Source organism: Drosophila simulans, chromosome 3L (assembly GCF_016746395.2).
Source record: "Drosophila simulans strain w501 chromosome 3L, Prin_Dsim_3.1, whole genome shotgun sequence".
NCBI lineage: Eukaryota > Metazoa > Arthropoda > Insecta > Diptera > Drosophilidae > Drosophila > Drosophila simulans.
This window is the reverse complement of record NC_052522.2, coordinates 6,289,394-6,554,978: the sequence shown is the minus strand read 5'-3', so window position 1 is coordinate 6,554,978 and position 265,585 is coordinate 6,289,394. Positions and strand designations below refer to the sequence as shown.

The window sequence follows — 265,585 nt, the reverse complement described above, 5'->3', positions numbered from 1 at the left end:
GGAGCGTGTGACAGGGTTCGGTAATTAACATCATGAAGGGCTTTAGATGGATGTGCATGATTTATCTTGGCGCGTTTTAAAACACACTCGAGAGGTTCATTAATTCTTGCGTCGCACACTGCAGATTACTCATACGCAACTTTGCCCGCCTGCTGTGTATCACACACATAGAACACACAGAACACCCAAAACACCCAGTAAACCGAAGTGAGCAATTAAAAGCTCATTAGCATTTGAATTTTTCACGCTCAGGGTAAAATATTCATCCGAGCAAATCCTTGTGAGAGTTGACTAGCTGATTTCAGTTTTTTTCCTCCTGCGCGAATAAATATTGTTTCGCTCACTAGAGAATTTCTCACGCCGCATGTAGTCTCTGCCCGAAGTTTTTATTAAATTCTTTTTTGCCTTTGCCGACTTGCAACAATCAATTACGCGGCCCGTCCGACATTTATGGCTTTTGTTTGGTGGCAAGGGAAAAAGCCAGAGCCAGAGCCGAAGCCAAAGTAAAAGCAAAAGCAAAAGTTATTTTTATTATAATATTTTTGCGCAAAAGGTGGCCAGGCCGAAAAATGATTGCAAGAGTTAAAATTAAAAGCAAATGTAAAATCATATTTCTATGTGTAAACTTTTGCCAAGGCCTCAAGGTCCTTGCCAGTTCCGCTAGCCGAGTGAAACAAAAGTTTTTTAATAAAATGTTTGCCTTTCCACAGTTCAGAACTTTATTGAGAGCAGTAGCGGTGGAGCTGCAGGTGCTCCATCCTGCGGCTCGTGGAGAAAGCAGGAAAAATCACCGAACTTACATTTGCAGTAGCGTAGCAGAAAGGACTCTTAGCAATAGGCCACCAGAAAGGTAATCGAGTATGAAAATTGGTATTGAAGCTACCTTCTTCTCACCCACACACATTCACGGCGAAAACAGGACTAAACAAAGAAAACCCCCAAAGGAAAAGCAACGCCTTCGGTAAATGAAAACGAGCCGACAAAAGACAATTGAAGGCATTTCGGCCGGGCGCACGGTGCGTATGCGTGTTATTGCAGCTGTATTGCTTTCGCCATATCGCCATCGCCATCGCCATTGCCATCGCAAAACTAAACAGTGCCCGCGGCGCAAATTTTGAAGTTGCCATTGTCAATCGCAGACAGCGGCAAAAGTTCATTTAATTTTATCATCGATTTACGAAACTCGATAAAAATCTTGGTCCTGCCACTCGAGGGCCAAGGTGCAGATTGAAAATTTATTACATTTTTATTGCTTTAATGTGCGCGATAATCGAAAATTTATTTAACAGCAAGAGGCTGGCGACTGCAGGGCATTCTCGATTTTCAATGGCGGGGGCGTGGCCACGTTTGATTTGTGGCCACAACCGCAACGGAGCACCGAGATACCTAAACTACGGGTATAAAGATATAGATAAAAGTATCTACAAGCAGCTTTGCATGCATAATTAACAGGCCAAACGAAGGCAACCAAAAAAAAAAGAGAAGTAGGTATGCCAAAGAGGAAAATCCTTTGGATTGGAGTGGCCAAAGTTTTGAGCCACAATGGTTATTGAGCTGCTGCTGTACCTTTTGCTGCTTTTTGGGGCTGGCCAACTTAATTGTAATTTCGAAGCAATTTCCTGGACCAGTGTTTGTAATTAGTTCTGCAGAGTTATTTCTTTGACCGACGATACCAAAATGGCTTTCACAGCCAATATTCCTCGAATATAATCGCTGGGAATTTTCGTTCTGGCATCGACGAAGATAGGGGAAAAGTTTGCTATTCAAACATTTGTGTTAAACTGCAGGTAACCAACTGCAAATAAGTTGCCAACAAACGACAGCCACTGGGTGTGCGAATGCCTGAGTTTGGGTCCAATGTGTGTGTTTGTGAGAGTTAACATTGTAAGCCGCTTATGCTGAGCCAAAAATTTTTGTTTGTTTTCCGAATTTAAGCCGCAAAATGGCGCATGTGTGTGAGCATTATAAAAATATACAGCTATTCAGCTGGAACTACGCTGATCCTTTGCACACAGGAAAAGGCTACCCAAGCATTGCGCATACGCCACGTTGGCCGCCGAGGTCGAAACGCAGTTGAGGGCGCTCGTTAGGGAAAATATGCAATTATTAAGAGATGTTTATGGCATTCATTAAATAAATATTATAATTTCAGGCATTCACTTGGCATTACAGCGAATTGCAGTTCGCATATTAAATATGCTCCATAGCATTTGAATTATTAATTACTATTCAAATAAAGCAGCAAAAGTTAAATTGGGAGCGTTTTAATTTAAATAAATATAAATACACCCATATGCACACATGGCTTGAACGGTTCAAATTGTTAGCATTAAAAAAGGGATGTTCCCGAATTTGTTATATGTTTTTAGGTTGAATTAGTACTAAATGTGCTACTAGATAGTCAGCCTTAATTTTTTTTTTATGCATTTTTTAAGTATAAAAAAATTAATGATATGCCCGAGGAGAAATTCAGTTTCGCAACATATGGGATTAATTACAATTTTTATTTGCTTTGCTCCTACAATGGGTTTGTGTATTTTTTGCGCCTTTTTTTTCGTGCAGTTTCAGCGACAACAGCTGCCCCGTTTGGGCAAATAAAAATAAAACATTTAAATGCATGACATCGAATGGAAATTGACACATTCAATTTGGCATCAATTTAGCCGGCCAGCTGCAACAAATTGCCAAGAGATTTACAAAGCCAGCAGCTGCCAAGTGCCCCAATGTATCCGTATCCGTATCCCTAGTCCGTGTATCCAATCCAGCCCCGATAGTCCTTTTAGCTGAACTTTGCTTTTGCTGCAATTTAAGTTTTGACTGGCTCGTCTTGATTTCATTTTGAAGTTATTCCCCACTCCTGCCACCCTTTACAACTCTCAAATGCAAAAACTTTGCTAATGCAACAGAGCCCAGCAAGTTGGCAAAAGTCAATCGGCAAATGCATTTCTGATATCAAACATGGACTGTTCCCAGTTCGTAGCCCAATCTGCATATCTGCATATACCATTCTTATGCCAATTCCGAAAAACTAGAAAGTTGCAATTAAAAGTTCTTTGGATCCGTTTTACAAGCGCATTAATTCTGTGCAGCGCATAACTAATGATTTAATTTCTCCTGCCCACTGGCCCTGGAATCTGGTTTGCTGGGCCTGTTTTGCCATCATTAGCAACTTAAAAATGATTATTTGCAATGCAAATTTAGTCGGGGTAAAAACGGAGTCTAGAGAATATGAAATGTGTGCCATCTGCATGAGAAATGCAGCAATTATTCCAGACTCAAAAGGACGGAGAGAAGAAGGCCAAAAGAGTTGAAAATTTAAGCTTAATCTGGAATTGAGCACGAACCAAAGACTTGGGTGTTCAACAAGAAAAGCCACTGATTTCGCAGGCTCCTTTATACCTTTTTATACCTTTGAGGTGCGAGATATTCACACACTTACAACAACCGCTCCCCAGATGATCTCCAAGGATAACTTTTCCTATAAGCGTAATAATGACCTCGCCATAATAGACAGCAACTAGACGCAATCCCCACAAAAATTGAAATACAGCTCCCAGTGCACACATTTTTCCATGCCCCAGCTGAGTGGTGGGAAATCTGGAGGGGAGGTCCTGGGAAATGGGGGCCAGGATACCGTAGCATTTTTCACTGCCTACATCGCGGCGAGGCGGCCATAATGTCATTTAATTAAACGCCAGAGAGCAGTTGCCGGGCCCTCCTGGCTGTTATTTGCTGCTCTGTTACTTGTATTTTTGTATATACACTTTTTTTTCGGTAACTTGTGCGGGGTCAGCGGCAGCTAAACGGTTAACCAAAGTTAGCGGGAAGCCGGCTTCACATAATTTGGCCGAAAGAGGAGGCGAACAGTGAGGCCAAGGACGAGCAATTTATGTTCATTTGCATAGATATTAAAAATTGTTAGGAAGTCATTAGTAGGCATCAGTCAAATGACGCAGCCTGCATATAAATTAAGCATAATTTTATTAGGCAAACTCCACGGGAAGGTCAAACCCACTTGACAAATGTCCAAGGACCTTCACCCCCACATAAAAAAAAAGAACGTGTGCTTGTTGTCGTATTAATTATTAGTTTTAATTGCGTTTTGTTTGCGTATCTCTGGGTAGGCTTTACTTTTTCGGTAACAAAATCATCCATTCATCCCTTAACGAACTGAGGGAAAAATCTCGTTGATCCCTAAACAAATCTACACACATAGATATTGCCCCGTTTTACTTTGCTATTTTACACAAGGACGAAGCTATGGCTCGTATAACCCCAAAAATTGTGTGCAATTAAATACTTTAAGCCATAATGTATTTTTCAGAAGTTGAGCAATGTTGACCATTTGGTTGCGGATGTGGTTGATGCCCCCTATACTGGACCCACCGCCCCGCACCGCAACCCTGCTGTTCAGTGTAAATTACATGCACAAGAGGCCAACAAAGAAAACTCATTTGTATTCCGAGACCCGAGGACCCCCGGCTTAACCCCATACTGACCACCGCCCGCAAGTCAAAAGCTCAACCACAGGCAATTTTATTATTTCTTCTGGGCTTCTGTTTTCTTTTTTTTTTGGCTTAAACACATCCACAGAGATAACTAATTCGAGTTGCGTCTGCTGTTTGCTTATCAAAATTTTAATTGCGTTCCTTTTTTTTCGTCTTTTGCCTTTGAGATTTGCCGACGCGGCTTATCTATTTATTATGTGTTGTGTGGATTTGTTTGGCCAACTGTTCGATCTGGATTTCCTTTTTGGCCGAATCCGCCTGGGAGACTTGGCGCCATCATAGCCAGCTCACGTTCGAACTCGAACTCGCACTTCCATTTCCCCACTCCCATTTCCGTTTCCGCTCCGATATTAAATGGTGCGCGTAATTAGATTTTAAATTTATTGTTCTGTGTGCTGGTATTTATTTTGTCTGCCTTGGTGTGCATAACAATGCAATGGCTGCAATAAATAAATAAACAAAACGTGAATGTGAATTCAATGGCGCGGTATCTGTGTCTCTGTTTGTGTAGGGATATAGGGACATAGCTGGGCCTCCGGGGAGCAACTTTATAAAATCTACACACAATGAAAATGCATCTTTATGTGGATTGTAATGAAACATTTTTAAAATGACGAGTCACACGGAAAATTTATGACTTAGCATCGAAGGGTGTCAAGCAAAATACATAAAACTATCCAAAAATTAAAACTGATTAATAATTAAATGGAATAATATTATAATAAAAAAGAAATGTTAGGAAATTAGCAAGCTAACATCAGACATTCAAGTATTCCATTAATTCTTCCAGTGTATGGCCAGCTGTGGCGACGGGCCAAAATGTTCCTTCACCAGTAAATTGAATTTGAAAATCGATTATCTGACTGGTGCTGCAAATCTGTCGGCTCAATCATTGGTTAAAGTACACTTCAAACATGAGCAGATTTAAGAGTTAATCGCGAACCATCGCTCTGATATTACCTGCACGCAATTCTCGACCCCCTTCGTACTAATTTATGGCTCATCTTTGCCAAGCTTGTGCCGCAAAACTGCGGCCATCCGGCGGTCGATTCATATGGACTGTCATCCAGACCGCAGACAAGTGGCACCACAGACAAGATACTGAGGCACTGGGACACGCAGAGCTGCCATGAGGACGTCCACCAAATGGACAGACAGGTGGACACATATGAACAGGGAAGCCTTTAAATGTACATAAATTTTCGGGATGTCGGCGTGAGTAATGAGTGCTTAATAAGGCGCCAATGGCATATTTTTAAGTTCCGGATGGAGCACAGTGCACAGTGCATGTTTCATAAATTTACATACTGCGAAAATATTTGTGCTCATTAAATATGCGCAAAATAAATGCAAACGTGCGACTGCAGTGGAAATTGTTGGCTGCATGGTTTGTTTGTAAATTTCATAAATCACCGCTGTTAAAAACGCTACTGCTGCTGATGATGATGAGTTCAGTTCTCTGTTCTGGCCGTCGGCAATATCAACTGCCGTATCCTGTACAAAAGGCAAAACCGTTTGGGGCGTGGGGTTAAATGAGGTCCTCGACCATCTGCCTCGCCTTGTTTACACATGTTCAAAACGCAAATGAGCCGTAAAGCGCTGATAATGCAACAAACTGACAATTGACGATACAACACAATGCCACCCGCGGCAGGAACTTTCTTTTTCCATGATTAAATTCAGTTTTAAGCGAAACAATTGCTGGGCAACAGTATTATTCAAGCATTTGAGTACTTGTAACCATTCTAAATTCTTAAGCTAAAGACCTGAAGATGGGTTTATTAAAAAGTAGTTATACCTTCGTTAAAGAGCAAACACTTGCCGATTATACAACATTTTTAATGCATGTATACTCTTTCGAATGCATGAGACTGACCCTGCGATTGAAATGATTTTTTCGTTGTGCACCTGACTTCTGGTTTCTGGGCCATCGCCTCAATGTTTTCCCGTCACTCACCTCAATGTTATTTTTATTATTTTTTCTTATTGTTTTTCGCAGCGCTGATAGAGTCATTCCATCCTTGAGCTCCTGTCTATATCAGTTTGCCCCTTGTCCTGTCGACAGCATTAAAAAATATGCCAATAACACGGCCAGCTCGCTGGCAGCGCAAATGATGCGTTCTCCTTTCAGAGGCGAATCAAAATGAGCTGCCTGCCAGGAGAGATAGCTCATGCATGTCGGCGATGGGCGTGCCAGGATAAAGGGGCGGACCACCGCTCACCGCCCACCGCCCACCGCCCACTTTGGACAATGGCGCGAAATGTGTAACGGAAACCACAGCTGAGTGCACGGCAGTGGATGAGGGATCGAAGGATTGAGTCCAAGTCCGGATTCGAACCCGGATCCGGGTGCCGGCCGGTCGGTCGGTTCAGTAATGCGGACAATAAAATTTTAACGTAAATGTTGCGTAATTAAATGTGCTCGCCGCACGGCAGCGTAAAACGAGATTGAGATTGTTTTTCCTTCGCACTGACCGGCAAACAAAAGAGTAAGATATGCCAGTTGGCTGCGGAGACTCGATTCGAATCTGTTTGAAGAACACGCAGCATAACTCAGAACTTATTGAGGTTAATGGGAGTGGATGTTGCTTGGTTGGCACTGAAGTAAAATTGCGATAATTCGTTTGCAAGAGAGCTTTCCGGCCGGGCTCAGAATGTTGGCTTTCTTTCTTTATGATTTTCATGACAATTTGCTATTTTAAATTCGTATTCAGTTCGAATCATAATAATTATTATAATTAGAAGAAGGCCTCATTAGATTTTTAATTAACCACAATTAATTAAAAACTAAATAATTCGCTTGGACCACTGGTATTAAAAATCACCGCAACTCGCAGCACTCACCTCACATTTACTCGCAATTAAAGTGCTGATTACCTAATCCTTGCTCGGCGTGACCAGAATGCTAGCATACTTTTGAGCGCCGGAGCGGTGACCGCAGAATGCGCTGCGGTCGCCGAGCAGAAGTTGCCGACGTCGCCGTATCGATTAAGCCATCAAAACTTTGACCGCTTATTAATGCGCGTACATCAGCGGTAAAGTGCGGTCATAATTCAAATGGGGCACCCTCCATTCACGTCCTTGAAGGGCGGCAAATCGGTTTTCGGATCAATTGTTTGGCCATCCGCGATGAGGGAAGTGAATCTGCTCAACCGCTTTACACGCCAGTTCCTGTTTCTCATCGTGTTGGTGACCCAGATCTGCGGGGTCACCACCTTTGTGTACAACTCAAAGGCGCAATGCTTTCGTCACTCCGGATTTCTGCGGTTTTACTCCAGCTTAGTTCTCATTTTTCTGACACTATTCCTCATGGTTACCACGAGTAAAATGCTTGATAATCTGCAAGCTGTGTGGCCATATGCGGTAGGAAGTGTTGTCATGTTAGTGGTAAGAATACAAGGATTTTTGGAAAGTGCAGAGATCGTGGAGTTGTTAAACCAAATGCTGAGAATGATGAGGCAGGTTAATCTAATGGCCAGGCACCCGAATCTGTTTCGCCTGAAACATTTGCTGCTCCTTCTTTTGGCGCTGCAGAATCTTTTAAGATCCCTGAATACGATAGTGGGAATAAATAAACGCTCTGCCGAAGCTTATGACACGTTGCTTAATAGCGTTGTCCTATTAAATGTACTGGCCGTCCTGCTGAGCTTTCTCCTTCAGATCACCATCAATATTTGCCTCTTTGTAGTGCTCATTGCCACGTATAGCGAACTACACCATTGCACTCGACGAATCTCAAATGATATGGATAAGCTCAGACTTTATTCCGTCCTTGAAAGTGGTCAATTTATGGTTTTGGTAAAACAACTTCAAGGAATCACTGAAAATTTGATTCGACTGCGTCATAATGTTTTTCGTATTACCGTCAGAATAACACGGCATTTCCGATTCCATTGGCTGTGTGCTATTATATACGGACTAATACCATTCTTTAGTTTAACAGCTAAAGATCAAAATGGATTTTACTTCCTCATCATTTCCGCATTGAACATAATATTCCAGTGGACTATTTTTGCGATTCTGTCTCGTGAATCACGAATCACCAGGAGTTTATGCACTTTTCATTTGACCAATTACCATATGGAAACTGCTAGAACGGTGAGTAGAACTGTATTATATAAACTATTAGGTTTTTGTTGAGTTTTCTTTTGAAGTACAGATTGATGAATTACTACATCAGGAAATTTGGGAACGTATCACAGTCACCATATACGGCGTTACACTCGACACGAAATTGCTCTTCAAACTGCTATCCATTAGTGCCTTTTGCGCGTTTGTTAACCGACTGGAGTACTTGCACATCCAGTGTCCTCAATAGATCCTGCCATTTAACTGTCAAATTAAAGTCGGAGGAGTCCTTGCTCAATTTCGATATCGTCGTTTTGTCTATTATTAGCATTCTGGGCTGTCATGTTATCGCAACTGTTGTGCACCAATGTCAATTGCACAAGTCAAAAACTGCCTCATAGATGACTTTCGAGATACTTTGCCGGCAATTACGTAGCTGTTTCATTGTTCCTTCATTTCGAACAAGCTTCATAATATTTTCACTTTTATGGCAGGCAACATAAAAGACGACAGCTTTGGCAATAGCAACAACATCATCATTATCAACACCATCAAAGCCCGGAAAATTCCACCTTCTGTGACTACCCTCGCCGCGCCTTTCGTCCCCTTTTGTCCCCCTCAATTGTCGTAAAATCATAGGAAAAAAGAAAGGAGCCAACGGAGGCGAAAAGTGTGAGTGCGTAAATTTCTCTCTGGACTCGGAGTCGCTCAAGTGTCCTTCCATTCTGTGTCATAAAATTAACGCTTTATATGAACGAAAGCATAAGGCGCTCGATTTTTATCACCAAGGCCAACAAGATGGCCATGAACGAATCAGGAACATGGAAATGCAGAGGAAGAAAAGAGGCAGCTAAGTATCTGCAAGTGAATGTGTAATTACAATAGATTTATACTGATTTTTAAGACATCCTTATAGCTGAATCAATATAAAAATAAAAATGTATGTTTACCCAAGTACAACCCATATATATATTGTTATTTTCTGGCAGTGCATAAGCCCATAGCGAACCTTACGAGAACATAAAGAGTTTAGAGTTGAATTAGAAGAACAAGATACTGGGACCGAAGTATGTTGGGTACTAGGATAGGTGGTCCAAAGAGTGTCTAATTATTTACGTGCAATGAAAGTTATGAATTACGGAGAAGTCAAGTCGGCGAGGTTAAATATACCCCCGAACCTCCCCATGCCTTAACTGTCTGGGTGAATGGCTTCAGTCTGGTTTCGTAGCTAGCCCCTTATACACATTCTCGTGTTGTGGCTGTGAAATCGTTTTTCCCAGGAGATCTGAATTTTCAATAGACTACGGAATTTCCGTTGTTAAAAATTTGACTCAGTATAAAAGATCATTTGCCAAAAACACTCAACCATGCTGACGACCCAGCAGACCGAATTCAAGATGATGGACAACGGCACCGAGACGCTGGCCGATTCTCATTCGAGTTCCAGTGAGGATCTGAAAGCACTTTCGGAGATGGATATTCGCAAGCCCCTAACGGAGATTGTTGACTTGCGCCTTAAGCATCCGCTAGAGAACACTTGGACCCTATGGTACCTGGAGAATGATCGCAGCAAGAACTGGGAGGACATGCAGAACGAGATCACTAGCTTCGACATGGTCGAGGACTTCTGGAGTCTCTACAATCACATTAAGCAACCATCTGAGATTAGAGTGGGCAGCGATTATTCTTTGTTCAAGAAGGGCATTCAGTAAGATTGGGATTGATTTTTATACATAATAATTGAATAATTCATATTCATTGCAGGCCAATGTGGGAGGATCCTGCAAACAAGTTCGGCGGCCGTTGGGTCATCAATATGGGGCGTGGCTCCAAAGCGGAGCTCGACAAGCTTTGGCTAGATGTGGTAAGTAGCTATTGGAGCTTTGTGTCCATCGTCTGTCATATCAGTTGCAACTGCACAACCTCTTTTCTGCCCACTGACAGCTACTCATACTGATTGGCGAGGCCTTTGAAAACACCGAAGAAGTCTGCGGCGCTGTTATCAACTTGCGCGGGAAGAGCAACAAAATTTGTGAGTATCACTGAAAAAAAATATTGGCATTATTAGGAACGCTGGTTAGAAATATTACATTTTACTAAAAATATTACCATTAGACTACACAAATTTTTTGTTTACTTCGCTAAAACTTACAGGAAAAATTATATACACCTAGGTAGGCTTTGTTTTTTAAACCTAGTTTACACATTGTAGTTTTGTAGTGTACTCAGCTTAAGTAGCCAGTGGGCACCACCATGACAACTACTAACCCAGCGCCTTTACTCCACAAGCGATTTGGACCGCCAACGGACACAACGAGCTGGCCGTCATGGAGATTGGACTCAAGTTACGCGACCTGCTCGTCCTGCCGCCCCACCAACTGCAGTACCAGCTGCACAAGGACACTATGTGCAAGCAGGGATCGGTGATCAAAGCGGTTTATTGCGTGTAAGCCGTCCCCGTTTTGGATGCCACCCACCACTCCATCCAGGGGACCATCCATCACCCACATTTCCATGGGCGCTTATGCCGCCGCATGCTGTTTCCAGCGCGTGTATCCGAAAAATATAAAAAAAAAATGTATCTTGAAACAGAACTGGTTTTATGAATTTGACCATGTTAAAAATTGCAAAGAAAGCTGTAAATACATAGTGTTTTAAATGCATATACGACGAGCCATCGTTGAATTCCCCAGTTTTAAAGTCCCAAGGAGCTCTTTTTATGCCGCTAGTTGGACCCTTTACGCTCCACGAAATGTTATGCAAACATATGCCGCACCAGAGCGCAAATAAAATGGTTTATATACACTTGCAGTTTGTACTTTTGGCCGGGCCAGCTAGAAGTGCACAGTGACTGCAAAAGATAAACGTCCACTTGGCTCGCTTGGCTGGCCGAGCGAAAAACAAAAGACCGAAAAGGGTCAACAATGGCCACGGCGGATTGTCCGTTTTAGCGAGTACCACAGTACCCGGCGCTGAATCTCTGGGATCTCTGGTATCTGGAACTGGCGTCGAGGGCTTCCAAAATGGAGACAATTGAATTTTGATGAAAGGCCGAACACAACGCCGTTGCCTCGCGCAGTATTAAAATTCATGCTAAGAGCTTCGAGTTGCATAAAAGGAGAGCTCTTTAGAGCCTTAAACACGAGTAATTTGCGTGTAAAAATTGTTATTTTAATAATTAAAAAAAACCTATTACGTACGTTTTTTAAGTATCTTTGGTATTCTACTATCTATAAGCATTAAGTAGAATCTGTAAATTATCTAATGACAAAGCTGTAGGTTCCCCCACACGCTGCTGGTAACGCTTATTCAACCTTTGTTCAGCCCCTGTGACGTAACATTTTAGCCAACTCGGGTCACCAGGCCATTCAATCAACATTGAAATTCCGATGGCAGCGGCACGTGCAGTAGCAACTTCATTATGAGCCACTTTAAGCTGAAAAAACTCATCTCCATCCGCATAGCCCGTTGACTGCATTTTATGGGCCCAGGTGGCGGCGGCTTACATGGGGAGCTGTTAAACCGAAACCGCATCAAAACCGCACACGTCCCACATGGCATCCAGGTGCCTTCACCTGTAGTTTGGCCCACCTTTACCAACTCTGCCACCCAAACACCCACTAGCCCACCCACTTCGCGTTCTTGCACCTTTGACATATTGCTGGGATAGAATAGAGGTGGTTTTGCTGGGCGGCATGAGATCCAGATCTACACACACACACACACACACAACACCGCAAACTTTTTGCCTTCAGACGTATATTTACAAATTAGTTGCTCGAAACGTGACATCGAGCATGTTGTTGCACTTGCAATTGGAGTCGCATGTGAAATATCTGGCTTTTGGGCTGTTCTGGTGAAAAACTTTGGCAAGCATACAACTTAATTAGCACATAAATAAATTATGATCCCATTAGAAGGTCCTTAGCACGTATGTTTAAACTTGGGTGATTAAAAAAGGTTAAATTAACAATTAAAATTAAAAAGCTAGCAAATAATAAAATTATCCTAACAGGATTAAAACGTGGATGTATTATATTAAAGTTTCGATCAGGTACAAATGTTTTTCCAACAGAGAAGTATGCGCGCACAAAATATTTGTATGAAATACTGAATGGTTTTGATTGGTATTATCTTTATGCATATTGATTGTTTCCTTTTTGGTGGTTCCGTTATAAAATGGCCAGATTAAAATCTGAAATCGAATGATTTGTATTAGCTCTATTATAGACTGGTATCGCTCTCCACCTCCATGCTGGTCATGCATATATCAACACTTTTCATATAGCCAACGCAGACCACATTGAGCTCCAGCTTTGGTTTTTATGGCCACACCAGCTGGACAAGCACTATGGCAGCACCACCCGAAAACACAACCACCCAACTGGCCAGCGAACCACCCGGCCACCAACAAACTCTCCATTTTTGCTCAGCTTTTGTTTATTCTGTGTATTGTTGGAGCTCGCGCGATTGCTGGTTTCAGCTTTTGGTCGGGTATTCCTTGGTCTTTTTCTCTTTTGGCAGAACAACACTATACAACATAAAAATAAATTGCACTTCTGACACTTGAATACGGTGTAGGAGTTTGGGGCAAGAATGGGGAAGCGAGTGGAGTAGGATGTGGGAGCGGAGGGCAGATGCTACTATTTGGGCAGCGACACATGATTAAGTGGAGTTTGCGGTTGGCTTTGTTCGGGGAATACGCATGTAAATCTATTTGGGTATACATTATCGTCGTCCAGTTGAAGCTTAACTTTTATCATATAATAAAATGTAATTTTCCAACTCGTAACTCTCTGGTAATTAGAATTTATAGCGAACTTAATCGCTTTTGGCACGCAGACTAAATGGAGGAGGATGTGGATCTCTCCACCCAGCATTTATTTCATTAATTTGCCCAAGAAGAGAATTTCATTAGCCGCATAACGGACAGGCATGCAACAATTTTTGTGCAATTTTCGCCAAAAAGGGATAACAATATTTCCACTCGTATCAAATAGCCAAACCGCATCAATGCGGAGCATTTGAAATGAAATATTAATTTGCAAAATTCCAAGCCTCCGTTTCGCCGGAGCTCTTCAAAATTTTTTTTTTTTATAAATTAATAAGAATTTATGATGCCAACAAAAATGAAAACGAATCATCATACATACAACGCAAGGCCTTGGATTGTACTTTTGAGTTCACCTTCAAAGGAAGGCCCGAGGAAATGGCAGGAGACGACAGCCAACCGAGATATTTGTCTACAAATATTATTGCTATTCGAAATGTGTAGTATCTGCTGTGCCCTTGGCTGCGTTCATTCGTTCTTTTCGGGTCCAAAAAATTCCTGGCTGCCAAATATGCAGGAGGTATGATGCCCTCCGCTTCATTCCACATCCCCCAACCTGGTAGTGGTTGAATTCAGTGCGAGATAAAGGCCAGTTCGGATCCCTCCGCCTATATAATTCTTAATATTTCGCTTCATAAATATGTAAATAAATGCCGACACGAGGGAAAGACAAAAGAAATCTTGGTCTGCCCTCCTGTACTTTGTTAGCCATTTCTCCACCCAACAAGACGTAGACGAAGACGTTCGGTTTGATAGAAACTATAAAGGAATCCGGCAAAAACCGCACGGAACTCACAACGGGATATTAAGCACAAAAGTTGGCCACAAAGATTTTCGGACGGAGTCAACTTAATGAAATAAAGCACTCGCTTAGCACACACATTCGAGGACCCGAATCCGAATCCATGGGCAAAACCTTAACCTAAAGCATAAGAAGTCAGTCATGAAAAGCGTACGTGAGCAATGAAAAAGTCGCAAACACTTTATTATACGTGGCAAGAGGGGAGGCAGCAGGAGGATGTGGATCGGACGCAATGGGATGGGTTGTAGGATGGCCTTTCAGCCACATCAAAATGCTACGCGGCGCGTATACGAAATAAGTCCTATGTAGATGCACTCCAACCACACACCCACCCACCAGGCACATTACTCATACGCCGCGTCATTGTGCCGCAGTCAGATAAAGACCGAGGGCGAAAGACAAAAGATGGCCACGGGACACTGGACGGAGCATGGGGAGGCACGGTGGCAAGCTGGAGGTGAAAAGGAGGTGCGGCAGGACACCAAGGACAACGCGATGGCAATGCACATAATGGCCGGGTGCGTGAGCTAGGTATTTTGGTATTTTAAACATGTGCCCGGCAGCTAATGCATAGTTTATGGGTCTCTGGGCCTACGGCCAAAAGTGTTGGTCAAATTTGGTCAGCGATTTAAGCATGCCCACTAGGTGATAGTAGGACAAACTGGTGGCTAACCTTTAACCAAAATGGTTTTGAGAAAATTCACAATGAAACTAAATGTTATACTAATAGGGACACTATTACGCTGATTCCAAGCAGTTTCCAAATATATATAAAATATAAAATCGAAAAGGATTTTAATGGTATTCATTCAGTTCCAATTAGTTTTGGAGTTAATTGATATATTGGTTATTGAGACTTACGCACTTGGAATGCCTAATATTCAGTCAAGATAAACTATAAGTGAATTACAATAATATTTGCTAAAATATTTATCATGTTAATTATATTGGCAAATAGGCCGAAGTCCATTGAAACTTGTGTCCATCTTGCCAGTGAGGTGCAAAACTTTCGCTTTTAATTTCACACACAATCAATTTGTGTTTATTAGCTCATTATAAACATTTTGAGGCTGCCTTCGCTCAGTTGGCATTCCCGGCACGTGGGTCGTATACTTAATTTGCTTAGTCAACGAAGCAAATCATTGACCAAAAGAGCCCGACCGAAGCCAAGGCCACCCAGTTTCTGCAGGACGTGCATGAGATGGTTAAGGATTTATGTAGAGGACCAGACAAATTTTATAATTCGAAAAACAAGCGTTGAGGGTAAAGTGGAAGTGGAAACTACAAGGTGCACTAATTTGAGGTGTTCAAATGGCCCAAAGAAGGTCCGCCGCATGTGTCCCAGCCGCAGGCTTTTGATGTGCACTCAAGGGTTGAAAGGTGGCATAATCAAATCAATGTCTGGACCCTGGATCTATATGCTCCCCAAAAAGGTTATTTGTTTTCCTTGGAAAACTCTTTGTTTGGCCGTTTGCGGTCATGTTTCTGGTCCGACACCTTATTTGCCATTCCGAGCACATATCCCCAACTTGAGTGGGATTTTGCAGATCTGTGGGCTTCTTTTGTGCTCTTTATTAAGTGTCACTTGGCGCAATTTAAATATTTAATCCAGCGCGTCTGATATTCCTTTTAATAAGTATGCAAATAGCACATTTATGAAATCGCGGATTTCGCAGCACAACTTTTGTTTTCCAAATTTCGCGTAATTTGAGTTTGAGTTGCTTGTTTTTGTTGATTATTTTCTCCTCTAGTGAAGTTGTGTCTAGACATTTTATGCGCGCCAGAGATTATATGAAATTCATAAGCGACACTTCTGGGTGGGGGACTCAAACATCTTTGGGGACTCAAAGCACCAACACGATTGTGGTACGGGAAAGAGTTCAACGTTTGTAGGATTAACAGTTGTGTTGAATTCTTGACAGAATAAAGAAATGGTCGCTTAAATGCAGTTTAAAACGTATTTTGCTAGATTAATATCGCTGTTTACAACATCTTTCATAAACCGCTTAATACAGCGCTTGCTTTGATCAATAGCTTTTATACCATCATCAAGATTTTTTTTGTCAAAACAAATAATTACTAAAGCAGCGAGTTCTACAATATTATTTTTCATTTTCATGGTACACTTTTCTTTCAATTTGCGATTGCCGGAGCAAATTGAATTTGTTGCACTTCAGCACAGGCCACAAAGTGGAAAGAAAGGAGGTAAAAGAGTTATGAAAAAAGGGTTATGGGTTGAGGATTTGAAGGAGCGAAAACTGGGTAGAAGGATTTGGCTTGCTCATAGCCTTCACCCAAGGATAAATGCCCGCACATATCCTTATCCGCCGGATCCTCCAGCTTTATATTAAGTTAATTACTCCATGCGAGGCTGGCATAATATGCAACTTATGCGCGCCTTTCGCTTATTGCATTTTTATCCGTAATATTCGCATATATAAATAACTATATATGTATGATGGGTAACGAAGGGAACTTGTAAATACTGGGTACATACATTTATGCGTCTGCTTTCCCGATGGTCGCCGCGCCGACAATGGACGCTTACTTAAGCTAAAAGCTTTTGTGTATAAATTTTAATTAAAATGCAACAATTAAATGCACAGCATTCTCGGCCAGACTCGTTCTGGATGTGGTTCCGTTCCAGTTCCCGTTGCCGTTTCATTTGCCGCCTTCATCGCCGCTGGTCATGCGTGTAAGTTGTAGTTACTACGGCGGCGGCTGGCGATGCATAAACCAGTGTTAAGCTCAAATTAATGACATTAATTTACGGCCACGCCCAATGGGATCGGATCTCTGGGAATGGGAGCCGGGATCCAACGCCTCATTGCGTTTTAATAAGTTAACAGAAATGTATTGCCTACTTTGCAGCGCCCGCTAATTTGTATTTTGTAATTGAAAACGCTCACACTTGGCAATGCAGCACACTTGCTGGCGCTCTGTAATCAGCACTACTTAAAGCCAATTAGCTGCAAATATGGCCGGTAAACCACCCAATTTTGCCTATCAACCTGTCTGGATGGGGGGAGTTTTTCGGCATTTTTGTTTTCGGGGGGTTTACTCCGTCAATGGGGCATGAAACGCGTTTTGTTCGCATTTTGTTCCTGCCACGCCCTTCTGTCCACGTTTGCGGTTTGTTTGGTGCCGGTTTGGCAATTTTGTGATATCGCCCTCTCTATACCGCTCCGTTTCGCTTGAACATTGTGCAAACGCCGCGTTTGCCGGTAAGATGTGCTTGTGTGTGTGTGTGCAAATAATTGGCAACATTTGCGCTGGCCACACACTCACACTGGGCCATCGGCCGCGCCCCGTTGGATACCGCTGAAAATTGCACAGCCAAATGAAATTTGCAAACTCGCAAAAGGTGTTGACAATTATTTGCATAACAAAGCAAATTCCAGCTCCCCCGCTTGGCCAACCCAAAAAGTATATATCTACATACATATATATAAAGTAAAATCAACATTAGGAATTTAAACTTAAAGTTTGCATTGAATTAGTTGAGCATTCCAGTTGCCAAGGGGTTACAATTTGTCACCTGTCTGCAGTGGCATTCCAGTAGCCACCCCCAAAAAATCCCCTGTACCAGTTTTCGGCCTTGTTTGATGTTGGCAGGAACAAAGCTCACGTGCAGGTCTCCAGCGAGACAGGAGGGTCCACTCACGAATCCTAGACCGCAGTGGGGTGGCGCTGATTAAAGACGCCCCAAGGACCGCAAGTGTAAAAATAGCCTAAAAGCCTATGGCCATAAGGCAAATGGGGGGGAGAGGTTACGAGTGCACTGGGGATAATGGTATACCTGGAAGTTGGAGTATCAAGTTACTAGCAGAAAGTAGTGTAGTGTAAAGTCTTTAAGAGGGTATTATATCATAACATATGATAATTAAATAATTCAGTCGTTTTTTGGGGAGCACATTTTTTTCCAGTGCAGGAGCACCGCAAAATTCCAGCGAAACATTGGCAGATTAATGGCGTGTAGCGTTAAGTGAATCAATTTGGTTCATGCATGGCCCAGTGGCACAAAGATACAATCTCCCAAAAGCAAAACAAAACAGTAGGCCATGCGTGATGGGAAAGTTTGCGGCTATCTGTTAATTACATAACATTCAAAGTTATAATCTGCGTCCATCGTCCAAGTTGCCCCAAAAATAAACTGACAGCCAGATGGTCAAGTGGATTTTTTTTTAGCGAGTTTCCTTCTCTCTTTTTTCTGCTGAGATTTCGTTTCGTACTAATGGATGCCACAAATTTTAGTGAGAAGTGGCCGAGGAAGGCGATGGCGACATAGACAGACTACAATTTGACTTACACAACTGCCAATTTGCAGCACAAAACTATAAGGAAACACCTCCGCAGTGCCCCGATTCTCTACCCTCGACTTGTCGCACGTTTATGGCTCCGACGAACATTTTTGAGTAACAACTTTGCTGCGTGACACGAATGTCGAGCGATGAGGCACTTATAAAATGTCTTGGCATGTGATCAGCGGGTGCCTGCTGATGGCGAAGGCGGTGGCTATGATGATGATGATGGCCACGATGATGATGGCAAGGTGACAGGAACGTGGTTGGTTGGCTCCCAAAAGGGTTTCCGCAGGTCGCGCTATTTCGCTGATAAATTGTCCCAAAATGACCCCGAGTAATAGAAACTGCGTGTGAGAATAATAAAGTAAATCGATTAAAGGTTAGTTTATTTAGCAACTATATATAATAGTAGCAACTACAAAATAATATGAGATAACATATTGTTCTACATGTATTTAGGAATCTTGTGAAGAACTACTAGGCACAGGAAATAAAAGAAACCAAAATTCTACTGTTCACACATGAACACGAATATATTTAAAGACTTACAATTTTGGGCTCCGTTCATATCTTATGTAAATGAATCGAGAGCGATAAATTATATTTAGGATTTTGTTATCTAAGGCGACATGGGTGCATTGCTCAAAAACATGTGCACACTACATGAGTCAGTCACTTGAGATCGTTCCCCGCCTCCTAAAATAGTCCCTTAGCGGGAGACCACAGATAAGGTCCTCGCCGCTCAAGATAGGCAGATGTGCCCGAGCGTGGGACCTCGATAAGGCGGGGACTATTTACTTAGGCCTCTGCGTAGGCCATTTACTTTAAGATGCGATTCTCATGTCACCTAGTTAAACCGAAGATATTTCCAAATAAAATCAGTTTCTTACAAAAACTCAACGAGTAAAGTCTTCTTATTTGGGATTTTACATTTGGTCAATCGAGCCTTTAATCGACTCTGCAGTTTCCCCCTACCAAAGGTAAGGAACTCAGAGAAAGGCCAGCTCCTTTAAGCATCTTACAGCTAAAGGTAGCAAAAATAAGTGACTCTTGTTTCCCCCTACCAAAGGTAAGGAACAGAGTATAAATATAAAAAGCAAAAAGATACAAAAGAATCTTTTATGTTTTAAAACAAGCACCTTATAGTCTATAGCTAAAGGTTGCTTTGTGTACCATTATAAATTGTGGTAAGGCGTGCTTGAGGCCATACATCAGCAATTGTGAAATTAAAAAGTGCATAACAAAAGTGCCTTATAAATGCTCTAATAGCATTAAATCAGCTCATAAATAGAGTGCAGTGTATATGCCATAAGAGCATAAATTAAATAAAAAGTGCCTGAAAACAGTGCCTTATAAATGCTCTAATAGCATTAAATCAGCTCATAAATAGAGTGCAGTGTATATGCCAAAAGAGCATAAATGCCGAAATAAATGGCTAAAAAAAAAACAAAAAATCTGACTGGACTACAAAAATAATAAAACGTGCCAAAAAAAAAAAAAAAATCATCTTTAAACATCAAAGGAGCCTCTACCAGCAGCAGAAGCAGCAACAACAGCAGCAGCAGAAGCAGCAACAGCAGTAGCAACAGCAGCAACAACAGCAGCAACAGCAGCAGCAACAACAACGACATCAGCTAAGTCAAAACAAGAATTTTCTGTTTATCCAAACACACATATATATATAAATACATATAAAATACATATACACGTACTATATATATTAAGAAATTACAAAAAATTTTCAAAATGATGTCAGAAAAGACTATTCAATTCCTTAAGAAGCAGTCCGAAATTATTTTGGAAATTAGAAAGTTGGAAGTAAAACCAACATTAACAGATGAAGAAATTCTAAAATTAAATGAGCTTCAAAAATGTTTCATTGCTAATCATAGCAATTTGTTAAAGATCGGCGTTGTCGATCATGAATATTTTAACACGAAGCAGTATGATTTAATAATGATGGTGTTAGAAAAAATTAAAAATAAAAATGAAAAAATTAAGGGCGAGTCGGTAGAAAACACTTTCCCTAAATCAAACACTGTCCCTAAATCAAACCCTCCCCCTACATTAAACCTTGAAATGTGTGGTCACCCTGAAAAAGAGGGTATAGCACAAAACAACGCTTTAAAAGTAGAGCAGGCATTTCGAAATAATGTTGGCCAATTTCGAGTATATCTAGAAGATACGTCTAAACTAATAGACAGTAGTCCAGATTTCCTTAAAATAAGGAAAAATAAAATTGAATTTTTATGGCATAAAATAGATAACCTGATTGAACAGGTGAATAGTCATTTTGAGAGTTCGCTATTCGAAGAAGAAATTAGCGAACTTGAATTTGACAAACAAAATATTCTTACAGCCATTAATAGTCGACTCAGTGGCACAATAAATAAAGCTGAAATGTCGACGGTTGTTAAGGCGGAGGAGTTACCAACCCTGCCTAAAATACAGATTCCCACTTTCTTTGGTGATTCCAAAGAATGGGATCTTTTTAATGAACTCTTTACAGAGCTCATACATGTGAGAGAGGATCTCAGTCCTTCTCTCAAATTTAATTATCTAAAGTCAGCATTAAAAGGAGAAGCCAGAAATGTGGTTACTCATTTACTGCTCGGCTCTGGAGAAAATTATGAAGCCACTTGGGAGTTTTTGACCAAGCGATATGAGAATAAAAGAAACATATTCTCAGATCATATGAATAGGCTTATGGATATGCCAAATTTAAATTTAGAATCCAATAAGCAAATAAAGACATTTATTGACACGATTAACGAGTCAATTTATATTATAAAATTAAAGGCACAATTACCAGAAGATGTGGATGCAATTTTCGCTCACATAATTCTTCGGAAATTCAATAAAGAATCACTCAATTTATATGAAAGCCATGTTAAAAAGACAAAAGAAATACAGGCACTTTCTGATGTCATGGACTTTTTAGAGCAAAGGCTCAATTCTATATCATCATTCTCACAGGAAGTAAAACCTGTAAAGAAAATGATTAATAATAACAAGAATAAAAATTATAGTGACAATTGTGCATATTGCAAACTACCAGGGCATTATTTAATTCAATGCCATAAATTTAAAATAATGAATCCAGCAGAACGGTCTGACTGGGTAAGAAAAAATGGGATTTGCCTAAGATGTCTGAGGCATCCGTTTGGTAAAAAATGTATAAGCGAGCAGCTTTGTTCGACTTGTCGTAAACCTCACCACACGTTACTTCACTTTGCAGGTCATAATCCAGAAAAAGTGAATACGTGTAGAACAACAGGTCAAGCCTTGTTGGCCACGGCCTTGATTCAAGTAAAGTCGAGGTATGGAGGCTTTGAACAATTAAGAGCATTGATTGATAGTGGCTCTCAAAGCACAATTATTTCAGAAGAGTCTGCACAGATTCTAAAATTGAAAAAATTTCGGTCTCATACTGAAATAAGTGGAGTATCTTCCACAGGAACGTGCATCTCCAAGCACAAAGCGGTTATTTCGATAAGAAATTCTCCGAAAAATTTAGAAATTGAAGCAATTATTCTCCCAAAACTTATGAAGGCACTTCCAGTCAACACGATTAATGTTGATCAGAAAAAATGGAAGAACTTTAAATTAGCCGACCCCGATTTTAATAAACCGGGTCGCATTGATCTAATCATTGGAGCAGACGTATATACTCACATTCTGCAAAATGGAGTTATAAAAATAGACGGTCTCCTTGGGCAAAAAACTGATTTCGGGTGGATAGTTTCTGGATGTAAAAAATCCAAAGGAAAAGAAACCATTGTAGCCACAACAATAGAAATAAAAGAGTTAGATCGCTACTGGGAAGTGGAAGAAGAAGAAAAAGATGATATCGAGTCTGAAATCTGTGAAAATAAATTTATCAAAACGACAAAAAAAGATTCAGATGGGCGATACATTGTGTCAATTCCATTCAAGGAGGATGTCACCTTAGGAGATTCAAAGAAACAAGCGATAGCTCGTTACATGAATCTGGAGAAAAAACTAAAAAGAAATGAAAAACTTAAGGTTGACTACACTAAATTCATGAATGAATACATGGATTTAGGACACATGATTGAAGTGAGTGATGAAGGCAAATATTTTTTACCGCACCAGGCAGTGATTAGAGATTCAAGCCTTACGACCAAATTGAGAGTAGTTTTTGATGCTTCAGCAAAAACTACGAATAACAAAAGTTTGAACGACATAATGTGGGTTGGGCCACGAGTTCAAAAAGATATTTTTGACATTATTATTAAATGGAGAAAATGGGAATTTGTTGTTTCGGCAGACATTGAAAAGATGTACCGACAAATTAAAATAGATAATAATGATCAAAAATATCAATATATTTTATGGAGAAATTCTCCAAAAGAAAAAATTAAAACATATAAATTAACCACAGTCACTTACGGAACTGCATCTGCACCATATTTGGCTACCAGGGTTCTGGTAGATATTGCAGATAAATGTAAAAACCAAGTTATTAGTGCAATAATTAGGAATGATTTCTATATGGATGACCTAATGACTGGAGCTGATTCGGTAGAAGAAGCTAATAAATTAATAACATTAATTCTCCATGAATTGCAGAAAGTTGGATTCAACTTAAGGAAATGGATTTCCAACAATTCCAAAATATTAACCACTGTGGAGGACACAGGGGACAATAAGGTTCTCAATATTATCGAAAATGAATGTGTTAAAACTTTAGGACTAAAATGGGAACCTCAAAATGATTTATTTAAGTTCAGCGTAAATTGTAATGATGAATCAAAAAATATAAATAAGCGCGTTGTGTTATCAACGCTAGCAAAAATATTTGATCCGTTAGGATGGTTGGCACCAGTCACGGTTTCAGGAAAACTTTTTATTCAAAAACTTTGGATAAATAAAAGTGAATGGGATCAGGAATTATCCATAGAAGATAAAAATTATTGGGAAAAATATAAAGAAAATTTATTATTGTTAGAGAATATTCGAATCCCAAGGTGGATTAATTCAAACAGTTCTTCAGTCATTCAGATTCACGGATTTGCGGACGCCTCCGAAAAAGCATATGCTGCAGTAGTCTATGCTAAAGTAGGACCTCATGTTAATATAATAGCTAGCAAAAGTAGAGTCAACCCTATAAAAAATAGGAAGACAATTCCCAAACTCGAGCTGTGTGCAGCTCACCTGCTTAGTGAATTAATCCAAAGACTAAAAGGATCAATTGACAATATAATGGAGATCTATGCTTGGAGTGATTCCACGATTACCTTAGCATGGATTAACAGTGGTCAAAGTAAGATCAAATTTATAAAAAGAAGAACGGATGACATTCGGAAATTAAAAAATACTGAATGGAATCATGTTAAGTCAGAGGATAATCCAGCAGATTTAGCATCCAGGGGAGTGGATTCTAACCAGTTGATCAACTGTGATTTTTGGTGGAAAGGTCCGAAATGGCTAGCAGACCCAAAAGAACTTTGGCCTCGGCAGCAGTCTGTAGAAGAACCTGTCTTAATAAATACGGTATTAAATGACAAAATAGATGATCCTATTTACGAATTAATAGAAAGGTATTCCAGTATAGAAAAACTTATACGTATAATAGCATACATAAATAGATTCGTGCAGATGAAAACAAGAAATAAAGCCTATTCATCAATTATTTCAGTAAAGGAGATAAGAATAGCGGAAACAGTTGTTATTAAGAAACAACAAGAATACCAGTTTAGGCAAGAGATAAAGTGCTTTAAAATCAAAAAGGAAATCAAGACAAATAATAAAATATTGTCATTGAATCCATTTTTGGACAAGGATGGGGTTCTAAGAGTTGGAGGAAGATTGCAAAATTCCAATGCAGAATTTAATGTTAAACATCCAATCATTTTAGAAAAATGCCACCTAACAAGCTTATTAATAAAAAATGCTCATAAGGAAACATTGCATGGAGGGATAAACCTAATGCGAAACTATATCCAAAGAAAGTATTGGATTTTCGGGTTGAAAAATTCGTTGAAAAAGTATTTAAGAGAATGTGTAACGTGTGCAAGGTATAAACAAAATACAGCTCAGCAAATAATGGGTAACTTGCCAAAATATAGAGTGACGATGACATTCCCGTTTCTTAATACTAGAATAGATTACGCAGGTCCTTATTATGTTAAATGTTCAAAAAATCGTGGCCAAAAAACATTTAAAGGATACGTTGCTGTATTCGTTTGCATGGCCACCAAAGCCATACACTTAGAAATGGTAAGCGATCTAACTTCAGACGCATTTTTAGCAGCACTCAGAAGATTTATTGCTAGACGGGGAAAATGTTCCAATATCTATTCAGACAACGGAACAAATTTTGTAGGAGCTGCAAGAAAATTAGATCAAGAGTTATTTAATGCAATACAAGAAAATATAACGATTGCAGCGCAGCTTGAAAAGGACAGGATTGATTGGCATTTTATTCCCCCGGCAGGACCTCACTTCGGAGGTATTTGGGAAGCTGGAGTTAAGTCAATGAAATACCATTTAAAGCGTATAATCGGCGACACTATTTTGACTTACGAAGAAATGTCAACTCTTTTATGTCAAATAGAAGCATGCTTAAATTCAAGGCCATTATACACTATAGTTAGTGAGAAGGACCAACAAGAAGTTTTAACACCAGGTCATTTTTTAATTGGAAGACCACCTTTAGAAATAGTCGAACCAATGGAAGATGAAAAAATCGGAAATTTGGATAGGTGGAGACTTATCCAAAAAATGAAGAAAGATTTCTGGGTTAAGTGGAAAAGTGAATATTTGCATACGCTCCAGCAAAGGAATAAATGGAAAAAGGAAATTCCTAATATAGAAGAAGGGCAAATAGTTTTATTAAAGGATGAGAATTGTCATCCTGCAAGATGGCCTTTAGGAAAGGTGGAAAAGGTGCATAAGGGGAATGATGATAAGGTCCGAGTGGCTAAAGTAAAGATGCAGGAAGGATATATCACTAGACCCATTACTAAAATTTGTCCCTTGGAAGGAATAAAGTCTGTTGACAAAAATGAGGCTGACCAAGAGCCAAAAAGACGAACTAGAGCGACATCGGGAATGTCCAAGATCGGAATCATTATGGCACCAGAACAACCTTGATAAACTAATTCAAAAACAAACATCTGTGGTTGATTCAACTTCTAATCTATTAAAGAGAACAACAGAAGATGTTAACTCCAATTTTAGAAGTATGCAAATAAGAATTGAGAACATGACAGAAGTTCTTAAAGAAAATTATTATGTTTATAAGGAATCAATAAAATTCTTTATGATTACGAAACAGCTACACTCATTGATTGAAGAAGGCGAAAAAATTCAAGCAGGCATTATAAGCCTGTTGATTGATATTAATCACGGTAGGCTAAATACAAATATTCTCAGGCCAAATCAGCTTAAAAAAGAAATTGCCAAAATTCAGCAGAGTCTTTCGGAGAACCTAGTAATTCCAGGAAAACGGTCAGGTACGGAACTTAAGGAGGTGTATACACTGTTAACAGCCAGGGGTTTATTCATCGACGATAAATTGATCATTAGTGCAAAAGTGCCTCTGTTTAGCAGGCATCCATCCAAATTGTTCAGGCTTATTCCGGTGCCAATTCGAAATGAAGATCGGATAATAATGGTGCATACAACGTCCGAATATTTAATTTATAATTTTGAGATAGATTCCTATCACATAATGACGGAAGCCACATTAAATCAATGTCAGAAATGGCAATTAAATAAGAGAATATGCAAAGGAAGTTGGCCCTGGAATTCAGCGAATGATAATGCATGTGAGATTCAGCCTCTAAAGCCAGATAAAGCGGCGAACTGCATCTATAAAACAGTAGTCGACTCTAAAAGTTACTGGGTAGAGTTAGAAAAGAAAAGTAGTTGGTTGTTTAAGGTTCCTGAGAATTCAAAAGTCCGTCTGCAATGTACTGGCTCTCAAATTGAATTGTTTGATTTGCCTCAGCAAGGAGTTTTAAGCATTGCGCCATATTGCACGGCAAGAACCGACGATAAAATTCTAGTTGCCCACCATAACATTCAGTCCGAAAGTGAAGAATTATTATCAACACCTTATATAGGAGAAGTTAGTGAAGTGCCGAAGATTATTTGGGATCCGCTGAAACTATCAATATTAAATCATACTGAGGAATTTGAACGATTGAATAATGAAATTAAATTTATGAAAGAGAACCATCAAAAATTGAAAGATTTACATTTCCATCATATTTCCGGACATGCTGGATTAATTATTGCTTTAATACTAATGATAGTATTAATAATATATTTCATACGGAAATGTGCTGTGCAACAAAGAATGCAAGCAATAACCTTTGCAGGTCCGTTGCCAGTACTATAAATATCAATAGTAAATAAACAATAAAATAATATAACAAATAAAAATATACAGTCCACTATATCGTTGTTTAATAGAAAATGTACTTCTACATAGAAAAAGCAAAATGTTTAAAATAAGTTAATTGAGTACAAATTGTTGAATTAAAAATAATATAAACCATAATTGTAATCCAATAAAATTAAAAGCCAGAAAAACTAGGCCCATTGAAATCTTAGTTGCAAAATAAATGAACATATATCAAATAAATACAGTCCACTGCTGTTATAAATGCAACTAATATACTAATGTACATCTCAGCTTTGCTGGCCCTTTGGCAGAATGTTCACACATGAACACGAATATATTTAAAGACTTACAATTTTGGGCTCCGTTCATATCTTATGTAAATGAATCGAGAGCGATAAATTATATTTAGGATTTTGTTATCTAAGGCGACATGGGTGCATTGCTCAAAAACATGTGCACACTACATGAGTCAGTCACTTGAGATCGTTCCCCGCCTCCTAAAATAGTCCCTTAGCGGGAGACCACAGATAAGGTCCTCGCCGCTCAAGATAGGCAGATGTGCCCGAGCGTGGGACCTCGATAAGGCGGGGACTATTTACTTAGGCCTCTGCGTAGGCCATTTACTTTAAGATGCGATTCTCATGTCACCTAGTTAAACCGAAGATATTTCCAAATAAAATCAGTTTCTTACAAAAACTCAACGAGTAAAGTCTTCTTATTTGGGATTTTACACTACCCTTTCAAGCGCTGCAAAATTTGCTACCTCCTTATTTAAATTTGGCGAGTGCTTTTTGGCCAACACCAAAGACGATTCCATTTATCAGGTGGGAGCGAAAAACCCATCAGGAAGGACTTAACTCCTCAACCAAGGCGATGTTGACAAATTCTTTATCGCTTGGCATACACTTTCCGCTGATATTTATACAGAGCGTTGTTGTTGCCGTTTGTTAACCCATCATCAACAATCGTGACAAAAGGCTCAAATCTGTCACATTCAAAACACGTGAGCGAACATCATTTATTTTGTGGGCTTGCCGCTTTCGAAATCGCTAGTAAATGTTTTTATTTCCCTTTTGACTAGGTCCTTGCTCCTCACCTGTGTGCGTGAGTGTTTGTTTGTGTCGAACGCAATCGGAATTCACAAATTTCGAATTTGAAATACCATTTTTTATTTGTGTCACCTTTTTATGGATTTTTTATTTAAACCGCAAACAAATTGACTTTGGTAAAATGAATTACTTTCCATCGGAGCCTAAATAATTGGTTAGATATTCTACGATGTCAAAGCTATAAATTGATCAATCAAAATGTGCATATGTAAACTACCCTTTTGGCCTTCAATGCTTGCATAACATTATGAGGGGAAGCCACAGATAAACAAACCTTGTAACCTTATGAGCTGGTGCAAAGGTTCTATATTTAAGCCACCTACTGACCTAGTTTCACCCACAAGTCGTTATGCTAATGACTTAAACAAGTAGTGAATCCTATCCTGGCCCAAGTCTTTGCCATCGATTGGCCATTCTCATTAAGGTACTTTGTAAATCCTCTAACTGGACCTATTGAAATCTTTTGGGTATTATTTTTAATAAGTCCCGGCAATCCAGGCGGCCACTGTAGCTTGATCTTTATGCCAAAAGTGCTTACTTGCGATACACTCTAAGCCACTTAACGTGAGTCAGCAAAGCGAATCTCATTAACAGGCTTTAATTTTGAAAACACACTTAAGTGCGAGGCGTTTCCCGCTTACCCGCTTTCCCCCTTTCGCCCAATCTCCATCTCCATCTTCAATCTCCAGCCTGAGTCAAGTCGACAACTCGACAACGGCAACCCTCATCAGGAATATAGAAGGACAACGAGGACGAGACCGAGAACCGGGGCAAGGCAAGCTCATCATCAGCCGACGTAGTCCGCCGTCATTTAGTAGTCTACTTAACTCGTCTAAGGATGCTCGTGGCAGACAACAGCAGGAGCAGCGGGAGCAAAAGCAGAAGCAACAGCTTGAGCAGCCGTTTGAGTTTCCAATTGGAGGTGGAACAAGTATGCGCCATGGTGATGCCATCCGCTGGACTCTGGCATACCCCTCCCGCCATCCTGGTTAATGAGCTCACACAGGTACTTTCTGGGTAGGAACTACCGACCAACTCCGCTTGGCTAAAAACATCCCGCACACTATCTCCGGAAAAGTCCGCAATCTGCTGGTAGTGACAGCGCACAAAGGGGCAAGTCGCTTCGCTTTCGCCCATAACAGCAATTAATTGGCCCAAGTGGCTGACAGTAAATAAAGAGTGTCTTTTTATACTATATTTCGCCAGCACAAAAGCTTTTTGGCGAAATGAAGCTGATGCTGATGCTGAGTTGCCCTTTTCAAATGAGCAATTACCCGGGCGAAATTGAGCTCGGAATTTAAAATTAACTTTAGGTCGGCTGGATAATAGGTGGGTAAACACCATTAAGGGCACACTTAAAAGCTTGCAAAACTTTTCATCCAAATCCGGAGGATTCGTCAGCGCCTCAGGGGCAATTTCATGGCCATGGCCTAATCCAATCATTGTCACGTATGCGCTCGAGGCATCATATTTGTTTTATTCCAGGAAATTAATCATAAACACATGCGAAGAGAAGCGAGAACTGCATTCGACATTCGTCTGTGAGCCCTGGATTTTTTACGCTTTCATTTTCTATGTCCGCAGCCCAACTGGATAGCCATGAAAATTTCAATTTATTTTAGCCTGCGGCTGCAGCATTTTCACTCAACTGTCTTCGGCGAGGCAGTCTTTAATTTCCGCCCTGGCCCCTGAAAGCAAAACATAAATAATAAATCTATATGTATGGATAATTATTTTGCTTATCAAAAATGCCCAGAATGCTAGCTCGTGTGTAAAAATTAATATAGAAAATGGTACCCCCTCCCTAATAAAAAGCCGAAAAGAAAATAAAAGCTGGAAAGAGAAAACATTTCAAAAGTTAAAGCAACAACAGCAGGGGGCGGGAGGCACAAAATGGGTGTGGCCACTAAAAGCCCACTTAAGTGGCAGGCCAGCTGACAGCAGGGGCACGGGGGTAGGGGATGGGATGGGATGGGTGAGCTGTATTGACCCCGACCCGCATGGAGGCTCCCAGTCGAGGTCGAAGGTCAAGCTCCAGTCGCACTGCCCCTCTGTTTGCCTTTTGTTTCAGACACTCGCAAAGTTTCCGTGCTGCATAAACAGCATCAAATGGCTAGACTTTAATGTTTCCTCAAACGCATCCACTCAAAAAGCTTTGATGTTTTATAGTATACCCTGGTTAAAAATCCCCTGAAGAGGTACTGCCCTTAAGGGCAGAACTAAGCTGCGGTCGGTCGGAGGCACTTCCTCGTTGAAGAGAATGTATATTTATTTAACCTTCCGCCCGCACCCATTGACAATTTAAACCGTTTCAGCGGGCTCCCCCATAAAAATTCCGACTTCCGCCTGGCTGCCCCTAGAATGCTGCTCACATACACATATATATGTATGTACTATAGTGGAATATCCTCGTACATATTTATACAATTCCAGTTAAGTACTCAACTCGGTTGCCAAGAGTAATTAGGGCAGTCGGAGGCATTGGATTGGAGCTCAATGGGCAGAGCCAAGTGTTCTCAAGTGCCTCGACGATGTGGCTGGTCAACAGCTGCTTATCGGATGGGTCGGGAATCAGACCCTATTATGATCTGTATATCAGCTCGGTTGCATTTAATTTCACCGAAGGTTGGATGGGGCAAAATTTAATAAACGTGTAATGATGTTATGCAAACTAATTCCATTGCCCCGTATTTGCTGTTTAAATGAATTTCCATTGTTTGTCTGCTGATAATTTACACTCCACTCCTTCACGTTTTGCCACCCCTTCCATTAACCCTTACCCTTGCCCTGCCTCCGATTCCAAGACAATTGAATTGTTCGGCCCTAATTAGAACATGAACTCGCTTCGAGTCGGGCATAACTGATATGAAAACGGACACATGCTTATCGCATAAATAGTATTGCTGGACCTTCTGGCTTGTACATTACACGTAGTCATGGCACCGACCTTTCTTGCAAGGTGCCCGAAGTTCCATCCAAGTTCAAGCTCCAATTAGAACGTCTCAATTGCATCCGACACATTAGCAAACCATTTTCTTGACCCATCTGAACTTGGATTTTACTGAATGCTTAATATGAGTAATGTATGTTAACATCACTGTTAGTTAACAAGGGGTTGGGTGTATAAATTATCATTTTAGTAGATTTTCCATATATTTATTAGCGTAAGTTTATTAATTACAATAGGGCTTGCGCGGTCTGCACTTAATGAGACGAATAGTAAGTACGTGGCGATGACCGACGCTTCTGATCTTCCAAAATCGACTAACTTAAGTATAGCAAGAGTTCTTATCTCTAAAGCTTAACAAGTTACAGTTTCTTATAGGTAAAGCTCGATCTATAGATGGGAAAAGCACTTGAGGCTTACGACTATATTTCGGGTGTTTTGTGATTGTGTTAACTCCTCCCCTTCTAAGACGAAGGCTGTCCACAGACTTTTTACAATTGGCAAATCTATTTGAAAGCGGATCTTACGGGTAACATTGGTTGTGCACTAAGTTCCCATACTGCCAACCTGGTACTGCGTTAAACCATCGAAGGGAAGGCAGCTCTGCGTGTCTGGATGATCCGAGAAGTTCGTAAATGCTGCTGATTCTCCATGTCATGGGTTCGCAACAAGGTTCTGGAGATGATCGTAGCGAACTTGGAAAAAATCTTTATTGTAACCGTCGACTTGTTGACGACGATGATGCTGATGTTGGTTGAACTAGTTGACCATCAAAACGTATGTGTTGAACGCACTCTGGTTGGCGTCTGATGGCAGATATTATTCAGTTCGTCGTTTCAGTACCCAGGCGCAGAAATAGTTGCCGCATCTTTACGTCTTTAGCAGATACTACGTTGATAGATCTTAATTCCCTCTTCTACTCTTCTCATCTACTTAAGAGGTAGTTACAGTTTTAATACTAAAGTTTTGACAATAATTAAGTATAACAATTATAATTTTATAATAAAGTTCATTCAGATATTTTTGATATTAAAGTATGTAGTAAAACGCTTATTGATTGCAAGTATTGATTTTCCTATTTAGTTGAACAGAATCAGGAAAGGGTATTGATAACATTAGTGTTTTTTTTTTTTTTTAATCGGGAATTTGAAATCTAATTAGAGTGAGTGCGCTATACTGTTATTATGCCGTTTTGGTAATGCATTTATTTTCTATGGTAGTTTCAGGAAATATTTGTGGTTGCGTGGACTTTAAGTTTTCAAATCATTCGGGTCTAGCATTTCATCACATACCTTTAAAATTTTCTAAAGAGGATGAAGCGGAAATAATACAAAATGTTTAAAGATTAAATAAGAAGGATTTGACAAATATTTAATTGAAAAATGTTTGCAAACTCTTTTACTAGTGTTCAGATTTCACGTTTGTATTTTGCTAACTTGGCGATGGTCACAAAAGGAAAAGAAATACTAAACCTAGCGTAGATTATCTTTATGAACGACCCTCCCTTTTATGAGGACCGTTGTCCCGAGGTCTGCTTCGATTAGTTCTTCCCTATACCGTGGGGTTAGTTTATTTCCCAAGCGATTGTTTTGTTTTACCATGACGGTTTCTCCCACCTCAAAGGTTCTGTCTCGTCTTGTTACATTTTCTCTTCTTAGCTGTTTTTCCTGAGCTTCGTTAACCATTTCTACTATCTCGTTAGCCAATTCGGGAGGAGTTGAATGAATAATGTCGATCGGTCTTCTATTGGTGACTGAGTGCACCGTCTTATTGTATTCTATTGTTGCCTGAAGAATAAGGTTGACTGTATCATTCATTCCACTGTCAAGTTTCAGGCATCGAGCTATTTCTAAAAGCGTGCTGTGAAACCTTTCAACCTGTCCGTTTGAGGTACTATGAAGTGGAGGTGCGTTCGCTATGTCAACATTAAAACGATTTTTCAAAAGTGACTTGATTGACTCGGAATTTATGGACGGTTCATTGTCACAAAATATTGTCTTTGAATGGGGAAAAAAGTTCATTAGTTGCATAATTGCAGGTTCTAAATCAGTTATCGTTCGAGAGCCGATTGGTTGCACAATAGCGAATTTGGAAAATTTGTCAATACATGTCAAAAAGTAATTCCTGTCCGTAGAAAATATATCAACATGCAATGTCTCGCCTACATGTGACGGAATAGGTGTTCTCCCGAGGATTTGCTTTTGCGGATGGCGGTCGTATTTGGCTTTTTGACAAACCAAGCAGTTAGCAACAAAGGTAGCGGCTATTTGTGACATTTTAGGGAAAAAGTAGTATTGAAGAATTTGTTTTACATTCTCCTGTGCTGCCCTATGCGCTCTGTTGTGCTCCAAAGACACTATTTCCCGTTGCTCAGTTTGATTAAAAATGTCGCTGACCATTTTCATAGTGTGTCGGAAGGTTGTTGCTGGAAAGTCATTTACAAGACTGTTTTGAATGAAAGCTAGTACAGGTAATTCGCAGTGTATCGCATTCACTACATCCGGCTTAACCACATCACGAATTCTTCCGATTAAGGTCTCTTTGTCTAGAAACTGTATTAGATGCCTTGTCTTGCTTCCGAAAATAACAAAAGTTCGAGTTGAGTCTGCGGTGCCCTCATCTATCACAATTTGGTTTCTAAAACAGTTAACCGGCTTGTCGATAGTTTCGATTGTAAAAGTCAATGAAATTTCGCTATGTATTGTTGCAATGTCTGACTGGGGTTCGTCCTCTAGGACATGAATAGCCTGCCTGGATAGTGCATCGGCAACATAGTTCTCCTTGCCAGGTTTATAGAAAATTTTAGCATTATGTTCGTCTATAAACGCCTTCCATCTCTTGATTTTTGCATTTGGATTCCTATCTGACACGGCGTATGTTAACGGCTGGTGATCTGTAAAAATGTTTAAGTTTTTGACACCATATAGATAGTTCCTAAGAGACTTTAAAGCCCAAACGATGGCCAAAAGTTCTCGTTCATTTGTTGCGAAATTAAGTTCTCTATCCTGTAAAGTTCTCGAAATCATTGTAACAGGCTTGCCATCCTGTGATAAGACTGCTCCCAGGCCAAAAGCCGAAGCGTCTGTTGTTAAGTCAAAGGCTTTTCTATAATCGGGATACAATAACATTACATTTTCGGAGACAAGAACATTTTTAAGCTTCTCAAAAGCAGAACATTGTCTTTCATCGAAAGAAATTGGTATCTTTTTAGACTGGCTTGCGGAAACCTTTCCGTTTTCACCCTTCAGAATGTCAGTGAGTGGTCTAGCAATAGAGGCGAAGTCCTTAATAAAGCAGCGGTAATAACTTGCTAGCCCTAAAAACGATCGAACACTAAACAGATTAGTAGGTTGATTATATTTCTGAATAGCCTCTACTTTGCTAGGACTGGTTGTGATACCTCCACTTGACACCATGAATCCGAGATACTCGACGCTTTCCTTGAAGAAAAACGATTTCTCTTTAGAAACCCTCATGTTTGCCCCAGACAGTCTGTCTAGTACCCAAGCAACGTCGTTTACGTGGTCCTCAATTCCGTTTGAAAATATTATTACGTCATCAACGTAAACGTAACATGACTTTCCTATACGGTCCCTAAGAACATCATCAATAGCACGTTGAAAAATACTTGGGGCATTTTTCAAGCCAAACGGCAAACGGCAAAACTCGTATTTTCCATTTCCTACTGAAAAGGCAGTTTTCTCTCTATCCTTTTCTGCGAGCAGAATTTGGTGAAAGCCCGATTTAAGGTCAAGGGTTGTAAAGAACCTGGCTTTTCCCAAATTTGACAAGATGGATACTACGTTTGGTATAGGGTACTTGTCGTCGATTGTTTTTAAATTTAGTTTTCTAAAATCTATAACCAACCTTTTCTTAGTATTTCCCTCTTCATCTGTACCTTTTTTATCGACTACCCAAACCGGATTGTTGTAAGGTGACGACGAGGGCCTGATAATTCCGTCCTTTAACAAAGCATGTGTCTCCTTATTCACAAAATCCGATACGCCCATGGGGTACGGATAGAGTTTTGAGTAAATGGGTTGGTCGTCCTCAGTACGTATTGTGGCAACAATGTTGGTATTATACGGCAGTGCTTCTTCCGGTTCCGCAAAGACGGCCAATCGGTTTCGAAGCATTGTATGGAATTTATTAGATATCTGATTTGGAACCACAATATTCTCTATGTTGGTGAAATTTACGCTGTCACATCTCAAAAACTGAATAGATTCCACTTCATTGTTGATATTCAACGTTTTGTTCTTAAAATCTAACGTTGCATTTCCCTGTTTCAAAAGGTCAAGTCCTATTATTGCGTCAAAACTAGAGAGACTTGGAAGAATAAAGAATTGAACAGATGTGTTAAATAGCTTAATAAAGCATTTCTGTTTGACGGTGTTGCAACCATGAAGCGATTTTACCGTGAATTTATTTTGTACCGGCATTATGTTTTTTAATTCAGGGAGGGGCTGTATGTAATTTTTCGAAGCCCCGGTGTCAATCAAAAGTTTTATGGTTCTCCCTGCTATCTCTCTTTCTATGTACGGTAGCAGGGATTTGTGGCTAAAAAATGAACATGATCGTAATTCACTAGTTCGTCCTCATAATCATCAACCTCCGCTTCTGCCTCCTTTTGATAACCGTCTGTATCTTCCTCACATTGACCTTTCTCATGAGGTAAGTAGTTGATCCTCTGCTGTTTTGGCCCTGTAAACCTTGCACTGCCACTCGTTGGTCTTTTTGATGCTTGCGCATACCCAAAATGTCCCTGAGCCTGACTTGTGTTTTGCTGTTGGGGTTGCGATGCGAATTGATTTTGTGTTCGAAATGAATTTTGTTGTTGGGATGGCCAAGAATATTGTTGTTGAGATGGCCAAGAATTTTGCTGTTGGGATGGCCAAATATTTCCCTGAGTCGGAAATGGAGCTTGTCCAAAATTTCCAGTTCTTCTAGATCGCATGGATACATCAGGATTTGTTAACTGGACTGGATCTTGTCTTTCCTGGTTATCATAAGTATGCACCTGACGCTTGCTAAAATATGGGTTTTTAGTTTGCATGGGCATGATTGAGTTTTTATCCTTATCGCTGTGCTTTTGTTCGATTTTCTGACCCCTGTCTCCAATATTTTTAGAATAAATAAGGGCGAATTGGTAACGCTCATGGTTCGACTCGACCTCTTGCGCTAAAGCGAGAGCAGTTGGTAAATCTTTTGGACCTTTTGCAAAAAGAATGTCGCTCAACGATTTCTTAGCTCCGGTTACAAATACACGTAACGCGTCCGTCCTGTACTTTTCATTCAGTGACATCGCCAAGGCACTATCAAATGTCATTATTGTCTTGTTGGTAAGTAGGGTCAGTTTTTTCTCGACTTCATCGTAGAATTCAGTAAGAGTCATGTCTCCCTGTCGCAAAGTTGATAGCTCTTGTTCGATTAGATAGATCGGCCTTTTGTCAGAATATGTGAAATCAAGACGGCTGATCATTGCTTTGAAATGTAACGGAGTATTAAAAGAAGCCAATACTGTATTCGCTGGACCTTTTATTTTATTTCGCATAATACCAAGAGCTTGGTAAAATGTTGAACTTCCCTCGTAATCTTTGAAAACTTTAAAAGCGACATGAGCCGCTTTTCTCCACGACACATATGTTTCACTTTTGCCATCAAAATCTGGCAGAGATTTAATTATATCTAGAGGCTCGTTACAGACAACACCTGGTCTAATTTCAGCATCTACATAAGTTTCCACCTCTGGGGTGTTCACTGTTAATTTCCCGATTCGCTCATTCATCTCCTGCAATTGCTTTTCAAATGATTGTTTTTGGACTGCGAGCGCACCGGCAACAGCACTCTCTACGATCGCTTTTAACTGAGCTTCAAATTCCATTTCGCTAGTTGTCTTTGTTTTTGACCACCAATTATCTGATGACTTATTATTTTTTTCTGCACTGTTTTGCCTACTTGCCTGGTGCGCTGACCATTTATTTAAGCTTGACACTAAGTTGTCTAAAAGGTTATCACTGTCACTCATGTATTTTTATTATCAATACTCTTTGCATAGGTTATAATATAATAATAATAATAATATTTTTAATTCGTTCAATAAGCGTTATACTTACAATATAATAATAGTGATTAACAAACAATTTTAAGGTAGATGGTCTGAGTAATTAATATTATATTTTATGTAATCACGAAATTTTTATTTCTTAGGTTAGAGTTAATTAGCCAAAGCCGCTGGTTTTGTCTCCGGATCCTCCTTTTGTTATTTATTTATAATTATTCAGTTATCGTAGGTTTTTATATCCGTTTGGGCGCCAATTAGCATTTTAGTAGATTTTCCATATATTTATTAGCGTAAGTTTATTAATTACAATAGGGCTTGCGCGGTCTGCACTTAATGAGACGAATAGTAAGTACGTGGCGATGACCGACGCTTCTGATCTTCCAAAATCGACTAACTTAAGTATAGCAAGAGTTCTTATCTCTAAAGCTTAACAAGTTACAGTTTCTTATAGGTAAAGCTCGATCTATAGATGGGAAAAGCACTTGAGGCTTACGACTATATTTCGGGTGTTTTGTGATTGTGTTAACTTATACATATAACTGTTCCCATTTAACAGGGGAAATTCGCTGTTATCTCCTAACAGCTACGTTGCCTTTATAGGGGATGTTAACGCGTAACATTGAGTGGGGTGAACATTTTAGCGTCTCTGTTAGTTTGTGGAATGTAAGAGCTCTTGTAGCCAAAAAAGGGGGTGATTTTTATAGGAAGGGGAAACAGCTCTGCTAAGACTTAAATTATGTTAAGCTCTAACTTACAATCACATGTGATTATCTAAAGTGATTGAAATAGACAATATACCAAAATATATGTGAATACATTATTCCTTAACTTCATTGAATTTCAATGCACACATAATCCTAAGTAAGCGTAATTACTTTCACAAATCCATACGTTATAAGACTATCAAACATTTTTTGTTTGGAAGTGAAGAAAATGAGGTATAAATAGCAGAGTTTCCATAATTTCAATATTAATTTCGATATGCTTTGTAGTTGTATGTGAAAAACAGGATAAGCCAGCTTTAGCTAAAACATCAGTCATGAATACGTCAACAGAGTGGGTTCGCTCCCATAAGAAAATCAAAACCAAAATCAAAATGCCCATGGCTGCAATTCAATTGTGCGACATAATTGGAATATTAAATGTTTACAAAATGCAATATACAAATACAATGCTGGGGAAATCGGTGATTGGGGGGATGGGAATTTAGAGGCATCCGTAACATGGCTACAATTTGCACTTAAATGCACACGCAATGGGCATAAATCAAACAGCAATAATAACAACAATGGGTTTAGATGCAGTTGGAGGTGGGAAAATGGGGAAATAGGGAAAAAGGGGCAGAGTGGGGAGGTTTTGGGCACTGATGGAGACAATACCGTTGCTCTTTGGAGGCCCTCCTGTGTGCTGTTTAGGGGTCTGTTCGGATGATTTGCATTTGAAACAATGACAGCCGTTCGATACCGATCCTATGACTTTGTTCATTCTGATTAAACCGAACATTATGGACACCGCCCGTGGAGTGTGAATTGAGTGACCAATAATGTAAAATTGATCCAAATTATTTCCCTTGCGCACATCGATAGTTGTTTCTATTTTGATTGTTGTCCGGGGATCACCCTTTCCGCCCTTTGCATGTCAATTAAGTTTGACCAACTTTTACCACCGTTACCACCAAAAACGACAACACCAATCAGTTTTCAAACGTTTCGGCTACGAGGTTACTGCTTTTGGCATAAAAAAGTCTAAAATCGCAACTGAGGAAGGTAATGTAAAACTCTAAAAACATTTTTCAAATACATTTTAGATGAGTGCAACTTATTCTTTCCTAAATTTATTTCTTTAGTTTCGATCTCTTAGAAATTCGTATGAAATATACTACTTAAAAGGCAAAACTACTACGCACTACAATTATTTCATCCTTTAAAGCCCGCTTAAGTATCTTAAATGATGGTCAATCAATCTCCCTTAAAGATAATGTTCTTCTCTCCATGTACAAAATTCTTTTGAAATACTTGACTATGAAATATCCAAGCCATAATGAATTGACCACGCCCACCGGGCTGGCAGGGGGTGCCCCACATGAGCAGCTGACAAAAGCAAAAGCACATCCGCAGAAAATACAGAGATGGGCAGGGAGAAAATAGTAGATTCGGAGCCAAGAAAATTGTTTGCACTCAAAACATAAATAAGGGAAATATAGAAAAATCTTGAACTGTTAGTCCGGGCCTTGGGTTTTTAGTTTTAGCCCGGTACAAGTGCGGATATTTTATGAATTTTATACGCTGCTTGAACTGCCTTGGTCAACATGCCTTGGCCATATTTGGTCCACTTTTGCGCCGCTCCGAAACCCCCAATAATATTCCACTGTTTGTGTTTATTTTGGACTTGAGATTTTTTTGGGCTCCGGATTTGTCGCATTGCCCGAGGGGGGTAAAGAACTTAGTTTGGAATGTGACCCGTACATACGGTTCGTGTTCCCCCTTGGAAAATTCCAATAATTATTAATTATGTGTGGCGTCTGTCAGGCAAGAGACATGCTGTGATTCCGGTAATTGAGGCTTAAATAATCAATTCGGTAGTCACTCAATTATTGAGCCCTTCATTATACACACCCTCGAAAGCGAATTAACGCTTTAAAGCAGACCCAAATGTCGAGTATACTGAATGGGCGCACACACACATAGGCACACATACCCATGTGAGATATCCCTAGCCAAGCCAAACGAGCGTATCCTTCGGCCTCATCCTGCTGGCCACTCAATGCTTAATGAGCAACAAATGTAATTTATTTATGTACGGCCCGCCAACATTTCAAGTCCCTGGCCAAAGGGACCTGCGCAGACCGCAAAATGCTTCAAGTTTTCAGCACAATTACCATAAGCACACATAGTACAAGGCGGGTGGAAGTGAGAGGGGGCTATCGGGCAGAGCGAGAGAGGGCGATAAATTGCTGGCCACTTTTAGCCAGAGCATTCTCAATTGCTGGGCAGCAAAAGTGTTGATATTTATGGATCATTTGCATGCGAGGCTCTCGATTCGTTTTCGTATGTGTGCCAAAGCTCTGTGGCAACAATGGACCAAAAAAAAAAAGGCGGAAAGAAATACCAACTGGCGAGACAGTAAAGCATTTGCTGCCACTTCCGCACAAACACACACACACAGGCACTCAAACAGAAAAGGAGCAGGATGCTGAAGCTGCTTTTGAAAGTTGTCCAGTTGCGGTAAACATAAATTCTCGTTGACACGTTAATATTGTTCCCTTTTGGGTTTGTATGTGTGTGAGTGCTGGTTGGCTCCCCATTTCCCAGTTTTCCCACAGCTCCTCCTCCCCGTCCTTCTCCCCAATTTTCCTGGCTTACTGCTGCTACTGCAGACTGCAGCTAGTACTGAAAATGTCCAACAAAAGCTTAAAAACATTTAAAAAGGATTTATAGACATTTGGGGAATATGCTACGAGGCAGCCGGCATTCAAAGCAAGCCATTCCAGGACCCAGGATCACACTCCCCTGCACACACAGAGATACCAACCAAGCACATCCAGAAACCCATACCAACGCACACACACACACACACACGCACACAATGCTGTACGAAAGTCATTTAGCCAGTCAGTTGGCCGAAAACAATAACAATTTTCAAGCTCAAAATCTAATTCATGATTTCATTACCAGAGGGTTGAGAGTGGCCAGAAAATCATTTCCTGTTTAGCACTTATTTTTCGGAAGGGTGCGGGGGCTTAGTAATTGACCACGCCCCCGTTGTGTAGTTGTCTTTTTTACGGCATCACGATGGCCATTGAAAGTGTCACTATCGATGAAATGAAAAGCCATTAAAGGAAATTACCCGACTTGACTTTGACTCTCTGGTCCGCGCCGTTAAATGGCACATTAACAAAGAATTTAGTGGCACAAAAAGGTTCTCAGAAGCTGCTCAGGCCGGTGTGGGGCGAAAAACAAAAGCCAAATTGTCTATGAAGTCATCAAAGTGCCTGCTAATCACATTGCCATTCGTTGCTCATACGCACTGTAAGCCGAGGCCTGAAGCAGAAGTAGCAAGAGCAGCCAGCCAGCAGCTCGCTTTGATTCAGTGTAAATTGAATTGGCTTTTGAGGTAGGCCATTAAATTTGATTACAGCTCAGGGTGTGTCAGGAAAATTGCCTTTAACCTGGAATCAGAAACCGGCAACCTGAGCAAAGTAGCTCCAGCAGCTGAATTTTATATTATTTTATTTATCACCCGGGGAAGTCGAGAACATAGTAAGCATTGCCACCTTTCAGGAATCATAGCCAAGCCAAGGCGAAGTACGTTTATATGTACAGTTGCGGTAACAATAATAGCACCAAAAGCACATTTCGTGTTTGCCCCATCGTTTCTCTATTTTCTGAAATTTTTTCAAAATTTTTTCCACTAATCTTAAATACTACAATGATTTTCAATTGAAATAATAAAATTGGTAACAGATCTAATGGATATTTTAAAAATAATTGGTAAAACAAAGAAAAACCTCCAAATTTAGGCGGTAACAAAAATAGCACTGTTTCTCGTATTTTGCTAAAATTAACTAAAAAATAAAATAAGAGTTCAACAAATGGATTATATCTTAAGAACTATGTTTAAAGAATCTTAATATTTGGTTGCGTGACCATTGTAGGCAATGACAGCTGCGCATCCTCTTGGCATGGAGTCCACCAAGTCCTGGTACCGTTTTTGAGGAATTTTGCTCCATGAATCCTTGATCCTCGATCCCCCATGAATCCAAAGTTTCTCGTTATGGTTGGGCTTGGCTTCAGAAACCTTTTTTTCACGTCATCACAAAGTTTTTCGATTGGATTCAAGTCGGGTGACTGATCATTACTCGGATCGATTTCTGCTCAAACCACTTTCGAGCCTTCTTCCTCGTGTGTTTTGGGTCGTTATCCTGTTGAAATGTCCAAAAAAACGGCATTTCATCCTCGGCATATAGCGCCATCACATTTTCCAGGATATCTGTGTAAATGTGCTGATCCATGATGCCTTGAATCATATGAATCGGATCTACTCCATAGTATGAAAAGCACGCCCATACCATGATGTTTGATCCCTAGTGCATTACCGTCTTAAAGGTGAAGCGAGGATTATTTTCAGTTCGTGGTGGACGCCGAACATAAGACCGAGAGCCTTTCCAACCAAAAAACCCAATTTTGCTCTCATCTGACCACAAAATGTGTCGCCACTTCTCCACAGGCCAGTCTTTGCGTATCTTGGCATATTCGATTCGCTTTGCCACATGCTTCACAGTCAAAAGCGGGACTTTTCTGGGACTGCACACATTATGGTTGTTTTGTCTTAAGTGTTTGCGAACTTTTTCCACGTTTGCAGATATCTGAAGCTCCTTCTTCAGTTCCGTCACCGGCTTAAAAGGCTCCTTCTTGCTTTGCCGAACCAAGCGCTTGATCTCCACATTGGACATAGAGGGCTTTCTTCCACGTTTTTCGTTATTTTCGAAAAACAGCAGTGCGTTGCGGATCATATTGTTTGAAAAACAAAAAAAACCGTCTCATTTTAGCGTAGGTTTTACCTTCACAGATCATGTTTTTAATCAAATTCCTTATTTCGACGGTAAAATGCTTTCCCCGACCCATAACTAGAGAATTTTTGGTCTTCTTTTGAAAAAAATTCAATTTAAACCTTTAATGCAACTCCTTTTTTCAAAATATGTCGAAAAAAAACCCAAAGCAATCACTCCTATTAATTTTATTTAGCAAAAACGTGGTCAGTGCTATTTTTGTTACCGCCTCATTTAGCGCCCTTTTGCAGAAAGTGCCCAAAAACAAAAAGAACCGTTACATTGAGAGAGTCAAAATTTCTTGCTTAGAGAGACAACATATGGTACTTATTATTCATGCAATCAGACTTTAAAAAAAATAAACATTCAATACCTTTTTTTAGGAAATCAACTTTCCACCTGCAGTAGTGCTATTATTTTAACCGCAGCTGTATATATACATATTCTGTTTTGCACCCATGTTGGCTCAGATTATGCATTCAAATATTTCCATTTCGTGCAACTGACTGGGCAAATTGTCAAGCTGACATGACAGCCAGATTGGAATTTGAAAAGTGCCAGCATTTAAAAAGAATTTGTTTATAAATTTTATACATGTCTTTGGCCACCAAGAGCCGCATAAAATATTCAAAATCTAATTTCCAACCTGCCAAGTTTTTCCACTCATTGCCGTTCGTAATTTTTATAAGCTTTTCAACACGGCCAAATGCTAAAATCGCTGTCCGCTCAAATCGCTTCGCTGTCAGCCAGTCTGACAAACCGAAAACAAAAATGCCGGAAAAAAATAAGGCATAAAGCTTATATATATGCGCTAAATAAAATGTCAACGAAAGGCCATTTAGAAGCGTGTGCTGTAAAATGAGCAAGATTTATGTCCAGGCAACAATAACGCTGGCCCATTCCGAATATTTACAACTCGGCATGGCATTGTTGGGCCAGGAAATGTTTTCCCAAATGCAAATCAAAGCAGTCCTCTCCACCTGCTCGAGAATCCCTGCTGAAGAGCCAATGACACTGGCCGTCACATCAAGTCAAGTCCAGGGTTAGGGCCAACATGGAATCGCCATTAAGCCGGGCCAAGGCAAGTAAAACTGCAGTCTTTGGCTTCCCAAAAATATGAGTGACGTGTGGGTTACCCGGTTGCTTCGGCATCGATAACTGGACGATTGAACGTTCCGAACTCCAAGCTAATCAACAGATTGAGGGAGGTCTTCATCAATGTCGAATACTTTCGTTGCCAACTGCTTTGTGTTTTGAATGGCATAAGCATGTTTCCTCCGACAGCGAATCAGTCAGTAAATCAAGAGGGTATATATAGTTGGTCATTAAATATTCCATGAGACAGAAGTAATGCCTGCCGTGTGATCAATCACTTATTATTAAAAAAAAAACAAAACTATTAATCTATTTTACTATTAAAGATGCTGGTCGCCTATTAAATTCACATGTCTCTCTCCTTTAAAAAATGCACAGAGGAAACTTATCGTTTGCGTAAAGGATATACCAAAAATGCTTAAATTAAAAGCTATTTCTTAGAATGTGTATGCGGAGTTATGTCTCACACAAGTTCTATATCGCAGGAGATTTCTTTGGTCCTGGGAAAAAAGCTGTTTGACTATGCTTTTGTTGTGCATTCTTCATATAAGGGGCATACTTGAGTGTTTCACTCTTATCATCTCTCTTTGTATGCCAAATGGCACTTGGAAAAAAGTTTCAACGGCCATTCCATTTGCCGTCCTGTTTTCCAGAGCACCTTTGTTTCAATTTTAATTGAAACCTAGTGAAAATATGCCACATTATAATGACAGTCGGCACAATGAAGTGTGACCAGCGGTGCATGTGTAGCTTTAAGTGTGACGAACTAACTTATAAGCTGTCGAGTTTGACCGAGTTAATCATAGCTCTGAGAGAATTCAGCACTCCCGGATTGATTTGCGGTTTCATTATAGCAACAAGAGCAGTAAAACCTCAATGGCAGAGTGTACTCCTCCACTTTAGATGCTACGACACATTTTCCATTGTTCAAGTTTGGGTTTTTGCTCACTGAACGATTCCCCGTTTGCCCCCATTTTTACCCCTCAGCCGTGTTCTACTTTTTGGCTTTTTCCAGTGTTGAGTTCTTTTCATGGCTTTACTGCCTTTTCTGCATCATGCTTCTTTTTCTTCTGCCACTTCTTTTTTTTTTTTTTGACATAAATTTGAAACTTTTGCAGTTTTTATTGTTGGCAGACTCGTTGGCAGTAATGGATTTCAAATAGAGTTACTCATGGGTAAAATGCTTCATACTTTGGGGTATTAGCAAATCTGCTAAGACGACTCCCAGACTTTCCAGCTCGTATTAATATGTGTATGTGACTCCTGGCTGGTTCTGTGTACCGGTTTGTTTTGTTTCGGTACGGTTTGCATTCCCCAGCAACTGCAGTGCATACTTTGGTGCACACTAAAAGCCTCAAGTTATTTGTTGCATGCCCTCTGCTAATGCACATTTTATTGAAATAAATTCCGTGCCGGCGGCTCACGGCTGGCCCGCTGATCCACTGGCACTTTGGTGTTTTGTGGCTGCTTTTAGCTGATTTTATGGCCCTAAAAGGCGCCCGCAGTGGCCGTGGCGTTGATTTGCTGCCGCCCGCGGTTGCCGCGCTTTCGCCGCGCTTGCTGCCCCGGGGCCAGTTTATAGCCATGGCTTAACCCCCAGTATTTTGCCAGGGACTTCCCCCGGTTTCGGCCAGTTTGCTAGCCAAGCGAGCTGCTTAAAGGCGCTCGCTGCCCACGGCGCTCCACTTAAGAATGCAAATGATATTTACGTTTGCTCGCTCTCTGCTTCTCCTTCTTAAGTGCAAAGTTAAACGACGCCCAGAAGTATGCAATGCGGGGATTCTGCGAAAAAAGGGGAGATTCTACTGGTTGCCCTGCATTTTTAATTACACTTCGCAAATCGGCTGGGATAACTTCACTCAAATAAAAGATTGCTTCAATGAAAGGCTGGGCTCCTGCATACCTTAACAGTTCAAAGCGTATACAATTGCAAGGTATTTTTTATAAAAAAGAAATAATTTCTTTTACTGAAAAAAAGATACACTTTCAAATCCCTAATTAAAAAGTTAATGTAAACGGCAAGCAAAGTTGGATAATGGCGCGCATGATCTTTATATTTGCTTAGTGCAGTTAAAGATTGAGAACGTGTTCCGATTAGTAGACCTATCTCTATTTCGAACGTTTTTCGACTACTGGCGCCGAACTGATATAGGTGTAGAGCAGCCATTGTGGCGTTAGTGGGCGCCGGAACATGGCCATATATCTCTTGGCCATACTATGTATATATGGGCCACACTTCCGCAACCAGAACGCCAAGTTGGCGCATTTTAATGGCCTCGTCTTCTTGGCACACTGCATGGGGCTGCATTTCAGTGTCATGCTGGCATTTAATTTCACTCACTGCGAAAATGTTTTATGTCTTGGCCAAACACTTGGGCCCGAAAGAAAAAGAAAGAGTTTTATGCGCCGCACGACAATTTAGCAGCTGCTGCTGCTTTGCATTTCGTTTTTCCTCCAGTTGCTCTTGTGTACATTTCCCGCTTTTCTTTCTCTGCTATTCTCCTCTGTTTTCTTTTTTTTAGGTGAATGAAAGTGAAAAACGGCAACAAATATATGTACAAAACGAAAAATGTTGCTTGCATACAGGTGCAAATTTTATATGCACACTTTGCACCTTTGCCGCGAGTGTGTGGAAATTTGCTACTTTAAATGTTGGCGGCCAAAAGGGTGCACGCCTGGATGGATTCTGTTGGCCGGAAGTGGTGGGGCCAAGGGGTCGAGTGTTGCGAGGTGAGAGGTCTGGCAAAGTGGGCCAAGAGCCGCCAAAGTGTTGCAAAATCACAGCACAAAAGAATTCAATCAGCAGTGCTTAGCTGGGCGTCAGCCATACCAACACACACACACACACGCACGCACACAGCCACATCAATCTGCAGTGAAGCTGCGGTTAACAGGCGAAGCGTAATATAAACTTGAGCTCAAAAGCAGGAGAAAGTCGAGCGAAAGAGAGCGGTGAAAGCTGCCACGTGTGTGTGTGTATGCGTGTGGTATTTATTTTTGCATTTTAAGCTGCACAAAACAACCGAGGCAACAGCAAAATGGACGCCTCTGACGCTGGTAACGACGTCTCCGTGGCAAGCGCCAAACCGGAAATGCACACACAGTCACCCCGCACTCACATACACACACACAATATACTCACACATGCACCGCTCGTAAAGGGCAGCTTTTAAACTAGCAAACAAAGGTGTCAGAGTGGAAAAGCCGTCAACAGCTTCGATTTGTTAGTTCACCCAGCTTTGGCTGTAATATTTTATTGCATTTTAAAAATTGGGCATACAGTTGTGCTACCTTTATTTTAAATTCGACCTAAAATCTAGAATATCGAAAAACGCAAGAGCAAACAAAATTTTATCAGAAATAATTCAAAAATCTTTATATTATAAGTAAGGTTCAATTTTGTTAATTTATTTACTTAATTATTTTGTTATCCAATCATTTCTGATTAATATATTCAATTAAATATGCTTTGAACTGGCTTAAATTAATGACGTATTTTCCTATCTCCTCTAATGCTAATTTACTTTTTTAATTCCACCTCGAAATGTTACAAACGACGCGGAAAAAGTCCCATTATTTAGCGCCATCTGTAACAGGTGAATAAGAGCAACAATAAAATGTCCTGACCCAACTTAATTTCGAAATTCATTAAATTTTAATATGGTCCGGGCGGCAGTTCATTTGTCAAGCGAAACCAATTTGCAATTTGTATTTATTTTGCCTTAATGAAGCGAGCTCTCCTCAAACTGATAAACAAATATGAGAGCAGCAGCAGCTGTGAACTCCAGCGCATTTAGGATTCTCCAAGGAAAACGTAATGGTATGACAATCTTTTCATGGCCAGGACTCGAAGAAAGGGAGTTGGAGAATTCCGGTGTTTCGGATTTTGCTGGTTAGAGCAAGAAGATAACTTGCCCTTGGCCTGTGGGGCATTTACAGCTAAGGCCAAATTATGGTTTCTTCTGCTGTTGTTGTTTTTGAGTACGAATTTTCCACAAATTTCGTGCTGTTTTCCTTTTTTTCCTCTCGCAGCTGCTTTGCAAGCCACCTACTAATTTTGGGCGATACAAACGAAATGTATGTAATTTCCCTGGAGCGAAATTGACATAAGCAAACGTAAAAACGCCAACAGCCATATATGACAAAAAGTTGGGAGTGGGTGGCATTTCAAGGGCTGGCAACATGGCTTCAATCATTATTCATCATCCATCAACGTTGCGAATTTTCCTTTCCTTTTATTATATATATCTTCTGTTCTGCTGCCTTTTTCCCCCATTCCCCATTCTTTTTTTTTCCTTTATTTTTGGCAAGCAAATGTGCAAGTAAAAATTGTTGGCAAAAAAAAAGAGGAGTGAAAATATAAATGAAAATTGTTGCCGCCGGCACTTTTGCAGGGCGGTACTGGGACTAATTCGTGCCTGCAAAGCGAACGGAGTATAAATTATCATCATGGAAAACAAGTGGAAAATGTCATTTATCATATTTTCGGTGCACCGAAACTGTAGAGCCAGGCTGTCAGTCCTATGGACACGAGCACATTGCCCACGCAATCACAGCAAACATAGATGCCCATGTCCATATGTGATCGGATGTATCACCAGAATAGGCTGGAATTTCATACTATACTCGTATCGGAAATTCTCCAAACGAAAGGATTGTTTCAAAAACAAACCATTTTGGTGGCCCCTTTTGGTGGCATATTTTCCGTTTAAACTTGTGATTTCGCATCACTCTAGTATTTTTGCAACATATCATTGGGTGGCTGAGAACTTAGGCTTGTGAGATTACAATTTTACAGGCACTTCGTGTGCCTTTCTGGGTCAAACTTAATTTCTATTTTATTTGATGAAGATATTTTCTGCTTTTAGATATTTCCTTTCATTTTTCTTTTTCTTTCAGCTTTTCCTGGAGCCCGACTTCAAAGCAGAATTGATGGGTGAGGTGGTGCGGGCATGCGAACTTCATTAACATTTTTATGATGCGCCTTGGCAACCGCAAATGTGGCCAGAGTTCGCGGAAGGAAGCTGGTGGAAGATCTAGCCCTGTCCAGAACTCTAGGACTTTAAGGACCCCGAGCCGTGTGGCTCGCAACGAAATGCTTTTGTTGCCGCCGCAGCCTTGGCGCATTTTTTTGCGCTCGCCATTATGATGATTTTTTATCTAACTGTTTTTGTTTTTATATATATTTCGTTTTTTTTTTTTTATTCTTATGCCGCCTTGGCCGAGGGACGCGGGAGCGACTAAGCACAATGAGGCAGTGTCCTTCGCCTCCTTTCGGGCCACCTGAGCTATAAGCCATGAGCCATGACCAAAACAAAGCCATTACAGTTATTTGTTGTCTATGCTGCGCTCTCTCTTGTAATTTACACAATAAACATTGACAAAGGAGCCATCCCCTCAAATGAAGCAAGTCCTGTCCGAACGTAGGGTCTTCAAGTCTCTAGGTCGTTCAGTTTTCATGTGGATCCTTGGCTGAATTAAAAGGGCCAGGAATCAGATCCCTGACTACTCAGCGAAAGGACACAGACGAAAACAATATTATATCATTTGTCTCAAGTTTCTGATTAATTTTTTACTTGACTTCAAGATTTTAAACACATTATGAAAGACTAGCAATTTGGTCGTTTTAAATGCCAATGAACTTATTGTTTTTTCAAAATCTTGGCCTAAATAGGTTTTAAAAATGTTTAATCATGCTTTTGAGGGTGGTATATGGAATATTGGCTTAGTTTTTTGTATAAATTGATTGTTCTCAGTGCACCACACATGACTGTTTGAACAGCGAAGGCATCTAACAATGCCTTTCCTCACCTTGGTCTCAAGTTCTTAGTGGCTGCAGCTATCCGAGACTTGACTTCACTTCAAATTCTCCATGTTTGCCGTTCGCTTTATTTTCTTATGGCTCGCTTTGAGCGTGTCCCCACTTGCCCGCCCACTGCCACGCCCCTTCGACGTCTTGCTAAGCGTTTTCGACTGCAATCACGACTTTTCCGCAGCTTTCGAGTGCCATTTTCTACGCTCCTCACTTTCTTCGGTCTTCTTTTTGGATCCCAGGCTCCTTGCTCTTTCCTTGCGAAACTGGAAAAACTGCAGCATAGCCGCATGACAATGTAGATTCTCTGGGTGGGTGTGGGGAGTGGACTTGCAGGGGGTTGTGGGTGGCACAGCGAGACGTTGATGCTGGTTGCAGATTGTCGGCAAGTGTCAATTGTTTTCGGGAACCAGAGGAGGCCAGTCAGGCGTGTGCGGCAGCTGAGCGAGCGAAAAAGGCAGTCGAGGAGATGAACTTGACTCGAGATTGACTCGCCCATAAGGCAGACATTACTCGGCGGCGACAGCGAAAAGATCTATTAAAGGCAGGCACTTAAACTGAAAAGAAATAAAGTTCATTTAAAAAAGCGGGAAATTTAAAAGTAACTGAAATTTTTAAAAATTATAATCTGAGATAAGTCAGAAAAAGCTTACAAATATCAACTTACGATATGAGAATTTCAATAGTTTCATTGTTATATTGAAGGTAACTAATGTAATGTAATATGTAATATTTTTATATATTTTAAATATTTTAGGAAACGTTGAATTTCTTCTGAGTGCAAGGCAGGGCCAACTTAGCCGGCGGCCTTTGAAGCAATCAAAAGCTACCTAGCTGATTGCATTAGGCCCGTTCTGGATGCCATTACCATTAGCCGGAGCTCTGATTTCATATTTAATTAGAGACCCTAAACTGACCCCCTAACCTCCATTAGCCAAACCCTGCGGCAGGCTGCGGTTGAACTACTCGCAGCTGGCTCAATATTTCAATTTCGCGCTACACTTTGTCTGCCAATCAATGGCTTCGCAACTGGTCACAAGTGATGTTCACTCAACTGGTTTATAGCCAAATCAAGTAGATTAAAAAACTATCAAGTCTATTAAGTTTGAATTGAACTACACCATCGCCAAAAAAAAAAAATGGTGCAACGCCAAAGTGTTATTCGTTAGTTGGCCTGAATTGCATTTGCTGAGCTTTTTAGATTCGTTTACCTTAAAAATCAGTTAAACCTTAATTTAATTTATTAAATTCTAAACGGGTTTATTAGGAACGGTTTTTCTATTTTCATATATATTTTAAGCTTTCCAAGTGGTGCACTTCTGGAACTGACAGCCCTGCTTGGCCATCGTGAACACAACTAGTGAGCTGCCAGAAGTCGTGGTGGCATTCTGCATATGTGAGGGTCCAGAAGCTCCCCTTTTGAATCCGGGCCTCTATCGCTGGCATAGCCATGCCTGAGATGCCAGGGCATGCGGCTCGCAAAAAAATGCCAATAGTTTTTTGTCGAACGCCGTGGGGCAAGGCATTTTTTAGCGCCAAAACCTCAAAACATCAAAAAGCGAACACACAAGGGACTCCACTCGCTGCTGGCTGCCTGGTTGATGGGTTCAATGGGCAGATCGGGCGCGGGGAGGTGGTCGGTCACGAATCGTGAGTGGAATGGATGCAGCCTGGACGGGAGCATATTGGCCACTGTGACCGCGACCAGGACTTTGGCATTTGGGTGAAGGTTGCATAAAACATGCCAGCGATAAATTTGTGCATGCCGCGCATAGATTTCCAACCTATCCCGCAAACATGGGTGGAATGTGGGTGCTTGGGGGCGTGGTCTTTGTAGTTGTGCGGTGCGAATCGCTTGTGTTGATTTTGATTTCCATTTTTTTTGTGTTTTTGGTTTTCACAAATTTTGTATTTTGTTGGTTTTCTCGCCGGCGACGGCGAGTGTGGTATGAAAAACGGCTCAAAGTGCTGGCTGATTAACTTTATGAGCTACGTGCGGCTTTTAATGGCTAAAAGGAAGACTGTCCTTTTTGGCCTTATCGAGGCCACGGATGTCTCAAGTGTAACATTGCGAGCACTTTAAATTTATGCAGGACAACGATGCACTGGCACTTGCAACCAGCAATGCCACTACGTTTTTACTTTATTTTATTTTATTTGCATTAATCACGTCGCCAGCGACGCTATTGAAAAATATATTTGCCTGCTGGGAAATTTCTCGCTCTCGCTGGCTGAGCACAGCACAAAATGCACAAGGACGTTCGTCCTGCGTCCTGAGCTCTCAGTCCTTTTTCCTCCTGCGATCTGGCAGTTGCATACGCTTCGCTTTGGCTGTTAATGTGAAAACGATGGCAGCAGGTTTTTTGGCTGCCACGAGCGGAAAAGAAGTGCCAAAGAAAAATTGCATAAAATAAAAAGTATACGAACAGGTACGTTTGTATATATATATATATTGTGCATATATATTCTTGTACCTTGTATTGTAAAAGATTTCTCCCGCGTAAGCTGCAAATATTGTTGCAACATTTTTATTGAGGTTTTGTCTGTTTGCACAACAAAAGCGAGGGGCAATGCCTCTGGAAGGGGATGGAAGGAGTAAGTCTTTCCTTTATTGTGGAGGAGTTGCCTTGTATAATTTCAATGTAAAATTGCTGCAATGGTACTTTCGTGGCGCTGGAGAAAAGCAAATGCATTGAGGAACAGATACACAAGAGTCAGCGTGGCGTATGCGCAATTATTTGTAAAAAAAAAAAAATGGTAAATAAAAATTGAAAGGGGACAATGGAGGAGGAGAAAGTTGCGGCTTCAGATTCAGATTGAGGCTGGCTTACAGAGATGGTCCTTAGGCCTGGCCAAATTCTCTTCAAATTCGGTGTTTCATTTTGGGTTACACTCCATTCAATGCGATGAAAGAAAATGTGTAAGTCAATCCGGTTTAGAAGTTTTTATGTTCAAAAGGACAGAGAAAGAAGCCCTTCTAGAGTAATGGAAAAAATACATTAATTCCTAAATAAAATCCGGATATAAATTCAAAAGTCCAGAGTATTATAGCTCTTATATTTTTTACCTTGTGCAAGCGTAGTCTGCTAGCTAATAAACTCCTCGAAAGTGCAGAAAACGAACTGCCAGATATGGTTAAAATCTTTTGTGATGACGTTTAATGCCTGCCTCATTCCATTCCCTCGCACAAACAATATGCATTTTAATTTGTTTCATATTGCAACGTTTTGTTTAAATGTAGAGCGCTTTGTTTGCCCGGCTCTTGTTGTTTGAGTTTGAGTTTTTGTTTTGTTGATTCCAACTTGCCGCGATGTGCGTCGTTTTATGAAAATTCAATTGGACGCCGAACTGAACTGCAACCAAACGATAGAAACTAAAGCTGAAACAGCGACATTGGCATCGGCTGAAACAAACAAACAAGCAGAACTCGGATTCGGAATCGGAATCGGCGTCTCTGCATATTTGGTTAAAATCGTTGCCTTTCACTGTTTGCCATTTCAATTATGTGCAACGCGGCGTATGCACAATGTTGTAATGAAATGGGCACATAGCCCAGCCTCCGCTTTTCCCCGACACCCACTGTTTTTGCCCATTCACCACGCCACGCATAAATATTTTGGCCAGAAATGAAGGCGACCGGAGGGCCCAATTGGGCAAAGAGTTGCTGTTTTTCTCCGCGCTTTTGGCCCTCCAAGTGGACTCTGTTATTTAAAAAGGCATTTTGTCGACGACTGCAGCTGCAGCTGTTTCTGCATAGTGTTAAAACTTCATGCATATTTATGGTGTCATTCATTTTAAAAAAACGTTCGAGTATAAAACGCATTTAAACGGCCTCTGGCAAATGCAGGGACATTTTGTAATGGCACGCCCTACCACCCAAAAACCAGTTGCGGCTACGATTGAAATGCACATTTAGAATTTTTCAATCGTCTCACTTACACATTTGCCGGACTTTCGAAACAATAAGCAAATGGACAGAGGGATCTGCAAATTAAATGCAGCTCTCCCAAGTCTTTTGTTGACCATGGCTTTGCCTTCGGTTTGTCTTGCCGTGCATCATAGGGCTTATTTTGCGCAAAAGTTGCCTTTGGCTTTTCGCAAAGTTGCCCAACAAATGGTGCGGGATACTCAAGGCCCCCCAGCCCCCAAGGGAATCGAGTTTGGGCATACCCATCCACATCCACCATTAGCAGCTACTTTTCAATGCGGTTAGCTGGCAAACAAAGCGTTGCACATTTGCGCAGATAAAGTTCTGGCTCAATACAAAGGGAAAAAGAGGGGGAAAAATAGCTAAAAAATATGTAAAAGTATTTCGAATTTTATTTTTTATTTCGTTCTTGCCTTATTTTATTTACGAACAAGTTCAGATGAAATGCACAACAAAAGTTGCCCCTGCAAAACGCCCCGCCCACACAGCAAAAGTTAATTGCATGTGTATTTGTGTGTGGGAACTAACTTTTTAGGTAAGTTTAAAAAGGCGGTGGGCGGTGGTCGGTTGGCGGAGCGGAAGGGGGCAGGACATGGTTCCTCGGTAATAATTAAACACACATTTTATGCTGCTAATGAAACATTACTTGTTTACATTTAATTTGCTATTTAGAAGCCCCGACGCGCTCTGCACCCAGGAACAAAAACACCCCCCACCCAACGAGTCTGGCAGCTGCATCGACCGATGACGAAAAGAAAAGTTCATCCGGAGTCCAGTTCAAGGAAGTACACAGAGAGAAAACTTTCGAGGTCAAGAATAGGAAAGTATATGTGTATAAGTAGTCTTCGGTGTAATAGCTAATCTACTCAGAAGTTTGATCTTTGTTAACTTCGAATAAGTACTCTTGAGCCGATTAATTACCATTTTCCTTTAATCGAAATCACTTTTGCCAGTGTATCCACTAACCTATTCAAAATACTTATAACATTGGGCCATTATTATTTTTCTGGCAATCAACTGCGCTTCATTGCCTTCGGCTGCCTTTGCAACGTCCTTTCGGCTTTTGATTTGTTGATTTTCCTGGCAGGGAGAGATTTATGAACACACACGCAGGCCGAAATAAAGTTGCCTATATTTAGGCCAACAAAAGCAGCTTATATATGCAAAATTTTCCAGCTTACACACGAAAAGTTCCATACCCCCCGCTACACCCATCTTAGTTGTAATTTATTGGCTTGATAAAAACAAATGAAGAAATAACAAGAAATGCAGCAATAAAACAAGGCAGCCAGCAAATATGCATTGTGCAAATTTGACTATGTGAAAATCGTTGCAAAATTGAAATCTTTATCGTTCCACATTCGGGCATTGATGTATATATATATATAGCCATTGGAATTCCTTACGGTTGACACACTTTCGGAACTGTGAAATTTTTCATTTACTTTGATTTGCTGCCAATATCTCTCAATCACCAACTCAAGGTAGGCCAAAAGCCCCAATCCTGTGGCTTGTAATTTATGAACTTGCTCACAGCGCAGTGGTTGGAATTTCACATTAGTTACCGTCCTTGGCAACATTTTTTGGCGAATTGTATGCAGCGATGCGTAAATTTCACTTATGAGCATGTGCCAGCACATGTGGTTTTCCAGGGGCTTTTTCGATGAAGTGGGTAGAGGGGGGAGGTGAGGGTGCATATGGAAAACCCAGAGCAAAAGGGTGCTCACAAAAATATTAAAAACGGCAAATCAAAGTGCTGCCTACATATTTTTGGGCAAATGTTTGCGGTTGGGAATGATCCTTTAGCTGGATTACTTTCATGTGGCTGACGTACTCCTCAAATAACAGAAAAAGCTCGCATCTGCCACTACTTTCAGTGTCCCACAAAATTAAAATGGATTTTATCCTGTTTTTTAGACAAAACATTTTTTTAAGCTAAATGGCGCACAGCAGAAGCGCACTAATTGAAATTGTCAAAAGTGATGGCTGGATTAGTGAATTAAATAATTCATTAGCCTGCGGAAAAATCAATTCAAATTAACTATTACATGGTAATAGTTTTTAAAAAGAGCGCTCAATTGACAGCAGATGTAGACAAAAATTGTATTTTTAATGGACGGTGGCTTTTTAATTATGCAACAATTTTAGTTATATACAGTACGTATTGTTGAACACAATTTATTGATATTTTTATCAATTTTGGTAGCCGAGCACAAAGGCAATAATAGAGCCATTAAATGGTTAATTAATAGAGGAATGTGCACACCACCAGCTCTTTGTCAAAATTAAAATTCATATTGCACAAATGCTGGGTCAGCGTTTTCAGCTCAAAGTTCATAGATTTTGCAATAACTGAATTATGGACTTGTTTGTGTTCACAGAGCTGTGGCATTACGACAAGTTTATTGCAACTTTTTGCGCAGTGCCCCCGAAAAACTTATCAAAAACTTTCACGTTCATCATTTGCAAATATTATGAGTTTCCATGCGAGACACACATTCGCAAATATAGGAATTTCCGCGCATAAGGAGCTCGGGCATTATATTTTTTGATTGCGAGTGCGTGGCACAGATGACAAAGAATCTAGCAAAAAGATGGATCCTTTTCGGAGGACACCCCGCTGACAGTTGGCACCGCAAGGAATCCGTTGTGATTTCTGGCCATTACCAAAGGCAGCTACGCTTATCTGTCAGCCAGAATGCAAAGTCCCATGCGGAGATACATGTATCTATGCAGATACTTTTATCGCATTTCATTCCTGAGGAGAAACTTTCAGCTTTCGCGCACAAGGATTGACAAAATAAATAAATATGAAAATTTACGGCAGAAGTTTGGGTATTTTGCTGCCAACCCCCCGATTTGTGGCTTTTAACTTTTGCTGCTGAATTTATTGAAAAATCGATTGTGGCATTAAATGCGCCATGCAGAAAAAAGGACTGAGAACGAATACTGCCTACTGTGTGTCCTAAATCCTTTTGGCTTTTCGGCAAATCATCTCGGCTTGCAGCTGCAAAACTGGCGCGTGACTCCGTCGAACTTGGCCGGAAAATTTATGCAAAGCGCTGCCAGATACTTAAAGCAATCCCAAAGCCGCTGCAGCAAGTTTTCCTCACGCTCATCATCTTACTGGAAACTTGGAGTCAGGGCAGGGCATTGTGTTGCCTTGCTGATGGGTAAGGAAAAAATTTGCATAAAGCTGCGATTCGAATCGAAGGGCCAGCCACGCCCCCAGGCCAATTCAATTTTATTTGTCCACGCTCTTGTATGTACAAATTAACAAAGCCTCTAAGCACTTGCCAGCAAACCAACCAAAAATGCTAGCAAACAATGTGCAAATTAGGCTACAAAAACAAAAAATACATGCAAACGGGCAAACATTGGAAAGGTGGCGACACAAAATGCTCGGCCGCAATGGGAATAAAAATAACGAAATCAAATCAAATAACACTAATTCTCGCAAAGCCGATTTAGCCGCAATTCCAGCCAAATTAAAATAATTGCAAGACATTTATACAAAATCAAATTCCATTTCATTTGATTGCCGATATCTAATTAAATCAGCAAAACCGCAAACGCGCAAGCAAACACAAACACAGGCGCAAACAAGTGCACAGGAAATAACAATTAAAATAATTATATTTGCATTAGCTTACATTAATTTCAACTTCAATTTAAAATTGAGGCAATCGAGCGGGAAAAACTACACGAATACGCTGAATATAGATGCGTATAGAATGTGGCCACGGATTATCCCGATGCCATGTGTTTGCCTTAAGTTGGGGATGCTCTTACATAATTTAGGGGGTAAATCGGTTACAACTACCGCAGACACACAAAGTTTGAGTTGAAAGCCTCTTAGGCAGAGCCACGCCCACTTTACCCTTGCCCTTGCCGGGTTTTGTTAAAACTTTAAGTCAACTAAGCGGCTTACCTTTCGCATACACGCACTCACAAGCATACATACATCGCATCGCTCATACGCCACGTGCAACCATCAGCCTCTTTACAGGAAATTCCACTTTAAGCTTTGCTTAAAACATACGCTTTATTTTTATTTCGGGATAATTTTCACTTAACCTATGTACAGTTTAGTTTAGTTGTAGTGGTAGTCGTAGCTATAGTTAATTTATGCACTCACTTTGTATACATTTATCAAAAATACAATAGCAATTATTCATGGTTATTCTGTACAGTTTTTTGAACGCCGTCTACCCCTTTTGACCCGAGAGTTGATTGCCAGCGTCGTTTAGTTATGCCTTTTTCATCGTTATCGGATAATGCCTTAATTATTTACAAGTTACTCGTGTGGCGAACGAGCGGGTTTCTTACATGCTGTACTGATACCGCACATTCGAGGCCAACTGGGGGTTAAAAAAGTGGGATAGTTGGTGGAGATTTTCGATGGATTAGTCCGACATAATAGCTCACCTCAACGCCCACCAATCGCTCGTCATACTCGCTGCTCGCCTGCATCGCCAACTTGGCCTGCGAGTGCATAATCGCATCGGAAAGGGAATCCCTTTGATATGTTGAGGAGCCCAGCATTCCGGGCACTCCGCCGGCGGATCCATTGGAACCTGGCGACTTTAGCTGCGGCGTTTTGTTGCGGCAGAAGAACTCCACGATGGCCACAATCACGGCCAGGAGCAAACCTCCGATTAGGATGTAATAGATCCCGGCCACATTGCTCAGCGAGAGCTCGTTCGGTGTGGAGGTCTCCTGGTCCAGATTGCACTCGGTCTTGTCGAACCACCATTTGTTCCTAATCCGCAACAGCTCACCGTTCTCCTTTAGCGTTAGAACGGCCTCGTTTAAACGTTTTCTACAGTTTTAAAGGGCAACAGTAAGGGGTTACATACCAAAGAAGGTCATATTCAACGGTTATTGCTTTTAAATTCTGTAAACAAAACCCTTATTGAAAACCTACCTCAGTGGCGATCCTATGGGTGTGGCCACGCCAAATCCCTTCGTATCAATATTGCGGCCCACTTTCATTGTGTCGCACGGCGGCCTAGCATTTACATACTCGTTTTTGGGTGACTCCACCAGTAGGGCATATTTCCCCTTGGATTGCCTCACCCTACGAATACCCTCGTCATAGGTGTGCACCGAATGGTGTTGATTGGCATTCATATACTCCCACATTTTATTGTGCAGACCGATTTGTGAACGCTGCAAGGTAACTTATTTTCAAAAAGAGAAACAACAAAAGGACTAACTAGGTTTCGAACTCACCCTGAAAAATTCCCAAGTGGAGCCGTGTAACAGGGTACCATAGTTCACATCCGTTTGCATGGCCAAATCCTCGGGCGTTTTGATGGGCGCCACCATACGCTCCACTGTGAGAAAAGCGGCCAAATTGGCGGTGTACGAGGATATTAAAATGATGGTGAAGAACCACCACACAGCAGCTGCTATCCTTCCGGCAATCGAAGGGGGTGTAATATCGCATCCCTGCTGCATAAAAGCAGCCAAGGAATACCAAAAGGAGTTCAGCATAGTGAACTCATTAGGCGGAACTGGAGGCACATGTACTTGTGGTTCACTCAAAGTGGCACCTCCAATAATTCCCGGTGGTTGCTGGGCAGTGGAATCCGCTTGTGGACGCCTTACAATTCGCCACTCATAGGGTGGAAAACGTGTAACAAAGTACAGAACAAAACTAACTCCCACATAGCTGAGAATCACGCTTATCTGTAAATTGTTATCATTGCATTATGATAAGAAATTAAGAAGAAATCCTCACCCCAAAACTTACCCAAATTTCCTGGGAAAGGGGATTAAGAAAACTAAACACTCCTGGTGTCTGTTTCACCGGCTTCTTTATCATAATGGATATTCCCAAGGTCATGAATGGCTTGCTAAAGTCTATAACCCGTTCTCTTTCGGCTGTAATGGTCATTGCGGATATGGCTATATCCGCCTCTTTGCGAACCAGCTCACCCACCATGCCATCCCAACCGCCAGGAGCATATTGGTTCTCCGCACCATAGTTGCCATCTTGCACCAGGCGTATTTCATCTGCGAATGGATTGGTTATTTAATTTAGCATATAATCTTAGGAAGTACTTCTAATAAGATAGCAATCTATGAATAGGTATTTTCTCCCTTAGTTAATTAAGTATTTTCTCTTTAACTTACATTTAATACCCAGTTGAGCTGCTAGCATATCGGCCAAGTCCTTGCAGTATCCCTCGAATCGATCATTGCCCACCAGTGATTCGCCGTAGGTGTACTGCTTGAGCGACAGATAGGGCTCCTCCAGCAGACTACTCACGATGTACGTGTGATTCCGGTCATAGTCTCCGGTGCTGGCAGACGCGGAACGCGATGACGACGCGTAGTTGTGGCTGTGGAGCGGAAGGAGTCCGGCGTCATCACGCCACTCGGCCACCTGCTGCAAGGTGCTGTTCACAGACATCTCCACCACGTGCAGCGTGTAGTTGATGCGACGTCCGTCCTCGTCGAAACGGATCTCGCCCGACAAACCGTCGATTTCCACCTGGCGGATTGAGCAGGGAGAACAAAGGTTATGCAGGCGACAAATAAAATGACAAGTCCATTCTGTAAGTCTTCTAAAAATCTTTATAATTTAATTTGAATTTCTTCCTTAAAAAACATGTTTTATGTATGAAGAATCATTTATCATTGAAATTAATAAAGCAATTATTTCGCAGACCTATCAAAGTTGCCATTTAGACATCATGTAACCAGTTTTTTCACTCACTTTTCTCAGCACCCTTGATATTTTTTCGCCCTGCTCCCAGGGCGTGACCCAGCCCTTGCTGGTGTTGCAATCGAGGAGGGCACTGGACTCGTTGGTGCCCGTGGCGGATGACGAGGAGCCTCCGTGGCTGCGGCGCTGCAGATGATTGGAACGGAACTGATCCGGCTTCTTGCGCAAAATGCGATTGAAGGCCTCGACGAGCACGAAAACCGCATCGTACATCAGTGCAGCCTGGGCCTGTGAAAAATCACAGAGAGCGGAATGGAAGGGAATGGAAACGAAAGGGGAAAAAAACTAGAGTTGCAGGCGAAACAAATCAATGACGGCTGACAATTTACCGAAATGGCCGGCAAGCTGTTGGGGCCCCCTGCGTTCTGGCTTTGGCTTTGGCCGCTCGGCTCCAAACGTTTCCGGCTGTCGTGGAAATCACGCACCGCCCTCCGATTAGAGTCGACAATCCGAAAGCCGGTGATGTTGATGGCCCCAAACTCGACCACATCGCTGGGCCAGTGGTTGTCCATGACCTGAGGCGGCAGAAAAACATGATGGAAGGATTAGGCCGACTGCGAATACTTTAAGGTAAGCGGAAATCTATATCTTTCTGATGTAAGTCTAATCTTAAGAATATATCTATGATTTATTCAACATATTATTATTATTCATATTTTTAAAAGCTAACTTTCTATTTCTATTCTTGTACCCTGTTGAATGTGAAATACCCTGTTAAGTCCTAACTACCTGGGAATTTAGCAGACTAAGAATCTGCGCAACCGGAAGCTAGCAATAATTCCCTATTAAAGTCCCCCCACCGGTATGGGAATGGGGAACGGGCTCCACTTACCAGTCCGCTGAGCAGGTAATGATAGGTGCGCCGGCCCAGCTTGATGTCCCGCACATGCTGGACGATGATCTCTTTGGCCATTTCCGCCGGGCAGTCGAGCACGATGCGCTTTTTGCTAAAGCGACCCAAATCCTCCAGCGTGTGCAAAAATTCAATGGCCATCGTTACGTTGGCGATGCGTTTCACCATTTGCACACGGAACGTTTCATTTCCGGGCTTCAGTTCTTGATAGATTTGCTGCAGCCGTAGTAAGCCTGTGGGGCATCCGAAAGCGATTGTCGGTCAGTTGAACAAAGAGCGTGGCTATTGTGTGTGTTTTCTTGGTGGGCGGAGTGTGGATTAAGGTGTAGCTGGGTATTTGGCGCCATAAAAAAACAATCTGATAATGCAGCGGACTGAGAGTTTTATGATAATGCTTGCAATCTATAAACAATTTCCAATCTGAATGAATTTATTCGAATAGATTTATCTCTCTCTGCGGGAAGCATGTGTCATTTAATCATATTCTCCATTCTTACTTTTTGCCCGCAGTCGGAAACGAAGCATCATGCCATCTTTCAATCTCGCTCGCCCTTTTGGAAACCCTCACAAGCCGCAAGGACGAAACAAAATCAGAAAAAAATGTATATATTTTCACACGCCATTTGTTGCACGACCAATATGGCCCTCAATGTTGTTGTTGTCATTGATTTGCTGCCTGCATTGATTCGCCGAAAACAGAAAAAAATGAAAATGAAAACAGTGGAAAAACAAACCCACAACGGAGCAAAGGCAGGAGCAGTAAACACTCGCGTGGAAAGCGGAAGCGGAAGTGCACACACAATTGAAGTACTTTTTTGTGGTGTGCTGGTAACATTTCAATAAATAGCAGCCACCAAAAAAAGTTCACATTGCGTGCGGGGCTGCTGTTTTATTGAATGTTTCCTATACAGTCGAGCAGGATCGATGGGGTGTAGTGCTATCCTTCGGCATTCATGAATGCGCCAAAAAATATGCTACCAATTTGTCGCCGTGTGCAGCAGTTTCAGTTCAGCCATTTTGCACCCCAACCAGAGTCGAAGTGATAACAAGGCACAAAAGGCGTTGTTGGGGCGTTGAACAAAGCAATAACAACAAACTGCTGACAGCGGCATTAAAATATAAAGTCCCGCTGTGGTGCTGGTTGTGCCTTTCGTTAACAATGTAAACGCCCGACTCGAAGTCGGCCAAAAAAAAAATGGCTGCGGAATGGAAAATGGTTTGGAATGGAGGACCTGCTCTACTCTGCAGAGCAAGGCAAGTGCTGCTGCGGCATTTCCTTTTCCTGCAACGAATGCCAGCGGCAACAATGTCGGCCTACTTTTCGGCGCCGAGGCAAATATTAAAAAATGGCCCAAAAAGGCGAAATAATAATAATGTTAAGGCAGTAGCGCGCGGGCAGCAGTTGCATAAAGTCATAAATTTTATTTCACACAGAGTCATTAACACATGACACACACACACACTCGCGGACATACACACAAACACACACAGAGACTTACAACGGCGTGTGAACTCATTATAACGGAGACAGGACGCGAAAGGGAAAAATCACTGCGGCGTATACGTAATATGAGATTTTTTACAGAGCCTCAGTGTGTCTGTGTATGTGTGTGGCTCCGTCTCTGTCTTTTGCTCCATCTGATGTCTTCATCTTTGGCCGTAATTGTTGCCTTCGTCGTATTGTCCCACGTAGACGGCAGGAAATTGCTTTGAAATAAATTTCAATACAACAAAAAGCAGCCTAAGAACCAAAGCATATATGCACACACACACACGTACAAAGAGCGGGTAAACTCGAGCATATGTGTGCGTCGAATATCCTCGCCCGTCTGTGTGTGCGTGTGTCCTTCTCCAGGCTGCTTAAGCCCGTTGAGGAGCCACTCGAAAGAGCGCTCTTGAAGGCACTTGAGCGCCCTGTCTGCCGAGCTCTTTCCCTCCTTACTTTTTTTTTAGCAGGCGCACGGGGCTCTTTGTGCCGCTTATTTAATTACATATTAGCAGAAATGAAAAGACACGAGCTCGAGGTCGCAGGATTAAAAATAAAGTGGAACAGGGGTAGCGCGTAGAAAAGGAAATGGATAAAATTAACATGGCGAAGTGAGAAATTCAAAGTCACCATCTGGTTACAGAAACTTTAAGACGAGTTAAAAAAAAAATTAAACTTTTATTTTCATAGAAGAATTACACTTTTTAATAGATTGGATTACGCCTGAGCCAGGTAAGTCCACATTCCACTCTCGCACTGACACACTTAATCCCCAGCGAAAACATTGCCATAACCGCTACTTAAATCCACTCCCAGCCGTTCGAGGCCTTATTTGTTTATGGCAAATGAAAGTCAAATGAAATGAAATCGAAACACAAAGCAACCAAATGGGCAAACAAACAAGTCGGGGAGATAATGTGTGGCTTGGATCTCGTTGTGAGGGAATGGAAGATGGAATATATGCACACATATACACATGTGTGAGTGTTGGTGTACTGGTGTACTCACCATCGTGCGAGTCGTAGAGATAAATAATGCTCTGCCAGCCGTAGTACTGGATGGTATCGATAATCGCCTGATGATAATCCGGACGCATGCTGATAGCGAAATCCAGGAGACCCGACGACGGCGCGAGCACCTAAAAGTATGCAAAATAAAACCGTGGCCCTCATGAACTGGCGGCTATAACAATGTATAATGCGCACGCTACATGAAGCAATAATAAAATGAAACGCGTTTCCGCTTTGCGCCCCGCCAGCGACATGCATGTAAGTTTATGGCGGGTGGCACAATCGGAGGGGGCGGGCAGGGGCACGGATCTGGGGGAGGCGGTAAGGCGACGCCAACAAGCAGATACATCCAAGGGGATACACACAGATACCCGTTATCGTTTGGCTCAACATTCAAGAACAGTGGGAGAAACTGATAAATAATTATCTCACGTTGATGCAGATCTAATTAAATATTATGTCATAACTAAAACCATTTAAATATATTGATAAATTCATAATTTTATCATGATCCTATCTAATAGTCCCTCAAATTGCGTATTGATCTGATTTCAAATCAATAGATTTTTAACCAATATTCTTTGATTCCTTGTAATTAGAGCTACGATGCACTTTATCATTGACCAGTTTCGGTAATTTCTCTCAGTGTATGACAGCACGCAAATGCGCAGCCAATGTGTGCGAATCTCGGAATGTGTGTGCGCTGGTGTTTTCCTAGCTGGCGTTGGAGTTGGTGCTGGAGAGTCGGTGGATGCCACTGCTTTCCTGCCTGCTCCTCCAGTTCCTCCAGTGGATTCTGGCCCCCGCCGCCATATCTTGATTTATAGTGATTGAAATAAAAGAGGCCAAGAGCGTGTCATAAATTTTTTCGCTCTCAGTGTGGGAGTCCCAGGCGCTCCTCGTTCGCCGCTCGTTTGGCATTGTCTTCCGGATGGCGGAGCGTTTGGCTTTCTGTTTCGCAAGTGACAACAACAGCAACAGTCGGTAACAACAACTACAACAACTGTTGTCCGCTTTGTTGTCGTTGGTAGTAAATTTTCTTCAAATTACAATTATTATGATTTGTGCTTTGGCTTTGATTTAGTGCACTGTCTGAGGGCACAGCGAACACACAATTGGGCACTGTTTTGAACTGTGAACCCGCTACGACACCCAGTGCTCCACTTTATGCAATGACTTCATTTCTACAAAATGGTTTCGGATTAGCTGGGGAATTTTTGCCTTTTTTGCTTGGCCTGTGTTGTGGGTTACGATCCCCAGTTAATGTGATTGGTAATTGAAAATCTGAAACTGTTTGGGGACTCTTAGATGTGAGTTGTAATAAAACCCAGTCTGATTGTGGAGAAAAGGGGTACAAAATAAAATCTTTTTATAATTCCTACGTGATTTTACCCCAATCATTTGGATTTCGTGACGGGATTCCTGACACTTCCAGCAAAAATCAATAAAGGCCCACAATTATTTTAAAGTCTAATTTTAAATGACCCATTAATCTAGAGTTTCATTGTCCAATCTTTTTACTTTGAAATAAGAAATACTCCTATAAAATTCTTCAGTTAAGTGCTTTCTACTCCGCCATATGCCTTTGTTTAATGTCCGACTTCATTAGGCAGCCAAGCGCACAATTAAATATTTGACTACCTCCCACTGGCTCTAATATGTGTTGGCACTTTGAAAACTTTTCCTTTGTTCCATCAACCTTTTGGCCAACTTCATTAACGCATAACTGAGTTAACCACACCCCCCAGCCAAACCACCTGCCCTATCGCTCACATCGAAACCGCAAAATGTAAATAATTGCGCACAGCGACTCTGAAATCAATTACATATGACAGTTTTTCCTCTTATTTTGCCCCTCCAGCTGCATGCACTACTACTATTACTACTACTTTTTTTACCAATGGTAAGGTATGGAACTTACCTTCTCGGGAAACCAGGGCGTCACAAATGGCATTTGGAACGTATTCGAGTAGGAGTGCAATGTGTCAAAGGAGTCCGGCGATACGGCGCCCAGCATTGAGTAGACTCCGCGCGAGAATTGATTGCAAACTGTAGGTTACAGTAATAAATTCGTTTTGTGTTTTTTCCTTTACTACTTTTTTCACATTTTCAGTGGCAGAGTGGGTGGAAAATTGATGGTGAGTGGGTGGATGGTTGGATGCTTGGTTGGCAAATGGTGGTGGAATGGGTGAGGGATCGGAGACAGTGTCTAGGTCGCACAATTAAATTGCAGCTTTGAGTGCGGAGTGGAGACGTAAAGTAAAACCAATTTTCAATAAAAAATGCACATAATTAATGGGGCACCAGGTATTGTGTAATGGTGTTTTTTTTTTTTCTCTCTTTCTCGGGTTTTTTTTCTGATGAGGGATGGCGTTCGGAAACGAAAGGATTGCTCGGTAAAAACACATACTCAGGCGGGATAATTTGAATGCATCCGCTGTATTGATGACATCGACATACGCCTGCAATTCGAAGCGTCGAGAGCTCACATTCAGATTGTGATTGAGCATTGCATATTTAAAGGCTGATTGCACATCATCCGTTCCCTGTTCGAAGATTGCACCTGCGGAGGGATAGAAAAATATGTGAAAGCTAAATAAATAGGGGCTGCATGGGTTCAGACTCGGCGACAGAGCGAATATTTTTGCTTCGTTAAATATTTAGGCAGCTTTTGACACGGTCCTGTTAATATTAAACGAAAAAGCGCACTAGCAAATATGTACACAAATGATAGCATAATGTCACACCCACACAAAGGCAGCCGGCTCACACAGATACTTACACACCCACACTAGCAAGTAGCGAGAAAAGCCGCCCCGACAGGCAACAACAAAAAGCGCAAACGAAGTGTTGATGCAGCAATTTTGTGCTGCGCTTTTGCATGGCACCTGAACAGGTAGCACCTACATACCAGCAAGTATCCCCCATCTCCATCCCAATTTCAGTCGCCATAGCGAAGCCCGGATTTGAGTGCAAGCCAGTCAGCATGACTGTCACATTAGCAGCCACCAACCAGATATATATACATATATATACGTATATATGGGTGGGGATGGCGGAGCATGGGACCAAAATGACTGCAGGTGCAATGACTGAACGCCATCGTGTAATAAAAATAAGGTGGCAAAAAAAAGCAGGAAAGCGTAAAATAAAATGTAGTGCAACTATGCAAGTTCTTGGAACGACTTTCGACGCCAAATCGGGAATTTGGTGAGTGGGTACATTCAAAATGCAAAGAATATTAAAGTCAGCTCTCAAATCATAAAATTTTGATATACTATTAAATATAACATATATTAAAAAGAAGAAAATCAAATATTTAAATTCAAATAATATACCATATTGAAATATGATGTGATAACACCAACACTTATCCATCCATACACTTAATTCATAAATCATTCAGCCTTCCTTAAATAAATATTTTATACTGCAAAATTGATTTATTTGTTTAACAGACTCAAATAGTTTTAATTTATAAACACCGAGCGTGGGTATGTAATGTAAACATCAATAGGAAAACAAGCGAAGGCAAACCAGAAACGTAATAAATAATAACTACTTTGCTTATGCAACAGTTTTCCAACTTTTCAACTTGAAGGAAAATAAAAAGTTCCTCCAAAACTGCAAACCCAACTACCAACCAAAGCTATTAATACTTAAAAAGTATAAAAAAGTAATCAAAAACATGGCAAAAAAAAAAAAAAGTATATTTAAAAGTAGTTTGTATGATAAACAAAGCTAATAAAGCTTATTATTGTGTCAGATTATAAGGAAAACCTTTCGAAGCATACTCGTACCTATTTAGCATTATAAGAGGACAATTCTTCTAAAATATCCGGCAACAGAAATGCAAAACAAAATCAAGCCATAATATAGCCAATTGTAAGGCTCATTGTTATAGCGCTGGGAAGGATGCCTCGTTTGCGACGTGTGAAGTATATTGAACATAAAATTCTACTGAAAATCATGCTGCATTCTTTGTGCCGAAAACAGGACGAAGCGAGGAAGGTCAGGGATAATCTTCGGGCATCAGCCATACCCAATTTCCCCAACGAGCCATGGCAGGAAACTGAGGAATATATTCCGGGAAACACATAGCAAAGGACTTGGGACAACAAAAGGAGCAGGAACAGGAGCAGGAGCAGCACATTTTGGCCAAATCCCAGCTGCAAGTGCAGTGTAAGTGACAATTTCTGCTCCTGCCACTGCTCCTCTTTCGCATCCACAGGATGGCAGGATCCTCGGTAGCTTGGTGGCTCCTTTGGCGACGCTTTTGAGACTCACCTAATGGTATTTTCTCGGTTAACGATGCCGCCTGTTGTTGCTGCTGGGCTGAACTAAATTCCGGCCAGAAAATGCTGCTGGCGCATATAAAATGTAAATATGCCAAGAATTTTAGCCTCGAATGCATTTTGCGCTGGTAGCTTGTTGCAACTATTTCGCCAAGTTTTTCCACTTTGAGTTTCGAGCACAATGAAGTGTATTTGCTGGTTAAATTGGTTTTGCCATCACGCAAAACGTTTCACTTGATTTTGTTTGGTTAAACTTTTATTGACTAAATTTTTGTTTTAATTTCCTTTATTTAAGCTCGCATTAATGGCTTTATTTTATGTGTTACACCGTTTGTTTGTTTGGCCAACTTTTTTTTTTCGGGCAGTTAATAAAATGCTTTTGTTTATTTTGGCAGCTTTATTCAATTCCACTATTGTTTGTATTGGATTTTATTTATTCAGCCCAAAGGACTTGACTTCTTTTTCGTTGATTTTGATTTATATTTGCACATGCTTTTCTCGCTTTAATTCGCCTGGGCTCGCCTGGCTTTAACTTCGGGTTCGATAAGGGATTTCCCTCTGCCGTTTTCCAAGTCACAAGAAAATCGGAAAATCAACGTTCGACACTGTTCATCCGCTCAGTTCAACCAAACGGACACGCGTTGTAATCAGCACTAAAAACTCCTAAGCTAGCCAGTAATACGAGGCTCCGGAAAAACCCGGCGACACAACCACAATGTCGCTTTGTGGTCCGGGTTACTGGGAGTGTGAAAAGCCGAGAGAATCGCCCAAGGGATGCTGTGCTCTTTGTACTAAAAGCCTGAGTGTTCCGCTCTCTCAGGAGTCTGCAAAGCAGAGAGAGAGAGAGAGACTGAAAATGAGAGAGCGCCAGCGAGAGTGGTGGAAAATGAGAGCCGGATGCTGTAACTGACCTACTGCATTTTGGCCACCACACAAGTTGCAGGTTACTGGTTAAATGTTTGTTTACGTTATGCCTGCGTTTTTGGGCTGCATAATTGATAACAACAGCTTGGGAGGCGGAGGCGGAAAAGTGGGCGTGCTAGGGGGTGGACGTTGCAAGAGCAGCGATTTTCGGGGTTTTCCTACGCGCCGTCGCGTTTTTATTTTGTTGGTAATTACGAATGATTTGGACGAACAATCCTTTTAACAAATCTCATTACGTTGTCAATTACGCGCCATTACCAACAAGGCGGCCCGGTGGGGCGACTTTCCTTTCGGCTTGGCATACTGAAATCTCATTAACAGGCTTTAATTTTCCAAACAAACTTAAGTGCGCCAAGGATGAAGGAACTCAGCCAGCGGAATTTCTAACTGGGGATGTTATTACCAGAAAAGGCGGAGCATCTTGGTAGTTTTTAAATGCCTTTATGGGTTTCAAAATTCATCGATGCTTGAATAGGTCCAAGTTCAAGGGGGAAATATTTATTATGTAACAATAATACGATTTTTGTAATTATTATAATTAAAATTTGTTATTATCCGAAATACAAGTTAAGGGTATCAATAACCATATTTCTCTATATAAAACGGATGCTATACTATCATGAGGCATCTCTACTCCTAGCTGGCGACCCATATTGTCGACTTATCGTGGCGTACGATTTCGTCATAATCTGTAATTAGTTTATAATGCGCACAGGAAGTGCGAGCGAGGAAATGGCAGGAGCAGGACAATGCCGACAACTCCTGACTTAACCTTTCAGTTATGAGGCAAACTGCGATTAGGGGCCAAGTCGATAAACATAAAAGTTAATGGTGAAATTTTTTAATTAAGAAAATCAATGAATATTTTTTCTCCTACTTCCCGTTTATTTTCCTTCATTTTTTCCATGACTGCATTATGGGTATTTAGCTGCTCAGCTTCCATTGCCATTTCCTCCACTTTGGATGGCACCATTTTAACATTTATGACTTGCGATTTTCACGACTCTCGAGGATAATGGAAAGCACGCGGGAATTGGAAAAAAAACGTCTTTCGAGAGATTTACTTTTTTTCTATTATATTTAATAAGCTTGAAAACAAACTTGCTGTCGTGCAATTATTAAATGCAAACGTCCATAAATTTTAATTGGCATTTTTTGTTTTGCTCCGGCTATTTAATTATGAATCACAATTTATACGGCTGCCTAAGTCAACAGAATTAAAGCGTTTAATTAAATCGCAAAAACAGAATCGCTTAAAGCCGCAACAAAATCAAAGCCGCAAGTACAAAGATAAATAAGTGGCATTGTCGGTTTCATTTCCGGCTGCAACATTTGCATTCAAATCGCTGTGGCTGTGTGGGTATTCGCCGTCTATGTCTTTGTAAGCGGTATATAAGTAGACTTCCAACTGGTTTTATATTTAGGCGGTTGCCTCTGCTTAAAAGCACTGAAAAAGAAGGCAATAAAAAGCAGCACGCCGCGGCTGTGAAATCTAAGGCAAGAAGGTGCTGGCCTTGGAGGGGGGGTGGTGTTGGTTTGGATTTGTGGGTGGCACTCCCACTTAACAACAGCTGTCGCTTCCTCAGCACCACCCACCACCACCCCTTTTGTATTGGCTGCCACGAGTTGGCCTCGACTGTCTTTCAGTTTCTCACTTCATCAGTTACACCAAAAAGGAGACTCTACAATAAATTTCGCTGATTGCTTCCGTTCTTTCCTATTATTTTTTTTCGGCTGCCGCTTCGCATCTACGTTGGCTCATTTTTTATGCCGCTTGATAAAGTAATATCCGTTTTAGGTTCGCCTGGTTGTAGGTCCTGCCAACTAAACCTTACAGCACTTTGGCGGACTTTACAATACCCTCAGGCCCCCGAGAAAGTGGTAGAAAGTCAGTTTGGAGCACTAGGGGTGGGGTTTATGTGGCAAAATGCAAATGGTAGGGCATATTAAAATATTACGCACTCTACAGTCAATCTTTTGATCCACAGTAAAAGAGATTTTTAAGGCTTATAACAAATAATAACAAAGCTTCTTTATTATATAAAATATTGCAAGTACCGAAGCAAATTAATAATTCTCAAGAGCAAACGCTGGAGTTAATCCCTTTAACAAATAGAATATTTTTTAATTGCTGAAAGTTATTCAAAGTGCTATACGAGTAAATGTAATTAAACGAAAAGAGTTTAAAGAGCTCCGTATCTATTTAAAAATGAATAATGCGATAAAAACTTCAACACATCCCCCAACAACCGCAATTGCCGCAACTTGGGCTGAATAATTAAGGGGTATTAACTACAAGGTATACAAAAAATGTCAGTATCTGCAAGTAATGTGCCAACTTTGGGCTATAATTTGGTGGTCCCTCCCCGCAAGACCCCAGCCCCTCACAAACTGCAGCACTTTTGTGGGTCTAACACAGATTTGTGGCCTTGGCTTTTTCGGGGGTGAGCACAGTCCATGGGGCGTATGCGTCATATCAGCACACGCATACGCCGTGTAGGTCAATGCTGTTAGACCAAAACGAGAGTTTGTGAGTGTGTGGCTCTTGCCATGTGTGCATGTGTGTGTGTGTGTGTGTACTGGTGTAGGTGTAATTGAAACTTCCGCTTTGGTCAGTTAGCGCAATTTAGCAAGCTGCAAAAAAGTTAGGCACGGCTGAAGTAACAGGCAAAGTGCAAAGTCCATTGCAGCTACTTGGCTTTCATTTCAATTTAAACTTTGGCAAGCTAAAGCCAGCACACACACACATATCCACACGTACACTTGGCTCACACATGGACACATGCAGTCATGGAGAGTGAAAATTATTTAAAATTATTTATTTCACAACAATTTTCATTAGGTGGCCAACTGCAATGCAGGTTGCCCGCATCTCCGCATGCCCCTTACTTTTTCCCACACGCTCGGCACTAATTCACTTTTGCTGATTTCTGTGAAAAAATATGCGAAAAATGCCTTGAGAGGTTTGGGTGGATGTGCACTCATGTTTCATATATGAAATAATTATATGTGCGGTCAGCACAGTCGCTGCCAAAAGGCCGCCGACTGGCTGCGGGCAGTGCAGCATTTTCCCTGGCAGTTTCTAAAAAATATAGGGGAAAAAAATATACAAAATTTGTGGCACTGCTACATGGTCCATGTTTCTGCTGCATAACTTTTGCGGAGATTTTCCTCAACCGAGGGACACGCCCCCTCCATTTTGCCGCCCCCAGGGCCACTGTCATCGTCTATGTGCAAAATTAGTGGCAAGCTGGCAAGATGTAAGGGCAACAAAAAACGCCAAAGGAAAATGCAACTGGCTAAAGGTTAACAAGCGTCAGACAGGCCACCAGCAAACCCTGGGAATTACCCTCCGGCAGCAGAGAAAAAAATCAACGAAAATAAATAAAAGAACTTATAATTTTTGGCCACCACACACAGAAACCGTAAAAATGGCTGAAAAAGAGTCTGGCCAAAAGAGGAATGTTAATGAAAAGCAAGCGTGAAATAAAATCATAAATTTTCCAGTGGGGGAGTGAAAAATGCTAGTTTTCCACAGCGGGCTTTGTTGTTTTGTTATTATATGGCATTTGTATGCACATGCCAACGAGATGGAGAGTTGGAGGAATACTTAGAGCTAGAGCTGGGAATTGGACTCGGGTGAGTGCATTTGCGGTAAGCCCCCGAATGCATACAATGATAATGTTATACTTGGCGAAAGTGCTAGTATGTGTGTGCGGTTTGGCAAGGATTTGCCCCCAGTGAAGTCCAGTCCAGTCCAGAGTCCTGTCCAGAGTCTAGACTTGGTTAGCTAAGCCGGCGATACGATGAGTAGTTGTCATAGAAATGGGTGGGGGCAGGAATGCGGATGAAGTTGATGAGGGTTAGAATGAGCAGAAGTGAAAGATGGCCATGACTTGGGATGGGATGTGTGTGTATTTAGGGAAAGTTGAATTAATAACGCAAAGTTCCGTAGGGAAAGGGCTGGATGTGTTCCATTTATGTTAAGTCCTGTAATAGATTTGTATTTCGTAGTAGCCACTCGTCACTCAAACTCGAAACCATCTAAACTAATAATATTGTCAGGCTAGCTTTTAAGTGGTGTGGAACTTTGCTAGCCGCCAGCCTTATTGTGACTCAAACCTTGTAGTGAGCTTTTCAACCGCATTCGTCACTAGGTTAAATCCAATGAATGAATACAAATTTTAAAATATCTAATAAATTACAGGCCTCGTCCCAACCATTAAAAACGTGTTAAAATATTTTAGAAAATTGTGTACATCTTTATTATTTCTTTAACTACTTTTTCTTGAATGTATTTCTTGTTGTGTGGTTGATGCTTTGCTTCATTGATATTTCGCACTGGAATCGCTGTTTCAACCTATGTATATAACGTGTGGCAACTTAGGCGAAAACAATTCGAGGCGTTCTTTGCTCTAAACATTAACTAATAAAATGCATTAATCTGTTAACAATTTGTGTGTTTCCTCTGCGCTTTGTTGGTGTGCTTACATAAGTAATTCGCTATGATTAATGCTAATCTGATTGTTATTGTTATTTATGCGATTTAGCTATAGCACTTCGTTATAGGAGTTAAAGCCAAGAACCGAGTAACGGCAACATAGTTCTGATTTCAACGCATTCGCTCTCTATACATACATGCATGTATGTATATATAGTATTTATGTGTGTATCGTATGAATGCTGGTGAGTGTATATATAAATTCCATTTGTCGACAATTGCACAACAGTAAAAGTATAGTAAACAATTAATAATAATGACTCTAGATATGGCCGGGCCCAAATACGATTTGCACTATAATTTTTGTGTGTTGATTAACTTGATGTACTTTGTGAGTGAGATATCCCTAGCAGTATGCAGTAAGTTCCTAAGTTTTGTAATTAGTTTTACTTTCTTCGGTTTCAATTTGTTATGTTAGGTTTGTATTTTGAGTCCAGCTACAAAACGTTGCATAAAGTTGTATAAAAGTTTTGGTATTACCATTGTTTCCATTTGACTAGCGAGTAAATACAAAAACCCAATCGATTTGCAGGCGACAGTTAGTTCGACCTGCACACACCGCATATATCTGCGTGTATATAAATAACATTATATAGTATTGTTAGAAACGGCTGCTATAAAATCACTGCCACAGTAATGGCCAATATCCCCATAAGACTAACGTAATCGTTAACTCTATGTATAAGTAATTCATAAGCGCTAATATTCGTTTAATGCAACAAGTCTATGTGGGATCATCATCTCATCCTCCGTCGTCTCTGGGTCGATTTCTGCCCCCTCCATTTCCGTTTCCATTTCCCTCATCGGATCCATCCTCGTCCTCCTCCTCATCACCGTCCTCCTCCTCGTCCGCCTCCTCCTCCTCCCCATCGGACTGCTCGGATCAGTCGAATATGCAGACAAAGATGCGCAGACAGTTCATTCCCACCTTCTCCCAGCATCCATCCTCCGTGGGCCGACCCTCGTGGGCCAGCCGCATCTTCTTGGGATAGTTCTTCGGACTGCTCCGGTCGCTCAGGTGAACGGGCATCCGGGCGTATTCGGCACGCGGCTGGCGGAACTTCTCCAGCAGCTCCGCCTGCTGATCGGTGAGGTTCTTTAGCTTTTTGCCTGCAAAGTATAAAGAGAAAATATTAGTAAACACTACATTTTTCACAAAAACTATTCACATTAGTAATAGTTGAAAATAAAATATCATTGCTTGTATCTTTGAGTAGAAAATCAACTATTCTAAGGCATACTCCCGATAAGACTACATCTTTACTGCCTTTGTCACATTTAAATGAAATATTATTCATTTTTAAATATTCAATGCGCCATTAAAATATATATCTACAGAATGTATATTATCTAGAAAATATTCAGATTCTGGGTAACCAAACAATGAATAAGCATTAAAAAAATAAATTTCCCAAAACAATGTAGATAAACGCTTAAAATTTTGTAGCCAGCTCGTAAGTATTACTAAACTTATAAATAGCATCTTCCTAGCTTGCATTAGCGAACTAGATCATTGATCTTGGTTCAGTGAACTGCAATAGATAAGCCCACACTACTGTTACTCCATAAGGTTACTCACCCTCGAGGGCGTCGGTGATAAGAGATATCTCAGTGGGTGGCAGTAGCTCCAGGCGTTCGCAGCATCGCCGAAATTCGCTGGCGGTCATCCGCAAGTAACGAGGTGTGAGGCATAGGGGACCGAGGACAGTGCGACGGTTCTCCGGCGTGGCATCGATATGCTTGCGGGCGCACTCCGCCAGACTCCACGTGGCCAGGCACTCGAACAGCGTGACCTCCGACCTGAGCTGCAAGGTGTCCCTCTTGACCAGCGTCTCCAGCTCCTCGAACCTGAGATCACTGATCTCCGGCATCGAAAGCTGCAGCTCCGCATGCATATCGATCAGCTGGAGCGTGTTGTGCAGCAGCGCCACGCCGTAATCTTCGGTGGTAAAGGGATTTGGGTTCGGAATGAGGTTCTGCTGGGCACCATCGCCCTCCGCTCCGTTTTCGGTGGACTGAGAGGCCTTGGCAGCCGCCAGCTGCTTGGCCGCCGCCTTCGCCTTGGTCGCCTTCTTTCTGGCCAGCTGCTGGCCCGTCTCCTGGGTGGTGATCACCGTCTGGTGCTGGTTGGTCAGTGCGATGCCCTGGTAGAACCACAGCGCCTTAAAGATGTCCAGTGCCGTGGCGCTCGAGATTCTGAGATCAAGTTCGCGAATGCAGTAGATTATCTGGAATAGTGAACAATAGGAATGTTAGGAAGCAGATCAATATATATATATCCACTAGTAATAACTTACCAGATCTGGAACGTTAAAACGATCGGATAGCTCGAGTATCTTGAGCAGGTGCTTGTGATCGCGATAGGGAATGAAGTGCTTCTCCATGTAGCGAACGATCAGCTCAAAGTCGTTCTTGTCCACGTTGAGTATCTGGAAATGGTTGTCGCTCTTGCGACCGCTGTTCGGACCGGCATGGATGAGCTTGGCCAGCTCCACACTCCGCTCGAGCACCGACTTCCGTTCGCATCTGATCATGTATCGATCATCCCCATTGACCACGATGAAGTCTATGTAGGGATTCACGATGATCGGAACACCTGTGTATATGTTTGTTTGACCCCGGGAGTATGTTGGTGGCATCATGTGGGCGGGCGGCGCACTGGGCGCCGGAGCACTCTGAATGGCATCCACGTGATGGCCATCGGGTCCAAGTCCGAACGGTAGCACCATTCTGTTCGGCTCGAACTCGTCGTTGTTGTTTTGTTTTTGTTGCCTTTGGTTGTCCTCCGGACCTGTGAACTGCTCCTTCTCGACCTCTGCCCCCTCCCGACGCCGCAGTGCCTTGTGGACCAGGGCGCCCACCAGCGGGAATTTGGTGATACGCTTTTCCTTGACCAGATGCTCCTCCAGATGGGCGCTGAAGCGTCGCAAGTTGTATTTGTTACCAGGACGGGGCTCTAGGCCGTCCCTGTCGTGAAAGGCAGTGATTTTGCTGGAGAACTGATAAAAGAAACATACAGTGTGAGTTTTCCAAACATTTAAATTGCTGCTGTAAAGTTATGTTTACATCTTAAATGCTGTTTACCAAATTGAACATACTATTTAATATAACCTTTTTAATTTGATAACGAAAGACTTCCTGATTGATTATTAATCACTGCACAATACTCGCATTTCAAGTACTCAAGCTTACTGTGGCTGCTCTGTGGCTATCAACGGTCTCCCGAGGGAACTACATATTTTATCTGAAGAAATAGGTGGATATTATTTACGACCCTTACGAATGGCCAGTTAGTCATGCCGGCCGGTCGACGATTTCGCCACGCCGGGAAAGGTAGTTATTTTGATGGCCGTTGTAAGTACTTTCCCACCTGACTGATTGATTCATTGGCTCGCTTATCAGTCAATTGGCACACTCCAAAACATAAATCGTTTAGTGGTCTAAACAGCCTTTAATCGCTGATTTTTGCACTCGACAATAAATTAGGCGTGCTATCTGAAAGTACACGCCGTCTAATTAGCCAACTAGCCGAGCCCCAAGCCCAATTTTTTGGGGCCTGTTTCAGTTAGCATAAGTTCCAATCGTTTGATTACCGCCAAATCGTCTGCAATCCATCATACTATAGCCATAAATCATGTCCAATATCGAAAACGGGTGCACTGCTACCAGCTCGACAGCCAAGTTTCCGCGTGATTATTTAATTCCCCTAAAAATACTAACCAATGATAGGGACAGTACCGAATCGTAGGGGTAGGCTCCATGATTAACTTGGCTTTTTGACATATAAATTCAACAGACAACGCAAGTCACATAAGCAGAAGGTACTTCATCAAATTTATTTCTGATTATTTTAATTTAGTTAAGTCCTAAATGCCAATCTATTCAAATTTATTGCTGGTAAAAGCTGGGTCAAATGCCTTTAAGACATGAATAGTAAATTGGGTCTCAAAGTGTTTGCATAGTAATTTAAATTAATTTTTAATCGATAAATTGGTCTTTAAACTTTTTGAATATTTAATTACAGTTCTTGTCTGGTGCTCCAATATTATTGCATTTTTATTACATAGAAACTTTCACCTACTTTTACTTGTATAATGATTTGTTTGTCACAGGAACGATAAATATGGAAGCATTTGGAGGCTTGAGAATGATAAGATTGTCAGTGTGATATGCCATTAATATGGCCGATATCGAAGATAAAAATAGTTTGAAGCTTAAAGAATTTCCAAAAGTAAAACTCTTTTTATTATAAAACACAAACGTCCTATATTATTCGTATATTATTGATTTATTTTATAACATGAATGACCTGCATAAAGAAATTCTTGTTCTCAAAAGGTAAACATTTATATCTAAGCGAATTTCAGAGGAAAACTTTCTGAACTAAAGCCTTCTTTGTTCATTCGAAAAGTTTGAATTATATAGTTCCTGTTCTTGTTACTTTCCTAAGTACAATGCAAACAAAATTAATTGTGGCACAGTGAGATTGCGAGCAAATTCGCGCCGGTGCCGCAAAACATTAAAAAAGAGTGTACGGAGGTATATTAATAAATAAAATAAATTATACGGCGATGTTTGAACAGTTGTAAGGAAGACGGAATCGGTCTTGAAGTGTTGACGACCGTTCCTCGTGGTTCAAATGTGGAGCTTTCCAGAGAGGGGACGACCGTATTCAAATATTTACCCAGTGAACCACAAGGGAAACTGCGACGACTTGTGATAGTCTGATAGTGCAATAAATAAATTATCGTATGCAAATAAATTTATGGCTGTTCATCGCTCGACTTGAGGCTTTATCATCTGCAGAGCAACCGCAATGGGAGATGTGTTTTATGTACAGCACAGGCATCGAATTAGCACTTGGGAGTCATAAGTTGATTTCCTTTTGTTTATCAGCCCGCTCGATATATTGTTATTTGGGGCGTAGGAGGGTTGGTCAAACCCCTAATTGGCACCCAGACCTTGTCCAAATTTACACTTGAACTTTACAGCGCACATGTCACTCGATTTCACTATCGCAAATTATCATTTATAGCATGCACTTCTTACGCTTTTTTTGTTGTTCCGGCTTATCGCAGTAGACGCTTTGTGCCATCAATCAATCAAAAGCGATTTACTTTGGCCCAAGATATGTTGGAAAATTTCAACTTTACGGAAACCTTTTGATTTATACTTTTGCCAATCGAACTTGGTAATAATTTCTAATGTTGTAAATCACGCACTAATTGTTTTTTCGAGTTTTGGGCTGTGGGTGCTGCTGTATTTTCGCACGATTTCGAACCGAACACCACGAGTTTGAATTGTCGACTGCCATTCAATCCTATTTGCGAACTGCGACGTCGACAGCGGCAGCGAAGTCGGCAGCGAAGCCTGCGGATGTGCGGCAGAATGCGTCATGATCGCTGGGGTAGAGGAAAATGCAACAAATTCGGAGATAAGTTCTATTAAACCAAAACAATAGGATATTTCGTGCCTTGCAAAGAACATAAAGACAGAAAAAAACATTTTGAGACTATTTTATTATTATATTTAAGCTGTATTTTATAGTAGCTTGTATATACTGTTTGTTATTCAGCAAAAATGCGATAGGAGCATTGTTTCATATTATTATTATTATATATTATTCATATCTTTGATTGTATCACTGCTTCAGTTAGTTAATCAAAATTAAATATATTAGGGCTAAGTTTAGCTCGCCCGCATCTCCACAAACTTAGAAGTTGCAAAAAAGACCGAGGGAAGCTGGCAAAATGCAGGTCGAGCGGATATGAGCTCGGATACTCCGCTTCGCAGCCTCAAGAAGCACTCACAACTCGAATTATCAACTCAATTTGGTGGACAAATAAATCAATTTGTGTGCCAAAGAGGCAAATGGCATAGTTAAACGCAGCGCACCAGCAGCTGGAGGAAGATTTCACAGTTGGATGAATCAATTAGCACGCCGATTGTGGGTGGATGGAGGATCGGATTTCGGATTTCGGATTTCAGAGTGGGTGGTGTGTGGTGGGTGTGGGAGTGTCATATTTGACAACTGTAATTGTCGCAGGCGCTTTGTGTACGCACGAAATTCGCCCCATTGATAAGCAATGCAAACAGCACAGTGGGCATAAAAAGTAAATGCCCACCCCACACACACATACACACGAGTGTGGGTTGGCGTAATAATAGCAACGAAGAGCAGTTTTCCAAGGGCCAGGCAGAAAAGCAGAGTAGTTATCATCGGCGGCCAAGGCCGGGACAAAGCTGAAAAGCTGCTCGAGTTGGTTCTGTGTGCACAAGTATTTATGCAGCCAGCGAGGGCTGCCACGGAAGTTGGCGAAGGTAGCTGCCAGAGAAAATTGCGATTAGATAAAACTAGCTACCATGCTTATCACTATTTTTATCGATTCAGTTCTTAATGCTGCGCTTAACGACTCGGCGACAACTTTAAGTAGTACTCGCACACAACATATTTAAGCAGATTAATGCAATTATTTAAACAGTAAAAACATTTGTCTCACAACTCTAATTGAACAGTTCATAGTTCCAGCTACTAAGCTACTAAGGTATATCTGCTTAAGATAAATATCTATGATACTCTTCGATCTGCCCTCGCTGAGGCATATGCTACTTCAGTGTTTACATATGTATTTCGTGTGGGGCTACTGGAGCAGCGAAGACTGCTAATGAGTCCCCATGTAAAGCGGAAGCTCCAGATGGGAAAAAACATATGAAACCGGCCAGAACAACAGCAAAAACTGTTAACAGTTAGCACTCGAAGTTCGCCTCACGAACGACCTTGACATTGGGTGGCGGCTGGGCGGTTGGGTGACAACAGGGCCCACTGTGCACGCATTTCCCCAAGATCAACATAGCGATTGGATCGCTTGAAACCCGTTTACGATCGCCGGGCCGAAACAAATATTTGCATTTATAAGGGAAAATTTAATTAGCAGCATCAACAATGTGGAGCAATATCGATATTTACGCCAAACAGGCGGGCGGCGAAAATGTTTAATTAGTCGAAATTTAACATAATTACTCACTTTTTGGCTGCCGGTAAACAACACGCAATATGCGCGGTTCAAAGCAAACAATCGAACAAATGAAACTGCAAATAAACAAGCCAAAGAATTCGATGGGAACGAACTGGGAGCACAACCCATCTAATCTCAGTACAATTCGCTTCCTGATCCGCCGAACTGCCAACTTCAAATTCCACCTGCAATTGCCGCACAGTGTTCAAAAATAAACCACTTGCCACATTCTTGGGCGAAGCAGGAAGAGTTCGCAGCCAGTGCGATGGCTCCTCTATTTATACCCATCCTAATGAGGTGGTTTATTAAAATTAGCCCATGGGCAGCAGTCTAAGTACTGCGAGATTATGAAACTTGGGAAACAGTAGAAGCTAGAAGTACTTAAAAATATATGCACGCTCTCGGGAAATGCAACAAAAATGCAATGTACATCTTTTGAATGGTATTCTATGAAAAACTTTACATTGTACATATGTTTCTACTGAGACGAAAACTTGTTTTGTCATTAACATTTATCACACTTTACGGTTAACGAACTCCATGTCGAAGTAGCAACCTTTTAATTGGCATGAAACCCATCATTCTGATAGTCACACTACCATTATTTTATTAATAAGCAAACGTTCTTATCTGTAACAAATACGGTTTGGATTTTGAACTTCTCACCTGAAGCCGCCTAAATGCAGTACTTCGGATGCTTAATTCAATTTGCCATGGGTCTGACGCTTTATCCGTAGACACCTCCATTCCGTGACTTCCACTGACTCATCCATTTCGCGGAGCGTTTGTTCTGCGGCCAGGCACCTTATACTACACATATACTACATATCGATGGCACTATGGACACCTTCGGACAGGACAGCGTTTCACAACGGGAAAATGACATCATTTGATTTGATTGCGGACAAACTGAATGCCGCGAGGCAAATACAACGAATTGAATTTGTTGTTTGTTCTTGGCTTGGAAAATTGCATTACTCATCCATCCCCTGCGAAGATCCAGCAAATTGCTCGCTGCTCTTTTGGCAACGCGCCAAATATGCCAATTTCAAAGTATAAAAATTGATTGGAGGAAAGGTGGCAATTTTATTCACATAATTCCTTAAACTGAAATTTTATTACTATCTCTCGAACTAAACTGGTTTCAAAAATATTTAATTATTATTAAATATTTCTGGTTTATATTATCAAAGATTACCAAAAACAACACTACCTTAGATTTACAAAAATTGGCTAAAAAGGAATAACAAATAATTAAAATTTCCAAACAATAGGCGACAAATCCAATTTCCTTCGGCTTTCATAGAAATCAAATTTTAGGGAGACTTTGGAGCTAACAAAAGCGCTGCCTCCCGAATTGCAAACAAAACACGAAAACGGGAAGGGCGAAAAACCCACCCTCGAAGCGCAGGAAAATCGCTGGGGGTGGGGAAGGTGAAGGAAAAACCCTACGCAACATGTTCCATGTTCGGCGGGGAAAACAAAAGGGCGAGTGGCCACTGAATGAAAGTGGAGCAAACAGTTGGAACAAATTTGCAAAAGCTGGCAAAAGAAAGAGGAGACCTTTGCTAAATTCATGGGGCTTGGCATGGGCCAATAGAGCAATATCAAGAGCGCGATTTTGGGATTTCTGGCGGGGATTGGGGTCGGCTGGCGCTGGGGCAACCAGTTGGTGCCAAGGGCGAAGCTGGGGAATGGACGTGAGTGCTCGTAACAATTGACAATGCGGCGTATGCGCGATGGATGCCCAGCTGATGATACAATGAAACACTGACACAGTGAACGACTTTCCACACACCCATATACGCGCATAATTACACCCACACACACACTCACACACACACAGAGACGCAGAGAGTCGGAAAACTTTCCTTTGAACAGGCTTTCATTCGCCAGTGTCTGTGTATTTTATGGATACACAATTTATGTTGGCCAATTGCTCTCCTCTGTTTGTATACAGCATTCCTTTGCATTCTGATTAATTATACACAGAGACTTACCCCAGTTTATGAATTTGTCGGATGGGCCAACTCTCGAGTTTCGAAATTTATTCGCCAATTTTCAGCTGAGATAACTATGAACTTCCGCCCCGATGCCAAAATCTTCAAACTTAATGCAATTTCTGTTTACGCCAATTTGTTTATGCTAATATTCAGATACATATATACAGATATTTTGGCAATATAGCACCGCCGATACTCGCGTATATATTTCCGTTTCGATCCGATGCGATCCGAGAGTTTTGCGCGCCTCGTGCCAAACGGAATTGGGAAAGGCAGCCAACAACGACGACGACGTCTCCGCTCGAGAGCCAAAAAGCGTATATACAACAAGATTGGTACGAAGAGCGCCAAGCCAAAAATATGAAAAACAAACGAGACAGCAGGAAAACATACCAAATTTCCCGGGCTGGCGTTGCCACCACACTGGTCCATGTCCAAAATATGGGAACCATATGAGTTGGTGATCCTGGCCAGGGCTCACAAATCTTCAGTTTCACTTGTGTTCGGCCCGGAAAGGCATAAGTCGAACTTAAATCTGTTATAATATTTGAAAATACCTGCCAGTTGATGGCAAAACACCAGCCGTCTGGCAACATTCCACCGGAATTGGGGGAAAATTCTCAGCAGCTTTTCCGCGGCGGGACATGCGCATAGAAACTTTGAGCACGACCCACAGGTCGTATGATTACTCAGCCAAAAAAGACGCAACATTTTCGAGCGTGTGATAAGACACAGATACTCCGCTGCGGGGACTTTCCCTTTCGGGAGCGGAGCAGAGAGGGAAATGGAAAAGCCAGGGAGAGCGAGAGTGCGTGGGCGCTTCTAGGGAGGAGGCCCACTTCGGGCCTAGACAACGGAGCACCACATTGAGGGAGGTAGGAAATTTATGGCTCTTATCAACACAGCCGCCTGGCCAGCGAGCACCACCAGCCACAAATATCGGGCAATGCAAACCAAACGAAACTAGGTCAAATCCAAGCTGCCAGTACGGAATGCTCCATCCGGAAAATGTATCGGACGGATAGGGGAATTATTTCTAATTGCCAGCGGACACGAACCGTTTTTACGGTTCAATAAACCATGTATTATGTTGACCCTTACTGAGAATTTACAATGGAATCAATATTACATAGTTTTTTTTTAAATTTTAAGTTTTCCGTATGTTTATACAATAATCCACCATTTTTACCGCTCATTTAATTTAATATAACTATCCAGAAGCCAATGCAATTTTGTGAAATTAAATGTACATTTTATTATTCGTTATTGATCGAATTTGTTTTTAAATTTATAATTTTTTATCGATGCACGCATGGAGGACATTTTCCCGGTGTATGGTAATGCAACTGTTGGTCATGTCTTGAGTGTGATACGGTAAATTTGATTTATCTGCTGGATTCCAACTGGGCCTCAGGACCTTAGTGGCAGCGGGTATCCCGTGGAGGCGGTTAGCATAAGTAAGGTAAGCTCCCTAACTTTCCATAGTCTGATCCGATCCGTTTAGTCGCTTGATGGCTATTTTGGCTACGCCCTTAGAGCACTCTGTCGATCCGCCCATGATGACGAGGAAGAGTCCGTTGTGCGCAACTGACTTCCACAGGCGATCGATGGTCTTGTCCAGTTTGGCGACACTCCGCTGTGCACTGTCCAACATAAAGTCCTGCTCTGGCACGCGGAGGTTGGCAATTGTCAAGGCATTTTCCAGGGCAACTTCATTGACCTTACGAATGGCCTCCTTGGCCGTGGATACCTCGTGGACACGCACCGACGTACTGTGATCCTTGGGCGCTGCCTCTCCCGCCTTTTCGATCACCTCCTTTAGACGGGGCTGCAGCTCGCCGACCGAGACAATGGCCGTGCGCTTATCCCGCTTTGCCACATGTGCAAACAGATTGTTGGATATGGTATCGCCGCTGGATGCGTTCGCCAACTCCTGCAATTGCTTGTGCTGCGTGAGGATCTGGTCTCCGAACTCGATGCTGTTTGCCAACTTCTTCTTGACGAGCTTTAGCGTGGCTCGCGAATCCTCAATGGAATCGTGACCATCGATGTTCTCCTGGATAATTTCCTGTAAAAAGGTCCTGGCCAGATCCTTCAGCTTGGTCTTGCGTCGTCGCACCCCAGATGTGTTAAAGCACACGCTGGTGTCAATAACATACGGGTGCATCATTTTCATGGCGTTCAAATCAGAGTTTAGTGATTGCCCCACCAGGATGGCATCTGGAGGCAGTAGTTCGGACACTTCCTTTTGCACAACATTCAGCCTCTTGGTCACTTGCTCCATAATTTCTGCGGTTATGCCCGAATACTGGGTCAGATAGTCGGTGATCCGGTTATTTGGCAACACTAGCGTTTCATAAACGGTCTCGTAATTTTCGTTGACAATAGAGATTCGGGTTAGCTCGTTACAACCCGCCTCCGTGTGACACATTTCACAATCCACGCCGAACATGGGACTGCGATTGGTTACCGGCGCATACACATCCTTAGTAAACTTAAAGTTTCGGAAACGAGTGTGTAGCTCGCCCTGCAAAGGAATAGGATAGCCCTCGTCGACCATTTGCAGGGCTGACAGCAAGAGCTTAGTGCGTGGGAACTTGTCATCCTCATGCATGTCATCCGCCTCAGATTTAGTGCTTTCGATTGGAAAGATTGTCTTTACAAACAAAGTGGGATCTTTGTTCAGCTCAACAGCCGACTCCAGGGAGCCGTGTTCGTCTATCAGTCTGCGTGCCTGCACATTGGTGAGAGGAATCTGAAAGAGCAAGGGATATATTATTAGGCCAACAGGCAGTTTCATCGAAGCCCTACCTTGGCTATCTCGTCGATAATCTTCTGGCCCTCCTCCTGTGTTGGAAGCATCATCTCCAGCTTCGTGCTGAATATCCTGTTGGTGGCCTCAAAATGGGTCTCGTTAGACAGATAGTGGTAGAGAGATAGTCCCTCCAGAATGACCACCACACTGTGCGACAGACTGAGCCACTTCTCCACGCTGCACCAGCGATCCGGACGGCAGGGGCTCTTCTGGCCAATGAGAGCGCACATTAACAGGTTTTGGATGTCGGTTAGAAAGATGGGCGTGCGAGCATCTTGCGGAGTCTCCAGGGAGGCGCGCTGACCCATCTCACGCAGTCGTAGGGCCGGTACGTTCTCCAGCTCCCGTTTGCGACGTCTCAACTCCGCCGACAACTGATTGTACTGATCCTCGGATAGCGTGCCGATCTCCAGCGGCAGGCTATCACCACCAGCATCGTTATTGCGGGTTTTCTTGGTCACTGGCTCTTCAGGATCTGATGTTCCGGGGACAGGATGTGAATCCGCCTCCTGCTCGGCGTTTTGACGACGGTTTCGCGGTTTGCGTTTGCTGCCCACCAAGATGAAGCCGTCGTCCCCGTCCTCCGCCTTCGCTGCTGACTTCTCCTCCACTTCGACCTCTGCATCGCGCTTTTTGGCCAACTCTGCCTCGTGCAATCGATCGCGATCGTTGAGCTCCATCAGGTTCGCCAGGGCCGCCAGCTTCTTTTTCTTCTTCTCGTTGCGCTCGTGCTGCTTGGCGGACATTTGTTCCTTCATCCTGGAGCGCTTACCGTTCAAGCTGCAGGCGAAAATACGCAACTTTTATTAAATGAACTCGATTTTCTGAAGATTTCAATTTGTCAACACGAAGATTTAACATGTGCAACGTGTTAGTGTTACCAGATGGTAAAAACGGTTTCAGGCCCAACATAGCTGGCAGTGCCGCTATTTTCTCGTCAAATCTGGCCTCTTTCCAGCCGAAATCAATACCATACAAAAGCTGGCTGCTGCAAATTGCGATTTGTACATAAGGTTCCCTGGCGCGAGAAAGAGACAACCATAGTATACATCAACCGTTAAGATGCCGCGTGCTTTTGGTACAAGTTAAATCGTCAAACTTTACGGGCATCCAAAAATTAATGTTTTAAGCAGGAAATTAAATAAAATAAATACGCCAACATGTACGCAGCTGTTAAGCCGCTCTCCAAGTATCTGCAGTTCAAGTCGGTGCACATCTACGATGCCATTTTCACGCTGCATTCCAAAGTCACGGTGGCCCTGCTTTTGGCCTGCACATTTTTGCTTTCCTCGAAACAATATTTCGGGGATCCCATCCAGTGTTTTGGGGACAGGGACATGGACTACGTGCACGCCTTTTGCTGGATCTACGGGGCCTATGTGAGCGACAATGTGACAGTGACGCCGCTAAGGAATGGCGCTGCACAGTGCCGGCCAGGTGAGCTTGGAAATGCTTCAAAGATTCCCATTTTCAGCAGGAATTCGCCATTTCAGATGCGGTTAGTAAGGTGGTGCCCCCAGAGAATCGCAACTACATCACCTACTATCAGTGGGTCGTGCTGGTATTGTTGCTCGAGTCGTTTGTGTTCTATATGCCGGCATTTCTCTGGAAGATTTGGGAGGGCGGTCGGCTGAAGCATTTGTGCGATGATTTCCACAAGATGGCCGTTTGCAAGGACAAGAGCAGAACTCATTTGCGCGTACTAGTCAACTACTTCTCCAGCGACTACAAGGAGACCCACTTCCGCTACTTCGTTAGCTACGTCTTCTGCGAAATACTCAATTTGAGCATCAGTGTGAGTGAACAAAACTAGTAATTCAATAATCTAGGATATAACTAACTATTGTAACTATTTGTAACCCCGCAGATTCTAAACTTCCTTCTGTTGGACGTATTTTTCGGCGGTTTTTGGGGCCGCTACCGCGATGCCTTGCTGTCCCTTTACAATGGCGACTATAACCAGTGGAACATCATCACCATGGCAGTCTTTCCCAAGTGTGCCAAGTGCGAGATGTACAAGGGCGGCCCCAGCGGTTCTTCCAACATATACGACTACCTGTGCCTGCTGCCCCTGAATATACTGAACGAGAAAATCTTCGCCTTCCTGTGGATCTGGTTTATACTAGTGGCTATGCTCATTGCCCTCAAGTTTCTGTACCGCCTGGCCACCGTTTTGTATCCCGGAATGCGTCTGCAGTTGCTTCGTGCCAGGGCACGTTTCATGCCCAAGAAGCACTTGCAGGTGGCACTGCGCAATTGCAGTTTCGGCGACTGGTTCGTGCTGATGCGCGTGGGCAACAACATCAGCCCCGAGCTATTCCGTAAGTTGCTAGAGGAGCTGTACGCAGCTCAGTCCTTGTTCAAAAAACCGCCGGGAGCGGACGAGATCTAAGATCTCAGTGATGACACCAAGTTTAATCTCAATATACTGAAATAAGTATTATCATTTGAATCATCTATAGAGTAGAAGACTAAGATGACACAAACAAGAATAACATACATTAATTTTTTTCACATCGATATGTGCGTATTATCGAAGAAATAACAAACTATTATTTTTGTGCTAAGAGAAATGTGGCATTTTCACTTGTTCAGTAAATTCTCATATTTCTTAATCATCATAAATATTCTTGACCACTTTAATCATTAATTGCTTTGATATAGATTGAAAACTGTATTTTTTTTCTAATAAAAGTTGAAAGTGTAAAGAACATAAGCTATTTTCATGTCACATTTTATTGATTGGTAATTGGACACTATTGAAATTAATTATTCATCAACATATTCTCATTTACTATAACCTACACAATATTTAAACGTTCAAGTTGGTGTATGAGTATGAGTAACTAATACCTTTTTGAATGCAATCTATGTAATTAATGAGTTTATTCGTTACATACCTTGGCGACCTGGCAATTCTGCGCAGTGCGATTGTCGTCCTGGTCCACATCATGTTTGTTATCTCGAGATGCCGTGGGAAGGTCCTTGTGTTCGATTGTTTCCTGGTTCCTCCAATGACTGGCTGGATCTGGAGGGCATATACTTTCTTTGCTTGCGCGTCAATTTTTGTTAACGAAGTTCTGTGGGTTCATGGGAATACTACTGGCTAAGACACATGATTCCTGCACGTTTCATGCGCTGCTGCTACTTACATTCTGTCTGATGGTAAAATTTTGATAAACAATTTTTTACGATTTTCTAGGATAAATGCATTTGTTTTCTGTTTTACTAACGTTTCTATTTGTTTTTTATTTATATTTTTCGGTAAATAGTGTTTGTGGTCAAAGCTTTGATGTGTGGAAAAAAAGTTTTTATTTTTATGCGCTTTACGAAATTTGTAAAAAAGAAAAAAACTGATTTGGAAACTTCTGACACACAGAGTTGACAGTTAATGCTGGGCCTGCTTAGCTCACAATTCTGGATGCATGGGTGGTGGGCGGCTGGTTCGTTGCTCTGCCATTCCGAAATCCCCTTCAACTTGCACTTTTCGTCGGCCATTTCAGCTGACCTCCGCAGTTGCCGGGCCGCTTTTCATTAACCAAAAAACCATAAACTTCGAAACGTAGCAGAAAAGTGCAGCAGTGGCCGCTGGATGTGGGTCGTTTGCCCGGCTGATCCACTTTCCGGAAGCCCTTATAAGCGGCGCATTCACCACCGTCGGATTCAGTTGCTCTTTACCGGCCGGATCGCGCGGAAGTCTTCATCGTCATCGTGGTGGTTATTACCGTTCTGGATTATCGTGAATATCAAATTGCTTCGCGATTGCTTTTTGTGGATTTTTGTTTGAGTGAATCGCTGTAACCCGAGGCTCCTTGTTGCCCGGTCAATTTAACAAAGTGCTAAACACATAAATAAAAACTACGAGTGAAAGAAAATATCAGCGATTTTGTGGCGTACAAGTTTATGTGTTTAAGATGTCCAGAGCTTAAGTGAAAAATCCAGAAGATAAATTAATACAGTGAATAATGAATTACAACATGGATGGTATGTGTTACTTTGAAATCTTGAAAATAACTTCCGTACTCGTTGGCAAAAGAAAATAGGCTAAAAACATTTTTTTTTTTTGTATTGTCCAATTAATATTTTCACCCACGTCTGTGAGCATTTTAAGCCAGAAAGTGAATTCCATAAAATGGTCGAAAGTTCCAATTTATTTTGAACTTGGATCAGCATTATTATAAAAATTATTGCGAAAGTGCTGAACAGGCCAGAAAGTGCTGACCACAATAAAAAATAAAAAGTGTTTAATTATGTATGTTGAAAATAAAAGTATGTAGACTGAGTTTTTATAAAAACTGCGAACAAGACAATAAGCATACAAGTATGTAAACAGTTTAATACTTAAGCGATTGGCTAACAAAAAAACCAACTTTTAAGTGTTGAGTCAAAAACATAATTGAACTTGGTTAAGAAATTTTGTTACAATAATATTCTTAAACGGAATTCTTCAGAGATGGAGGCCACCAGGCTGCTTCGGCATCCGCGTCGTTGGTGGAGCATTGGATTCGGCAAACGGATCGTGGCCATCTCGATTCTGGTCATCATCGTTCTACTATTTTCGCTGATTTACCATGGCCTAGTGGTGGAGAAAATTGGTAAGTTTGTAAAAGAGTCTTATTAAGATTAATAATAACAAATAAAATATTCAAAGATCAAGTGCAGCAGATAGCAGCGCTGAATGCCAGGCACCAAGTGCTTATCAACCAGCCCTTTGAGGAGGATCAATCTGCCCTGTTTGTGAGTCCCCAAACTTTGCACTTCAAATTGCTCGACGAGGATATGAACAAGGATATGGAGGATAGCAAAAACAGGAGAAGAAATCATATGAGGCAAATGCTGGTTAAGTTCCGGTTGAACAAGAAACACCGCCTGCGGCGTGACTTGCATGGGTTGGATCTGTTGGATCCTGTTCGGATGGAGGCCAATCTGCAGCACCTGTACACCAAGCTGCGAAGCAAAAGAGCAAGAGAAGCCCTGAGCCAACTGGAACATGAGTTTGTCCGATGCAAGAAGCATACTCCGCAGGATTGCATGTCCGCCTTTTTGCGCATGTACAAAATGGCAAAGGAGGTGACCGAGAAAATGGAGAAGATGAAGGCCATTATGCGGGAGCAGCAACCGAAATTGGAATCAAGCAGCATGGAGTCCCATGAACAGAAGGGTACATTTTCACCGGCCGATCTGATTCAGGTGACAACTGCCGAGACCACAACGGCTGTGGTAAATGCCACTGAAAAGCCAGCGAGGACTAAGATTAAACCTTCAAGGATCAGCTGGATCATCGATGGGCACGATCATGACGAGAGTCCAGTTTATACAGATGGTGCCCCCAAGAAGGAAACAACCAAGGCACCTGGGAACACCACTCAATTGGTCGAAATTACAACCACAAAAATTGATTCAACCGCTACCGAAAGAATGACTGTGGAGAGCACTACAGAGAAGATCAGCTGGATACTGGATCACTTTGACAAGCCCCAAGAGATTTTGCGTACAACTGAGGGACCAGGGCAGCGAATTATTAGAAATGTAACCACCACATCGACATCCTCCGATCCAATACTTGACACAGAAACCACTAACAGTGATCACGTGCCCACCACGGAAAACGGATTACTATTGAATATCACTACCGATGGACCAGTGCAAACCAGGAACACCACTGCTCAGAGAAAATTGTCTTTCGATTGGATACTGGACGGAGAGGAAAATGTAGAGCCTGAAGTAAAGTCCACCAACACTACGACAAGAACTGCGACGACCACGACGACAGTTCCAACTTTGGAAACCATCATTGTCACCACAGAGCTGCCGAAAATAACTTTCGATTGGATTATTGACGGCAGGGAAGTGGTAGAGCCGCAGGAAACAAATACTGAAGTCACTGGAACCACAGCCGGACTACGTAAGATGCCATTCGATTGGATAATTGACGGAGAAGAAGTTGTGGAGCATCAGGAGAATGTCACCACCACAACCATTGCGTCAACCGTGGCAGTCAGCACAACCGAAATCAACGAGAGTCTTCATAATTCCACTGCCTATCCCACCAAGCCGAAACCGGTCAAGTTTGACTGGATCATCGATGGAGGAGAGTCCAGTGCTGAGGTAAGCAGTAGCTCCACAAGCCAACCAAAGTTGACTACTAGGGAGGCGATCAGCAATCCAGAATCACCACGATCCTCGCATCCGCTGGACAACCCTACCAGCATCGAAAACATGCTGGAGAGCTTTGAGCAACACGAAGAACAGAAACCCATTCTCAGGGTCCTAAACGGAAGTGAATCCTCCTCAGAAACCGTGACGGATGGCTACGAGCGTCAGCTCTGGCTGAAGAAGTTTGAGGATCAGGCAAGGCCAAATCAAAACGAACTCATAGATACTTTTGGAACCGCTTTAGATGCCAAAGCCCTAGACAAAATGGGACCCAAAATTAATCCACTTAACGGACACACTTGGAATGGTGAGATTAATGCTAATGCATTTTTGCTACGATAAGATAATCAGTAATATATCATTCAATTTACAGCTGCCGACGCCCAAATTCTTAGTCTTTGCGAACGAGTGGCTCTGCGGATGCGCAACAAAGTTGCCTCCATGTCAGACGGGGAGACGAAGGAGAAGGGTGAAACCTTTACGGCTTCACCCAGTGTACAGTTTACCAGTCGAGCTCCTGGCGGATTTCCGGTGTCAGGTGAAACTATGAAGGCCTCAGCACAGTTTATGTTTAACCCCAACTTCGGAATGCCCAGCATTCCCGTTTGCTTCTACATGACGCCTGCCAATTTCCGTATGCCCATGTGGTCGAATACGCCCACATTTATGGGCATGCAGGGTGCACACTTTGGAGGCTCATCGAACCCTGGCGGCGGCATATTTTTTGTGCCTCAGCAGTTTGGACCGAGCGGAAACTTTTTCGGAGGAAGTGGCGGATCCGGAGCCGGCGGACAGGGTGCCAATATCTTCTCGAAGAACGCCTCACCACAGAAACCGACAAACGGGCAGCAGCAGCAGGTCTACTGCAGCTACATGCAGAATCAATCGGGTCAGGGAGCAGGACAATCGCAGACATCCAGTCAGCAGCAGCAGGGTGGACAGACGGCTTTCTCCAATGCCAACTTCAAGATGCGTCATGCCAATCAGACAAGCACCGCCAATCAGCAGGGACAGATCATCTACGCCAGCTATGCAGGATTGCCACAACAACCCATACAGGAGCGACCCAGGTGCCCAGAGCCCGATCAGTTTTCCTGCTTTGGTCAACAGGAGTGCATTCCTGCCGCGAGATTGTGTGATAATGTGGTGGATTGTTCGGACGGCAGCGATGAGTCCGCCTGCACCTGTGCAGATCGCGTAGATGAAGATCGTCTGTGCGATGGTTACGAGGATTGCCCTATGGGCGAGGACGAACTGGGATGCTTTGGCTGCGAATCGTTGGCTTACTCCTGCTATGAAAACCCAGAGGACTTTGCCAAACGCAATCGATCTACGATTTCAATGTGCTACAGTCGACTGGAGCGCTGCGATGGATTTCTGAACTGCCTGAATGGACGCGATGAGGAGCAGTGCAGTATGTTGGTCACCGATGTGGCGGATCATATGGTGGTTAATTCATTAGCTTGGATGGAATTTTTTCTAAAACGCTTTCAAATCATTTTCAGTCCCACGGTGCATCTGCTTCTGAAGGCTACCTCTACCACAATTATCGCGGGGACTGGCATCCTGTGTGCAACAATGGTGAAAAGTGGGCGGCTTTAGCCTGCCAGATGGATGACAACAGTCGGATGGATCACTCTGCTTCGTTGAATGTCAGTTTCCAAACCCTAACTTTACCTGGTCCTTTTATTGAACCCTCGCTGCATGCTGGAGTCCACTTTGCTCAGGCCTGTCATGGACGAAATAGCCACGATTCCCTAGTAGATCATGTGGCCTATGTCAAGTGCCCCCCGATGCAGTGCGGCCTGCCCTCTAAATCATCTATGTTGGAACACTCGAAGAGAGTAAAAAGAGCGGTATCGGATTCAAAGGAAATCGTTGGCGATGGCCGAATTGTTGGTGGAAGTTATACAAGTGCACTGCAATGGCCATTTGTTGTTGCTATCTATAGGACTGGAAAGTTCCATTGTGGTGGAACCATTTATTCTGATCGTTGGGTGAGTTTGGAGTTTATACTTCAATTATATATATTTACTGATACGTTTTTTTTATAGATCATTAGCGCTGCCCACTGTGTCATAAACTTTGGAAAGTACTTCTATGAAGTGCGTGCTGGTCTCCTACGTCGCTCTAGCTACTCACCCGCCACTCAGATCCAGCCCGTCTCCCATGTGGTCGTCCACCAAGCCTACGAAAGAAGAAGTATGCGCAACGATCTCTCCCTGCTTCGCCTGCTGAATCCGCTGCAGTTCAATCGATGGGTGAAACCTATTTGCTTACCCGACAAGGGAAGAACTACAGTAGGCGACGATTGGATCTGGGGCCCCGCGGAACACACGCTATGCACGGTAGTTGGTTGGGGAGCCATTAGAGAGAAGGGTCCAAGCAGTAAGTACTGAAGCCATATACAAATAAACCACTTATATATTAACCAAATTTTTGCAGGTGATCCCATGCGCCAAGTTATCGTGCCAATTCGTAAGAAATGCACCGATCCAGAAGATCAGGCTTCAGAAGACATTTGTGCTGGCGATCCAGATGGTGGTCGCGATGCCTGCCAGGGTGATTCGGGTGGGCCTCTCTTCTGCCGCAGCGTCTCTAACCCAGATGAATTTTATCTGGCCGGAGTAGTAAGTCACGGCAATGGCTGTGCTCGTCCTCAGGAGTTTGGAGTCTACACGAGGGTCACTCTCTACCTAGACTGGCTGGAAATGGCTACTACTCCACAACTGTTGCCCAAACTGCAGCCGCTACAACTGTGTCCAGGATTTATCTGCGTGTGGGGCGGTAAGCGGTGTATTGCTAAACGACAGCGCTGCGATCGCAACGTTGATTGTTTGGGTGGCGAGGATGAGGTGGGATGCACCTACAACTTTTTGCCAGATATGGTGGGGGGCGTTCGACAGAATATCAGCACTACAACTGAGAGTGACTATCATCCAGTGAAGGAGAACAAGGAAAAGAGTAAAATGCGGGAGGTTATTCCCATTGAAGATGAAGATTTAAAGGCTGAACAAGACGAGAAAGAGTTGTTGGAAAGCACAACATCTTTGGAACAAATTGAAACAACACAGGGCCCAATAGATTTATCTTTAAATGAACAAATCACCTCAACTGCCTCAGATGATTTATCAATAACAGATGAAACCACGAGCACAGATTTTACAGTAAGTGGTTCAGCCACTAGCCCTTCCACTCTTTTGCCGACGACGACAAATCCTTCAACTTGGTTGCCATCTACAAATATTGAAACATCAACATTTGCATTTACTACAATTGAATCTGAAGCATCAACCGCACAAACAACATTACCAACTACTGTTGCTCAAACTACGACAATGCCAACTTCAACTGAAGACCTAAAGAAGCTCACAGATTTGGTCACTGAATTTATAGAGAGTACGACTTTTGAGACCACGATAGAAGTGAGGACGACTACTTTATCTCTAACCACAACAGACGCTCCAAATTTAGTAACAACAGAGGGAGTGAAGGAAACAACAACCACAGAAGACACAACCACAATTAGCAGTATCGTTACCCTTACCACCACGCCCTTAGCCACAATCTCTACTACCATTCCAACCACTGAAAAGCCTGCAGCAGTAACCACATTAGCACCAACTACTACTACGGAATCCGCCAAGACGACAACAACGCATAGTAGCAGCACTCATTCTCAAAAGGATCAAATACAAATTCCTCATAAATTTGTGTGCAAAAAGTGGGTAGTCGGGTGTGTCATTCGTTGTGTTCTGTTATAATGCCTATTGTTTTCATTTCTCAGGATGTCGCAAATTGTAGATATTATGATGCGTTGCGATCGGAAAGTGGACTGCGAGGATGGAACTGATGAACTGGACTGCACATGCAAAGATTACTTAAAGGGATCTCTGAAGGGACTCATTTGCGATGGCAAGGCAGATTGCGAGGACCTCACGGATGAACAGGACTGCGGTAATGACTGACCAAAATAATTTAATACTTTGTATTTGAAACAAATTTTTTTAGTGGAATGTCAATCAAACGAATTCCGTTGCCCGCTGTCTAAGACTTGTTTGCCGTTAAACAAACGCTGCGATAATCAATTGGATTGCAAGTTTAAGGAAGATGAAAAGGATTGCTGTATGTACAAAAATGTCTAAAAGTAGACATTTATTTAAATATATTTAAATATATAATTTAACTTGAATATCCTTTTCAGTTGCTTTGACCAATGGCCACGATGTGCACTTTGATGTGCATCAGCAGCCCAAGTTCAGCAGTACCGGAATCTTCTCCAGAAATGGCCATGGCGTGTGGCGGCTAGTCTGCGCTCATGAGACTGGCTATCACGACCACCAGGCCAAAACAGCAGATGCGGTGTGTGCTCTCCTTGGTTTCAATGGAGCTCACTACTTCAACAGCTCGGAGTTTGTGAGTCAGCAGGAAATGCAACCCATCACACCGGAGTTAAATGGAGGCAGAAACCGCATGGCAGCTCAAATTCATTCCATGGTCGATGACAATGTCCAATTTACTGAGAACGAGGTCATAATACCCGAACTGGGACCGCCATCCGCTTTAAGACCGGAGAAGGATCGTCTGTTGCCCCGCAAGTGTGTTGGCATCTATGTGGAGTGCAATCCGTACTCCAACAAAACCACACCCCTAAAAACATTCAGCGCTGGGCAAGCTGTCAAGAAAACGCAAATTGAACAGGTTCCTGTTCTGTCGCCCACCATCGAGACGCACAACACTCCCAATGTGCATTTTAAGCCGCAAATTCCGGCGATGGTTGTAAACAAAAAAGATGAAATTTTGGATCGTCTGGACAAACTCATCAAGAGTAAGAAAAACAAAACTATACTGGTTAATGAGCAGCTCCATGAAGCCATTGAGGAGTTGCACTGGCCCTGGCTGGCAGATGTCTATATGAATGGCGATCTCTGGTGCATCGGAGTGCTGATTGACAAGCATTGGGTAATGGTCCACGAGAGCTGTCTGTCTGGCATTGACTTGGAGACTCACTACGTCAGCGTTTTGATGGGCGGTGGCAAAACAAAGCGATCGGCCCACAGAAGCAATCACGAACAGATTCGGCGTGTGGACTGCTTTGAGGGGGTGCCGAAGTCCAATGTGTTACTTTTGCATCTGGAGCGCCCTGTGCGGTTTACACACCATGTGCTGCCTACCTTCCTGCCTGACAGGTGAGTTAATTAATTTGTGTTTAACATTTCAAGGCTGTAACTAATTAATGTTGCTTTTGCAGTTCCCATCAAAATCAAAGCTATGCGAGGCAGTGCATCAGTGTACTTCATGACGATGCCACAGGACGCATCAAAACCGTAGCCATTACCCGGATGCACAATGCCACCGATTGCGAATCCTGCTACAAGCTGCAGGAAAAGCAACCACCGGCTAATCTGATGCGCCTCTTAAATGTGAGTGCCGAGGATATGGCTTCCATTTCGGAGGAGGTGGAACTCATTAATGGTGTAGCTCCCACAGAGCTACCGGCCATTACCAAATTCACCAGCTGCAACCAGTTTGGGCTGAAAAATGTGAGCGATGCACATCACAATCCCAGCGATCAGGGTGTATTGGTCTGTCGGGACTCGCACACAGGATGGTTCCCAACGGCCTTGTTTAACTACAACAATTCCGATTGCCAAAGTTTTAAACAGCCATTTGGCATTAGAACGTTGGAACTGGTATACAAATCGCTGCAGGATATCATAGGTAATATCATAGGTGTGTAGCTTAAAAACTGCCAAAGTTAATTAAAATTCCCCAATAGACAAACCCAGCTGCAAAATGCTGATACCAGCCCCGGAATGCTCCACCCATCGTTGCCTGCTGGGTACCTGTTTGCCGCAGGCTGCGATGTGCAACGGCCGCTCCGATTGTCATGATGGCAGCGATGAGGAGGAAACCAAATGCCGACAGCAGAAGCAGCAATGTGCCCCTGGCGAGATGAAGTGTCGGACCAGCTTCAAATGCGTGCCGAAAAGCAAGTTTTGTGACCACGTACCTGACTGTGAGGACATGACGGATGAGCCGACCATCTGCAGTTGTTTCACATATCTGCAGTACGTTTAAGGCGAGGTAACTTAAAGTTGTGCACCTCATTAAAATTTATGTTTTTTATAGAGCCACTGATCCGTCAAAGATATGCGATGGCAAGCGAAACTGCTGGGACAAAAGCGACGAGAGTTCAGTACTGTGTAACTGCACAGCGGATCACTTCCAGTGCAGTTCGTAAGTGACCAATAAAGTCCTAAATCTAGTTGCAGTTCAATTTAATTATTTATTTAAAACAGCTCCCCTGAAGATTGCATTCCTCGTGATTTTGTGTGCGACAAAGAGAAGGATTGTCCCAATGGAGAAGATGAGCGGTATTGCTTTGGCATAGAGCACCCATTGCATCTGCAGAAGAAGGATTTCTGGTCCAATAGTCAGCACACGTACGCATTTAACTTGAATCTTTGGAGAGCAAGCATTTCATAGCTTCTTTTATAGGCAACCGGAAATAGCTCCACAGTACGGTCAAGTTATCGAACAGACCTATGGGATCTGGCATACGAAATGCTTCCCGAAAAGTAACCCCCCACAAGTGGATGAAGTGCGTGAAATATGCAAAAAGTTGGGCTACAATCCATATAGACAGCCTAGTTATCGGTTGATTGACGATGAGGAGAACAAACCCGTGCACACCTACGAGTTGGCGGATAGGCAAGGACGAAGTTTCAGCAATGAGACGCTGATGGGCAAGTATCGCGACTCAACAAAGGCGTTAATCATCAGCAAGTTCTCGCCTCTTCAACTGAATGAGCGCCTTACATTGTTCCTCAAGTCCAGCAGACCAATTGCCGAGCTGGTCAGGTGGAATGCCACCGATTCCAGCATGTGCTACAGACTGGAGATCCGATGTGCCTAAAAACCTAAAAGATGACAACATTTACTTGGTAAGAGGTTCTTTCGTACTCTCGTGATAGTCCTTTTGTGCGTTTTAGTAGCAAATAAATGCGAGAGCTGTACACATTAATTATTAATAACTTGGTTTTATTTTAATTTCGTATTATTTTTTATCAGTTGGCGCTCGCATATTGTTGCATGACTTTTATTTCGTTTGATTTTTATTTCAAGCTTTGGGGATTTGGGTACTTTCGTAATTTTAGTTTAACAAACGAGTTTATAAATGTAAAAAATCGCATTGGTTGTTATGCCAAAATTCAAACAATGTAATTAATTAATGCACTTAATTAGTGTTGGGTTTCCTTTAAATTCGTTTAAAAGACATAGGTAATCGTATATTAAGATTAGTTGTTTATGAAAGAAGGTACTTGAGAATTATAAGTAATGGCACCTATTGAGAGCAGTTAAGAAACATTTTGGAAATAAGTTAAGCTCTCTGGCGCATCGTTGGTAATATAATAATAGGTATTAGTATAAATAGTAGGGGCTTAAAGATCTTTAACGTCAGTTTAGGGAATGTATAAGAGTACCTACATAATTAAATGTATTCATAAGTCTTTGGCGCTGATTAGGATTACGTTTTCGTGAGAATTTCTAGGAGGTAATTCATTATGTATAATTAGATAAACGCAAACGTTAGTTGGGACTTGGGTTAGGCAAAGTACTTTAAAAGTTATTCGGTTTTGTTTGATTAATGTCAAAATCTCTTTGTACAATAAATAATTTTCATTTTATAATTTTAAATTGAATCACAAATGCCATTAAAGTATTATAAGTATGCATAGGTAAATGCTTAGGCTAGTGTTAATCATTTCGATTGGCGATTAGTTAGTTAGTGTGCGATTTATATGAACCACGTGTGCGTTTCTATACCCAGTACTCCGATTCCATAAAGTATTAAACTGCTCGTCATAAAAACCATTACAAATCAGCAAAAAATCGGACTATGGTTTGGAATGCGAGTTTACCTTATTTACTTTGTGTAATCCTGTAAAAACCCGCATATTTAAAAACACTCCTTTGAGTACTGGGTATCTAATAGTCGGTGCTCTCGACTATATCATTTCTTCTATTTGTATATAGTGAGCGCATTGAAAAGCGATGCATGTGTGTAGATTTTCGGTAGAGAGTGGAGTCCTCTGATTGGTTTCTAGGATTGGGTTTAATAGCACAGGCAAACAGTTTTCAACACAACCTTTGACAATTCTAAGTTTAAGAGTATATAGGTTTGTAGAGTTCGGAAGATAGCGTAATAATGTTAAAGTTTTGGAGCCCAACAGGCTACTCTATGCTAATGTTAAGCTTTAATTTTGTTCGTCTCGATTCGCGCAGGGCAAATAAATTGTAGGTGATTCTTACATTTCGTTTACGTTGTCTTGAAACACAGCAGTTTATATATTTACATATCTAACCTACTAAATTACGCTTATGATTTTATTAACTTTACTAACTACGACGTCTTTTTTTTCCGTTTCTAAAATCTTAATGGAATAGTTGGTGCGTTTTTATTTACAAATTGATTTGTTCTAGTTGTCTCATAGTGTATGGTATTTTAAAGCTTATGAAGAGTTAGTAGATTTCTTTGGATGAATTCAGATTCATTGATTGATTTGGCAACGGATATTCAGGAAGCTAATTATCCGCGTTACCAAATAAACTATCGTTGTAAATATGAGATGGTATGTAGGTGAAATTTGGTTTATTTAGGTGATACCGGCTATCATTAGAAACTTTAACAATTTGATGACCAATTTTGTTGTGTGGTTTTGCGCCTAAAATTTCCCAGCAGTTCTTTAAACCAATTTCACACAATATAAGAAAACTAAAATGTGGGGTAAATAATGTCAAACTCATAGGGGAATGATAGTCAATAAATAATTCATATATTTTGCTAAAACTGCACACACAATAGTTGCCTTAGGCGTAAAACAAATCTCTCACTTGCAATAAATAACTAAAGATTAAACATAAAATAATGGTATAAGCTCTAAAACAGCAGGCGTCCGGTAAATCTTATTAATTTGTGTGAATCGTCAAACTGTGGCTTATGCTAATTAATCATATAATAAACAACTAAAACATTTTAGTTAACGTAAAGAAAAACCTAAAGTTGAATTCACACAACATGTGATGCGTCCACAAAATCAATTCTTACTTTGACTACAACATTTCGATCACCTGAACTTCTTTAGCTAAAAGGCGGACTTTTATTCGTTTTCTAGTTTGAGGGAGCTAAAATTAGTTTGAGTTTCCGTTTCCCCTGTCTCTTCACCGATTTCTATGAAGTCCTTAAGTTTATTTCCGCTCCGCCTTTTCTTCAGTTAAGGTTGGTGGCGTGTTCTCCTGGGTCCGAACCAAATGCGATGGCAATTGCATGTTGAGCGGGTCGTTGATCCTTCTGAGATTGTACTCCAACTCCGCCGACTTTCGCTTCAGTTCGTTGTAGTGCTCCACATCGAACTGAACCTTTTTGGCGTTCCTATAAAGGGAAAGTGAGAATTCGCGATTCTTCACATCCTCCATCATATATTCCTGAAAGGGTTGAAGATATTCAATTGAAGGTTTCCAACCGAAGTTCGCCAATAAACGTACCCTCTTGGTGACACAATAGTAGGCATACATTGCCATTGTCGTCCCGTAAGTAACAAAATATGTAACGGGCTCCATAATATCCCAAGAGTATTCCCACCAAGTCAGTCGTGCCAAGATGCCAAATTGTACAGACATTAGGCCCAGACCCATCCAAGTCATAAAGTTGGTGCGACGGGCAGCCTTTTTGCTGAGTTCCAGTTTTTTCTGAAAGATCAATTCGTTTAAAAACTTATGACATTTGAACATTTGAAAACAAACCTCTTCCAGTGGTTCTAGTTCATAGCGTAGGGTCTCCAGCTCTTTGGCCAGTTGATTGCTCTTCTCCAGCTGATATTCTCCGACGTTGAATGCCTCGTAGAGCTGAACATATTTTTGGATATTAGTAAAGGTACTATACAATTTATTAAGTTATACTTCACCTGAGCAATAACCTTGCGAACATCACCCACTTTGTCCATAGACTCCAATGTGACCTTGTCACGCTTGGGAGGATTCACATCCAATGTGCGATTGTTGATTTGTATGCTGCAATTTCGTAGGATTAGTGAATTTATTCATTTATAGAAATATACGAACTATCCACCTAAACGAGTCATCCAGCAAGCTTTCGATGGTGCAGGACGACGCGATTCGCACACCATGCTTGTTGATCACCGCAGCTCGATCGATGCCCCGATCCTCAGCCCTGAGCATGGCTAACAGATCTCCAACGTTGTGGGAGATGGGTTTCAGGGCAAACTGGCAGAGTTCATTGCGACTGGGAAGTCGTACAGTCATGTGTGGCATGCCATTCACGTATTCCACATAGATGTCTTCTAAAAATAAGTAACAAATTTGGTTATTTCAAAAATTATATTATGTACATATATATTTTATTTTCCTATTTCGGCAGACATTCCTAATTGTAAATTTTTCGATGGAGTTCTACCAACTCCCTTCACTTCCCCAAACAGTTTCTCCAGTCAGATGTGTGCCACACTGTGATGCAGTTTTGCTCGGTTTTAATTAACCAAAAGCCACTCAAGGTTGTTCGCCAGCCTGGCTCAATTCAAATGCAGTTAGGCGTTCGAATTGCTTGCTGAGGCGTGACTCCTGGCACGCCTCTTTTGGAGGAAGGTGCAACAAAGCCCAGTCAGCAGGCAGTTTAGGCTTGGAAATAGATGACATAGTGGATTTTGACAAACATTTCAATTAGCGGCATATAATCGCATTCCAGCTGCAGCTTCCCCCTGAAGATGATACTCAGTTTCGGGCAGTCAGGCGGCCAACGAAAAGTTTTCACTTTGTCGCATGTGGGATTTATGCAGCCATGAAGTAGCACAAACATATATTTATCTGTATCGCTGCCACTCATGCAAGCAGCCAGCGATGCAACCACACGCCAATGCAACCACCAACACAGCACCACCGACATCTAATGAAGATTTTCTTCTCATAAGGCACACGGAGAGAAATTACTAGGAATGTAGGTTAGCAAATATATAATATATATAAAAGATATAAATACCTTATATCTCAATCTTAGGGTAACAAAAAAAAAAAAATTAAAAAAGGGCATCACTACATATTATAAAATATCTTCATCTAGCTACAGTTTCTCCCTGTGTATTAGTTTAAATCGCCTTTACCAACTGGGCTTGATTGTGAGTGTTAGCTGGGTCTGTTCAACCCATTAGCAATTGTAGTCGGCGCCAAATGTGGGTAAGTAGTGTTGTTACTGTTGCTGTTGCAGCTTGGCTAACCGTCGAAGTCGATGAAGAAGTTGGCGCTCATTGCTCGCTGGCTTCAACGATGATTATTTTCATGGACTTTGATTTTTTGGGATTTTAAACATTTTATGTTTTCTTTTTCTTTGCCGCTGCTGCTTCTTCGTAGGCTTCTGCTTCGGCTTTTATTGATAGTTTCAGATTTTTGTTTTAATTTTCAGTTAACTTTCAGATTTTCGCGCTAGCAGACGTGTGCGTCTCTATCTCTCAACGTTTGAGTGGCGGATAATTTGTGTGTACGTGGCAGTCAAGACAGCAATAAATGCAAACCTATTAAATATCATTACTCTCTGTGAAGCGAGAAACTGTGCAAATACACATCGAGTGCGGTGGTAAAAATTGGATTTATTGGACTGTTATCGTGCGGACAGCAGTTGTTGAAAGAGACATTCATCGTGTGATAAATGAAGAGACCATATAGCATTCGAAAAAGTTTAATTTACAAGCTGTGACAGCCGTCAGCAAAATGTAATAAAGTTTGTGCTGCTGTCACAGATTTTGCTGGCCCACAAATAAGGACTAATAACATAAAGGAAAACTATGAACTACCTTCCATACTTGTGTATATAATATAGTGTGGTCACAAGTTCCGAGCAAAACACGAACCAGAACCGCAGACAGCAAACGTGCTAACATTGATAATGCCATGTCAGATGTTCGCCCACGGCTTCGCTTTGATAGGCCGCAACTTTGCTTCATCAAAACTTAATAGCCAGTTTCCGCATCCCTGCCAAAACAGGGCTAACAAGTGTCAGGCAACTCGCACAAAAACCCGGCCACAGTGTGTACAGTGTATAGTGCATGAGTGGAAACACGTGGCTGGCAAACCAAATGAGGCCAGAGTTTAGACCTGAACGAGGCGACCGCTTCCGTTCGTTTCACAGGAAATGTTTGCAAGCGGCAATCAGCCCACAAATTTATAACAGTCGCCTACTTTTTGTGTGGTAGAGTGTTGGAAATACACAAGGGGCAAATTCATGAAAGATCACATCAATCAAATTTTGTTCAAGGGCAGTAAATTAAGCAGTAAGCTGTTTCTGCTAAAAAATTCTTAAACGTGACATTATCCTTTGTTTAAGGGATTTTTTTTCTGGCCCTAGCTTGTTGAACGATTTTACCTGGAAATATTTTTCAATAATGAATTTTTTTGGTTCGAAATCGAAATTTAAATCTTTCTATCACATTTAATTAAAAATGTTATTGGTTTTCTCTGTGTAAAATCCCCCATAGCCTGCAATTAACTATTATTTAAATTTTGTAAGCCCAGGGGAAAGGAGTTAAGGTAAAGCGGATTTGCGAGTTTTCAGAATTGAACCCAGCACCTAAGTTTCGTTTTCTCGATAAGGTGACTTACTTCACCTCATGGCTTAAATTATATTTTTCTAGTTCACGACGCAATCTCGAAAAATGTCTTGTAACAAATGTGTTGCAGACTTTCAGGCTGCCGTGATTTCCATATGTGCGAGGATTACTGCGAAGCAAATAACTGAGCCAAGTGTTGGTGCGTGTGCCTGTGTGCATGAGCATTGCATGATTACATGGCAGTGTCCTTCGCCACCCACACGCCCAAACAGCAATGCCGGCAAAAATTGTCCTTTGTGCATTATTAAAAATTCCGGCAACCGCCGCCTCGTGTTTGCATATTTTTTGTGATTTAATTTTTTTTGTCGTACATTTTCAACAAGATTTGCGTGCCAGGTTTTTCGCCCTTAGCCAGCGAGTTTGTGTGTGCTCCTGCATTTAAATCATATTAAAACAAACCGCACCCCAGTACGGCTGACAACATTAAATAACTGCATGCATAAAATATTCGCCAAAAACATACGCTTAAATTGAACGATAAAAAAAAAGGAAAAATCACGCCAAACTAAAAGGACACAGGAAGCGCAGGACCGAGCGATTAGTGGGTAAGTTGGGGCGGGTTTAGAGCTGGATGGCAATGACAAAGTGAAGACCACAAGGTTTTCCGTGCTCCAGGCGACATTTCCGTTTTGTATTCTTTTTTTTACATTTTTCTGTTTTGCTGATTACACTAGTTTACCAAAGCGAACATTTCATAAATGCCAATATTTCTGAACGCATCAAATTTGCTACTTTTTAACTGGTATTAACATATAGCCAATTCAATTTTGATTAAGAGTGCATTTTTTGGGTTCAATACTTTCAGAGTAAAAACAACTTTATCTTTTTATGCTTAGAGTGTTGAACTACACCATTTTAATGGCAATTTACTGGCAGAACGAGTGTAAACTAGTGCTTGGGGCTTTGAATTGGTCCCAGTTCTACCTACCATTTTGTTGAACAGTGTTTTTGGGGGCAGAGGTCGTGTTGGAATTATTTACGAGCTCCCCAATGAACACCTCCGGCGACAAATTGGAACCTGTTGTTCTTGGCAACGTTGTGGCACTGCAGGTAGTAGATCTTGTTAGCCGTTCGACTAGGACTTGTTTTCGGCCCGCTGCACTCAGTCCGAGGGCTTTTAGCCGCGTCCTCAGCTCGGCCAAAGTGAGTCGCGTGATATCTGGGATGATGGCAATGATTATGTGTGGGCATGGGCAGAGGCGCAAAAAGTAGGTGATGAAATAAAAAAGGAGATACGAAAAAAGAAATTAAACAGAATTTTCCATCAGTGGGCTTGGCTTGGCCTAGGTGCCAAAATGACAGGTCCTTCCCTTTCATTTTTTTTTTTTAATATTTTTTGGTAATGAACCAAAAGCAAGCAGCACAAAAAGGTAGCCCAAGGAGTCCCGCCCACAAAAAGCGCAGTAAAAATGATGGCACGTGCAGTTAACGCCGCAAAAATGCACATAAAAAAGCGAGTTGAAAATGTGCTTAACAAAATAAAAAATACAGCAGAAAAAAAGAAGCAGACGTTGTGAATGACGAAAAATGTTGATGGAGAGGCATTCGCTGGAGAGAAAAGCTGGGAAAAATAAAAAATAAAGAAGCCTCTGGCTTGTCACAACATTTTCTTTATCGGACCCGGAAATGACACGCACACACAGAAATGAGGGGCGGTAGAATGGATGTGGGTGTGGCAGGGGGCGTGACCGAAGACCATCAAAAGAAATGCAGGCCCATTAAATTTAATGCCATTGTCACTCTTCAAATTAACACAATGAACGAGAGGACAGGCTTCGGTTTGATTGCCTCGATGAGAATATGATTGAGATAAGATGCTTTTCGAAGTGGAAGTAACCACAGCAAAGTTTTAAATTATTAAGCAAAATCAGATAAATGCTTAAAACTGCATAATTTACGCAGTATTAGGTTTATTTACTATCAATTTTTCTGCATAATATTTATTGCTTCTAGCAACTAATCTAATTTCCCCGCGACTCGTGGTTATCCTGTCGCCTGATTAATGTGGCCACAGTTAAACTTAATGCAGCGCCATCTAAGCGAATAAAATCCCTTCATACTGCTTCACATTATTTAAATTAAGCAAGAGCGAATTTTCCAAAGGGGGAAAACAAAACATGAAATAAAATGGGAAAACTTTGAAAGAGGGAAAATATGCGTAAGCCGAGGGCAAATACAGATACAAAAACCCCCATGCCAACAACATTCGGGCATCCATAAAGCATCGATGCGCCTTTAAGCTCATAAAATATTTATGAAATTGCAGGACAGCAGAAAATCTTTTGAAATATCCAATTTTATTTGGCCCTTTATTATGGCGGTTTGTTTGTTTACTTCCAGTGCCAGCCGTAAAATCCCTGATTTTTCGAGCCAAATTATTTGCTTGAAAATCGATTTATGCTTATTTTCAGCAAACGACAATGTAACTCAGCTTATATGCCGTTGAGCTTGAAGACAACTGAATTTTGTAGGGATATATTTTAAAGTTCAGCCCGGTAACCGCTTAATTAATGGAAGAAGGACGCGAAAAGCGCTGAGAGTTTTGCGGAAAACTCAACAAGCTTGGCTGATTCTGTGGGTGCTGTTTTGTGTGTGTTAGCGTACAAAAAATGAAAGAGAGGGTACCGCAGAAACCGCAACCTCAACCGCTTTGCGGGCATTGTGTTTTTGCATTGTGCTTAGGCCTTTTAATATTTCACTGCATTTGCTCCTATTTTATTCACCTTGATCCCATTCTGCGCCATAAGCCAAAGGCAACTGCGGAGTTTGCACAATAATCCCAAACTGCGGGCCAAGACAAACAGCGTGTAACAAAGTGCTGGAATAGGATGCAGGCAACTTCAATGCAACTTGGTCGAGTGTCTGGCGCACAAAAGTAGGCAATGCCTTTGCCCATTTATTTTTCGGAGAGGCACATTCGCAGTGCTCAAGGACACAGTCAGTGGATGGCACATAGGATATATTTATGACCATGAACACATTGCCGTTTATAGTCCACGGCAGTGCGAATCTGTTTTTAGAGGCTCCATTAAAAATTGAAATGATCTATAAGTGCAAGGAGGGCCTACCGGGGCCACAGAATATGGTATGCTTACCACTGTGGGGGTAATGCATTTGTCGTGTTTGAGATACAACTTTAATATTCTATCTATAAAATGTACAAACAAGACTGCAGAGAACATTTGTTAGATATACTGGCTATAATTTGGTTTTTAGTAGTGTTTACATTTGATGATGATGGTTAACATAAATTTTTTATTCAACAAACGTTCATATTTTCTAGATATATCAGTTTAAACTTTGAGTAAATTTAAATACTAAGATGTAGATATATTGAAGTATAACTTTATAAACCTATCGCCCCAGTTTTTCCGATAAACTATAAATATCTTCGCATATCTTTTGCAATACCATCAAATTTAAGTTATTGCAAGTTCAGCAGATCCTTCTCTCTGTCGTTCAATATCGATTTATAATTCACTGCTTTTTAAAACAATGTACTGTGCGAAATCTCCGCTTTGAGGCGCCGCCTTTGGCCCAGAACCAACTGACTGCCCAACTCTGTTCCTCACCTTGGACTGTGGACGCACCGAGCGGAAATTGTGTGTGTTTTCCCACTACACTGATTGCCTCTGTATGTACGGTATGTAATTCCCGGACCGGTGGGAAAACAAGACAAGAACCCCAAGAACGCTTCGTTGAACTCTTTAAGCACTTGACGTGGCGACAACGAGGACATTGAGGCCGTCGAGTGGCGACATTTTGAGTGGGCCAAGTGACGTGTGGAGCCTGGAGGATGCTTGCTCCTCCTCATTCGCCCACTTGGTCGCTCATTAAATAGATAACGCCTCCGCCATATGTTGCTCCATGTGCTCCGAGTGCCTGTGTATATTTAGCCGCCTCGAGTTTGTTTAATTGCAAACTTTACGCAAATTAAATGACAAGCCGCAGTTTTATTATCTTCCACTTGCAGGCCGCCTGCCCCCGCCAGGAAACTATTAACTACTCGGGCTACCCGTGGAAGGTCGACCTTCGAGTCCGGCACATTTTGCACGTCAAAATAGGCTCCGGACAGAGTCACAGCCTCTGCTATGGCGGCACGATGGGCAACGGATATTTTCGAACGTCACAAACGTCGTCGTCGTCACGCCAGCGGGAAAAGCGGTAAGTGACACCCAGCTACAGCATAATCACACTCAGAAAAATAACACATAGACTTCAGAGCCCCGTAAACATTGATTTATGCACCGAATTGTAGGTTAATCTTAGTGACGACATCGAATTCAATGAGGGGCTTGTGTAAAGCCTGACATTTGCCACTTTGCCTTTAAGACAAATGAGGGAACAAAACCCGCATTTGTTTGCCGAGTGTAACAAGGATTCTGTTCTGGGTCAAGTACTCCGGAGATGGGGGAGCTAATAAAATATCCTTGCAGACGTGTGTGACGGGAAGGGTTTCCTGGTAAGCCATAAAAGTTGCTGGCGTGTGAGTAACCGCCGACCCAGTTAGTTCCCTTCTCTAATCAGCCTCAACTGGACATCGATATTTATGTACTGCGGTTTGGAGAAGGAGACACATTTTGTGGATGTGACAAATGGTCGCCTAAGACAGAAGGGTTAAAAAGTCGTCCATTTAAGCTTGGGCTGACTGGGCAATTTTAGTGTTTAATGAAGTAAGGATTTGCTAGCATAAGCTGAAGAAAAGCCACTAAGGGCAAATATAAATTTTGAGCTTGAAAAGTGACACTTAAAAAGTTGACTTAATTGAAAATAAAGTTGCAAGCGACAAGTCGAAATGTTTAAAAATACATAGGAATTGTAAATAATTAATGTTTTCAGACAAGAGAAAACTGTGAAGAAGGAAACAAATAAATTTGCAGGTGTTTTTGCTAAAGCTGAGTAAAAAAAGATTTATCAAAAGTTGAGCAAGGGTGAGTACAACGCAAAAAGGTCAGAAAAATCGCGAGAAAAACTTTCTGGCTGAGAAAAAGGTCAAAATGGAAAAAATAATTTGTGATGATTTTCATAAAACATAATTAGTGAACTTCTCTTTGGCGATGACTTTTAAATCGATTTGATTTGCGAATTTAATTGACGGTGCGGAAAAAACAAATAGCTTTGGATGTCCGCCAGAAATGGAACACTTTGCCAATTAATTAAATGGCAGAAAAGCCAAAATGAGGCCACAACTGAGGAGGACATGGCCAAAAAGAACGGCAATTAAAATCGCCAACGGCGCCTACATGAGCAGGATAAATACTGGGGAATAGATGGACGGGGCGTGGCATCTAGTATGCACTCATTCAGTATGAGTCCTTTTGGGGGCGGGTTTTGGCCACGAGGGCGTGGCAGCTGCTCCCTGCTGACAGCTGTTGGCGCTACTCAAATTCCAATCTGCCGCCATCGAAGCGGCGAAGTGCATAAGCTCCAAAAACTGACGAGGGTTGCCCGAAAGCAATTAAAATGGCTTTCTATATTTCTCCTTCGATGTGTGGCTGTATATATTGTGTTCCAGTTTATAATGATAAGCATTCTCAGCAAAGTATTTTTAATTAAATCACCACAACTTAAGTTTCTATTGTTGATGTCTAAACTAAGAACTCATGGGAAATTCAAACTTTTCGATATTAAAAGTACTATATTAATGAGCTGTTATAGCTGTTCATTTTAGTTTGATCTTTTCAACCGCAAGTAAAAAACGTAATAATTGAGTACGATTTCAATTAAAACTAAGCATTAAAGAACTAAATTCCAACTCAGATATGCATTTATAGTATATTTTAAAGTCACTCCAGATTGCATAGTGCATTTTCGAGGTCTTGAAAAACTGCAAGCTCCAATTTAAAGTCCCTGTTGTATTAAGCCACATCCCATTTGAGAAAATTTGTCGTTTTTCTGTGTTTCGACCACCAGCAACTACCGGAAAACATTCGCCCACTTTCCGATGCATCCCCCTTTGCTTGGCCAAAATCGAATTGATCCCGTTGGCAACCGAAAGTCTTGTTTTGTTCTCCCATATTTTGCGCCATTATTTCGACGGCGTTGTGTTGCCTTCGCTGCTGAACGCACACGGAGTTTCTGAAAAGCCGACAGGCAGTCGCATCATTTGCATATAGAATGCGTGTTCCGAGGGGCGGTAATGTATCGACGGGCTTTTGGCAACTCGGAAAAGGAAGATGAATGGGGATATGTGGGGGTCATGTGGGCGGAGGTGTCTACATAAAGATGTTAAAGATACGAACGCGATTCGATGACAACTTTTTGGACACTGGGCCAGTAAACACCAATCGATTTATGCATACAGGACAAACGGGCACGGATGTATGTGTCAATGGGGGCATGGGTTAAGATTAACCTTTGGCAGCCTCCAACATTTAGTCACGTATCATTCGAGCTCTACATTTTTATGGTAACTGCTGTGTAAAAGAATGTCTTTGTGTTTGGACACTGAGGAAAAATCCTTCAAATGGAAAAGAATATTGTAAACCACTTCTAAAAAGAACTTGAAAAGGGTAACAAAGAAATCCCTAGGTTGTTAAGGCCCTTTGGTAAGAGTATCTTAACACCCACCAGATTTTAGTGTTAATCTGAATCTTTTTATTGAAACTACTAACTTTTGCATATAAGGAATTTTTCTCTCAGTGTATTTGGGTGACGGATTCGTACAGGTACAGGTGCAGGTGTGCTTGTATTGTATGTGTTGGTGTGTTGTGTTGTGTTGGTGTCAGCATTACGTGTTAGGCATACTTCTCTGTACTTTTCTCTCTTGGCCCATCTTAGTCTTATTTTACGCTGTCAACTCACCTGTAAATAAAAGAGTAAAAGTGTAGAAAAGATCGTTAGAGATGTTGTTAAGGCACAATAAATTTCTAAACTTGGATGAACAAATTGGATTGACTTTCAGAGCGGGAGTTTCACGAAATTCCATTGCATCCTTCTTCCAGGACATACACTTTTTTTATGGACGTTCGATGTTCATTAAAAAAGTTTCGAGCACATTGTGGCATGCAAAAACCGAACCGAAAATAGAGCAACAGCCATGATAAAAAAAAACAACTCGTCTATTGGTAGCTTAACTTTCAACAAATTTAATTTGACAGCAACAAAAATAGTAATTGGTAGGAGGAAAATGGAAAACTGTCAGTTGCGAGAGTGAGACAGACGAAGGATAGCCAGTTTAGCCACCAACAATTTACCAATTAGAATGTGAAAAAAGTTTGTACGCCTGCCGTCAATGTAAAGTACGAAATAATTGCATTTTTTATCTCCGCCCACAACGCCTGCGGTTTATGACGACGACTGTCTGACTGTATAATAAATATTTCACACTAAATTGCACAATGAGAATGAAAAGTGAAAAAGGAGCAACGAGCCAAAGACAGCCAAATGAAGCGAAATGGGCCTAAAGTAGAAATGACGGAGAGCCCACAAATTGCCGCTGAATGTGTGCAAATGGCAGCAGAAAGCAGCGCTGGAAAACCCAGGGAAATGAAGCAAGAGTTGAGACAATTTCCGCAAACGAGCCCAGGACGGGGAAAGCAGGAAAAGCGCAACGCCTAGGAGCTGGCTATACAAAATTGTCAGCCCACTTGCACGTGTATTGTGTACGTGTACACAGGCAAAAGGCGTAACGAGCGAATATCGCTTTCCCCACCCAGCTATTTTGCCTCTCTTTCCCCCCTCCGTTGCAACTCCACAGACATCGAGATTCGGATTGTCAATGTCTGGCGAAGCGTTAAACATTTTCCCCAGTCTCGTGTCTGCTGTCTGATAAATTCAGCATCCCAGCCTCCATCATCTGTCCGATTATCCCGCCCAGATTTCGCCTTGCACATGCAATTGATTAATGCCGTGCACAAATTGACAAGCGAACAGAACCAGATACATTCCACCATCCTCCAGCTAATGTAATATTATGGAGTATGGAGTACGCGAGGGAACTTGGAGCAATGTCAGGGGTGGGTGTATTAGCATACAATGTATCTAAGACTAGATATATGACTATGGCTTTAGATCCTTTAACTTTTCTCTTAAGTTACCAATTTCAAAGGTGTTCAAAAGTAGTTCCTTTAACTGTTTTCCCAAGTTAGTTCACATAAAACCACGATTCTTACTTCCAAGAATCCGCTCCTGAGTGCATTTCACTTAGCCATTCGTGGATTCATCGTACATCCATCGCCTGACTGGCTGTCGAATCAGTAAGCACATGTGCACCTACAGCATTTGCATATCTGACTATATAGACACTCTGCTTTCTATTTGTTTCACGTGTTTGCATTTTCCTGACTGAAAATAAATATTTACCATATTACAATAGTTTCCCTGGCTGCGCATAATGCGGCACAGAAAGAAACTTAATACATCAAATCAGAAATATGCTTAAAATTAAAATTTATTAAAATGTTATGTTTTTTGTTTACTAATTCCACAAAGTATAGTTGTAAAACTTAAACACGGCCAAATCCTTATTATTTGCCAGGAAAAGAGTTATATTTCCAAGTGCACTTGATACACTTGTCGACCAATATTTGCCTTGACTTTGGAAGCCATCTGGTGCTCGGAATGGCCTAACAAGATGTCATAGTGTTTCCATAAGCAGTGCGAGAATAATTCGGAATAAAAGAACTTTTCCCACCCGTCCGGCATGAATGTATGCATGCTTGTTTATGTGTCAAAACACCGTAAACAAGTTTGCAATTTTCTGAAAAGAAGGATGGAAAAAAAAGCTAGCCAAACAAAAACATGGTACTAAGTTGGCTTTTATGCACTGCGGGCCTGTATAAGTAGAATGGAAAGGAGAAAAATAGAAACGGAAGGCATATGTTTTATTTATTGTTTGGCTGCACTTTCGCAGCTCTTTGGCAACTTTAAAGGCGCAGAAAAATACACAAGTTGGAAAATCCAACAGAACGCTTATTTTTGAGTGAAAGCTCTGGGGCGGAGAAAGCCAGTAGACATGGAGAAATTATTTCTGAGGAGACAGAAGAGATGGGACTTGGGAATTCAAGAGATCCTGGCACTTGTAAGAAGCGGCCACGAGTCGCTAAACATTCAAGATTTCGAAAACAAGGCCAATAGTAAATGCAGAACTGGTGCAAGGCGATTTGCAACATTTGTCCTAATTTTAAAGTTCTCATTTCCATTTCGTTGCATTCGTTCAAGATGCACTTTGAACTATTTATGCAGCTCTGTTTCGCTTTGCTGTTCATTTACTAAAAGAGTTGCTAACTGCAATGAAGAAATGCAAGCAATTCAAAGTTTAAATTTGAATTCTTCGAACTAATTAGTAGGAAATTCTACAGCATTCTTAATGTTTAGTAATTATTATATCCGAATATTTAAAAGCGGAAGAAGTATTATATACACACTGAACTTGGGAATACAAATCTGGGCTGTCATTTAATATATGCAGTAAGAAGTAAGTAAGTGGGCACCTGTCTACAAAATTTAAATTGCATAACGATACCGCTGGCAACTGCCAATTGGCCCAAATGCATTGTTGTCTCTGCTGTTTCTTCGCCTGCAAAACACGCAGTTCCATCTCGAAACACGTCTCAATATAAAATATTCCGCTGGAGGATTTAATTTGATAGTGCCAGAGGGCAGAAGAGGGGTGAAGGGGTCGAGCGTAGCTCAAGTATGAAGCTTTCTAGTTCAAAGGATCATCTGGGGTGCACAAGTGTAATTCGTATCAATTTATGCAGGACGTGATGCTGCCTCTGATGTTGGATAAATTGGCAGGAACGTTCGTTTTTGGAAAGAGCAAGGAAAAACACTATATAGTAGGTATAGAAAGCACTGGTGGTTGAATGGTATCCTTGCGGGTAATTTATTTTTACTCAAACTAATTCCATTAGAAGATCGAGAACTAAAACGAAATCAAGCCCAATTTATAGATCCCAAACCTTTTTAAGCAGAGAAATTGTACTTATTTATTTCCTTCTTATTTATAACTAAAAAATAAAATGCAATAATAAGCTCAAGACTTCACAAGAAGACTATATTACATCACACCGTGCCAATTAAAAATCCTATTACTCCATCTGTGCTGCCGTCGTTCAACTTTTAGAACTTTTATTTACCAGTTCCGCTCAAAGGCCATATAAAATATTTCCGAAAAACCATCTCCAGTCACACTTGACTTATTTCATTACACACACGCCAAAAAGCCACTCACTTGCCGCCAAATAAAAATCGTACATCGTGTTTAAAAATAAAAATTCTTTTGTGAGCGCTGCTGCAATGAAAGGGTTCCAAAAGAGCCCAAATTATTTCATTGGTCACGCTGGCTGGGCAGAAAGCTGGATTGTATATATGTATATATGGTGCATAAGCTGAAAGATCGGGGCAGTCAAAACAAAAGGCGACAAAACAGGAAGCCCATTCCCACCAGAAACCCCCAATCAAAAGCTCGAGCCATGCGTGCATGGCAACCAATTCGACCACGTTGGAAAATCAAGTGAAATGAATGAGGGAAAACTCTGCTCGCGACACATGCGTTCATCGCGACCACATGTCACAATATTAAAATCTCATTTTGAGCTGCTGGCCAAAAGCAGAGAAAGAGACGGCAAGTGCGGGAGAGCGATTCGGCCCATTTGGGAGCCGTTTCTTTTTGCCCCGCGTCCACGGCATTTGCATCAATTTGACGGCTGCTCTGCGCTTCACTGCCTCAGTGCCTCACTTCCTCACATCCTCACTCTTTCATTGCCTCAATGGCTAAGAGCGACAAAGCACTGAGAATAAATCATATATACCCATTAAAAATATAAGCAAATCTTTAAGTTAAACCCATAAAAGGGCTTAAAGTCACACTTCAATTGGGGAAAATCATAATTTTGCACGCATTTGATTGCATACTTTTAGACACCTTGAAGTTTGATTTTCATGTGTGTACTTTTAGACATATATAATACATTATAAAATTAAATGAATATATATAATTAAGTTTATCGCAGTGCACTGAGTGCTGCAATACTTCGTTTTCGCCGCTTTATGATGAGCAACGCGCTGCCATCCGCTCGAGTTACTTGATTACAAGTGAGCAACGCATTTCCGCCGGCTTTGTTGTTGTGCGGCGAGCGGTTCGCAGATTGGAGCCCCGAATTCCGAGTTTTGACTGGGTGACGCCGCTCTCCCCGATGACGAAACACGTAACACCTGCCAGCGTCCAGAGTTCAGCAGCAAGTGAGTTGGGTGTGGGGGAAGAGGGTTCAGTCAGTACTTGCCGCTCCACAGTTCACTTGAGTTCATTGCTGGGGCTGAAAGGCCAGAGAGCCGGGCCCAAAGCCCATCAGCCGACCCCATGCCATTGGGAACTTTTTGTTTTGCATTATTCACGAGCATTGCCACATGGTACCACACACAGTGGGCCAAATTGGGACTTCAAGTGTGGCGGGAAAACTTTGCCGCAAATTTAGGAAAACTAACTCTCGTTCAACAATAATTGCGAGAATTTGTAGTGCATGATATATGGAATTTAAAGTCAAAGGAGCGTGCAAATTAATTTAACTATATATATATTTTATTCTATAACTTCACCCACTGTATTACGAACTTAACAGCTTATCCCAGCGAGTTAAACAACACAACAGAAGCAGACCTAGCTCATTTGTCATTCAAAAGGCATCATCTCCCGGGGGAGCTGGCGAAAGGGTTCCAGCAAGAAAGGGCTTCCACGACCTTTCACCTCGTGCCGCAGATCCCTCGTGCGGATTACAAATTAGTATTTGATGGTGCGGCAATTGCAGTTTTGGGGGCCAACATCTCGACTCGATAATGAGAGCAGAGTTGGCTACTGGTTTTCGGTTTAATTGGGCGCCAAATTACTTTTCACTTTGCCATTGCGATTAAGCTGGAAAAATTCATTAACAGTACGAGGCGCAGCTCGGCTGGTAATAAAAACCAGCGCAAGTGGCTAAAAGTTTGAAACTCGAGACACAAAATTGCCCCATTGTTGCTGCAGCAGGCAAACAATAACAATGAAAGAGAAAAAAGGCGGCAGGCGGGGCAGCGTGCCACTGAAAAAGGTTAACAAAATAATAACAAACAAATGAACAGTATTATTTGAGACGTCAGCAGAGCAGTGGCTGCGCAGTCGCCACTTGCCACGAAAAGCAGCCGCGCATGCTCTCAACATTTTTCACCACTTCAGTCGATCGAGAGACGTAAAAGCGGCAACAACCGAGTGAAAAGCGGTGGAAAGCAACCACCAACAAATCGAAAGAAAGAAAACCGCGCGCGTTTTACTCATTCACGGTATTTATAGCTTTTTAGCCATTTCATGGACAATAAACTCAATTTTGCATTAACCACAAAAATCAACAAACTGTGCAAAGGCGGGCGCCATCAATAGAAAGCATTCAACTGGGCTAAAATGGGATGTGGCAAAAAGCGAACAAGATGAATCTTATTTATTTGCACTGTGGACTCAAGATGTGACCCACAAAACCCCAAGTAACATCATCAACACTGTTTTGTGTGTGAGACAATATATGTGATAAATGTAAGAAGGCCTCTCATCATTAGCATGTGACCAAAAGCCTCCAGGAATCAATGCAAGGAACCATTAATCTAAAGGCATTAATGATTTAAGGAATTTATTTGTCATTTGGGTAAGATGCTACATTCATTTGGGTTTGGGAAAATTAACCATTAATTGGGGTAAATCTGGAGATAAACTGGAAAATGAAATGAACATTTGTCACTTAAATTATGCAAAAGAAGGCCACTTGGAATATAACCTTAAATGTCTTTAATATTTAGCGAGAAATACTTAAAACGTTACAAAGCTCCATCAAATTATTTTGTCGTGGCCTAAATTCTTAAATTCTCAACATATTAAACATTATTGAGTGAAGGATTAAATAAACCGAAAGGTAGCCCCAAATTACACACTTATTTAGTTGTTTGGAAACCATTAATTCCGGTAGTAACGACCCCTCAGCTAAGTTTGCTTATACCGGTACGTAACCAGTTTCCACTTCAGATGATTGAGTGTCCTGCGACAAATGGCCAACTTATTTGTACACTCATTGACAGAGCCGGCAGCAGCCAAGTAAGTTTTCGCTTAATTTATGAGCCAGGTCCGCGTTGAAAGAGAAGTTGGCTGAAATGCAATTTGCGGGCAACCGCAGTTACAGCAGCAGAAAATTGATTTAGCATTTATTTCCAACGCTGCTGACCTACACAGCGATTTTAGTAACGATGTTGCGGCAGACAAGCGAAAAATATCGTATTTTTCGGAAAATGTCATTCGAAATGTCGCTGGAGGCCGTACCCCATCTTCTTGCAACATTTTCGACAGGTTTTGCTGTTGGGTTTCTACCATTTTCGGTACAATCGCAATGGATGAGAGATGATTCAGATCGGTGGGGTCTTGAACAATACGCTCTGATTATTCCAGTTCTTTTATTTTATATTAATTTTATTTTGCACAATTGAAAACCTATTGTCTGGCCGCCGGCCGTGTGAGAATGATGCCGATTGCGAATGATTTTATGTATTTATTTTTTGCGAGTTTATGCTTCGGTGGCTGTTTGTTGGGATGATGCTTTTCATGTAAATCGGTATTCGGCGGTTTGCCGCTTTGGTTGTTTTTCATCCAATAGATATCTGTGTTAATTAATTTGGCGCTGTCATGCGCGATTTTGCCATTTCCATTTTGGCACGAACGTGTTTATTTCACTGCATTTTTCCTTTTTTTTTTTTGTTGTGGTATAATTTAATTAGCTGCTCTTAAATATATTTAAAGGCCTCAGCTTCTTTGTTTCTATACTGCCAGTAGCAATAGTAATGTTTTTTGAGCTGTGCTAAATAATTTGTTAAGTTTTAATTAGCTTTTTTCTCATTATTTATTTAAAACCGTTAGAGGCGGTTTGTTTGTTTGGTTTTTTGGTCAATAGTGCGTTGAAAATCGCTCAGTAATCGCACGCAAATCGCATTGACTTTTTTTGATGCGTTTTTTATTTTGTTATTGCCCTTGGGCAGATGTTGTAGAAAAGTGAGAAATTTAATTCGGCGCGTGTCACAATAAAAATCAAGTTTAAACGAAACAAAAAGCGAACACGTGACTGGAAAAGCAAACTGAATTCGTAATTTGTATTTGTGCGAAAACAGAGAAACAGAGTGGCAGTATGGCAGAATGTTTATAAACCCCGCTGTCAGTCATAAAATGGCATTAAAAGCAATTAGCAAGTTGTTTTATATTCAGCGCCGAACGAACATATTGCCTGGGGTAATTAAAATCTTAGGATTTTGAGGCAAAACAATCGGAAGGAAACGAAAGCAGAAAAATAACTCTTGGCGCCTCCAAAATGAAAGTAAAAGAAGTGAGATATTATCGTTGAAGCCATATTGCTGCGAAACATGCAACTAAACAATTTTCACGCATTCCACACAGTGTTGACATTCGCCTAATTAACTTTTAAGTGAAATGCAAACAAAATGTGCTACAAAATGGCTAAATGAAATGATGAAAGAGTGAATGAACATCCACAGTTAACCCTAGCAATAATGGTATGTGTGTGTGAGTTGTTAGCCCGTAAATGTAGGTTGGCCAAAAACGTAATGGAACCGGCAATAGAGCAGGACAAATGAGGCCAGGCCAATGCTAAGCAGTTGGCACAGTAGAGTGCGAGTGCTCAGCACTTTCTGGCTCTTTATTTTTTATTTTTATGTCAGCTGCTCGGTCCATAAACTCAGGCGCCGCTACAAGGAACAAGAACAAGGACAAACGGCAGGAGAGCCGCCAGGATGGCGCGGCCTGAATCCTGAATCCGCACACAGTTAAGCATTAGTTGGCAGCATTTGCAATTGTAATGACTCGCATCTAAAATGCAACCATCCGGTAAAATGTGCTGAGCTTCCAGCCAGCTCATCCTGCTCCTCCACATCCGCAACCACCTTTCCAAGAGGACTTTAGCAGGACACACAGGAGCAATGGTTGCCGAGACAGCTGCAATTAACACGGAAACTATTGCAGCGGTTAAATGGAAAATGCCTGCTGTCAACTCTGAACTTTTGGCATTGGAAAGCATTCTGTGGGATGCAAATTAGGCGGAGATTAGTCGGAAAGTTAGCTTAGTATCCCAGGCCACCAAAAGGGGTATCAGATCTAGTAATTTTATGGTATGCTCTCGCGATTTTAAAACTTTCATAATAATTAATATACTCTTCGTTTAACTTTCGTTATATTATATGAAAAGTTTTTCTGGAAATTTGTACTGTTCAAACTGAGATTAAAAAGTCTTTGAAATCCGAATATCAGCAACTGTGTGTTCTTGAAAAACATTTCGTGTCCTTTTCCATAGAACTCAAAATCTTGAGTAATATGAAACGATCATAAAAATGTTATGACAATCTATAAGAAACATTTAAATGTTTCCAAACCATGGCCAGTGAAGTATCTGCATGCGATGCTGCGGCAATAACTCAAAAGTACTACGCAGAATTCCCAGTACCCAGCAAACTACAGCAGCTATTCCGCAATCAATCTGCCAATCCGTGGCAGACGCTTTCCATTTTACAAATGGCAAATAGCTTTTCTGACTTTTCCGGCATTTCACAACGGCAAAGGCGCAGATGGCGCGGTTCTCACGCTTCATTTGGCAGCACAGGTAAAAAAGCTGCTGGCTAAGCAATTTTCCCCCAATCAGTCAAGACTGCACTCCGCCAACCACCCAACCACCCACCATCCCACAGGCACACATCATTTGGTAATGGTGGTGGCGAAAGGTGGTAAGCAAATAGTCCTTTGGCTTAAACGCTTCGAGGAACAAACTTTTCTGTTCTCCTTGCTCTCGTAAAACTGTTTGACTTTTATAGTGCAGTCTGTGGATCGTCTGCGTTCGCGTTTCGCTCGACTGAATGATTGCAATGCCAGTCGAAAGGAAAACTAATGTTTACGACTGCAAAATAACCTTTGGCGCTTAATTTAACTGGCGGACAGGTGGCAATGGCTCATAAAATAGAGTCAATTTCTCACGTGTTACGCCCATCTATTTCAAACGAATGAAATGAATTTTCTAGCCCAAAACAGAAGATACAAGTGTTATCGTCCAAGTATCTGTTGCCTAAATAAGTTTTTTAAACTTATATACTAATACACTCAAATTTATTGCTCTTATCATTGCATAAAATCATGTTAATGGCTTGAGAACTAATACCATTGTAAATTATGACCTCGGAATTACTACAAAGCTTGCCTAAATAATATGAATATTAAAGCATTGCAAAAAATATTGTTCGTACGTGCAATAAAAATGATTAATGCCCCTTTGCGAATTCATAGCTAAACCCGAGCTATTAATAATTCTACATATTTATCCTTTTCAGAGGCAAGGACAGCTATAGCTACCAGCACAATTACGTGGATCGGGTGCGTTTAGAGGACACCACTGGTGGACATTACCACAACAATCAGCACCAGCAAACCACACACGATCCGAGGTGTCCGCAGTTGAGAGCCGCTGGCTGGAGACACACGCACAAATCCGTTTCCCATCTCGACTTGGCCACCAGCTGTCATGATGCAGCTGGAACTGGCTTAGGTCGCCACTCGCAGCAGCTGCACCACCACCACAGCAGCCAGGTGAATCAGCACCACCAGCAGCAGCAGAGTCACCACCATTTGCAGCACGCCAGCTCGCACTCCCACCATCCACACGCCCAGCCCCACTGGACGCAGTGCCGGGTGGGCGGGGCCGGAAGCGGAAACGGGCAGCTGAGGAACGCCCGATCGCTGGACTACACGCAACTCGAGCGGGAGGAGAACGCCTTGGACATCGCCGAGTTCTATTGGCGATTCGATGCGGAAGCTCCGCTCGACCAAGTCGATAGCTACGCGGGTGAGTGGCGGCCTTCGGGTGGATTGGATCCACTCGGCCATGTCGTTTATTGAGGATGAATAAGATATCAGTTTAAGTGTCGCATAAATATTTCAATTGTATGGCTAATTAATACATAAATATCATATGATGTTATCTTCTCGCTATTGATATTTGACAAATACAATTAATAATACTTGACTTAACGTGCAAAATAATGGATTGCTATTGCTATAGGCGCATATTTGTTTTCATATACAACTTGTTAAACTATAAACAAAATCTAACAAAAGACAAGTTGACCTACATTTTTGTAAATGTTTTTTCTCGAGAACGCGTCATAGTGAATGTGATAAAAAATATGAACTCAATAATGCATTGTTTAACCTTTTTCCCTCTACTTTCTCCCTCCTCAGTACTACCAATCAATGACAACTTTGAGCCCTCGGCTGCAACACCAACGGCTGTAGGATCAAAGGAGACAACCACAACCTGCACCACCACATTAGCAAATGGTGGTGCCACCACCGCCGCAACCACTGCCGCTGCAAACGCCCTGCTGGACATTTTGGGCAGCGAATCGTGCAGCTTGAGAAGATCGCGCAGTTTGGCCGTAATACGTGAGGAGACATTTAGCGACCTGCAAATTGGATCGGCCAACAGCAGTCGTCGCCGATCGCAGCTAATACCGCGTGCCCGGCTCGTTAATCGCGGATTTTTCCGTGAATCGCCCCGGTAAGTGAGTCACAAACACTGCACAACATATGTAAATGAAATCGTACAGGTTTTTGTTTTACATTCTTAAAATATTTTGCACAGAATTTTCTTGACAATTTCTTAAAATTAATATTTCTCATATCCCTCTATGAGATTAGATATATTTTATTTAAAGCTTTAAGCTGAAGTGGGACAGACTAAGCTTAGCTTTGTCTTGCTCTCAAGTGTTTAAGGCCCGGCCATCACGCATACGCCGCGTAGGCACGACGCGATTTGAGCTGATTTTGGCCGTGCCAGTCGTCAGTTGTTGAGCGACGCTCGCCGCAAACTCAACAGGTCTCGGCACAAATTTCAGTTTAAACAATTCAAAAAAAAGCCGCCGGCCAAATTGTTGCGGTCGGTTTGTTGTCGCCGTTTTATTTTCCGTTTGTGCTGGTGGTGGTTTCTGTGGTTTGTGTGCGCATTTTTTTTATTTCTGAACCTGACTGGCCTGTCAGGGTCATTATCCCGGGGTCAGTGTTGCTGCACATAACCTGCGGTTGTCGATTTAACCTAAGCCAGATTGGTGACAACTGCAAAGTGCAAACTATCGAACGGTTAAGCACGTTACATAAGAACGTTTCGTTTTTATGAGCACTAAAAGTTTAGTGCGGAGTTGGGTTTTTTCATATCACATTTGCTAGTTTAATTAAAATTGCAAAAGTTTGTTGCTTGTCAATTGTTTGGGCAGCTGCATGTATGAGTTGTATAAGTGGTGTGAGTCAGCGGCAATGTGACAGTGAATTGGAAAAGCTTTTAGCTACGCGCCACTCGTTCGTCCTGCCATTAACACACGCGTTATCCTGCGCATCCCGACAATGGCATCTGCAGTTGTCGAGCTGCCACGGCTCTCGGAATCACATCCTTCCCGCTCTGTCGCACTCTGTGCTGGGGGCTTTTCCTTCTTTTATTTAATTTCCCGCAAATCGTCGCGTCAAGTGGCTGAGTAAACCATCAACAAAATCCCGCCCGAGAGCAATGTGCAACTGAAACGGATCCGGTCCAAAGTGACGGCTCATTCTTGATGTGGGATAATGGAGGCTTTAGCTCTGAGATCTCTATTGAATGGTCTTTGGACCCAGACAAGTAGCCCTGACAAGTAGCTCGTTTGAAATCAATAAAGATAATTATTGCAGGTTCAGTAGTTTATGAATGAAATTGATTCGTTATTCCACGGATTATTGGGGTGGTTAAAATCAAGGCAATTAAATATTAAATTGAAAGCCAGTCATAAAAATAATTGAAATCAATAAAACCAAAAAATGGAATTCATTAAATGGTTTCAGAATTGCTTTTTACACGCAGACAAATAAGAAACAAACTTGACAATCCATTTAAACGCTATTCCCATTAGAATTGCAAAGTTTTCTATGGCCCATACCTTCGTCACCGATTTGACACATTTAATTTCATGTTTGCCTGTACAATACTATCAATCACCTGTCGCAGTTCTCTTTTTTTTTGCTGCAGTTGGATGCCCATTTGAATGACAAACATAAACCCACTTTTGACTGCCTGACATTCTCAGTTAGGTTTCTGTTGATTTATCTGATTTGTGCGGATTGATTGATTTAGACATCACATGCCTGAAACTACTTGCAATTGAGGGCCTTTGAACGAGGCCAAAACAGTATGGTTGGAGAAGTGCAGGGGGCATTCATCATTCCATTAGATGTAATTTACTTATGATAGGCCAACATGCAAAACAATGGCATCATTAACGAGCTCATCCTCCCGTTTCGATTCTCCCACCCGCAGATTGAACGGCAAACCGAATCAGGCGACCTTGGTGGGTGAGCAGCCAGCGGATCAGCCTACGGCGGATGACACCCAGAGCCAGAGAAGCAACTCGGCCACTTGCGATTCGCATCAGCAGCAACAGCAGCAGCAGCAGCAACATCAACAGCAGCAACATAGGCGGCTTAGCAGAGAATCGCGTGACTTTGATGTCTACTATGATAATCTGAAACGCTTGGACGCCTTGGCTTTGAATCTGAGTGAGCAATTGCATCCTTGGCACAACGACAAGAGCGACTTGGAGAGCTTGAACTCGGATTACTTCAAAAATTCATTGCATCAGAACCATCTGGATCAGCAGCAACCATCTTCCCTGGAATTCGAAGCTCTCGAACAGGTGGCAGCTAGTTTGCTCAAGGAAAGACCAAGGATTTATCAATCAAGGCGGCAGCAGCAGAACAGGAATAACCATCACTCCAACTGCCTGCAACGTCACCTGGACACGGGAGGAGAATCTTGTCCAGAACACAGCCAGAGTAGTGTTTTCCCAGAGACTACAACCAGTAACTCAGATGATCAGACCGATAGTCCATCGCTTTCGGAACAGGAATACGACTTAACCCACATCGAGGAGATCTATCAGCAGGGTAACAACGGCGAGGAGAGCTACGAAATCATAAGTCTTACGACCACAACAAGGACACGTTTCGAGAGCAGTGAGGAGGGCGAGGAGGAGCAAACTGGAGAGGAGGTTGTGGACAGCCTGACCACGCCCACAGAACCACAGACCAGCGATAGTGAAAGCACCTTAAGGCAAAACCAAAACGAACAATTGGACAAACTTATAGCTTATGATTCTGTTTACCTCTCCTCAGAAGATAGTTCAGATTGCACTTTAGTTGGCGAAAGTTGCGAGTCCTTCGAGCAGAGAACTTTCACTAGTTGTGGCGAAAGTGGTGAGTTGGAAACCCGCAGCTTACTACACATTTCGATTGAGGACACGGTTTATGAACCACAAGCGAAGCAGCACAAAAAGGCCACAAATCAAGAAGATCAACCTGCTCCTCTGCTAACCACCACAGCCAAAGTTGAGGCACAGATCTTTACGCAAGTTTTGAAGGTAGAACACACTCCGAAACCGAAGATCCTGGCAGTAGTGGAAAAGCGTAAGCTAAAACAGGAGGAAGTCAAGCAGCAACCGCCAGAACTGAAACGCCAGGCAACCGACTCCTTCGTGGTCACTGCCAACAAGTCCAATCTCGCAGAGAATCAGTATCATAGCCTGCCGGATGTTAACATTGGAGTTAGTCTGAAGGTCTGCGAGAGCATCGACAAGGAGCTTAGATCATCCTACAACCAGCAGAGGCAGCAGCAGCGCAAGGAAGCCAAAAAGGAGCAGCAGGTGACCCGGGCAGAAACGTACGATTCCATTAGACGTTTCGGACGCGCCCATCAAAAAGCCAGGCAAAGGGAATACCAGGAAAGGGAAAGAGAACGTGAAAAAGAGGCGTCAGCGGCTCTTCAGGAAAAGGACAAGGAACGGGAGAGAGAAAAACCAAAGATAAACAAGGAATTTTCCGCACAGGAGCGGCAAATTGAAGTGAAAGGGACGACAAAGTCTCAAGATATAATCAAAGAAAAAGAGCAAGTATCTAGAAAGGAAGAGGCTGAGGACGACGAGGAAGAGGAACCACTGCCACCACCGCCGCCACCTTTGACCGAGGAGTCTCAAGAGGAGGATACTGTAGCGGATGTAGAAGAGGAGGACAATCTGTCTGTATCCATTTCACAGCCGGAACAACCCAAGGAGGCACCCGTCATCGAGGTGGCCAATTTCAGCAAGCTAATCGAGCGTCGCGCCCAGGAAATCCGCGAGCGACAGGAGCAAATAAAGCCATCCTTTCAAATAATCGTCACCGACGCTCAGAACAATATCATCCAGAAGGAGGCAATTCAGGAGAACAAGGTAACCAGCCAAAGGATTGAACCCAAACCCAGCCCGAAAACAAATTCTAACTCGAGCTCAACTTGTAATCTCGCTCAGCGCCCTCTTCGCCGCTCTGTGAGTTCCTCGAGCGGCAAACCGCTGGAACATCGCATCCTCAGCACTGGTGCCCCAATTTACAAGGCCCGACCTGTCAGGGTTTTGCCCTCCTCCAGCAGCGATTCGAGCTTTTCCAGGGGCAAAATGTCACGACCCCAAATACTGCATGTGGTGGATGGGCGTGGAGGAGTTGCGGGCGGAGGAGGAGCTGGCACCCTGCGAAGGAGGAGCAGTGCCAGGAGCATAGCCAGCACAATTAGCTCGCCGGGTGGTGAGGTGGCTAATGAATATCTTCAGAAAGTGGATGCAGTCCGATGCTATTGGAACAAACTGGCGGGCAATGAACCGGAAACACTAAAAACAGAGCAGCCGGCAAAGGAAACCCAGCCAGGCATTCACTTCCAGTTGGGTGGAGAGACCACAACACAAGGCACGGATAAATCCGCTGTTGGCAATGACTTCTGCAGCATGATGCCACATCCCTCTATTGAAATTGTAGAACTAGGTGAGGGTGCCCAAAAAGCCACCATTGTAAAGGCTGCTCCGGAACGGGAGGAGGATCCAGATGAGGATCAGGATCAGTTCGATCACATAAGGTATAAGGTTCTCAAGTCACAACAACTGATTCGCAACAATTTCCTCTCGACCAGAAATAAAAAGGAGGCCCAGTTTGATGGTCTAATTCAGTACCTGCAGGAATATAGTTTCCAGGAGCTGCTGAGCAACAATAATGTGGTGATAGTTGAGCCTGTAAGAACGAAGATAGAACGACCTCTGCAGGTGGGAATTAACAGTGGTTCTACAACTACGCCTACGACTGTTCCACCCCCGAAGCCTCCACGGGTTGTTAATGCCTCTGCCTCCCAGCCACGAAAAACGCGGCAACGACAAACGGGAGGTGCGGCTGCCAAACGACATTTCTTCTACCAACCTGTGCGGGTGAACAGAGAGCTCTACGAAGATGAGCTACCAGATCCTGACACAGTTCGCAATGTTCGTCGCTTTTTTGAGCAGAATGTCCTGCCAACTCCCGGTCAGGGATTATTGGTGCAATCCCAGCAAAAGTTTGGTGGCTCAGCTTGTCAATTGAGTCCCAAATCGAGGAGAGCTAGGGGTTACCGATACCTGACAATTGATACGAGTTATGGAGGAGCAGAAGAACAACCCAAAGGCATGGAGATGCTGGAGGAGCATAAGGCGAAGCACTGGGACAATGCCAGCCTATCAAGTGGAATTTCCAGTGGTGATTTAAGTTCCCCCTGCGGGGAATATCATCATCAGGAATCCCCGGTGATGGCCTGCAAGGATGTCCATGTTCAGGACGTTGTTCGGAGGCACAATAGCAATGCTGCCAATGCCAAAGCTCGAGCTAAATTCGCCAGCCGACGCACCTGGTGCATGGGTGGAGCACCAGGAGCAAATGAATCCCTTTATCGGCAAATTTATGAAAATAATTTGGGAAATTCAGAGCAGCAGGAAAATGGAGAACATCTGGAGGAAGAGGACGACGAACAGGATGACCAGTACGAGGACGATGTGGAGCAGGACATGTGCGAAAATTATTACGTCAGCAATGTGAGTACACAGAAAGAATCTAGTTAGCTTTCAAATTGATTAAACACTTGTTATTTTAATCTTATCAATACATACTTGAGATAAGCCCATTATAATTCATGATAATCGCAGAAAATGCTTAAAAGATATTTTCCACACGTTAATTATGTTAAATCATTTATTAAGTTAGCTCCTTTGGAAATTCGTATTTCTTATTTAAAAGTTTTCAATTCATTTAAATATGGCTCCTTGAAAGTTTCAAACTTAATTAATTAGAGTTAAATGGAGAAATTTCGTGTTTGGCTCGAGCTACTGGTTGCGTAAGCCTAGTTTCTTTTTTATTTTTGTGTACCATATGGGGGTGCGGTCCTTTTGCGTGCGGCTTTATGGACCATTAGCCTTTGATGGCAGCCAGTCATCTAATCTTTTCCTTTTGCCTTCAGGACGTGCTGGCCAAGATAAGGGAGTGCGGCTCAACTGTCACCTACTACGGAGGAAGGGTGCTGGACAAGACCGCAACCAGCACCACAGTTCCGTCCACAAAAACCACTCAACCGATGACGGGGAGTGCCACCCGCTCCCGAATCCGTCAAATCGAAGCCTGCAATGTGTGCCTCCCGAGCGAGAGATGCGAACATCGATTGCAAACCAAACAAGCTGCAGCTGAGCAGCAACAGGACTCCTATCAAGGTGGGTAATGAGAATCATCCTGGCCAGGTCCATACTCATAATTGGGTTGCAAACGGTGCACACTCGTTATGAACAATTTTAAAGATTTTTTTGAGGGCATTTGTTCTGTTCAGTGGTTTATTAAGATTTGTTTTTGCTTTAAAAGTTGACTTATTTAGCAAACTTATTTAATATTTTTTGTAATCCAAGTCACTAAACAGTAAGCAATAGGCTTTATCACAAAATCTTGACTTGCATACACAGCGTAAATATTTTTATAACTTCATGCCACAGCATATGCTCATCAAATCAAATGACAGCATAAAACCGAAATGATTATGTCCTTTTTTTCACTGTACAGGCATCAAATTTAAGCTGGTAAAGTCGAACAGCTGCAGCAGTCGCCTGGAGTTGGCCGGAACTGGAGAAGATGAGGTCACCGCCGACAGCGAGGTGGTTCGAAAAATGGTACATCACTTTGAGGCGAATCAGACAACGGCAAGTAATGATGTCCAAGTGACCATCAACAGTCAGAGTCAGATAACGTCGACGAAAAAGGAGCCGGAGGAGGACGTGCCGCGCCGCCAAGTGACAGTAAATAATCACATCAATGTGCTTGGAGACACGATGCCCCAGGAGTCCCAGGAGAAGGCTGAAAACTTTAATGGCCGGCCGGAGGAGAATGGTTATGGCGCTGTGGACGCCGTGCCCACATACGAAAGTCAAGCCATGAACATACGCCTCGATGCGACTGAGAATAAGAATATCCTGCAAACTGCCGCTGCGACTGCTGCTGCCAACAAAGTTTGCCGCAATAAAAACGTTGACTTGGCCTACACGCTGGTGAAGACAACGGCAAATCCTCCCAAGGGCAAGCCCATCGAAGCACCGCGCCAGAAAATTGGAAAACAACTGCGCGAAGTTGAGGAAAAAGTGGAAAAAGCAGCCGTGACAAAGGCCGCCATGAAGCTGACGAAGGGCGCCCCATCGCAAATCATTGTGCCCGTTGATATTCACAGTCAGGCATCGATAGTTGCACACACTGCCCCGATTCCAGAGCGTCGACTCAGCAATGCGAGCAGCAGTAACTCTGTGGTGGACAAGACCGTAGTTCGGCATTATGTGGCCAATGATAAGAGCATCTACGAGCGGCGCAAGTACGATGAGATTGAGTTCGAGGAGTTCGAGGTCTACGATCCCAGCAAGGAGCCACCACCCCAAGTGGAGGAAAGCCCCGAAAAAATACCCACAGATGCAGAGCTCTACGACAGCCTGGATGACAAAATGTAATCAGCAAACTAATGCTCAATGGAAACACAAACGGCAACGACGACTTCTTGGGGTTTCGGGTTAAAGCTTAAATCTAAACACACATCTCGTAGTTAACCATATTGGTAGCCTAATTTAGCTTTACAGGTAAAGCCAAAAAGATTATACCATAAACTATCCAAAGTATGATATATATTAATATTTAATCTTAATTTGCAAAACAAACTTCTGTCCAACCGTACATTGTAAGTTTATGCTTAAATAAATATGCAATTTATTTATCGAGTTGTGACAGCTGCCGACTATTTATTTATTATGCATTTAATTTTCAGTAGCCAATGGGCAACCCGCACTGTTTCATTACGGAAATTATCTATCACATTTCAAAGTGCCGGTTAATGAGAGACCACAACGGCCACTAATTTGTCAAACTTATCTTTAATTAATCGATAATTTATGGGCATGTGAAATCCAATGCAAATACGTAAAGCAGGGAAATTAAGTGATTAGAAAGGGGAGCGGAATTTCGTCACCTAATCAATTAAGTTTTAAACAATCGGCTAATGTACTTCATCCGTTTAGTCAATTAAGAAATCTTCCAAAAATTTTAATGTCTTACCATTACAGGTTTTTTTTTTCATTTTCTTTCTATTTAGTATCAATTTCTTCTTTCTTTTCCTATTCTTGATTCTCTTCTTGAGTGATTGAACTTGATCTTAGAAAATATATATTAAAATTAAAATTCTTGTAGTCATGATAAACTTACAAAAGTCTGACTTCTTTCGTTTTGTGACTTGTGACAGCTTTCTAAATTTTTTAAGAGTGACAGGGACCGAATTTGATTCTTTAAATTCTTGAGCTCTGCAGGGATTGGTACCTTTCTCAGTTCCCGGATCCCCTTTTCGATACTTAACTAAACATTGATTGGATTTCGATTTCTTTTCTCTTATTTTATCTTCACATCCTGCATGCTCGTCCACATGCTGACTCGAACTGTGACCTGCGATTGGGATGATTGATAAGCTTACATTAACACCCTCCCACAAAGTTGTCAAATCCAATCAGTTATCTCGAACTAAACGAAAATATTTACAAAATATCTGCAAGGTAAATATCTCCATCCAATTCCATTCCAAATTCCCACTCACCTCCCGTCGTCGGTTTTTTATGCTTGTCCGTTTCGCCATCCTCCGTCGTGGATGCGAAGCTTCTGTGCTGCTGGAGCTCATGACATGGCCGTAAGTGCTGTGGGGTAAGGAGGAGAAAATGTTTGCAAATTAACATTAATGACTCCATTTCGCATTATTGGTTGCGGCTTAAATTGGCCTTACATCTTGCTACTCGAAAAATGTGCTGGAATATAGATATACATTTTAAGCCTACTCCATTCCAAAAGTATAAGGATATTACTACGAATCTCTTGCGAGTGCTTCTAAGGAAATATACTTAAGGGTAAGCCTTCGTTTATTTTAAATTTAATTGGTAAATGATAAGCCTACTCAAATTTAAAAGAAAAAGGATATTATTACTAAGACTGCGAGTTCTAAGCAAATATACCTAAGGGTAAGCTTACGTTTATTTTAAATTTATTTGGGAACACAGTACGTATGAGTAATAAAGTTAGCACGGAATCGCTATGAAATAAAAGATACTTTTAAAAATATTATTAAAATTATTCCATATATTAAAAATCCAACTATCATTCATAGTTCAGTATAGAAGAATTTGTCAGCTCTAAAGTTCACCCTGGTTTACTTTGAAAATTTCTTTATATATTCAGTAGCTACACGTCCTTTACATTTTAGAACTGGCATTCCTTGCATGTTCCAGCCGAACCTAATTAAGTTAAAATGCTCCCAAGTGAAATCACGTGCTCCCCATAACGAACGACGAAAACGACAACGAACTGGCACTCAAAACAAAAAAAAAACCGGAAAAGGAAATGGGGCAAAGGAATATGGGATGCGTAAATACAGTTATTGTAAGGACCGCATGGATGTGCGTGAGTTTGTGTGGCTTTAACCCACAACATGGTCTTCGTCTGGCACTTTTCTTTTACAACTTTTTTGTACTCCTTCCTTCTGCCGGCAACATTGCGTATGAGTAATCACACACGCACCAACACATTCAAACACTCCAGGGAGGACACAAATGGGCAAAGGAAATCGAAACCGAAACCGTTTACTGTGTCATTTTACCAACTAAGCAAGTCAGGTGTTTGGGTAGATTTAAAAGTTGAAACACTGCGAGCTTTACACCTTCAACGGAAAAACTAATAAAACATACTTATAAATATATTAGTTTTTGCACTATTATAAAAATCAGAGTAAAGTTCTTGAATTTTCCCTTTAATTTAGTATCAACCCTCGCACTTTAAGCTACTGCTTCAAAATATAAAATAACATTGCATAATTTTAGGTGCAGCTGTCAAAGTGTGTGTGTTTGCATTGGAGCAGAAACATTTATGCATAACTTTTAGACCCGAGTTGGGAATTGCGGATTTTCTCATGTGGTATGCACGTGTTGTGCGCCGATTTTAACTTTTACTGATTGGATTTCACGCTCCACTCCAATCAGGCGCTTCAATAATTCAGGCCCTCTCGAATGCGTAGTGAAAAATGTTGCAAAATCAAATGTTTCCCACGAGTAATTGAAATTTAAATGGCAAATAAATTTTCAAAACACGCCCATGCAGTCCCTAGATCAAATTTTGTTAGCTGTTTTTCCGCAGAAACTTTGGTGATTTGTTGGCGCGCATTATTGATGGACTTTTGCTTGGCCAAATGACAATGGTACATCTCTGACAGTTGGTCAGAGTTTTACCCCCCCCCCCCAGGACGTCTGGATGCTGGGGCAATGGCGCAACCGGGGCAAAAGTTAAAGTTATGACCCCCGATGAGCTGTCAGCCAGCATCAAATGTTAAAAAGTTGCCCCACAGGCGTTTGCACCGAACCAAATGAAACATTAGGCGGCACATAAATTTAACAAGCTCCGACAGCCAGAGAAATCCAAGCTCCAGCCGGATGGTATGCCACTTTTCTTATACTGGTGGCAAAAAGTTTTTACGATCATCCGAATAAATTGAAATCGCAGCTCAGCTTAGTTCAGCTTTTCTCCGAGATAAAAATGAAAATGTAATTTCATAAATTACACCTGCTGTTTTTCCCGGGAAAATGATAACCAGAAACTTGTGACCGCAACTGAAGGCGAATCATTTCAAGTTAATTTGCCTTGTGGGGCAGCTTTAAAAAATTGTTGGATACTCGTACGTAAACATCAACATCATTGGCCTCAGTCTGCGACATGTTGCAGCAATTGTCTCTTAATGAGCCCGACAATGTGACCACGTGCGGCGATGTCCTGGTCTAAGTCAAAAGAAAAACAAGTCAGCACACAGGACACGCCAGGATAAACAAGGAGACAGGACAAAAAGGCTCTCTGAAAGAGGCAAATAAGTGGAGGCCCTGGGTCATAACAATAAACAAAGCGAGCCGAGTGGATGTCTCTGGGTTCCTCAAATCTTTTCCGTCTGCGAAACACAACAAAAAAAGTCAAACAAAAGTCTGCAAACGTTAGAGATAAAAATAAAATTACAGTGGTTCGTGTAATTTGCATAGCAATTTCATTTCTCTCAACTTTTAGGGGCCATCTCTTGAATTTTCCACATTACTATTCATTTTTTAAAGCAAGCTAAGTCCCTTAAAACGAAGCTTTAAGTTAATGGAAATTAAATTTGTATTTCAGTAACAAGCGACCATTTAATAAAAAGCTTCAAAAGTCTTGCAGATATAATTGAAACAACCTAACCATCTAAATCTTCCCAGAATTATCATTGCTTTCTAAGTTGGTCTTTTAATATTTTAGAAAATGAGGCGTTCATTGATAAAGTACAAAGAACTTTGCAAAACTCCTCAGCGAATTTCTAAATTGATTGAAATTAAATGTTAAGAGCCCCGTCACAAGGAATTCTGCATGGAAACTTCCCGGTTGAGGAAGTCATGCTAGCTAAAAACTTCCAAGACAGGAGAAGCCCTAGACAACCACTCGCCTTTTTAGCCCTTTGTTCTTGGCCAACAAAGTCGCGTGTCAAGTGGCACATTCCTGGGCTTCTAGCCAAGAATAACACGGCGCCGGGCATATTGTTCTTTATACGTTTGATTGTCTCTGAATGAGCTCGTTAAGTTGTGGGCCAAATGGAATAATGAATCCCCATCAAAGCAATTTGTGTGACCGACCGGTGGAAATGCAATTGAAGTTTCGCGCACAGATATAATTTTATAGCTCGTAAAAGCAAAGCAATTTGTTATATTGGAATCCAAGCTGCTGGCAATGAATCATAAAAATATTATATGAGTGAGCAAATCACCGAGAAAATGAGATTAGTGCAACGACATCGAAGGATGGAGGCGAGAAGAGGATAAGGCTTAAGGAAAGATCCCCGTAACATCTCGACGAAATCTCAAGCCACGTCGATATAACATATTTCTATAAATATATTAAATGGAGACGCAGGCGGAGAGAAAGCTAATAAATTAGACACATGTTCGGTTCACAGCAGGCGGGCAAATTTGTCGGTTTTGTTTTTCACAGGCGCACACAGTGAATAGATTTGCCAGTAAAGATTTTCTGCAAGTAAATATTTCGCTGAGAAAAAGCAGAGAAAAATAGATAAACAAGCGCACACATTCTGACGTTGACTATCAAAAATCATCAGATACAGAGAGAGAAAAATGGCAGAGACAAGCCAGACGGACTAAAATTAGTGTGCGCGGCATACACAAAGTGATAAACATACACATCCAATAGATACCGAAATACACAACCATGAAATGGAAATAGATATCTTTTTATTTCTCTTGAAAGAGTGCAAAACGCGGCCAGAATTTTGTCGCCGCCCTCACAGTTCACAGATAGCCAAAGAAAATTTGGTTAAAAGCGGACATATGGCTGTTAGACAGTAATATCTAATATGGCCAGAATGAGGCAGTAAAAACATACAGAAAACGAATTGTGTGTGTCAGAGGCAAAGTTTTCGCATTTGCCCAAACATTTCTCGAATGCCTGCTTATGTAGGCCGTAACATCTGAAGTTCACCCATCCTCTCCCCTAAGAGTTGGCCAAAAGTGAGTTTTATGTGCTCATTTGTAAGCGTTTTACTTCAGTTTAAACGCAAGCTTTGGGAATTGCTGTGGCCTTCTAGTAAAATTCATTTAAATTGCGTATACGTCAGTTTGCCCCACGGTCTGTTTGTTTATTCAGCCAATTTTGTTAATGGAAATTCGCCAGAAGAAAATAAATGAATTGCATTTCATTTATAGGATTCAATTACAAGGGAATTAGGTAAATGTTGTAAGTAGAGAAGGACATGCATGTCACTCGCCGCCGGCTAATTAATAATGCAAAGGCTAAAATAAAATTCGAGTTAATTAAGCTTTAATTGTAATTGGAAAAGGCAAGAAGGTGGTGGTGTGCGAAAATCCCACAAGGATTGCACAGTCACACATTCACACCCTGGTCGCCGTGTTTTACCCTTATTCAACCCCCAAGTTGTCCAAGCGCATTTCAATTACAGATATTCCATATTCATAGAGTCTGTGGGCTGCCCCCAGGTAACAGACTGCCATCAGTAAATAATGCACACGATAGAGCGATGTACATGGACCCAAAGTGGCAAGAACTGTGGAAAAAACCTGCAACAAATTGAAGCACAAAAAGTCAATTCAGAGCTCAAAGAAACGAAACCGGAAACCATAAACTTGTGGGTTTAAGTACATACCCATATCCTGGAATCAGGATCCGTCGGGGGCCAGGACACACATAAAAACCAACTCAGTAATTGCATTACTCACTCAAAATAATGGCTCATTAAGCCGCAGGCCAATGTAGAAGAATGTAGGAGCTGCTCGGCTTTAATTAGTGACTACGGTTTCCATCTTGGCACTCTCAGGCTTCACTACACTTTGAGTTGTCCAACAAAAGTACACAGAGTAAACGTGTTCCTCTGAGGAAAATATTACTTTCTTGCATACGAATTTCCCTTTTTTGCAGAAAATATTCAGCTGCCAACGTTTGCGAGAGTTGCTCCAAAAAAATATGTGCCTTCAAAGGACCTCTTACACTTTCTCTCCCAAAGGCTGTGTGTGCTTTCTTTGAAAATATCTTGGCCATGTGCATGAGCAATTTTCAGGACACGACCTTGCGCAAGTAATTTTCATTTTAATTTTAATACAATTAACACTCAGAAGAGACGATAAAATAGGTCTCAGTGAAAAAGTGGCAGGCTGCGGGCCACGCCCCAATGCTTATCAGAAAGGACCCGAGGCCACATCCCATTGTAATTAGTAGGCGAGAAAAAAGCGGCAACAAAAACCCAGCCGCATGTTGAGTGCTCCATTTAGGGAAAACCGCATGAAAACAACATTATGCAGTCCCTTTTTTATGGCTAAAATAAACTAGAATGGTGACAACAAAAACGAGTACTATATAAGGACTCTGCTGCTGGTATTCAATGTCCTTTTTAGAGAACAGGCTACATTGTGCTTTTAATTGTTACTTTAAAGCTGTGGATTTTAATATGCATTACCAATTGTTTTTAATGAACCTAGTAAGAATACATTTAAAACAAAAGCACCATATTAACATAATTTAATGCTCGTATTTGTTGTTTGTTTGGTTGAATTGCTACTTTCCATCCATATGACAAACTTAAGTGGATATTATGGAAGCCCTTCCCGAGAGTAGGAAAAGCAAAGTAAATTTATGTAGCTCATTTTTGAGTCTAGCTCGCAACGAAAATTTGCATATAATAGGAGAATTTTCGCCTTCAAAACCGAGGGAAGCGACGACGACAACAACAGCAGCTGACATTGGAGTCCTCCTCCAGTCGAGGAACTCGGAAACCTGGGAACCTGGGACCAAAACTCACCCAAAGAAGCCTGCGATGTGGCCTGAATTAATAACGAACCTTTTATGCGGTTCGCTCCGAGTGGGCTGCCTATTCCCCTCTTTGTTTGGGCTTTAAATTGGCTAGAATTTATTCAGAGATTGGGACAGCGATAGAGTTCTGCAAGTGGCCAAAGCCACAAATATTTACTAAATAAATTAGCAGCCACTTGGCGCTGTTTGGCCAACGCGCTTGGTAGTCAATACACTGAATTTAAATCAATGCACCACAAGAAAAAAGTGTATACAAGAGTGGCGCTTCACAGAATTATGCTGACAACATTGAAATATTTTATGGCGCAGGTCAATCGCCATGGGGGATCTCCCCCTGAATGGTTTAAATTGAATTGGGTTGATTTTATGAATTGAGCAAATAATTTATTTAAACAGATTTCTGGTCGCGTAGCCTCGCCAAGTGATGTATGTATTTTAAATTGAGCACTTTTATGTACACAGCGAGGGCTGATAAGTACTATCACCGAAATGCCACAAATTGATAACGTACATCGAGGTGAATGTGAACTGGATTCTTTGCTGGCGCTTACAGTTTAACTTAAACTGTGAATAGTTTCGCAGATTGGATTACAAGGGCTCGGCGAAAGGGGAAAGATACACAGAGGGCTTTTGGCCACTTGTATCTATCAGATACTCGGTGCAGAGTCATTAGATAAACATCAAAGCGAACGTTCAAGCCGACAAGTTGGGGGGCCCAACGGAATAGGGGGTTTTAATGGGGGGCCTATATGTGGGTTCATGTGGGGGTTTATATGTGGGGTAGGGTAGGGTAAACGCCGCCCTTGTCGACAGCAGAAGTCAAGTGCAGGAGCAATGGCCACATCACGCAAAGGCTAAGTTGCCAGAAGTTATATTACTATGGAGATTGGAAAAGACAAACATCAACATGAATACACTTATAAAGCATATGTAGGATCCATTTATACCATATAATATATTAGGAACTATCTTTAAGAAATTTCATTATGGAATGAAAGACCTACGCTTTGCTTAGATTACTGATTTCAGTTTTTAAAATTTTGTATACCACATAATTTTTATTATTAAATATGTAGAAAAAGTTTAAACGACCGCAATAAAAATATATTGCTAAAATTTCAATTTTACATTCTCTTCATCACCACAAAAAATGTTTTCTACTTTAAAAGTTTGTAAGAGTTAATTTATTCAACCTGTATTTATGGGTTCCCTTTAAAAATTTCTGTAAGTGCACGTTTATTGTAAGGAAAAGATATTCGCTCTGTTAGCTATTTGTCGGCTACACAACATTATGGCCAAGTTATGCTGGCAATTTGGAAAGCATAACTTTAAGTTCTGCTGATGAAGCGACAGCATCAGCCCTAATGAGGTCTTTCTAATTTGTGACATACTGCCTCCGTCGTTTACGATAGCATTAATTACGCGTATAATCCTCGGAAGGGACGACTTCCGCGAGTATTCTCATTTAGAGTGCACTTACTGCATATATATGTATGCAAATATTTTTGCAACGTCTGGTGGGGAAAATTTGCTTTTCGTTTTTCCCTGATAGCTAAGCAAAGATTTTGCAGCGCTGATAAATGTGCGAAAACGTGCACAAGTTTGCAAGGAAAAGCCCTGTGGGGAAGGATAATATGGGGAACGGAGTGGGTGTTACCAATGCCGTTCCTATAATATGCGGATTTTCTGCGGCTTGGTTGCCTGTGTACGAGTTAAGTCGAATGCTTTTTGGTGACTTTAAGGTGAGAGCCACAGAAACTTGCTGATCAAACAATAGTTGATAGTATTTAAGAAGGAGATTAGCGTAAGGCGGGAAATAAGTGCTGATAAGTTAAGTGCTTTTCTGGGCCCTGACAGCCGGCAAAAAAAAAACTTGGCGGAACTTTGACTTTGCTGGAAATAAGCCGGTAAAACTTGCGATTAGGGTTGAGCAGGTCTTAAGATGATTAAAAATCTTAGGAACAGAAGTACTCTTGAGCTAGAATGTATGAGAAGCGCGGAGGAGGGCACTAACAACCATTAGGCGAAGTAAGATAATACTTTGTGTAATCTTTAAAATGTGGCATTCAACTTGAACTGAATTTGTGATAAAACTTAAATTAAGTTAGTTTTAATCCGATTTGGCAAACGTGATATGAATTGCAATCAAGGTTGTTTACTTCAAATGGAAAAGTTGAAACTGATTTCAGTTGAATGTATTTTGAGCCTTAAAACAACCATATAAATCATGAAAACTGTGCGCAAAAAAAGTAGAAAAAATTTGCACTATTGCAAAGTGCATTTTAAGTATCACTTACTAAGCCTGATTTAATGAGCAGACTTCGTAAAAGTCACCATATACCCAAAACGACGACTATAAGCCCTGGCTTTAAGCTCCTGACCTCTGGCTGCATTATGTGCAACCAGCGGAGGTTTGCTTTGGATATGATGAATTCCATTTGCATAAGTACCGCCTTGTTTTTGTTTGCCCCACCATCGGGCTTTATTTATGTATGTCTGTATGTCTGTGTTTGCACACACACAGAGATGCACAAATAAAGCCGGGTCCAAAGCCTGAATCATGGCACTCGTGTATTTAATCAAATATCAATTGATCGCCCATCGCAAGCGTTGCATCTGTCGGAAAATAATTGTTCACCGGCACAGAAAATTCTCAGTAACGTACAGATGTGGTTAGAACAATAGGACCTCATAAGGTATGAGAGTCGGATTATCAATCAGCATTTTATGAATAAGAAATCAAACAATTTTAAACCGCAACTGAAGTGATGATAGCCGTCTTCAAAAAATTATTTTTTTTACGCGGAAAACTATTCCATTAATGTTTCATGCAAAACTTTTTCTTCATGAAAAACTTTATGCTGAAACAATTTGTGGAAAAACTTTCGAGTGGGAAATATAATTGTATAATTGGTTAGCATTATATTTTCGCCATATTTCAGAAACAATAGGGGGGTTTACTAGAATTCCAGCTTTCGGTGTTTCACATATACACGAACACACACACACATATATATTTGTGTGTGTGTGCCACGCCCCAGGAAACAGGACGATAGCAAAACAAATGGCAACACACAATGCAAAAAAGCCGAAATTCGAGGGCAAGCCAAAAATCCCATTGTAGTGAAATTGTCGGAAAGAGACAGCCGTAGGAGGGGAAGAAAAGGATGGGAAGATGTAAGAGCACACGTTCTGTGTCTGTGAGTCCGTGTGCCTGCCTGTGTGTGCGTGTGTATTTTGGGGCAGACCAAATGGCGCCAATAAAAGTTTTTGTGCCCTACGAAAACATTGAAAAAACTGCACGGGAGTTCCCCCAAAAATTCTACAAATCCTCTGGATTTTATTTATTTTTTCGCGTACGCCCAGAGATTTCAAGTAAACTAAGTGGAGCGTGATGCGGAGACACTATGACAGGTTAAGATGCCAAAACCGGAAATCCGGGTCAAGAAGTTTGCCAGACTTTTGAGCTTGACAATCAATGATGTCGTTTTTGTCATCGCTTCTATTTGCTTTAATCAGCTGGGAAAAGCTCGAAAAACAGAATGCAAATTGAGATAGACACTTGTGGGCACAAAAAGTCGAGCAAATAACCTGCTAAAAGAAAATAATCTAGGTACAAAGTATCTCGCCCCCTTTTCGCCCAATGTCATCAACACTGGCTTTTGTTTGTCCCGCTCTCTTCACAAACAAAAAAGCTCGAAGCCGCTCGTTTGCGCTGAGCAAATAACGGCGTATTTAATCATTTCGTATGCAAATCGAGTTTGTCATAAAAGAAATACTATACTAGCACACAATACAAGCCGGTTGAATGAGCCTTTTTGGTACAGTGAAGCTCCAATCAGGAAAATAAATTTGGTGAAGAACTTTTTGAAATCTAAGCATCTTAAATTTCATTCAATTTGCACTTATAAAAGTTTAAATTATGATTTAGTTTTTCGATTAAATTTGACATTTTTTGAGGCTTATCAAATATTCTCCATTATCGAGTTTTACTGTGCTCGGATTGTACTCTTATTTCAAATGCTTTCGCTGACTCACTTACTTTAGCTTGAAATGTAAACTGATAAGCATTAGCGTTTATAATTGTTAGGCAAAAAAAATCAGTGGCAGCATCAAAAAATATGACTCACCCACAATAATTAAATCAATGACCCACAGTTTTGCGGGCATTGGGATGCCATAGCGGGTGCAAATTGTTCCAAACTTCTCTCTCCGAAAAAAATTACCTCAATCGCTCATCTATCAGCGCCCCTCCCTCTTCACCTGCCCGCCCCCAAGTACATGTCATGTGATGATAAACATTTCTGACAGCTGTTTTGTTGTTATTGCCTTGGCCTTTTCGCGCAGGTGCAAAAACAACAACAAGTCGAAATGGAGAGAGAAAAATGCCGGGGAGAGAGAGCAGAACTCCAAATGAAGTTAGCAAAAGAAAAGGGGGGAAAGTGAACGAAAGAGAAACAGAATGAGAATCATATGTACATATGACATGTGGATATGTGTGTATGTAAGCTTATTTTGTATTTTCGGACTGGTTCTTTGCATAAATTTTAAAAATTCGAAACAGAAAATATGCCCAGCGCAGCAGAGGACAAGACATTTCTATATAAGTATGACTGTGCAGAGCTACATTTGTGTGCAGACAGTGGTGCCCAAGAGAATAGCAGTTCTAAAACTTTGAGAATACTATTCGTCTATACCAACTTTATCTAAAATATGTGTTTTTTTTATAAAATGGAAGTTTCTAAAATAAATCTATATTTTAAATAAGACATAAACTTTGGCTGGTATTTGTAAAGTGATAGAAAGCTTTAAAAACTGACCTACATAACTTTTCAGGAAGTTGTCATAAACCTATCGTGGAATGGCTCATTTCTTAATACTATAATGCTACCCCTTGCTGTTAGCATGCGCTTATTCACATTCGAGAAGCAAGTGCGTGTATTTTTATAGATCCGATACGCTGGCAAACAGCTGCTCCCCCGGAGCGCGACTTCACCAGATAGTTTTACTGAACAATGTACGAGTATGTGCGTAGGTACTTTGTATGTAGCACTCACCAGGGCGAAGGTGGTGCCGGGGGCCAAACGCAGGGCGAGACTTCTATGGGTGGTGGTCGCTGGTCGCAGGAAGAGCCGAAAGGCGCTGACCATGGCAGCCCTATTTCTGGACATGATGCGGCTCGCTTAACAGGAACTGGTTGTACGGCTGGATTGAACACTACACCACAGCACTGATTAACTCCTCTTTATTTTTATTGTAAATCACGATAACACCGGTTATGGGGGGTAAATAATGAGTAATGTTGCAATTCGGCGCCCAACTTGTTGTTTGAGTTAGATAATAAATAAGAAATACAAGTACACTAAGAGGCTTGGCACTACCTTTCAGCCAAAATCCAATTTTAAACGACAATGTGCGAAACGGGTATTATTTATTCGAACCGGAAACTTCAGCGAAGCCTCTTTCATCGTCGTGGATTTCAAAGGCACCGTTAGAATATTCCGATAGGCTCGAATAGATAGCTCCCACGATAAATAAACAAAATCGACCAATACGAATTTCACTTTCACCTAACATTTTCATATGATTACGTTAAATTTTGACTATTTAAACAAAGTCTAGAAGTTGTGACAGGGAAAATGCAACAAGCCGCAAGCAACAACAAAAACAACCAAGAACGGGCGCCAAAAAGGAGAACGGAGAATTTTCTGAGAGATGGGGGCGAAGAGAATTACCGGTTTTACCAAGCGAATCTTCTTTAACTTTTCATGCGCGGCACATAGGGCAAAAAACCCAGCGATTAGCACTCGGAATAGAATTATATATACATATGTGGAAAGATATATATTCTGGGAATTTAATTATTAAGAACGCGCCGTTTTAGTGGACCTTTCTCCGCACGGCACTCTCTCTTTCGCTCTCTTTGCACTCTCTTCGCCCACGACTTTTTATTTAAAGCCGGCTGTGGGAACACGCGATATTATTATTAATAATTAACTCTTTTTGCAACTGCCGTTTGTGGCCGAGTACCTGTTAGCACGTGCTACTTTTATCGTTCTATAGCTTATCTAGTTGATATTTAAACATAGCTTGCGGTTCCGATTTGAACCCGACGCGCCAACCATATATACCGTTGTTTTCTTATATAAATAAATTTATTTAATCTAAAATATACACCGAAATTGCGCGTATTTGAATGCTAATATTCAAAGTTGTCAATAAAATTAGAAAACATCAACTCCCACAACCGACACGAACGAACTACAGAAATGAACTAACCGAAGCTGCGAACGAAAAGCTATGGCTAATCGATACTATCGGTGCGCACCCAGCACCTATCGATTACCCTGCTGTGATATCACTGTTTTCACTAATGTAGGTGGCGCCAAAATACCTATTTCAAATATTAAATGTGTTTGTACACAAGGAGTGTTTTTTTTTAAATTGTTGTTCATTTATTTATATTTTGTAATGTGCCATCGCGGCATTTTAAAATAAATGTAATTGTGTTTGTCCATCAGATGAATTTTCACTACTTTTACTTATAATTTTTTATTTTTTTATTAATGTTTACTTTTTGAAAATAACGTATTTTCGGGTCAAATGCAGACGTTGCCATTTCGATTTCCACACACGTTTATTCGATAAAAATACACCATTTCTTATCTCTCGCTCTTAGCGAATACTCATTCATTTTGGTTCCTGAACTCGATGAATGTGGATGGTGCCCTCGGTAATGGTGAGTGTCTTAGCTGGCCATGCTTACTTGGTTTTAGCACATTGTTTAGGTTCTTGTCTCGACTTTTTAACCGATTTGTGATTGAAAAAGTATGTTTAGAACAAAAGTAAACCTACTTTTCAAATTTCCCGCTGAAACGCGCCAATGAATAAATAATTCGCATCAATTTTACACTTGCAATAATTTCGCTTTTATTATTGTCGCATTACCAATCTAAACTTGAACTAGTCCTCATACATTTACGCATATATCCAACTATACAATAGAGCTTTGCTTAGTGCTGCGTTAAAAATACAACTAGAGTTTTACACTTTTACATCGAGGCCTGTGACAAGCGCATTTTAAGTCTACTCACTATGCTTAGGCTAAAAACATCTATAATACACTTAGGGGATAGAGGCAGCCTTATGCTTAACGAACTAGCACTCGTTAACTGCTGGAACAAAGTCACAGTTGTGGCATGGATTTGAAATGCTTAAGGTACACAGATGTTTCTGTGGCTGCCGTGTGAATAGTTTTACATAGTTATGTATTTTGGAGTTGTCAAAAGTTATTTGATCGAGTCTTTAGGATGCGGAGAGCTGAATCGGTGTCTGAGGTAATAGTAATAACGAAAGTGCTGGATTATGCGTAAACTCAATTAGGCGCTTAATTCGCCATTGCCAACTAATAAACATTAAACAACTAACAAAGCGCATTTATGCATTTATTCATGATGCCTCATGATATTATTTATGATAATTTATAATGCGCAAGCACACACACACACACTCATGCCTATTTACACAATGTCCGCAGATAAATTCACACAGATACGCACTCATACACTGTACAACTTTAGCTGACAACTGCAGTGACATTAATTAGCTGCAATAGCAACAAACAAAAAAGATTTATGCATGTTAAAAGCGACTAATTATGTTATTTTTTTCATCTTAATTTATCTTTTTTCTACGGTAGCTGCTTTTTTTAAGCTGTTTTTAAGCCGGTCCTTTTCTGTTTTTTTACTTTTGACAAGAGTCTGCAAAAGCTACACTGAGAATATAAAATTTATGCCTCAATACGAAAAAAATGCATCTTTGATTGGAAATAGAAAACAGGGTTGACTTGAATAAGAAAACTAACAACTTAAAACATGAACTTTTTAACTTAGAATCGCATTAGAATAACTTTAGAACTTAACTTTCAATTAACTTTAAATTTCTATTTGCAGAAGCTTGCCAAAAGTGAAAACTGGAAACGAGTGTGATAGATTTTCCATCGCAATTCCGTCAAATTTTCATCCTGTCAGTTGTGACGCCGTCGTCGCTGAGCGCTCTCCGCATTTTCGGCTGCCACATGCAGCCAATGCAACTGTTTCCTGAGTTTTGCCCGCAATTTGCGATACTTAGTGCCTCCTATGGAGCCGACACTACCTCCTGCTCCTCCACCTCCACCAAACAGCTGCTATCACGTTCCCGTGGACAGGTCGTCTTTGAGCCATTGCGGTATTGGCCGCGAGCCCAGTTTTTTGAGCAGCTTCACCAGCGCCGTATTGTGATTGAGATAGTATCTGCGAGAAAAGAAAACATAGAAATATTCCATCAGAATTTCAGGAAGAACGCAGCCAAAGTGGTGGCGCGAAATTAGAATTTCAAATCGCTGGTTTCCCGCCTCAAAGACAGAACAAATATGCAGATCGACACGGGCTTATCTTTTGCAGCACCTCTTTGCTGGCTAAGTTTTTGAATATTTTACTTCAGTCTACCCCCACAGCTCTTGATGTTTTTATGAACCACTTGGATTGCTCAGAGCTGAAAGGAGATTTGTCTGCGGGAATTCGGACCAATCTAAGGAACTAAGCTCAAAACATCTGGCAACCAATAGAATATTATAACAATTTAAGTAAAAAGCAACCTTTCCACTGCCCCTGAACTAAACCTTTTTATACCCACATCCACGAACGTAATCGTTTTTCTCCACCATCATCATGAAATCTCGTCAGGAAACAAATTTCCCCAGCTTACAGGCACTTTTATTTGGCCAACTCCAACTCCCCTGATATATTTCCCATTTACTCCAGTTGAATGCCTCACAAAGTAGTCCATCTGTCCATCTCCATTTCCGTTTGTGTACTTTCCGTGTGTTTGTTGGCCTAGAAAAATGCGGAGCGGCAAATCGTTTTCCTTGTCAACTGACAACAGCTGGCATACCGACGAAATCGCAGTACAGCAAAGTGCACTTTTAGCGGCCGCAAAGTGCCACACACATACACACACACATACACATACACCTACACATATCCTTCGCACGAAGAAAAAGCGAGGAGTTTTGTCCCCACAACCCATGGCCACATATGTTCATTAATCCTTCACTCAAAGCAGCAAGAGATGTGTGCGGCTCCTTCGTCGTCCTGTCTGTCGTCCCAAATCACTCACACCGAAAACGCCGCCCACACGACTGATGGCTCGAACTTTTCATGATTTTCCCACCTTTCCCGGCTTTTCTCAGGTCCCTTTTGCCCCCCTTTTTTTTTGGTTTTTTTTTGGAGGGTATGGAGGCAACATTCGATTTTACTCACCGCTGCAACAGCTTGGCACTGCGCTCATCCATCGCCGGATACTGGCGTCCCTTGGACTTTCCGAGGCATTTATTGCGCTTCTCGCTGACGGCCTGGCAGTAGAAGCCCTTCTTCACATCGTATCGCAGGTGATTTGAATAATCGAGCAGCGGCTGGATTTTGAGGAAGCGCTGCAGCTCGTTCATCACATCGATGGGATTCAGGCGCAACTGTTCGCCATCGATGATGTGCAGCTGCTGGGCGGGATAGTAGGCCAGCCAGTGCTCCAAGTGCTGGGCGTACTTGCCGGGATTTAGGCACCGGTTCCGCAGATCCTTCAGTGCCCTCGGTGCCGAGTCACTTGCCGTTATGACCTGTTCAAGTGGTTGGGGGAGAAAAGAAGCGGAATGGTGTGAAATCAGTGTTCTTTCTAAGCATGAACACCCAATTGCTCATATGCATGTTGAGAAATTGGCGCAGTTTCCAAACTTGCATATTGTAGTAGTATTTAAGGACATAAAACAACAAGGCAGCTTTGAAAACCCTTAAGATACTTATGAAATAATAAGATTTCTAGAATATTTTACATTTTCTCGTACTGTGGATTTTTACCCCTTTCCTCACAGTGCAGAAATGCTATTAAAGGAACGAGTTCTGAGTGCCTTGACACGGACCTGGACACATGTCACAGCAAGCTGGTGGAGCAATCTGAGGCATTCGGACATGTGTTAGTTGTGGGACAAACTCGAGTGCAAATAGAAATTTTCCGGCATGGAATTCAAATGAAATGTGCCAAAGAATCAACGAAAGAAGCTGCAGGATGTGTGGAGGCACCTTATTGCCACAATGGAGCAGCAGAGCAAGTCCCACAAGTTGTTTCGAATTAAAACCGAATTTTCGTACATTTATTTTGTTTTTCTCGATTTTCTTTTGAGGTGAACCCAAATGAATTTTCCTGTTTGCTTAAATGTTTCTTTTCATTTCACTCCCCTCACAGTGCCAGATAAGAAATTGCAATTTGGGGAATTTGTATTCGCTTCACTTCATATCGAATGTATATCAATCAAGGGGGCACCCCATTTGATTTCCATAGTACGCAATGAGGCGAGTTAATTATAGTTTTCCATTGAGTTGGCTTAAAGCCTTACAGAAAATTGGACGTAAAAATAAAACCAACAAATACACATGCTGGGAAATAAGCTGCCCAGATTGGCACTTTGAAGTACTCTAAAATTTTCGCCTTTTTATAATATATCCATATTTTTACTTCGTAAAACTGACTTACCTGATAGAAACTATAGTTGTTGGCTATAACATCGCCGTGGGAACGCTGATGCTGGTACCAGGAGTAGGCCCTCTTCGCAGGTGATATCAGAATCGTGACTATTTTTGCATGTGGTAGCAGGGCATGACTTCGTTTGGGCACAGCTTCCCCATCGAAATAGGTAGCACTTTTCTCGAACATGAAGCGTGGCGATCCCAACTGTGTGGGCATCGGGGAACTCGTGTTGGGCAGCGATTCCGATGGGAAGAAGTCCATGTACCAGTCCAGACCACGATAGTAGTTGTTCCCGTTGAAGAACTGAACCTCCTCAAAGGTTTCCGGACTAGCGATGTTACTCGCAATACTGCCGTGCATGGATAGGAATGTGTACAATGCAGTTGTGCCCGTTTTCTGCGGTCCAATCACCAGGAACTTGGGCAGCGAATCGCAGTTCTTGGTCTTTGACCAGATCTTCTTGTGGCGCACATCGTCACAGGGATTTCCCCACACGGGATCCACCTCCTCGGGATGCAGCCGGAAATACATCTCGGCCAGCTGAACAGGCGGAGCTGAGGCCAACTTAAGATTGGTCCAGCACTGCAGGAACTTGATCACCGATTGGAATGTGTACAGAGCCAGACGATCCGATCCATAGTTGGACATGTGCGTCATAAAGATGTTGATGGGATTATACACAATGGTCTGGAAGAGTTCTCCACCCTGTATGGATTCATCTAGTTTATCTCTACCGCCCGGGTAGCGATCGATGTACATGGTGTGGGTGAATAGACCACAAGTTTGCCTGGGCAACACCATTATGTTGCGATGAATGAATCCTCTTCTCAATCGAGCTGGCCTCAAATGAGGATACTCTTCCGTGGACGTAACCTTCACGTTCCACACCTTTTTCCAAGCCATATATAGTAACTCATGGGCGGGGTAAACGCCTGAATGATGCGGTGATATGGAGTAACCCGAATCCGTGGGTATGTTGTGATCCACAGCAAAGGCGTAGTTTAAGTGCATTTCTGCCATCAGGAGGGTTAGGTTATCATACAAATGGGGCTGCTGGTGCTTCCACATGTGCGAGAACCAGTTGAACTCTTGAATGTTCTGCAGCAGGAAATCATCACCAAGATTCTCTTCCCTCGTGCCATGATGATAGTATTTTCCCGAGAATCCCAGATTGAACCGGAAGCCTGGAACCATGGCTGCTATATTCTTCTGAGTGGCTATTAGGGCTCTCACATCATCTGGTCTCAGTCTGGTGCCCTTCTCGCCCACGAATATATCATCTATATCGACTAGAATCATACGCTCCAGATTCAGACTAAGTTGACCATGACTTAGATAGCTCAGAGCATCCAGGAAGACCAAACGATGAAGCCAAAAGCGCAAACTGCTGCCGAAGAGCACTCTTTGTATGCCATCCAACTGTCCGCGATCTTGAAGGACAGTAGTTAGAGGTAGTTGCACCTGGCCCACACTATCCGCTGGATACTCTTGAGTGTTTCTCTGCGCCCACTCCACTGGCTCATAGGTACTGTGATTATGCTGGAAAACCGCCCAATCATCTCCGGGCAGAGCTCCCCAAGCTGTTTCACCAGCTCGTGTTAATCGAAGCACCGATGACAAGGGATTCAAGCTGGCGTCTCTCAACCTCAGATTCGTGTTGACAAACAGCGGAAAGTCCCGAAGTTGGGCACCGACAAGAGTCTCCTCACTGGGACTCACGAAACCCACAATTCCCACGGAGTACTCCCGGCAGTATTTGTCCAACAGCTCTCGATTCCATTTGTCCATATTGAGATATTTGTCCAGGTTCTCAAACACAATCACGCCATAACGACCTTTGTCGAGATTGGTGAGAACTGGTAAACTCTTGCCCGCCACTTCGATTTTATATCTGCAAATAAGAGGAAATAGGATTTTAAGAATGTGTGAATAAGAACATATTAAATTAAAAACCAATATGAATAAGAGGATTATAACTATCAAATATTTTCAGCTAAAAATATATTCATTATAATAACAATATTATCATCGGCTTTTTTAATCCTAAACCCATTTTTTCAATAAAGACTCTTCTAGCAAGCAATTTAAAACTGAGAAAAAAAAACATTACTCAAATAGTTTTCTATGCCAACCCAATGGTCTTGCAACAAATGGCATATCACAATGGAAAATATCTGTGTGCCATAACTGTCAAACCAGAAACAACATGGCAAACAAAGATGGCGTTAGAAAGAGTTCCGGCGCAGATAGAGATAGAAAGAAAGTGCTTGTCAAATGTGACATTCATTGAGGGTGTGAGCAAATGAGACAAACGAAATCCTCCTTGGATTGGAATAGTGCAGCGAGAGCTGCATTTGACAGCCGGATGTCAAAAGCGGTTGGCTATGACAAGCCATATAGAATGGGTGACATTGCAATGCAATTGCGAAACCCCAAACGTGAGTTGCATGCGATAAGCTCGTGTTTGTTTTAGCTGGAAGAATAGATAAGCTTAGATGGTTCTGCCAAGAAAGCGAACAAATATGCATAAATCTCAGCGAACGCTTTAACTGCTTAATTTCCATTCGTTAGGCATAACACATGTGTATTTACGTATGCCATTCGTTATTCATTGCCATTTCCATAACCAGGAAAAGCACTTGGAAAAAACACAGCGAATGCCATAATTACATTGAACACGGTTGCATAAATATGCAACGTCCTTATGAATAAAATCAATTTCAATATTATTATTTTCGCTGAGTAAACCTGCTAAACGTTGCCATCTACCCTACTACTACTACCACTACTCATATTGTTCCCTTCGCCTGTGCGTAAATATTTTGCATAAATATTAAAATATTTTCACTGATATGGAATTTCCAATTGATTGAATTTCATGTCTGTCTCTGTGCATTTCACTTTGGGCGGTGGGCGAATGCATATGCATATACGGACCAAATGTCGGTTTTGGTTTTGCGTATATCCTGCATACACTGCCAACCAGCATCCTGGATCCTCCATCTACCACATCCTGTTGGCCAGGCAGCCAGTCGGGCCATTTAGTGGATTTTAAAGCTAAACAAGCCAAGCTCGTGACCGAGGCCAAAAACCCAAACCCGGACCCAAAAGCCAAAAAACCCAGTGATCCGATCCTTCGGCAAAATGTTGTCCACTTTATTCAATATGCCAAGCGGTGTTTCCACCATTTAAGGGGCCAGTACACGTAAACTTCGAAACGGAACGTAAAAAACCCAATGGAGCAGCCATTGTAAGCATTTTTATTGCTTTACTTTTTGTTGTTGTTTAACCCGCCACACATTCGCCGAAGCATATTAAAAATATTTGCAACTGCCCCCGCAACCGTTCGGCTGCATATAAAAGTCATAAGGCAAAACAGTTTATATATGACTGAATGTGGTGCTCCACTGAGCCGAAACTGCGCCCTGTATATTGTAGATATATATATATATATATGTTTATATATACAGATCTGTATGTATCCTGTGGAATGGGGAGTCCTTGCTCGTGAGCGTGGCGTATTATTGATAGTTTTGTGCGATGGGCCTGACAAAAAACGAAATGACTTTTGGCCTGGTCCTCCTGCGACCCGCTGAGTTATGGGAGTTGGAAAATAAAATCAGGTGGGGCGGCGAGCTGGATATTTTTGGGCGGCGGTGGCTGTCGGGCGGTTAAAACGCTGACACACTGCATGCATTGCATATTTTATGGCGCGTCAACACGAGACCATGTGTCACCCGGCATGGGGTCTCCATTTTGGAGTGAAGGGTGGGATTCTGCAGCAAGCCCATCAAAGTGGTCATTTATGTTTCGCCCGGATATTGAAAAATCGTGCGCCCAGCTCGACGGCTCGAGGACGAAATTCGCATAAAAGAATGGGAATATAAAGAGGTGAATTAAATGCGAGGATCGTCACCGAAGTCGTGATGACCTGGAGAATTGCATAAAAATAGCCAACAAGCTAACATGAAAAAGGTCTGTTAAATTATTTTGTAAAAATATCATGAAATATTGTTAGTATAAAACATATTAGGTTTTTCTGTGTAGAAAACACCAGACAAATTGGTTTTAGAAGCCCAACTGTGCTTCTAAAATTCTTTTAATTCAAGAGCGGGCAGATTACATATTTTGAAACCCTAATATGTACCCACTGTCAAAGATAACAGCAAACCTACCGAGCAGCCCAAAACGACCCACGTCAAATGGCACATGGCACAAACGAGCCGCAGAGGCACCAAAAGAATTTTCATTGCATACTTTTCAGGTGTTTGGCGAGCTTCGGGGATGCCGGGGTGGATTTAATGCGAACTTCTGCTAGGTTATTCGAGTGCTGTAAGAGCATTAATTAAAGCGTTTTATCTGCACAAAATGTTTGTTTAATTAACTATATAATGACACTTTCCCTTGGTGCGAATGTGTCGCTGTGTGTATGTTGATGTTTGAAATTTAATTGCCAGACGGAAAATGAGAGAAGTTCATTTACAGGCCCGCAGCGGATTTGTTTTAAAAACCCATTACCGGGTATTACTTGCAAGTAAATAAATGTTGTTTTTTCCTTCACCAGGCATACGCGTGTGTGTGTGTGTGTGTGAGTGAGTAAGTTGGGTGTTAGAGGGCTTGCGCTCATTTGTTTGCATTTGTATGGGGTGTTAAATTATCCTCGGGATAAACGTAAAAGTGCAAATGCCGGCGTGCGCGCTAGTACTTGTTTTTTCCTTTAACCCTGTTCTTCTTCTTGCCTCCGTTTCCGGTTCGTAGGTGTTGCCTGTTTGTTTGTCTGTCTCTCTATCTATGTATGTGTGTTTGCCTGCCTAGCGCACTGAATGTGGGTGTTTGGCTGTGTTTGTTGGCCAACTCGCGCTTGTCGCTTATGCAACGCATTAAATGAGCTTAGTTTTAGTTGACTTCCCACTGCCACTTTGGCTTACAGGGTCTTGTGTCGACTCCGCTCGAGGAGCTGCCACATTCCGCTATATGCCCCCGAATGCCGCCGCAGTCCAGCAGCTGTGTTGTAATTTCATTAGAACGCTTTGGGGCTGCCGGTTTCATCTTGGTGGCGCATCTCACTTGGCCTTGTTGATATTTGCGCCAGGAAATTAAGCTGTAGGGCAAATCGCAAATACAGATTCCGGCACTGGCTACGAAATCCTTGCGAAAACAAGAATAAATTTACAAAATTTAAATGGATTTTATTGTGAATATAACGGGAAAAGGGACTTTCAAAATAAATTTTAATTATAACATTCTATTTTAGGAACGCTTTAATATATTTCATTATGGCTTAAATGCTAATGTAGATTTCTTTCTATGTACCGAAGGCAAAGATCAACATAGATAGTCACCTTCTTTAATCAAATAAAATCCGTAGGATTTATTTGGCCGTTTGAAGCGGTTTGCCGGCTGGTTTCTGTGGCCAGTTAGGTGAATTGATCCCTGCCATAAGAGCCCACCACATGGCATTCGACCGTCAGGGCCCAAAAAGTAGGCAATGGCAAAAGTTGGCCCGTGAGGCAAAGTTTCAGCTTATTAGCTGTGAGTAATGATGCAATTAGCACGGTGGAGGCCATGGACTACCTGATTACTTGATTAGATGTGCTGTGGTAGACACGTGTGCCAATTAGTCGGCAGGCGAGTAGGAGGCGATTGATTTCCATCAGCCGGACACGGAAATGGGAAAAATTGTAACCTTCCAAGTTCGTTCACAATGGAAATTGTATACTACGTGCCTTGAAGTGAATATAGAACTTAAAGCTGATGTGCACAGTAAATGCATATTGAATAAATCCTTTGAAATTGAATTCAAACAATTAAATTTATAAGTAGCAGTAAGCTCGAAATAAAATGTAAACCAACTTAATTGAAATGATATTTGCAATAATTTAATACCCATAATGTAAAGGTTCATACATTGTTGTGGCTCACATTTAAATAATCAACCAGATTTTCGATTTAATCGCTGCAGGATTAAAGTTCGCCCCACCCACACGCGAATTTCCAATTAAATTCCTCGCATATTAAGACATTTTCCCCGTGGCCTATAATTTTCAAGCGTAATTAACCCCAACCAATACAACCCCACCCCTCTACTAGTTACTTGAAATGGGAAGCATTTACCCCGGGCAAAAGCAAAAAGCACTTTGCCCGTTGCTTTAGCAACTCGCTGAGTAATCTATATATCATAAATAAAAATACCCAAGAGGAGGTAACTGTGTGCGAGTGGCGGAAGTTACTTCTGGCTCGGGACACTAAACAATGTGAAAATTATACAACAAATGGCCATTACTCTATATGGCATCGGTTGGGAGGAGTCGCCAGAATCGTTAGGCCCTCCACGCCCACTCGGCGCGCAATCCATTCTTTCATCCTTTCGACGAGGGCAATAAATGAGTTTAAACTACAAAATTTATTATACGCGGCGAAACTACTTAAGTCACACACACAGCGATGAAAAAGAAAGGAGCAAATTTCACAGAGAAAGCAGAAGACACGCAGAGGCAATGTCCTTAAAGTCGCGACTTGTGAGGGTCGCGCGGAGGATTGGGGAAACCCCCTTCTGTTTAGGCCAATATAATCACGCAAGCCAGACGACGATGACGGTTCTTGGGGGAAAAGTCGGGGGCTACCTCCTGCTGCTTGAGTAATTCAATAAAATAACCAATTTGTTGAAAAAAAAAAGTTGAGAATGGTTTGAGGAGCAAAGCAGCATAACAACAAGCGACAACAACAGCAAAAAGCCAACTTGTCACACAAAACATGAGCGTGGGTTACTCCGGGTTTCCAGGGGGTCAAAGGTTGCGGGAACAATCTCTGTGCACAGCATCCAACAACAACAACTCGAACTGCCGCGTCACGTGCCAAGCGCCAGAGCAAAAATATACTTCTTTTTTTTATATTTTTCCCTCTATTTTCTGCACAAACACAAGGGCGAAAAAAAAATATAAAGACCATACACATATGGCAACATATATGTACGTATGTATGTACATATGTGTGCAGGGCGACTATATTGTATGGCCATTGTCGTGGCCTAAACAGTGGAAAGCATTTTCATGAAATCTTAATGGAACGATTCTTATAAATTAAATTCAGATTTGTGGAATTTTTAATTGCAAACGAAATGGAATTTTCAATTTTTAAAAAGAGCTCTTAGCACTCGAACGACCCCACACAAACGTTATTATTCGTCAATTCAATTTGTGGGATTTGAAAAATACAACATGTATTTGTGGAATTTGTAATTAGAAAGGAAATGGAATTTCAAGACTTGACTTGTCAAGTTATTTATTAAAAGGGGTTGTGAAATTTGAGTTTGATAACTTGAGCAAAGCGGCTGAGTTATTTAAAGCTGCAATTGTGGATTTAAATTTAAAATGAAAATGTGGATTTATTATGGAATTTTATAAGAGAAAGATACGCACAAAAATTGCATATTTATCTCGAATAAATCTAGTAGCGCACATTTTCTAAAAGAAAAGCCAACCGCCAAGGAAATTATATAATTTTACAGCCCATTGATTCCCACTGTGGCACAACAGATAGTCTGCCTGCCTGCCTGGTGGCTGGTTAAACTCCATTGACTTGTGAAAAATTGAAAATAAAAATTTTCCGCGACATTATTAAAGTAAACATTGGCGAAAAGGGTGTGATTATGACGAGCCAAGCGCAGGAGAAGCCAGCAGGAGCAGCTAGGATCCTGGCCTGGCAAAATCGAGAAAAGCGGGCAAAAGGGGAGCCAAGTCCTCTAGCCAAGTTCTCCATAGAGCTACCAGCTCTACCCATGGCAAGCTTCCAATTGTGGTGGCTGTTTATGGCGCTTGCCATGTGTCTGCGCGAATTGACGTCAGTCGCGGAAGGGATGAGCAGTGGGTTTTTGGGTCTGGCGTTCGTCGTTATGCGCCTTTTGGCATTTCGCGTTTTAAAAGTTGGGGCTCCCAGTGGCGCAATCAGCGCCCCGGAATAAGCGAAAGGATGAGCGCAGTTTTTGGGGCTGGGCCACCACAGAAGCATGCTACATTATTCACACACACACCCACACTAGGCCACCCATCAGGATGGTTGCTTTCGGGGGTCCTTGGTTCAAATGATAACAAGGCTGCTGATGACTTCCGTGTGCTGACTGCTGACTTGACTTTCCGAGTCAGCCGCCTGGCTTGGCTTCCCCTTAACCACCAGCATACTCCCCAAATCAAAAATTGAAAATAAGGTTAAGTAGCTATTACGCTCGCATATACATGACCCGCCTATTGCGCACATTATAAATGGCAATTTAATAAACGATGGCATAGCAAAGAACCATTGAGGCGATGTCTTTTGGGCCGGGTAATTACCTTGGAAAATTTCATTAGAATTTCACGGCGCATTAGAGGCTGAAACTTGCCCCTAACACTCAACCAAAAATTCCTCCTTTTTTTGGAGGCTATCCAGCTTACAAATGGCGGCAATCCGGGCGTAAAAACTTTTGCAAAACTTTGCATACTTGCTGGCGCGCGCGGCTTTTGGCCAGAAATTTGTATGTACAACGTGGGCCATTTGTTCGGGGAGGGAAAAAAGAAAAGAAAAGAGCGTCCAAAAGTTGGCAATCAATCAATTGGCCAGGCTAATTGGAGCGGCTAAAAGAGCGGCAGCGATTACAAAGCGAAAAGCGTTGTAGCCAAAGTCCATTAGTAAGACGTCAAATCGCGGAAATACGCCTGCTTTAAATGCAGCCGAGTTTGTAGCAAATATTGAATAAATGTAACGACACTCGCTTTCGGGGGCAACGCTACTTTGCAACATTACGCATACGTCAAGTGCGACACTTGGAAAGTCACCGAGTGAATTTTTCATGACTAATTGAGTGGCAACTTGGGAGCAATGAGCGGCGTCGCTTCGGTTCATAAATAATTGATAATGGGGAAAAGCGAGTTCTAGGATTGCCGTGCCAAAGATACACGACCATCGAATGCACCTGCGTCCCGCCCACGCACACACTCACGATTCCTGGGACGCATTTCAATAATGGCTGCCATGGCGCCAGCGACAACTTTGATTGCCTGTGCCTTCTGCATTTGTAACCTGTGCGTTGTGCGTTCTGCTGTTGAGTTGTAGGATGCACGGCTCCAGGCAGCACTGCAACAAACATCTACTACATTATATGCTAGGACCAATCCATCTCCACTGCTTCTTCGCCTGCCCCTTCAATGCACAGGGGAAAAAATGGAGCAACTTAAAGTTACAGATCTCTCTGGAGCTAGAACGGATACACAAGTATGAAGTATAAGTTTTCCAAGATTTTAGGAGTTTACATCACTCACACTGAAAATATTTAAAGCTGATATCATCTAGGATACTCAGCTTCACATCTAGCTATTTAACTATGTAATTTTGCTTCTGTGTACTCATCCGATCTCCTTTCGGTTCTCTGATATGCACACACTTCAACTCCCTCACAAAAGTCATCAGCAATAATGAGATGGTAATGTTAATGAAATTTGTTGCCCGTCTCCCTCGGCTACGGGCAAAGTTTGGAGTACCCGAAACCCCAAGGAAGCAGCAGACTAGTCACTGAAGAGTACACTAATGAAGTCATTGATAAGCAGCGGGAGTAATGGCAGCATCAAGGACCCACCCTGATCCTTCCACGCCCGGCACCCAACACCCGACTCCCGGGCTCATATGACCAAGTTGATTAGGTCATGAGAGTCATTCGCCTGCATATTTGGTTACAGCGCGGGAGACAATGGCTGGCATTACTCAACTGGTCGGGGCCTTTTGGGGTGATGGGTGGAATGAAATGAAGGGGACTGATTCTATGGCTGACTGAATGGCATTGCTGCTGTTGCTATTTGTACTTGAAATCTCATTAAAGTTGAAGCACTTGTCTGCTGATGAAGGAGTACGAGTCGCAAGTCTTTGGGAAATGCAAAGCACGAGCACCGAGCAGCTAGTTTTCCTACAGCCATAACGACAAAATTTAATTATACAACACAAAAGCCAAAGGAGTCGCCCAAACAACATCAACAAAAGCTGCGGCAAATTGAAATTCTTGCCCTTTGACTTTTGGAGGCTGCGAACAGCCATTTGCCTCGGGCTTCTTTCTCTATCCCCATCTATGAAAAAGTAACCACTCTTCTTGCCTTCGCTCCATAACCGCAATTTACACAATTCACAAACATGTATGTCGTGCATTTTAAAAAGAGAGTGTGAAGAAAAAAAATTGCATAAAAATGGTATTGAAAAGTTTGCCACGCCCTCCCGGTGCCAAAGTGCAGCTGGTATAATAATTGCGGTTACTCGCAGGAGTCTGCTTCCTGCGGTCATTGCGGTTAACCAATTGGGCGGGCCTAGAATGGCCCACACCTACACACAGGACATCCGAGCACCCACACCAGCAAACACCAGTAGAAGGCGGCCGACAGGAGAATTACAAAGGCATAGCCCAAGGAAGAATAACTCTTTGTAAGGAAGGCAACGAAAATGTAGCCGGCGAAATTAGGGAATTCGAAATACCCTCAGGGAGCAAAAAGCACACCAAACTGTTTGAAATGGTTTACCCATTTCATTTGAGACTAAACTTTGTGGCAGCGTTAATTCAAAGATCTAAAATCAACATAATATTTAATTAATAATACTACAAGTACAATAGAATTTAGGCAATTCCTTTAAGGCCCAAAAGCATTAATCATAACTTGAATAACTGTGCTTCTTCCAAGCATAAATTAATTGGGACCATCGTACATCTTGAAATGCTCTCGAATTACGCAACATTGCTGTCAGACTCTGTGTGTTTATGGCTTACAGTCATCCCCAAGGGACTCAACTCCTCCTTGAAGTTCAGCACTTTGTTGGCCGACTGCAGGCAGTGTGGTCGGGAAAAACTGCTGACTTGGTCAGTTGGAGGTAAAGGAGGAGGAGGAGAAGCCATGTGAGCCAGACGACTGAAGATACCCGGGGCAGGTGAGACATTCGCCAGGGAAAACGAGACTTCCGCCTGAGCTGGCCGACCAGATGGATGGATGTGCTGGATGGATATGGATGGTATGCCTCGGCAAGGATGCTCGGGATGCGGCGTCGTTTGGCAGGCCACTCGACCACAAAAGCATAAGTTGCCAATTAAACTGGAATGCTTTGCTGGTTGCCCGCAGCAGCAAAGAGGAGCAGAGCTTCCCCCAACCGGAGAGACACAGACACAGAGACACCGAGGCGAGGAGAAGCTGCATAGCTTGGCATTAATTTCATAACCTGCCTTTTTATGGCCAACTACCCAAATTGGGTCAGCATTGACAATGGCCGGGGCTGCAGCTGCAAAGGAACCGAAGTGCGGAACAGGGGGAACTAGAGCATTTCGGAGTCCAGGGTCCGGAGGACCTCACTTGGCACTCGCCATTTATTTTGCCTCGGTGTCTCTCTCTCTCTGTGTGAGTATGTGTGTGCAGTCTGGTGTTGGTTTCGCTGCCACTTCCGTTTCCCAGTTACTTTGAGTGTAATAATTATCGCCGCATCGCTGCCTTCGCAATTATGCAAATTTGCCAGAGCTAATTGTCTATGATTTCTCTTTTGCCCTGCGAAACTTACTTGATCCGATTGTAGACGAGCAGCTCGGCAATGTCCCTGCCCAGACCGGAATATGTGGTCTCCACAAAAACGAGGACCTTGGGATCGATCCGTAATCGAGCCTCGGAACGATGGTCGGGCGCTGGGGAGGCATTCCGGATGTGTTTGCCACCAGAGTTGATCATGCGGCAGTTGATGATGGGAGCGGGATGCGTATCGCGTTGAATAAGACTGAAAAATATAAATAAATTTATTATAAGATAATCTTTTTAACAAAAATTATAACTAATAGGATAAGGGATGCTGGAAGAATATTTAAATGCTTTTAAATATTAGTTTTCTCCCTCTAAACCATCTAAACCTTTGAGTAATACTTTACGTGGTATAAGCCTTCTATAAGCACCCGCCAACCGAGTAAAGCTTTAAGCCAACTGCTTTCCTTTGTTTTGTTACCTTTTTGAGCACGCTACAGAGCTCAAATATATTTAAACATTTACAAAAGCAATTAAATGATATAACGGAGCAGACGTTGACTTTTGAAGCTGTCAGAGGGAAAACTCATGCATAAAAAAATATGCTAGAAATAATAAAATGGCAAACTGCACAAAGTCCCGAAATGCAACATTTCGTTGGAGGGTAGATAAGCACGAGGAGGCAAACTTGCCAGTGGAGAGCTGTTCTTCCGCTCCAAACGAAGAAGACGATGAAGCGCTGGTGGCGTTCATTTATTGTATTTGCTTTGTCGACCGACTGCTGCAGGGGATTTTGTGTGGCAGAAACATGGAGGCAAATATAGGGAGGTGCTGCTGTGACACAACACCGCATGTTGCAGGCCAAAAGTATGAAATAGTAGCTGGGGAATCGTGGCAACGGCAGCCAAATTGAGATACGCGACAACGCTGCGTATGCGTAATATGCAAACATCGTTGGCGGCTGTCGTTAGCGTTGGGTAGATGTGTTGCGTTTCCCGGTGCCTGTTGCCTGCCACAAAGATAAAAGCCAACCGCCAGATGTCTTTCAATACCAGTCTTGTTATGTCACACAAAGAGAAAGCAACAACAGTATTGTATCCACATTTCTCTAATGCAAATACCTCGGATTGTATGTTTTTACGCTCCTTGTATGTTTTTTTTTCCATTTTCTAAGTTAATTGAGTTATAAAGTATTTTTTCTCGATTTATAACATTTAGTAGATGAAGTTTTCCACAGTGCGCCCATATTAGTAGCTTATCCTCAGGCTTGTCTCACACATCTTCATTCGCTTGGTGTTCCTGGATACTTGAGCTTCTACGTCCTCTTTAAACGGCAACAATGCGGCTCATTAACAAACCAACAACGAGCTGAATACTGAGCCATCTAATGTAAGTTTGCGAGCAGTCTCAACTATCCTTTCAGTCTGTCTCTGTGTGGGTCAGAACTTTTCTCATAGGAGTGGAAAAGTTTGTGCCCTAAAACTGCCTGAGAATCACCTTTGACCTGGGCAACTTTTCTATTTAGATGTTATCCAACCTTTCGTGTTGCCCTGCCCACTGCTCTGTGTTATATCCTTCACGTCGAGTGGAGCGTTTTATTATAAAGCTTATGCAATTTCCACATATCCTTGTTGCATCCTGCTAACCTTTGGCAAGGCAGTCTTCAGGCAGTCCATTGCAACAGGAAGAAAATAATAATAACGAAAACATGCAACAGTGAAAGCGCTTAGGTAAAAGCGGCAACATGTGTAAAATCCTTTTGCCGAGCGCCTTTCAAGTAAAATCCCCAAAATTAACAAAAACCTATTAGGCCAAACCCCGCAATCTGAAAGGGTACCGTTCACAGGACATGCATGCAGCAGGACCCAACTGGCTGCCTTGCAAATTGTAAATACTTTTTGCATTACAAAAATGTGGGGGCTGGGCCGTGTGCTTGTGGAACGCCCAGGATCCCAGGTCCTGGCAGGCTGGCAAAACTTTTGCACTGCCAAAACAAAATATTTAGATAGCAAACGAACACATATATACACGGCAGGCCAAACACACACGTTCAGGTATAAAACATGTAGGTCCACCAAAAATATCAGATAGGATAGTTTTTCTTTTTCTTCTTTTTAGTTTTGTTACCCCAAATGCACTTTAAACATGGGAAAAAGTACTGGGGAATATAATGCGAAAGCAGTCGGTAGCAAAATTGATAACTTTGCAAAAACAAATGAAACATATACCTAAAATATATATTTTTCTAGTCGAAATATGTCCTGATTCCAAGACGCGCAATTACAAATGAACACTTTTGAATTTGGTGAACCCTGATATCTATCTGTATGAATCAAATGTGGAAGTAATATTATTCGGTGCAGTATTGACAACGGGCCTCTGCGGTGGCTTCCTCTTCACCGCTTTCTGCGCTTCCACTGCGGCCACCGCTTCCTCCACCGCCACCACCGGAATCCTCGCCCTCAGCACTACTGCGGTAATCATCGATGATGGCCTGTAACTCCTGTTGCGCATCCTGGAACTCTTGCTCCTCCATTCCCTCTCCCGTGTACCAATGAAGATGGGCCTTGCGCCGCAACATGGCCATGGAAGCGTCCAGTAATCGCTGGAACAGCGTCTGAATCGCCGTTGTGTTTCCAATGAATGTGGCTGACATCTTGAGGCCCCTCGGCGGTATATCGCAAATAGCCGTCTTGATATTGTTGGGTATCCAGTCTACGAAATTGTTGATATTCTTATTCCTCACCCCAGTCATCAGTTGATCCACCTCACGCGGTGACATTCTTCCTCGGAAAATACCAGCAGCGGTCAGCAGTTTGCCCTTTCGAAGATCGATGGCACAGAGCAGATTATTACTGTAGAAGATCTGCTGCACCAGCTCCGAAACGGTGCCCTTGCTGAACTGCTGCTGCTTGCAGGTGACCAATGGTGCGAATCCCGGTATGAGGAAGTGCAGCCTCGGGAATGGCACCATATTTACATAGATCTTGCGCAATCCAGCATTCAGTTGGCCAGGAAACCGCAGGCAAGTGGTTATACCCGACATGGTCAGGGCTACTATGTGGTTGATGTGCTCGTAGCCGGACATCTTGATCTTCAGGTTTCTATTGCAGATCTGGAACAGTGCCTCGTTATCAAGGCAGAAGGTTAAATGCGAATTGTTGACCAAGGCCGGAGTACTAAGTAGGGCATTATAAGGTTCCACTACCACCTGCGACATATTCGGCGACGGAATGGTCACATAGTTGCAGAGCAAATTATCCGGATACTGCTCCACGAGGGCCTCCATTATAAGAGAGGTCAAGCCGGAGCCAGTTCCGCCTCCGATCGAGTGGAGCAACTGAAAGCCCTGCAACGAATCCACCGATTCCACCTCCCGGCGCGTATTTTCCAGCACTTGATCCAAAATGGCGGCACCATCCGTGTGATAGCCACGTGCAAAATTGTTCCCAGCACTCTCCGATCCAGCCACAAAGTTCTCCGGCCTGTACAGCTGACTGCTGGCGTTGAGACGCTGGATGGTGCTGGCTTCCGTGTCTATCAGTATGGTGCGGGCATAGAACCGTTTGCTGGCCGTTGCGTTAAAGAACACATTGATCCGCTCCAGCTGAAGTGGACTGGTGCCGCCAAACCGACCAGACGCATAATCCACACCGTGCTCATGTGAAATCACGTGCCAGAACTGGAAAAAGTTAAACACTTAGCACATCACCTATATCACCTGGTTTACCCACAGAATCTCCGATGGCATTGCCGGCTCCGCCGATCTGCAGTGTGACTATCTCCCTCATTTCGACCCAATCTCCGCTCCTTAAAACCACTAAGCTAGGGGCTGCCTCCTCATCCTGTCCTCCGCTTTTCTCGCTCATGCGCTTAGATCCTAGGCTTACAGTGGGCTGGACTTCTCCTGGCCAACCTGATCAAAAAATTTCTTAAAATTTCGAAACTTCTCTTTCAAACCACAAATACAAATTCGGGAAATCATTATTACTCTGAGTACTAATATTCCTCAAAAACTTCTTCAGTACAAGTTTCGCTTGCAGTTTGCAAGTGCATGTTAAATTTATGCGAATTTTGTGTGAGTTAAGGAAATATTTTTGGTAAAACACCTAAAACGTGGCATTCAGAACGGAAAATAAAATGTAATTTAACTCTACTTTGTACGTGAGCTGGCGAAAAACTTTGGTAATGCCTCCAATTTCAGCTTTTACATTCATTTTACTGTTGCATCCAAAGGCAATTAATTTTGATTTGGCTTAACGAGGGAAATGCTTTCTTAATTAAATCAGTGTTATTCATGTGAAATTATTTCTGCACTGTTTAACATATATACAAATATATCTGCATTTGGTGTGTCAAAGACTTTATTGAATTTCATTACACCTTAATTAAGGCTTTCAATGACTTTTCCTTTACATTTCTGTTGTGCTAATAGCAATAAATTCTGGATGACCTGACAGAAACTTGTAGCAAAACTTTTTCCATAAAATCTTTGCTATTCATTAAATTAACATTTAACAAACAAAAAAAATTTTCTTTTGTAATCAAAAGGCAGTCGACAATGGATTGATTATTTTCTTTGGCCCTCAACCACATTTATTCATATCTTCTCCCCTGTGTAAGCAACAAAGTAACTATTTGCCAGTTCTTGCAATCCTTACAGGACATTTTCATAGTTGATCAGCGGAGGGCAAAACTTTTGTGACTCCTGACGCCCGAGTCCTGCGGCATGATGAAGAAATTTTTGCTGCTTACTCAGCCTTCTCGTTTGCATTTTCGTGCAACCTGTTCTGTTTTGGCCTGGCCTCTCAGTTGGCTGATTTATTTGTGCACAGCACAAAATTTCCGTTTCCGTTGGCGAAGAGGTGGTGGGCGGGGGGCGTTAGGAGGTGGGCGGGGTCCCAGGGCCGTAGCTTCGTCTTTTGTGCTGCATAAATTAGGCAACAAAAAGTCAGTTTATGCATTTGCGACGTGTTATTTATGCGGGCGTGCAACAAACTTGGCAAGCAGCTCGCTGCTCTCTTGCAAATGTTGCACTGTCAACGAAGCTGGGAGAAAAGTGGCGGGGCAAGCTGATGGAGAAGCAGAGCAGAGGAAAAGGCTTACGGCCATGAGCGTGGCCAAGGCTTATTAGTCAAGTTGAAAGACATGACGCGGAACGGTTTTATTGAATCCGTGAGCGCATATACATGTATATGTAGGGAATTTTCCAGCATGTACGTATACGTAACTTGTGGGACTTTAAAGCTTTTCCCTCGTTACAATGGGATAGCCGCATGGCCCAGAATATTATGACCGACTTCGAGCTGCTCCGAGCTGGGCAAGCACCGCAGCTCAGACAATAAATCGTATGTAAAAATTTGTAATAAATTCGCAAAGTAGCAAATGCAGCAGCCGCAGAAGCGAGAAGCACGGCCAACAGGGCGCATACGTAATGCAGATTTTCACCGAAGCAAAAACCCAAAAAAACGGGGCAGCCCCAGCCGCCGCAGCAAATGCATAATAAAATGCGAATCTAGCACAAGGATATGTGTATATGCTATAGAAAAGGGATATCTGAGGACAAAAAAGGAACGTAAAAAATATTTAGTTCCCCTCCGCAAAAAAGCTAAATGAATAAGGCAAACAAAATGGGAAGAGTGCTGGGCAAATGCAAAAAAAAAAAGAAAACCAAGCTAGAACGAAGACAAAGCGTCCACTTAAACAGAAATGGTAAAAGCAAAGAGAAGCGAGCCGGCGAAATGAGCGGGCTGAGTAAACTAAGCGCAGCTTTTGGCCAGAAATATCGCTGGCGATTTGTGGTCGAAGCCTGTCAATGTCAGAATAAAGTAAATTAAACTGGAGAGCAGCGAAAACGTTTACTTTGGGGTAAGACTGCAATAGCAGGTCCAACAATATTGCAGTGTCATTGTGGCTTGAGCACCCGAAGGATACGCTGCAACTTGATATACTGGATGCGACACGTAACGGTTGTACCCTTCAGTTGATTTTAAAGCGCCATGAATATATTTTAAAGAGTAAATTCATTTTAAGGGAATTATAAAGCAGAATATTTCGAACTAGTAGTAATTATGTAAAAATATTTTGAGCTATGCTTTATACGTATTTTAGATATTTTCCAGTCGGCCAATTAAAGCTGTTTAATATGCTTTAATACTATAATGCAGCTTCTTAATTTCCGTCTCTGTTTCATAATGCAAACGAACGCTCACATTACCGGAACTTTCCTCGGGCAAAATGGTTTACTTTGGGATAAAGCTATAATGGCAAATTGAATAATATTGTACCGCCACTGTGCGTCAAGTATTTTCCCTTTGTTCTGTTCGCATATTTTCGAACTCGAGCATTAAGAATTTCTCCGGCAGGCGGCCGGCCACTTAAGAACAATGAGGATGAAAATCTACAGAATGGGAACCGATGAAAACACTTGAAATAAAGCCTCGACATCGACGACTCCTCAACGATTGCGGTCGGTTGGTCGGGTTGCCAGGGGAGATGTGAGAGAAAAAAAAGTTAATTAAATAAATCAAGCAAGGCAAGTTCAATTGAATTGCAGCCGGGAAATGAGTGGGAAAATGTCAGGGCAGGACGAGAACACAGAATGGTAAAAAGGACTTCCCGTTGGGAGTCTTCGCTGGACACTCGTCCAGGCCAAATGAACTGTGAACGGGGAAAAGTCGGGAAATTGCCAGACGGCGCGGAATATGCAAGAGGCGTCGCCATCCAGCGGCGTCTGTCCTTTTGTGTGTTTGCTTGTTTGTTTGTAATTGCATTTAAAGCAAATAAACGTAATTATTTATTGCATTTCGCAGCACTCGACAAACGGACAAACAGACAGTGCTTTTCCAGTGTTGGATGTACCGGAATCCTTGAATGCATTCCACTCGCTCTCGTTTCTTTTGCCGCATGGATTTGTGCAAATACGCACATGTAATCGTATTTTAACAACGTCCAGGCAATCGATGGATGTACATACTGACCGGCGGCCATTTGTCGTTTATAATCGCATTTTCAATTAAAATATTTAGTCAATTAATGCACGCAAATGTGAATCACATCACGTATACGTCATGTACAACGCAAACAAAAACACTCGCTATTTACTCGCAAATTACTCGACCGACAGCAGTAATTTATGTGTTGATTATCGAGGGCATTTTGGCGCTAGTTCAGTGCATTTATACCAGTTTTAGTTTTCAGCGTCCTGCGGAAAAAAAACACATCTAACATCAAATTGCATTTATCGCACTTAACACGCAAACCAAATAATGTTCCTAGCCAAACGCACACGGTCGTAGTATATATGTACGTTGATGTGGAGCACTGTGTTTGTACATATATACGTGTTTATTTGGCGACAGCCGTTGTGATTGCACGTGACAGGCGACCAGATAGTCGGATGCGTATTCGCAGGATAGCAGCTAAACAAATGCACTTGTCAGCGAAATTAGCCAAGTAGATCGCAGAACATTTCCAACTTTAATTGCTTATTGAACGGACAGAATTTAAGAATGGTTTAAAATGTTGAATACAAAATTCCAACAATATATACGATTAATACAACTCACCAAATTAAAAATCTATTCAATAAAACTTGCAAAGATGCAAACAATGTAAAGTGAATAGTTCAAACGTACAATATTCAGTATTTAAAAGTTCTGTAATCCAATTCGATATAACTCAATTTGCAACTGGTCCTTTATTCAAATGCGGAATTAGGAATTACACAATTTGAAAAATGCATGTAAATTAGTTTATTTCTGCAGCATGTTTTGTCAGGGTTTTGCATTACAAATCAATTATTGCCGGCCTGTCAGGATGGTGTTTCCAGCTGTCCATTCCCCCAACACCAAACCCACCCCCCCTACCCTTTCTGACGCCCCTCTGCCAGTCAGTCAGTTTCATGCAAATCACGTACGTTTGCATTTTGTCAAAATGCGTTTTGCACCTACAAAGGCAGACAGCAACAGCAAAAACAAATGCATTTATGCATATGTATGCCAGTGTGTGTGTGTGTATGCATATTTGTGTGGGTGATCCTAGTAGTGGCTTTGTGTGGGTGTGCGAGTGCAAATAATGACAGACAGCATAAACAAACACGCACATCAGACTCCGACTGGCGTCTATGGCCACAGGGGCAACCTCAGCACCGGAGGAGTGAAAGCCAGGATGCAGGACACGCCCACAAGCGTCCCTTCGTACCCATACAAACGCATATACTCATACTCTCACAGGATCAGGGAAAGGGGCTGGCTTTAAACTTGGCACGTCACTTGTTTCCGCATTTTGCACGTAACAGTCGAAGGGCCTTAAGAAGTACCGCTTGCACCTCAAAAAACTGGAAGTATTTCATCTTATCAAGCAAGGATCAAGGATCTTTACGTCGATCTAGAGCCATTGGCAATCGAAGGCTTTTAATACGTAGTCCTTATAAATCAAAGTTACCCTACGTTTATAAGCCTTGGCTTTTCTCCAAGTGTATCTACTCAGCAACACATGCACACACCGTCACTTTGGCCATATGCATGCAACAATCATGTAGTTGGGCCGACCGAATTCATTAAAATTTATCATACGCACACACACAGACACACAGCACACACGCACGCATTTCGTGTGGACAATTACTCGGACTTGGGTTATTCAATATAAGGCAGGACCTTTTTGCTCCTGATTGATGGTAACCCACTTAGCCAACTAATGAACTTTGCCACAGTCTTGGACCGTAAATTAAATTTCAAGTGCCCGACCAGGGTAAATATTTAATAATCAACTAGCATTTGGGAAATGTAAATAACACTTTACCTAGTGCCAGCCAGCAGGATAAGGGCAGGACTCTTTTCTGTTGCTGTTGTTGTTTTCGCTAGCTAAGCTGGCGTGCTGGAAAGTAGGGAAGTTCGAAAAAAATGAAACAGAAACTGAAAAACAAGGACCCACCCACGCAACCAGGTCCTGCAGCAATCTTACTGGCAACGCTTGATGAAAGTAATCAAAAACTTCGCTGGTTGTTTGTGCAACTACTGCAGGCTAAATGGAATGGGGTTTCGGTAGAACTGTTTGTAAACCATAATTGCGCGCAAAAGTAGCTAACAGGCAGCAGGCAGGTGAGCAAAATAACTGCTACCTGGCAGTCAGCTAAAAATTTCATGAGAAAAATTTAATATACACCCGCGATTCCCCATTTCGGAAATGGCGAAAATTCTGAACTCGCACAATAATCAGCAAAAAGAACACACTGCCAACTAGTGCGAACAGCCAGCAGAAAGAGCTTCTTTAGTTACGCGCAGCACAATTATGAGTAATATTTCCACCCGCTTTTCCCGCTTTCCCGCCCACTTTTCCGCATTTCGAGTACCACTTTGGAGTTCACCCTATGCGAAAAGCTTGCACCAAATGAGTTTTATTCTCGAGTATGTCATGGAGTAGACGGGAAGCCGAAAAAGAAACCCCAGGTGCTGCTGCTGCTGCTGCTCCTACTGCCGGGTTTTCTTTGAGCGTGAAGCCAACCAAAAAGGTGTTGAACTGAACTCAAGCAAAAGTGGAACTTGTCGATGGCAATGGGTAGAATGAAACTTTCCATTCTTTTATTTGTCGCTGGGCCGGTGTACGAAAAAAAAGCCATAGAAAAATCGCTTGATGATTTGCGAAAGGTGGATAAGGCGGTCAGGTGAAACTTTTGGGGTACTATAAAAATTGAATGGGACTTAAAAGTTGGAGAAGCGCATAGAAGGCATTAAAATTTTAGTGCTGGTTTTTGCGTGAGCCAAGCGAAATTCGAAATGAAAATGCCCTTAAATCTTCGCCACGAAAAACATGACTTTTCGTTTACTACAAAAAAAAGGGTTGCTTTCCCCATATACATTTTTTTCAATTTACACACACCCTTTTGTGTGATTTTTTTTCTTTTTTTTTTTTTACTTTCGGCCAGCCACACACCTGTTTTAATTTAATTTGCAGCATATTGAAAACAATTTGCCTCCCTGGCTACCTCGTAAACCACTTGAAATTGAACAAAAAATCCAATCAAACACGGCACACAACAAAACGCTTCCCCACATTCATGGCCCACAAAAAGTGAGCAAAAGCGAGCAGACTGAAGTGCATTTCCGGCATCGACGCCACTTGAACACAAAAAGAATTCGCGAAATGGCCCCGAAAAAATGGGTTGAAGGACGAGATTGCCAAAACCAGTTTTGAACCAAGCCAATAACACCTGACTCGCATTTTCATGCCGCGAAAACTAAATCCAGATAAAGTTTAGTAGTTAATAGAGGTTCGTTTCAAATCCCATCTTCGTTATGGCACACATTAGGGAATTCGATTTTAAGCCGCCAAACAAACCAATCAAATCTTCCGTAATCTCCCACAAAACACAATCAACCCACAATTTTAATCGCATTGCATCCTGGTCAAAGGGTCACTCTTTGATTCATTTGATTTCATCCGGTACTCACCCATTAAACACGCCCGTATCGACATAATGCGTGTAGTAGAAAATGCTAACCACCGTAATGGCCAGGAGCGCCAGGACACATCGTCGAACGTTGATGCCAAAGCAGCGACGTGCAATTAAATTACAACAATGGCACATCCAACCGGCTGGCTCGGAGCCACCGATTCCACCACTGGGCAGGTGGGTGTTGCTGCTACTACCGCTGGCGATGCCAATTGACGTTGATGAGGTAGGACTGCCGTTGAAATCCAGACTGATACTCCCGATGCTCCCGTTCCCGTTCCCATTTCCATTTCCATTCGATTTACCCTTGTACGTGACAATGCCGGCGGCGGTGGTGACATCGTCCTCCAAACGCAGCAGCATTGTGCGATCCGTGATGGCATGACCATTGCCGAAATGCTTATTGAAATTGCTAAAGTCCTGGCCGACAGCATTCGCATCCGCGTCCGCATCTCGGCAGGAATCGGCATCCGTTTGGGTGCCGGTCACGGAGCTACCAAATTGCATCTGCGGCTGCTTAATGAGTTTTTCATATTTGCGATTTGCATTGTTATTATGTTGATTGCCGCCCGATATTGTCATATTGTCGTCGCTCCGCCTCGGTGGTACTCTCTATATTATATTTTATATCTGTATAATTGGCGATATGTGTGGTATGATACCTATATTGACTAAACAGAGCGAACGAATGGCAAACACTCGCGATTCACTATGGCACTTCGATTCCGTTGAATGAAAATTGAATGTTTATTCTTCAGTTGTCCAGTCCAGTTTACTATATAAATATGCATGTGTTATATGTTCTTTCGCATAAATCTCTTGGTTTTCATTAATATTCAGTTCGCTATGTTTACTTTTCATTTCGCCACTTGATATGTTTCCAAATTTTCAAATACTCATGTTGCTTGGCCATTGTGGCGCACTGTTGTTGCAATTGTGGTTTCGGACAGGGCAGACGGCCATTATCAGTCATATAAAGACGGAAGAGACCCAGTTCCAGACTGTCCGCTCGCAATCAGACATTGACTGCCGTCCCAGTGGGTAGTCCTCTTATCTGCAAAGCAAACGAAATAGAAACGTAAACGTAATAAATAAATAGTTGTCATTGAAGAAAACAGTGAGTTTTGTGTTGCTATCAGCTAAGAAAATCGCATATCTTTGTTTACACACAAGCATTTTAATCTAATCAGGTCAAAAGTTGTTAGCCTTTTAGAGAGTATAGTAAACAAAATGTATAATTAAAATATTATACTGATTACTAAATTGTAGACAGTCTTAAGCTTTTGATTAATATCGATATTTATATTATCATTAAATTGGCAATTTGAAGTTCACAATTTCGTTTCGCAATTATTTAGAGTTGCAGGTATCAAATATCTAGTCTATCAAATATTTAGTCATAAATTGAGCTCAATTAGTTGCCTGGCGTTTATTTACTGCAGTAATTTGATTGTGGCACCCTTGGTTGTCAGCCCTTTTCAATTATATGTGTCACATTTTATCGATAATCGTTATCACAACTAATTGATGGTGGCATTTCGGTTGCCCTGCCTTTGGCGCCAAGCACTTTATTTTTAGTTCCCCTATTTTTCGGTGTAAGGTTACACAAAAATGTGGGTTCCTTACTGTTTACCAACGAAACTTGTCAATTTGCTAGCGCCGTCTCCTCAAATGGAATGTAAACAAAGTGCTAAGGAAGCCGCAAATAAAGCGACAAATTGCCAAAACCGCAATTCGGTGTACATAGATACGAATATATATCTCGAGGTCTACCCTGAATTTGTCCTTGTGAGTGTGGTGTGCTTAGCCATTAAGTGCATATGCCTGCCGCAGTTTACAAAGGTCTTAATGGCCCTACATGTACATACATATATCTATATATAAAGCAATCCCCAACTTATTTGTGGGGCACAGTGTTCAGTTTAATTGGAAATGGCTGCCGGCTGTCAACGAAAAATAAAGACAACATACTTCGGGGCGCTTTATGGCCCAGCGAAATGAGTCAATAATGAGTTTTAGATGGCCAACAATGTTTGTCATGATGTTATGTCCTCGATAAACATACTCCAACATGTGTTTCCCGATAACACAATAGATAAATAACCATTTGTGTGCGTTTTCGAGGGTGAATAAATGAGAAATTCAAGCAGTAGCTTTAATGGCTTGAAGCATTGGCAAAAGTAGCTAAAAATCGAAACCTTAAATAAGCTAATTATTTAAATATAATATATTCTATATTATGAAGAGATACTGTGAACAGAGCTGCAATTGTATCACTTTAACATCCCTGAGCATTTCAAACAAATCTATCTTGTGCAAAAGTTGCAGCAGGGAAAGTCAAACCCTTTCACTTGAAAATACTTTTCAATTTCTACGCTCAACTTCGAACTTCATTTCAGTTCATAAGCAAACCGCTTGCCCTCTATCTCGGCAAACACTTTAAGTAATTTATAAACTGGAGTCTTGCAAAAGGAGTCGCAACAGGAATTACTGCGGAAAGCGAGGGTTTGAGCAGCCAGGCATTCTTTGCCCTTGTTTTCCTCTGCATGTTACAAATTTATCATTAAAATGTCAAAACTTAAATTGATTCAAAAAGTTTAGGAGCAGCAGCAGCAGCAGTGACAATGCTGCCACGCCCCCGTCTTGCGCCCACGCCCCCGTGACCCCACTTTTCATAGCTGCAGTAGCAGCAGCAGCGGCAGCAGTAGCAGCAGCAAAACTCAAGCAGAAGCTAAAGGAAAAAGTTGGTGCTGTTGTCGGGAAAGCTTTTGCTCGGGGTTTTTCCTACATCTTTTCTTCTTCTGATGATGCCGCATACTTTAAGGCGCTCTGGCACCAAAACTTTCTGCGCGTTCTTCGTTAGGCAAACTTGTTTAATTTCCTCTTCAATTGCCCGGGAAACCAAGCGAAACAAACCAAAAGTTGTCCTGCCCCCGAGTCTATCTGTGTCTTTCACTTCGGGTTTTCTTTTCTGGGGTTTTTTCTAAAGTTTTTACATTCAATTGTTATTTGTTAGCTGCTGATTTGCTCGTCATACAGTTTCGAGCATCTACCCCAAAGATAAGCCACACAAAACACGCAGAAATAAACCAAACGAAATTATCTCAAAGAGTCTCCAAATGAATTTTAATCAAGACAAAGTAGGTCTGAGTTTTATTTGAAAAACTAAGTACACAAGGTAAATATTTTCGCAAATAATAAGAATATCTATTAATACCATTAGTTATTCGTTTTCTCTTTGCAGTTGAGTAATTCAATAATTCAAACTAATTTCGAGCATTTTTGTCTGTCACTTCCTAATATCTAGATAATCGCACATGTTTCACACAGTTTATCCGAATTAGCCGTGTGAGTTCTTGAAAGTGTTTTATGTTTACTTTGAATTCATTATGGGAAGGGGGAGAAAACGATTTCAAGTTTTCCCACCTTTTCCCTGGGATCCCTTTCCCTCCCTGCCTGAAGAAACGGTTTTAAAAACTATTTATTTTACGATACATTTTGTTTACATTGCTCGAGGTGGAGCAGCGATGCGAAGCTCCCTCAGCATATTTTTCCCTAAATTGCATTGAGTCGTGTGGCAAGCAGCGGTAGCATCAACATGGGGTAGCACAATGAAGGGCACCCCCGAGATGCCACCACCCCCGAAAGTCCCCCAGCCGTTGTATTTTTGGCCCTTTTGGCTGCCTTTTGTGCTGGCCATTTATCAGTCAGCGAATGTTTGTTGTGGCTTTGTTTTCCCCACTCCAACTTCTGTAGTATTTCCATTATTTTTCCAGCTCTTGTTAGTTTTTCGCGCATTCATGCCAGCACCCCCCAGTTAAAGCCGCCTGTCAGTGCCCAACATATTGATAATCGTTTTCAATTTGTGCTCGGCAATAATACAAAAAAAATAAAAGAAAAGAAATCAATTGTCTTTAGTAAATTGAATGCAGGCAACAATAAGTGTGTACAAAAACAAACAGACATGCAATGGAAAAAAAGTCTGGACAAATGACTTTGGCTTTAACCAAACTGACAAGACAAGACCTCAAGTCTGAATACTCCGGTTTCTGTTTCTGTCTGGTTATTATTTTGACTGATGAATGTGACTTTTGCGTTTCCATTACATGACGCCACGCCTGATTGCCTTTCCCATATAGATTTCTCCCCTTTTTTCCACGCCAGATGCGTGGGCATAGAGTTTACAACTCCCCCGCACCAGCCGAAAAATAAAAGAGAATGTGTTGTGTATATACCTATAAACAAATTTGTATCTTAATGAGTTTTTCACACTTTAGCGCCTTTGGGTTTCGTGTGAGTCTTTGCATTGGAATTTCCATCGCCTAATGTTCTTTCAATGTTCTCTGTGCGAGTCTCTTCATTATTAATGTTGCTATAAATCAGTTAGCAAGACAATTAAATTGACACATTCTGTATATATTTGAGGTTTGTTCTTAGATTTCTGGTTTTTGTTTAAGCTAACAGATTAATAGCCTGACGGGGAGTGATTTGAGGCTCCTAGAGTGACTTTCTAATTTAGTGCACAATTCTAAATGAAAATTCCATTTACTCATAGGTTGATATTTAATTGCAAATACTAGGAAAAGTGTGCATTGAATGCAAATAAACGTTTGCTGTACTCTGTACTTTTGGTTTCCAAAAGCAATTAAGTGCTATTTGAAAGGAAATAAATTTATTTTTATAGGTGCGCAATCAATTTGCCTTTGCTTACTGTAATATTTGCTTTTAATTTCGTAATAAAAAGTGCACTCAAGAACACTATTATTTACGGATAAAAATCATAATTTATCTCGGCTGTGTCAGAAATTTAATAAAGTAATTTGGAATTTCCTGGATTTTCCCACAATTCTCTGATTAATTTGTTCCTTTGTTCGTAACGTAATTTCCTTTATTCCCACAGTTCTCACTCGGCGAATGTCAAGTGTCACCGAAGTGTCTCCTAAGTGTTTCTGTTCTTCCCAGCATTTCAGCATTTTACCATTTTACCATTTTACCCCGCAACTTTTCCCCTTAATTGTGTAGCTTGCTGGTTTTCCTTTTTTCTGTCAATTATCCATGTACATTTGCCTAATGGTTTTTATATTTGTTTTTCCTTCACTTTTGGCCTCCAGCTTTTCTCCTTCGCTCTTCATCTGCCGGCCGACAATTTCCATTTGCGAGCTGAAAACTCTCAAGTGGGTATAGAAAATCATAAAACATTCATTTATTTTCCACAGATATGTGTGCATATTTCGAATTGGCTAATTAGCAATACATTAAAATCCCACTCAATACCAAGAAGTTTGGTCTTAAGAGACAATTCACTTGAATTATCCGAAGTTACGTATGCCAAAGCAAGAAGAGCCCAGTTTTTCAAGGAGACACTTGCAATACGTTCATTTGTAGATTTACTGAGCTGATTTGGGCCAAAAAGGGGGGTGAAAGGAGTGGGCCAAAAGCAGGTGGCCCGTCAGACTGACTGACCTAGTTTTGTCAAAAAATACTCAGCCACCAATAAAATGCCAGTCCGAAGTGTTTGAATGTATTCTACATCACTTTGATTTTTATTTCAATTCGCTAAGCGGAGGGGGAGTTTTGAGGCAGAGCCGTTGTGCCAGGGGGACGCATCTCAATCCGAGGGGTTTCAAGTGCTTAACACTTGAGGCTGTGGCTCTGGTGAGCAATTTGCACAATTGAAAAACTGTCTGCCCTGCGCTCGAGTCTTCTACTAATGAGGGTTCTGAGTGGAAAATCGCAGGGGGAATGCGAGATTTTCTATTTCGGGCCCTGCCTGCAGTCTAGATATGTGTATTGCATATAAATTATTCCCACATCATTTGGTTGAAATAACTCACGATATTATACATACATATATTATTCTTGGCCGCTGTAGACCTAATTAGAAGAACTTTAAAATAGCTACCTGCATCTTGATTTAAAATTTCAGAAATGTCTACAACATTGGAAACTTATTTTTAAAAATGTAACAAATAAGATAGGAAATGTAACAAGACCAGCACATTGAAGTACTAAAATATTAAAAACTGATAGCAAATACTGTACAAAAAACATTGTGAGTAAATTATATTGCATGATTTTCGGTTTTTGCAAAATATTTTCGCAGTCATTGCTGCCATTTTGCAAACATCCCAATCACTGCCTTTTGGGTCACAACTGAATTTCGCTGAATCTGGCAAGAAACTTTCGCAGAGGCAGTCACAATGGTAGCCTCCGCCAATAACAAGTCAAAACCAGTTACACGCCCGGTCAATTACACAAAGAACCGAAACGAAAAACCAAAGCCGAGGGAAAACAGCGAAACAACCAGGAAAGCCAACACCAACGCAGCCCCATCGCTTATGACTTGCACTACCAATTGTACCCCTCCCTTTTGGCCAACAAACCGATGGAAACAGGCTCACAGCCGCTGTCTGCAATTTGAGGCTTTACTGTCACTCAGTGTGGCTCAGAGCAAAAGCCAAAATGCGTGGGCCACCTCTTCTCGGCTCCGACAAAACCCACGCCGAAATCTTAGCCAAATTGTCGGTTGCACTTGCAACATTTGGGAGAGTTTATCGGTAGGTCGAGGTGTCTCACAGGCCGCAGAATGGATTTCTGGCTCTGCGGTCGAAATGGCATGTGGAAGGAAGAGCTCTCGGTTCAATTTGCGGCTTCTCTGGCGAGGAGAGTCCAGCCCAAGAGTCAAAATCACTTGCAGACTTTGACAATAACCCTGCGACTCAATGGTTCCACAAGAGGGAAATGAATCGTCGACGATTCGGGGTGGGGCAACACGCGGGCAGAAAACTGGAGTCCAGCCACGTGGGCGTCCATTTAAAGAAAACGAATTGCTGCCCCAATTTGTGCGCCGCTGGAGATTTGAGTCAACAAAGTCAAGCTCAATTCAGTTTTCTCTTATTCTGCTATCATCTATAAATATTGTGCCTTTGGACACTGAGAAAAAAGTGTGACCAATAATATGATATTCAATAACTAACGCTTGTGCTACAATCTAAGCAATTTTCAGAGCTAAGATTTCATTTTAGCAGTGGCAATTCCCATTTATTTATTCATTTTCATAATTATTTACATATTTACGGCTGAGTGTGCAATCAATTGGAACGCGATAAGCGGCGGATGAGAGCAAATGAAGCATTAGAAGTGATTCCAATGCCACCGGAATGTAGGGTGTATAGCCCGGGGAAGACCTTGAGCTATGTCAACAGCACCAAGTTAATTCAATTAATCGGCATGTGCCCAATGCACTGAGAGAAAAACCACATATATACCCATGTAGATGATGAAATAACAAGCGGTGACGTTCATAAATCTTAATCAGTTAATGGCTTTGTTTAACCATTAGAGATAATTGCAGTATCAATTATCTGGGCGGACAAAAAAGGCAAATGAGGTTCTCTTTAATCAAGTCATTAATGTTAAGGAAATCGCCGGCTCATCATCATTCGCTGGCCTAATAGTTTTCGGCCCTTTAAGCTTTAGTGTTGGCATTATATTTACCCCTGGTCAGCAAAATTGTCCCTGGTCCAAAAGCAGCCCATGCAAATATAAGCCCAATTTCGACCATTATGGTAGCACACACGCACACAACACCCCGCTCTCAACCACTTTTCTCATCAATTTATTATGCTATTTGTGTGCGCTAAAATTAGTTAATGAACCCGGCCTCAATGTAATAATGGAAAGCCGTACTCGCCACCCTCTGCACTATAAACTGTGGAACAGTAACTGGCGTTGTGATTGAACGTCCCCTGAAAACGGATATATGTACATATATGCCCCGTGCCACACAGCCATCTCATGGTCTCATCCTCGCTGTTGTTGCCGCCTTGTTGTTGGTTGTATAAATTAATTCCCCAGGTTAACTGCAGAGTAACGTTTTATAATTAAGCCAGCTGCATAATTATGGGCAGCAAACACACACTCTCACACACACACACAACCCGCAGCCGCCGTGTGCACTGCAGGCAGGCTGTGGGGCACACATGAAATATATAAATATGTGCACTCCGGAAAAGGCATATATGCATCAAGTCGGAACCGGATCAATCCTCGCAGAAGTAGGAAATTACTAAAAGCTAGCTGGAAAATACTTATGAGCGTCATTTAATTACAATCCTATTCCTTTTCTTAAAAAAGTGGAGCAAGTATTTTTTATGAAAGAAACACTGCATGGGGTAAACTGGTAGAGCAGAACTTTAAGGTTGATAGCAAATATAGAACTTTTAATTGTAACCTTATAGTTGACGTAAGATTATAGCACTTCTTATGAATATTTTAATAACTTCCCTTTCTTCAAGTGCATGCATGTGTGTTGTATATTTATAGAAAACCCATATCGGTTGAGAACTGAGATACACGCAATTGGCGACATTTAAGCACGCAACGTTAACCCCTCGATGACCGGCGCCACCCTGCACACACTTATTATCATAATGAACATCAACGATGGCGTTGGCGACTCTGGATTGAGCGGGGTATCCAGGACACGGTTAAGTGGTTTGCCGCATAATCGACGGGGAGGATTCGGGGACGACTCGGAGGTCTGGAGGCGAAACGGATCGAGGCGTCTGACGGAGAGAAATGTTCATTAATATACAAAAGCTCGGGTCATCCGCAAAGTGTCCGTCACACGATGGCCAATGGGGATATGCCGTGAAGAGTTCCTGCGAGGAGGTCCTGGCGCGGTCCTGTCCCGCCTGTCCGCCCCCCAATCATGCCCGCTCTCCTTTTGCGGCGGCCCATCAAAAAGCTTTATCACTCGGAACCACCCCGCTTTTCCACTTTTCCATCCATTCGCTCCGTCAGCGAGTTATTGCCACGGCCTTTTTGGCCCTGCCTCATGTAAAAGCAATAAATAATGGCCCAGTTTATACGGGGCATGTCTCGTCTATGGCGCGGAGCGTCATAAAAATATTTTATCCATTAGACATAGTCTCTCTCGTATTGTGGGGTCTGAATTGTTGCTTCAGTTTGCCTAATGGCCATTAATAATTGTTGAATTAATGTCAACTGTGGAACTGGATTACAGTTCAATTAAATGCACTTCGCTTCGGCCACGTGGCGTATTCTTAATGCTAATTCTGTGGCCACCTAATTTGGTCTAAAATGATTTCTTAATATCTTCGCACAGCATCTGCAACTACTTCGCAAATCAATGTTTATAGCATCGCAATTTATCTCTCCTTCAACATAAACAACTCTTCGGGGTATACAAACTCAACTGTTTGTCCTAGTTTCGCATTTGCTTTCCTGCTGCCGAATCGAAAAATAGACTAGGCAAATATACAGCTTGGAAAAATTGCATTAAATAAATATTATTCAAAGGCATGACCCGTACATCATCATAGCTGAGAATTTCGGCATTTGGCAGTGTAATTTTTCATTTCTAGCTTGACACGACACGAACCAACTGAAAACCAGGGCGAGTGCAGTTCAATGACATAATTTGTCGCAGCGCATCAATAGAGTGGACAGGGACCTGAGATGCGGAATGGAGCATGGGGCATGGGGAATGGAAACCGAGGAGCTGGGCCATCAGTGGGTTCGCAAAACAATGGGGCACCGGGGCAACGTCAACATTGTCCAAACGTCAACGATGTTGTCGTCATCGTGGAATCATCATCGTCATAATCATAATCATCGTCGTCGTCATTGTTTCGCTTGAACTTTATTGTTTTGATTTATGCGCGTGCACAACGAGACAAGGCGAAAGGGAAATAGAACTCAGCACCGCAAGAAAATATTGGTAGGAAATCGAACGAACTTTGAAGCCACTCTGAAAATTAGTCAATAACCTACCAATCATCTATACAGATCATATGATACCATAATACCATTCCAGACTATATAAACTATGTTACATACATTTCAATTTGATAAATTTCTTTCCAAAGGCTTAACCACAGCTTTTAGGCCAGCAATTTTTCGCGAGTGTCAAGAGGTCAGAGCGAAAGGGAGCAGTGCATGGTAAGCGAAAACTTTGCGGGTTTCAAACTGTCGTACACTGTCGTTTGTTGGACCCCATTACCTCCCCCAATGCCCCAATAGCACCTTCCCCCCGCCCCTCGCTCGTTTCGCCTGCACTGGACACGTCGCGTTGTTTATTCCACCAACGCCAAACAATCGCGAACCCAGTCGTCCAGCACTGTTGTTGTTGTTGTTGTAGTCGTCGCCAAAGGCAAAGGAAAGGGGGCAGAAGTGAGGGAGAAGAAGGGGGAGCTATTCGTTGGGAAAATGCTCGGTGCAAATGAAAATGATGTTGTTCAGCTGCCACTGGCATCCAGGCATCAGCAAGAGCCATCACCATTCCTGGGCCCGTTGCCCGATTATGTTAATGTGCCCAGAGATTTCTGCCATTATGATGTTGTTCACTAGACGACCACTCTGCATATTTGACGGGGACCGCAGCAGTGACTCAGAGAACCCGTGGGGCAGCCGTCACCACTGCAACATTTTCCCGCTTTTCACTCTTGGGCGCAAACTTTACCCGCCCCCCTCCCCGCAACGTCACACAGTCTTTCGCACAGGCTCTAAACAATTTCAAGTCTTGACTGTTATTTTAGCCATCGGCTGTAGTTGCTTGAAAGTAGGGTGAAGAATATGCCATGCAAAAGTACTTAGCTAAATATTTGAGAAGCGCAGAGAAAGGCTAAAAAAAGAGGTACGACTTACGCCTGAGATGAGCAGAGTTTACTTTAAATAAAAACTTTTTCCAAGACGAAGGTGTATGAAACTTTAAGCAACACAACTAACTTAACTATAAGTTATTTCAAGCACCTTATCATTAAATAAATTCTTGCAACTTCACAAGCCAAATCAAAACACATATGAAATTTGCTCTGACAAGTTTTCTAAAATATTTAATTTATATTCTCATTATTATTTCCAAACAACTAAATCAAATGCATAACGAAATTTGTTTGTGCAATTTTATCAGCGAAAATAAATTAAACTGAATTATGGTTGATTTAGTGTGTTTTTGTCTATCTTTGCGACCCACAAACGATGGCTTCATTACATTGCAACAATTATAATGCAGCACAAAAAATATAAAAGCAAAAATTAATTTACATTGATAGTTTACTTTGGTCGTGCAGTTTTCATGCAGCATTGTAATAATAAATAATACGATCTAATGCCTGAAATCGGCCCCCATAATTAAGCAGGCATACAGAATTTGAAAAAGCAACAAACAAAGTTGCGGGCAGCAGCTGCATTATATGTATATAATGTTTTATAACAACCTCCCACAGTGTTGCATCCTATACATTTCTCGTTTTTCTCCCAAGGGGCAGCCGTGAATGCAATATTGAAACGCATTTTTCTCTGCTTCTCCGCCGTCGTCGTATCCGTTGGTTTCTTTTTTTTTTTTTTGTATTTTTTGTCATCAAAATCGTGAAAAATTGTTGCAAACTTTGACAGGGCAAAAATTATGATAGCTGTTTTGCTGAGGGAATTGGGGGGTGTTTCTGCGTGGCTGGTAATAATTTTCTGTCATAAATAAATCGTCGCGAATTTTTGTTGTTGTTGCCAACAAATAAAAAATCGACCCATTTGTTATTGAATTTAAGCTTTAGACTGGGAAATATATTCAAAACGATAAGCATGGTTGGGTAAGAGGCCAAAGGCACATTTCCCTAGAAAAACAATATTTTACAATGCTCACCAGAAGTGACAGAAATTCGCTTGCCAGGCATTTATTTTGTTAAATGATAACGAGAGAACGCTAACGAGATTTCAACAAATTAGCGAAATGATTAAATTTAAAAAAAAACATTTTACTACCGCCGTTGAACAAATTATAAATGACATGCCGCTGCAGATTTCATGTGAAAAAAAAATCAAATAAACATGCAAGGGGAATGTTTTTATTTTCTTTGTATTTTACGAGCTGTCGAATGAGCTGACAACACTCAGGTTGAACAAAATTATAGCTGCAGCTGACACATTTTTATTACTTAATAAAGCAGAAGCGCGAAAGAAACGAGAAGTTCAAGTTTGTGTGGGAGTAAATCTGGGTTATGGGTTATGAGAGCTGCCCTATATATACATATATATAAATATTTCATATACACAAAGTTGGAGCAGAGATAAGTCCCAATAACTTACTGGCCAGACAGTTTGGACACCTACCCGACAAACAAACTTTAAATTTCAGCCCGACGAAAGTGTTATTTGCAAGAGAAGGAATAGGAATCGAAACTTTCCCTAAACTCCCCCACTGGCAAAAGTTAATCGAAGCCGGAGAACTTCCAACAAATTGACCGGAAAATGTTTGCGAATTGCCAACGGAACTGAGTTGCCCAACTTGCCTCAGATTTCGGGTAGCAAACTGGCCAAAGGCTATCGATACCAAACATACACGATGGCCAGAAAATTAAACGGGCAACCAAAGCTAAGTAAACAAGGCAAAAATTTCATTTTAAAACAAAAGTTTTTTCCAAACTGGGAAATATAACAAAAAATGGCACTATTTTTTTGTTAAAAAGTCATTTGAAATATATCAGACCCATTGAAAGTATACTCTCATTTTTTATCATTTCTATTTTATAACGATAGCTTAAACCGAATCCGTGCCAGATTATATTTATTTTTTGTCAAGTGCCGAAAAGTTTCCGGTTTGGCAAACTTTTATGGGGAGGAACAGATTTTCTAATGAAATTTATTAAATTGTATTTGTGGCAGCCAGTAGAAAGTTATATGCGCCAATTTGGGTCAATGAAAGTAGCTACCGCTTCGAAATCAATTGGATTTTGATAAAGTTCTGTTCTGTTCAATTTTCCTTGCATAAAAACTCCTTTGCTGCGAACTGCAAGTGTCACTTGGCAGTTTGACACTTCTCGTGAAGCTGTCGTGGAAAATGAGTGGAAAAGGCCAAAGCCAATCGCAATCCCAAATAGCAATAAAATGTTCAATAAATGGAAACAAAGTCAAGCCAAATTGACATTCTTCGCCGTTGTCAAACTTAGGGAAACTTGGCTAACGGAAAGATTTTTCAATGGGTGTGCTCGGGTTGGTTAGCCACTTTTCAGCAATTTGGTTGTTTGTGTTCGACATGGCCAAAATGGAGCCAAGCAGCGGGGAGACGGCAGCGCGGAGGGGCACACAAAATGGGTATAAAAATAGTAGAACAAGTTGAATATGCTAACCACAACAGACGGCCGCCAACTATTTTAGGATGCCAAAAAGCCAACAGCCAACAGCCAACATACAGCATCCAACAGCAACAACACGAAGTCGACCTGCATGTTGATATCGCGCCGCCTGTGAAAACAATGCCAAAGGCCATGTGTAAATATGCTATGCAAAGTTTTTTCTTCGCTTTTCCCCGCTTTTCTAGCTTTTTATGTGCTCCTATTGCTCGGGGATGGACGTCAGATTTTCGCATAAATGTCGATGCACAGTGGAGCAATGTAATTGCGGGAAAACGATGGCAAAATTAAGTTCTTCGAGTGGAAAAGTTTTCTTGGAAATGAAAAGTAAATTTGACTTTGCCGTTGGAAAGTTGCTATTTGTATGGTGGCAGTGGTGGGGGGAAATGTTTGGTGGCTTTTATTACTATTTTATTGACTGATATTTATGGAAATTCTTTCGTGATTGTTTTAAATGAGCTTTAAAATGTTTCTGCACGCAAAGAAAATTGCTTACCCTTGCAATTTAAGCAAATTAATTTTTTTTTTTGATTTTCTGTTACGATTTTTAAGATAATGAATATTTATGTACTATACTGTATTCCACTTTGGATTTTCCCATTTTCCTTTGCTCATTATAAGCGGAAACCTTCATTCCTATCTTTGCAATTATTCTACTCATATTGCTAGAATTTCGTTTTTGTTTCCTAATGTTGGCCAACACACCAGCAAAAAGAAAACCAGCTCTAGTTATTCAGCGTTTTTTCTATTTTCGTTGAGGTTGTTGCTGTCGCTCCCTATGCACATTTAGCAATGTTAGGCAGTCAACCAAAAACAGATTTTTTTGTCACAACGAACGCCGCAGGCCACAACATAGCTGAAAACAACAGCGGCGACGACAGCATCGAAACGTTAGAGAAAAAAAATGGAGAAGGAAAGAAATCAACTTGCAACATGCAACAAAAGCCGCGTTTCGTTGCTGTCGTTTGGGCCATGTCAGTGACCGAGAAATTCCTGGCATGAAAGTTGCAAAAATCCTAGGCAACACACAGCACAGCCAACTGCACAAAACACAAAAAAAAAAAAAAATACAAGAAAATAAAAGGCAGCGACGACGGCGGTGGTTTTTATTGCCAGTGGCAGGATAATAGCAAGCAACAATGGCCGTGGGAAGCCATTGCAGCTGCATCCTTGTTGTCATTTCTAACGTGCCTCTCATTGGTGTCCTTAAAGTCCTGACTCCCTGCCATTTCGTTCCCCGGGAGACTTGCGAACTTCATTTTGTTGTCGTCAACACTCGCTGGGAGTTGCTCGCACAGAGAAGAAATATCAGGACAAATTGGTCCTTAATTGGGTATTTCAAAACGACTTTGAAGTATGTTGAAGTGTCACAATAAGTAAAAATTAAATCAAGCCGGATATTAATAATCATAACGATCAAATGGCAATAGAATTTGACTTGTTACCATACTTTTCTCACAGTGCTGCCCTTAGCCGCTTGATTGCTGTTATCTGCTGCTTTGTTTTATTTGAACTTCGTTCCGCCGTCCATTTTTTATGCCATTTCCAATGTACTTATTTTTTTTTTATTGAAGTCCTTCGTTTTGTGATTTGCCAAATTCAATTTCCAACTCAATTTGCCGAGCCAACAACTTCATCTGCACTGACTAATTAGTCTGGCGCTGAAAAGTATACTATGACAAAAGTAAAACCCCAAGGAGCAGCCAGCTCCAACACAATCTTAATTAGTCTGGTCCGAAAATTGATGAGGATACATATGAGGAGGCGGCTGAGCTGGCCGAAATGCAGCCATATTTCGTAAACAGAACCATTGGCCAGGCTGAGAGCCATGCATAAAATGAATATCAATTAGGCCAAATGCGAGTGGAAGGCCGGCTTCGATTTCAAAGATAAACCCAAGGATGTGTGTACAGCTGCTCTGAGTGTTCCTCGTATTTTGTTGATTAAAGTCTGTTTGCCATTTCAGAAATTTCGTTCCCCACTATCTATCTATCACATCTACAGAGCAAAGGATTTGCAACATTTTGTATATAAAGGTGAAAAACTAGAAAAACAATAGATTAAGAGATTTTAAAAATACCTTTTTAGTTCTAAGACTCTTTGAGCAACGAGTAACAAACCTAATCTACTTTTCTTTAAGTGCACAGCATTCCAATTTATTTAGAGCAGATAATATATAAACCCCTCCCCCATGTTACTCTAATTTTGCCTTTCAGATTCAGTCGCATTTCGCACCCGAAAATGGTATGAGGTGGCGATTTCTCATTTTGATTTGGTTGTCCGCTTTTTGTGCTCTTTTATTATCTACTGATTTGTATTTGTATCTGAATCCCCGGAATGCGTGAGTGTGTGTCTGTATCTGTATCTGTGGGGCGTCTTTCATGCTCCGATAAATAAAATGAATTGAAAAAGCAAAAACCAACGTACACACGGAGGGACAGAAGAAGGACCTCCGTAGGAAAAAAAAAAAGGAAACTCAGCTCGGGGATAACAGATTAGTTGGAGCTGACTAGCAGCGTCCTGCCTTCCCATGGAAATCAAAACATTTTGTTAAAAGGAAACACCCACACAGATGCCGCAGCCCATTCACACAGATACGAGCGCGTTTATCTGCGGAAACGGAGATACGTTCTACGTGCTCTAAACTGCCAACTCCGCTTCAATGGAAACTGTCTATCAGAGAATCCTTGCGGACTGCCGTCTGTGTGTCGATGAGCCTGTGTGTGTTAACGCATTTTGTTGCCAACTTATGTGTAATAAAATGTAATAAAATAAAACTCTCATATTAGAGATGTTGTGCCATTTTTTGTTGTTTTGTTGCCTCGACCCCATAAAAAGCACACCAAATGTCGGCTAGTTTTGTTGGTCTCTTTGAGCTGTCTGTGGTTGGTATTAGCCACGTTACACATACGCAGTGTTGCCCGGGCAGAGATCTTCGTGATGGTGATGGTAATCACCATAACAATCAGACTGAAGTGGGCCCAATGACACATAACAAGGCTTATTAGGATCAGCGAGTTAATGGCCATGTTGATAAACATCAAGTGGTCTTAACAACAGATTCCACCACTTGATTGATGTGATTCGATGATGCAATTATGCATTGATTCGATTATGCTTTGTGAATTTATTAGTAGCTAATAAAAATTGTAGCTTCAAATGATAAAAAAATAACAAAAATATCTTCAATGATAAATAAAACATCAAGATACATTAAACTTCCGAATATTCCGAATTGGCCTACCGTAAACAGAGTAATTATTTCGGTGAAACAAATTAATTATTCCGTTTGTGACATTTAAGCAAACATAAAAATTAAATTCGTATTAAAAAACATTTAAATGTGAGTTAAAATAAATCAAGCGACAGGCAACGCAACCTGTCAGTTATTGCCCCCCATAAATGCTAACTGAAAAACTTTTCCCAAGCTTTTTATGGGACAATTTCAACTCATTAGGCAGCTGCTGCCAAAAAGCAAACCGAACCAAACGAAACCATTAATTACATTTGGCTGCCGGCGACAAATTGAATTAACTTGTGTCAAAGTGCAGCGTATTGATTTTCTAATTGGAGCCCAAAGACCAGACCACAACGGCGTAACAAAAAAAAAGGGCCATCAAACAACATCAAATTCATTTTCCGCAAACAGAAAATTAATAATTTTTAAATGAATTTAGATCAAACATTCCGAGAAAAACCGAGATGAGCACTGACCATTAACTTAATGAGGGTCATTGTGGGGCATGCGGCATGTTGGCTCTTAACACCTTGCAACAGCTGATGACCACAAAGGACGCGCCGGATGATGATGTTGTTGTTTATACACTCGCCGCCTCTCGCTGCCACTCCCCCTCGCTTCTTAAGCTACCGCCCCCAGGATATTCCCGAGCTGCGGAAAGCAACGGATCCAAAGCACTTTTTAATGTGCCAACTTCCGTTGGTGGCAAAAAAGAGAGGGCCAGAGAAAAGGAAGATGACGAGGACGAGCACGACTTCTGCGGCGGAAACGGAAGCCAAACAAATATGGCCGACGCACGCTTGGGCGGATAAAAAAACAACAATAAAACTTTTTAATGCATTTTTAGATGCCACAGTTGGGCTCTGCTGGTATACACACTGGGTCGGAAAACAAAATATATATATTATGATTTATGATTAAATTAAGAATGATAAAGATAAATGATAAAGATATATATGTATCCTGAACAGATCCTAGTTTGATTAGCTAAAAACTTATACAAGAATGAATGAAGTTTTAAAAATGTTTATAAATTACAAACTAAAGAGCATATTTATTTAGTGCACGTATATAAATATTTATTTCAATACATTCCAGTACCCTATAAACATCCTCTTTCAAAGCCAGGTTTCAGTGTAAGCTCAACTTAATGAATATAAATGTATTTATTCATCAGTCGAATTTCATCACTGAGCTTATCCCTTAATATTGCCGCATTAATTAAAAGTTTACGCAGATTAAATTTTCACATCTTCCTTTGCCACCTCACCACTGTGCGACTTCCGAGGATTATTTCGTTGTGCTTTCTTCTTTTCGTGGGTCAAATCATCATCCCCCGCTGGTGTCCTTACAAATTTTTGATTTGCCACTGAAATATTTGGCCCACACTTTATTTTCGTTACTGCGTTTTTTCTTTTCTATTTTTTATATTTAATACGTATATATAATTTGCGCCAATTCATTTTTGTCGTTTTTAATGCTCTCTGGATTTTTTTCAGTTGGAGCCTGCGGTTAGCGAGGAGAGCGTAAAAAGCCAAAAAGTTTTTGCCCCTGACGTTGATGATGATGACGGCCGAAAGCGTAGAAAACATAACGCTGATACAGGACGGGAAAGTTGGCCAAATGACAGAGAACAGTAAACAGGACATAACGACAATTTAAATGACATTTTTAGTTGGCATTTATGGTTGGGCGACGGAGGATAATGGGTTCTCTTCGTATCCAACCAACTGTATCCTGTCCCCTGTGGTTTTCTCGACCATTTTGTGTGTCAATGTGTGTGTGTGTGTGCTTTTGGATAGTGACATGCGATATTTGATCAATAAACTTGCCAGGACAGCACAGGATACGCCGTGATGTGTGTATCCTGTTTTTTTGCACAGTTCCCCGACGAGTTCCCGAACCAAGCAGAATTTCACTCCCCCGTTGGCTTATTTTTCCTTTTGACTCAAGCCGCATTCATTATGAAAAGCAAACAAGGTAGACGCCACTAGACGCCACATCAATCCGGCTCTTTTCCGTAGCCGAGCTAAAGCGTTTTCGCACGTTTTCCTTCGCCATCCATGGCATCAGATCAAAGGACCTCGTCGTCGTCCCCAACCTCATCCCAACTCGTCGTCGGTGGCACTCGAGGGGTTTCGCTCTGGCAAAACAAAAACCCTCGGGCCTGTCTCAAGCGTTATTTATTGTTAACGAAATAGCCGACGCCTACTTACCCCCAGCCCATGCATCCCCCTTATGCACAAAATCTTTTAGAATTCAACCCCCAAAACGCCTTGAGGGCAGGTTAAAGTTAAAGGGTCTCTTTAGGACCCGCTCGGGGTTGCCAGACCTCGCAAAAAGGACACGGACAAGGACAGAGGCCGAGACATTATCATTATTCCGAGCTGTCTGGCAATTAATCAAATGCTAAATGCCAACAAAAAACGCATTTTGCGGCTTACAAGGCTGTCGACTTCTGGGGGTTAAAAGCAAATTACATTGAAAGCTTTCGTTTGCTTCAATAAGACGTACATTGGAAGAAAAATATGTAAACAAATTAGCACGAAAAATGCAACAGGTATTGGGTTCTTTGAAGAAGATGATTGATATATATATGATTGTGAGATTTATTCTCTGTATTACTGGATAAAATTTTGAATTCATCTTACATGTTTCGAAATTGCTACTCGAATCGACAGCTTCAATCTGTAAAAAATATTGGTAAAATAGATTAATTTTGGTTAAACAAAACATTTTCTTAAAATAAGTGCAAAATTTTCTGTTATAAATCCGTTTAAAGCTCATCCATCGCTAATGTAATTAAGCTGACCGCTTTGGTTAAATTATCCCAGCGAATCTCCGCAAGCTGGTTGTCCTTGTTGTCTCGTTATTGTTTCAATTGTTTCTGGACAGCCTGTCCCGACGACAACAAAACTAAATTAACACATACAGGGACAGCCATGGATTCACCACTGTCCTTGTCCTGCTCAACTTTTCCCAATTGTCCCCCCCAGCAGCACAAACCCCATCAGTTTCGCACTCTCGTGTTGGTTTCTCTCGGACACACAAAGCCAATTGACAGTATGGATGTGCTCTGGGGCGGATTCGAGGGGGCTTGCCAGTAGGTTTTGGGGCACAAGGAGCAGGCGAAGCTGGAGCGGCAGCAGGAGCCAATTGAAAGCAGCACACAAGGATTACAATCTATCAGCTCTGTTCCCGACCTCCTACAGCGACTACCCCTTCCTCCGTTTGCACTCATGAAGCGCCCGAATTTTTGAACTTGTCAAGGATTCAAAGTTCGAACGCTTTTGGACCATGGTCCATACTCTCTATCGCCCTCTTTTTCGCTCTTGGTCAGTGCCCATCTATCCCTCCCCCTCTAGCCTTGTTCAACTGCAGCTCAGCTCTTGTCGCATTGCAGTTTTGCCAGGGTTCAAGAGCTTTGTGTGTGTTAAAACGCTTTTTATTGTTGTAAATTTTCGGGTGCAAGGTTTGTTTGGGCCGCTATTGTTCGGCAGTCAAACTTGGCTAAATCGGATCGAAAATCTCCAAAAACGGGTTAATCTTTAGGGATTTTTAATCCTACATTGATGGAACATGATTTCGTGATTGGCATTTATTGCTAATTCTATTAGTGCTTGGGTCCTTGCAAATTAGTTAACAAAAAAAGCTGTTCGCCTTAGAGATGTTGACCTGTAGTTGCTTTTGGCTTTTCGATGATTCCTATAGATTTTCGCTTCTGCCATTTGCATGGGCCAACACTGCGGCTGTGTGCGTGAGTATCTGGCGTATCTGTATCTGTATCTGTGCATGTGTGTGTGGCTGTCAGGCAACTCTATTACACTTAAAACGAGTCAATGCGTTTTAAAAAGGAACGAACCAATTGAACCGGCAGCCATATATAGGAGCGGGTCAACAAGGGATCTATGCAAGGATGTGGGGGTGTAGAAGCCTGTGATTGTGTTGATTGTGCGCAAAAGAGAGGGACGAAAGGACGAAGCTGCACCTTGGGGAATTTGTAATTGAGGCACGTGTACGGCTAAATGATTGTGATCTTTTGGGCATTTCAAATATGCAATTAACGAACAGTAATGAGTACACATAGCAATGCAAAGGAAACAGGATCAATGCATTGTGCAATGGGAAAACGAAGCTTTGACAGCAAACCAGATCTAAGTGCATTTGAAAGTCTAGAAGCTGAGAAGTGAATTTAATTAGTACATTTTAAATAATTAAATAAATAGAGCAGTGTTTATTTGTAAGTATTGGTAACTCTTTATAAGTTATTGGAAGACTGTACGCTATGCAACAGCGACCAAATCCAAATTTTAAATCACTGTAATCGAACTACGAAATATCCACTTTGTAACTATCGCAAATTGCCATGGAATAAATCTGTCCCGACAATCCGGCAGATAAACTAATATCTCTTTCTGTCCATATCCGGTACGAGCTTTCCAGTCCATTGATGACCAACCAAACCGGCGCACCATTTTACAAATTGACTTTATGCCATCGATTTGGATTGCCTTACTGCCGCCGCCACCCACCCAAAACTAGCAATTGCTCCCTTTTGCAAATCCTAATCCATGGTCCCTATTTATACTCCTCCAAAGCTCGATTTTCCCATTCCGACCCATCAATGCACACAAAAACGGCAGCTTAGAGCAAAGTTTTAGCAACTAAAAACGGAGTCACATAAATGAACAGGGCTGTGGACACAAAAGCGGCGAATATAAATGGGGGTGTACCTAGACATATAGTATATGTATATAGGAAAGGATATAGTTGGGCGAGGTGGGCGGGGTGGGGGGCTTGGAGTGGCGGACGTGGACATGTCACGCACACTTTATCCTTTATCCTGGCAGCGTCGTGGCTTTTGGAAACGTTTCATTTTCCGTTCTGTCAAAGGTATACAAAACAAAAAAGTTTCCAACTGGACGGGACGTCGACGACAGCTAAATGCGCGAAAATGTTGGACCATAACACCTCGCCCCGAACCCCCCACCCCCCCTGGAAAAGCGCTCAAAATCCCCCCAATTTTCGCACACTTCAAACGCAGCAATGTTGCAGGGAACACGACCAACATGAAATTAAAATGTAATTTTGTTAAGCTGTAATTTGATTTTTTATTTGTTGTTTTATCCCTTTCTCCTGTTGTTGGCCATTTATTCATTTTATTCATTGCTAACTTTTATTGTTTGACAGACCGTGATTGCTAAAACTAAACTAATTTGTTGAGATGAATAAAAGTCACAAGCATCACAAATAATTTAATAATATATATATATTCCTATGCAAATATCGCATTTCGAGAAGAATTTGAGTAATTCAATGTTTTATTATATGAAACATTCGTTTTGTTGCAACTTCGCTCCCTCATTTCAATTCGATTCGAGTTTATTCATTTAACAGTAAGTTGTGAATAATGCCATGCAGATGCTTAGTATATATACTATATATTACATACGTACATATATATAAATTACGCTTAAGCGCCGGAACAAAGCAATCAGCAGAATGCCATGCGTGCGTGTGTGACGTACAAGAATAACGCATAAACATAAAAAATATGCAAAAATAAGCGAAATAATAAATGGACAAGAAAGAAGCAGCGCCCGCAGCATTCATAAGCGGTAAGCGGGATAAGCTTTGGATGCCACGCCCCCATAAACAAAAAACGCCAGACTTTCCAGCTTGCGCTGTCATATTTTTTGCCTACAAGTTTACAATGCACCGTAAAAAAAAATCGAAGAAATATAAATAAATAAACTTCATTCTGAAATTTAAGCTTATAAAAATATCAGATTAAAAAGCTAAATCAATATATGCCTAAACCTGGATTTATTACAAATATATTGAGTTTAGAATACTTAAGAAATTCCATAAAGTCATTAATTGCCATAAGATCTAGATGGGATTTAGACGATTTCCTTACCAACCCAAAATTATAAAAACATATTTTCAAGTGTATCCCAAACTGCGGGCCGCTAAACGAGTATCCTAATTTCTTGGTTTTTATTTTATTCAGCTTTTCCTGGTTTAACGCGGTGTACAAATTGTTGTTTAACAACAACACAAAGGCACATGCACATCATACTTTGCGGCAAGCAAAAAAGGGCGCCGCCAAACAAAAAACGGAAAAGCGCAGGGCGCGAGAAAAGCCTTCGAGTTTGAAAAATGTGTGCGAAAAATGGCCAAAAGCAGCCGCATTGTGTGGCCAGCTGCGATGCGAGTGTGTGTGTGTGCGTAAGTGGAATTCGTAGCGTGTGTTGGCCAAATAGCGACAACAACTACAGCAACAAAAGCAGCCAGCGAACTGCAATCGTACAACCTATATATAAAAAAAAAAAAACGTGGAATACTAGTAGCACACAGCTGGTAAAGCCGCCGAAATGTTGCAAAACATTTGCAACGTTTAAAATTTTAAAACACAAACAGAGAGCCACTGAGTTGGTGATAAGGGGCAAGGGAAAAGGGAAAGCGACTGGGAAATGTGAAATAGCTGGTGCAAAGCTCTTCCTAATGGAGAACAATAAGTAAAGGGGACTTGCAACCGAAAACTTCACCACCAGCTGCCCCAAAGTGCTAGAAAACCTCACTGACAGAAACATTTACTGTACTAAATAAGGTTAAAAAACAAAAAACAACAAGAAATGATAGCTGCAAAGCAGCTTACACTGAGCTGCAGCGAATGAGGCAGCTTGGGTTGCACGGAAAATCTATTAGTTCATAAAGAGAATACATACTAGGAAACATAAGGTTTATGTAAGAAAATCGTAATGTTTTTGAGAACAAAAACCTATTAAATAAAAGAAATTATTATTACAAATTATTACATTTCAAACGAACCCGCCTCAATAAATTCCATTATAAAAACGATAAAAATTGAAATGCTACAAATCTCGCAGGTTGCCCAATTACCGAAAATTCTGGGAAATTTAGAGACCAAAAACATTCCATAAATTGAATTGGCCAAGCACTTTGCATGGTTTTTATTGGTAATCCTGCCACCAACTGCGGCAGCTGCAGCGGTGTTGCATGCGGCGTTGCATGGCATCCAATAACAACAAACAAAAGGCATTATTAGCATAGTCATTAACACAGTTGGTCCCAGCAAGCCAACAGCGAATCCCGGACAAATCTCGCAGAGCAGAACCTGCTAATTAGCAGGGGCCACAAAAAGAAAATACAGGGAAAAATACCACGAGTTCGATGCGAAATCAATACAAATGCGGGCTTAGATGTACATACGTACATACGCCAGTTAGGTACCCGAATAATAAGCGTATATATAATCCTTTCGTACATAAGTCTGAGTATCGTAGACCCCTGGCAACGCAGATGCAAATTCTGTTAGCCAACGGACCCTCTCGACCTTTTTCAGGCGGCTTATTTGGCATTTTGCTTTCGTCCCGGCGGCAAATCATAATCATCAGCAAGGAGAAAAAAAACAAAACAAAAGCAGCTAAACAAGGACTCCCACAGACTGCCATGCAGCAAATCATTTATTAAGAAGCCCCTTCATCTTCAACTGAGCCATGCTCCTCCTCCGATCCAGCAGTCCTCCCCAGATCCCCACTTGGCCCCCACTTTTTCTGGGCTAGCTCCATGCTTTGGGGGCTCCATGATTGTCAGCGGGCACGGAATAATGGCTAAGCCGAATGCACTGAGCATCCATCTGAATCTCAAACTGAATCTGAATCTGAATCTGACTCTGAATGCTGGGCGAGCATGAAAGAAATATGAATGGCTGGCTGGCTGGCTGGAGAAGATGGAGGAGCTGGAGAGGAAGCCCGAAGGAAACTGGGACACTCAATGCATCATCATCCTAAGCCGCATCAAACGAGATTTGTCAGACGGGCGTAAGCAGCAGAAAGGCGTGAGCTGAAATTTAGACATAATAGATTGCCGTGAAGAATGGGACAGATTAAGTCCTAGATCGGCTTAGCAGTTCCAGCAGACGGGGAATTAAATAGAAAACGGGTTCGAAGCATGCAACTAACATTTCTCTAAAAATCTAAGAACGTTTTGAAATTGAATACATAAATGTCTAATTTCTCGGAAGGGAACTCTATTTGCAAATAAGCACAATTCTGGGAAATGCATTAAACTAAGATTAATTCTATTGGCAACGAAGTCATCAAATTAAAAATAGAATACAAAAAACAAAATGATTTAATTGTCCATATGAGTCAAAATAATCAAATAATGTTATTTATACAGAGAACACATTTTAACATTATTAAAGATTCCATTCCAAATATTTATTCGCAAAGAACGTTGAACCTTCATTTTAACTACACAAAAGCCAGACAAATTCCTCACTCGAGTTTAATTAACTAAAATTATTGACAATAATCACTCGCTGGAGAAGACGAGGCCATGAAAGCAGTTCTTCCGGTTTCAAAAAATTCAACTAATCACCAATGTCTAATTATAAACGTATTCTATCAGAGAGTCACTCGAAGAAGCAATCGAGTTGCAGGCCAAGAATGCAGAATTGGACAACTGGTTTTATGGCCAACGCCGAAATCGAGCAAAAAGCATGAGGGATGGAAAGCACCTACTGTTATCAAGTGGCAGGACGATGTTGCAGCAAGCACACAATATGTTGCCAGCTGTACAATGGGCCACTTAAACGACAACAATAAAAAATTATTAGAATGCCAATGGCAGTCGAGGCACCGGCAATAGCAAAGGATTCAGCTAAGGACTCGGCTCGGCAAGGAACTCAGTACGGCACTTCATAAATCTAGCAAAGGCATATGAAATACGAGTATCCTGTGCTGAGAGCAGAGCCAATCAAGTTGCATACAACCAGGGGCATGCAGCACAGAAGCACACAGAGAGAAATAATTAATGCATCATATATTAAGAGAGGTATTTATTGGTTGTTTTGTTATAAAGGATTAATTACTAGTTCTGTAATTTAAAAGTGTTATTTCTTGTATTTATTTTGCCTTTTTTCTTTGAAAGTTTTTCATTTTGTCTAAATATTAATATGAAAGATTATACTTTTCAGTGCAGGAAATAACGCAGGCAACCTTGTTACTACTTTTTCAGCATGTCCTGACCACCCAGGACATATAGACCCAGTAGAACGCACACACACATTTGGCTTGTGATTTATTAACAAGCTATCGTTTATCATGTGGGCAACAAAGGGTTAATGCCTGAAGGGCCTGCTGAGTTATGCACCACCACCAGCAGCAGCAGCTGCAATTGCCAATTTGCTGGATGTGGCTTTATGCTATATGCTCCATATACGATATATGAGAAAAAAGGATGGGGAAGGGGAGCGGGGGCGCGGGGGCGCGGGGGGCCGATACCCGAAAATATCTGAGAGGCATCAAGATAAACAACAATCGCCTCAAGATAAACAAAAGCGGAAAGTCACGAAAAGTATGCGCCAGACAAACGAAACAAAAAAATAAAGGCAGCGAGGAAAAGACGAAAAACCATGAAAGCCACCAGAAGAATTCCGCACCGATAATTTATGTGCGCCGCCAAGTTTATAAAAATTAAGATATTTTCCATTTCCCATTAAACATTTCATAGCTGGAGAAACGGAACCCAAGCTATATGCCCATAACTTATCTTGAAAATATTTGTTTTGAGCGCCGTGCTCTCGAATGTTTTTTTTTCACTGCTTCCTCCGATTTCTTTTTGGGAAAAATCCGAACGTGTTGAAGCGTTAAATTTCCATGTGGGCGGCCGGCCGGCCAGAGAATGGCCAAGACGAAAAAAAAAAAAAAAACGAAGAATGAAATAGGTGGACCGAGAAGCAAACAAGTTGCAAAGCTGGAAAAGGAGTCGACGTGGGTGCCGGGGCCAAGATAAAATGTTGACCAATAAATTTTGTGACCATGAACGACAAACACACAGAGCGAGCGGAAAATAAAAGGCCAGAACCTGAAACCCAAAGGGGGAAAAAGGAACAAAAAGCGCATGGTCAACAATAATAAACACAGACGATTAGGGGCAAGAGCAGGAGGCCCACAAATATGGAATGCTCTCTCGAGAAATCTTATTTGGGCCTTGACCAGTTCAAGAATCCATTCCGAAATTCCCATTAAATTTCAATTGATTCAAATACATGCCTGGTTTTAGTCCAGAAATCGAGTAAATAAATGGCAGTTCGTTCATTAGTTTCGTTGTCTAATAATTTATGTATAATGATAAGGCATTATGACAAATGAGCTTATCGCCTTATTCCGGTCTATTTAATCTGTATGTATTCAATGGCACCCTGCAACAACTTTTAAATAACAACCTTAACTTATACAGAAATTAATTTGTTTGCGCGGAAGTTCAATAAACGCACCTAAACTAATGAAGAAACACTTAAACTCAAATTAAAGTTCTTAAGGGTAAACGATGTTTCATATAGTTAAAAATAAAACAAATCTGCACTGCAAGTGTTATTGGATACGAGATAAAGTATCTTAAATGACAATCATAAACAGAAATGCATGATCTGCTGTGAACCATAAATATGAATGACTTTTAAAATATTATTAGGTAAAATGAATAAATGAATATATTAAGCCGTTTTTCAATTCTTTTTCAGTATATCAGTTTACGAAAAATAAAAAATTGCTCTATTTTAAGGTCAAATATAATGATTTTTGGGTTGAGATCCCTGTTACTTTAGACTGAAAGACCCGAGGAATATATTAACCTTTCCAAGGAATCCATTATAAATATTCGGAACCCTTTGAGTCAGAAATCCAGGTAACTCCTTCTTTATAGTTAGTGTATGACAAATGTGGAAAAACTAGCGCGACGGGCGATTGGCGACTAGCGACTGGCGGCGAACAGACCAACAAACAATGTCCAGCGATTTCCGATCGACAAGTTGGGGCCAAGAGCGTGATGAACGCGTCAAGAGGGGGGCGAGGGAAGTCGGAATGGGCGGAGAAGGAAGAGAGAAAGAGGAGCCGCAGCGTGTGCAAGAATGCTTTGCTCTGCGAGTGTCATTAACTCGTTTGCCTTATCTCGAAAAACGTAAACGAAGCTGCATGAGAGCTTTATTTACACGTATGTAGGTATGTGTGTGCGTTTGGGAAAATTACCTGCGAAAGGTGCCGCCCTGCCGCCTAATTGATAAGTTTTGGTTTCATATTCGTCTACGTAAGTAATTAACTATGGTAATTTAGGAAATTGGGTATATTTGGAGCGCGGCTTCTTCTTACCTGTCGCATCAATGACGCACGCTGCCGACGCTGACTGCAGCAGCGACGCTGGCAGCGGAGTTTACGTTAGCTCTCTCGCTCTTTATCTCTCCCACTCGAGCACAAACGTGTTGCGCTCACCAACACCAAGGCGAAATTGCACAGCTGAGCTGGGGAAAATGCAGCGAATGCGGTGCACAAAACAGAGGGCCGAAAACAATAACGTTATGTCAATTTGTTGCTGCCTGAGTTGTTCTCTGCCTGCTGCTCCCGTTTGTTGTTACTTTTTTTTTGGCACGTGAATCGACAATCGCATTTTTCAAATTCTTGCACTCATTCGCTTTTGTGCATTTGTTTACGTCACTGGCTCGTACACACACACACGCACACCCGCACACATACGCGTGACTGAATGAAAGGCGCGTAAAGAAGAGAGTGGAAATGCCAGAAAGAGAGCGATTAATTTGGCAAAGCGCCGCACGCTCAAATAAACAAATATTTTATTTATATTTCGTGCCCCAATCACTGGGCCTTTGTTAAGTACTATTCGTTAGTGTCTGCTAATGCCCATTTTGCACAAGTGTCTTATGCATGGCAACAAACAATACAAAAATCGAAATTTCCACTCGCGTTTCGCTCCTGCCCCGCAATCACGGGCTGCTGCAATTGGCAGATAAGCGAATCCGATTAATAATCTAGTGCGCTGCGCATTGTTGTTGCTAACGCGATTATTCAAATGGCTCGGAACACACTTTATTGCATTTTAATTAATATCTGCTGGCCTCGCGAGCAGCAAAAAATCGTCCGCTGCACTGAACCGAACGCGATGAAAACAAAGATGAACTAGCGATGGAACAGATGGCGATGTGAGGTCCAACCTGCGATATTTCGATGGCTAGGAAGTCGAGTAGTCGATTGGTGCACTCACTCGATAAGTTCTTAAATTTTCGATCTCAACTTTTTAACTTTGTTAAGCGACTTTGAATCTACATCACTTAAAGAAACTTATCACTCCGATTATTTCTGAATGATTAACTTAAAATTTCGCCTTATTAAAGGAACAACGACAAATATGTGCCTTCCTCATAATTTAAAATGTATCTTTACCGCTATTATATGTCATATTAAATTTAGTTTTCATATAAAATCATCGATAACAGAAACCGATAAGCAACCGAAAGACATCTGTTATGCAAACGAGTGGGCAGTCCTTTGATGGGCGTAGAAACTCATTGATAAAAACAAAATCGCTTAAAATTATTAGTTTGGGGGAGGGATCAGGATCGAAAGAACCGGGAGCATGTCGGAGCTTAAGGCCCCGTCGCTGCAATCTCTGCTGGAATCGGAGCGAGGATCCACAGACAGTCTGCTGGCCGAATCCCTGCAGCTGGATTTCGAAGATGTGAGTTGGGATTACCCGAAAATGGAGTGGCCTAGATAACACTTTATCTCGATTTATCAAATTATAGCTTGATGATGCCGAGTTTGCAATACCGCCCACCGATGTGCTGCCCACTTTGGAGGCGGTGCTCAGTGAATTCGAGGCGGATTCGGATGTGGCCTCCGAGTTTGGAATGCCGGTACCCCATGCCACACCCACGCCCTCGATTGGCGAGGATTCCACGATAAGAACAGATGGCAGAGGTGGTGGAGGATCCATAATGAGGTACACCCTCCTACACGGCATCTCGGCCCAACTTTCCTCAGCGGCGGAACGTGTCAATGCCGGAGCAGCCAGTTCCTGTGCCGTGGCCGCTTTCATAGCCATCGGAACATCGCATGGACACATTTTAAACTTCGATGTAACCCAAACCCTTAGGTGGGCCCATCAGGACAAGCATGGTCAGGGTGCGGTGGCCAGTCTGGCCTTCAATGCGGATTCCACGCGGCTTTTGACCGGTTTCTCTAGGGGATTAGTTGCCATGCTGGACACTCATACGGGTGATGTTCTCCGGGAGCTGTTCGACGTCATAACGCCAAACACCGGCGTACTACATGTCAAGTGGACCTCCAGATCATCACTGGCCTTGTGTGCCGATGCCGGCGGATCGGTGTGGTCTCTTAGTTTCACACGGAAGCTGGGCATCCGAGGCTGCCAATCGAGATGCCTCTTCTCCGGCGCTCGCGGAGAGGTCTGCGCCGTGGAACCCCTAATAATGGATTCCCAAGGGCGCCATGAATTGGATCAGTACTGCATAGTGGCTCTGGCAACGTTATCCAAATATTTTATCGTCACTGTCCGACCAAGATTGAGGGTCATCAAATATCACGTGCTTCAGGGACCTCCTGATTGCTTACCTCTCCTCGCCTGGCATTTAGTACTCATTCAAGCGGCAGATACTTCCCGCTCCGTGGACCCCGTGATCGTCGTGGGCCGCGGGAATCAATTATTCTTTCACCAACTGTTTGTCTCGAATGGACGGATCACGCTTTTATATCTTCGGCATGTCCAGCTGCAGGGGAGTCTTCTCTCCGCTCACTGGCTGGGACCAAAGTGTGTTGCCTCATTGGACACGGCGGAAATACTTCATCTGGTGGATGTGCGATCCAGCAAGGAACTAGAATGTATGGATATGGCCAATGCAGGACTGGTCTACGGATCGGCACAGTTTAAAGGACTTGCCACTGGCGGAAATGTGTCACCTGCCTTCGCTTTAGCCGGCTCAAATGCATGTTATAACTCAGTGGTTTCAAGAGGAACCCAGTTGTACGTTTTGGGCGCCAGATCCCTGCATATAATTCGAGTTAGAACATGGTCAGAGAGAATTAGCTTTCTGGTAAGATAACAAATGTGGATTTAAATGGTAAATCATAGCCTTAACTTTATCGTTTCCAGGTGAAACACCATCGTTGGCAGGAAGCCTGCCAACTGGCACTCGATGGCTACATTGCCTCGGTGGATCGCCCAAGGAAACGTGCCCAAGCCAAGGAGCGTATCATCATGCTCTTTAAGGAATACATCGCCAATTCCGCCCGGGCACCAGACTATTGCCTCGGCGCCATTGTCAACTGCTTGATCACCGTGGGTGAACTGGATCTTCTGTGGACACAGCTGTGGGAGAAGTTGCACAACAGCAGCACTGAACTTTTCTTACAGCACATTTCCGAGCATATAGAAAAGGAAACTATACATAGTGTCAATCCCGTGATATCACAGGCTTTGGTGGATTACTGGCTGGAACACTCCCCTGCCAAACTTGAGCAGCTTATCCTCAAACTGGATTGGATGTGCCTGGATCTCAACCAGGTACTTAAGGCTGTGAAGAAGCACCGTCTGTATAGGGCTCAAATCTACCTCAACACCCAAGCCTTGAATGATTATACGGCGGCGCTGACGGAACTCCTTCCATTGGTGACTCCAGAGGAGACGGATTTGGGTAACTGCCTGCTGGTCTACGTTTCCAGTTGTCTGGCGGGAAGGGGCTATCCCAGCGGAGATATTCCCGGGGAGCTGGTGCATCAAGTCAAGCACGATGTCCTGCGTTGCCTGACCTCCCAACACTCCAAGGAGAATGCCGGCGATGAGCTGCCCTATCCCTATCTTAGAGCACTCCTCAAGTTCGATACTCGGGAAACCCTAAACGTTATATCGCTGGCGTTTCAGGAACGAGAGTTTAGCAACGAGCTGGGAATCTCGCATCGCAAGAGGATTATCAATTTGCTGCTGGAAATCATGTCGCCCGAGAATGCAACGGTAAGGTTTGTTAACCATGATTGTTAGTCATCCTACAACAAGGTTTTTATTTTCCAGTGGGCGGAGATTGGGTGCCTGCTGAACTTCATTGCTCAGCAGATTTCAATGCAATGCCTGCCGCGGGATAGACAGCTTCTGGAACGAGTTTTGAGCCACTTGGCGCAGGAGGAAATTGCGAACGAGAGCAGTCGCCAACACTCTGAGCGAGAGAATGCATGGCACGAGCTACTATCCTCCAACTGCCTGGTCGAGATCAGCAGCGATGAGGAGCAGCTGCGCTTGGCAGAGAAGGCGAAGTGCTATTGCGTAGTGGAGTACCTACTGGAGAAGCTTGAGCGATACGATACCATCCTGGATTGCTACATCCGAAACGAAGCCAGGCACGAAACCATGTTTGCTTATATGGAACGCCATGTTGCTTCACCGAAGCGAAGCATTTACCGGCAGTTGAAAAGGCATCTAAGGGAACTACTAGCGATCAATGCCAAGGAAACCACACGCTTGCTAGCACTGCACTATCCAGAAAAGATTTATGAGCTTTTAGATGGCCTGAGAAGGGAGGAGAATTTGTTATTTCTGTTTCTCAAGTGCCTCAATGATCGTAAAAGCGAACTGGAAGCCAGTCAAATGGAGTTACTACTGGAACTATATTGTAAAATGGAGTCGGCGTCTACCGTCGAGGAATTCCTTCGTTCCAATTCGGGTTATCGCTTGGAGAAGGCCATTGCCATAGCTGAAAGCCATCACCTTAACCGATCTGTGATTTATCTGTATGAAAAGCAAGAGAGCTATGCGAAAGCCTTTGAGCTGTCCATGGAACTGCTTAAGTCCGCTGCTGGCGAGGAAGCAGCCAAGGAGGCACAAACTATATCGGCTCTTTTGGCTCGGTCTGTGGAAACGTTGCCAGCTCAGGAACTTGAGCGCTGTTGGTTCGCTCTCTTGCAATATATTCTGCCGCATCAGGAGCTTCAGTCCATTACCAAATCTCTGCTGCACGAGGCCTCGCAGCATATCGATCTGCATAATTTGGTTCAATTGATTATGAATACCCACAATGTGTCAACTAGCTTCGGTGATATAAAGGATCTTCTAATGGGTATGCTGGACAGTTCGAGGCACAAAACGGAGGCTTTACGAGCATCTGCTGGAGCCTTGTGTCAAGATCTTCACCTGGAGTTCGTCAAACGCTATCAGCACGCACATCGTGGACTTTGGGTGACCACCACAAAGTGTTCCGTGTGTCGCCAAAGGCTGTACGATCACAGTCAGGTGCTAATCTTTGGCGGATGCGGGCATGGCATACACGAGCAGTGCATGGAGGAGTCGGAGACTCAGTTTGAAGAATGTCCACGGTGCTTTACGGCCATTCCAGACCAAAGTCTTGGTTTGCCGCGGCCAAATAAAAATCTAATCAGCATTTCCTCGTCCCTGGAAATGGGTGCCTTGCAACTTAAGGCACCGCCCAGGCGATTTATTTAGTTGCATCCTGCTTTTTGTATATTCCATTTATTCCTCTATGTATTTATTGTACAACTATGTGTATTGTATGTGTAAGTAAAGAAATTGCATGAAAAATCCGGATATTTATGGTTTTTGTTCGGGGGATTCCTTTACTTTCGTATAAAATAATTATGAAATATGTTAAATGATGAAAATCATTCCATTTGGATATATTTACAATACAATACAAAAGTATATTCATACTTTCTAGAGCACACTTTTAATTATAATAATCACAAATTGCTATTTTTCCCTTAGCTTACAGGCTGTCTCGTAGGGTTTTCAGCAGGGAAAGTGTTGTTATAGTGCTGAATAAATTCCGTGCATTGTTCAGCTGTTAAATAAGAAATTAAAAGGTTTGAAAAGTGATGCTTTAAATCAAGATTACAAATTAGCTTACCTTTGGGAAAAGACAGTGTTTCATATAATTTTAGGTTCCTCATTTGGAAGAAGCGGAATACGCTGTGGAATATTAGATCATCTTTTGTCTTATGAGCCGCCTCCAGAAACTTGCGAGCTGGCACTTTTTCCAGGCCCATTGAGTTTTTAGCCAGCCTTAAGGCGTCAATAACTTTGCCTTGACCCAGCATTACCTCAATGATGATCTAAAAAATATTGTTAGTTCATACACCATAGTAAGTAAAATCTAATTAAAGAAATATCCACCTCATGTGCTTCAATTCTGCCCAGCATATCGATGGCCACCTGGGATATCGCCGTATCCACATTTGAATGGGACAACAAAAAGCAAGCCACCGACTTGGATTCCAGCAGCATTGAATAGCTGACCAAGCGTCGCAAGGTGTCGAAGCTGCGATTGGAGATCAGCTCGCTGATGATCATCTTGCTCAGCTCCTCCTGGGCGGCAATGTTGAACTTGTTCAGGGATTGCAGGTACAACATCAATATGGATTCCGTGTAGGGGCGGCGAGCTATGCGCTGAAAGATCTGCACCATATCCAGTTGCTCAATGAGCACAATGGGCGGTGTGCTCTGTTTAAGGGTAGTAGTTTTAACGTTTGATGGTTGAGCGGTTTGATTTTGCAGCTCCAACTGAACCCAAGACCTAAAGCATACCATACATAATATAATCAATATATATTTATAAACACAACATCTTTAACTTACGCATAGATCTTGTTAATCCGGCTGAAGATGGTCTCTAAGACTGGCAATAGAGTTCCCTTATACTGATCATCTACCAACTGTCCAATGACTTTCAATAGAATCTGTTTGCCATTGCTGCGCTGCAACAGGAATTCCGTAAGTCGAATGCGATCCGAAATCAGTTGGCACAATGGTTCAATGCAGAGGTTCAAAAACCACATGCAGCCCAACTTGGCATCGATTACAATATTGGGCTGGAACAGTACCCAATGCGTGGAATCTGTATGGGTATAAGTGTCACACAAAGTAAATTTTGGATCTTTTAAGTACTCACACAACTCGCACTGCAAGATTTGTCCATCAGGCGAAAGCGAGGGCAGCTTCAGGCCAAACGGTTTGATGGAGCGCCCTGGAGTTATGGGTGTATGATAGGTTATTTCATTGATCACCTCTCCGGGCAGGGAGATGTCGAATAGCAGCGAAGTGCCCGAAGCTTGATGGTGCACCACAATTAGATTATCCACCGTGTTGATGGCGAAGCGACCAAGCAGACTTAAGCGAAGGACATGACATTTGCGTGGCGCCAAGCCCGGTCCATTGAGCAAGTGCACCTCGACTTCCATCATTCCGGTGGTGCTATTTGACTGGAGTATAAGCACCGCCAGCACGCCGTAAACTTGTCCTAATGTCACCTTGCTCTCCTGTACATCGCGACTTGGATTGCCCACTGAAAGGGAAGATTTAAAGGCTTTAAAAGGATTTTAAGCCAAAAGGATTACTTACAGTCCACTTTAGGCAGCTTGGTGATGACTTTCTGCTTGACCAGCACTGGAATCAGGGAGTTTCCCTCGCTGGTGCATAGTAGAGCCACATTGGCATCGCAGCACCAGGCGAACCACTTGATGCCAATGCTCAGGGATTTCACAGAGCGCACCTGTCGCTTCTCAGGAACTACGGTGTAGACCTCCACGCCGGTATTCGATATCAGGGCCACCTCTCGATTGTGGACCCACACAAAACCATGGATCATAGTCTTCACCTGGTGGGTAATGATGTCCTGCAACAGCGGCTGATCTCCCTGAAAACATATGAACTCCACGGAATTCTCCTTTCGCTGAACGGCTAGGATTTGGTTGTCCGGCGAGAACTTGATGGACCTTATGGCACCGCCACGGTCGCTCATGCAGAAGGAGATGACGACATCGTCGGGAGATCCAGGCCCTTTGACCACCACACCAGTAGCACCTCCAGATCGAACAGCAAATATCTTAAAGATATAGTTTTAGTCATCATCAACTTGGATTTTTAACATGTTTTGTCTATACCTGCTTGTTGGAGTCATCGAAAAACACATTGGTTAGTTGGCTGACAGCATCAAATCGTATGGGATTTGGGGATAGTTCAATGTAGTGGATTGCATTGGAATTATCCATTGTTGTGCTGCAAAATAATAAACAACAAACTGCAACAGCACAACTTTTTATACGCCCCCCATTAGAGATGTGACATTAGCACAGGGCGGTAGAGATGAGTCACGAGTAACATAGTGTTATGAGTCACTGTAAGCAGCGATTAATTTCTTTAATTTTATGAGCAACGTTTTAAAATATACATTTCTTGTAATACTTATGTTCCAATTTTAATTTGTTTAATGTTTAAAGAAGATATTTTTAAACGTGTTTTTTATATTTCTTTAACCCCTTCCAACTCACGCGTTTATTTGCCATCACTATTGCTATCAGTGGTGTTTTTGCCAGCCCTATCAGCTGTTTAGTATACAAACAACAGCGATAAGAAAAAACGGCAGACAGGACACAGAAAAATATTTTTTCCTGCGAATTCAAAGAAACATCTCACTAACTTTGATTCAACCATTTGATGGGACACCTGGACAAATGCCGCGTATGCTCCAGCGATGTGGCTAGAGACGACGAGGCCTACAATTTGCTGCACCATCCATATCTCGCCGTCAAATTTTCGGAGTGCACAAATTTGGTGGTGGATCCTGATGACCAGGATATTTTGCCCAGCGAAATTTGCTCGGAGTGCTACGAGCTTCTGGAGAAGTTCCACTCCTTCCGAGCACTTTGCATTATAGCAGATAATAAGTGGCGTTCTAAAAGTCTGGTAACTTGGAAGAAAATTGATCGCAGGAAACCCGTTTACGAGGTCGATGAGGATGAGGAGGAGGAGCTGGAGCTGGAGGAACTTCTGTTGGAGCCACCGGAGATGATTATATGCGATACCAATTTGAGTGCTCAAAATACCGCAAAAGTCGCAGAACAGGCAACCCCAACCTTGGTATTCCATACCTTCACCGAAAATGTGCAGCAACCCCCGGAAACGGAAAAGAAAGCTTTGGAAGTGAGTTTAGGTTTAAGGCTTAAATAGGAGTTTAAATTAAGTTGTATTCGATGGTTTCAGGAGCCCCCATTGACCACATTTAAGTGCGACCTGTGCGCCGACGAGTTTCGAGAGGAGAAACGCTTGATTCTGCACAAGAAGGAACACCAGGGACACATGCTGTATCATTGCACTGAGCCCGGATGCGAGGAAGCTTTCAACCGATTCGAGAACCTCAGGCAGCACGAGCTGGAGCACTCGGAAGTGGGAATGCGGTTTGTCTGCGAGGAGGAGGGCTGCAACAGGATGTACCGGCACAAGGCTTCGCTGAAATACCACCAGAGCAAGGCGCACGACATTGGCAAGCCTTTGAAGACCCATATGTGCGAGTTCTGTGGTCGGGTGTTCAAGACTGGCTCTGCCCTAAGCCAGCATCGGTTCACACACGGCGACCAGCTGGTATTGCCATATGCCTGCGAGCTGCCAGACTGTTCTATGCGATTCTATAGCACGGAGAAGCTCAAGATCCACATGATGCGTCACCAGGGCATAAAGAACTTTAGCTGCCCCTACTGTGGTCTCAAGAAGACGACCAAGAACGAACTGCGACTGCATATCAACTATCATACTCTGGAGAGGACCTGGTCCTGCAAGGATTGCCCCAAAGTTTGCAACAGCTCAACGAGTCTTAAGAAACATATCCGCGCAATCCACGAGAAGGCAAGAGATTATGCCTGCAGCTATTGCGAAAAGAAATTTGCCACCCCCGACACGCGAAAATATCACGAAATGACCCACACTGGCGAAAAGAACTTTGAGTGTCACGTTTGTGGCAAGAAATTTATACAACCCTCTGCCTTGCGCACCCATCGCAAGGTGCACGAATCGGGGGATAATCAGCAGACCGCTTGTGCTCTGCTGCAACTGACTAGCATGGGTTAAAGAAGTTAACATATTTCTATTTTAGGTTCAGTGGAAAGTACAACATTCATATCGTATTTTACTTGACTCACAACTTAATTAATATTTACATACCTCCTTTATTGAGGGTTTTATTACGATAGCGAAATAGAAGAGCAGGGAAGAGCAATTTTTAATAAACTAGTCTTAGTTTCTAATCGCACAAGTACATGCCATTTTACCCTTATTAACGTTAACAAATCAGGAAGTTTAGGGTAAATGGCATTATTAAATAAGCTGTAGTTTTTCTATCTTACCACGAAACTAATTAATATGACAACAACCCGCAATAACGACAATAAATCTTATGGTGTAGGGTATAAGTGAATGACAATAAATCAGAAGGTGTAGGGTATAAGTTAATGACAATATATCAGAAGGTGGAAAGTACAAGTATATGACGATAGCCACAAATAATGTTAATAAAATCGGAGGAGATTATGAATGAGACAATAACCCTTAATAACACTAATCAGGAAGTGTAGGGTAAAGTGAATTATTTTAAAGTAGCTGTAGTTTTAGTTTCTTACCCTTTATGTATGTCAATTTACCCTTAAACAACGAAAATATCAGGAAGATTAGGGTAAAAGACATTTCCTAATATAGTCACTTTTGCAATTTACAGTTTAAGTAAACGACAATAACTTCGAATACTGACAATAAATCAGGAAGTATAAGGATACGGGGATTTTTGCAATAAACTTTGGTTTAAGTTCTTAACTTTTGAGAATATGCCAAATTATCCAAATCAGGAAGTATAGGGTAAAGTGCATATTCTTTCATTATTAGTGTAGTTATAGTTGTTTGTTTTGTAAACTTTAAGTTTGTTGAATTTATAAAATTGTTTTGTTATTATTTATTTTTTATGAACTAAAACCTCTTACTCGGTTTAAAATGAAATTACATACTTTAAGAGTACTATTGTACTTACTGTATCGACAAATAAATACTCCAATAAAGAACCACTTCCTTTTGGGATTCAGAATGTAAATATCAATAATTGTTTAATTATATTTTCAACTAAAACAATAATGTACAGGAATTGTGTGTGTGTGTGTTCTTGTGTGTTACTAAATTAATCGGCAGAGGATTCGCTTCCTGCCGCGGACCACTAAAAACTAAAGTACATCTGCTAAAGGTCGTGAGTCTGTTTATTGTATATGGTATAGTATATAGATAGCTTTGCATACATATGTATAATGGTGTGGTAAATGATATGACGTGCCACGATCATTTCCCCCGGTAAATATGGTGAAATCTGTTGCATTAAAATCGTTGTAAATATGATTCTTCAGTTATTGTTATAGATATATATTTGTATAGTTATATATGTTGGTGAGCTAAATGCGTTTTTTTTTCGGCTGCTGTAAATATTGAGTGTATAAATATGTTGTATTCGTATGTATATATCGTTTCTATATTTGCGTGTACTGATCCTGGGGGGAAATACGATTTCATGTCCTTCGCGTTCACTTCACTCGTTCTAAGCCTATGAAAAAATGCGTTTGTTGTCGATTTTACATTTTTAGAAAATGTTTAAAGTACGTAGAACATAAGAATATAGCATATTTTTAGGCTAAATATCACCCACGATTAAATCGTTGCTTAGAGACTACATAAAAACTAGACATATAATACATTCTTGCCTTGTAAGTGTGTATAAATATATCCCAATATCGGCAACGGGTACAGATTATAATTCAGACATTAACCAAAGACACAAGTCCGCGCTAAACACTAAACACTATGGTATACCAGTGTTAAATATTATGTAAATTTAACCTTACATCTGTGGGGTGTATATAACGTACTCCTATATCCTATCAACATGTTAAGCTCGCTGAACATTTCACATTATGTTTGTATTTAAACGTTTACTCCATTTAGACATAGTCCGAGGGCACTGTGCTGGTGCTCGTCTCGTTGATGGCCGCCAGTCGAGGACCTCGTCGTTGCGTCATCGCCGCAGCCTCGCCCGGCGTAAGGCCATTGCCCCCACCAGCACCGCCTCCAAGGATGGCGGCTGCTGCTCCTGCAGCCACAACACCGCCGCCTCCCACACCACCGCCATGATGATCCCAGTTGGGCAGCGGCTGGGACATCACGTTCAGTCCGACAATCTCGTAGGCGCCCTGATTACTGCCACTCGCTCCGCCGGGCATCGCGGTCACCGACAGATCCGAATAGTAAGCACTGCTGGGCGCCGAGGATACCACCATGGGAATGTCCTGCTCGTGGCCCTGGTAATTGTATTTCTGTAATGAAGGGTGGATTGCAGGATTATTTTCAGATTTTTTACTGAATTTCTGTCATGAATTTGTCTATGAATTTGTTTAACTTAATTTAAGAGAATCATTTGGTACCCACCTCGCCACACTGACTGTAGGCCGTATTCTGATATGAGGGATTGGCGGATCGCACGGACTCGCGATCTAGTTCCGCATAGAGCGCCTCGCTCACGCCCACCGGACTGTAGGCGTCGTCCATGTGGGTATAGTGGTTCTCCGCCGGCGACGTCGACGGCGGACCGATCTGGTCGGGACCGGCGGAGGAGCGGCGACTGCCGCCCAGCCAGGTCCAAACGCCGGAGTTGCTAGTGGGCCGCCGGATGCTGTCCGCCGAGTGCTTGATCGAGATGGGCGATCGATTTTGGCCACCGTTTCGGTTATTGCGACACCACCAAGGCTGCGGGCGGCCACCTGCAAGGGGAATTCATAGAGGGGTTAGCCACGAGGTCGTTATCTACTGTTTGCTTAATTAAAATCATGTTACTCATACGACACGTTGTCCGCTGGCCAGCGATAATTGCGAAAGAGTACATATTCAACGAAAATTACAATTGCCATTTGTGTGGATTATCTATGACACTTGCTTCATTAAAAAATATTGGGAAATCAGCAAAAAGGAATGTGGATTAGTTTAATAAAAAACCAAACAAAATGTTGTAAATCAAATGCAGTTGGGTTGGCAAGCTTTTAAACTCATTCTTATTATTTTTTAGGTAATAGTATCAATATTAATTTGATGAGTTTCATTTCCTATATCTTAGGGAACGATAGTCTATCGAATCCAAGCCGAATTCAAACGCAGCAGAAATCTATGACATTTCGGTTTATAATCGGGCTATAAATCAAACATTCACCTCAGGACGCAAACAAAAGACAGAAACAAACAAACAAACAAAGCGTAAATTAAACGGCTGTCAACTGGCAGCGAGGTGGCAAACAAACTGCACCGCTGCACCACTGCACCGCTGCACCACCGAGTGGTTTTCCGCAGTGGCAGCAGCCAGCCAGCCAAATGGCCGAAAATGCCAAATGTTTCTCCTTTCCGCTATCAGCACATGTGATCTCATAATGCCCAGGCGGGCATGGGAAGGTTAATGGGAGCTCCCGTGTGTGTGTGTGACTCAACCGAGCGTTTGAAGGCACTCAAAATCCAAATAGCCGGGATTCCATAAAACCCTGGCCGTCATAAAGCTCATAATTTATAGACAACTGACGCCAAACGCTCATTGAGAATCGCAGTAGGCAAACACGTATAATTGCTGGTTGTAAACGCGGTGGACCTGTTCTCAACATCCGAACCACAACGTCCATCGTCTCGACTTTCCAACTCATCGCCGGTTAATTTGCCTAGAGTCGCTTGCAAATGTGTGTATTTAGTTTTTATATATTTTAACTCGCCTTTCACTCTCATTAAGTTGGAAAAGATGGTGCCACTCGGAGCCACTTGGGGCGATTCAGCTAATTAGCGTGGTGCATACGCAACGGCAGCGATGGTTTCACAAGTTATGCACATGCATAATGCAGTTCCTTGTGCACTGGGAGAAATATGCCAGAAGTAAGAGAAACTTAACTAGATAAAATACAAAATTATAAAACAATTATGCACACAAAGTAAATCGCTAAGCCAAACTCAATTTGTTCTAAGAAACGTATAAAATGCTTTCAAAGTGTACAATTTTTTTCTCAGTGCACTTTGCATTGCGAAGTTGGATTCGAAGTCTGTTTTATGCTTATGATTTACGTACTCCGGCTAAGCGAATGTCCAGCAGCAATGGTTTTGACTGCGGCGATTATTACCCCCGAACCGAAGTTATCGTACGTAGGTGCTCATATACATGCATTTTGTGCATGTCACCAATGCGGCAAACACAAGTCGCAGACTCCGAGAGACCCCGGCTCCAAGATCCAGAGACCCAGCTCCAACTGGAACTTGGCTTTAATGGCTGTTTTTGCGCCGTGTTAACGATGTTGCCGCGGCTACTGCACAGCTAACTCAGCTGAATCGAGCCGATGCAAGTTGCACTGAGCTGCGACTGCAACTGCATTGCACTTACGATTTCTTTCGGGGTTTCTCAATGCTGCAGCACAGTGGTAGGCAGCCCAGAAATGTGCTGTATGTATATATCTTCTCGCCTTATAGTACTTTATAGATCACTGTGCTTTACTGCATTTTAACAGCTACCGCGGCTGTCTTATCTTCGCCTGCTTATCGCAGTCACTAGAACGGCAGCAGGGAAACTGCAAGCGGCAAATTGTTGTTAACAAAATATTTCGCAGTCGACTTTTGTTCGGTTGAAAAGCGGACAAAATCAAAAATAAATAAACGAAAAATTAACGAGCACTTTGGCTTTGGAATTTAATTTGTGCTGTTTGGATTTTTATTTTACTTTTTGCTGCGCAAATGGCAAATATGACATGTGTAATGAAGTCTTAATAGTCGGATAGATAATGCCAATCGCAGTGCGATTTAATGCACACAAATGTCACTTAGTATTTTTCATTTATTTAACAATTTTTTGTGTACTGCTTGGTTTCTGTGAGTTCTTTTTATGCATAATTACAAGCTGTTACGCATACGACACGTTGGCTGCTGTTCAAAGATAATTTCAAAGAGTTCCCAAGTAAATTGACACCATCGAATGTTGCAATTGCCATTTGCTGTGATGGCTAATTGCGATTGCTGAAATATGCAAATTGGAAATCCTTTGTTTCTTTCTTGTAAGTTTTTTACATTCTTATTCCAGCATTGTGCAGATAATTAGGTAATTTCGAAACACTACTTATATAATATACATCTTCGACACATTTTTAGCCAAGTTCGTATAAAAACAAATTTAATGTTTAACCGTTTTTAAAGACTCCCATAAAAACTCAGTTCAATTCAGTCCCTAGTTTTTCACCTTTGCGAAAAAATGTTGCAACAAATAAACACCACTTAAATGTGCATTTTTGGGCAATTGAAAATTTTCTCTTTCGGCGCAAAAAAAGACTTGAAAAAAATCCGAAAAAAAACTCTGTGGCAACTGGCGCTTGTCTCTCAACTCTCAACGTTGACTTGGACATAATCACGCGCTTTAAAAGCTGCTGACAGTTTAACGATTTGTGGCGATTGTTTGTTTCTCGGGTTGTCTTTTTTTAGCTTGGATCAACATGCAGCCGTGCGTACCACCAACGAAAATTATATAAAAAAAACCCCAACAAGTGGGTAACAAAAACTTTTTGGCAAAATACAAATAAACAAACCAACAAAAAAAAAGGAAACCAACAAGAAACGAGCATTTTCATGGGGACAGCTAATTGGCTGCTGTGACATTAAATGCCGTCAACAATTTGTCCTGCATGTCGATTGTCGGGCCCACAAGACGGACGGTGAAATTGGCGCCAAGCCTCCGGAAGAAAGGGAGTGAGCTGAAGAAAGGGAAAGATTTCGCCCTGAAAAGGGATCGGATGTCAAAAATTCGCCTACTGCTGCAAGCTGTAAGACTCTCCAGAATCGAGCAACTAAATCAAAATAGCAGAAAGAGTCCTCTGCCCTCCTCTAACCATTTTGCACGATTTTCAAACGTGTTTGACGAAGTCTGCGGCCATGACAATTGTTTTGGCTTTGCCTTAATTTGTCTACAAATTTTCTTTTACTCGAAAGTTTTAGCCAGCACGTAGCCCGGAGCCATATATAATCCTCATGGCTCTCGATTTCGGTTTCAACTGCCGCAGGAGGAGCAGCAGCATCTCTGATTTGTGGCACGAACGTGAAGTTCATGCATTGTCGTCAAAAATTTGTCTTCATTTTGTTAGTTTACCTTCCTTCCACTCCAGTCGCAGAAAACAAATTAAAATGTTGGCACACCAAAAAAAAAAAAGGAGCTGAGGTCCCGAGAACGAAAGATTTCTTTGAATTGCATGCCATGGCAGAATTATGCAATTAAAAATGGAAATGAAAATGCAAAGAGAAGGCAAGACCCTCGATGATGAGCAGAGGTAACAAAAAACCTGACCTGACTTGGCTTGGCTAATTAATCAGACGTGGCAAAAAAACATCAGGCTTTTTTTTAGAGGATGTGAGATATTGAATGGATAACATTTTTGGTCGTAAAGTTCTTATGGGAAAGTAAGACATTCAATGTAAGCCTTTTAAAGCGCTAGCATATTATAAAGATACCTAGTTTGCTAACTATTAAACAACCACAATTTATACAACCTGCTGATTCCCATTTAATCACCCACTACAAATCATTTGTCTCATTTAAATAATAGCATTGAATAAGGAAAACATTTATTCACTTACCATTGGCATTCGCTGATTTAATTCTGCAAAGATAAGAACAGAAAAATGTGTACCAATTAATAAACAGAATTTTAATAGACTGCCGGGCATAAATTAGTTTGGAGTAAATGTCAAACTTGTCGAGCGACAAAATGGCAAATGCCAAAACGAATGACTTAGGACACAAACTTGAGCGAGCGAATGACTCAAGACACAAACTTGGGCCACGCAAATGCTTTTACAGCCAGTTGCGTGTGACGCGAACCGACACGCCGATAAAGTTTTAAGCTAATATAAAGTATCTGCTGTGCCCGATAAAAATCCACCGACAACAACGGAATTGCATTATCCAGCAACCAGAGAACACATTTGCCATTTGTTGCGATTAGATTAGAGCCGAAAAAAACAGCGAGGATGTTTCTGGCATTTAAAAGCCACTGCAATCTTGGGTTTCTTGGGCCTGAGTGATTTAAGCCCGCAGCTTCGAATTGGCAGGTGTTTTTTCGCCTTGCCCGCTTTCTATCGCCGTTTTTTGGCGCACATTTTCCAATCCGTTTCATTTTCCCCCAACCAACTACATATTTGCACTTGCTGACTCCGCTTTTCTGGGTCACATCGAACGGCACGAACCTGGGGCCTAAATGGTCATATACTACCTCTCGATAGATAGATACATATATATATATTCGATCTGTGCGTATCAATTAACCGTCTGTCCGATTTGATTGAGTGCAGTGCGGCATGAGCTGCATTTTCCCCTCGCTTTGCCTTGATCGATTATAATGTTAACTCAACTCGAGCCAATTCGTTTTACTCTTTCTTCTTTTCTAGCGTTAGTGGTAGTTTCAGTTGTAGTTTTTGTTCCCCTCAATTCAATTAAATTGAACAAGCAGTCGCCGCTGTCTCGGGGGCCTTGGCTTATGCGCTAATTTACCTAGCTCGAGTTTTTCCAGCTTATTTTCCAACAATTTTCCATCGGCGCGTTATGTTCAATTTTCTGCGCTTGTAGTTTCGATCTTTTTTATAGCTCTTTTTTTGGAGTTGATCGAGTTTTTTGCATGCTAATTGAACACGCCTTTTTGTGTCTTAAATGCATTAAGCGGTTTAAACTTGACTTTTGTTTTTTCTGCTCCACTAAAAGACGAAATACAAATAATTTTAGAGGAGCGGGCCTGCTTTAGAAACGAAATCAATATAGAAAGGTGGAGTATTGCCACCAGAGATCGAGTTAAAAGGGTCAAAGTCATCAAAAAGGTTAATACTCATAACTGCGGTTAACGAAGGCAATTTAGTTACAAGAAATGTTTTGGTGGGCTTTACTTATAAAATTATACAAGAAAAGCAGGATATTATAGCAATCAATTAAAATCTATGAAAAATGTTTGCCATGTAGGTTTGGACCGCCTAATTAAAAGCCACTTTGATTTCCCAATCCCTAAATTATCCAAGTGTCAAATACAAGTCTCCATTGCAATCGTACTTTGAAATTTTTCCGACAAGCCTGTGGAAACCATTGGAAAGACATTACGCCGTCTAGACGTTGAGCAAACATTGTCAAAAAAAGCGCAGAAAATTCAAATGGCAGGTGCCACTTAAGACTTAAGCTCAATAAGGTGGCCAAAGCTAAACAAATCAAGCCGAAACACTGAGTACAGAAACAAATGCAAATCTGGTGACTTGGTGGAGACATGTGCCAAGCAAATTTATAGCACCATTACGACCAGATCGAGAATTGCATCAATATGCAAATAAGTGTAACCGATATTACATGTAATTGCTGCTAATTTGGCAGCCAACACGTCCGACCACGACGTGACATGCTCCACACACCGACTTACGGACAAACGGACGGACAGACGGACGGACGGACCGAAAAAAACTGAGAAACGGTTGCGAAAACCAGACCCAAAATGAGTGACTAAGGCTGACGGCAAGGCAAACACCGTGACACTCGGTACGACAAGGGGACAGGTGCGCGGGTAGGTCCTCAGGTGATTAATGCAAAATCAAATTTGGTCCAAAAACCGTGAGAATAGCCGAACGACGGCACTTGATTGAGACAACTTGGCACGTGAAAGGTGAGTTTGCAGAACGCAATATTGAGTAAATTATTGAGTATTTTGGGGTCATTAAGCTGTTCAAGCAATTTCAGTCAATTAAAATGTATCTAGTATATCAAAATATTTATAATACATCTTTAGATGTGAATATATTGAAGTTATAGGATATACAAATTAAAGGGTAAAAAATGAAATGCTTTGTAATTATCATTTGGAATAACCAATCATAACCAGGTGGTATCCACCATATTGTGATCAAGTTATTTCCCTTTCTTCATAATATATTCAGTCATCTAGCCAAACAACTCCATTCCAACTCCTGTTTGGACTCACATTTCGCGTCTGTTTGTTTTGGCTTGGGCGGATAATTTGCAAAATTAATTTTATGCAAACATGCTGCCGAATAAGACGACATGACAATTTAATTGGACGCGACATGTGGCCGGCGTTTCCACTTCACTTCAAACTGGAAGCCCACGGCAGCAATCGCATAACAAGCGCGGCGCCTGCGCATTCGCCAATTCCAATTGGACAAAGATTTCTGTTAATTTGGCGCGCTCGCGTGTGTTGTTCTGTACCGCCCCCGCCACCGCCCCCCCTCCCTAACCAACAACAACAAAAGCCATCCCATGCCGCTTTAACTCCTATTTAAATATACTCGCAAATATCTGCCGATCGGAGTGTGTGACCCACTCTTTACGGCCTTTTTGATAGACCATAGACCATAGAGAACCCAGGCGATTTTGGCCATATAAGAACGCCTGTGGCAAAAGCCATGTTTCGCTTAAAGAGCAATTAAGTAATAAAGCAATTTCATGTTTCTTTGTTTTCGGCATCGATTATTCTCAGCCGTTGTTGCCCGTTTTTATATATATATTTTCCTTTTTTTTTGCCGTTGACTCACTTAAGAGGTTTTATTTATTTTTTGGTGGGCGTTTAATTGAATTGCTGGTGTTGGCGCGTCGTGCCGCCCGTGTGGGCAATGCATTGTAAATCTTTATAGTTACACAGATCCCACAGTTCAGATATTCGCGTAAATATGAGAGTCCATGCGAGTGGATACTTATATGTATAAAATTCAATTTGTACGCCGTTGTAAATGTCGCCGTCGACTGAACATGACGGATCGTTGGGGTCGTCAAGGGGTTAAGAGTTGAATGTCCTCTTCTCCCCACGGCTTCCCAAGCTCATATGTGTGTAGTTTTGCATCTTTTTATCATGACTAATTGCGGCATATTTCTAGCTAAATGCCAAAATTTGAGTGTTTATTCATTATTTTCAGTTTAATTTATTCGCCGCTTGTTTTGGCCAATTAATTTTGAACGGTCAATTTATGAGGTCTCGTGGGGAAGAGTCAACATTTATTTATTGTTTGCAATTGAGCGTGTTTAAGAAAGGCCCAAAAGAGTTTTATGGATATCGCCATGTACGACGACCAGTTGTGTCATAAATAAGTTAAGGCTCCAAAATTAAGGAAAACCCACTAAAAATTTAAAACCTCTTTAATTCCTGTCTGTGTTTATATGGCATGAGCTCTTTGGCTAGCTCGATTTTGGTATATTTATATTTCATTGAACTTACCTTCTACATCTTAGAACTATGACCATTACAATAGCACCTATTAGAGCCGATATGATTGAAACTATGATTAGGGTGAATGCCCATCCAAGTTCGCCGGCGGTTTCTGCAAAGAAGAAGCCACAAAAAAAGAAAAATGGTTAATGAAAATAAGTGCTGATATATCTGAGGAATGTGTGTAATGAGCGTAATGAAACCAGATGATCGGCCTGGCCAACGGTGTACGTAATACATTTATGATTATGCAATTTTTATGGAGCGATGGCGATAAAGATGATGAATTCATAAAAGGTTATGAATATGAATAGGTGCTGCAGTATGAAATATGTATAAATAACGCGAATTTATGTGAATAAACAAGGGTACAGTGGTCACACGCATTCTGCGCCCATTGGATGTTTAGTAAATTTAGTTTGGAATATATTATTTTGGATGTCTGGTCGTATAAGAATTTTATTCAAAATTTTAATACAACTGTATTCATTTATCAATGAAAAGGCGAAACTGGTTAATTCGTGAGTAGACTCAATTAGAGCTAGAACTGTGGTGGTAGCTTGTATGCGATTAAATTAAATATGCTCTTGAAAATAATTCCAATTCAACTGCAGAGCGGTTTAAATTTTCTCAAATGCTCACTTACATATGTACGGGCATTTAACGATGCAAAATTAATTACAAACTTTATTATCTTAACAACTTGAGGCTCTTGACGTCGCCGTTAACGTCGCTGCCCCCGCTGGTGATTTAGAATATTTATGGCCGCAGTTAAATGAGGCGAGCAAATGGTAGTGAAGGGGCTGCCAAAGTCAGGGGGTTACTTCCCCCCATTGCCATCCTCTATATATCTGCTAGCTGTCTCTCTTGCGGGGCTGCGTTTTGACCCTTTTTCGCCCAGTGCGCTATCTCTAAGTGGGCATCGGTGGTCGGCCATATGAAGGGGAAAAAGGTTAAATTCAGCAAACAGAAATCAACACGCATATAAATATTTCAGCCCGCCTTCTGGCCTTTCGGTGCTATGGTTTATATCCTTTGATAAAAGCCGAAGCGAAATTGAAGATGAAATAAACAGATATCTGAAGGAGGACAAGGTCGAGATATTAACACCCTGCATGGAGTGCCTATATGGAATTATAGATACCCTCTGTACCAACTCATGTAATTAAGGATTTCTTGTTTAACTTTATACATATTCAAGTTGACATTTAGTTACATTATTTTTACCTTGAGTTTGGATCTCTAATGTATCTTAAGTTTCACCTGCATGGCCTTCAACTCTTTTCTAGAGCATAGCCAAATAAAAGCAGTGGGGTGGTCAGTAATTTAGCCGCTGCTAACTGATGAATTGCCTGGAACTCCTGGCTTATTCCCCCCCCATCCCCACTAACCGTTGACCCCATTTTCACGCTTATAAATTTAACCCAACCCCCTCATCGTTTGTTATCTCATTGCCAGTTGCTTAAATATTTATACTATGCCACGGTGCTATAATGAAAGCAAACGCCATTATGTTTTTTTTCTGAGCTCCTTTCCAAGGCATTTTTCGGTGATGCCCCCCTTTTTCATTGTCTTCGCCCCGTTATAATTCAATTGGCCAAGATGAAAAAAAAGAAGGAATAAAATAACCCCGAACTCGGTACCTCGAAAACTGGTAAATGCGTAACGTCTTTGGAAACTGGGTAATTAATAACAAACAGAATGGAGCGAGTGAAAAGCAATTTTCGCTTGAATTGAGGATGTGGGCGTGGTTGGCAGGAAACGCGTTAATAGGCGGCGCCTCAGAAAGTGTTGAACAAAAAAATTGTAATAAAAAAAACAAAGACCAAGCAAATGAAATGAAATGAGTACAACGAGCTCCACTTGTTAATTGAACTAACGAGAGTTGAGAAAAAATGAAGTTAAGCATTTTACTGTCTTTGCTGCCTGAGCTTCACAACATGACTTCTATGCGTGAGTTAAAGTAAAGGGAAAAGAAATTACTCTGCTGATTTGCATTAAAATGAACAACTTTCTGGCTGGAAAAACGGATTTCCTTTAATTTAAGATGGGCAATCATCACTTTTTATTGGCTGCACTGCCGCCAATTATTTGTACAGAGAGCAAACACCCTCTTTGTTTGCACTATGAATGCTAATTAGTATGGTATTAGTATTTCTAAATTAAGTCGACGCTTCTACATAAATTAGCTTACACTTTCCACTGACTATCGCATGCAACATCTGCATTCCTGGACCGTGAATTTCCCCCAGTTCTTTTTAGCATCAAGGACTTTGGCTTGTCGGATGCTGTCAGTTGGCCCGATCCGAATGTAATTCCCCAAAAGACTCGTAAATAGCTAAAACAGGACAGGATGGGGACCCTTTTAGCCAGCCACTCGAACTCGTATTTATGCCACTCAGTGGCATTCAACAGGTGTGCACCGCTCTACGCAATCGGACTGAATTCAGGTATTTTATTTACAATTTACAGGATTTTATTAGCAGTCTCTTCGCCTGACTGATCTATTTCAGTTGGCTTGTGGACCTAATTGGCAACTCATTAAAATAATTTCGTGCAACGGACAATGGGCTTTGGTTTATTTTTTTCTCGTTTTTTTATTTGGCATATGTACCTAGAACATGGCCAGTGGATTTAGCTTTTCTCGGAACTTTTTGGACTTGACACGAGCAAATGTTGTGCTGTTGTGCAGCTGTGCTGAAGTTTTCCGCGAAACTGGGCAACATGCAACAGCAAAAGCAACAGCAACTGCAGCAGCAGCAGCAGGAGGTTGCCGCAGATACATCCATCAGATACAAATGAGGGCCCGCAGATGCAACCGCCGCCAACTCACTTCTGTGTCTGTCTGTCGGCAATTGTAATAATCGATCTGCATGCCGAGATGATTGATGATGCGTTTCGGCCAAATGCTCTCAAGATTTATGGTTTCAGTTGCATATCCACTTATGCCCCCGCCACCAACTCCCCCCCTCTTCGACTTATCGGCCCAGTTAACAGGCTTGTATCTCAAATGCCGAAAGCCCGCGACATAATTTCGATTCCCCGACGTTTATTGCACATTATCGCATAATGCATATGGTATATATACGCGACATATGCAAATTTCGACACCGCTTAGCCCACCTGCCAAAGTGGGAGAGCCAGTGGAGTCCAGCTACTGCAGTAAATCATTAAAATCGCTGGGCCCACGGCAATGCAGCTGAGCATTTGAGCCCCGAAAACTGTCGCAGTTTCGATTTTGTTTTATTTTTTTTTGCTCTTTTTGGATTTAATTGCCTGGCCAAAAATGCCGAAAATGAACAGGCGGGCTTACACAGACAACAAGTTTTCCCTGGCATTATCTAACAAATGTATCGGGCAGGGGGCGTGGCCACGGGGGGAAGCCTGCATTCGTGCTGAAATAAAAGGCATCGACGGGCCAAACTACGACTCAATTAACAGTCCACACAATTAAATTAAATGGTCGCATTTGTTTTCAAATTGAGCAATTAAGAAATGATTTAGCGACTTTTTTGGCATTGGAATTTCTGTGCGACGACGGTGGGCGATACGGCGATTTAAATTAAATTCGAGATAATTAATTAACAGTACAGGAGATGATTAAAACAGTAAGCGAATTTGCACAATTAAATTAAGAAAATAAATATCATATCACGACACATGCATATGAAGCTGAAACATAAATTTTTAAAGAATTTTGAAGTCACAAAAGTTATTAACCCGTGAATTAAAGCCATATCTTGTGGAAATATAACAAATGCGGGCCAAAAGTCAAACACACCTCGCAGTAGCTCATATATCTGTCACTGCACATAAACATAAATTCCCTTAGCCAACTTTCTTACAAATTTTCAAGAATAACATATGGTCGAAACCAAACTCGATTCCCGAAACAAAGAAAGTCGCCGAAAAAGGCGAACGAGAATTAAATGACAAATTAAATAATGTCAGCAACGCGGCGGTTGCCCAAAGGTTAAAGCCATAAAAAAGAGGGCCAGGTTGCGTACTCGGTTAAGCCAATATAATAAATTACATGGCGACAGTGGCGATAATCAAATGAACAACAGCAACAACAGCAAAGTGCAACATGCGTCCGGACCGAAAGTCGTTAAATAAAACGCACTGAAAAAATGTTTTTTCCCTGCTTTATATATATTTGTTTTTTTTTTTTTACTGGACAGCGGCTGCAAATTGTCAGCGAAAATGAAATAAAAATTAAACTGAATGCGCAGGCGCAGAGACATTGGGGGTAAAAAGCAAGGAGTGGGGAACTGGGGGGGGACTGACAGGACCCCCAGCGGCGGCGCCACCAGATACAAGATACAGATACGAAATGTGGATTGGGATTGGGAATGAAGGCAAAGATGCGACATATGCCGAAAATTTTCAACAGAAGTTCGGCTCACAGGAATTTCGCATACAATTTCGGCAAATTTTCGAGTTTTCAGTTTGTAAAAGGTGCCAAGTGGGTATATTGGGATCGTTGGAAAGTAGAAAGCTGATATGAGAATGAGTTGCTACCCTATAAAAATAACGAATTATAAGCTTAAAGTGATCTTGGAGCTTGACAAATAATATTATGAAATTATATGTGTCAGCTCAATGAGTATCAAATATCTCTTAGTCGACAAATGTGACTAAAACGCTTCAGATTTTCCCCCGCTCAACTTAATTGCGATGCTGTGGAGAAGCTGAGGGCTCAAAAGTATCATTAGCGCAATGAAATCCTTTTCGCTACCAGCAATAACAACAATTACGTGCACAAACAATTAAAACTAAATTGAGTTGTCAATCGGGGAATGGGATGTCATGTAAATACGTTTGAATTGAATTGCATGTGAAACACTCTTCAAACAGCAGCACTCGACACTCAGTCAGTCGGAGTTGCTCTGGGCCATTGTCTGGGTTTTGGGCTTTGGGTTTTGGCCCGATCCCTCTGAGTCTGCACCTTTTTGGTCTAATTAAGCGCCACAATTAAGTGCAAATGTGTATCCCCGTGTGCTGGTAATGTGCACCGTAATTACGCACTGCAGACGAGAGAGTTGGTAACATTTTTTATGGCCTACGTTTTTGCGATGAGATGAGGTGCGGGGTGCTTGGTTACAACTGTTAATTTGTGGTCAATACCACACGATACTCCAGTTGCTACCCTGTTGGAAAATTACTTTTCTGCCCTTTTTTCATTTATTTTTTCGTAGCAGGTGAGAGAAACTTGCTACTGTGGCCATCATTAGCCATTGTTTATTCAGAGTTTTTCATTGCCTGTGTTTTTTGTGTATTTAATGACTTAATTTAACCGCAGTGGCAAGTGGTATTGCTGGTAAATTAGTCAACTGCACATGGCGTTTTTTGATTGCGGGGGTGCGTTTATAAATTTGTTTGTCAAAGGTACAATGGAAACTATGAAGTTAAGATATACTTGAAAATGCAGTGGCAAGAAATTTACCATCATGAATCTGAAATTTTCACTTACAGCTAGGTACCTTAAATCAAAACCCCACCCAGCCAAAATATCCGTGCTCGAACTTTTTACTTAAAAAAGCTGCCAACGAAATGTCTGCCAAGTTTTTTGCCTGTCTTGATTACTCCCATTTTTTTTACTGCTTTTTGCAACATTTTTGCCTGGCAAATGGAACTCCCCTTGTCGTTTGCCACCCATTGCCATTGCAGATATATATTGGCATAATGCCATTAAATGCCTTTGACTTGGCAAGTAAAAGCCAAAATCTGTTGACTGTCACAAAAGATAGAAGCCAAAGAGGACCAAACCCGGCGAGAGTAGATTCAATTATGCAAAAGAGCAAGGAAATTCAATTTAACAACTGGGATCCGTTCGGGAAATGTTGAAATTTCGGGGTGAAGTTTTCTGGCCTAGACATTGCATTGGATTAATGTAATGTCAACGTAAATTATTATTTATTTGTTTGCGGCACGAGGGACAGCAACTTTGGCTCCCACATAAACATTGATTAATTGCCAAAAACAATTAGTGCATTAACACGCTTGTGGAACAAACCAGCAAATACAGAGTGATATAAGACGTACTGGCGGGCATAAATTAAAACCGACCGGAGTTACCACATAAATTAGGCATTATTCGACTTGATAGCGATCGGATCGCAAAGAAGCCAGGCAAATTAAGCAGAGACAAAAGGGAGTTTTTTCGGCCTTTCGGCCGTTTGTCAAACTAACCGACAGATACAAAAATACAAAAAAAATGGAGAAGACATACATAAAATCTACATGAGAGTTATCATTATTAATAAGAAGAAGCCAAAGCCGTAGCTTTTTTAATTCTCATTTAATATGCGCAGGTATACCAGAATGTGGCTAGCATTTCCATACAATCAAATGTCTCAATTATGACTGCAAGTCTTGGCTCCTTTCTCGTGCGCTGAATCGAATTTGCATAACAATGCCAACAAATTATCTACTAAACATTCTTGTAATTATTTAGAAGCTGAATTATGTCCGAGAATCTCGTATGCATATTTCTCAGATATTTCACTGGGCCAACTCTTCGCTTTTGGCGGCTCATTTAATGTTGAAATGTCTTAATTGAATTTTATATCTCGTCGGCTATTTCTCCAGAAAGAGGAAACCTTTTAGGCATTCGATTCGCTGTATCACAAATTGAAATATTTAAATGTCATGGCAATGAAGTGACAACAGTTTTTATATGCCACACGGCACACGATTTTCTTTACTTAGCTTTCGGGCTCGGTCTCCAAAAAGGCAAGCGTTTTCCCGATCGTTATCGTGAGTTTCCCAAGTGCCCTTTGCTCATTAGGTTTATCACACGCGTTCTGGGGCAAACATTTCACCTTCTCGTTTTTTAAGGCAGTCCTTTTCTGGAAAGGCACCGGCACCCCGTGGCCAAGACCAGGTAATATCCATGGCTAGACAGGTAAATAAAATTCCAGTTCCTGTTTGACTTTTAGTGCCGCATGATAAATGTCTGTGTAATACTCAGGTGTTTTGTTGTCGCTTCTATAAATGAGACTCGATTTCGTTGGGGTTGTGAAAAAGATTCATGGGCATGGATTTTAATTGTACCATACTATTGGATCCTGGGCGTTAAAACTCCGTAGCTCCATTCAAATGAAGGCAATTTATCAAACTTAATGCTTTCCCGCAGATTTCTCATTAGTTTCAGTTAACCCAAAGACTGATTAATTGTAAGACTTTATTCTCTTCGAGGGTTTTGCAAGTTTTCCTGGAGTCCTAACCCTAACCCACTGGCAACATTTGGCAACAACTTTCAAATGAGAACCTATCAATGGCAGTTTTCCCAGTTGCGACCAAAAAAACTTTGGCACTCGAATGACAAATGGAACCGCATGGGAAACCCATGGAGGAATTCGACCATTCCCAGGAAACGGATGTGGGCGTGTCAGAGTACATATTTTACAATATTTATTGCTTAGGCGAAAACTTTTTGCCAAGTTGAATTTTAATTAGTTTTGTATATTTGCCTCTTTGCAATTCCACGAAAAGTTTGCGGCAAATATAAATCTTGCCTAGATGTATTTGCATTTGTATTGGTGTTCAGTCTTTCTGAGCCGCGAACTTTATAGCCAAAGTCAATTAGGCCCTAAACTTTAGGCGAAGAGAAAGAAAATATTTGGTTACGATTGAGCCAAAATCAACAAATTCAAATTTGTGCTTTAATGAAGCGTAAGTCAAATTTAAATTCACCAAGAAACGACGACACATAATGCCTCATATCTCGAACAGATATGTTAATTGGTGCAGAAAGCTGTGTTTTTATTATTTCAAATATTTTTTATGCGCCCCCAAAGCTTATAAAAAATGTGATGTTTTATTTATGAGCCGGTGAAAAAATTCTTTATTTTTGGATTGCCATTTGGAAAATGCTTAAAACACACCCACTCTACCGAGGTAAATGGAAAATGCTAGTTCTTCTAGCTGATTATTTATTCGAAGCATTTGGTTAATCCCACATATATATTCTCAAAAAATTCTTTTAATAGTTTTCGAAAGGGTCTGAGGTGTGGCTTGCCCCGGAAAAGAACTTTGCTGGTATTTTATGGCTTATATCAGATATTTAAGGATATATTTATGCAGCCATAAGATTATTTCTTCCCCCATTTGATAAAAACTATCTTGAGTTACGACGACGTTACAAGTACAAATGTTTTACTGTCTATCATATCTCCGTGGGTAAAAACTAAGAACTGTTGACACCGCACCGTAAATAAAACGTAAAGTCAACCTTAAATGTTATAGTAAAAGACAATTAAACAAACAAGGGGCAATCGTAAAAAATGTTCAAAATGGAACGAAAAGAGAGACATTTTACTGTTTTCCGTTGATTCATATCGCTGGCCTATGCAAATGCAAAATGTAACAGGGCAAAAGGGACATGTACTGAAAAAAATTCTATAAATTATACATTATTTTAAAAATTTATTAAAAAGACCTTTCTAAAGTGGTTACTTTTCTCTTAATTAAGTTTTGTGAGAATAATATTTAATATTTATTTTAATTATCAAGACGCTCCTTTCTTATTTTTGGTATAAGTATTCCTAACTTAACCTCCCTTTTTCTAAGTGTGGATTGATATCATAGCACGATCACTATAAAAAACTTGGGGTCCGACCCAGAAAAAGTCAACAGTTACACGGGACTTATCTGCACCACCCATCGCCTAATCAAAATTTAAACAGTAGAACGAACAGGCAACGTTGCCTCATACAAGCGGACAAGTCGGGCTAATTCCTGAGGGCTGACCAGGTAGGCAGAGTCGTAAAAACATATTTGAAATTAGTTAAACATTAGGTGTTACAGTAAACACTGGCTGTGGGGGGACAGGAGCGACGCTTGTCGTTGCTCTCGTTGTCAGTTCATAAAATATTTTATGATCTTTGACCAGCTCTGGGCTGGCTCTGGTCTGGTTCTTTTCGGTAATGAATGGGGATCAGGCCAAACTCCCACCTGCTTTGCCGCAAAAGCGGACCGTATTTGATTGTAATTTACAGCCTATTTGATTGGCAGACTCGCTGATCTTTTTGTCCCGACTTTAATGGTCCTGGCTTAGCCGCATTTTAATTTAATTTGCGTCAAGTTGAATGGCAGTTGGGGGTCACTAGTCGGAGGCACTAAGTGGAGTGTTTAGCATTCTAGCCGCGGACCGATGTCCGGCTGAATGGCCATTAAAGTGGGCAGCTAATTAAATTGCCTCTTGGCGAAATGCTGATTGAATTTCTCCCGAATATGGCCGCTGGGTAAAAAGTGTTGTAGGTCCATCTTGAAGTGGGCAGTAAATAAATTCGCTGGCTTCAATTTGAGACACCCATCCCCACCGTCCTGTCAATCACACTGACCTCCTCAACTCGCAGACAACTGGATTTCCCCAGAGCCGCACAACATATTTTCCCCGAAATTTCCATTCAAGCGGGTGAGAATTTAATGCTGACTGACGCACATAATTATCCGCGCATGGATTTTCAATTAGGCGAAATTTATGTGAATTTCTCAAATGCTCACGGCTCATTAGTAAATTAGATTTTCAGTCCCTAAAAATACACCAGACAGAATTTGTCGCCTCGCTGCAAAATTTCGAAAGTTGCTCATATAGTTTTATTTTATATATATCATTTTTTTTCAAAAGACCCTCCCCCTTTGCTAATGAGCTGTGGTGTATTTTGTGGGGGAGAAGTGTAAAAAAAATTGATTTTTAATTTTTATTTTTCAACGCCAACGAATAGGAGAGTGTGCTTTTCTTTTTTTCCCCTTCGAAACTGTTTATGTTTCGGAGCTGGAAAACTGAGGCTACAGTTTCCTTTGATGTTGTCGCTAGAGAATGAGACAATGTTTGTCTGACGTTTTGCGAGATGGCTCTTTGATCTTGAACGGCGGAGTCGGATATCGTTACACTAGTAATTAGTACAGAGAACGAAAATCTGATTGATTTCCACAAGAAAATTAAATGAATTTTTAATAGATAGCATCATGTCTTATCTTATTGAAATCTTTAGATTACATACGCGCTTAATTAATAGCTATCAGCCAGCTGATCTCCAATTTAAAAGCAATTTTACCACTGTAAGAAACAGAACTCCAGACGAAGCATCCACAATAATGGCACGAAATGAAACTCATAAATTGTAATTAAAAAGTGAAAACTATTTTAATCAGCATTTCAGCAATTCTATTAGTACTGAGCCCGCATTTTTAAGGTCTGGATGTTGGATGCAGTGTGTGTGGTCCAGGCACGTTTCTCGGGGCTGCGATCTCATTTTTCTGCCCCAGGGCACTGCGATTGCTCTTCCCCCTACGCAAGTCTCGCCCTAATTGATTAAAAAAAAAAGGAACAAAAGGGAGCAAGTCCGCAACGACGACGCCACAATAAAAATGCAAAATGTAAACAAAGTTAAAAATATTATGGAAAAAAGAATGCCACACACAAAAAGCATCTACGGGGCACACACAGGGAAGCCAGTACCATCATAATCTTTCTGATGCACTGGCAGTAATAATAATTTTTCGATCTCTCGCCGAGCGTTTCTTGTTTATCTTTTTAAAACATTTTTGCATGCTACGTAGCGGGGAAACCACAAAAAATGCAAAAAGAAAAAATCTAGGAGGAAACTCCAACAACAAGCGGAGCAGAAATTATGGAAAATTCCATGAAAATAGCAAATAAGTTTTCTCACTTCCATTCAGATCCCCAGTTTCTGTGTGTGTGTGTGTATCTGTGTGTTATGTTTATTTTTTATGGCTTCAGGCCACAGTGCGTTCGTTGCAACAATTATACGACTCAGAGCACACAGAAGGAACCACGAGGTAGTACATCAACAAATAAAAAAGTGGCAAGAACAAATAAAAACGCTACAAAAACTCACTTATTTCCGCTTACAGTTGGAATATCTTGCAACAGATGCCGAAAAAAGGAATCACGTCTCTTGCGGTTTTTGCATAAATTTCATAATCTACAGATTAGTCATGTATTTGGCCAAAAGCCCGGCGTTAACGAGCTATGGCCAATGGTCATGGAGCGGAAAATGTTGGGTTTCTCATTTGAGAATGGAAGAAGATGGATTAGCATTTAAATGGGAAAACCAACCATTCAGGAGAAACTTTAAGCTAGTCAGTGGGTAGAGTTTACAAGTATTTACTTATAGGTGTGGTATGAAAATTTTAGGAATATTATTATAGACCAAATAGAAAAACACTTAAAGCTGCTTACTTTCACTCCCATTTGAATGGCATCATATGTTTTGCTAATCCTGTTATTGTAGGGAAATAACATAAATCTGGCAATAAATGTTTTCGTCTATAGTCCTTCAATATTTATTATGGAGCCTCCAGGACAATAGCTCTAATGGTCCAGAAAAGGACGGCGAGAAGTTCAGAAACTTCGTTTCGTTGCCATGTAATGCTTTATGCGACCAAAGTCAGGAACTTAAATTTATTTATTTGAATTTATTTCACCACCACAATAAAAATATCAAAATAGGCGGAAGGAGCCGTCGACTTCAACAGCTGCTGTTTTTATTTTTTTGGACGGACCATTGTTGTTACCCCGATGTTGTTGATATCGTTGTTATTGCCATAAAACATTTATTCAACAGCCGCACAAAGTCAAACACGAGTCCTTTTTTGGGTTTCGTTTGGTTTGGTTTGGTTTGACTTTGGCTTTGGCTTCGGTGCGAGACCTTTCATTTTTATTATTGTGCCACAAATTGCTGTAAATATTTGCGGAATATATAGAATTGTTACCCTTTATTCTCTTTGTTACTTTTATGGGTGCGACGGGAGGCATAAAGTGGCGCATAAATTATACAAAATATGTTGTTGAAATAATCAAGCGGTTAACTTAATCTGCCATAAAGCTAAAACATGTGAGCCCTGCATGGCAAGACGAGTGGCTCAAGTTGGCAGGAAGTGCCATAAAAATGGGATTCTCCTATTAATTTAATGGTTCGACGAGAGGACGTGTTTAGCAATAAATGGAAGAGTAACTGGGTGAAAAAACTAAATGGTTTTATGCCTTTTCTTGGGTATTTTTCAGACCTGTTAATTACAAGTTAAAGTCGATTAACTATTTAAATACAAAATGAATCCTGCAAAAAGTAACGAGTTCCTATCTGTCTGCCATTTATAAATAAATCTCATACTCATACCTTCTTTTTTTGTGCTTCCCTAACGAGCTCCATTTTCAGTCAGCCAACTCCTAATAAAGACATTTAGGCGGGTCGAAACTTTTTGCCCTGCTTTTTGTTTACTGCTTTGGCAGTTGGTTAGAATAATTCCCAGAAATACCTGGGCACCCACCAGCTAAATGTGTCGCCTGGGATTGCCTTTACCTTTCCGTGGCCGTTGTCGAATTTCGCATGCCATTTGATTAATTGCCATGCAAATTATGGTGTAAATATAATAACATTTTATTCAGCTGTCAATTCTGCGGCAGAGAACCAAAAACCGAACCAAGCCGAACCGAAACAACTTAGGCAGAAACAAAGCAAAGTCCTCAGACATGGGCACGACATGCAAAAACTCAATTTAGAGACCCGGCCGCCAGATGAAGCGAAGTGAATGGCATTCGCTGCAGTCCAGACACGACTTTTCCGCTTTATTCAGCGAGTATTCATAGTACTCACAGTGCAGCGTACCTTCATAGCCGTTATGACTGGACCACAAAAACCCAGCGAAGCCAACCGCAGCAAACACCTAAGCACAAAATTAAGACATTAGTCAAATTTTGCTTTTTTTTTATATTTCTTGATTTTTTGTTAGCTGCGGCGGCTCTTCCCAGAGCGGGCTTAATCCCATCGCAAAAAAAAAAAAAATGGGTAAGGAAAAAATATAAAATATTCGCCAAAGGCTGCCGCAGGTACTTCCATGGAAGTGCTGCCCCACGTCCAGGTGAGTGTTGCAAATTAGTTGACACGTCGTTTGGGGCCACAGGAAATCCCAGACATTCGGCGCGACAAACAGTCGCCCGGTCGGCATGAATAAAGTCATTTATATATACCATATATATACTGGAATACTGAAAAGCTGAAATGTTTCGCCACTAGCTCCATTCTGCGGCTCTATAATTAGCCTAATAACGCCAGGCACCCATCGCAGCCTGCGTTTCGGAGTTCGGACCTCGGCTCAGTGGAGTTTTACTATGTATAATGACTTCAATTTGCCCTGAAAGCGATTCCTGGAAATCAAATACGGCAAACGGCTAAATGCCATGCCATATCCCATCCCACAGAGCGGATGGTTCAGCGGAGATGCTCTCGTGAGGGGAATTTCAAGAATGTAGTTTCAATCGAAAAATTTAAAAAAAATTCAAAAATATTAATTGGAAAGGTCAAGGTGTTGAGATGTGTAATACTCCCAACACATTATTAACTTAAAATTGTGGTATCTATCCTTAACGTGACTTCATTTCGTGTTAAGCAAAACTGAACTTCTAAATTTACATGTATAACTTTGTAAAGAATTTGTAACAAATGCAATTTCACGCGGTCAACTCTATTATAACCATATGGACAGCGGTCATTTGGCAGTGAGTTTGTGCTATTACGAGTGTTATTTGGGTTATGGGGTGAGTTCTAACAGGTTTTTCTTTTACCAAAGGGCTAAATTTGAATTCAACGTTAATGAAAGCTGGACTTTAGTTTTTAGCGTCAGTAGGGTTTTAATTGGGCACTGCATTTGCTTAAATTTCCGACCCTGCGACTTGCTTCATTTGTTCTCAGATAAATTAAAGAGCTCGCTGGCTGTAACCTATCTATCCGATCTGCGTCTGCCCACTCCCACTGCCTCATATTTTCATAAGTTTTTCCGCGTCTAAGCCGCCGCCTTTTCCACTTTTGAAACCCCCCCTTCCCGCGACGCTTCTTTTACGAGCGCAGAGACAAATTACTGGCGATGTGCCGGGGCGATAGTGCCGGTGGATCCCCGGATCGCGGGCTCGAAACTTTGGCGAAACAACGCCTAAACCAAAAGCTGCCACAAAGAGTTATGTGTGCAAATTAAATTTGCAAGCGCAAGTGCACACTGAAAGAAAAATGGGGCAAAGAAATGGAATCAAATGATTTTAAAATACGATTTTGGGATGAAGTAACCTTACTTACTAAAATAACCAATGTTATTATAATCATAGAAAAGACTTGCTGGTATCAGTGCATTAAAATAATGTATCTCTTCTTATAAATTTCTTTCTAGAACCCTTCTTTAATTTTTTGACTAATATAAGACATATTTTTCTAAGTGTACAAGTCGGCGAAGGAGGAGTCTTTCCATCTCGCTTGCCGAAAAGCAATCGAGCCACGCACGCCCAACATCAGTTTGATAAATTGATATCAGCGATCGATGCACGGCCGCCAGATTATTGTCTTGGCAAGCAGTTTTAATTGAAAAACGACAGGAGCAGAGGGACCCTTTGCGAGGAGTAGGCAAAGGATGGGAATTACTATGCTCAGTACTCACCTATGGAACCATCCAGGGAGTAGGCATTCCGCTGCCATGCCCACGTGCACAGATCACAGGTGGTCAGGCCGTCGGCGGCGACGCTTTCATCCAGGAAGGGCGGGCGAGGTGGCGGCGGCACAAAGTGTCCGTTCCACAGACCATTTTCGCTGGCATCGAAGGCCAGCGGTGAGTCGAAGGTGTCCACCTCGATGGCATTGGCCCACCAGTCGTCGTCGTTGAGCGGATTGTAGCCAATGCTCGAAGCGGTGGTGACTGCATCCGCATCCGGTGGTCCTGGCAGCTGACTCTCCATCCGGCGATCCACTCCGGCCAGCGAGTCCAGCCGCGAGTTGGGAAACACGGAGCGCAGCGTGGTGCTGGCATCCTGGTAAATGTCCGCCATTTTCTACCTACGGGCGGACCTCAGTCTGTGCACTCCGGCCACATCGATCTGGATATGGATCTGTATCTGGATCTGGACCTGGATCGCGTCTTGTGCGGCTGGGCGACTCTGTAATAAAGTGGTTTAACTTGTTAACTAGTTACGTCAAAAAACAGCCATTTGTAAATAAGTAACGTTGCATATTATAATTCATAAATATTGGCAAATGTTGTCAAATTTGGTGACCAAAACTGGTCGGCAACCTGAGCTAGTTAGCAGATACAGTGGAGTATCTGCTACAATTTCAGCTATAGATTGAAAGACTTAGTTAAATTTTTTGATACCTACATTAATTGGCCAAATATATATGTTGTGAAAAGTAAAATCCATATTTATCAACAATTATTAATAATAAGCTTCCATACAAACCGAATTTTTTCCCAGTGTTTAATATTTCATTCACTTGCTGCATTTTGAAAGTTGTTTCACCCGAACTACTTTGGAATGCCCATCGCTGGTGGTTGGTTATCCTTATTATTTTATTTATACAAGCCCACCTCATTACTATGCACACCCCCAACGTCCACCCCAATTAATAATCCCGCAATAAAGACTTAATGCCACTGACCAACACAAAAGAGGCGTGGCCGCAGAGGCGGAATTTCCATGGGTGGCAGACTGGTTTTTCCAGCTAGGCTACCGAAAAGTTTCCCTCCCGTCTGACACACATTAATCAGCCTAAGAAAACTGTCGGTTGACACTAATGAAGTTTCCTAACAAGATTAAAAACGGCTGATAAAAAATTTGCCAGAAATAAATCAGCATTATAGTTGCGCGGCTAACAAAAAAAAAACAAAAACCTACGAGTATTTGTAGTTCAATGGGTCAGCGGTGAGTACGCTAAAAGTGAAACTCCAGACAAATGTGCTAATCAAAGAGTCGGCCAACGGCCAACAGATCATCGCAACCAAAATTATATCTTTTCACTGTGATTTATAAGCCAGCAATTACAAGCTCAGCTCACTGATCGCCCATTATCCGGCTTAATAATGCAAAAAAAATAGGAAAAAAATACACATAACCGAAAAACTTTGAAAGATATAAATACCATTCAGACAATGAAACTTTGAAAGAAAATAGTGAATAAATAAAAAACGCCGAAATCATTTATCATAATCATTGTGATTGATTCGTTGGGAAAAAAGTGAAATATCACAAGTGAATAACAAAAATTTTTATATCGTTCCAAAAGGCCGACCGATTCGAGCATTTTGACCGCCCCACAGTTTCGCTCATCAGGCGTATAAACGCTTTTGGTTGTTGCCACAACTGTTGTTCTTGTTGTTGTTGTTGGATCACGTCTTTAGCTCACGTTTTGCTCCATTGAATCACTCACTCAGCTGCGTTACCTTTTGGCCAAAAAAACAGAAACCAAAAAAATGTAAAAATTGTTTTCATTCGGGTAGCAATTGAACTGCCCCCGCTGATCGATCCGCATCGAATCAGCGGGGCCATCGGGGGTTATATCGCAAATATGGCCATATAAACTCGAACTCATATTTTCAAATTTTCAAAGTTCCCCATTGCGGTCGCCTTATTTGCAACTTTCGAATATTATCAATCATGCAGACATTTTTACGCCCGATTTGCTGTCAGGCGACCTTAAAGTACATTTTATTGTTTTTTTTTCCTTACCTAATGGAGGAATTGTGTTCCAGATGGTAGTGCCTAGAGTCTAGCTCTAAATTTAGAAACATCAAAGCAAACTGTTTTTAAGAACTCTTGAAAACAAAATAACAAATATAGCCGGTACTCTGTGGAAACTCAAAATGTTTACTTGGAAAAGGAGTCCCTGGGGGTTTCCAAAAAAAAAATTGTTTCTAAGTAAATTAAACAGATTGATTATTTGCACTCATCTATGATATGTTATGTGATTCAATTGCTTTGCTGTAAAGTAACCTTTCGCACTCGCCTTTCACCATTCCCCTGATTGAGTTGTTTCCTGCTTATAAATAACTAGTTCTCAAATGTATTTTTATCCCGTTGCCCAGCCGCTTCTTCGTTATTTTGGCCACCTTCCATATTAATCACACCGCATGAGTTGCTTTCAGCAGACAATGGAGCCATGTGCCATCATCTTGGGGCATCTAAGTGACCTGCGACGGTGAGTGCAATAAAAACGATTTTTTCTGGCTATCCTACATGTCGTTTTGGCCCGTTTTTTTTTTGGCAAAGTAAGTCGGCTGACCAAGTTTTCACTTTTTTTTTGGTTGGCTGGCAGAGATTCGAACACGCGTTGTGCGTTAGTCAAGTGGCTTAATTTATATTTATAAAACACACACTGGCGAACTTGTGGAAGAGTTATGACTCTGACCCACACTCGACTGGGACTGGAACTTGGACTCCGGCCATATAATAACAATTTAGGCTTGTTCTACGTCTCGGCCGCCAATTTTTCACATTAATTACAAATTACAGATTTATTAGGTATGAGACTCGCAGTCCCAGACGCCACGCCCTTTTCCCCAACCCTCTCCCACCTTTTGGAGGCATTTTTACCGAACCAGTCAACATGCAGGTTACAAGCTTCCTTGGACCTGTCGGCGAATTAAATTCCAGGCCAGTCACATGTTACAACTCTTGGCCAACTACGCAATATGCACTGCGCGAAATACAGTGGCCACAGTTGAAAATTACTTTTAAAATACGTGAATTTCAGTAATTTTAACTGCATTTATTAGACAAGTAGATATTATAATTAAATGGTTTAGGAAATCTTTAATATCATATAATCACCTGTTATATTCTACTTAGGTATAAACTATATCATTTTATTCACTGTAGTCATGAGTGGATTATCATGAATTTTTTTCTCCGTGCACACACAGAACTTGGCTAAAATATTAATGAGTGTTGTAATTTGTTGCATTGTAATAAATTAATTTTGTGCGCCGCGGCACTCGTGAGAGCTGCGTCGAGTGGCGGGATAGGGTTTGGGTATGGGTTTGGGATTGGGATTGGGATGAGGAGCGGAATCGGGAGCGGGAGCAGCCATTTGCATACGAGAGCAAACCACTTGGAACTTGCCGACCAACCAGCCAACTTAGCTAAGCCAACTCAGCCGGCCGGCATCCGCGGCACCTCATCTCCACTCCCGGCTCCCAGGTCCCAGCTCTTGGCCCTCTGGGCACTTGGCTCTCAGCTCTTGGCTGTTGGCTCTTGGCGTTGCCCACCACACGCTACACAGAAGTGCATGAGTAGACACTTGAAACGTACTTGGCACTAGACTGATTATAGTCAATTCGCTGAATTGGACCACCAAGTGGCGGCGGTCCGTTCATTCCCTCGAATCCGAGACCAGCTCGAAGTCATCATCAGCAGCTGAGCCGCGCAGACGACTTATGTGTGTAGGACCCAAGCCAGATCCACATCCAAGCGGCCAGTCATCGTCATCGCAAATGCTGTCTTGGCCAGTTGCACTGGCATTAAAACCAAGATCCAGCAAATGCACAGTGGTTTGCTCGTGGGAAGAGCACACAAATGACTGAGAAGAGGAACTTTGATTAAGTAATAACCTGGATGTTTAGCCACTAATATATTTGTATATGTAAATTTGCCAAACTATTCTATGACCACAATATATCTGATATTTTTACTATTTCTTAATATTTTTGGTCGTGGAAAGATATTCCGCGCTGTTAACTGATTTTTTGGCCACAACCATGTAACCACTGTGATTGTTTCTGGAGCGGCAATCCAAACTCGAATGGCGCGTGATTGTGCGGCGTCTTCCTTCGGTGGATCCACACTCTCACACACACCAGCACACACACACACACTCGCAGAGCTACACCCATTACAACAACCACTTCAAAGATGGCCACAAGAGTAGCATCTTACTTTGCGCTGCCTTCGACTTCGATGGCGGGCCGTTGATTTAGCCCTAGAAGGGGATTTTGCAGGGGGGAGCCAGCCGATGGGTAATGGGGAATGGGGGAGCCTATCTGGAGGAGCTGGAATGAAGCCACATAATGAAACGAGTGTGTGAAGAATTTTAAATTCAAAATTGCATGAAAAGTCGTGAGTCGCAAATAGCTTGTTGCTCGACTCTGTTGGCCGCAACGGCAGACAGATATCCTACTCATCACTTGAGAAAATGAAAAAACAATCATAAACAGCAGGCAGCAAACTCGAGTGTGTACAGAGTAAAATCCACTCGAGAGAAATAATAAAAGCGCCCAGCAGACAATCGTTTTTTCCAGCATTTGGTTTTTTTTTCGTTTATTTTTACCTGTTTGCCATTTGTTTGTGTTTGTAGTTTTTGCTTTCTTTCTGGGCTACACCTGTAGTTTTTCTCTTTTTTTTGCATTTGGTTGGTATCTAGGCGATAAAGGGCGCGGGTGGATGATCGCTCCTCGAGTCGAGTCTTAATAAAGTTATTATAATTTAAGCGTTTTGATTATGCGCCTTGGCAGTGTTTAAAATACCAATGCAACGGCGCCTTTGGGCCACGTTTATATGGCCTTTCTTAGCCATTTTGTTGTTTGCCGTGTGCTGTGTGTGGGGGTAATCTTTGTGATTGGTTGCGATTTGCCTTTAATTTTGTTTGCTGGTAAGTGTTGCATGCACGACGATGTTGTGCTGCCGATGCCAATGTTGCTCATGTTGCAAGTTGCATGCATCCCGTTGGCAAAATGTGCAGCCATGTTAACTTGCAACTTTCCGCGTGGTAAATCCATTTCCCCGCCTGCTGCTTGACTGACTGACTCACTGATTGAATGACTGACTGAATGACTGAACAACTGACTGAGTGACTGTGTCGAGTGTTTCTTTGTGGGGGTGCCTGCTATTTTCAGGTCTCTATTAGAGCGGCAGATTGGTTGTGCAAAAAGAGGAAAAAATGTGAAAAACTGAAGAAGGAAAAACAAATAAAAACTGGAATCACAGTTGAGTTGATTTCCAACATGCACACACAATCTTCAGTGGGCTTGCATAAGGCATGTGGAAATTAATTGGTTGTGTCATGTAAGGAGATTCTTAACAACAATTGCTGATTAGAGATTCATCTGGCAGATGAAATCGAGCGTCTAAGTCGGAGGAGTCCGGGAATGAAGTCATTAAATGGAAGATGTATCATACAAATTAGTTGAGCGTGGAGCATGAAATAGGTGGGTTTTGCTCTTCATTATTTTGACTTCCTCTTACTGTGGGTTTTACCACCTCATAGCAACATATATGTACTAATTAACCTCTGGGAAAGTGGCTATAAATATTTAAAAATTTAATTATTTATTTCCTATTTAAGCTTTCACTCCTACTTGGCCATCTCATCTTCAAAGATACATATCTTCCAATAACGTTTCGTACCCATAAACCTCTTTTCGAACATTTGCCACACTTTCATTAATATTCCAAGCTCACCTTCACCCCAAAAGTCCTCATTCTCTTTCATCACAAAAGGCACACTTTTCACGCCACTACCGTCCGGCAAAAGGAAAACGAAATGGAAACACTCAAAAGGTGACAATTACTTTCAATTTTCCGCCAACTTTCGAGCATACCCACAGCACCGGCATGCAGAAAAATAAGTTGGAAAAAAGATATTAAAAGAGTTCATCTCACTCTCCTTGGGCGATGTGATGCAAAAAGAGCCGGCTTCATCGGCATCTGAAGCGGCAGCATCGGCTACAGTTTCACCGAGCAAAAGCGAAAAAAATGGAAAACTGTGGAGAATAGCGAAAATATTTTTCGCCACAGTCACAATTTCCTGAACTCTTGCCCTTTATGTCGAGCATTTTGTGCCGCTGGCAGCACACTCCAAAACTCCACACGACTGCATCAGGAGAAGCGGCAACTGCTGCAACAGCAACCGCAGCAAAGGCGCAGCATCAAGAGCCGCAGCAGCAACATCGCCAGCCAGAAAGTGCAACTTGATCGGTGAGTGCAGTGAGCCACTCGACGATCGTCCCGCTTCGATTTGTATCGCTTTGCATTGCCTCAATCTCTCAATTTCTAGCACTGAGAAAAATTCTAAAAATCTAAAACTATATAAATTCTATAATATGTTCAATCTTTTGTTGGAATTTTTTTCTTTTTTGATGATTCTTGCGTATTTTAGATATTTTTTGAGGTACTAGTTAGTCAGTTTAATAATCAATATATATAGATATTTGGCTTTTTTCAGTGTCCTTCTTTCTTCTCGCTTTCATTGTGCACTGATTTAATTCAGTTGGTCCGTGCCGCGTGCCCCATAGATTTTCTTATGATTTGAGTTCCCGGTGGCCTCGATTTGCACTGGCGACCGGGGTATCGAATATTTCATAATAAGTAAGCCTGTGAATTTAAGGCCTGAACCTGAGTTTCGGCGACGCGACCTACAGCAGACCGACCATCAGCTTTTCGACCCGCTGGCCATTAAAAGCGAAAGTCGTAAAAATCGGTCCGTTTAAGCGCCTTCTGCTCATATGCAAAATCAACACAATTTTGAAAAGCCAAGCTCGGGCTGCTCAGTTTTATTTACTCAGTGCCATTTGAAACAATGGCCGGGCATTTGAAACGCGCACTCAGAGCCATAAAACTCAAAACCGAATGCTCGTCGGGGACCAGCTAAAATTTTTATAGCATCTTCCCATCACGCGAAAGGAATTACGTTAGAAAATACGCTGAAATGTTTATGACGGATGAATGGGCCCGATCCAAATCGCATACACAGTTTCGCTTTTTGCCTAGGCCAAATCAAGTTTCCACGTATTTATACTTATAATCTTTCAGAAAAAGTTACCAAATTGCCAGCGAAACAAAGAAGACAACTTGGCTTTTTATTGGCCGGGCTTTTATGCCCCCCATTTAGTGATGGTCTTTACGAGCCCTGTTGATTGCCAATGAAATCATGGCAAGTTTGGAATCTTGTCGCATCAATCGAATGGCGGATGATTTAGGATTGGATTTTATGATCGATGTATCATATAATGAACTGGCTATTTAACATCAAAAATTAGTCAGAAATTAGATCGTATATGATGTGTTCCTTGCAAATAAAAATAAAATAAAAGTATTCAAATTTAAATATGCTTAAGATGAATAATATTAAATCCACTCAATCTAATGCTGTAAAAATATGTATAAATGGTCAAAATCTCTATCTTACATTCAAAATCACTTAAATCTAACAAAGGCATCTATCTGTCTGTAAATAAATGCAAATATATTTAAGGCTTTTCTGCGCCATCGTCAAAGTCATAAACACACCCTAAGAAGCAACTTCATTGAATTAAAATGTAAATCTATCATAAGCGGAATTTATAGTTATCTCTGTTGGTTTTTCGGGGCATTGAATGCCAATGAAACTTCCTGTTTGAATCGGAGGGAAAACTTTTACTGCCGGTAACAATGTTGCAAAGTTGTTAAGTTCCACGTTAGGAACAAGCGCATTACATACATTCCAATTGTCCGCCAAAACAAAATCGTGCCCGGCCATCTAATCGCGAATGGGAACCAATATCTATGCTAATCTCGCTACAAGATCATTGACAATAAAATGGTTTTCCCTCCCGCGAGAAAAAATTGGGAACAAGAACCTGTAGCCGAAACTACAAGCCGCAACAAATAATGAGCCGTAATGAGCAATGATCGCCACACAATTAGCCAAATTTCGCTGTTGTTGCTGTGTGTTTGTTGTTACCCATTGCATTCTGGCAAGTTTATTTTTTTGGGGACAAATTAAAACAAAATAGAAAAACAAACAGAGCGGGGCCTGCAAAAAAATACACGAAATTAAACAAACATTGGAGGATTTATATGGCCCGGCACTTGGCGAGGTTTCTTCGTACTTGGAAATTGCCGGAAAATTACAAGAAAATCGTGCAAATCTTGTTTGCTCTCCGAGAGAGGAAAAAACGTACACAGATAATAATGCTTAAGTTAAATAGTTTATGGTGGTAATTTGCATCAAATAGTAGTTTATTTATTTAGTTTAACGATCAAAAGCAAAATAATTAGCAAGGATCATGTTTTTCAGTAATGAAAAGGACTTGTATCTACTCAATAGTATCTATGATTTCTTTCAGTGTAGTTAAAATCCAAAAAGTAGGCATGAAAAGCCACAGCTCAGTTGGTATCGGTGGACTTTCCAACAAATTTAAACGTTACATGCGAGTAGATCTCAACGCGATCCGATCATCGATTGCTCGTGCACCCACACAGATACGAGCACACGACTACACTGAAAGGCCGCGGGGCATGATGCAATGCAACTCCTTTTGCCCTCAGGTGCCGCTTTTCACTTTCCGACCGTTGGCTTGTTCAATTGCCAATTGGCCAAACAAAGTCAGTCAAGTCGAGTCAGTCATTTTTAGTGACTCGACTATGGCTTTTGTTGATTTCAACGATTGGCGGCGGCGTACCGAATAACTGCAACTGTCATTTTCTATTCGCGGATTTTCCGCTTGCGACCTGCTGGGCTTGCCTTCTTTTAGCTGCAGTTTTCCAATAAAAAAAATAAAAGTGCAGAAAAAAGAAAAACATACGAAATAGCCGAAAAAATACATTTTTCGCTGCCTGTCGAGAGGCGAAATGTCAATTTGGCGTTGTTTACTTTTTGCCGAAAAAAACCTTTAATTTCGATTTTAGACTTTTGAGTTGCATTCGTTGCGCCTTCAATTGCCGCAATTTAGCTGGAAACACCCCCTTAACCCATGACAACTCACAGCCCCACACCGAAATTCGCTTAAGGCGCGCCATTGGGTGTTAATTAAGCATTTATTCAGTTTCGGGTGTCAAAGTTGGCTCTAAAGAGCCGAAAATTAATGCCAGTTTGTGTCGATTTTCCTTTGTTATCAATTGAAAATTTATTTTCGATTTCATTCTCAGCCCGTTTTTCGTTTTCGATTTCGGCCATAAAGTTAAAGTCCAAGGCGCAACTTCATCGATCATTGTCTGACTGTGTGGCATTGTCAAAAAAGCATACACAAATAAAATGCCAGAGGCCCAAAAAGTTGGCTTGATATGCCTTCCCTGATGACTTGAGAGACAGCTCTCGACTTAGATGAATCATTTCCCGCCCCACTCCCTTGGCCAACTCCGTTCGATATCACAAGCATTTTAATTGGTCAATAAAAAGCGGCACGTTGGCTATAATAACAGAGGAAATGCCAGAATTACCGCATTTAATTTGCATATTTTGCTTTGGAAATTTGACAGTTAAAAGTGGCTTATTGGTGTGTAAAATTTCAAATTAAAGTCAAATCAGCGCGAACCTGAATGGAAATGCTGCTTAAATTACTTTATAAGTTTTTTTTTAACTATTCACGGGGTTGATTTGAATTTTCTTAGAGTTTTGGCTTACAGCTTAAAGACAGGAAGTTTTGGCTAACAAAAGTGTCAGTTTTATTTGCAACATAAACAACCTATGAAGTTGTAATTAAAATGCCTATAATAATTTTCATTTAATGTCTCATACAAAACATTTCAGCTAATTAATATTTCAGCCTGTCATGCGCCTCTTAAACTTTCGCTGAAGTATGCTGGTGTTAATTGAACTTTGGCCACTCGGGCTTAAAGTGCGCTAACCTTAATCGGTGTAGGAAGTGCAACGGTAAACACTATCAAGTAGCGCCTACGTGGGCGGTGGGTCGAAAGGGGGGGCGGTACTGAGGGGTGGGGCTGCGTGCGTCAGGAGACCGCGACGTCGACAAGCTGATAAGCATCGCCCGCTACAATGGGGCACACACTTCTAGCCGGCTGCTTCTGCTTCCTACTGCTGCATGTTGCAGTTGCAGTTGCTGCATGTTGCTGCTGCTGCTGCAGTCAATGTGCCAGTTAGGCAGTCAACTATGCGTGTCTCTGTGTGTGCAACCTGCAACACTTTCAAACAACTTTATCAAGCCAGAATCTCAACTGACTGACTGACTGGATGACTGAATGACTGACGTGGTCTTGATTGAAATGCGACGAGCGCGTCGACAAGCCTCCCAAATGGGTGGGTGGCAGTCGGGCAATGGAAAATGGAAAATGTGTAGTTAGAAAGGAAAGCCCGTCCGCTCGCAGGTCGGTGCGTATGTATTAATTAGTGTCAAGTGTTGTCGCTTTGAGTTACGCGCCCAGGGGAACTGAACTGCCGACATCAGCACGGCGATAACACAATGCGATAGTAACAGCCACTTGTTTGCCCAGCTCGAACAGCTCCAGCTCCAGCTCCCGTTTTAGCCCGTTTCTCGGGAGTCCCATTTTCCCGGCCATATAATCGATGATGACACGTTTCGGCTTTTGCCCATGCGCAGAAGCCTCCTGGAACTTCAACTGCAGCTGGCTGCAAATTGCAGCCTAGACTAGAGAGCCTTGAGTGGACTCGTATGTGCGAGTGTGCAAATTTATAAACACTCTACTCTGGATACTGTAATATTTTTTGCGCATCCAATTACATTTATGTGCTCGTAAACTAAAAATTCTGCACAGCTTGCAAACCGCGCTGTGCCTCACAATAATTATAAGCCCAAGAGGTTGGCTACCTTGGATAGTCACCGCATCATCATCATCGCCATCATCATCAACATCATCATATGTGCGCCTGTGGGAGCGGCCGTTTAGTGGAGTGGGTCTGTCCTGGGTTATATTTTACACACTTCCTGATTTATGGAGGGGAAACTATAGTAAAATTCATAAATGAAACCGCTTCCGGAGCAGCTACAAAAAATAGGTAATCTCAAATTAATTTCCTCTTAGATCTCAAGGGAGGGGACTGTAAAAGTCGAAGCTACCAGTTGTGGTTAAGAAAATCCTTATATGTCCTATGATTTATTGAGGAAGAAGCTTGCTGTTTATATCTATTATGTATATAAAAACGCAATTACTTGTGGGTTAAAATTAAATTCTTCATATAAATGCATTTGAAAAGTTCGGCGCCTTCACTGAACGTTTAAGTGACTTTAATGTAGAATTTTTAATTTGAAAAAATCTTGCAGGTGCTCAAAGAATTTTAGGGAAATGTTCCAGGAAATGTTACAGCCAAGATAACCCACACGAGAAATGGCCAAAGTTTTGATGATCACCTGCGGAAATCGTTTTCGGGGAATCAATTAAAAAGTATGTTTTCCTCTAACCTCAAGATCGAAAGTCGTAAAAATCGGCAAGCATTAAATGTGAAGGCAAAAATCACGTAGGCTTTGGCCGAATATCTGGCCACTTTCTTTTCAAGTTTGGCGGGAAATCTCCTCGGTACCTCCTGACCAAAAATATATTTAAAAAAAACAGACAGCCCACATACGACTGCTAAGCTCTTAAACTAGAACTACGCCCCAGACATCAAACAGCAAACACCAGAAAATAACATTAACCGCAATGGATATTGCAGGCATTGATTGGATTTTCATTTTCGCTGCCCCCAAAATGGTGAAGAGCTAACACACGGATGGATGTGAATGTGGATATATATATTACCATTGCAGGTTGTGCGGGGTGAAAATTGTTTTGGCCTCGGGGCATATATTTTTTATAGAGAGAGGGGGGGAGGAAGAGGGGGACATGTAGAATTATGTGGCACTTTCATATGGCCATAACGAAGCATGTGAATGCCAAAGCCAATTGCAGTTGGTGTTTTTTATTTTCTAGACCACGAGTTGGTCGGGCGGTCGGTCGGTCGGTTGATTTCAAGGCTGCCCCACCGGCCAAGTGGCAATTAAAATTCTTTGGCCTTTAATGAACGATATCCGAGGCATGAAATTAAAACATGTTTTCTCAATCTTGGCTAATGAATTTCCATGCGCAGCAGTTCCGCACCCTTTAAATACTGTTTTAGGGACCAGGTTGTCAGTTTAATAATCAATTATGTGCCGTGTACATTGACCTTCAATCTGGCCCAAAAGATCGCGACGAGTGTATCCACACCCAGGCCTAATAGATCAGGCAATTACCCGATTTGAAAGCCTCTTAGCTTCTTTTATTTCCCATCTATTTATGAAATTATAATTTGATATTTCAACATAGTTGTCAATCACAGCTGTCGCCGTTGTTGTGCTTATTGTTGTTTCTCCAACACAACCTTTATTGTATTAGTATTTTTTTTTTAATAATGGGGCGTGGCAGGGGCACAGGTATCGGGTCTCTTTTGTTGGCGTTATTAATTTGATCGTTAGGTTTTCTTGTCTGTCGGCTGCCGTTTGACACGATGATGGGTCTCCCTCAGATTTAAACACACTTCAACATCATTTGGACAGCCAGCAGCCCCCGTATTCTGGGGGCCTTTTGTCGGGGCAAAAATATAAAAAATAAATGCGAACGGAAAAAATACTTTGTACGGCCCACGCACTTGTCATAATAGATTCGTTTATAATTTTATTTGCTTTGGATTTTTTTTTTCGGTATGGTTGCAGGTTGATTTGGACTGGGCTTGCCGCACGGGCATTAATCGTAAGCGGCTTTTGTGCCCATGAACAGATTTAAATGCTAAATGCGGTGCTGAGGGTTTTACGTACCTCATAAATCCATGAACAGGTTCTGAAATAGGAAAAAATGCAGAGCATTAATTTAAAATTTATTGCAGTAAATGGAATTGCGTTTATGTTTCGAGTGAGGTAAAGTCAGCTTGTTCAATTTATTACTGTTTCGATAGTGTCATTCATGTAAGAAACCAACAAAAAAGATGCTGGTATAGTAAATATTTATAAATTTTGTTAAGCAAATAGGTAATTTATTAATAAATTAAATAAATAAACAATTAATATATTTATACAGTAATACATTTTACAGATAACCAATAAATCCTCTAAGATTCAATATATTATGTCATTCTGTCACATTTTCCAATGCGTGTATTTTCCACGCACAACTGTACCCGAAAACAGAATTTGCACATGCATCAAAGTGCAATCCAAAAGTGTTGCCTACTTCAGGGCGCTCAAGCACCTTCCTATCCTCATCGTCACGAGGAACATTCTAATGAACATATACAAAAATCTCAAGTGCCAGACGCGACGATGACGCGACGCTTTTGCCACCTAGCCACGCCCCCAGCTGCCCTACGCCCCTAAAAAAAAATGTTTTTCCCTGTATCGCCCCAAGGGAATGTGTCTGAGTTTGAGTCTGTCTGTCTAGCCATTGCGAAGATTGCGTTTAAATGCAGGCATTGTTGTCGTTTCGGGTCCCCGTTCCAACAGCAAGTCTCCAAAGGCTCAAGACAATTGAGTCTGAGAGCGTAATTTGCAACTGCCTGAGACGGCGATGGAGTTGCAGGCCAGGATGCAGGGCCCCCGAATCCCGACTTTGGCCAGGATACGGTGCAGACACAAGTGCAGCAGCAAGCGCCTAATGAGTGAGGGGCACGGGGAGACGCCGATGCAACTCCCTCCGAAGTTGCGGGCCCCGCGGGTCCGTGACATGTTGGCTCTGTGGCATGGCTGTTGTTTTTGCCCGGTTGCATTCTGCATCCAACTGGAGCCTGCAGGCGAATGCACCGAAAAAAGCAAAACACATTGCCACACGGCACACTGTTTGCACAGTAGCCTTCTGCCTTTTGGTTTTGAGCAGTCTGAGTGGGAAGCCGGACCCTCCTCCATCCTGAACCAAGCGGCCCAGAACTGGAGATGGAGCTGTATCCAAAGCTGCAGCTGGAGCCGCTGCAGACATCGTCCTGTGGCATACCCAACAGGCGTTAATAATCATTCTTGTTTTTCGCTTTTTGTGGCGAAAAAAAACAAAAACAAAACAAGTAAAAGCAACGAGTGTTTTTTTTTTACAACTTTTTGTGTTGTTTTGTTGGTTGTGGAATTGCTGTTTTAGTACCCTGGAAACTATGAATTGTACAAGGGTTTGATAGGCCCAGAAGAAAGTTGAGCACAATAATATCATAGTTTAGTTACTAAGATTTGTTAAAATGTATTGCCATTTATAATAAAATTTATTAGCATAAACATTTTTTCTGTTATTATTTTAAAGGATATTCATCCAGCCCTAACACATCTACCTAAATCTGTGTTTTTTTATGCTTCAAGTTTATCCTTTCGGGCCTTGGATTTCATTATATTTTTTTTGCGAAACTTTTTCATTTTGTGCAGTCAGACGACGACGACGTCATAGAGAGTGCATTGACTGAAGTCTGCAAAAAACACAAAAAACACAAAAAAAAATGAAAATGCAGAAACCGAAAAAAGAAAAGCAACCGAAACCGAGCCAAAACGACAAGTGTGTGTGTGGAGGTGGCTGATGCAGTCTGGTGTTGGCTGCTGCATCTTTTGTTGATATGTAGCGACATGCACGGTGCAGTTTTCCCGGAAAATTCTGCGGGTAGCGGAAAAGCGAGTGCAACGAAAGTTCAGTAGCTGGCAGCTTTTTGTCTTACAGGAAGCGTTTTAGCTGCGAACTAAAACAAAAAGTTGTTTGCCATAATTAAGACTTGGCTTTTGGCTTAGGCCCAAGCTTCAGTTAAGTGTTATTAGTTGGAGCGTTTCTTTTTTTCGGCCATTGTATCCCTGCGTTTCGGGTGGCGGATGTCGCAGGGAAGGAAGTTGCCAAGGAAGCGCAGCAGGATGGGGGTCATGATGAGGATGGGGATGAGGAAGTGGCGACGGCGGCGGAGTCGTTGCACTTGTTAATTGCCGCACCAGACTTTATTTTCCCACCCGCACACGCACTCCACGGCGGCCAAAGTCAAACAGTTTTGTCCTCGGCCTGGGACCACCTGCTTGGCCTGCACTGAGAGAAATAATAATCAACAAAATGTTGATTCTGATCTATGAATATTCCACAAATAACTTTCTTGAGAACAATGTGTTCCATATTATGTTATCTTAAATTTGAGCTTTAGTTACTGAAGCGCATCCTATAAGATCAATTTTTTCTCAGTATTGTTGTGGAATTGTTTGGGCCACGTAAATCATTAACTGCCGAATGGCCGAATGGCAGAGCAAACATTTGGCGAAATTTCAGGCACCAGTGAAGCCTGAAACAAAGGAATACATTTAATAGGAGTATTTCCTTTTTCATACACATTTTTTCGCTTGAAAAACTTCCCCAGGAGCGAAAAGGATGGCAGGAGGCAGTGGTAGGAGCCAAGGCAGGAAACTTGCAGCAGGCGACTGGTTTTTCTGTTTTTCTGTATTTCGTATTACATTTTTTTTTTCGCAGCGCGACTTTGGCAGTTATTAGTCGGCGGCTGCACGCGAATTTGCTTTATTTCTGCCGGTTGTTTTGTTGCTGGCGATGCAGCAACCAAAATCCAATTAGCTGCTCAAAAAGTTTTGCAAATGCGCGCAGAAAATTTAATTAATGTTGACACAAGTTGAGGCCGAAATTGAACGAAATTGAATTCGGTTTGCAGAGCAGGGAGGAGAAAGCCCGTTTGATTGAGTTGCCTGCTTTTGTGGCGATAAATATGCAGAAAAAAACACAATATTCTGATCGATGACCTTACACCACTTGAACTTTCGAGGTGTAGTTTAATTGATTGGGTAGTAGAGTAGATTTAAATATTTATAGATCTAAATATGGCTGAAAAATAGGTATACCATTCTTATGTGATTTCACTTTGCCATCAATTTGCAAACCATTTTTGTGAACAAATTCCGCACCACTTTGTTGACCAGGTCACCTGTCACTCGGCCCAGAAATAGCCGACCAACAGCAATCCACCATTAAACGTGGATGAGCAGAGGCCAAGTCAGTATCTCAAACCAGCAACGAATGTTAACCAGACCCCACTTCAACCAAAAAGAAAAGAATAAAATGCAAAAATAGAGCATAGCCAGGTGCGGGAAATTCAATTGGACTTTTTTTTTTAAACCATGGGGCCAGGCCACCAAAATGGACGCGGCCGCAGCTTTTCAAGCGTTAAAACATAAAAATGTCATTAACACTCAACAGATTTCTGGTGCGCCAACGGCCAAAAGCAACAAACGGCCAACAACAAGCGGCTTAAATGGCCAATAACAAATTGTTGCAAATGTTCGTTGCAAAAAGGTATACGAAAAAAAAATTGCCAAAGAACAGGCAACGCAAAAGTTTTTCCTTTTAGTTTTTTCCAAGTGCCTTATTTTATTTTGTTTGCTGGCTGTTTAGGTGTAGACTTAAATTTATTTGACGCTTAAAACCGAGCTGCAGACAAGAAAATGACACAGAAACCGAGTTGAGCCGCCGCAACGCGTTTAAGCCGAATTGCGAATAGCCGGGCTCGCAGCTTGGAGGTCGTTTATTGTCGCCGGGCCAAAATGGAGGTGGTTGTGGCTGGGGGCGGGATTGGGTATCATTTACGCCATAATTTTTCCCAAGCGAAATATTTTCCTTAATGGTTTTTAATGAGCGGGTTCGAAAGTGTCCGAGGTGTTGAGAAACACGCCTGATTTATAGAATCTGCGGTCTGTATTTAACGGCGGTACCGATTCGCAACGATCTTACTAAAGTTTTTGGGCGTTCCTAGGCAACCTACATAGAGTCCGGGAGGTTTTCCCCCCTCCAAGTCCGCGACAGCACCATCGATCGTTAATAGATTTGATTTCACCGAGGAAAACGATCCGAAAATTGGGAACAGCTTAACGAGGTTCTGTTTTGGGGCGTTACGCGAAAGTGTTGCTGGCAAGTGAGGAAAGTTTGGGTCATCTGCCAATAGTGGGTTTTCGATTTTGGGATTATGCAATTTACTTTGACCTTGATTTCTTTCATAACGAAGAGTTTTTATGTAGGGAGAGTAAAATACTTTAAACTTTTCCATTTAGTGTAACATTACTTGTAATTAAGTCCTTACTATCAAGTGTTTTTACTTCTCATAACTTAACATTTCTAATATCTTTTTAAGTAGCTTTACTGTTCTGAATTGCCTCTCTAAAGGGTCGCACTTAGTTTCCCATTCACTTTTCTTCTCTTTTTGATTCCCTTTTTTAAGTTTGTCCCCCCTTGAATTTTCCAGTGGTTGCACAATCTCCCAAAAATCTGATTTAAAAACCCATCTCATGGCAGTTTCTTTCCTTTCCCATGGTCGGGCCCCATATCACCTGCCTGGCCGACCGACTTCCTTTGGCCCCCAATTACACTTTTGATTGCCTGCTAACTGTTCACATCCTTATATGACTACGTGTTGACAACAAAATTAATTCAAATTAGCAGAGTGAATAAAACGAACCCATTCGAGAGGAGATCCAAGGTTAGCACAATTTCAACAGCTCTGACTTTGCGTGTTGGCCGGCTTTTCTCTTTTTTTTTTGCAGCTGCCCGGCAAATTAAAATTAAAGTACCCACAGCTTGTACCCATATAGCAACAATAACCGAGAACAACGATGGATAATTGGATTTGCCTGAGCCCGAGATCCCGCTTGATCTGGATTCTGAATAATAAAACGTGCACTTTATTTTATTACAACCTGTGGACATAATTGGCACAGCTTGGTCGGGCTAATCTCCCATACTCATACCCGATTCTCACCCTTTTGCTATCAATTACCCCCTGCTTTTGGCCAGGTGAGATGATTAGCTTCAGGTGAGTGACGGCAAACAGTGGCTAGCGACTATCTATCGCCCATGTCGCTCCTGCCGAAGTGAGACATTAATCTCAGTTAGGTTTATCTTTGATGCATAATAAATGAGTCGCTTTTGGCCGGGCTAAAAGCAGCTATTTATTAAAGGCGGCTACTCAAAAAAAAAAGCCGAATAGAGTGGCTGCCCACGGTCCGGCGATCTTATTAACCCAGTTCCCCTAAAATATGGCCAAAAGGAAGCACCAAAATCAACATCTCCAGCAACTTGAATACGTCTTGTGTTTGCATTTGCATTCCTTCCTGCCGGATTTTCGTTTCCTTTTCTTTTCACTTGCCACGCAAAATACAAAAAAAAACAGAAAAAATTGCTGAAAAACGTGAAAAAAACGAAAAGAAGGAAATCTGCTCATGCACAAAGTAAACATGGCGAAATAAGAGAGCAAAAATTGCAATCACTTTCGGCCAAGTCCACAGTCTCAACCCTGAGCAAACAGCCGCCAGCATCAATCTTCTAATGCGTTCAACAATTTTTTTGCGCTGCTCCAGCACTTCTTTTTACCCCAATGTTAATTTTTTCCCTTCCACTTTGGCGTTTTTCGGTGTTTACATTTAATGTGGAAGTACCCTTTTTGATTCGGGCTTAAGCGAACGTTGTAAGTTATATTTTAGTTAGTACGAGGTATATTAAAACAAAAGATTATATATCAAATATTTCAAATAATTGAGCATATATCTCAAAAAATTAGAGCTAAATGTATCTTTGGTATACTACGAAACACAAATCTCTACTTGCGCTATGCATATTAGAATACTGTCAATATATAATAAATATATTTCATTTATTGAAAAAATATATAGGACTGAACAAATTCTGTATCATTTTTTCCTGAGCATCTTAAAGCTTCTCCCAAAGAAGTATTTCAAAAAGAGTACTTTGATAGTCGTACTTAATATTTGCCTTGCCCTGTCTTGTCTGTTAAAGATTTTTCACTTCTCTGGCCTGCCGAAAACAGATTTCTGTGCCACATTTTGGGGAGCAGGAGAGCCGAATTGACTTGTTGTCACGCCCCCTCATAACCTGGCCCCCTTTGGCGATCCGATCCGTTCCGATCCCTTGCCTGTGACAGCGACATGCAAATTTATGAAAGCCGCTTGTGTTCCTTTTCGGATTGTTGTTGCACTGCATATCGTGTATTATTTCGTTGTTGCTGTTGTTGTTGTTGTTTATTGATGCCGTTGGCGGGACGGCAGAAACACGCCACTTCAGCCGAAGAAGTCGGTGGGGCTGCAAGTTAAAGCCGGGGGTATCTTGGGGCTTTGAGCTTGTTTTCGTGCGGAGAACGTTGTTAATAATTCGCTCGCATTACGCGCCGATCTCGAGGAAGATGTCGTCTTAATGACTTCATTAATATTGAGTAAAACACAGCGCGTTCAGCGAGTAAAGGGGTGGCGAGGGGGAAAAGTGCAACCAAAGCAGGCCAAAAAGGCAATGGCAAATGCAGAAAGGAGTCCGCCAAGAAGTTCGCGCTCAATTGCCAGAGTGCCAAAAACCCAAAACCGAAATGCTTCACTTGCTGCGATTTAAGCTGAAGTCGCTCCACCTCCTCAAATTTGTTTCTTGCCATTTCCGCTGGGGTCGCGAATTGATGAGACAGCAACAATAGCTGCCTTTCTCTGTCTCGCCGTAATTAAAATTAATTCGAAACCCAAGCCGGTAAATCAGCGAGAAAGCAAAGCGTTTGGGGAATGATACACCTGATCAACGCGAGGAGCGGAAAATGTATTTCAAATTAATTACAATCATGCTGGCTTAATGCTAGATTTACTGTCTGATAAATTTGTTGATGTGCGGAGTATATAGTTGCAGATAGTTTAAAAATCGATATTCATAACTTTTACTCTGGAACTAAGGGATTTCGGCTAATATCTTTTAAGGCTTCAATTTAAGTTTTAGCAGATTCACATAAAATTTTAGGTTTGCACAAAGTTTTGGCCAACGCTTTTACGAGCTTCAACAACTTAAGTTTGCTTCTCGTTTAGTACGCGCTCAATTTCAGCGGTTTTAATTTAATAAACTGCTTCCCCACATTTTCAACTCTGTTGCATTTTCCTGGTATCAAAGCCATAAAACTTATAATACACCCTGGCAATATACACATCATCATCATCTGCGCGCTGCAGCTGCGAACTGAATCAGCAAAAGTGGAAGCGGTGGAGCGGCCTTATGTCACATCCGCGTGACGACATCAAGGCGAAATTAAAATAGCGACATTTTATTGAGTTGTCAGTTGCATGGAGCACATGCAAATGCAACAGGCCACGCCCCACACAGCATCCCACCGCCTCCCCCAATTCACCCATCACAGCCAGTTCTGCCAGCCCACTTGCAGAACACACCCAAAAAATGGAAAAAAATAAATAAAAAACCTAAACTGCGAAGCCAAAAAAGAAAATAATTCATGCAACGGAGTAGAGGCGACACATGTGTGTGAGCTAAAGGATGAGGTGCTGATATTGCAACGCCCCACAGAGCAGCCTGCCTATATGAGAAACACCAAGAAAAATGCATTTTCAAATTGCCCAGAAAAGTAAAAATATTATAAATATGAGTCATACCAAGGATCATTATGGCCTATAATATATTTTATGAATTAATAATTTTTGTTTTATTCCTCAGATTTTAATACATCCTACATACATAATAATAAGCCATTTATGGGACTTGTGAAACTTAACAAAAGACTAATAAATTCTTCCTGTTTCCTGTGTTTCCAGCTCTACACATCACCATCAACATCAAAGACTACGCATTTTAATTCACAATATGTACCAATATTTATTCCCAACCATGATTGTGGGCGTCAACCGCTCCCACGTTCGCAGTGGGTGTGGTCACCAGCGTAGATTTATTTTTTCAGTTATTTTCTGACAGTGCAGAGTTTATTTGTTAACCCTCGAGAGGGCAGGCGAACATTCTGCATAATTTGGCAGAAATTAAAAACGAGGGTAATATTCATATATATAACCATGTACTCGCCATATAATATCCATATGCATATACCTGATTATATATGTAGATCCGCATGCTTGCCAAACAAAAGAAGGGCGTTGAAATTGACACCTCGAGTGTAAAAGAACAGAGCCGAGGGAAAAAGGCGAGAAAGGAAAGGCAAATAAAGGCCGCTGAAATAAAAACCCTTTTTCGACAGGCCAACGAGAGGAACTTGGTCGGTGCGTCCTGCTGGCTTTCTAAAAAGTTCAGCGAAATATTCACACTCATGTACTAGCACTAAAGAGGAGTACGTGAGGGGTAGATAGAATACTTCTAGGGTGTGTAAAAACTATACAAATTTTAAGAAGCTTAAAATACATGCATTTAATACCCCTTTCGGTTCATTAAATTTTTTATTTGGCTTTGTAGATGTCTATTATATTTTATATAAATTTAAATGCCCAATGAGTTAATAATCATATTTTAATTAACCTTTTCTTCTATCCTAAATACTAAATTTAAAATTTGCTGTACCCAAAATTAATACCCATCCCTATTTTGCATTCCCTGATGAACGACGCACGTCTAGTACGGACACACTTTGGCAATTCATTTAATTATTATATTATAACGCACACTCTTACCTTGCTGCACACAGATACGAACACTCACACAGCTGCATGATAATAAAGAGGAAAACGACCATAAAACGCTCGCACAAAAGTGCCAGGAAACTTGTGTAATTCATATCGCATAAAGCCAAGGGAAGACAGCTCATCAGGGGGATGGAGAAAGGAGCTGTGGAGGGGGCGGCACAACCGCAAGGCAACTGACACACACAGATAGCCACCAGCACATACACCACACACACAAACACATATTTTACATGGCTTTGACAATCGAATACGAATCCGTATCCGAATCCGCTTCATCGTTCGCGTCCCTTGGCCATATCAATTGCAGTGCGGCCGACAACGTTTGGCATTCTCTCCTCTTTTACCTTTAGTTTTTATTTCACTTAACTTTTTTGTTTTTGGTACGAAAACCACAAAATTACATTGAGTTGGGGCTGCTGCTGCCGGTGGTATTGGCCCAAAGCCGAAAGCCAAAAGCCCACAGCCCAATCGCAATCTCAACTTATCGCCGGCTCTGGTCATGTTAATTTTTAACCTCAGGCTTCAGCCAAATCGAAAGCTGATCGTATAAAATTACGCCTGACAGCGGACGCAGAGCGGTTATGTGGCGGAATCCGGGGGAATCATGGATTCGGCGACTAGGGGGGATCTCAGATCGGGGATTGGGGATCGGGGATCTGAGCTGAACTGAACTGAGAACCGCAAAAGGTGACACTCCGATGGTTTGGGCCGCTCCCCTGTCGCTGTCACTATATATAGATTACATATAGATATCGTACAGTTGCTGATCTCTGGCTGACTCTTTGGCTTTTTGCCGGGGTGGAAAGTAAAAGTGTGGGGAATAAGTAGCCGGTTGTATTTATTTTGGTTATTCTGGTGCACTAATGCGACTTCTGAAATATTTTAAAGTTCTTTAAAGTTCTTTGACTTGTTATCACAATTGCAATGCTTAGTGCTCTGCAGTTCTTTGCCTTGTGGGAGTGAGTAAAGTCGAATAAAAAAAGTCGCCAATTACCTCTTTTAATTAAAACAACTAAATAATCTGATATGCAACCCCCGCGGGAAACTTTCACCCGCTATAAAATCCTCTTTTGTAGCTCTCTAATTAACTTCTACCCGTGGAAATGCGGGAAATCTCTACATCAATTTGCACGCAACTCCGCCAAATATGGCGAAATAAATGTGCGCCGCCATTTAATGCGTAGGGTGCAGTCTGGTATTGTGTTGACCAACCCAAATAGCGAAATCGCTGTGGGAATTAGCTAAAGAAACCAATGGGCAAAAGGCTTTGAAATTTGCGTGGGAGAGTGGTTACTGTTGATCGTTGACCGTTATGGGGATGACTGGTTCCATTTGGCCGGGACCGCCTGTTGATTTGCCAGCGATCAAATACAGCATTAATTTGGCAATAAAAATAGATTTTGTTGCCATAAATATGGACCGGGTAATAAACACAAAATGTGACACAATCAAAACGGCAAGCGGCTCATTTATTGATAACAGTTGGAGACCAATCAACCAGTTGGCCAGAACGACTATTGGCCAAAGGCTGCCGAGATTGGCTAGCAACCGGTTGGCTGGCCCGTTGAATATCTTGCTGGCACTGGGCGTGTTTAGCATTTCGATTTCTATTTTTTCTTTTTTATGGCGCCAGCTTTAATAAGCATAAATAGCATACTTAATTGACAAATCAAAGGCAATTTGATAAATAAGGCGCACGCAAATCGAATCGCATAGAATGCAGTTCAGACTTTGCTAAATAAGAGTCACTTTGACTAATGAATCAATTTAGCCGGCTCCCGCCAAACTCAATCATCAAGTTCCTTATGCCCGATGAGCAGGCATGACTGTCTGATTATCGCATACCCCGCACTCCTTTTCGGACTGCGAACTAAGTTGAGTTGATTAGGGGAGCCCATTAATGGACAAGCTCGCAGGATATGGGATACAAAGACTGTCCCAGACAGTTCACATGACGTCTCTGTTTGTTTGTTTGTTTGCTGCTGCCTCTCCCTTCAAATCTCTTCTTTTTAGTCAACGTTCCTCAATTAATTGCAGCAAGGCAGAATAAAACAAAAACACTAAAAACAAAAAAGGAGAAAAAAAAAACACAGAAAAACGAGTAAACACACAAGTAAAGCCAAATGAAATCAACGAACCCAGGCAGGCAACAAAAGCAAAAGCTTAAGCTAAAGTTGAAATATACCGTTTAATGCCCAATGGCCACGCCTACTTTTCCCACACTACGCCAGCCAGCCAGGCATGGAGGGAGGGGAGCGTGTGTGCGAGGGGGAAAGTTGGGGAGTTGGGGGAGGTTGGGAAGAGGAGCGCTTAAAAATGCGTAAAAGAGTCAACTTTGACTGCAAACTGCAGTGGGATGTTGTTTGAGTTGTTGTGATACCCTGTAGTTAAAAAAGGTATGAACGGAGAGAGATGTGGAATATATTTAAAACGATACAACCATTATGCATTTGTTAAATATTTTGTAAAAATATATATTGAGTAAAAATATTGAAATTGAAAAAAATAAATTTTCTGTATTGAGACATTTGATTTGTTCTAATTTCTAAGAATATTATTAGTTCAGTAATAAAATAAGCACTATTGCTAACCATTTCTTATTTTTAATCTGAATAATTTTTGAAAAATTTTTGTTTCTTCAGATATTCGAACGAACTTAGATTGCAGTATCCCCCTGTCGATTCCTCATTTGCACCCTTGCTCCGGTTGCTATGCAGTTTTAGCTTCACTTTTAGCATTTTGCAGTTTGTTTGCGCTATGTCTGTGTCTCCGAGTTGATTGCACCACCACCAGCAGCCACCCCTTGCACCACTTGCACCACCCAGTCCCACCCAACTGCACTCTTATTGACAAACTTGTCGTTTTATGCCACTGATTAATAAATGAAAAGTTCTATCCAAGAAGCAGCCAATTTCTTGCTGACTCTCTAGTTTCGGAAAATGTGCCAGTGCTTCAATATTTTTATTGTTTTTTTTTTTGACAATGAAATTTTTGTAACATTGATTTTTAATTGCCCTGCAGTAGAATTGCTGAGCAACACACGAATTTTGTGCAACTTATTATTCGATTTTTGCAAAGTCAAGAGCAGACACCGGATTTTGTCATTTGAGAAGATCACGAAAAGTACTAGAGTTTTGTAGGTAGGCACGTGCCGGAAAAATCGCACCTAACTGGCCGTCTAATAAACAAGTTTGCTGGCCAAGAAACGCGTGCTTCTCCTCATTTAACTCCTTTTTTATACTTTTTGCTCTCCGTGGGCCGCATTTTCCAGCTGCCTGGCTAATCGGTTGCGTAATCTTAAACGCGACGCGGCAATTGAAATGGATTGCGGTGTCTTCGCGTTTGGCTTTGGCTACCTGGAGAATCGGCAGCTGCCAGTGGCGTCTCCCCAACCCCCCATCCAGTTTTATATACGTACACGTTTGGTTGCGAGTATATCGCTTTTTCGAGGGAGTTGCGAAGCTTGTGGCCAGCTGTGTTTTTTTTGGCCTGTCAATGGGTCTGACCCACAATCGATGCTCAAATTTCATTGCATTTTCCCCGTTCACTTTAGCTGGTAGGAGTATTTGTTTTATTCTCTTCATACACACGTTTGTATATGTATATGATTTTGTAAAATTAATTTTACGCCTGGCCGTCTTAACGCCATCCAGTCTGGCATGCTGGTGTATCCGTGTGTGGCAAGAATAGTTGCAGGCAACTGCAGCTAATTGCAGCCAGTTGCAAAAATAAAGACAGCAGCGGATTAAGGCAGCAGTTGCGTTGGGATAATGTCAGGGGATCAGGGGATTGGGGGAGCCGAGCAGAGGCTGCATGGAGAATGTTGCGCCGTGGGTCATCATAAAAACATTATGGGGAGGCGCGGAAAAGCAAACAAAAGCAGCGAACTTACACCGAAGGAAACGAGATATGCGAAGAGAAAGCCAACAGAGTTTATTGTTGTGTTTAGGAAGAAACTAAAAATATATGGTAAAACAAGTTACAAAAATCTTAAAAGGATAATAAAAATATGTGTACCTGTTAGAGTTTGGAAAATATTGAACATTTGGCGAAATACCTCAAGACATATTCACTTCTTCGGTATACTTTCTTAAGGAGTCTTTAGGACTTTTCGAAATTTAGTGCCCGAGTAATTACTAATTTCTTTTGGTGGTAACCTCCTTTTTCGAGGTAACCGTTTCCCTCAGTGCCACTGCAACTGGTGGAATTTTTCAAAGGAATTGCACCGAGAGCAGCAGCTGCAGATGGCGTTGTCACTGGTGCAGTTTGACAGGGCAACATGCGAGAATTTGATGAGCTCGCCTGTCCCCATCCGCAGCTCCAGCTCCGGCTCCCAGTGCCCATTCCACTGCCATACCCATACCCATCCCCCTATCCCTCCCCATCGCCATCCGCATCCATATTCCCTGTCCAAGCCACATCCAAGCCCCATCTCTCACCCACATCACCCATTCAGACCTCGCACTCCCTTGGGCATGACGAATGTGGAGTCTCTTGGGTGGGTGTGTTCATGGGTTCTCTTCTCATCTCGTGGCCTCCACATCCACCATACGCTCCATAGGTTTTTTCTTATTTTATTCCATACTATTTTTATGTTTTCCTTTTCTTTGCAGAAAGGTCAGGTTGCTGTATTGCCTATTGTTGGCGTCACGCCGCCTCAGAGCCCCAAGTTGCCAGCGTGCGAACACGTTTCGCTTGAGGATTGGAGCGCACAGGTGTCTTGGCTCTACATTGGACCCCTATTTCCACTGACCAAAGGCAAAGCTAGGCCAAAACCCAAGTCGTTGGTGATTGGCTTTTAGCCGCTGTCGCTTGTCAAAGCTGGCTGGCGTTTTTGGATTTATTTTTAATAAAACTGATGTCATTTATTGGTGTACGTTTATTGTTTATTGTTGCTAAATGGCTGTCGAAGAGGCACGAACATTCTGAGCCATGCTATACCCACACATACCTTACATATATATCTAACTTCGCGTGGGCTGGCGTGAGATTGTAACTACAGGGTGTAACGAGATTCCGCATCGATGTAAGCCAAACAATATAAGAGCTTTACGGTGCGAAACTCGATGTCAAGGGCGCCACAAACTCTGCGATACAAAGTTACAAGTAATAATTCCAAACTGTCAACAAATTACCATTGAATTCAATAGTTAAATATGCTAATAAAAAGCTATTGTCTTTAATAACATACAATTATGATGGATAAGGTAAATGTATAAGTATCTGATCCTTTTATGATATCAACAGTCCAAATCTTGTTCGCTATATCATTTTTAGAGCAGATCAAGTGCAATGTGACCTCAAAATAAGTTTTTAGTTTTTTAAGATAGAAATCCTTAAAAAAGAAACCCAAGGCAAGACAATTCCCGCTCAGCTGGAGCTGTCAGCGTTGAGCACTCCATCCACGACGTGCTCGTCTCAAAGTAAAAGGAAAGCTCCGCCGAGCTGCACTTCAGTTGCAGCCAGCTGAATTGCTCTTGGCGAATATATACATCTATGTACATATGTGCAGTTGATGTATCCGTGGGCCACCTTGATGTGTCATCACTTGAGAGCGGTAGCCGGAGTCGAAAGTCGAAAACAGAACATCTCAATGCGGTTTTCCTTCGGCTGGCTCGCCAAAAAGGCAGCAGCCGAACGCATTTTGCCAGCCACTCGAGTTCAACGATTATGAGAAATGTGTAACAGACGTGACTTTGATGTTGATGCGCCGCATCCAGACAGTTTGGGAGCTGACAGAAGCTGCTCTCCGCCGATGTGGAGCAGCTGTCGCATCTATCGATGGCTGCTTGTAATGCAGTTTTAATAGCCGCCAAAAGCATTCCGGCCCTGACCTTCTTTTTGGGCCGAGTTCGAGACTCTCGTTTTCCATCGTTCCGATTGCGTGCGTCTGCCATTTTCGCATCCATAATTAAAATGTGTGCGGCAAGTGGCAATTTTTAATTACACCAGATAAACTTTTTCATAACCATCGCAGTTCGAACGCCAAAGAAAAAAAAGCCACAAAATGTGGCGACCACCCGGCGTGGACTCATCGAATATAAACACGAGGTAGCAGCTGAGGATCGCCGGGGGCGACTATTAAACTTTTGTTAATTATCGCGATAAGGCAACAAGTTGTTGGCGCTACAGTTGGAACTGCCGTGGATGTTTGATACCAGCTGCCTCGGAATATTCATATTTCTTGTTTATATTTTTTATGTTTTTTTTTCGTATTGATTATGCTGGCTTTGATGTGCCGGTGTTTGAGCTTCAACTTTAACCCCAGCGATGGCTAATTGAAATGCACAGAGATGAAATCTGTGGGATGATTGATGGTGCAGCCATAAAGATGTTTACATTAAAACAACTGATTATTTATTGGAAAAAAATTAATGGAAAACTATATTGACCTCGATTTGGCAAATGCAATCTGATGTGGCTTTAATCTGTTGTTAACTTTAATAATTATACTAAACGTTGCATTGTTACTTACTCATTCAATTGTTTATAATTTGATGTATGATTGTGTATTTATTTGCTGAGGCATATTTTAACAAGTTTGTTAAGCATTTTTCCAAAGGAATTTTCCTAACCCCAATATCCGCCTTTCAACTTTAACCTCTACGCACACTTTTCTCGCTTTTGGCGACTAATTGAAATGCATGGTGGCATAAATATGAAATCTTCTAATTGGCTGCGATCGCCGGTGCCAGTGCATTTTGTCTGTTATTTTTTCTGCTCTTTGCTATTGTGGCACGTTGTCTGGCATGCAGTTACCTGCATTCGATCCCCCATCGCACCTGACCCCTCCATAATCCGTCCGCCGACGGCATGCACTTCCTTTTTGGGCTCTTCCATCGGTGCAGAGACGACGCATAGAAATTTTCTTTATAAATCAGTTGTTGTAGCTGCAAGTTGAATGTTGTTTTGCGGTTGTTCGAACGTTCATCGCTCGCCGGCTCGCTGAAAAGCAGCAAAGCAGCCAAGCAGTACAAGCAAAGTACAAAGCAAGTTGTTAAAATTCCTGTTTAAAGTTTTGTACGCACATGCAATGGCCTCGCCAGCTACAGCTTCAGCTTCCTCTGGCCCTCATTCCCAATCCCTCCTAGCCAACTTCAAAGGAAGCTGCTGATGCTGCTGCTGCTGCTGCCGCTGCCGCTGCTGCATGTTTGCATTAAAGACGCATTTTGTTTGCCCAGCAGATCCGAGAAACGATGACGACGACGACGACTACGACGACGAGGATGATGATGAGGACGTCCGCAGCGTGTTAGAATACACAACATGTAAGCCAACAAAACAGTTGGGGCCACTCATAATCAGGTTTTAGCCACGAACTGAGCTGAGCCTTCTTCCTCCGATGGCGGGATTGGATCCGATCCGTGGCCCCTGCATAAAGGGTGTATTGGCCACAACATCGAATCCAAACAGCCAAACAGTGTCGGCGGCTCTTGGGCTTATTGCCTGCACATGATTGCACAAAGGAGCAGCCGCGACTGGGCACAGTGGCCTGGGAAACTATCTCTAAAAAATAAGAGATATCTAGGTATTTTTAAGCTTTCATACTTTTATTGTATCGTTAGGTAGGTTCTTCGTCAGTCAGTGAGTTGAATCAATTATATGATCTTTCATTCAAAGATTTATACTATATGTCGCAATAAAAGCTTGCTAATAAGTGTATTTAAGTTTTGCATATCACAGTTTACGATCAAAACTCTATGTTGCTGTTAACTTTGTTAAATAATGAAATTTTGTTGCTGAAAACTGTGTAATAACTCTTTCTTTAGCTGCCCATATCTAAAATATTACCATCCCACAGTGACTTGGCAACCGATAGCGTAGCTCTCAGGTGGCCCAAAGTCGAAGAAAAACAGAGAAATCGACTGGGGCGGGACGCTTTTGGCCGCTTGGGCTAACTAAACAATTATGGCAACGGCTACGCGATCGCCCAGCGACAACGTTTGCAGAGGACAACAACTTCGATGATGAGGATGCGGATGATGATGATGAGTGTGGATAGACTGGAGCAGGGACTTGGGGGATAAATGCAGTTGGGGGAGGGGTGGAGCTACGTTCGCTGGGGCACATCCTCCGCTCGTCCATCTAACTATCCTCGTATCTATGCATCTATACTTATTTGTATTATTATTTTGCTTTGTTTTCTCTCGCCCAGCGCATTCGTTTTCTCAGCTGCCTACACAGAACGAAATTTATTGGGGAAACTATCTGTGGAAATTATTCGAATTTTTGTGGTATTATATTACGGTGCAAACAATTAGAAGAGGATAAGGGAATACTCAATTAAATACATTTCATATTGATTTAAAACAAACCTTAACTTTATTAAGTTTAAATCTTGTTGCGCTTTGTGTGTAAAGTGTGATTTATCCCCACACTCCCTTTATCGAGAGTTCTGTTGATTTTTTTGCCATTGTTGGCTTTTTGTTTTATTTATAGTTAGTTTGGATTTAACGCTCGCTTGTTTAGCCAGCTTGGGTTACCTCTGCCCAACATCTCTGCATTGCATTGCTGATGATGCCTGCGAGCTTAAAATCGTCATAAATGCATGGGCAACCGCACACGAGCACACGGGCAAAAACACACACACACGGAGGATGCAGACGATGCAGGGTAATTGCAGCAGCGAGGGCTGCTCAATAAGTTCTCAAGGATCTAAGAGAATCTCAATCCGCTGGTAATCTGGCAGAACTTTCGCAGAAGCCCCCGCAACATCTGCCTCATTCATATGGAGATGGAGCCAAATGCAGGCGAGTTTATGTGTTTTAGTTTTTGTTTTCGTCATATTCGAGTGGCGTTTTTGTGGCTGGTTTTCTTTAGTTTGTTCTGTGTGGTTTTATTTTATTTAGTTTTCTTTTTCAGCCACCCCCTTTTTTTAGCAGTGCCAGGTTTTTGTTGCGGTTTTCACGTGTTGCTATTTCTGCAATTTTTTTTTTGCGTTTCTTGGCAATTTGTTCTTGTGTTTTTGTTGTGACTACTGCCATGAATAAGCAGCAAAAATAAAAATATAAACAAAAACACCCGCCCCACCCACTGACCCTCCCGCTTCTTCTTCTTCTTTAGCTGCCGGCGATTTGTGTGCTAATAATTCAGCATTTGTTTCCATTTTTTTTTTCTTCTGTTTGTAGTGACTTTTTTCGGTGGCTCTATGTTGCGCTTGTTTTTAGCTACTTTTTTGTTTTTGCTTGTGTATTTTTGCTTTTGCCAGCTTTGCAAAATTGTTTGTATTTTCTTTTTTTGTTACTCTACACATTTTTTGCCCTTGCCGGTTTTAGTTTGGCCGCTCAAACATTGTAAATTATTTGCTGGTAGCAACATACATAAATATAGATACAATTTATCAACTCGGCTGAGTTAGAGCTTAGCCGGCCTCTGTTTATTTATCTTTTGTAGGTTTTTTCTCGCTTTTTTGTTACTCAGTTTTATTTACAGCATCGGCTCGTTTATCAAAGTTTGAGCCTCAGATGCGGACATCATCACTTAATAATATTGACACTTCTATACAAAGAGCACCAAACCGAATGGCTCGAATGGCATGGGTATAGAGTTCCAAAAGACGATTACGAGCTGAAAACGATGGCAGAGACACACACAGATGCCGATTCCAAGATACAGATACACAATCACAAAATTAAGTGATTATGTTAACCGGTTCGATTTTTTCCTCGTTTTTTCGTTTCGCTGTTGTCTCGGTTTTGCCATTCGTTCGTTCGGGTACCAAAACAGAAATTTACATCAAAATTAACTTGTTATGTGGGCAACAACAACAGCAGCAATAACAAAAACTACGGCGAGGAGCTGAAAACTGAACTGAAACCAAAACTTGGGCCTCCGAGCTGACAGCCTCTTCAAAAGATCTCCATCCTCAGCTCCAGTTCTTCTTCTCACAGCCAATCTTGTATAATTTCGAAATTAGAGCTCATCATCAGCCTATATCAAAGTCGTTCTTTGGCGTCGGCGTATTCTTTATTCTTTGTCTCGGGAGATATAGAAAAAGCATTCAGTCGATGGTCCCCTTCGTTCACAGATTTTTTGTCTTTATTTAAAGTTATCTAAACAGAATAAACTCTGGTTGGTGGAATTTATTTAACAATCATAGATAAGATGGAATTAGCAAAATTTGTATTCGCTTTGATTATACAGAAATGTTCATAGTGTCGATTGAAATGGTATTTGATTAGACAGCTCACATAAATTTTGTAAGAATATGGGGCTCATTAAAGGAGCTCTGATTTTGATAAGCCGAATATTCTAAGTATATTCATTTATTCAAAAAAGTTTATATTTGGATTTTAATATGTATGCACATCATGCACATGTGTCAAATGAATATTAATGTGTTTATACATAATATATGCCTATTCCCAGTTTGTGCCTAACTAGATGTTCTTAACACATTGAGAACTTTCTATCGTTACTAGAAGATATTAATTAGACTACAGTTCACTTGTTAGTGTAATCCATGTATTCATGCATTTGGAATTACCTCACAAAACAATTTAGTGCCCATCCGTTAATTAAACCCTAATTGGATTCGTTTGGCAAAATTTGCTGCTCTTTCCAAAAACTCATCATGATATCTGGCTAAGTTAATACAATTTGCCTATGAGCACGTGTAATTAATATTTAACGCAAGTATGCCCCGAGTAAGTTTCAGAGACTAACTGCTTGGCATAACTTTTTGGCAGCTGCAATTATATCAACCATACGCCATGTTGACTGTGTTGGCAAGGCAAAAGTTTCAATTAAGTGGCAAAGTTCAATTCCCTTACAGCAGCTGTCTGCCTCACATACATATACATATATTAATTATAATATAAATGAGCAAGCTCAGCTGAATCCATCAGCATAATGGGTGATAGAGATAAGGATAACACATTGGATGGCAATAGAAATCTCTAATTAAAGCCTTGACAATAGTTGACAAGAAAAAGCTGGGGGGACTCGGACTGCTGGGAAGCCACTAAGCGGCTCACTCTTGGCCCAGACATCAAGATCTGGCCAGACAAAGGTGTCTGGGTCCGGGATGATGGCTGTCTGGGCCTGGTTAGCTCAGTGGGGAAGTCGTAGTCGCTCCTGCTCCATAGATATTTCACCCTCGACCAGGCTTATTTCATTCATGGGCTGTGTTTTGTTTTTCCCTCGTTTTTATTTTACTAGCTACACACATGCGAGGGAAAAAATGTGGCATGCAAAAAAGGGTTGCCACCAACCACCGAAACCTCTCACAGACTCCCGGGGAACAAATACTTGTAAGGGGTCTCAAGTTCAAGTGCAGTCTCCATCTTGGGCTTCCTTCCTGCTGAATGTCTAGACTTCCACACCAGACAGGCGACTAAGACAATCGGCCAGCGGATTTGAATAAACATTAGAGAAAGAATGAAAGAAAGAATAAACGAAACATGAAAGAGACATTTGCTTATGCAAAATGCCTCGGAACAGTGCGAATTATAATAGCCCAGGGCTCATAAATTAAGCCCCCAGGCCGACAAAGACATCTCATTCGCTTATTTAAACCTAAGCCCAGAGTTGGGTCTCTGTCTATTGGCCGCGTGTACGTGTTGCAAATTTGTTTTGGAAATCTAAAAATTTGTCGGACGGAAGTCGCCACGTTCGTGAGCTTAGGGCACCGAGTTAAAAGTTAAGAACTGTTGGCTAAGGGCAGCTGCTCATCGGGTGTGCCTCTCTCTGACCTTGTGCTGCTTTTACTCTTGCACAATCTTTTTTTTTGTATTTTCTTTATGATGTTTATGCTTGTTGCAGCAAGAAACATGGCCTGACTTGGTCACACAAAAGTGGCAAAAAAGTAAATTTGTTTTCCCCCATTTTGTGGGTTTATATGTTTGTCTGCAGAATGCCAAGTTTGGCAAAGAAAAAGTTTTGTCACTCTTGAGATTGCTTTGGACATTTTAGCACGTTTAAAGCAAGGGCTCCCACAGCAGAATAATCTTTAGCTGACAGATAAACAATTATCGAAATAGTTTAGATCGGAATTTGACTGTTATCTGTTGAGCTAATAAAAAAGTCTGCATTTGCTGATACTTTGATGCAGTCGTTTTTTGTCAAATAAAATATTTAGATATATGATATATTTGTAACTTTACAAACATTAATTACATTCTTAATTTTTTCCGTTGTTCAATGTCAAGTTATTTTTATTTGGTACTGTGATCGACACAGAAAATGGAAAAACTAACGTCTGTGTAAATCACCGGTTAAGTTTTCCGCTCATTAACCGTGATATTATTACATCCAATCTGGACTTAAAAACGCCAAGAAAAATAAACAACGGGCCCATTAAATCACGCCCTTGTAAAGTGGGCCTAATGTCTACGCAGTCATTCTGATGTTGGCCTAGTTAATAATACATTAGGCCAAACATCACACACTCATCGCCGGGCCAATGCCGATACGTTGGCTGTAAGCCATGTAAAACGCCAGTTGAATTGTCAATTTATACGAAATTGTCAACAATTAACATTTAACAAAAACACACACACGAGAGAGGAAGTGGAGCGATTTGCGCCAGTCAGATAAGGCCAAAATGCTGTCAACTGTCAAATTTAATCATACTATAAAACGCAGGCTATAAAAAGCCAGCTATGAGATACAAGATACCAGATATGTGCGAGATGCAAAGCAAAGGAAAACAAAAGCTAACTGACTGACTGACATTATTTTGGCATGTTTTGAAGCTTATGACAAACGCCAGCTTGAGTTACTTTTTTCGGTGTCAGTGTCATTATCGTGTGAAATATTTTCATAGTGGCTTGCTTCTATTTCCATTTTTTCCATCTAACAAAAGATTTTTCCTGCCCAGCAGCAATGGCTAATTATCCTGATGGACTTACCTTCACAGTGGACCGCGTCTGTAAGTCTAATGCGAATGGCAGCCGACTTCCGTTTCCGCTGTCCGTTCGGCAGAAAAGTATCCAATTAGATTTTTCCCAAACAGCTGCGCAGGCGTCACCGCGAAAAGGGGGAAAATTGGCGGGGAAAATGCGAAACTTTTGCCACAACTTTTCCCAACGCTGCAGTGATTTTTCAATTTGTTGCTTTGCACTTGTTGTGAATTTTTCATTCAATGGATTTTATGCAGGCAGATGGATTTTAATATTTAATATACAGCTATTTGCTTTATTTTGCATACAACTTTTCTCTTTGGCACTTGAATGGGTTTTAAAAATAAATACTTTGCATATGTTAGATGTTTTATACATATATGTAATTCGGTATAACCAGGCACTTTAATAGCACAATTTTCGCGCAAATCTACAAATGGTTTTTTGAATAAAATGCGAATTCCCGAAATGGGGACCTTTAATATTTATACACCGGATAGAATGACAGTTGGGCTTTTCGCGAAATTCTCGCCGCTGGTGCGAATTGCAGACGGCCGCGGAAATGCGTTGTACGAACGTCAGAAAGCGCTCAACTTGAACTGAACGCAAAAGTATCTCGAACCGAACGTATCTGAATCTTTTTCCAGCATAAGCGGCGGCAGCGCTGCCGGCGTCGGCGTCGACAACAACATAGCCACGGCGGACCGTTTGGCAATGGCACTCTCGTTTCCGGCCCGTTCCGTTCCACTCGTTGCGAAAACCGGCTTGCGCATGTTGAGTGCCAGTGGAACGAGTGGAGTGGAGAACTGGTTTCGTTTCGAGTGACTTTCGGAGTTAATTACTCAATTATGCTGAAATGCACTCAAAAAAACGCAGCATTTTATATGAGTAGATTTAGTAGTTGCATTAATATTAATAGAGTGTCCTCAAGAAATTGAATATGTGTGGTCGAAATGGACATGATTAAGCTGGTTAAATTAAAAATATGTTTTTAAGCTTATCCCAGTTTTCTGTGTCTTAAACGAGAGATGCTAAGAAGCCATTTTTATTTATAGCGAAAGTTTTTTTCGGTGTACCCCAAAATAGGCACTTGATATGTGGCCAGTATGTGTGCAAGATATGCAATTTAGTGGTTGTATTTTAGAAATTTATTGTTTTTTATCGGCCAGAGTTCACAGGTAGATGGCAATTGAGATTTTTCACTTCTTTACAATGTTTTGGCGCTGGATTTATGGTCGAGGCGTCAATTTGATGAGCGTGTGAAATGCTGGGATGCGAAGGGATAGTTTCTGGATTGATGGATCCCGTCGGGCA

The 265,585-nt window shown here is 41.7% G+C and overlaps 15 protein-coding genes across 31 annotated transcripts; 7 read left to right on the top strand and 8 right to left on the bottom strand.

Moving 5' to 3' along the window:
* Positions 1-7,637: 7,637 nt before the first annotated feature.
* Positions 7,638-9,560, top strand: LOC6737037 (uncharacterized protein CG32395). The gene is made up of 2 exons (XM_002083848.4): positions 7,638-8,606; positions 8,668-9,560. Exons 1-2 carry the CDS (start codon positions 7,638-7,640, stop codon positions 8,824-8,826), a joined length of 1,128 nt encoding a protein of 375 aa, XP_002083884.2. The 3' UTR covers positions 8,827-9,560.
* Positions 9,561-9,765: 205 nt separating this feature from the next.
* On the top strand, positions 9,766-11,239 carry LOC6737036 (eukaryotic translation initiation factor 4E1). Its single transcript, XM_002083847.3, has 4 exons — positions 9,766-10,284; positions 10,341-10,440; positions 10,521-10,608; positions 10,866-11,239. The coding sequence occupies exons 1-4, from the start codon at positions 9,944-9,946 to the stop codon at positions 11,024-11,026; spliced, it is 690 nt and encodes a 229-aa protein (XP_002083883.1). The 5' UTR covers positions 9,766-9,943; the 3' UTR covers positions 11,027-11,239.
* Positions 11,240-57,419: 46,180 nt separating this feature from the next.
* LOC6737034 (glutamate receptor 1) lies at positions 57,420-68,438 on the bottom strand. Its single transcript, XM_002083845.3, has 13 exons — positions 67,766-68,438; positions 65,889-66,041; positions 65,400-65,527; positions 63,477-63,606; positions 60,962-61,215; positions 60,459-60,644; positions 60,121-60,357; positions 59,535-59,895; positions 59,152-59,414; positions 58,629-59,087; positions 58,321-58,565; positions 57,822-58,215; positions 57,420-57,754 (listed from the first exon to the last, which is right to left on the bottom strand). Exons 1-13 carry the CDS (start codon positions 67,890-67,892, stop codon positions 57,719-57,721), a joined length of 2,973 nt encoding a protein of 990 aa, XP_002083881.1. The 5' UTR covers positions 67,893-68,438; the 3' UTR covers positions 57,420-57,718.
* Positions 68,439-72,936: 4,498 nt separating this feature from the next.
* LOC6737033 lies at positions 72,937-82,783 on the bottom strand. 2 transcript variants are annotated; one of them, XM_016170965.3, is made up of 4 exons: positions 82,611-82,783; positions 75,496-76,197; positions 74,778-75,426; positions 72,937-74,308 (listed from the first exon to the last, which is right to left on the bottom strand). In XM_016170965.3, exons 1-4 carry the CDS (start codon positions 82,647-82,649, stop codon positions 74,082-74,084), a joined length of 1,617 nt encoding a protein of 538 aa, XP_016030667.1. In that variant the 5' UTR covers positions 82,650-82,783; the 3' UTR covers positions 72,937-74,081. The 2 variants fall into 2 exon arrangements, with proteins under 2 accessions (XP_016030667.1, XP_044778952.1); XM_044923017.1 differs by lacking the exon at positions 82,611-82,783 and adding an exon at positions 78,248-78,535.
* A 664-nt stretch (positions 82,784-83,447) lies between these two features.
* LOC6737032 (small RNA degrading nuclease 5) lies at positions 83,448-88,445 on the bottom strand. Its single transcript, XM_016170963.2, has 4 exons — positions 88,185-88,445; positions 87,933-88,112; positions 85,029-85,812; positions 83,448-84,972 (listed from the first exon to the last, which is right to left on the bottom strand). Exons 2-4 carry the CDS (start codon positions 87,983-87,985, stop codon positions 83,689-83,691), a joined length of 2,121 nt encoding a protein of 706 aa, XP_016030665.1. The 5' UTR covers positions 87,986-88,112; positions 88,185-88,445; the 3' UTR covers positions 83,448-83,688.
* Positions 86,071-87,748, top strand: LOC6737031 (innexin inx4). Its single transcript, XM_002083842.4, has 3 exons — positions 86,071-86,469; positions 86,526-86,827; positions 86,900-87,748. The coding sequence occupies exons 1-3, from the start codon at positions 86,193-86,195 to the stop codon at positions 87,422-87,424; spliced, it is 1,104 nt and encodes a 367-aa protein (XP_002083878.1). The 5' UTR covers positions 86,071-86,192; the 3' UTR covers positions 87,425-87,748.
* A 193-nt stretch (positions 88,446-88,638) lies between the features above and the next one.
* LOC6737030 (serine protease nudel) lies at positions 88,639-98,215 on the top strand. The gene is made up of 15 exons (XM_016170099.3): positions 88,639-89,016; positions 89,484-89,627; positions 89,684-91,495; positions 91,562-92,634; positions 92,694-93,185; positions 93,243-93,576; positions 93,634-94,912; positions 94,976-95,145; positions 95,200-95,313; positions 95,393-96,377; positions 96,440-96,909; positions 96,968-97,259; positions 97,321-97,428; positions 97,491-97,634; positions 97,690-98,215. The coding sequence occupies exons 1-15, from the start codon at positions 88,998-89,000 to the stop codon at positions 98,105-98,107; spliced, it is 7,854 nt and encodes a 2,617-aa protein (XP_016030664.1). The 5' UTR covers positions 88,639-88,997; the 3' UTR covers positions 98,108-98,215.
* A 1,791-nt stretch (positions 98,216-100,006) lies between these two features.
* LOC6737027 (calcium uniporter protein, mitochondrial) lies at positions 100,007-141,961 on the bottom strand. 15 transcript variants are annotated; one of them, XM_044923012.1, is made up of 11 exons: positions 141,688-141,961; positions 140,715-140,900; positions 129,869-129,965; positions 129,487-129,720; positions 129,340-129,435; positions 104,794-105,024; positions 101,321-101,552; positions 101,157-101,262; positions 100,996-101,097; positions 100,738-100,941; positions 100,007-100,677 (listed from the first exon to the last, which is right to left on the bottom strand). In XM_044923012.1, the coding sequence occupies exons 2-11, from the start codon at positions 140,826-140,828 to the stop codon at positions 100,441-100,443; spliced, it is 1,653 nt and encodes a 550-aa protein (XP_044778947.1). In that variant the 5' UTR covers positions 140,829-140,900; positions 141,688-141,961; the 3' UTR covers positions 100,007-100,440. The 15 variants fall into 15 exon arrangements, with proteins under 15 accessions (XP_044778947.1, XP_044778943.1, XP_044778944.1 ...); XM_044923008.1 differs by having other exon boundaries at positions 140,715-140,977; positions 141,789-141,961; XM_044923009.1 differs by having other exon boundaries at positions 141,789-141,961.
* Positions 107,776-129,005, top strand: LOC6737028 (protein javelin). Of its 2 annotated transcripts, XM_016170100.3 has the most exons (7): positions 107,776-108,029; positions 120,201-120,712; positions 121,108-121,426; positions 121,745-121,804; positions 123,206-126,803; positions 127,226-127,472; positions 127,813-129,005. In XM_016170100.3, exons 1-7 carry the CDS (start codon positions 107,803-107,805, stop codon positions 128,739-128,741), a joined length of 5,892 nt encoding a protein of 1,963 aa, XP_016030662.3. In that variant the 5' UTR covers positions 107,776-107,802; the 3' UTR covers positions 128,742-129,005. The 2 variants fall into 2 exon arrangements, with proteins under 2 accessions (XP_016030662.3, XP_016030663.3); XM_016170101.3 differs by lacking the exon at positions 121,745-121,804.
* Positions 141,962-142,562: 601 nt separating the features above from the next.
* On the bottom strand, positions 142,563-196,602 carry LOC6737026 (bifunctional heparan sulfate N-deacetylase/N-sulfotransferase). Its single transcript, XM_016170949.3, has 7 exons — positions 195,744-196,602; positions 187,215-187,251; positions 168,173-169,228; positions 157,768-157,977; positions 146,221-148,105; positions 144,957-145,309; positions 142,563-143,948 (listed from the first exon to the last, which is right to left on the bottom strand). The coding sequence occupies exons 3-7, from the start codon at positions 168,754-168,756 to the stop codon at positions 143,846-143,848; spliced, it is 3,135 nt and encodes a 1,044-aa protein (XP_016030648.1). The 5' UTR covers positions 168,757-169,228; positions 187,215-187,251; positions 195,744-196,602; the 3' UTR covers positions 142,563-143,845.
* Positions 159,942-161,645, bottom strand: LOC6737025 (probable tubulin beta chain CG32396). Its single transcript, XM_002083836.3, has 2 exons — positions 161,453-161,645; positions 159,942-161,400 (listed from the first exon to the last, which is right to left on the bottom strand). Exons 1-2 carry the CDS (start codon positions 161,585-161,587, stop codon positions 160,069-160,071), a joined length of 1,467 nt encoding a protein of 488 aa, XP_002083872.2. The 5' UTR covers positions 161,588-161,645; the 3' UTR covers positions 159,942-160,068.
* A 286-nt stretch (positions 196,603-196,888) lies between the features above and the next one.
* Positions 196,889-200,997, top strand: LOC6737023 (vacuolar protein sorting-associated protein 8 homolog). Its single transcript, XM_002083834.4, has 4 exons — positions 196,889-197,124; positions 197,192-198,499; positions 198,559-199,416; positions 199,474-200,997. Exons 1-4 carry the CDS (start codon positions 197,023-197,025, stop codon positions 200,893-200,895), a joined length of 3,690 nt encoding a protein of 1,229 aa, XP_002083870.1. The 5' UTR covers positions 196,889-197,022; the 3' UTR covers positions 200,896-200,997.
* Positions 200,998-201,018: 21 nt separating this feature from the next.
* Positions 201,019-203,541, bottom strand: LOC6737022 (regulator of MON1-CCZ1 complex). The gene is made up of 7 exons (XM_016170947.3): positions 203,349-203,541; positions 202,807-203,290; positions 202,358-202,750; positions 202,045-202,303; positions 201,583-201,982; positions 201,317-201,521; positions 201,019-201,250 (listed from the first exon to the last, which is right to left on the bottom strand). The coding sequence occupies exons 1-7, from the start codon at positions 203,454-203,456 to the stop codon at positions 201,171-201,173; spliced, it is 1,929 nt and encodes a 642-aa protein (XP_016030646.1). The 5' UTR covers positions 203,457-203,541; the 3' UTR covers positions 201,019-201,170.
* Positions 203,542-203,748: 207 nt separating this feature from the next.
* Positions 203,749-206,317, top strand: LOC6737021 (zinc finger protein 253). Its single transcript, XM_016170102.3, has 2 exons — positions 203,749-204,387; positions 204,448-206,317. Exons 1-2 carry the CDS (start codon positions 203,902-203,904, stop codon positions 205,306-205,308), a joined length of 1,347 nt encoding a protein of 448 aa, XP_016030645.1. The 5' UTR covers positions 203,749-203,901; the 3' UTR covers positions 205,309-206,317.
* LOC6737020 lies at positions 206,297-264,906 on the bottom strand. Its single transcript, XM_016170946.2, has 7 exons — positions 264,281-264,906; positions 242,796-242,817; positions 229,965-230,457; positions 215,520-215,622; positions 211,900-211,922; positions 207,694-208,025; positions 206,297-207,581 (listed from the first exon to the last, which is right to left on the bottom strand). The coding sequence occupies exons 3-7, from the start codon at positions 230,347-230,349 to the stop codon at positions 207,210-207,212; spliced, it is 1,215 nt and encodes a 404-aa protein (XP_016030643.1). The 5' UTR covers positions 230,350-230,457; positions 242,796-242,817; positions 264,281-264,906; the 3' UTR covers positions 206,297-207,209.
* Positions 264,907-265,585: the final 679 nt, after the last annotated feature.

Excerpts from the sequence above, each read along its gene's own strand:
- LOC6737037 (XM_002083848.4), top strand. The coding sequence starts at position 7,638 with ATGAGGGAAGTGAATCTGCTCAACCGCTTTACACGCCAGTTCCTGTTT. Across the intron at positions 8,607-8,667 it reads ATATGGAAACTGCTAGAACG|ATTGATGAATTACTACATCA; the intron begins GTGAGTAGAACT and ends TTTGAAGTACAG.
- LOC6737036 (XM_002083847.3), top strand. The coding sequence starts at position 9,944 with ATGCTGACGACCCAGCAGACCGAATTCAAGATGATGGACAACGGCACC. Across the intron at positions 10,285-10,340 it reads TTGTTCAAGAAGGGCATTCA|GCCAATGTGGGAGGATCCTG; the intron begins GTAAGATTGGGA and ends TATTCATTGCAG. Across the intron at positions 10,441-10,520 it reads ACAAGCTTTGGCTAGATGTG|CTACTCATACTGATTGGCGA; the intron begins GTAAGTAGCTAT and ends GCCCACTGACAG.
- LOC6737034 (XM_002083845.3), bottom strand. The coding sequence starts at position 67,892 with ATGCATTCGAGGCTAAAATTCTTGGCATATTTACATTTTATATGCGCC. Across the intron at positions 65,528-65,888 it reads ATTCAAATTATCCCGCCTGA|TTTGCAATCAATTCTCGCGC; the intron begins GTATGTGTTTTT and ends TGTAACCTACAG. Across the intron at positions 58,216-58,320 it reads CCCATAGGATCGCCACTGAG|AAAACGTTTAAACGAGGCCG; the intron begins GTAGGTTTTCAA and ends TTAAAACTGTAG.
- LOC6737033 (XM_016170965.3), bottom strand. The coding sequence starts at position 82,649 with ATGGACCAGTGTGGTGGCAACGCCAGCCCGGGAAATTTG. Across the intron at positions 76,198-82,610 it reads ACGCCAGCCCGGGAAATTTG|TTCTCCAGCAAAATCACTGC; the intron begins GTATGTTTTCCT and ends TTCTTTTATCAG. Across the intron at positions 75,427-75,495 it reads GTTTTAACGTTCCAGATCTG|ATAATCTACTGCATTCGCGA; the intron begins GTAAGTTATTAC and ends TCACTATTCCAG.
- LOC6737031 (XM_002083842.4), top strand. The coding sequence starts at position 86,193 with ATGTACGCAGCTGTTAAGCCGCTCTCCAAGTATCTGCAGTTCAAGTCG. Across the intron at positions 86,470-86,525 it reads CGCTGCACAGTGCCGGCCAG|ATGCGGTTAGTAAGGTGGTG; the intron begins GTGAGCTTGGAA and ends TCGCCATTTCAG. Across the intron at positions 86,828-86,899 it reads TACTCAATTTGAGCATCAGT|ATTCTAAACTTCCTTCTGTT; the intron begins GTGAGTGAACAA and ends GTAACCCCGCAG.
- LOC6737032 (XM_016170963.2), bottom strand. The coding sequence starts at position 87,985 with ATGATGTGGACCAGGACGACAATCGCACTGCGCAGAATTGCCAGGTCG. Across the intron at positions 85,813-87,932 it reads AGAATTGCCAGGTCGCCAAG|CTTGAACGGTAAGCGCTCCA; the intron begins GTATGTAACGAA and ends TTTCGCCTGCAG. Across the intron at positions 84,973-85,028 it reads TTATCGACGAGATAGCCAAG|ATTCCTCTCACCAATGTGCA; the intron begins GTAGGGCTTCGA and ends TTGCTCTTTCAG.
- LOC6737030 (XM_016170099.3), top strand. Across the intron at positions 97,260-97,320 it reads AGTTGTTTCACATATCTGCA|AGCCACTGATCCGTCAAAGA; the intron begins GTACGTTTAAGG and ends TGTTTTTTATAG. Across the intron at positions 97,429-97,490 it reads GATCACTTCCAGTGCAGTTC|CTCCCCTGAAGATTGCATTC; the intron begins GTAAGTGACCAA and ends TATTTAAAACAG.
- LOC6737028 (XM_016170100.3), top strand. The coding sequence starts at position 107,803 with ATGACAAGCCGCAGTTTTATTATCTTCCACTTGCAGGCCGCCTGCCCC. Across the intron at positions 120,713-121,107 it reads CCAAGTCGATAGCTACGCGG|TACTACCAATCAATGACAAC; the intron begins GTGAGTGGCGGC and ends CTCCCTCCTCAG. Across the intron at positions 127,473-127,812 it reads GCAACAGGACTCCTATCAAG|GCATCAAATTTAAGCTGGTA; the intron begins GTGGGTAATGAG and ends TTCACTGTACAG.
- LOC6737027 (XM_044923012.1), bottom strand. The coding sequence starts at position 140,828 with ATGTCCAGAAATAGGGCTGCCATGGTCAGCGCCTTTCGGCTCTTCCTG. Across the intron at positions 105,025-129,339 it reads GAAAAAAAAAACCTGTAATG|ATATCACGCGACTCACTTTG; the intron begins GTAAGACATTAA and ends CCATCATCCCAG. Across the intron at positions 101,098-101,156 it reads TTCGCAAGGTTATTGCTCAG|CTCTACGAGGCATTCAACGT; the intron begins GTGAAGTATAAC and ends AAATATGTTCAG.
- LOC6737025 (XM_002083836.3), bottom strand. The coding sequence starts at position 161,587 with ATGAGCGAGAAAAGCGGAGGACAGGATGAGGAGGCAGCCCCTAGCTTA. Across the intron at positions 161,401-161,452 it reads GCAATGCCATCGGAGATTCT|TTCTGGCACGTGATTTCACA; the intron begins GTGGGTAAACCA and ends AACTTTTTCCAG.
- LOC6737026 (XM_016170949.3), bottom strand. The coding sequence starts at position 168,756 with ATGACAATATCGGGCGGCAATCAACATAATAACAATGCAAATCGCAAA. Across the intron at positions 145,310-146,220 it reads ACAACTATAGTTTCTATCAG|GTCATAACGGCAAGTGACTC; the intron begins GTAAGTCAGTTT and ends CCACTTGAACAG. Across the intron at positions 143,949-144,956 it reads AGTGCCAAGCTGTTGCAGCG|ATACTATCTCAATCACAATA; the intron begins GTGAGTAAAATC and ends CTTTTCTCGCAG.
- LOC6737023 (XM_002083834.4), top strand. The coding sequence starts at position 197,023 with ATGTCGGAGCTTAAGGCCCCGTCGCTGCAATCTCTGCTGGAATCGGAG. Across the intron at positions 198,500-198,558 it reads CAGAGAGAATTAGCTTTCTG|GTGAAACACCATCGTTGGCA; the intron begins GTAAGATAACAA and ends TATCGTTTCCAG. Across the intron at positions 199,417-199,473 it reads TGTCGCCCGAGAATGCAACG|TGGGCGGAGATTGGGTGCCT; the intron begins GTAAGGTTTGTT and ends TTTATTTTCCAG.
- LOC6737022 (XM_016170947.3), bottom strand. The coding sequence starts at position 203,456 with ATGGATAATTCCAATGCAATCCACTACATTGAACTATCCCCAAATCCC. Across the intron at positions 202,751-202,806 it reads CAAGCTGCCTAAAGTGGACT|TGGGCAATCCAAGTCGCGAT; the intron begins GTAAGTAATCCT and ends CTTCCCTTTCAG. Across the intron at positions 201,251-201,316 it reads AACACTGTCTTTTCCCAAAG|CTGAACAATGCACGGAATTT; the intron begins GTAAGCTAATTT and ends CTTATTTAACAG.
- LOC6737021 (XM_016170102.3), top strand. The coding sequence starts at position 203,902 with ATGGGACACCTGGACAAATGCCGCGTATGCTCCAGCGATGTGGCTAGA. Across the intron at positions 204,388-204,447 it reads CGGAAAAGAAAGCTTTGGAA|GAGCCCCCATTGACCACATT; the intron begins GTGAGTTTAGGT and ends CGATGGTTTCAG.
- LOC6737020 (XM_016170946.2), bottom strand. The coding sequence starts at position 230,349 with ATGGCGGACATTTACCAGGATGCCAGCACCACGCTGCGCTCCGTGTTT. Across the intron at positions 215,623-229,964 it reads CTCCCTGGATGGTTCCATAG|AAACCGCCGGCGAACTTGGA; the intron begins GTGAGTACTGAG and ends TCTTCTTTGCAG. Across the intron at positions 208,026-211,899 it reads TAAATCAGCGAATGCCAATG|GTGGCCGCCCGCAGCCTTGG; the intron begins GTAAGTGAATAA and ends TTCCCCTTGCAG.